The following is a 220,437-nucleotide window of genomic DNA, read 5'->3' on the forward strand; positions in this document are numbered from 1 at the left end:
GTCCTATAAGTTAGGCCTGCCAGTGTATTCCAAGGGGCTTGCCCAAGTGGATGAAATATTCACAGCACTGCCAATGGAGATGAAAGTAACTGCAGACGCGTCATTAATTTGTCATGTTGTCCAGAGGAAACCTTCTTCTTCTTCTTCTAAATCACGGGTTCGCCTTAAAGGATCCCAAAATGAGATTGTGATGGATTTTCCCAATAAAGACAAATTACTAAGGGCTGTGCGGCTCCGATTCTCTTAGGAATAATAATAATGATGAAATACGCTGGCGATTCTCAGTTTATACAGAAGTGAATCATCTAAGTCTGACAAAAACCCTTTTAGCCCAATCATAACCAGACCTTTTATTTTACAATAGCTGGAATCAGAGCCAGAAGTTTTTCCCTTTGAACATGAAACAAAAGTCGAGCATGTGTAGTGAAAGAGGGAATTTACCTGCAGTTAGTTTGGATAAAGATGGACACATTGATGAACCTGGGAGCTCCAGGGTTCCCATTGGACATCTTTCCTGTTGTGACTGCCACCCACTCTGCGTGGGAACTCACACAAGCTCCAAACTCATGTAATTTCCTGCCTTTTGTAAACACTCCACCGGGAGCTAGATATTACACTGAACAATCGTAAATATATTGGTCACTGCTCTCGTCAGAAATCTGTGTGTGGGTGAAGGAAACGGCAACAAATCACACTGAAGCACTATTAAACGAAAGACGCTATAATTGCGGGTATCGTTTCATATTTCCCAGTCATGTCTGTGTGGAGGGTGAATCACTGGGAGGAACTGGGAGCACCTGGCAAAAACCAACAAGAACACAAAGTCAGCAGCACATCTCTTAGGCTTTATATAATGCTTGTGTAATATGTGACGAGTACAGTATGATATGCAACGTGTAAATAATGTAGTCTGTGGATGACTGGATGTAACATACTTACAGTACAACATACCAGTGTCTTCAGAAATGTGAAGATTTGCTGCTTTTTCTTTAATTATTGAAATACTTATTTTAACAAATTAGCTCCCCCTCAGCCTGCTCCACCAGTAAAATCCTGCTTTTAAGTTAATGCATGAGTAATAATCTGATGATATGGTATCTAATAGTAGAATAGCAACATTGAGTATCCTACACTTTGACTTCTACGAGTATCGGCCCATAAATAACTTACTCAAGTATTATTTTTCAATGCAGGATTTTTACTTGTAAAGAATATTTTTACAGTGTGGTATTAGTACTTTTAAAGACCTCTGTAGGCACTTAACAGCAGCCATTTCTCTACAGTGATATTTGTGTCACCTCCAGTCAGCAACAGGTGAAACACCGCCCCCTCTCGTAGCGGCTCCACCGTGGAGGCAACCATGTCAAGTTGACCAGAGGAGCGACCTGACATCCATCCTCTGATTAAAGACGACCAACAGGTGTGTGTTCACTGTCGCTGTCAGGATTTTGGAGGAAAAATAGAAACCAGAAACCGGTATTTGTATTTTACTTCAGTATTTCCATTTAATTCTACTTTATGCTTCTACCCCAGTACAGTTCAGAGGACAATATGGTATTTTTTAACTCCATTACATTTATCTGACAGCTTAAATTACTTTTCAGATCAAGCAATGTAGAGTTTAAGTTTAAACTAATGGTTCTCCATGTTTCAGGCATTTTGCCGCTGAACTCAGTATTTATTTTTGATTATTGTTTGAGGTCAGAGAAGGTAAAACTTTCCAATATCCTAAAAAAGCAAAGATTAGAGAAAAGTACACTTTGCCTTCCTTCGTATTTATCATGTGATCCTTTAAAGGTTGGGGATCACTGGACTAAAGTAACTAAACGTATGCAAAGTAGTTAAAACTAGCTCCACCTGTAACAGCTGCAACAGTAAAATGCTGCTCTAACATACATGTATCAGTATTAAGTACTTTTAATACTTCAAGTACATTTCTCTGATAATACTTAACGATTAAATTAAGAAAACTTCAATAATACTCAAGCAGGAGTTTAAAAGAAAAACTTTTACTTGAGTATCTTTGCATTGTAGTATTTCTACTTTCACTTAAGTCAGGAATAAACTCATTTGCTATGAACTTTAATAATAACGTTTCGGTACTTAGACCTTCATCAGCTTATCTTATCCAAGATTTTTGTCAGCTCTTGGTCTTCTCCTGTGCACCTGTCCAGCCACAGGTGTGCAAAAGCTGTACTCTGCGTATCTTTACTGCTGACTGAAAGATCTGAGTTCTTGTTCCACCACTGCCTGGCTCTCAGAGTCGACTACTTAAACATTTGGTGATATGAACGCCTATTTTGGACCCGGCTGTGGATTCATTTGCATGTGACTAAATCATCCGATAAACCACTGTCCTGAACCGAGTCGAGTTAACTGTGGCTCAACTTTAAAGTGCATTCCACAAACTCAATAGGCTCAATTCTGTGACAACCAGTGGTGTCATGGTTTCTTAATTAACTACAGTCAGTCATGTAGGTTTGCGTCATGCTTGCATGTCAAAAACCCATAACGGCTCTGTTCAGCTTTATATTGCTTTTGACACTATTCTTTTCCTGCCTGTTTTAATTATAAACTCCAAGTCATGCATAACGTACTCCAGAGTCCATAAACTTCTCATTATTGACTGGACGTCAGTTTTCCTCCACAGCTCATTTCCTTACAACAGCTTCTTTTGTGGGCTAATTTATTGGATTGGAATTCTAAACCAGAAATACTCCGGGGGCACGGTTCATTCAGATGGATTAAGTCGTGACCTTTTTAACACAGGGTCATATGTTTAAAGTTGCTGATGTGGCAGTGGAAATTTACAGTGCCTTAGATCTGCAGAGGACACATTATACTTCACTCCAAATGTTTGATGATAGCCTGTTTCTGTCTAAAGTAACGGCAATTAAAGTAGCATCAAACCTAATTAACATCTTTATATATTAAACAAAATGTCCTTGATGTGGGGGGCATGGATGAGATGTGCGGTTACTTAGATTGGGTAAGCTCATGCAACAATATCACTGCCACTCCATGATGAACTGTGATATAGAGCCTGTAATTAGAGTTGTATTGATTAAAACAGAAGAGTATCTGTTTGTGTGATGTGGACGAGTGAAAGCGCAGCTGAAATTCCTCCTGAGTGGACAAAGCTTGCACTACTTTGAATCACATAACAGAGCACATGATACTTTACTAATTACTCCAAAAAATGATGTGATTGTTAGCAGGCTCTGATGGCCTGGGGCCAGTAAAAATGTATGTTGGGCAAGCTGATTGACCAACATAAGTCAGTTCTGTTCTGGACGGGTCAGTTGCCCAGAGAGTACAGAGTGGATGTGGGATTTTAATACATCACTCTAAAGTCCAGAAATACAGTCATTCATTATAGTATTTAGACCCAAAATGTGACTGTTATTGATGGCATCCTCTCATATAGCAGGCTATTGCTAATATGAGACAGCTGCGGTACTTGTGCCATGTAGTCCTCTTTGATGATCTGTTCTGAGATCTGTTTTTAGCAACAAAAAAAAATTAAAAATCTGTTTCGGGTTATTATGGATCCCACTGGTTTTCTTGCAAGACCCACCCTATCTATTGTTCTTGTATGTTGAAAGCCTCGATAGCTTCCGGGTCCTGGTATTTCGTGCTAAATGCATCCATCACGTTTATCGACAGGAGAGGGAGAGAATGGCGGCAGATACTTCTTCCTCTCAAAAACACTGAGTAAGATTTTTGTGGCCTGGTAGTCTGCTTGACAACATGAGGGAGGGAGTTCAGAAATATGTAATATGATAAAAGTATGTGCAGTCCGCTGCGGTTGGTTTGTAAAACAAACGCGAACGGTGAAACTGATTCAGTCGATTGTGAGCTGTAGCTTTCCCTGGTAAACACACCGACCTCTTTCGCTGTCGCAGCTGCAGTGTCTCTGGGCTCGTTAGGTAGAGCAGGCCAGTGGCAGCCCATCCTGCCCGCACCTGGCCTGTCCACTCTGCGCAGCCCAGAGACACTCTGGCAACGAAGAGCTGCTTCGAGGGTGAGTGACAAAGAGAGCAGCAGCAGAAGAAGGAAGGAGGGCGAAGAGGTCTGTGTGTTTACTGGGGTAACTACAGCTCAAAAACCTCAGTTAAAGGAGAAGAGAAACAGACATTACCACACTACACTATGAGTTAACAGTTTAAATCAACACTGGGAATGCAACCTAACCCTGACCCAATCAGAGACAGTGCCTTAAGGGTCCTGCAAGAAAACAAGTGTGATCCATAATAACGCATCTGTTTCAGCTGCTCACTGATCGGTGACTGTATCGAGCTAATACTACTGTTAATGCCACGTTTTACTATAGCTGACTGTCTGATGTTGATTGGCGTGTGTTTATCACCTCACAGAGCTGATAGCACAGCTGTAAAAACTTGGTCATATATATATTTTGAAATTTGAAAAATGGCCTTTCTAAATACTAGCAGGTGTTTTCCAAAAATACATAGAAAACCTACATAGAAATAGCTAAGTGTAGAAGAAAAGAAGAGTTCATGGCACAAGAGACGCTGCTGCTGCAACACCTTGCAGATTCACTGAGGCTTGAACTACAGCGAGATGTTTCCATGAGATAACGTGAACTCATATCATGATGTATGTCTGTTTCTCTTGTCAGCCGTATACATTGCATACATAACTTGGCATGGAAACTTGTGTATGTGGTGCACCTGTAATAGCAGTTGCATGGTTGACTTCTCATGTGAAAAGAGGGGCACATCACTCATCTACAAATATGCCTTGTGGTTGGAGCTCCAGTACAGGTTTATAGTCTTGTAGCTGAATATATTTTAACTTCTTATATAAATTGTTACTTGTTCAGTGTTTAAGGACTTGTCAAAGAAAGTTCTTTATGTCTGAAATGGCGTGTTGTATAGTATAAATTGGCTGGTACTTTAAAAATCTAAGTATAAACCTCGGGCCTCAATCCCAAGCATCAGGGTGGAGCAGATCGTCTGGGTGTAAATCATGCAAGTATAGCGCTGTCAGAATGGCACAGACAGCATTCATCACATTCCTCAACAGATGCCACAGACGTAAGACCAGCACGCCTTAAATGCAGTGGAGCTGAACCTGGTGGAGCTGAACCTGGTGCGGCCAAACCATGGAAATCAGAGCTGACTGGGGCACTGACAAGAGGTGAAAAAAAAACGCAGTTAAATGAACAGAATTCTTCCCCATTTCCTCGACGGCTGCTCACACCACCCAAATGTATAAACAGAGCTGATGAATATGTGTGTTGACGGATGCAATAGCACGCATTTCAACAGCAAATTAAACACCACATGGCAGTATGGAATGTGTGCACATTATAGTTTCCTCTTCTGTATAAGGTCCAGGTTCAGTGTGTGTAGGATTTCATTCCAGGATGAGATATAAACTCCCACAAAACACAGCACGTACGACGCTTTAAAATCATGAGTTATATGACGATGCACGATATGAAGTATATCAGGCCGGGAGAGCCAAAGATGTCGTCAGAAGAGGAAAACAACAAGATTTACCTAAAAATGAAAATGCAGTCATTATCTACCCATCCCCATGCTAATGGAAAGTCGGGGATGAAGTTTGGTGGTCCACAAAACATTTCTGGAGCATCATAGCAAAACGGTGTCGGACATTCTCATAAACGACTGAAGTAGACGGGGACTTTTGAAAGCCAAAAATCTTCACTGTTCACTTTTTTCTGTTTTAAAAGAGTGCAAATAACATCTTTTCAAATCTATTTGGGATCTTGGGGCTTCCGGAGACTTGGATTACGCCAGACGATCCGTTTATTTTCAGTTGTTTTCCGTTTTAAAACGAGTCCCCATTTACTTCAGTTGTTTAGGAGAACGCTGTAAAACTGTTTATGTAAAGCCCCAGAAATGTTTGGTGGACTACGAAAGTTCACTCAAATTTTCCAACCGATCAGATAATGACTGAATTTTCAGTTTTGGGAGAACTCAGCCTTAAAATAATTTGTCTTTGTTCTCCAGATCTTTGTCTTTCTTACCCTCAGCTGCGCATAAACTAAAGGTTATGAACTTCTTTTCAAAATACCAAAAAAAGTTCAAGTGAAATTATTGGCTGTCTTATTGGTATCGACAGCAAAAATCCAACATGTGCAGCCCTTAATTATGTTGTAGTATCTTAGATCAAAAACTTGTGTAACCTTTTATTCCCAAACGCTGAGATATTTCTGTTTTCTGCCTCACATTGAACGGATTTGTGTGCACAGCTTGCGTTTGAAGTAATCCAGATGTTTATTATTCTTAGTCAACAAGAACCTAATGTGACTGTATGCTTTACATTTTTGTCAGCGAGTTAGCAGTGTTGTTCTAACATAGTATCATATTTGAAACTGTTCAGATGTATGTATGCATACAGAGTGGTGTGCTAAATTGTAGTATTTTTCAATTCTTTTTCCAAGTCCAAAATTCTCGACTGCTGTTCCTGGCGTTTTTCAGGTTTAAAAGAAAGCCGTGACTTTGTGAACTATCAAGAAGTACTGACAGACTTCCAACGTCCCGCTGCTTTCCAAATCTCAGTCCCTCATCTTAACATAGTTTGTCAGTACGGGACATTCCCAAGAATTTTAAATAGATATCTAACCTAGAAAAACAAGAATAGCAGCACTGTGAAAGCATGGAATGGATTCTTGGCCCTCGTGGATGGGGATCAGACATGTGGTTTGTCAAAGAAAACAACAAAGAGAATGTTGCATGTGCACCAACTTCCAGCTCCAGGATCTGTTCTTCAGGAAACTGAACAGAAAATCTTCATAAGTGGCTTGGAGTGAACATATGCGTCTTTTTTTTTTTTTTTTTTTTTTGAATTTCATTTTTGACATTTTCCTGTTCCTGTCTACCACTGGGGCAAAACACCAGCAGGAGAGGGATTGTGTTTGATTGTGGTGGACCAAAACCCAGACTACTGACCAATCCGTGTTTTGAATCAAGACTCAAAGGATCAGATTTAAAGTGATGGAGTGGAGGATGGAAGTAGGCAGAGCCCTGCGGGTTGGCAGCCGTAAAGAGTTGTGAAAGATTGTAGCCAGAGGACGGCCAACTGGATGGCATCTGCGGTCAGCAAACCATTGCCTTTATTTCCTCAGATCAAAGGTAGCCAGTTTTCTAAGTCTGTTTGGAGTATGTCTGCTGAAGCTTGAACTTGGCTTAGTTTTACCTGGAATAATAACACATTTGATTTGAAATCCACCTTTCAGACTAGAATGCAGCTTTTGATGCCTTCTCTCAGTATGTGGACATTTTTGAACCACGGAAAGGAACACATAATACACCACTTTTTGTTGTGTACAAAAAGATGTAGACAAGTTGGACTATGCAAGCTTGTGTCCATAATCCATGAGTGACTTGTGGATGAAAATATCTTTATTAGCCTCGACTTATCTTACTGCAAAAAGCCCGATGTGAGTGTGTGTTGCTGTGAGTGTTTTCGTGTATGTAACGAGCTTTTATTCCCTAAATATGTCGTCTATCATCAGTGAGCGCCATATGGCCTGCTTTAATGAGAAGCTGGTTTCTCATTAGCCTGACACGTCTTGATTTGATTTGCAAAAAAATACTCTCCCCACTCATAAGTAAATGTAATGTACAGTTATGCTTCAGTGGTAGACATTAGCTCGGCAGTGAAGTTAATGTAATGGAAGTAGTATGGCGATGATAATGTCTACTTACTGGCTCCTTTCACAAAGAATGTCTGCTGTTGTGTTCTCCCCATTCTTTAAATATAATTTCCTGAAACGAACATCAATTATTTATTCATATAACTGGCCTAAAGGAATAATTCAACACAATTTCTTTGTGGTGGAGAGCCCACTCATGTGTGTACCATAAATTCAAGGCCAAAGTCGACAAATGGGTAGCCTGACTGTAAATGTCACCAATTAACAGGTAACATCTTGTTTGCTGAATTAGTACAAACTGTAAAAATGCCGATCATCATCTGGTTGCCTGGCTACTGACTACAAAATCCCACAATACAAGCACAAGTCTGACCAGTTCTGGAGGTAAAATGTTAAAAAGGACAGATGATGGCTCACTAAAATCTGTAGAAATTAAATCTGTGTTAATGATGTTTATATTCGTTTACACTGCAAGGAGTCCTGAAGGAGTGACTCTGGTAAGTGAAGCTTCAGGGGGAACTGTTTAGAGCTCCTGCATGTTTTAATAAAAATATAGAGATTTGACACCAGTGTGTTGATGATCATATCGCAAGAGGAAGATTTTTTCCCACCCATACTGAAATACTCAATGTTCTGATTGATATTGTTCATTTCAGGCATTTGCTTCTTGCACAGTAAAAGTTTGTGGCAGTCACACATATTTTTACCCTCAAGCCACATTTTCTAATTGTGATTTCACGACTTCAGATGGGAATGGCTTCCCGACACTCTTCATGCACATTTTTTTCCCAGTTAACTTGGCTGTGCATGTCTTGTTTGTGTATTCTAAGTATGCTGCTCGTGTCACCAGAGAGCAGGCCAGCTTTGCTGGGCTTTTTGACAACACCTGGCTCGTATTTAACCGGCCTATAAATAGATTCTCCTCCTAATTCAAGCCACCTGGATGGGGTCAAACCACTGTCACACGCATCCATTTCAGTGCCTGCTAGAAAGAACAATGTGAGATGCGACCGTTCTGAAATATGGTACGTCACATGGCTGACATGTATCCATAAGCCACGCTGGGTGACTGTTGGAGCCATGTGGTCTGTGAACACCGAGCTCACACATGCAGGCGCTCTGGTGTCTGCTCCTACACCGCTCACTAATGTAAGTTAAGTAAAAAAAAAAAAAAACTGCATTTACTCTGAGTGATTTTTAATCGTCTTGTAATGGTTTTACTGCTCAGTCCTGTATAACTGATGGGTTTGGGTGGCCGCAATTACACGTGAAACGTCTGTGTTTGGTTTTCACTAATTGCTTTCGCATGACTTGGTCACAGGTGTCAGGCAGAGACTTTTGGTAAATGTTTGGCACGGTCGAGTAAGCAAAGTTTCAGGACCTACCTGGAATAGTTCTGGCTTTAAATAGCGGGCAGGGCGTTACCCCATTTCCTCCGCCGGCTCACTTGATGCAAACACACACGAACAGACGAATTGCAAGTTGACTGGAAATTATGAAGACTTAGAGAAAATAAGAGCAATTTTGCAGTAATTGCCATCAAGCTGTTAGGTCTTCCAGTGCAAAAGGCTCTTGCGTGTTGGGAGTGCGAGTGTGGTGGGAGGCAGGTATTTTTAGAATCAAACTCCTCTGTTCCAGTGGCATGGCACTCAAGCACAACATACCTTCTGTGTTGTGCTTTCCTCCTTAAGACAAGTACTTTCCCTTCTATGTTTTGTGTGTTGGGCAGGCTGCCAAGGCTTTGACTTCACAAAGGGTCACTGAGCAAGAGCTTTTAATAGACCTGGCTTTTGCTGACTCAAGCAAACAGCATCGAAGCCACTGTCTACGGTACTAGGTGGCACTTATTCCTCAGTTTAAAATAAGCTAGGTGTAAGAAACATGAGGACAACTCGCCTCAAACAACAACTAATTAAATATTGATTTTATTCGTGACTACAGCATGCTCAGGAGAGATGGGCACGAGTACTTGATGTGGGTGTCAGTATGTGTTCAACACAAAGATTAATCCATTCTTTAAATATAAAAGTAAATCCACCCTGTTCGAAAGTCAAAGTTTACATTTTTGGTTGGGTCACTGTGATATCCCAGTGAATACCCGTGCAGATTAATATCAGAATAATGATAGATCTGCGCGAGATAGTTCAGTGTTTTCAGTCAGACATTACTTGACCTAACGTTACAGGTGCAGTGGCAACCAGCACACATTTAAGTTTTTCTGCAAGTTGTGTAATGTAAATTCGAGCAATATAGAACAACAACACAGATGATTAACCAGCTCATTCAGCACAAGGATAAGAAAAACAGCTCACGCAGATAACAGGCAATCTACACTTACAAGATACCATGATGGCAAACAACACGTACTGGAGTGGAAAAGATGTATGTATTATCTGCAAAGTGCTGACAGCTACTTCTGACTGTGGTGTTGAAGATATGTCGCTAACTTTAACCCCTACACACATTTCCTTTTGATTCTGCTTGTTCCTTTCAGACCTTATTCTTCCATTAGATTTTTTTTAAGGTAGTAGTTTATTAGTTTCCATCAATACGTCCACACTGAGGACAGATTTTTGTTTCTCTATGCAGCGTTCACTCATAATTCTCAGCCATCATGTTCCCATATTTTGGGGAATCTAGATACAGAATTAACAGATTTCTCTGGAAAAAAGAAAATAACTTCCTTGAAGTTATTCTGTGATGGTTAAGCACTCAGTTAAGTGTATCTGAAGGCCACACTAACCAGCTCTATGACCCTTCACCTCATGAATCTTCGCAATAACATTTCCCAGTGTTGTGCAAACCGGTGACTGTATTTTTCATAGGCTACCACCGAACTTTAACGTTAAGTCTTTGCGGTTAATCCGCCCAAAATCAGTCACGTAGGCAAACATGTACACAGTCAGTAAACAGGTCCACTCCGGAGCAGCAGGGATCTCCGCGTTAGATGTACCATTGTCATGACAGCTAGGAGATGACAGGAGCTGTCAGACTCCAGATTAACTCACAATCCCACTGAAAGCAGTCATGTCACTGCTCTACTTACTCTTACTCGAGGTGCACAGGAGGATCTGACACCGACGCACACACACACTGCAGAAGCAGACACGCTTACACACACGAAACAAATCCGACAACGCCTTTATTTTGTTGCGCACATGTCTGACATGATCCAACTTTTGTGCTCCAACTTTAACACACGTGCACACAAAAAAAAAACACAGAGACACTCAAGATCAACACATAATTAAAAATATAGGTCAGTGTGGAGAAAACATACAGTGAGCACAAACAGCATGACGTGCACCTACACCCAGCCACATATAGAAAAACATACATAAAACACACCTTCTGCCCACATTAAACCACACATCAGTTTTACTGTGTGTTGCTGATGAATCATTACTGTAAATGCTCTCTTTGATTCCCTCTCTCCCTCCTCCCACACTCCCTCTCTTTCTGTCTGTTTTGATAAATGACAGTTTCATATGCTGAAGACTACAGAGCTACTGTGAAGTCCCCCCTAGGTTTCTGAAGAGCCAGGACGAACCTCGAAGTCGGTGGCACCGCCCGTCGCCATCTTGGCAGTGCCTGACTCCGCCTAACTCCTGTCCAATCAAAAGTGGGCAAAGAGGTGGAGCGTGGAAAGAGCTGAGATGAGCCGGATGAAACCCGGTAACTGAAACAGGCCCATCTAGCTGAAAGCTTCCAAGCCGGCTAAAGCTAACAGGCTAGCTGTATTCACACAGAAAGAAAAACAAATCACCTTTCGTTATTCAGTGAGTTTGATTGCGAGATCCTCCAGAGCTAGCCAACTCCAGCAGTTAACAGGTCGCTATCCGAAACACCAGCATCTGAACCCCTACACCGGTCTACAGATAACTGCAAATTAACATTTAATCTAAATGACTTAGAGCCATATTCTTGATTTTCTTAACTCTCTTTCTGACTGACAGCGACATACATGGGCCCTGACACAGAGTAATGCGTTCCCACTGTCACTGGCGAGCACCTCCCTCTGAGGATTATCCCCTTGGCTCACCAATCACACAGTGATTAGTGCGTCTCCTCCACCTTGCGGGACCATCTTGAGCCAAAATGAGCGCACTTCTTGGAAAAGTTTGGGGCAGCTTCAACCATGTGTCAGCCAGTTCCCTGCTCAGCGTGCTCTGACAGATATATGTGTGTGTGTTTTATGCAAACACTTAGAAGAGTATTTGAGCGTGTGTGTCATACTTGAAAGAAATGGGTCTTACAGTCTGATTGGTCGAGACAAGTGCCAACTTAGTGTTTTACGTTTGTGTTTTTAGTTTTAGCTAATCTGTTTTCAATTAGTTGGAGAAGAGTCCATGAGACAAGTCATCAGACTTCTAGATTTGATTTAATCAGGATGATACTGTGGCAGTAAAACTATCACAACAGTCAGAGGACGTCAGCAGGAGTGAACCGGTTGATAGCATCAATCAGCAGAAAGAGTCAACATGCTAACTGAGAGAGTTGGAAGGGATTATTATTGGGCGTGTGATTCTCAGCCGTAGGGCTTACAAAACATCAAGCCGTTCTTAGAGTACATAATGAAACTCATCCCTCTTGAAACTCGACTTTCTACAGTGCCAGAAGGCAGACCTAATAGGACTTGTGCTATCTCCAGCTGTTGCAAATACAATGGCAGGATTTATCTTTCTAAACCTTCGCATGGCACGTCTTTCATTTCACTCATTAACCTGATAATTGGAGGAGATTGCAGCGGACACTTTCATGCTTCCTACGTTACTCTCCAAATAATCTTGGGCGGAATCTATTTTTTCATATCCTCATACACTCCTGACATCTCACCGGGGTATCTGATGGTGTTCGCGTACATAAAAAATGTAAAAGCTGCTGGTGATAGAAGGCATTGTAGCATGAATTACATCGTCTAGCCTACAATGCTGTGGGGTCTATTACGAATTCAGCCACCTTAAATGAGTCTTGATATCTTGATAACTTTGGTGAAGCAAATAGTGAACACAGTTTTGGGCTCAATTTTTTATTTTGCTATTGTTTGACTGTCGTCTGACTGACTGATCGTTGGTGTCATGCCTTGACAGCTGTCATTACATTTTTAAATTGTTCTTTAAAAATATAGGGGCATTTTGTGGCGTTACTGGCAGTAAAATGCTTACAGGCCAGCCCAACCTACATAAAAATATGAACAAAAAACATGTAAATCTCGGGGAAAGGCCCAGCGTCCGCTACTTGGGCAATAAATCAATAAACAAATGCCTCTTCTGGGTATAATAAACAAATGTGCTCCTACAAGCCCCAGGGAAATAGAAGGTCAAACTGAAGGTGTAAAGGGGCTATAGGGTTTCAAGGGTTCCCAAATAAACACAGTTTCCCCACTAAAATGATGTGGGCAGAAAGAAAACCCAATAGGGCCTAAACAGACCAGAGTTGCTGGCTGGCAATCTAAGGGGGAATGAGGTTCTCAGTGATTCAGGGACAGATTCAGACTGGGTCAGGGAGCGATTCGGTAACTCAGGGAGTTACCAGTCAGTCGCCCGTCTTCGTGCACACAGGATAGGTATCTTAGTTGGGTAGTTAGTGCAGCTGCAGGGGTCCGGTCAGCTAGCTGTGTCATCTTTGAAGGGTTCTTGAAACTTGTAATTCTGCGTGAAGTAAAAAAAAAAATACTAGGGGAATTGCTGATCCTGCTTCTGACTGCGATGATCAAAATTAAAACTAATTTCAATTGATTTTGAATCAAAACTGTGAAACCCTGGTATATATGTAAGTATATATGTGACCTATCATAGATTTATGTTATATGTAACACACACTTATGTCATTATCTTTGACTGAGCTTCCTCTGATGAAGCCTACACTCCAGGCGCACGTGCGGTTGAACTTGACCTTTGCACTGTCTTGAGCTCCTTTTTCATATTGTAGCAGGAATATCACTGTGACATAGTTTTTTTTACAAATGCAGCCTGGCCGGGACATTTGTACTCAACAACTCAGACAACATGTGGAGAGAGTTTACAGACAGATCTCTCCACTCGGGGAACTCGGGATGGAAGAGTGGAGGTACACTGGAAGGAATGTTTGCCGTGCACATGTTTCTGCCTATAGTGGAGGTAAAAACGGGAGAAAGGAATGAATGCAAGCGTCCGCCCATGAACCACGGCCCCCGACTCAATGCTTCATTGCGATAGCAGGCACAAAGAATTTATGCATAAATGAGTTAGAGACAGGGCGGGTCGGCCAGAACATGAATAAATTGACAGACAGACAGACATATGACCTGCGAGTGGCTGCGCAGCCGGTTGTACAGCCTCGCCTTTTATTGGTTTCAGTTTAAGCCCAATCTCTGAATCTACACACTGGTCTCATTTAGCCCAACTCATGCTAGGTGTGGCACAGTGGCAGGCGAAAGGAAACCAAAACCAAATGGGCCCCGGGCTTGGCCCCTTAGCTGAAGCCGCCGTTGGTCCCTCCAGGAGCTGGCTGCTGTCTAGTGGCTGCCCAGGAAGAAAGGAGTGTAAATCAGGCTACACAGGCGTGGTCCGCCACACCGCTCACCACTGCACAGCCAGCCACATTGTAGATTGGCAGAGAGACAGTCAACAGACACAAGTCCCGTATCCTAACGTGCAGTGAGGGGTTCACAGGAGGTGGGAGAGGCCAGCTGTCTGTGTTACCGTTTCTGAGGGCATTCGCTCTTAATGAAGAAAGACACCTCTGGCAAAACAGATGGAGTTAGAGGAGGACAGGGGAGGGGAGGGGATAACACTAGCACAAGTCTTTGAATGTGCCAGTACCATTGGAGGTTTGGAGCACTAAGAAAACAAGCGCCATGACCAAACTTCATGAGGCGAGCAGTGAACATGCAGTCTGGGAGGAGGAGGAGGAGGAGGCGGCGACTGAGTGCCCTGCCAGCACCGAGATTTAAACCAGAGCTCTTGAGTTTGTTGACTTTCTCGTAAGAAGGCAGCGGCCATGCCAACTCCATTTTAATTCACATGGCTACTTTGCATGAGAGACGGTGAAAGCGTACCTTTTAGGACTTTGTGTAAATGAGCCATTTGTTTTAAATTCACAGTAGGTGTGTGTGTGTGTGTGTGTGTGTGTGTGTGTGTGTGTGTGTGTGTGAGGTTATGTATGTTTATGCTCTTGAACGTGTCAACATGTTGGTCTACATTGAAATTAAAATACCTGTTTTTTGGGACTAATATAGCCCATATGCTAGCCTCAGGAACAATGTATAATACCTACCTCTTCTTCCAAAATGATGTTTGTGAACCACATGGTGTAGGTTGTACTTGTGTTGACCTCCCCTGTGGTTTACATACTGTAGCCACCAAGTTTAGTTACAATGATGCAACACTGAAGTATTGTTCTATCGTTAGCCTTGCCTCTTTAAAAAAAAAAAACCTCTCCAGCAGGCTCAGAGGAGATAACCAGTAGCTGCATGTTGCCTGCAATATAAACATGCCTGAAGCAGAGCGATAAGGATGTTCAACGGTGACAACACACGTGCCGGTGCACACACAAGGCATCGCAGATGCTACCCAAGCATATCATCTGTACGCAGCTTTTCCATAGGCAGGTGACTGAGTGAAACCCAGATCAGGATCATGAGACTCTGGTAGCATTAGCCCTTGAACACACTTTATTTTTCTCCTCCCTTTTCCCCAGCATAATGCTGCTTGAGGTTGTATTCTTAAATGATAGCAACTCTCTTCTTGCAGACAAGACAGGAGGCGTTAAACTTAAAAAAGCATTTTCTGTATTGTCCTTTAGACATTTGTACCGTGACTTTTTCAGGTGTACTGGCACCTCTCACAAGCTGCCGCTACTCTCGTCTGCCCTCTTCATATCTGGAGGCTTGCAATCTGCAACAATTGTTCCTGCATCTATTTCTATTTTTCTCCACCTGCCGTAAGTAAATCTGGAAAGAAAACACACTGATGATCTGTGAGAAGTGTCACTGCTGTCTGTGATTGTGGTTGAACAGTCGATACATACACTGACATACAGGTGGCAGGCATCAAAAAAACCTCCCTGCAGATCATCAGACCAGTCTATGGTCATTTTAACCTCTTTGGTGCAAAACCTGTCCCCAACATGTCCAGATATTCAACAAGCTAGATATCCAGCAGGCATCAGTTTCATTTTATCACTTCCTGTGAACTTAAAGGTTACGATTAACCCCACCCCCCAAATCTTTTGACTTTTGTCCTGAGAAGAAGCTGCAAAGTCAGCTCCTTTAGAAGACCTGCATTTCCAGTCAACATCTAGCCAAACAGACAGATGCCTTTAAACGGGAAGCAGCAGCAGCAGCAGCAGCAGCAGAAAGCTGGAATGTTTACAGTACAAAAGTATCCTCATGACCACAAATCACTGGTGTGTTCACACAGGCCACAACCAGACCAACACGCAGCAGCGGAGGAACATGGGAGCGTCATTTGGCTCTGATGCAAGAAGCCGGAGACAACTGGATGACATCAGTGGGGTCTACCACAAAGCACAGCGATATGACGAGCTCAGTTTTGTGAAAATCCGGACTCACTGTTGACTACTGTGTCCTTGTGGACTGAACTGAGGTCAAAGTGTCTGAGAGATTTGCAATTGTTTAAACAATAAATGAAAGACAAAAGAGGAATGAAAAAAACAATCATTTAATATTGAATAAGGCAGAACAGATCTGAACTCAGTGCGTGGGAATCCGTCTACCAGCAGTATGAGCCTCCTCCACTCGAATGCTTTGTTGTTGAATTAGTAAAAACAGCTGATGGAGAATATTTCATTTATTTTCCTTGCATTGGTCCTTGCACTGACCGTTGCACTCGTCTCTCAGTTCCTCTTAGAGGACACAGCTAGTAATTATAAAGAATTGAAGAATATTTCAACTTTTGAAATCTGTAATTCAATGTTTCTCATAAATTTCTGGAAATCACAGTTATGTTAAATTCGTACATATATCATGGATCATATCAAGCATTCCTACAGTATGTGTCATATCACACTCAGATTACATGCACATGAGCTGAATGTCAAGTCAGGAGAAGCAGGGAAAAATGTCAGGAAATTTTCCAACCAACTGGACATTAAGATGATTTGCAGCCGAAAACTGGGAATTCTTATGAATTGCGACATTTTCCAGATTTGCATTCCTATAACGCTTTCCCAGTCGTCAGACCGCTCAAATCGCTTTACGACACTTGTCACTTTCACCCATTCACACACACATTCACACACTGATGGCAGAGGCTGCCATGCAAGGTGCCAACTGCTCATCAGGTTCAGTATCTTGCTCAAGGGGGAGCCGGGGATTCGAACCAGCACCTGTCCGATTACTAGACGACCCGCTCTACCTCCTGAGCTACAGCCGCAGATTTGTTTGTGGCAACAGAACCAGGTTAGCCAGAAAACACGATCTTTTCCTGAACCTAACCCAGGTTTTTTTTGCCCCTACCCTAACTAGGGCATAAGTAGGTTAAGTGTTATCACAACGTAAAACTAAAGTAGTTGTAAGATGAAAACATTTTCATCATATCCGTGGATTGCAGAAAAACTTCCAGCCTTTATTCTGGTGATTGGGTTGCATGAGTAAATCTTTCCTGGCCCGAGTAATTCAGGCAGTTGCTGATGATTTTGGACCAAATGAACACCTGGTATCAACATGTGATCTTTATTCAAATACATAAACTGATCCATATTTTTGCTTACACCTGGTATTAATCAACACGTTTGTTATTTCAATTTCACAATTTTTTTTTTTCTTTCCAGGGACGGCTGGCTAGCTAGCTGCTAACAGAACTTGAAGCTTTTGCTCGGCGAGGCAGCGTCAGGTGACCTTTTAACTTCCTTGGCTGATTATCTTTCGTGAAATACGGTCCTGCTGCATGGATTTCATTTACACCTGGCTGAGACTCAACCACAGTGGGAGTCAGATCACCTCCAGATCTGGTTCATCCAATTGGATTCTGATCACAATGTGTAGCATATTTAACTGAAGTGTGTGATGATGTATTTGGCAGGTTTTTGAGAACATTTCCAGGCCAGAAAACATCTAAGACAGGTTAAAATATAGTAATGTTTATTGGCGCTGCTAGCGAGTTCCCATTTCTTAAAAGTGGCAATGCTGCAAGTAAAATCAATAAATCCTCCTCGCTCTTTACGTGCTGTACGACTCTTGTTTTTTCTTCCCATGTGCCATGTGTTGGTAATTCTGTGAAGTATTTAAAGCAGAAGCATTTAAGCGATGCCTGCTATGTTTCTGTAACCAGGCAAAACATCTGTGTGAGAACTGCAAAACTCGAGGTAATAAAACTTATTAGAAGCAAAGAGCTCTTGGTGTGTCTCAGCTTTTTTTTACACAGACCAACAACTTTATAATCTAATCAATTTCTCATTATGATGTGCGTCTATTTTTGATTTCTGTGCCAAAAGGTTAACACCCCTTCACAGCTTCCGCCAAGAACTAAATTAATTTCTCTTTTTCTGCCAAGTACCACCAAAGGGGGCTTAAGCAGGCCCCATTTCAATTGCCTCCCATTAATGTTAACTTTTTGCCCCAAAGTTAATAAAAACTGAGGACTGTCTGCTTTAATTCAAAGAGGCATGGGGCTTGCCTTAACTTTTCACTACTCTGTCATAGCTCTCACAGTTCAGAGATTTGAGATTGTCCAGAAATGTAAGTTATCTTTTAGTTAGAGTGAGTTTATGTTTGAGAAGAGTGGTTGTTTTACTGATTGCTCTACATTTCTGATTAGTCTGAAGAAAACTGAACAAAATCTCGGCCTTATCGCTTCGGTGAAGTGTTTACTTAATACATGCGGCAATGACACGTTTATTGGAGTCATTCTGGATACAGGATGGCAGATTATCCCACTGATCTCGGCCTTGAGACCGGCTCTCGGAGACCATCTCTGTCCTCAAACCCAGACATGGTCCGCTGGCAGGCCACAGCTTGTTAAGCTGAGGCTGTGGGATATCCTCAGATCAGGACTGTGTGACTCCTGCAGAGGAGCGTCCTGTTGGGCCAACTTTCTGTCAGCAGCTTTAAAGTTACACTGCCTGTCTTTGGCCCTGCCTTGGCTTCACCCTTAAAACCTGCTGGAGAGGACGGGAGGGTTTGTTCAGATGTCCCCTGCCAAGTGATTCTGGGAACAATACTGTGGACGCACCCTTGTGTTTCCTTCTTAGGTTTTTATAGAAAGGTACTTGGTTTTTACGTGTCCACCCAGGTATGTCGGGTGTATCCAGCTGTGCAAGACTAAAGCTACACCTGAGCTCACAATGCTCAGCGTCTGCCACATTTGTATGGAAACATGTTTGTAGACTCAAGAGAAACGTGAGTGCAGATGACTCAAAGCCCCAAACTGCACTGTAATCAGTGTTATAAGACAGTCTAGCAGATAAGGCTTGTGTAAATATTGCCTGAGTATATTTAGATTGTCATGTTGAATGAAGGTACCAGCATACTAGCGAGCTTCAGTGTTAGTGTAAGGCTGACGGCAGGCAAGCATGAAAGCCCCGTACAGAGCCTTTATGGTTTTAAGACTTTGTTTTGTGTCAGTGACATGATTGTTCAAAGTCTCTCTGCTTGCCAAAACATGTATTACACTTGTTGAAATGAACACATGAAGCGTTTTTCTTTCCTAGAAAATGTTCGACATGCTCTTGCACGTATATAATGATGAAGTGAAACTGCTGACCCACTAACTGCTGAACAAGTATTTGTGGAGAAGAAGCAGAAGTGGTTCATCATTAAGTTCTTGTCCCGATCGTGTTTTTCTACATGTGACGGTGAGAGAGACATTTCTTAGACAGCAACCATGATTTGAACTTGTGACATATACAGGGCACAAATGTTTTTATTAATGTGTTGGCCAACTTGAGCGAATGTCGCCCTTCTCGCCTCGGGCACCGTGTCTATATATTGTTTTTCTGGCAGAAAAGCACTGGAAAGGCGGTGCCCATTAGCTCAGCTGGTAGAGCGGGCGTCCCATGTGCAGAGGCCTTGTCCTCGCTGCAGTGGCCCCGGGTTCAATTTTACTTAAATGATGACAAACTGCGACTTTCTTGACTTGGATTATTATCTTTTAAAGTCACAAACATCATGTGTGTGATTCATGACACAATTCAAACGGGATAAAAAAAATTATTACACAATTGGGCTGTCCTGTTGTTATGATTTCGGGCCTTTCCACGTGTGAAAACAAAATGCTTTTGTCAACTTTTAAAACCTTAAAACCTTTAAGATGATGATGATAAGTATATAAACTTGTCATACTGTTACACAAATCAAGTTCTCATGCAAAAGCATCACTGTTGTTGAGTCGGACTGAAATATCTCACCAGCTACTGTATCCACATGTTTCCTGGGGAGGTTACTGTAGAAACAATTACAGGTGATACAACTGGATGGAAGATATTAATTAGTCCACTGCTTTTGTTTGGGGGCGGCTGTGGCTCAGGAGGATACAGTAGCTCTTAGTTCGATCCTGCATGTCGAAGTGTACTTGGGCAAGATACTGAACCCCAAATTGCTCCAGGTGATGATAGTGAGTGGTTGGTTGCTTAGAAAAGGGCTACATGAATCCATTTACCATTTGGTTTATGAGTAAATACCTCCAAAACTAACAAGATTCCCATCACCTCAGCTCTACTTTGTGTTTAGCATTAATAAGTAAGCGTTTGCATCCTAACATGCTAAACTACGACTCCAACATAGTGAACATTTTAACTCCTTAACACCAGCATGTCGACGTCGTCATTGTGAACATTTTAGCACATTAACGTCCATGTTCATTCGCTTTCTTGCGTGTAGTTCACTTAATTTGTGACCTGTCAAGATAATTTGTCTGACTTTGTTTGGCTTTAGCAGGTAAGAATAAACATGTACAGAGCGATTAGATAACGCTTGTTAGTGTTATGGCTGTGGGAGGAGGTCGATCGGCACTCAAAACAAACTTATGAGCAACTTATGACATTATCTTACACATATTAACTCACCAGACAATTACAACCTCCTCTGGCTTCAGTTTCATGTAATTAAATCTTAAGACTCGCGCTGTGAAAAAGCTGAATACCTTTCCCCATCACATCATAGGACACATCATAGGATTCCAATATATTTTTGCATTTTCCAACTGTGCAAAAGAGCAACTCACTATCAGTGATCTGTCCCTGGCTCCGGTGTCTGGATGAGGAATAAGCGGGTGTGTGTCAGGGCAGTGCCGATGTTCAGCCCTCCATGACCAGATCACAATAGATGCTTCACTTTTTCCAAAGTAAAGAAATGTCAAAACAATTAAATTTCAGAGGTGACGTCAGGTTGTGTTTTCTAGCTAGTTGCATCTACAGAGGAATTACAGCCAGGCGAAGTCCAATCATCATAAGAAAAACATTTCTCAGTGATAGAAACAATAGCTCTTACTCATATCTGATGTCGTCATGAAGACAAACATTGAAATAATTATTAGGAGACTTATTTGTTGGACCTGCACTGTCTCCCTGTGTTTTTTTGTTTTTTAAAAAAAATCCAAATACACTTTGTTTTCCATTATTACATCCCGTGGAATGGAAAATGTACCATGATTCCCAGAAAATCTCTCTCTCTCTTCTGTTTCCCGTCTGTTTCACATAAAGGCACCCCAGATTTTTAATCACCCCAGGTTTTTCTGTTCTGTAGCATTTTAAGTACAGTTGTTCACAGTCAGGTATCAGTTATGTATTTGAAGTCCCTGAGTATGGAGCAATATTTTAGAGATTAAGTTGTATTTCCCTTTAAAAACAGCCAGGACTTTATTTTCTTAGTGATTGTTTGCACTGGCGTCATTGTTGTGTTTGTCTGACCACTGCTTGACCACACTGGAACAAAACTCCTCTGAGCAGGACTGCTATACACAAAAGTAATTATGGTCATTTGCATTTGGATCTGATACTATCTCATGACCTCACTCGTATTTCAGTGTTTTTACTTCTCTTCGTAAAAAAGGTAAAGGTACATTTTGATACAAACCACAAATCGTTGGAGGAAAAAACTGCAGTAATTGATGCGTTACTAATTAGAAAATACATTTCCGATTTGGTCTCGTGTTTACATAACACAAGTCTGAAACAGGAAAACATCCCGTGGCAACATGAAATTGGAATATTTCAATTACCTCAGCCCATATTTTGTGTAATTAAAGCGTTTTATTTTACCATAAAACTTCCAGGTTTGGAAAAAAAATCAGACATGTGATGATTGCTGGGAAAAGGAAATGAGTCTTTAATGAGTCTTAAGATCTTTCAAAGTTATTTCTGAGGATTCAATGAGGTTTTGGAAATGCCGCCTTAAGCTGTTGTTCTCACAAACTGCCATTCTTCGACACATGTACACTGCATATAAAAAGTATTCACCTCCTCGGATGTTTTCAGCTTTTATTGCTTTTATAAATGGATTCATGGTCAATATACATAAAATATTTAAAACAAAAAAATTACACCAAAACCTCTTTAGTGTCAAAGTGAAAACCGATTTCAAAGTAATGTCAATTAATTAAAAATATATAGTGGAAAATAAGTGGGTGGATAATTATTCACCCCCTTCAAGTCAATATTTAGTAGATGCACCTTTGGGTCTGTGTGGACGGGTCTCAATCAGGCTTTTCACATCTGGACTCTGCAATTTTATCTCTGTTCTTTGCAAAACTGCTGAAGCTCTGTCAGGTTGCACCGGGATCGGGCGTGATTATTCCTTCTCAAGTCCAGCCACAGTTTTTCTGTTGGATCGAGGTCCGGGCTTTGCCTCACCTTGTTGTCTTTAAAACATTTTTGTGAGCTTTCGCTGAATGCTTCGGGTCATTGTCTTGCTGGAAAATAAATCTTCTCCCAACATGTAGTTCTCTTGCAGACTGAATCAGGCTGTCCTCCAGGATAACCATTTATAAAAGCAATAAAAGGTGAAAACATCCAAGGGGGTAAATACTTTTTATAGGCGCTGTACAAACTCTCAAAAGGGTGTGATCCTCGAACAAACACTATAGAAACATTCCAACATTTCACAACCTGGGTCTTACTATTGTAGTTTTGGATAATATACCCGTTGGCACTGGATTCACTATTGTCTTAAACTGGTTCTTTTGACAACAACAACTTCTGTGTGGTTCATTTTAATTGTCCGGATGACTCATCAGTTTGTAGAAAACATGATCCCGTTCTAAGGGTCAACCCAGAGACTGAAGCCTCCGCTGTGAAAAAATGAATTATTTGGGTGATAACTCTTGTCTGTGTTGTTTATGTGTTAATTTGGCAAAGCCTGAAATGTTAAGAAGCCAACTGGGGCTTGTGTTTACTTGGCCTCCTTGGACAGTGGTGACAAAAACTAAACTATTGTGGTCTAAACTATGACAATAATACACAAGTTGACAGAATATCACATTGCAACAGTGACAGACAGACAGAAGACAATTTTTCTGTTAAGAAATAGCTTGATATTTTGGGGATATGTGTAATAGCTTTCTTGTTGAGAGTTAGATGAGAGTCAGAAAAACCTCGTGTTGGGAAGACGTCACAGAGACGTCAGCATTTGGTCAGTGTTTCAGCAACGTCTTCCCAATTTGCAATTGCCTCCCGTACTACGTCTTTCCAACGTAACTCGCATTGTCATCTGCATAATGTAAGCGTGCTGTTGGGGTGGCTGCTGTTCGTCTCTGTATGACGATGAAGCCCATCTGATGTCAGCACACACACCAACTCGGAGTTGGCTGTGCGCTTTGATAAGCTTCCCAACATGGTCAATCTCTAATGCAACTATGCTACTTAAAGCGGTAATGGAAATGCCAATCAGCACAGCATGGTTTGTCTCTGTGTGGCCTCAAGTAATGAGAGGAAGTCACTATTCCCAGCAAGGTTGACGTTTTTATACTTTAGTTTGCGTTTGGATGAATCAAACGAGCAAATAATGGGGAAAATGGGAAATGTGGATTACTTTAAAGTAGACATTGGTGCTGGTTTGAAAAGGTTAAGCAGTTCTGTTTAACAGGCCTGACCACTCCACTACAGAGAGGCACTTTATGGAGTTGCTCGGCCATCAAGAGGGAGCCTGGCCTTTTGTATCGGCATCGTGACATAAGTTAAAGTCAGTGATTTGAGGAGCAGCATGTATAGAACTCATTCTTCAGTCTACGTCATACAGGCTTCACTTTCTAACAGTTTCTATAGGTTTAGCGAGGCAAAGCCAAGAATTTACCCCCCGCCATGAAACTAACACAACATAAAGAACGCGGCCCGGTCACATGCGTGCGGACCACCATTACATACTTTGAACGCTGTTCTAATGTAGCCCGGTTGACCTCACATAAGAGGCTGGCAACAACACTCCACTGCACCTAACCACATCAACGCAATCAGGGGGCAACAAAAAACATTACTGCTGGACACATGCAAAGATGAAAGCTCCTGCTTAGATCCCTGCGGTGCAAACACCAGCGACTGGAAAAAGTACTCATGTGTGAGTATTTTTTCAATCATCAGTCTTGCATGTTTTTAAAAAAAAAAGCCAGAAACACAAACCCACCACACAGCAGATCTGAATCTCCGCTTCACAGTGGCATTTTTCCACTTTGTTGTCCAGTTAATTCCACTGCATTATCTGATGGCCATGCTTCTCAGGGTACTTTCCAAAGACTCTTCTGTACCGATCTTCCGGTTTGTGAGCGTCATCCCCAAACCTCTGGCTTTGTCTAGGAATTAATGTCTCTCAACCTCTGTAGTTCACTTAGTCTTTTCCCCTTCACTTCCTTTCATATGCTCAGTGGGTCCTTGGACCTCACCCAGCACAGGATGCTGAACTTCTTGTGTCCACCTTTCATGTGGTTCCAGGCAACAGGGAAAATACAGGGCACACACACATACACACACATGCAAACACATGCAAACACACATGGACAGACAGATAGAGAACGAGAGAGCAACACAGAAAAAGAGACTGATAGTCGTTCAGTGAAAACAGATTCCGAGGGTAGATTTCATTGTCTGTGTTTGGTGGCTTGAATTTCCGACCTCTGCAGCTGTGAACACTGTTGCTTCTCGGCTGTTTTTGGTGCTGCATTGGCTCCGGCTAAGGCTTAAATGCTGTTTCTCAATTTTGATGTATGTTATGAACAGATGTCCTAAAAAGTAAAAATGTTTTTCGTCTTTGCCGTGTATTCATACCCCAGCAGAAGGTTCCAGTTGTGTTGAAAGACAAGAACCATTGAGGAAAAATGTGCCAAATGAGACACAGTTTGAACTTGCGAAAAGGCAAAAAATCACAGCAGTAATGAAAATAAAGAATGACTTATTATAAGTTATTCTTACTCGCTACACTAACATGGCGCCCTGACACAAAAAACAGGATCCTCTGAATTTATCTTTCCCTCCATTTTGTCTCCCTGCTCCTCTCTATTCCCTCGCGTACTCTCTACACCACTCAATCACATTCCCTTCCCATTGCTGTTCGCCAGTGCTTCGGCTCTGTAATGACAATCCCAGATGTGGCTTAATAAATACTCTGTGGCCTGACGATTGAACCCTAGCTTCACTCAGGGAAGTTCACTTGGTGATCCATGTTTTCAAGGCACCAACAGATGAGCCCGCTCATTTTGAAATGGAAGATGTTTTTACTCTTTAAGAATAGAGCGTGCAGGAGACTCATGGGGCTGGGAGAGAACCATACTTTTGCATGCCCAGTGAGTATGGTTCGCATTAAGGACACATCATATTTCATGTCTTTTTATCAAGAAGATGGTCAGGAGTACAGGCTGTGCGGAGCTAGCGAGACCGCAAGCTAAAAATACATTTATGTGCCACGATTGAGGCTGCAGTAGTACGCCCATCGCATGCATTGAAATGATTTAGCGTGGATCAACGTCAGCAGCATCAGCAGGCCTTAAAACACACAGTGTGTGTTTACATGGTCATGTGTTATACGAGCCTGATTGGTCCCTGTCAACACTGACCACGAGAGGCGGATGGAGCGAGGACGCACGGGACAGTAGCTTGAAATTGTAACACGGGCTCAAAGAATCAAACGCCTCGTTCAAACTGCCAGCCCAAATCAGTTTTTGGCAAATCCAGATAGCATCCAGATTGATTTTAGTAAGTCAAGGCAGCAAAAAAGCAGATAAAATAACATGTTTCATGTCAGATCCAAACCACATTAAGAGGTAGGTTGAAATGCAATTCCAATCAGTTGTCAACAGATGTGTCTCAGTTCAGGCGCTTTTTCTCCTAGAATTAGATTTCCAAGTGTTTTTTATCGTGACACATGACGACGACGTCAAACCCAGAGTGAGTGACTTAAGCCTGAATACTTGACAGTGCTGTTGTTTGGAGGGCAAGATGATGGATTTCTGTTTCTCACGCTTCCTCGTCACCAAGCTGGTCACCATCAGTTAGCTACTCATGCCTACGTCATTGGCACAGCAACCCCTGGCTGATGATGAGGTTGATGATGTCTGTACACAAATTGATTGTGATCACAGTTGACGGTGCACACAGTTGGTCTTAAGGACATGATTTGAGAAGTCTGACAAAGCCAAAGAGGGGCTGCACAAAGACAGACGTGCATGTTGTTTTCCATTTCCATTGGTATTTTCCAGTCCAACAATCCCGAGCTGATGTGCATTGCGGTTAATAGCTTAAGAGTGGCGAGGTGTGAGTGTGGGACTGAAGCCTGTGGGCCCTGCCTCCAAGAAGGCTGCAGTGACGTCTCACAACCGTGGCCATCTCGTCACGACCTCTTTGTGTCCTTCAACGCGGCTTGTTGACCCACGTCTTTGCAGGAGACCAGAGAAAGACGTGTTTAAAAGTCTCTGTGTGTTCAGCTGTCACTACTTCTGTAGCTTCTAACAGAATCTCTGTGGTTTGAGGTCTAGTTTGTCTCCTGCGTCCTCTGTTTGTACTTTATTTTACTGTTTCATCGTGTTCACTTTCAGCTGTTTCAGGCTGCTGATGAATATTTTGCTGCTTCATAATCAAAGCTTGTGAATAACTTAATAACAGAAACTTCTATTCTGATGATTTTATAGGAAATGATGTTTATCATCGAATGACAGAGCATAATTTGATTCTTCGATAATACTGCAGTTAGGAAAAGTATTCATAGCTGCTCCACAAGACAAGTGAGTCTACTTCAAGTCCCCACCGCTCTGGGCTGACGTTCAGAGTCAAACAGCCAGCACGTATGTATGGAAAAGCCCCACTGGATCATGTGTTCATGGTGGTCACAGTGTGCAGTGAGCCTGTGTGATGATTTTCGGTCTGTTTTCAGTAAAAAATGTCTTCCTGTTCCCCTTAATAAGGCCTGCATCTGACTCATGTGCAGGCTGATATCGTCTCATGTAGGTGGGCTCCTCTCTTCACATGAATACTGAACATATGAGGTGATGTCTACATGCTAATCAGTTGTATTACACAGATCCGCTCATTTATCTCTCTCCGCCTTTTGTGTCCCTTCTCCTCCTTCTCCTCTTTTATCAATGCTGTACTGTGGCCACATTCAGAAGACAAGTATTTAAACACAAAGACAAAGACAAGCTTCACAGGTGGCAGAAAGATGCGAAGAAAGATCTTTTTACTGAAACAGAAAGCATCCTTTTTCTTTTCAGCGGTGTTCTTTTCACTGTCTCTGCCTCTCTGATGAAGGACGTTTGTAGCTTTCTTTGACCCTTGACCGTGACCCACTGACTCTCTCTACACACCACTTTACACACAAGCTGCTCCAGCAGGCATCAACACACAGCAAAGACCAAACAACAGAACGCTCAACCTGCAGCTTCCCCTAGCCTTCAATGCATCATTCCCACATTTACAGATCACATCACAAGTTGGTCCCCCAACCAAAGTGGACTATGGGAGCCTTCTCAGATATTTTACTGCTATTTCAAACAAGCAAATGCTCAGATTTAAACAACACCAGGGCAGGCAAGCATGCAACGGTGCAAAACCCAAAGTTAGTTTAATTTACAATGATGTGAAACATAGACAAGCAGCAAATTGTCTAATTTGCTGCTTGTGCTTGAATTAATTGATTTATTGAACTGTTTAAGCTGTCTGGAGCAGAGGTGGCCAAACTTTCTCCCGTGAAGGCCTCAAGTGAGAGCAAACACCTCTCGTATAGCATTTTTAAGATGTCAGGATCCTAACTGACTTCAAAGTGTCTCAGATTGTGAAAATAAAATAATAATTAGGGATCCTACATTTTTAATTAGCATTTTTCTTTTTGCAAAAATAAAACAGCATAAAGAGTGATTTATATCACAATTATTTGAAGGTTAGATATTTAAGAATTTGCCACCTGTCGAATTCATAATTACAATAAAGAGGTGGCAGCTTTTCACCAGAGTTAGCGCTAAGTGCTGCTAACAGTAGCTACCATTAGCTAGTTAGCTCAGACAGCAATGGAGCTAGTTGTCCGGAGTGTGAGCTCGGTGCTTACACCGGGTGCTTTGGACCAGGACAGGTCAGGGTTAGCTGGTTAGCATGCTAACTTCAGTAGATATATTTGAATGTTTCCAACTAAAACAACTTACATATTGCACCTTTAAACACATATATTGTTTCCTCTAGAAATTTTGAACCTTATGGCGGGCCAACTTTTGGTTTAGAGCCATTTTTGAACGATGAGGACAGAAAAAACTCCCCAAATTGCAGCCGTGACTGGCTTATCAAATCGCCGTGACTGATCCTTTAGCAAACAACTGCCCACTTTCACATCTAGCAGACACAAAGATGCACTATCGCACTTTAAGTCTTTCACATGCACCACCTTTCAACTCTGGTTAACAGCTGACTGCGGTGGTATTTGGGGGCAGTTGATGACAGTTGTGAGAATCAACCATGAAGTTAATGTGCATTTAAATCCAAAGCAATTCGCTAAATGCTATGTAGAGCACATGTTTACGTGTAGATTCTCAGAAAAGTATGTGAGGTTTGATGAAATGACGCCGCAAATATTTCATCTGTGTAATATGAACGACAGAAGGTGGCGAGTTATGTTGGGTCGAGCTCTGCTCCCTCTTGGCTGTGAAGCACCAGAGCACATCCATCTTTCTGTCTCCCTCCTGGCTGCCATCTCTTTAACACCTCTTTAACGCCACCTGTGACTTATTTCACCTCCAGCTCCCAGTTTTTAAACGCCGCCCACTGCCTGGCCTGTTGCTTGATGGCCTGATAGTTCGGGTTTAAAACTTTCTCCACGTTTGCGGTACAGTTGTGGAGGAAGAGCAGTTGTCGGGGTCACCATGTGCCTCAAGTACTGAACAGTAAAGAGCTGCACCTTTTGAGAGGGTGGGATTCATCCAGCATTGATTTTCCATGTGTTAAAGTGTTACCTGACTTCTTCACTGATGGCACTTCAGGGAGAGAGTTTTAATTTCAGAGATTAAGCAAGCAGACAGCAAACTAATTGCATTATAGAAGGTTGATTATAGAGATATAAATCTGTAGTTTAATCACAGACAAACTGTGAAAGATAGTGGAATATATTAAATTGTTGTCAACTTGCAATGTGAGATGGCTGTGTGTGTTGTGTTAGCCCACACCGCAGACAAACCTCTGCTGAACAGAAGGCGTGTCTCTCATCAGATCAAATCAGCCAATATTTGTCCTCAGTCGCCATAAAACAACATGAATACGAACCCCAAATGTGTGTTTGACAAACCACTCACACAGCATACCATGTGCATGAGGGCATGTTGGATTGCGCTGTGATCTCAAAGCCGAGTGTGTGTGCAATCCACACAATTGCACAATGGGAACACAATTCATAAAGCAGGTTCAAAAGGGTGTTACATGCAATAAATCACACCATTGTTTGGTATCCCCAAGGCACATGAGAACCAACACCGTAGATCTCTTTTTATTTGGTCAGTGCCCTTACTGCCATTATTTCATGTGTCAAATATGTCTTCATCTTCGCCTCCAGGGTATATTTCCTCTTCATCTAGGGACATTGCTGACACGGCAAAAAAGTTGAAATGAAAGCTCATTGGACTGCGTCATCATTCCTTTAAGGGTCGTTTCCCTCGTTTAAAAGCCTGTCAGAGGGGTAGGGTGGAGAACCAATGCGTGCAGCTAGAACAGTTTTGCGTTAACATAAACAAGAGGAGGCTTTGCGTGAAAAGGTTGATTTTGTTTAGGGGGCTCACATGCAGCGTGATGATCTCATCCTGTACCTGGCCTCAATTTACAAACCTGGATGCAGTTAAATGCGTCTGTTTCCCTGCGATATGTGTACGCATGGAGAAACGTGCACATGCCTGCACGCGTCTTCTTGTCCGTCTGTTTGTTCAAACACAAACTCCGACACCCTCTTAAGTAGAAGTCAGTGTTTACACGTGGGTGTGTGTTTGTGTACAGCGCATACACCAAAATGACTAAAAGAAAAAAGGAGGGGGGCTGAGGCGGGGGGGCGGGTTTAAAAAAAAAAAAATGTTCCCATGGAAGTGCTGTGAGCTGTATGGTGCCCTCAATTTGTTTGGTCGCTCCTGTCAAGCTAATGAGGTGAGTGAGTGAGGGCGGCCTGGTGGAGGCAGAGGTCAGCCAAGAGCCAGCGCTGCCTGCCAGGCTGCTGTGCTGTGAGGCTGTCGCCCAGAGCCCGACTGCAGCTCTGGTGCGGCACAGCCCCCCTGGCAAGGCCCTGGCACACAGCGGGCCCATCTGCCATACATGAACACACACTGCCTGGCAAAAGGGAACATTTACACTCCTGTATGTGTGGGCCACTTTGTCCATGTAAAAAGTATGTATATTGGCACATAGTGTAGATCTCGAAGGCTTGAAGCGCACACACACACAAACACACACTATTCACTGTTTGGAGAGGTTTCCTTCTAGCCCCCACAAGACCTCCATGAGGGCGGACTGCCCCCACCAGCTGCCAGTAGAGCACTCAGAATGGATGCTTCAGTGCATGCATCAATATGAGCAATTCTTTTAATTATGGGTGTTGTGGTGACGCTGTATTTCCTGGACACGATTCCAGTTATTGGGTCATTCTCACAGACTCGAAACCAAATCTGTTCACGATTTAAATTCCTGCTGAAGTTAAAAATCTATTTTCTATCTTTTTTTTCCCCCCTCGTATGTGGTGTATAGCGTGTGCATGTGTGTAACTCGGGTTTGTTTTCCGATGTTATTTAGCGGTCGATAGGCATACTTAGTCGTACAAATTGGGCCTATCCACTATTGGAGCCACATGTTGTGCTCAGATGCCGTGAAGTATAAATGTCAGTTTAAACTCCATAGCAGGGATATCCTATCTTCAATGCATAGGTTGCCGTTACTGGGAAGTGTATCCTCTGTACAATACAGTTTATTTGACTGGAAATGTTGCTTTTGAATGTTGATAGACTCATTAAAATTGCCTGTACCTGTACTGAAACTGGAATTTCTAGCTTCGATAAGATACCTTGAAAGATGTCAACATTCGGTACCACAGGAAAAAAAATGATGCAACACATAAAATTGCAGATATTTTTTAAAAGATAAACATAACAAGTTGTTTCCTGGAGCAGGTGAGACTATGTAGACACTATAGTGGTGCCACGTGTCAACGACGCAGCTCGTACTGGAGTATTGATCCTGCGAGCAATTAGTATTGAAACAGTTTCAAATATTCAATATTTATCCATATTTCAATTCTTGCGACACTAATTACCTGATTAGTTCAGAAATGTTCATTAATCAGAATGACTCAGTGTTTGCTGGAAGCACTCTCTAGTTTTGAATTTGTGGTAGTCTTATAATCATCCCTCAGAGTTTTGGAGCAAATAGAGCCTCAAATTCCTCGTGCCCCGACACTCAACGCCTCCGCAGCCCGCAGACTTGCAGCTCTGAGCTGAAAGTGAGTCGCCACACCTGCTGGATGTTGCAGCTGTGGTTGTGACACTGAGTCCACAGAAATGGAGAGAGGTCAAAGGTCGGCCACCTCTAGTCCCCTCAATCTCCCCCAGCAGCCCACCACCCTCCCCCCCGAGCCCAACCTGCCCTTAAACCCTCGGGGGAGTGTAGCAGCACCGTCGTCACACACACACACACACACACACACACACACACACACAGCTGAGGGTGATTTGACGCAGGGGTCAAGGTCAGAGAGCAGGTGGGGCTTTCCATGGTGACCTTTGTGTGGACAACAGGGGGTTGATTAGCCCTCTGCTGGCTCGTCCCTCACTACCTCTGATGGGACTTTAACCAGTTAAACCTCTCACCCAGCAGACAAAACACTTTCCATGTAAACGAACGTGACTTTTAAGATACACTGTTTGGGTTTTTTTTTTTCTGTTTTTGTTCACTGTTTCTCACCAAAACACATAAATCAGGTTTCAAACCAAATTTTCCGAAAATCTGGCAAAAAAAAAAAACATTCCAAGGAAGTTTGGTACATCGAGATCAACAGTCGGTTGCACTTGTTCTACCGCATCATTAACCATTTAAGAAGAAGACCACATGAAATGATGTTATACTCTGCACTTTGTCAACTTTAACATCTCAGCCAGCATTGAAGAAGAAATTGTAAACTAAACTGTTCCCATCCCAGTTTGTCTTCTAGCAGTCTTCCTCTTGCTTGTCTTTTTTGGTGTGTTGTGACATTCCTTGGTACAAACAAGGTAAATTGAATGTCATTTTTTGACATTTGACATCTTTTTTAGACAATGGAGTCAGTGACGTAAGGTAAAACCACCTTGTGATCTTATGCACAACAGGGACCCACCCTGCTATCATCAGGAGTCACTGGAGTCAGATATTATGCTAACTTCCTGTCAATCGATCCATATTCATGGTGACGAGGAAGGAATGGCTTGTTTACTGTGTTTATTGGTTCCAGTGGGCATGTCGGACTTTGGTACAGGCGGCCTAAAGGAGGGTCTTTTTTTGTCATTCTGCACTGACAGTTTGCGTCACATTTGGATGGCATGGGGCGGTATGTAGCTGCACCCGCGAACGTTTCTTGGTCGTTCAATACTCCGTGCTGAGGTTTTTGTCTGATGATTTTTTTTTAGGAAAATCTCTGGATTTTTGAAGTGTGGAGAAAAGAGTAGAGAACAGAAAGACATAGCGCTTGTTAACTTAATGAAACACTCAGAGGATCAGTTGTTGTTTTACTGCGGTGGGAGCCAGAAGCCGAGCCAGCGAGTGGTTTGGGTTCATGTCAGGGTCTCCTCTTTCACAGCATAAGTGCAAACGTGACAATGACGCCAGCTTCCACTGCGAGTGGCGGACTCCTTCCTCATCTGGCTTATGATAGGAATTGTCATAAGAACAGGTGTCGCAAGCAGCTATAGGATATTACAACAATGTATTGGATTTTCTCATGTTACGTAACAGGATGAATCTTTCTGAATGAAATTTCTTCTCAATATCCTCGAGTTTCATTTTATTTGAGGTCATGGCGTGAATTTAAGCAACACGACTCTGATATCTATTATCCTTCACACTTTGAGCCCCAGATGTTGGACCACTATTGCTTCACGCTGCCTCCTGAGTGTCGAGTGTTGATGTGAATTCATGACACACAACCTGACTGAATCTGAGAAGTTATTAGATAACTTATTTGTTGGCGTCAGTTTAGTGCGAAGTTTGGAGACTGGCTGTCTTTTAAAACTGACCCTTCATCCAGATGTGATCCAAACAGATAGAAGTGGACTGGAGTCACGTCTCACGTCACAGGCGATGTTGCATGAGAGGAGATCTGGACATTACTCACAGGCGGTGACAGACATAGACAGACACATGCACTGGCACGCAACAAACGCGGGAAGTCCACTGCGAAAGAGGGAAGAAGGAAGAACTCAATACCAGCGACTGTTTACAGTTGCCACAATTACAGCCCACCCCTTTCCACACAGACACACACACATCCCCACAGTCCCACCAGGCAAATGCATCTGCCAGCGAAGATCCGGCCTGTGCGAGGGAGAACACTTTCCCAGAGATATCAGTGACGTACATATGTGAGCAAACACGCTCGCAAGCACGCACAGACACACACACACACACGAGCTGATGTCGTGTCAGTCACCGTTGGTTTTCATTGTTTTCATTTCTTGCTGGATTGCCTGTTTATTTAAGCAGTCTATCCTCAGGGACACAGCGGTGGTCCAGAAGAGCCACGGAGCCCCCGAGGGCTTGTGCTGCCCTTCCTCTATAGAATCAGGGTCTTCAGGATGTCCCGTACATAAATAACTAACATACCATTATGAGTGTGTGTATGTCTAATTAGTGTATGCGTGCCCATGAATGTGCTGTATTCAGTCTTTTTGCGGGCGGCTAACGTCCCAGACATCACCTTTTATTCAGTCAGGAAGTTCCCCCAAGGTTGGACAGAGTATCAGCCGCCTGCCCTGTTCGTGGCATGGCCCAGACACTGGAAAGAATGTGGCCATGAAAACCTTTGATCACTTTGAGCACTGTAATAAGCATTTTGGGATTTGGGAGTATAGGAAAGGGGCGTTGGCATGTTTTCAGGCATGATGGACAGGCGGGAGGGAAGGGCTAAGTGGCCGCACAGGGCAGGTAGGGTTGGACCACGAGTTCATGCTCGGGTTCTGGACCGGGCGGTGAGCAGAGTCTAGACGCTTTGTAGGCAAGACGAGAGGTTCAGTGTTTGCTTTCCACGTATGAAACCAATCTGCCCATCTCTTGTTCCTTCACTTTTCACCTCTTTTTGTATTTTCTTCTCCTCACCTCTGACTGTAATTGAGGAATTTAGATCGCTGCGAGTGTAGGATGTTTTTGGCATCGCCACAACAAACTTCTAATCTTTTCCTTTCTGAGAAATGGTACAGTTACAGGCCCGGACACACCTACTGGAAACTACTTATCATGTGTTCATCATTTATCTTTGTAAAATCTGACTGATGTGTACAGATACAAAATATTTGTTATGTGATATCTCAAAAAATCTGTCCTCATCTGTAAGGTAATTTGTTTTACACGGCAGACCACTTTCTTTGGACAAACTATAATAAAGCTCCCAGGTTATGAAAACTTCCAAGAAGAAGTGATACATTTAGAGATAAGATGAGGTGTGGTTCAACTGAAGAAACTATTAATGCTGACCATTAAGAAGAATAAAACAAATGAAATGTCCAGAAATATCTACTGTCATTTCAAGCACATGTTTAATCGCTTTGATGAACATATATCACACATTCACAGCTGGAAAGTAAGCCTATGGAGAACATCTGACACCTTCTACTGTTGGCAACTGAGCAGCTCTACTCTAACACTATGCACACAAATGCTTTTCGCAGAAGTTTATTAGCCATCCTGGGATGATAAGTGGTTTAATCTGTGTTGTCCTACACCCTCCCCGCTAGCTCTGTCTTCTCCTTTTCTGTGATTTGCCTCCCCATCTCAAACTTCTGCTATGCAGATACCGGATATGATCATCCACCACAGCTGATTTGTCTGGACAAGAGAGAAATAGGCCATCCAGCAGTGCTGGTGCTCCGTCCAAAAAGGACATATGAGATATTTGTGGATGTCTTCTGTGCTGCTAATTATCACACTGCAAATCCTCAGCTAGCACGTTGGAATTTTTTCCTTTTTACATGCAACAATTTGTTTTGCATTCTCACCTTAGGAAACATTTGTTTTTAGCTACAGAAATGCATATTTCAATGAGACTAAGAGTCCCAAGCTATGACAGCAGCTCGGTGAAGCTACACCTAATTTAGCTAACGGCTTAACCGTCTAAACATGCCAATGCCATGATGTCAGCTAGTCTTCCTGGGGTCCGAAATAGAAATCACACATTTTACCATACATTATATACAGCCAAGCAGCCCATTGCTTTCAAAGATCCATCATCAAACATTAATCAAAATGTATGTTGAGTCATCAACTGTTTATTCATACAGTCAATTATATGACGTACTCTTTTATAGTTTAAAAGCAGCTCTGGTATGTGTTACACTAACGTGGCTCTATAAATTAAACTAGATTTGAGGAAATGTGTCCCCGGTCTGGGTGGTAATGTTAGGATGTTAACATGCTCACAATGATAATGCTACCATGCTAATGCTAAGCAGGTATAATATATTACATTTTAACTTTCTAACTCGCCTTCAACACAAAGTACAGCTGAGGCTGATGGGAATATCAGCTGTGCCGCTAGTTAGTCATCAACCAAAGTATTGAACAGAAAGAAATTCAGACCAGATGCTGGTGTTGGATGAAAGGTTGAAGGATCACCAAAGTTATTATAGTTTATCCTGAGAGAGACAGCAAATGTCACGGCAATCCATCCAATGGCGGTCGAGGAATTTCACTCAAAACCACAAATGTCAACCTTATGGTTGTGCTAGAGGAAAAAAAGGGATCGCCAAAAGTCATTAGGTTTCATGCTCTAGGAACAATGAAATATTTCAACAACTACTACATGCATTGGCACAAAATTTGGCGAAGAGATTCAAAGGATATTTGAAAGCTTCCCGGCCTTCTGGTGGCACAAGAGAAAAAATCAAGGAGACTTTCAAGTTTTGCATCAAGGCACCCTGGATATCAGGGTTCGGGGTAGGGGTTGTAGGGTTCACTGTATGGGAATCATGAATATCTGGACCAGATTTCACTTCAGTCCATCCAATATTTGTGGAAACATTCCACTAAAAGCCAAAAATGTCAAACTGCTTTAGTTTGGTTTATTAGGATGTCCATTAGCTATCACAATGCAACAGCTTATTCCTCCTGGGGTCCACAACTGCTGGTGGCACTGGAGGAAAAGTCAGGGATCACACCTAATTTCATGTCAATTAATCCCATAGCTGTCAAGATTTTTAAGTCTGGACCAAAGTTCCTTAGGACCATGCTTCTAGATGACTTAAGTATTGCTGGGTTAGGATCTTAACTTGAGTCATGCTCTAATCAAAGACAGGCACCACGTTTGTTAGCACATTTCAACAATGAATAATTCAGTAAAAGTCCAATAAACAGGTTGAAACACACCCTCAATAAACTACAAAGGTCAAAGGTCTTCGGGGTTAATAAGCACAGATTAATCATGGGTCCGTGCAGCCCAGGTTCATCAGTCCCTCCTTGTGCCCTGTGTTTGCTTTGGCCATTCCCCCTCTCCACGGCTTAACGCTGCATTTTTCCAGAGCAGGTGCGAGGGGGTGCTGAGTAAGCCGAACACGTAGATTTTTGGGGGATGACCACTGAATCCCTCCATCCCGGCTTCTTGACCTGCAATCAAAGCCCTGACTTTGGGAGAGTACAAGGTGGGAGGAGGGGATCGCGGGCCACATGTCCACATGCTACTCATCCACCTGCATACTGACAGGCAGTCAGGCCATGTCACAACAATCCCAAACACCCCTGTGCCCCGGCCTAACCTTAGCCAACCCCCTCCCCACCCCCAGCTAACCCCTGGTGACCCCTGCAGCCATCTGTTACAGGGCTCGGGGATGTGTTGATTGGCCAGGGGGGAGTGGGGTGAGGGGTGGGGCTGAGGGGAGGAATTGGGGCTCCTGGATTGGTGATGGTTGACTGGGGAGCTTTTAGGGAATTTGTACACAAAGCGTGACAGGGTTCAAACTGACACATTGCACAGATTTTCCGCAAAATGTCATTTTTACACCTGTCGGCTGAAGTGTGTTGGAATGCCCATATATCTGCAGGCACTGCACTGCATCATTCTGTTAAAGACCACAGCATACATTCACAACAGCTTGGGATGAGTGCTGGCTCATGTTACAGTGTCACATCCATCTCTGCCTGCTGTCTTTCTTCACTGGAGCCATCAGTGCTGCCATAAAACCCATCAGGAGGAGGAGGACTGCCCAGTCCCTCCTAAATACAAACAGTTTCCCAAGTTGCATAAAATCATCTTTTCCTACAAACATTTGCAACGGTTTTGTCGCTTATATCTGTTGTGTTTCAGGATAACAGCTCAAGATGTGCCACCTTGTTTTTAAGGCAGTTTACCACATAGAGGCTGAGTGAAAATGTTGGTGCACATTTTCTCAAAGTACAATGAAACAGGCCATATAGAGTACTGTGCTTATGATCCGTGACCCAGGGCCTTGATTCAGTTCAACCTAGTCCAGACTTAGATAACTGGCTCTGAAGCCTGGTCACCAGAATAAAATGTTGGTATTTTAAGTTTTTGCAAACCACGGATATGTTCAAATTATTCATATATGTCGTATCATGTTCAGATTACATGTTTATGAGCTGACTTTCATGTCAGGAGGTCGAGGGGATGACAGTACGGAAGCCCTGAGGGGCAAGGGAGAACATTTTTTTCCTGGTGCTCCTTTTTCTAAGTTCTAAAAAAATGTTTTTCATGTGTGAAAAAATGTTTTTTTTCACAAGTGAAATTTTTTTTTTTTTTTTTAAGTGAAATTAAATGCGAGATGCATCCTAATGTGTAAAATAATGTTTCTCATGTTTAATTTCTGCAATCTGGCTTCAATTGACCATCTGTGTCACCAGTTTCCCCAGTCTCCATGCAGCCTCTTGTGGTAAAAATATATTTTTCACTGGTTTTCACACACAGGAAAAAAAAAAAAAAAAGATATATTCACTTGTAAAAAAAAAATGTTTTGACCTGGTTCGACACATGAAAAAAAAATGTTCACCCATGAAAAAAAAATTTCAACTGTGAAAAAAAAAATGTTCACTCTGTTTCACACATGAAAAAAAAATATTTTAGACCTTAGAAAAAGGAGCACCAGAAAAAAAAAAAGTCTCCCTTGCCCCTCAGGGCTTCCCTATGGCAGTGACATTACAGCATGGTGGATAGTCGGCTGCCGGGCCAGAGACCACGGTTCAAGCTGGCGTTTCAACATTTGTTGAAGTGAAACCACTGGATGTTTTCAATGAAAAGTTGGGACATTTTCCAGCCAAATTTGTGAAAATGTCCAAGAAGTTTGAACCAAACAAGATCAATAACAACATCCAACAGGCTTTGTCTTTCCAAAAGTCCCTTTTTTGCTGCTATATAGTGGTACATCTTTTACTTCACCTGTTGAGATTCAGATGTGAAAATGAAGCAAACCTGGAACAGGTGGGTCGGCTCTATGATGCAACTGGAGCCATCAGGAGGCTTTTCTGCCCATTTCTGTCCTCATTTGGACAGATGAGGACCAGTCCGTCTCTCCCAACCCAATACTGTGAAGTGCTGCTCAGGCTGACCTTTGCCCTGTCCCTGCGGAGCTATTTTTACTGGCATGTGCTCGACATGTACCCATTGACCGGAACCAACTATACTCGGTCCTCTGCAGTGTCAGAGGTAGTGGTTTACCAAGTAACACGTGAAAGTATTCAGATTACACAGGGTACTCAAATAAAGCCATCATACAGTTTGAACTCAATGGCCGCTGTGTTAAGTCTCTGACCCACGGACATCAACAGACACTTGGTATCCTCCTCTGAGGCCTGCGCTGCAGCTAGCCGGAGCCAAACAGAAGAAAAAGTCTGCCTTAGAGTTACTTTAATATTGTCTTATTTAGATGTTATCTCTTCTTCACTGTTAGCCGCTGGTAAGCTTACATTCAGGAATCACCTGGGTTTGATTCACCAAGGACAAAACTTCTACTTGCAGATAGCGGGGCTAAACTAGCTGCTGTAATGTGTCGATTAATGAAACTCTTCAGCTCTATAAATAAGTCATCCGAAAAGTTATGTAATTGCTTTTTCAGAGATTATTATGGATTGCATTTTAAAGTCGCTTGCCCAACACTGTTAGAAGGTGGAGCATCAAATGAAAAGTATTTGGCCATTTAAAAAACGCCCCTCTCTACTAGGGTTTTTACCAGATTGGCATATCACGATGTCCACTGTGAAGCATCGGGATCATTAATGGGGGAGGTTTGTTTGTGCTCTCTGGTGGGGCGCCTCTCCAAATCACAATGTTACAATGGTCAGGACTCAGTTGTCGATGACAGTCACTCATCGTCGATGGGTGACGGCATCGTCAATTGGACCCACCCTGCTCATATGAAGTCGTGTTTCTCGTCACCTGATGGATGTAAAACTAATATTCACTCTCCTTTTGGCTTTCTTTTGGTCTCTACCATCTCCAGAAGGAAATATCTCTCTTTAGGTATTTGACTTCCTTCACTTGCTTGTTGCTAACTCTGTGTGTGTGCTGTTCAGTGCTGGGCATGCAGTGTGCGTTGGATTTGTCAGAACCTGTCTCTGAAAACAGCGGCCTGCTGCAGCTGGAAACAAGGTTAAGAGCAAAGTTGCGGACTGTAAAACCAAAAAGCAAGAGCTAAAATAACAGAAAACTGAGGGGGAATGCAGAGTTGACGTTAAATCTCTGTGGCTTTGTCACTACAAGCGACTGCATTCAAATTACACATAGTCATTTGGTTAATATTAAATATAGACTAGCGCTGCTTTAAAACTCTGCCTCATAAAACCCCAAAATTGACTTCATTCTCCAGGAACTGTCTTTCATCAAAGCCATTGCATGCCTATTAGACAGCGTGACAACATTATTACTACTGTGCGATGTGTGTGAGAGAGAGCAATTTCACCTTCGTTATTTATGGAAAGGAGACAGAAACATCAAGAGCCAGAAGCAGAAAAATCCAGGCCAGTCATGTATTGGTGCTTTTTGAAATAACATCCTGGAAGTTGTATTTTTAGTTAAAGTCTTTTGAGTCAGGGACATGAGGCGGGCAGCCCAGGAGGGCCTTTACTGTCCAGATGGTGACAGCACTCTGATGGTTTTGCCTTTGAGGCGCCAAGATGGAAACATTTGGAATAAGAGTGAGTCACACGTACCGGTCACAGGATGGACGTTCACTCGTGACTCCAGAAAACACACAGATCTATACAATTTGTGTATGCACATGAACACACAGGATACATACTGGATTTAAATCACACTTTTTTCCTTACACCCTCCGGTGAGTTGTAGTTGCCAGAAACATCTAGTTCACAAAGGTGTACTTAAAGATGTAATCAGTACATGCTGCACACACGAACATTTCTCTTTTGTATGTTTTTATCATCTCCTTTTGTGGGCTCAGTCATAACTTTTATGAACTCTTGCCAGACACAGCATGTCATTTATTGTCAGACCAGAATCAGCTTGTAGACCATTTGCCAGCATTTGTGTTTCATAATATCCTGTATGATATATGTGATAAGGATGAGTACAGTACAGTATATACATTTGCTTTCTGCTTAGGAGGTTTACACTCCATCTGGCAAAGTGTAAACTGACTGCTCTGTGTATCTAATTGGAGGCAGGAGGCCTGACGCTCTTCTCGCTCCAAATGGTGACATGTTTCCATGTGTGACAAAGGGCAACGAGCTTCTGTAGGAAACCAGACACCTGTTGCTTTAGTCCAATTACTGCACGACTAAATGTTGATTTTCATATTTTCCTTCCTAGTTAGGGAGTAAACTTTTCTTACATAGTACAAATGAGGTAAGTTCTTTGCAGAAACAGATGAAAGAAAAGTTGTAATATAAGAATAATGCCGCTTTCCACCAACATTTGCAGGTCTACACGGATTTTTTAAACGTGGGTCAACCCGCTAAAAATCGCATATTGATCCCATTCCCACTTCCCGCAGGCAAGGCAGCCCGATTTTTATCTGAAGCATTAGGTTGCACGTCACTGACGTCACGTTTCACATCAATAAGTGTGAATGTTCCTTCCTTATTTACGCGCCACCATCGGATGTTGATAACGTGTCCGCGGCAGAATTTAGTGTGTTTGCCCCGTATGTGTCATCACACACTTGATGTTTGTTCATTTAAAAGATAATTTTTTGACTTGAGAAAAGTTGCAGTTTGTCATAAAACTAACTAAGACGTCATTGTAAAGACTACACAGCCAACAGTCTCGTTAGTGACGTTGTCTCGTTGAACGTTCACCAAAACCGTAACTTTAACATCGTAGAGCTGCTGGCCATGTTGGCGGCCATGTTGGTGTTAGTGACGTGTGTTGAGCGAGACGATGTAGTTCACTGAGCAGTTTAACACAAAACTACATGATATTTTACTTCAAATACAACAAACTGTGATTTCTTGACTTTGTTTAAATTGACAAACATCGTATGTGTGATTCATGCCACTATTCCTGCAGGTCGCAAGAATTATTTGTTTTAAAGTTTTTCTGAAATAAGGTCTGATGGGGTCCACTGGAAGGAGCATGACTTCGGCTCTGTACTGCTATAGTACCACAAAAGTCTTGCAGGGTGGGAGGTTTGAGGCTGCAGTGGCTGAAAGTTGGGTCCCATCACCCACAGTCAGTGTCTGACAGACCTGAAACTAAACCGATGTGTAGCACACTGAGAATATTGTAGTTTAGCCAATTTAATGCTTTTAGATATGCAATATTTTACATATCAACCTGTCTCTCTTTCCCACTGTAAAGACTCTCCAATCAACTAATATCAGGTTTCTGTTGCCGTCCAGAGTCATAGAGAACGTTGTGTCCATATCTTTAACGCCTCATACTTTATGACAAACATAGTCATTTATCAGCACCTTTCTAAGTTAACTCCAATGAGAGTTTGACGATACTCTTTGATTCATGTGAAGCTGTAATGGAAAGCTCATGCCAGACCAATGTCAGACATAACATTAGATAGAGGAGTGCTGCCAGGCTAACCTTACCTGTCCATGTTTAGGTAGGGTTAGTCTTCTGGCTGAAAAACAAGCACACTTAAGCTAAGATAACAGCAAAAACCAAGCAGTGATGGGTCCAAGGCCAAAAGACTAACCTTACATGTGCATTGTCAAAAGTGTGAAGGGTTTGGAGCTTATTAGACCCACAAGCGTAGAGAAGTTAGCAGTGGACAGGGTCTGAAAAATGAAGAAGGTGTTGAGAGACACAGTGTAGAAGAGAAACTAGTGAAGCAAACAGATTAAAAGGATCATTCCCCTGTCATCCACCATCTCTATCCCCAAATAAATCGACAGTAATTCCCCTCAATATTGTCATCTGGACCTCCTGTGGAGAACAAGTTAACATTTCCAGAGTTACATCTCTATTCCATCGTGTGAGGCAGATGAAAAGACTGTAATCCTCCTCAGGAAGCATCACTCAGTTTCCTAACAACTAAAACTTGTACTCTTTTGTGGTAAGAGTACATTTATTGTATTATACACAACTGCTCCTTCATATTCGATCTATAGAACAATAATACTAATAATCTGTGCACTCTTCTAAATAAAACCCTACAATCAGCTTAACACAAGGAAGGGAAATAGATCCAGCATGTAAGAGCTGAAAACCAAAGAAACACAACATACAGATAACATTTCAGTCAGATCATGGATCTGAAGTTCAACACAAATGTAAACTAAGTTTGAAAAATGTCAGCTGATTTATGGCAGACTGCCTCTTTGAACGTATTTTGTCTGAAAAGGAAACACTGTCATCAAGTGGTCAAACATGTTATTACACCTGCTGCACACAGACTACTACAATGCACCACTTTAATGCAGCAAACTACAAGAGTACAGTAAGTAACTGCAACCATCATCACCTTCTTCCAATATTTTGAATACACACACTACCTTCAGTTTATTTTTTTTAACCATTGCAGCCACAAATATTGATTTATGATAATTAACAATATTTATCATCATTGAACACCTAGTCCTAGTTCATTATAGCAACAGGTAGCCGGCCTCTGCTGCTCATTGGAGGGTGAATAATGGTACATACATAAAGATGCCCGTGCTGATGAAGACAAGATTTACATTAACAGACATAATAATCTATACAGGCAGGAGGCCATCAGTCTGTAACAGCTGTCGGATTCAGGGATGCCTCTGATGAAACTGCTTTTTTTTTTTACCACCCTCCTCGTTCTCATGCAGATGCACACCAAGTAGTTGCAAAGGTGTGTTAACTTTTTAGAGACCAAAGAGCAGCTGTGCAATTTACAACATTAACATCTTTACATCTGTGAGGTCACGTGAATGTTAATCATTGCTGCTGATTCTGTCATCCTAGAAACATCCTCTGAGCGCTGCACACAGCTCATCCAGCATCTGTTTGTTTTACCCTCGAATCTATAAATATGTTCGGACAGGTGGCATGACAGGTCAGTTAGGAATGAAACACAAAGCGTCTCTGTAATTAGAAAAAGGAAAATCTTGCCGTCTTGTGATTGAGTGTGACACCAACTACCACCTCCAGACCGCCAGAGGTTCGCTGTGTGGCTCTTGATGGAAGTTACAGCTTTGATTACTGCACATCTGCCACATTACAGGCTTTAACTTGGCAAACACGGTTTGCTTATTCATAAAACAATTGTGTAAGACCTCCGTGTCTTTCATTATCTCCTTAAAATACTACGGCCCAGTTTGCCTCACTAAGCAACACCATTGTTCCGTAAATATCTTTTTTTTGTGTGTGTATGTGTGATTCAGCATTACATTTTGCCATAGTTTCCAACACGGTATTTTTAGTGCCCTTTTCCATGGGAACCACGGCGAGATGCTCCTGTGTCATGTCAAACTGACAAATTATTACTTAGACAAAGATGAGTCACTTTGGTGTCGTTACTCATCTGTAGAGTCACGGCACAAGTTGGGGATGAATAATGTCTATTAATGTAACTCGTGGACAGATTAGCCATTAAATGTTGTACATGCAGGCCTGCAGACATTCACGTTCCCCTGAAAAATGAGACCGACTGACTTCTCCTGTGGCGCCACCGTGAGGCTGACATGTTTAGTTTTGGGTGGGTTGCCATGAAAGTTGGTACAGATATCAATGTCCCCGCTCAGAATGAATTAAACCAACTCTGATGATCCCTCAACTCTTCCCTTCAGTGCTAATTAGCTAATTATAGCATGCTGACACGCTATGGATGGTGAACATACCTGCTAAAGATGAGCATTTTTGTTTGTTAGCCTTGTCTAGAGCTGCAGCAATTAATCCATGAGATGTCAACTGTTAAACGATGTTGATAATAGATTCATCAGTTTGAGTTTTTAAGAAATAAAAGTCAAAATTCTCTGATTCCAGCTGGATTTCTGCACATGCTTATCAGTCTGAGCATGTCCGCACTCTGTTATTAGCTTATCTCACCGCACTGCTGTCACCTTGTACTGATAGAGCCACTAGTGTACAGATGCCATTTAAATGTCAGATGTTATCTTGGCCACGGTTCATGTGAAACTTTGTAGCTCAGCTGTCCTCTTCTTCCTCACTGGTGTTGAAGAAGGTTTTCTGAAAGGTTCAGTTCTGTTAATATCTTTTGATACTTTCAGTTTATTTGTACAGAAGTCCTGAGGGTCAGGGGAGAGCATTTTTTTTTCTGGTGCTCTTTTTTCTAAGTTCTAAAATATTTTTTTTCATGTGTGAAACAGAGTAAAAAAAAGTTTTTTTCATGTGTCGAGCCGAGAGAATTTTTTTTATGTGTTGAGAGGAGTAAAAAAAATGTCCACTCGTGAATTTTTTTTTTTTTCTGTGTGTGAAACCCAGTGAAAAATAATATATATATATATATATATATATATATATATATATATATATATATATATATATATATATATATATATATATACATATATATATAATAAATATTTCATGAGTGAAATTATTTTTTTACTCCTCTCAACACATAAAAAAAATTCTGTCACTTGTGAAAAAAGAACTTTTTCACTCGGCTTGAAACATGGAAAAAAAAATTTGAACTTAGAAAAAGGAGCACCAGAAAAAAAAAAAAAAAAACGGGTTTTCAGTCTTGAAATGTTTTTTGTTTGTCATTTTGCATTGAGTTTCTTCAATGGCATCAAATACATTCACAAGCCATCAACCCACGTTTATTAATGATACACTCAAACATAAGGACGTCCTGCCGTCTCATTCTGCAGTTTCAGTCTCACTCGTTTATATAACAGAGCTTCTTTAAAGCAACATTATTCTTAAACATTCTCATACTTTTTTTTTTTTACATCCTTTCATTTTATGGCTTCTCTAAAGCTCTCAAGACCGGAGAAAACCTCATTACATCACTGAAATAAAATGAATGACAATGTTTAGAAAAAGTTTAATAGTGTCACATTCCTGCAGCCTGCTCATTTTAAAACGTCTGCATTTTTTTCTTATTTTATGAAGCTGGTGAGGGTACAGAAAATTGCTGTCCATAAAATTTTATTATAACAATTTCAAACTTTTATAGACTAATGCAGTGATGTCATGAGATTGCACGACCAATGATCCCAGTGGTTGAAGCTAGACGCTGTTATTCTACTGCAATTCACCAAGTATGGTAGAAACAGACGTGTCTCATCCTCCTGGAGACTAATGTCGTTGTTCCCATCGTATTTTTTACGTTTTTATGATAATGAAATCTATGAAAAAGTAAAATAGGGTGTTTTCATTGATGCCCTCACAAGGTTTCAGTACCTAAATGACATCTTTGTGTCTTTGATCGAGCTCTGAAGAAGGACTGACTCACACACCGCAGGGTTTGTTCAGTCAACATCGGAGGTCAACTCCTCCGAACTAAACGAAAAAACAGGTTGTTTGTCGTTAACCTTCCAAAACACGTAACAAGCATAACCATACCAAAAATGATTCATGTGACTGTCTCCTGATCTGCCATCGCCATGGTCAAGGTTTGGAGTAGTTAAGGTAATCAAAACTGGAAGGTTGTGGTCATGAAAAACAGAGCGGTTTGGGGTCGGAAAGATTGTTTTGTGACACAAAAACAGTTTGACACTGTTTCCCACCTTCTTCTGAGAGCTCTCGTAGTTCTCAAGGCCTCGAAGGGTTCTTGTTAGGAGAGCATAACCATGTTTTATCTTTTCTGGTGATGCCAGTGTCTGTTAGGAAGGGATTGATGTCCAGTAGGTCTGTATAATCAAGACCTCCCTGTATATTTCTACACAGATAAATAAATATCTTTGCAGAAAAAGTTCAAGTTTATGTTTTGTTAAGTTGGTAACCACCAACGTTGAAGTTGAAATAACTGGTCACGTGTTAATAACTTGAATGTTTTAGCTTGATAAGTCACATGCGCAGCGGTGGAGGCCTCTTCTCTGTGCCACGAGTTAGTCTTGTTCATTTAAATGTGTCTAACCTGGTGATTTCAACCATTTTCAAACATTCTCACCTGACAAGGATCCAAACAGGATTGAAACGTCATCATCATTAAAGGAGCCCTGAGGAGGTTTTGACCCCTGGCAGAGTGCTACTGAGCAATGCTTTTAAGAGAGGGTCCACATTTTGTTTTGCATGAGTATGTGGGCAACACAATATAAAATCCTGCCACCGGTTTCATGTTATTTCCCCAACAGCTGGCTAAGAAACGTAGCAATGCCCTGGAAAAAAAGCAGTGAAGAGGAAGACCGCCAGCTGGTCTGGATGTAAACGATGCACAATGTCAGATATTTTTATTTTTATGTAGAAAATACTCTCAACATATTTTGTTTGGCTGCAAAGATACACAGAATATGTTTTGGTGAGAAACACTGACTGTAAATATAACCTGTATTACTGTCTTGGCATTTTCATTAACGCTGTTGTTACGTCCCCTGGGAGGTCCAGGGACTGTGGGGAGTAACACATCAAGCTTAAGGTTTTATTACCACAAACAAAGACTTGCTCTACGATCACACCAAAATGATCACACAAACTGAAAACTAACTTCCCTTTTAAAAAACTGGGAAGCTGCTTGCAACACACAGCAAGTTTCTACTAACAGAAAAACACAGGAAATGAGTGACTAATGAAAAAGGATCCAAATTGAACTTTTGGTGAGACAAAGGTCAGTACGACAGCGTCAGTGAAGTCGTTTCTTATTTTCCCTTCATAAATCAAACTCTGTTTCACTCTGTATTTTCCCTCCTCGAGTCAGTGTTACAACAAAAGCTAAATCGCATGTGTGACACAAAGAAAAACAGACGTGCACGTTGATTTGTACTGCTTTTTAATGTGTTTTTCCATCAGAAATAGTAAAAGCCATACAATGTAGCAAACCAAAAAAATGACAAAAGCTCTATACAGGCATAGTAGCTCATTCACACACATTCTACAGTCCAGACTGATCTGTCAGAGTGGGCGGACGCCACTCGAGTTTCTGTCTTGGCAAACAAATGGCTGACATTCAGTTTTGAAGTCGAGGACGTCCTCTTTCTTTCGTAAGCAAAAATACAGATTCTTCTGTCTCGTAAGCCGAGTCAAGACACAGTCGTCACGCGAAAAATTAAAAACCTGATGATTATTACTACCTATGGGCGTCTTTCTTGGAAAGGGCTGGGGCTGAGTAAGACTTGAGGATACTGTGTACAGATTACAGTCAGCAGCGTTAAGGTAACAACTTGATTTGAGCATGCAGGCTCCTGCTAATAAATAATGGAACATTCTAGTCAGATATAAAAGCCCTGTAAGTGCTGTATTTTTCTATTTTTGACACTAGAGTCGATGTAGCCCCCCCCCCCCAAACTAACCCTTATTATTTAATTAGTTTACATCATGCTGCCACTGATCCGAGAGCATCAGGCTTAAAGGAGGGAGTCCAAATCCCGTCTGTTCGATCCTTAAACGGGACCAAAACCCATCTGCTAAAGAAAATCAGCATATGAATTAACATTAAAATCAAATTAGTTAACTCAGTTTGACGTGCCATAATCACAGCTAAAACACTGTATTAGAATAAAAAGTGGTTCCTTTGTAATGATCTCTCTACACCACACGAGGGCAGCAGCTACTGACTGAACTGACTAGTTTTCCTATGAACAAGCTCCAGACCCAGCTCACGCCGCACAGGACCGAGGAGCTGTTCAGTCCACTTCCACATGAAACGGGTCAACGTCCACGTCTCCTCTCTCGACAAGTAGAAACACGCTGATAATACTTCAACATTTAAGTGCTAAACTTGGACAATGTCTTTTTCTAGGCAGGTTTAAGTTAATAAAAACAATTGTGTTGGCATAGGATAAAACTCAAATTTTGGACTTTAGTAACAACAATCTTTCATACAAAATATTTCCCCCTCTTTAAAAAAAAAAAAACAACAAAACAAAAACAAACAAAGCCTCCCCCAAGAAAACAAGAATGTTAAAATAAAAAAGGAAGTAATGCTGTGAAAAAAAAACATTCAAAAACAACAGTGATACACTTTTAAATGCACACACTTTACACCTTATATATGTCAAACGCACTTTGACTTTAGCCAAAATAAAAAGCAATCTTTTCTTCTCGCTTTCAGTAATCTTGATGTATACTTTTATAATACATGTATACAAGATAACAGAGCAACAAAGCAAAAAAAATAAATATCTTAAGTCACTGTTTGGAAGTTTTTATATATATATATATATATTTATCTATATATGTATATTTAAATGTATAGCTTACTTTTGGGTAGGGTGTGAGTGTTAACAGTTTTGGCCGGCTGACGCAAAAGAGCTTCTTTTCTACTGACGGAAACTTTTCAACACAGAAAACCGAAGAGCTGGACGACAGATCGTCCTCGCAAAAACAACTCTAGGCTCTTCAGTGATCAGCAGAATAGTGCGGCTACGTGGAGAATGTTTGCAGACAGGAAGCCGATCCTCTTCTTTTGCTCATCATGAGACTTTGTGTGGATGCAATGATTCAGTAGCTGTCTTACTGATGCTCTCCTGCGTTCATAACGTAGATGCACAAAAAAAAAAATAACCTGGCGGACTCTAGCTGCACATCTGTTGCATCTTTAGCGACACTACTGCATCAGACGGGGAACCTGTGGAAATTTTGGAGAACAACCTTCTTTTTTTTTTTTTTTTTTTCCAAGTTTGGCTATTTTTGCATATTTAAGACAGCCTGGAAGAGTTTTATGTTCTTCTTTTCTTTTTTTTCTTAAAAAGCTCTGCATTACAAAAAGAAAGTCAGGCACCAAATGTCATCTAGAACAGTCCTACTCATAAAGCAACCTAGAATATTTACACAGACCTCACCGGCTGCGACGAAATGTCCGAAGACATTTTGTTCGCAGGACGGCGACGGTGCAGAGTTGACCTACAGTATCAGTACATACAGAGAGAAACAGTTCAGTATTTTTGATTAAGCAGCCATATTTGTTTTACAAAAGAATACTTCCGACCCTCCGACAGTGGCACACTATACACGCCCTGACTACTTTTTTAAAATCTTTGGTTGACCAGTCAAAAAAGCCTGATAGATTTACAATCCACTTTTACATCACACGACTTGACTTCTTCTTTTAAAAAAATAAAAATGAAACGATCGCTTTAAAAAATAACATTTGCACACACAATGTCATTCCCTCTTCCCGTTCACGTGTTACCCTGCCATGGGAGATCCGAATCGCCCTCCCGTCCCATTGTCACACACAGCCACGCCCCCATCCTGCACTTCCTCTGGTCCGTTCTGGAGTCCGTCCAAGAAAGAAAAAGCACATGCATGCGAGCAGCACACACACACACACACACACACACACACACACACAAACACACCACGCGCTCTTTGTCTCTTTCATCCGCAAAAAAAACAACACAGACACACGAGTAAAAGAGCAGGAAAAAATAAGGTGACGCGTAAAAACCAAATGCTAAATTGTCCAAAAAAACAGAAAGTAAGTGTCTGTGGTTAAAAGGAAAGAAAAATAACCAAAGGCCTTATAAAAAGCGCCAGGGGTTTGCTGTCAGCTCTCATCGTTTCTGCGCCGCGATCATCTTCAAGACGAAGCTGACGATGGCGTTGGCGGGCTGGTCGGGGTCCAGCTCGGCGAAGAGGTGGCTGACGTTGTCGGTTGTGCTTCCCTGCTTACGCGCCACGAACCCAAACAGCCTGGAAAGACAGAAAGACAGAGTTGGAGGTTTATTGGTAAATGCTCCGATGTTTAAGAATTGAACTGAGTCTACAATGAAATCCAAACAAATAGAGAATTATGTTTGTAAGAGATCTGGATTTACATGAATTATTACGTGTTTTTAGCAAAAAAACACTTACTTGGCCGTGCCTCCCTCAGGCTTGTTCCACCTGTAAAGATGAGATAGTGTGTATTAATATTTGTAAAGTGGACTGGCTGGTATGTTCATGGGTTTGAGAGTGAAACAGAGGATTCACACTCGACAAAGGTCATAATATGAATAAAACAGTAGAAAGAGAGCTATTAATAACAAGACTTTGGACCGACTTCTGGTTTTAATGTACAGTATGTTGAAACTTTTCAGTAGTTGCCTCTGAGGAGCCTACAACACGTCACTCATGGTATTTTGAGCGATCGTTTTCATGTGTCTGTACTCACTTTCTGTCCTGAGGGTCGATATCACAGAACGTGACAGTGTTGTTGGGATAGTGGCGTCGGAAGAAAAGCCTGAAAAAAAAAAACAGCAAACCAAAATTTAGAAATTACAGAAACACCAAAGTACATGAATGAAAAAAAAGGAGTTGGCAGATGATGCATTTAACAGCGCGTCAAAATGAGTTTAATCTTTCAGGTACATCATCATTTTGTGATGCATATTATAATTTGAGCATGACCAATAGCTCGTCTCCAGGAAGTTGTTCAGCTAACTGAGATGGCTGTTTTTTTTCCATTTAGTTGTCTGTTCAGCCTCACTCATTAAATATGTGGCTTCTGCTGTGTTATACAGCACCACTGCTCATTTTCCCGGAGGGCAAATAAGCCTCATATTTCATAAAAAATGTATAAATGTCAAAATTTTCTTTATTTCAGGTGAGGCGGGATGCCTGTATGAAACCCTGCAGTACTAGATCTTTAAATTAAAGTCAAAGTGTTTAAAAAACCTATAACTTCCTGATATTTACTTTTGAACATACATTTTCACTAAAAAAACCCTCAAATTAGCTATTTTAAGATCAATAATAAATATATTTTGGCTTTAGCATATCCCAAGTAAAGTCTATGTGTGTGAAACACTGATATTGTCCATGTTGGTGCAGATAATACAGATTTTTTTCTCAGTACAGTTTAATTGAAAGTGTTATTCGTCCTGTTGCCCTACATAAAACAAAACTGGGTCCTTGACTGAAATACTGTAGTAAATACGATCCTGATCCTTTAATCCCGTGTTCGCAATTATTTATTACGTCTCATTGTGTGCAGCGGCTCATGTTCACACTCGCCCTTCAAAAAAAACAAAACGTGTTCAGACATTAAACTCAAATTTCCTGGTGTCATGCGATGTTTATCTTGTGAGGCGTCTTTCAAACACATCAAGACGTTGTTAAACTCCGGACAGGTTGTACCCAGACTTACTTCCTCTGGTTGTCAGTCAGCGTGATGCCCTGCGAGGACACCTTGAAGTGCACAACGGTGGCGGCAGGAGGAGAAGCAGCAGCCAGTGTCTCAGATATGGCCTTGGCGACAGCCTGCGGGGCCCGTCAGGGACTCCATCTCCACTGAGTTGATGTAGAGCACGTTGCATGCTGGGAAGAGACAAACAAAAATTACATCATTTCAGATGAGATTATATCAAGATTGTGGCGATTTTCAAATAGACAGCGTAACTGGAAATGTATTCATTGCAAGAAGAATCCTTTTGAAAATGTTTTTTTTTAGCTTCTGTTTTGATCTTTTCATGCAGAAATATTGATTTCCATGCTGCCTGGAGCAAAAAGCTGGAGTCAAACAGTCTCCAAAACAAATCATTCCACATAAAAACATTCTGCATTCATTTCTGTTATGTACAAGAAGCCGGACCATCGTGTTAACAGACAAATATATCTAAAATCATCTCAATGAACTCGGTTACGCAGGGTTATGAAAAAACTTGTCTTCGTTTGCGCAGGTTACGACATAACACAGACAGACGACAAACAGAGAAGATGCACATTCCAGATGTAGCTTTCCAAATAAAAAAGTGCACAGGGTTTACCATGGGAATCAGCAGGGGCCCTCTGCACTGGGATAACAAGGACGTCACGTTGTCAGTAAGATGATTCAGGACCATTTTTAATCATGTTGTCATTAACGACAGACAATCTCAAAGCTGTCTGAGTGACCGAGTGAGAATGCGTAGATGTTTTACCTGCTCCTTGTTTCAGCCGGTCAGGCGCTGGATTTGTCGTCGCGACTTCTGGCACTTCCTCGATGAGATCTACATAAAACAACAGAGAGGGAAGAGTTAACAGTTTGGGTATAAAGGGCTGCAGGGAAAACTGTCATCATCATGTCTTTCACTAGAAGTCAGCACATGTTGTTTACTATCTTAATTATAGGTTCCAGTCTTTAATGAAACTTCATTAAGAAACTTTATGGTAATTAGTTTAAAATCTTACCTAGCAACAAAAATACTTACAGATGGAAAATGTAAAATGTGAAGGCAGGCAGGTAATAATATAGTTAATAGTTTATTTTTATTTCTGTGTCATGCCAACATCTGGCCACACATGGGTTTAAAATATGCCAAAAAAAATGCTGGTGTAATACTGTTTCAGTTTGAATCGAGCTTTTCTCAGTAGAAAGTTTAACATGATGCAATCAGAAATCCACAAAGAATCACTTTAAAATGCACAAACGTTGCTGAGCACACATTTGGATTGCACTGACCTGTTGTTGGGATAAGTAGTTTGCAGGGTAGGGCCAGTGGTGTGATGGCATGTTGGTAGACCAACGCAGACAGACAGCCTGTCCAACAGACACAAGACACAGTCAGAAATAAGCATTTCTCAAAGACTACATTCAAGAACGCTTTGAGACGACTTATGACTTTATGACTGTACATTAAAGTAAACTGGTGTCCACTATGATCCTGCATCTACTGTAGCTAGCAAAGTTACCCATCGGTTATCGCCTAACATAAATTTAGCCTTTGGGGGGGCAACAGCCACGGTCTGTGGGCTTTTGGTGAAGGCAGCAGATATCCAGATAAACATAATCCGGACCAACAATTCCTTTTCTGTGATTGTCTCACAGGTGGCGAGTTTTAAAAAAGCTAAATTGTCTTCAGACTATAACCAATGTGTTCCCCTTGTTTTGCAAGGGGAACACATTGGTTACACATTGTTAACACATTGGTTACACATTGACTGTTTTTCGCTCAAACGTGATTATTCGACTACTACTCGGACTACAAATGGAAACCAGAACCCTTCTGATACCAAAATCTTTTCTGCACTCATATGCAGATAGAGATTAACAAATGAAGCATTGCACTCCTCAGACATTGTTGGAAACACGATCGATTTCCGAAGTGATGCAGCAGAACCACAGATATTGTCTTTTTTAAGTCCACACAAAGGTTCGGGGGGTTAGCGGCTACTGTAGCATTGAGCGGCTACCATCAAGCGTACATGAAAAGCAGGCTACAGAGGTCTGCTACTTATCAAACTTCATGCAGCTCCCTCTGGATCCATGAAAGGACTTTATACAATGTTTTTCACACATGCAATAGTTCTCCCTAAGACCTGTGATAATTTGACGCTCTTTCCCTTCAATAATTTAAATTTGACACTTCTGGTTCTATTACAGTCACTCCCGTTCACTCACATATTTATTTAGGATGGATTTGGTTAAATGTGGCTCGTTAGATATACAATGGTAAGAAAAACAAAGTGGAAACAATGCAGAAAAAAAGCCACCGGATTCTTTTGGAATTAGTAAAATCAAATAAACACAAACAGCAGCTGCACACCAGGAGAGTGATGAAGTGAGTTATAGGTTCAAGTCCTGGAGAGGAAGAAGAAACAAGGAGAAACAAGACAACAGTTTACAGCTTGCCCCAGTTTGTATCTGGCAGAGGAGCTTTGACTCAAACACACACACACACACACACACACACACACGTCATACAGCCTGCAGCGTAATTAGTAGGAAGAACATAAGTTAGATCACTTCAGTCAATACTATAATTACAGCAGGATTAGACGTTACAGAACTTGGAAAGGATTTCGCGAGCGCTGGTGTTTTGACTTTTTCTCCTCCAAACTGTCAGTGTACATGTGAGGGCAGCAGGCGCACACTAACCGAAGTAAGGCTCGTTGGGACAGCCCTTCAGCTTCACTCCTTTGGGGCTGCTCTCAATCAGGAAGTGCCTCACCAGCTCGTTGGTGATGTCACCTGCAGACAGAAGAGCGGGAGAGGGGTGAGCGGGTTGAGGTAGTACACAGCTGATTAACGAGGAGACATCACCTCATATCTCTGGTATTGAGATAATAACTCGGATTCTGTTCTCCGCCCTGACTGAAGACCAAAATAGGGAGAAAGAAGAGCGGACAAATCACTGGTAATAAACCCTTACCTTTCTTGTTCTGGTGCACTGTGGGTGGAGGAGAGGCCACCTTCATGGCCAAGCCGTAAGCCCCCCTGAACGAGTGACTGTCCCGGATAACGAAGGCTCCGGGCTCCCTCTCTCTCAGCAGGCCAATAGCTGCAACACAGTGGACATTCACTTAATTCACATAGCTTGGTTGTATTGTAGCAGAGTTAGCTTAGCGCTACATAACATCTGCAGTCTCTTGGCAGGTCCGTTACAAAAAAGCAGCAGGACAACACACATGCATAACAGTACAATACTTGATATATCAATAAGCAGTGTGCACTAGGGACTTTGTAAATGGAAAAACCCTTTATACTGCGCTGGCTAAATTTGGATAAGAGACGTTGGAGGTCAGAGGAAGTCAGTTCATTATAGGATCACGGTGAACTAAAGAAAAAGGAAGCGAAAAGTTTAAAGAATGACTCAGAACAAAAGGATTAAGTCAGGTCTTAACCTTTAGTTTGAAAAATTGCTGTCTGTATTTCATTAAAAGAACAACCTCCAACATGACACTTTGTTTTAGGCACTCCATTGTTCAAGGAGACGCGCTTCAGATCCATTACTTCACTATTTAGTTCAATGCCTCAGCCTGTCCACATGTGATAGTTTAAGGAAGGAAGATGGATGAGATGAGCAACACATGCAGATGTTCCCTAATTCTCTACATATGGTGCGGCTTTTCTTCCGGGAGTGTAGGACACTAAGTATAAACCCTCTGTGTGTGTGATGTCATTGCAGTTGAGCATGTGCTTGTATTTAACATGATATAATCCAATACGGGGCAATGAGCAGATGCAGATGGGGGTTGCCAATAGCCACTGACCTCACAAGCAAACACGTAAGTACAGATGTGTATATACCGGAGTCTGCATGTGTGTATTGTATTGTGTATTTAACAAAAGTGGTAACGTTAGGGCTGCGTTGTGTGAAATATGACGCCATAATTTAAAAGTTCTACCATCACAAGCACATGTTAAATGCTTCGTAGGAACACAACATCAAAAACAATGGGGACCTTGTTCCAAATTGACAAAAGAGCACCTGACGTTGATATAAACTTTTCAAACCACTGCAGCAGCTTAATCCACTTCTCCACCGTCCATTACTATTCTCTATATCATGCAACCAAGTCATATTTTCTGCTAAATGCACATCTTCCTTTTAAGGGTCAACCAATATGGTTGTTTCAGGGTTGATAGGCTAATTTTAGAAAAGCTTAAAATATAACCACATTCGGACGTATTCTTGATCTAACGCAAAGCAGACATTATAGGACAAGCATTATTACAATAGCTGTCTTAAGGTCAGTTTAGCAAAAAGTCTTTGAGCATCTTACCTTGCTCCCTGGAAATTTCTGGCTTGTACCAGAACTTGGACGTATCCTGGACAAACTTGACATTCAGCCTGCTCTCTGGGCTTCCATCTGCAACAGAAACATCAGAAAGTGCCAAACATCAGTCATTACAGTCAAAGTATGCTGTGTTTTGTTGAAATATTTGACCAGCTAAAGCACCACAATGCAGCATTTTGTCAGTACACATCACTGGAGATACACCCTGAAATTGCACTAAGCTTATTTTGCCGTTGGGCATAGCCGTACTGTACATTGGCGTTTACATCTGACTTGTGAGCTTAGTATGCCAAGCTTTTTGCTGTCTGGCAATATCTGCCATTATGTTTGAGGTCGCTGTACTTTAAACGGATTAAAAGCACAACACAAGCAGAGAGGTGGCTGCCAACACATTGGGCTCTAAGCCACCCTATTGCTGTTGCCTGACTCAGCCTGTTTCAGAAAGGGAGAAAAAGTAAGCAAACAGAGAAGAACTCAACAAACAGTTTTCACATCATGTGTCCTTACCGGGCATATTGAACCTCGAGAAGTCAGAGAGGGTGTGGAAGTAGCTGGGAGTGCTTCCTCCACTCGCTGGGGACATTATCTTCCCATTCAGTGTGCCATAGGACGGTGCTCCATTTGGTCTATCACCGCTCGACATGCGCCTCTTCTCTGGAAGCTGAGGCTGGAAACCAGGGGCTGGACTACCCTGCCGGAACCCTACACCCATCCCCATCATCCCCCCATCCTGGAACCCTGCAGGCGAGATGGGGAAGGAGGGAGTGGGTGGTCCCTGGTAGCCAGATGAGCTGCTCTGTCGTGACAGGTTCCCGTGTCTCTCATCTGGGGTGGTGTAACCGCTGTGCATGGGGTGGCGATCCAAACTAGGGCTTCTCTGGGACACCTGCGATACTGACGGGTGACGGCCCAAAACTGGACTTCCTTGGGGGTGTGTGATAGACGGCTGTCGGCTGAGCACGGGGCTGCTCTGCATGGGCTGGCCCAGGGACGGCTGTCTGCTGAGGACTGGGCTCCGCTGAGACCCCTGTCCCAATGAGGCCTGTCTGCTGAGGACTGGGCTGCTCTGAGCTCCTTGAGACAGACGACGACCAAGGGTGGGACTGCCACTCAGGCCTACCATACCCACCTCAAAGCCATTAGCTGGTGATGTTTGCTGACCCATGATGATGGACCCATCCTGAATAGCACTTGGGCGCTGCTGGAGGATGGAGTTGTGGGTGGGGTGGCCAAGAGTTGGGTGGCTAAGGATGTTGGTCCGGTGCTGTGCAAGGGGACTTCCGTGGCTGAACGTTGTCTGGCGGAGTTCTGAGGTGGGTGGGCTGGGATCTGAGGTCATGTAGGCCCCCTGTACGGTGTTGGGGCCAAGGTAGGACTGTGTAGGGGTAGTAGTGCCAAGGTAAGAAGAGGCTGGAGAGCTAGAATCCAGGTAGGAAGAAGTGGGGGTGTTCAGGGCTTGATATGATGGGGTCGGAGTCGGGTAGGCACTCTCTGTAGCCTGGGAGCGGAAGCCCGAATCAGTAGTGGGCTGGGACGGAGTGCTGACGCTGCTCTCTGCTAACGGGTGATCACTGGAAGAGAAATGGAAAAGGTTATTATCCCACTGAACTTCCTTTTCAAGTTTCTCTTGGAATTGACAGGGTCCTTGCGAAGAAGAAGCCTAGTCTAAGCTCTGGCCTTCGATCAAAAGAGAAAAAGAGCACAATGTTTTTGACTCACCCCTGTGAGCTCTGGATGGGGCTGCTGCTGGACAAAGGTGGGTTCAGTGTGTGGGACGAGGGACTTGGACTTCTCTGCTGGCCTGTAGTCTCTCCTGGTGGACTAAGGCTCCGAGGTGACGTGGGCTGATCTCCGCTTGTCGCCGCCGACCTTGCCACAGACTCAACGTAGCTTCTTGGTCCTGCATGTGAGAGAAGAAGGGTTCCTTATGAGCCACACATTTACTTCTGATTTTCTGTCGGTATTTGTTATTCTTTTTAGCTTTCTAGCTTTGCAGTTGCGTTGATGATTTCACCACACTTGTCCCATAAAACTGTGAAAACGTCTCCCAACAGAGTGGCACGAGATATGAAACATGCTGCCGTGAGAGTGGTTGTGACTTTTCCGGACAACAAATGAAAATGGGAGTGATTTTGCCACACATGATTCAAGTTAAATGTAGGTCGACTACAAAATGAGGTGGAGGATATTAAAACCTTGAATGTCGATGATCATCTGTGGCATTATAGCAGCGCTCTTACCTTCCTCATCCTCACTGCTCTCATCATCTGAGGAGCATCGTTGGAGATAATCCAGAGAAACAGAATAATGTAAAAGGAGTAGAGGTACAGTGGATTTTTTTTTTTTTTGTGCGAACTCATTCAATTTGGTGTTAATAGGGAGTGTGTGAAGCCACTGACAGGGAAAGTCAGGTACTATAGTACTAGCGGTTCAGTGTTCCCATTTAGCCTTCAGTTTCATGCACAAAGAGAGAGCATTTTGAGAAAGTTTAAAGGTTGACAAGCTTGTTGTGTTGGTACACTAGCTGCTGAGTGTCTGACTGCTGAGGGTTTAAAGATTAATCCAACTCAAATGCCTACTCTGGTATTGTTGACCATATAAATTTCACTTCATCTGTGTTTCTCAGGTGATCGTACAGGCAGTATGAGTTTTACAAAAAATACTGATGTAAACAAACATATAATAGCACTAGAACAACAATTAATTGGATTTAGTTCTTTCCTCGTAACCATCGAAGGTTGTGATTCTGACTAAGTGAGTGTTAGAACCAACCTGAGCCTGTTTGGTTGAGGAGGATTTCCGCTGGGTTGTGGGGCTTCAAACCCAGGGCTGACAGTGGAGTCTTGGCAAGACCAGGAGGGGACCGACCTGAAGGGAATAGGACATTTATCACCACATAGCATCAAACAGTGCACACATCTTGACAGCTGCTACCTGTTGACACAGTCCAACCGTGATTTATCTTTTGTTACGACCACTACATTTATGCTAGATTTAAAAAAATAAACAAATAAATAAAAAATGCCATAATATCCATTAAATTTCCATATGGTCTGCTGTATTTTTAAATGGTCAGTTGCTCTTAAGTCTTGCTAATCATGTATTAATACACAGGTAAACAGCTGTCAAGACAATACACAGGTACACACACAAGATGTTCAGAGGGGTGCGCTCATGCTCTGATGGAGGGGCAAAACATGCATGTGACCAATCACAATGTGACAAACTGGCAGTGACACCACCTCACTCTACCATCAGCAGAATGAAGTGTGTGTCGAACACAAGTGACATCAAAGCAGAGCTGCGTCAATCTGGACCTGTAAAGGGTACCACAGGAGGATGGTACAAATACCAATCCTCACATACTTCCTTTTAGCTTTTGTGAGTTTAACACACTCTAGTTGTAGTTTTAAATGATTTATCTTGATTTCCTTTTAATCAAAAGTTGTCCATGTTAGAAGAAGTGATTTGACACAGTCTCTGCTACATTAACACCGGAGGGAAAGAGGAGTAGAGTGTGCTGCCACGAGTGCATTAGTCATATTCAGACTTATATTACTATAATCATCCTGACTGTGAATGTGCTTTATCCAAGGTGACTCCACTTTATGAATCTGTCTTGCACCTCTAGTCTTCCTGCCAACTACTCCTTTATTCCCCTCCAGCGTAAACACAAATAATCATGTGGGTGAAGATAATAACAACAAACACATTTTGCTAACACAATTATCAAAGGACAAAACGTAAATGACTGGGTAATAACAACTGCCGGGGGAGGGCAAGCAGGGTGCTGGTTTGCGGTGATACAAGGCAGCAACAGGAACCCAAACACAGATGACAACAGCAACACAGAGAGCAGCAGCTGCTGAGACAGTTCACAATGACTGTAGGTCTTTGTGCTTTACATGTATGGGTCTATGGATGTGTGTTTGTCTGTGTGTGCTGCACAGTGCTGGTGTAAAACTTTCAGATTGAATATCTCAAAAACTACTTCATGGATGGCCACTAGTAGGTCAAAGGTACCACACATCCAGTTAAATATCTCAATATCTACGAAATGGATTGAAGTTCTACATTATGATGTATCGTTGTGATTTTGGAGATCAGTCATTACCCAATCCATAACAGAAACCCGCTGTGTTCTCCACATGTACGTAGGTCAGGTCCTAACCTTTTCCCCAACCACTTACATATATGTACATGCGTATTTTCGTACACGCACTAAACAAATCAGGTTTTTGGTACGGATCAGGGACTGACGGGGATCTTCTGACTTTCCTGGAGCACCATCATGAGGTCAACATTTGTGGTTTGGAGTGAAATATCTCTACAATTAATATATTGATGACAACATTCCTGCAATGCTAATGGCACTGCCATGCCTCAGCTGTAGTGTTTAATGCTAAGTATCAAATGTTAGCATGCTCACATGCTAAACTAATATGGCTTACATGGTAAACATTTAGCCTGATAATGCTAGCCTGTGAGCCATGTCATGTTAGCATAGCATGTAGGTAACAGAACGATGCCTAAATACAGCCTCACACAGCTGCTGTAGACCCTGTTGTCTTCTACATTTTCGATACTATTTTATCAGCAAAAGACTTGCAGTTTCTTCACTTTGTGTGTGTGAGTTTAGAGTGTGTGGTGTGTGTGTGTGTATGTGTTACTCTACATGATGTGTGTGTTGTTGCCGGTGCTGCTCTCGTGTGGCTCTCATGCCAAAGCGGTGCAGGACTGTGATAAGTGATGGGTAAAGGGTCACTCGGGCAGAGAGGAGGGACGGGATGGGGGTTCACTTGGCTGACGTGGTGGGACAGTGGAACTCCGGTAGAGAGACGTGCATCCTCCACTTACCAAAGAATCCAAATCAATTCTTTGTACTTGCAACCTGGATGCCCCACATTTAATCGTGGCTGGTGTGTTTGGGGCAGGCTAAGTGAACACTGAAGACACACTACTCAGTTGATCGGCTAACCATGCACCTTTGACAAGTTTTGCAAATAACTGCAAAACTAATCTCAGTTAACTGATGACAGTTAACTTTATTTTGTGCTTCGATGAAGTTCTATTAAAAACACAAACAACAGAGGAACTTGTGTTTTGTCACATGCACATCTACGTTCTTTGTTTATCTCAGAGCTCAGTGTCGTACAAAATGTTCCCACTTTGAGGGGAGGGAGGGATGTCATGCCACGGAGCGGGTGTTAAAAATATGTTGTGTCTTTATGACTAACTTTTTATGGGTGTGCCCTGGGGGAGATAGGCAAGAGGACTGGATGAGGTAATTGGTGGAGCTGGCAAACGACGCGTTACCTAATACGTGACTCTTGTTTTAGTGCGGGTGTATGTGAGGCTGACAGAAGGGGGGCTGGAAGAGGGCAGGACGGGAGATGGGTGTGTTTATTTCTTTTGGGATGTCTATCTTGTCATTACTGTTTTACAGACTTCTTGTAGGATGTTATTTTTCTTTGTGAACCTTGTAAAAAACTAGGCGAAACAGAAAGCAGAGATGAAAATGTGATCAAGTAGCAGGCCAGACTTAAATTTTGGAGATCAGTTACGCCAAACTGACTCGGCCTTTTTCTGTCTCTCTTTCCTTTTTTTCTTATTCTGATTTTTTTACTGAATGGCTGCAGACATTCTTGTGAGAAAGAGAGGGATTCAGTCTTCACGAGACGTGACCACTCAGGCATTTTGATGAGCCAACACAAGGCCAGAGTGCTGCAACTTCCCACTCGTCCATCGGACATTGGAAAGGCAGCCCATTTACAATCTGAATGAAAGCGAGATGAGGCGGTAGCGGGGATATTTTGTCATTACTCGGAGAATGTGGTAGGAAATGAAGTACAAAAAGAGAGAAATTATTGTAAGTCAAGATAAAGTATCTTCAGTGACTGCCAAGAGTTACTAAACAAGATGTAAACTTGAGAAGACTTTTCCTACAGTAAGTTAGTATCGCAGGTTAATTTACGTTTCTTTTGTTCCACTTAAAAAACAAGAATGACATTTATAAGTTGCTGCTCAAAATTGCCTTATTACTAAAATAAGCATTATCATTTCAATATCTTTAGTAACTACATCTGAGCTCCACAGTGCCCTCTGTCAGCCGGATGGGGAACTTACACAGGTTGAAGTAAGGGGTTTGCGGCGAGATTGGGAAGGCAGGGGTTTGGGGAAACACCTCACCACCAACTGTGGGTGTAGGACTGATGTGGCCACCGTCGATCTCCTCGAAGGCCTCACGATAGCTGTGCATGTGTCTCTGGAAAGCAGAAAAATTACATGAAAAACACAAATCAACATGCAAAGCAGAATATGTTCCAAAATGTACGCTTTCTACCTCCTTAGGTCGTCCACCGGGGTTCATCGCTATGGCGTTGACGAACTCTGGAGAAACACAGCGGATGGGGGAGCGGACCGGGACATCGGGAGAGGGACCGTCATCAGGACCGTTCTGGTATTGGCCCTCGCTGATGTTGCGACGGCGGGGCAGAGTCGCAGGATCATCCAAGGACACTGTCCGGGCCTGGACACCTGAGACGACACGCAAGTGAGTGTTAAAACTAAGCAAGGGTCTGATCACTGCTGCTGCTTTTCCCCGTGAAAATCCATCACCGTCATCAGAGGTTAATGGTTGTCAGCCGCTGTGAAAGCTCACTGCACAGGCCATCGTGTGCATTCTGCAGACAAACACTCAGGAGGCTGTGGCTCTTCAAACTTTTCAATTCAACATGCACACACAAGGTTAATGAATGGTTAAGCTGCTGATCAAACTGAAGACTCTCCATGAATGAAAATTAAAGACGTGACCTTGGAAATATGTTCTATAAAGTGATGTTCACCCCTTGTAGCATGGTTTTTTTTCTAACGCCTGGGAGAAAATGTTCTCTCACTCAAATGATCAAGATGATCTGATACACTGGTGCAAACTGTTGGTTATCAAATGCGTCAGTGTGGCCAGATCTGGCTGAAGCTCAAAGCAGCCAGTAAGCTCATTTCGGTTAATCTGGTTTGAACTGAAAGAGTCAGAAAGAGAGAGAGAGAGAGAGAGAGAGAGAGAGAGAGAAAGAAAGAAAGCTACCAGCATAAAACAAACAGGATTTTCAGTTAAAAGCTTTAAGCTAATATGCGATGCCAATGACTGGCGGGTCTGGGTAGGAAAGCATGAATGCTGGCCAAAGCAGCAAAGCCAAATGTGAAAGACCATCACTGGCTGCCCGGCGCTCTGGAACAAGATAAAGGTTAACGAGAGGAAGAAGGGAAGTACAATAGGTTTAAGAAACAAGGGGACAGATTTGGAATAATAAATTCAGAGGTGTTGTTTGCGCTGAGGCAGTTCATCCTGCTAAAGTGCTACTTTCATTGTCTGTCACTGAAACGGTTGGTTTAATGACGGTTTTAATGGACCTGGAGCTGTCTTATTGTTTATCTTTCTTAGAGCTTCTCTCTGACACCTACATGACAGACGGTGGAACGATCTCATAGAGAAAACTGAAAACAAACACACAAGCTGATATCGACCTCAAAAATGTGACTGAAGGCCTCTCTCAGTTTGGCGCTACAAACCTTTCCATACATGGAAAAACACGTGGACACACCCGACGAGCCAGACTGTTATGGAAATTATGAAAATAGGCATATCTCATTAACTCAGCTTCACTTTGAAGTGGGGGAGCTACATCCCGGCCAAATATCTGTGGGGAAACATTAGTGATAGCAGCTGTGAAAATTTTAATAGTTAGGAATGAAGGTAGCTGCTATTGCCACAAAAGTAAAAAAGATCTGAGGTGTTAAAAAGGATTTTATCTGATTTTCTTTACCTCTAAGTGACCTTCCAGATGTCTCCGTATTTCTATTACCACCATTAGATTATGGTTAATAAATCAATTTACTTTATCTCTTATTTTTTAAAGAAAGAAATCAAGGATTAACAGGTGTCAATCTGTCAGGATGCTTCATTTACCTCCAGCTTCAGATTGCTCAAATGTTGGCAGGGTGATGGTTAAAAAATCTTGGAACTGACAGCTTTGAAAGCATGTAGTCAACACCCCAAAACAGACACACACCCACCATCGCACCGAGCCTGGAAACTGAGAACCAGATGTACCCAGGATGCACCGCTCTACAGCAGAGTACTGTCAAACACTGTGCTGTTACCCCGGCGACGGCTAATGACTTCCAGCTGCAATGGCTGGAGATTCTCGAGGACATTTCTCAGCTATTTAAAAATCCAGCCATCATGTGCATGAGCATGAGGTTGATTTCAAAAACATAAACTTGATCCTTTTTTTTCTTTTTTAAGGGAGGGAAACCACTGTCTCCATATGTGCACACCTGCGACTGGGAGAGGTTATCTAAGGTAAGAGTGAGGGGAAGGCATTCCTGGCAAAGTCAGTTCAGATCAATAAGAGAAATGTATTTACAGCCTGATGCCAAAAAAGTTTGGACGCGGTGTATAAGAAGGAATAACTTGCTAATTTGCTCAATTGAAAACAGCACAAAGACAATATATTTAATGTTTAATGGCAGCAACACGTTTCAAACAAGTTGGGACAGGAGCAACAGAAGAAGGTGAAAATTGCGAATGCTCCATTAACACCTTTATAAAGGATATTACTACACGGGCTCGGGAACCCTTTGTTAAACTGTCGGGAAACAGTCTGTTTGCAAATTATTGCATTTTGTTTCACTCAGCATTTCCAACTTTTTTGGAGACTTGGTTGTAATATTTTCTCTATAATTTGGTATGAAGTTTGTGTGAATACTACTTGTAGGATATGAACATCATCATTACTTCAGCTATGACTTAATTGCAGCTCCACAATCCAAGATCTACTTCGCAACACTTCGCTTTGACGTCGTGTTGCATCACTAAAAAGGAAATTACTTTCTGCGGTAAAGAGGCCAGACTGGCCCCTGGACACCCTAAACAGAACAATCCTGTCTGCATTGTGGTCGCCGTCTCCCAGTGGACGCATACTGCTTTAGTGGTGTTTCCAACTAGGACTGTGGTCTCTCTCCTAGGTTTGGTGTCCTTTGTCTGGCTTTGTAAATCTTCAAAATAGTGCGAGTGAAAAAAGCAGACTTGAATGAGGCCAGTGTATCCTGGCCTTGGTATTGTCCCCCGAGTTTGGCAAAATGGATCTTGTGACATGCACTCTCCTGGCAAGGGACAGAGCCTCCTTTGTGCTTCCCCTGTCTCGTTCTTGTGAAACTTTAACATTATCCAATTGGGGCTTTTTTTTTTCTGCGCCACAGTTGAGGTAATTCCCTAACCTTGAGGTAGGAACAAACTGCAACTCAGAACAAACAGGAACGAAGGGTGAGTATGTATACAGAGAGGAATCAATGGTTAGTTTGATGATGCTCTGCAAATCCCACGATGACAGAGAGAAATGTGTTACTTATGAAAGGAAGCAAGAGGAAGATAACAAGAAGAAAAAAAGAGAAATGGTTAAATGCAAACCAAAGCCCACCACACTCAAAGACACGGCAGATACAGACTTGGATTGAAGGAACACTTGAAAAAAGGAGAGGTCCTTTTTTTCTTTGAAGTGTTCCTTCAGACAGGATGGGAGAACCAACCCGAGAGGGAGTGAGAACGGCGGTGCTCAGACTGAGAAGAGGTCATGCTGGGGATGACACTTTGGACACGAGCCGAGTATTCTGGGTAAACAGATGAATGATGAGAGAAAGAAGAATGATGATGACAAAGCTAGGAAAGGAAAACAAGAAGGATGAGGTTCCGCCTATGACAGAGAACAAGAAACAAGAGGGTAACTGATATTTTCCACATATTTAAAAGATGCTGAAAGCTTGGACATCAACCTAAACCATAAATGAAACAGTTTTGTCTTTACTGTCTCCACACAAGTCATTGACCTCACACAAACAGCACACTACATTTCCAACTCAAATGGTGTGAAACTAGCATTTAGTATTGCGTAAAGTCAACCACTAACTACATTTAAATGGCAGTAAAGTTAATGGAACCGTATTGCTGATTCTAGAAAACCTTTTTCTGGCACTTGCTATCAGAGGGCTCGGCTATCAAACTGCCTTATGTTGACTTTGCTCCATTTCTTGCTGCTCTGCAGGATGTCTGATGTGCTTATCTAGGGACAGTCAACCTGCTGGACTGAAGAGAACACTTCCTGTTTGAGCCTGAGTGATGAGGTGACGGTCAGGAAATGAGATAAGGCCAGAACGGTGTTTCCATGAGTATGTGTGTGTACAGTGCACGGCTGATGAAATCACCATTACAGTTCTGTAAATGTTCTGCGGCAAAAACAAAGATATGACATAACTGGTGCAGTGAATAATACGTGGTAAAAAAGCAAATATTCTCTGCTGGATAAAGGATTGTTAGTGGAAATAATGAGCTAAATGTTTGGGTGCTTCTTGGAAGAATCTATAGTTGAAGGCTACAACCAGGATTCAGTTATTCACATCATGTCAAGTCTGCGAAGGTGCAAGGCTGCAGGCGACTGATAGGCAGGACTACAATAATAAAATGTTTTTAATTACCTCTATAGCCTTTACTTCTACATATTTCTGTACCATAATGTAACGTTTCAATAAAAGTTATTTTTGTTTTTTAGTCAACTACGTTGTCAAGTCCATACTGCAGTGAATTTATGTTTAATTAAATCAGTTAAGTCTGCTGAAGTTCACAGCCCAATCAGACTGCTTGAGGACCCTTGTGGACTGGATGACAGTCCTCAGCACTTGCAGACTTCCTGGGAAAGCAAACTTCCCACAAAGTCTGCAAGAGCGGTGAGGGCTGGATATTTGGATTCAGCCAAAGTGGGTTGTAAAGGCCAGCCTGACATCAAGCCCAAGAAAATGACTGCATGAACTCACCATGCTATGCAAAACTAAATAGTTGTGTTTCCTTCTTCTGCAAGTGAAAGTAGGTAAGTAGTAGGTAGGTAAGTGAAGGTGTTAACTAGTCCCATCTGTGACTTCAGCAGTCGCTCACTTTGTAGTAGCCGGTTTCAAACAGAGTTAATTATCAGGATGAAATAATGTAAGATCTTACCAGCCACTCTTTGGGCCACCAGACCTTCAACGTTGAAGACTTCATCTGGCTCACTTTCTCTTGGCTGGGGTGATGCTGAGGCAGCACTCGGGCTTCTCTGGGGCTCAGAGGCCTCTGCAAACTGGGACAATGCGCTTGGCGGGTATGTGTTGATGGGCTTCACCTGGATGTGACCAGCTACAGAAGGGGGGGCTTGTGAGGAAGGACCAGTTCCGGCCATTTCAGATGTGTGACTCAGAGATCCCTGGACAGGAATAGGCTCTGGCGTACTAGGTTTCCCGGGTGACATCTGAGGTGGCGACGAGTGGCTGACCAGGCTGGACTTGGGGCCAGAAAAGTGGGTATGAATGGCAGTGTCCGCCTGGTAGGATGGCCTGGTTTGGCTCTGGGAGAAGGACGGCTGGGTGGTCACTACGACACTGTTTTCCCGCGGTGGAGCACTTTGGGACTTTGGCACCAGCGAACGGCCTGGCTCCAGGTCCAACATGAGAAGATTGAGGGTTTCAATAGATTGCTCAATTTCTTGCTGGGAGGCGCTGTGGCGATGAGGAAACTGTGGGAGGCTGTGGTGACTGGGAATCACTGCTACAGAGGGAGGTGGACTAAAAGTGAGACCTTCAGTTACTGGCTCCTCGGGCACACCAAACTGCTGCCAAACGTTGAGACCACGCTGGACGGCATCCCTGCTACTGGTGGTGCGCGTGGGAGCTTGTGGCAGAGAGTTTGGCTCTGCACCAAATGAGTGAGAGCGGTACAAATTGCCATTCTGCGTTGCCATGTAATTACCCGAGGATGGGGTTGAATCACTTTGGGACAATGTGACAGGTTTGTTTGGTGCGCCAACCTGTAGGTGGACGGATTCCAGAGGCTTTTCTGGGGCGCTGCGCTCCAGATACGGCACATGGTCCTGGCCATTGATAATTGACTCAGACTGGTAGTAAATATCAGCTGGTGTGGCCCGACCCTCTGTGGAGGAGAACGTCCCCAAACTGTCCACACTGTTGCCCTCTTGACTGGTGGGCAGTTCATCATCTAAAATGTCTGTCTCACGGTCAATGCTACCGTGCCCATTGACATGGACCTGGGCAGGCACCAAGTGAAGCATGCCTCCAACAGCAGAGGTCGGGGTGGACAGGTAGCCCTGTCGATGCATGGGCCCCTCCAAGCCACTCAGCAGCTGCTCCAGCTCCTGTTTCTCTTGGGGACTGATTGGCTGTTGTACAGGTGGGGCTTGATGATGAACTGAGGGTAGCTCCTCACCTGCAGGAACGTGTGTCTGGCTCACTGTGGAAGCCTGAGGGGCTGCTGCCGCGTCATCAGTTCGGTCAGTTTTGATGGAGGCAGTGGAGTTTCCTGAGTCACTGCTCACTGACAAGGCATGGTCAACCACAGGGAGGGCATGTTCAACAGCAGTGGGAGGGAGGCCGTTCGCTGTGACTGTTCCCTCAACGGACTCCTTTTTGCGAACCTTGGCGTAGAGGCTTCCGTCCAGGGGTCCTTCGGTATGGATGACTTCTAAAACAAACAGATAAAGACAGAGGCTCATTAGAAACCCTCAAGTATCTTTAGAGTCATAGTTTTTTGGCAATTGCACATCAAAATGTGTAATTCACTAAATATAAACAAACAGGTTTCATCAGGTAAGAGTGTGGAACTATCACTGGGAGAAGTGGGGGTATCAGGAGATTATGTGGGCATGGTCAAAACAGCTGCACTTAAATAAAATACTGGCTCAGGTCCCCCTTTTCTACCAGCTTCAGGAAATGAGCAGAGGCTGTGGCATGCACTGTGGAAAAAACGATGAAATAACAGGAGCGTGCTTTGCACTTTCTCAAGCCAGATGACTTAATCTGTGCCACCTGAGGGGTACTGGCATAACAGAAGATTGATCAGTTGTTGATTTTACTTGCTGATGATCCCAACAACTGTGAAGGGGATAACTTGATGTAGAAAACAGTTGGCTGAATGGAAATCACAGACCATTATTATTAACTCATAAACTCTGATGGAAAGCTGCAATGTAAACTGTGTTCGCTGAGCACAGAAATTCGCATACATACACGCCCCTTGCACATACACATTTACAAACAGCCACACCCATGAGGAAGTAGGGTGCCCCAATCAGAAAAGTTTAGTCATCACTGGAAAATCAGCCTCACAGAGTAAGGAAGGCCTGGAGGCTTTTCTTGGCCTCCGAAACCCAAAGCAAAACAAAAGCTCAACACACTGAGAGTCACACTGAAAAGGTTGAAACACACACACAAGCTTACATCAAGCTCTTTTCCTTCCTCCTGAATTCTCTCATATAGCCTACACAGTGCTCCAGATTTATCAATATTTTGTGATTAAAGCGATCAAAATAGTAACAATTTGTGTGGTCATGCATGCTTCAGCGGGGCAAAGAGGAAAACAATACCATGTTAGATAATTCTTCTTCCACTGTCCATTTAAGTTCCCAAGAAACCTCATAACCCATGATGAGGCATGTCCCGATAACCAAATCTGATTCTACAGCTGGGAAGGGAGCCGCACAAAGGAGCTGTCTGTGTCTCTGTAACTTATAGATATCTCCATCTCGCCCTTTAGTGAATACGGGGCTCTGTACTGGAGTTCAGTGGGTGTACACAGGCTGGGTACTGCAAGGTCTCCTTGGCTGGCCCCGGGGCAACTTGCCAAGGGAATAGCGCACTGTAGCAGGCTGCTGGTGGAAACAAATCTGGTGGCGGTTGGTCACAGAAAATTACAGCACATGTTGTTCTACTACTAATCCGTTAGTGAGTTACTTTGATTGGTACATTGGTAGTTGACATGAAGGAGTTGGCTTGTAGTATCGGATGCCATTTTGACATGTTCGCACTTGTGGTTTCTTTAACTCAGTACATCATGGTAGTTTCAAAAATACCATAATGAATACCTGCCATAGCCAATACAGAACAATTCTGATGACAAATGGTCAGATGTTTGGTAGCTTTTAATATAAATTCTCCACTAAAGTCAATGTTGTCTACCCTGAAAAGGTAGCTTCTAAGACAGGAGGTCCAAATCAAGTCATCATACCACATTTATATAGCTCATGAAACTGCTTAAGTATCAAGTTATGTGCATGCACCGCCGTCCACATGCGCACACACACGTTAAATGCCTCAGTCATGCTGATAAACATAGACATAAGTCGTGAAAGAAGAGCTCCCCCCACTCTCTCAATTTCAGTTCCTTTATAATCACCTGCCCCGTAGCCAAATGTCACGCAATTAGGATGAACAGTCACACAGCCCAGCTGAGCTACAACACTTTAACAAGTCACCTCAAAGTAAGTCAAAGCTTTGTCAAACAAGCAGAAACACCTCCAGAGGAGGAGGCTCCCCTACCTGTGTGAGCAGTGGACGACGGTACAGTCCCAATCTAAGCTGGGAAAAGCCCTGCAGAGGAGCCCCTGGGTGGGACATGAGGGATTACAGCAGCAGTGAGGGGAGTTGGTTTTGGCTACCGCTCCTTGTCCTCCTCCCTCTCTTGACTGGCTGTCTGGCCGGTTCAGGACAGATACTGCTGTTGCTGGCTGCTCAGTGGCTTGCACTAGTCTAAAGGCTGCCCCTGCTGTGTGTGCGTATGTGGGAGGTCTATCACAACAGCCTGTTTGACGGTGCATGAGGGAGGAGGGGGGATACCGGGCCATTGAACTCCAGTGAAAAGAGTTTGATAGATGACATCAGTCCCTTTAGATTCCTGTATCATCCACACCTACTTCCTTGAGATACAATTTTATTAGCCTCCATTGTGAGAATAAAAAGGTTTCTGCTCTATTAAAATAAAACGTATTCCAGTGTTTCTGTCTGCAAATTATTCCAGGATATAAAAACAAGCCAATGCTGTAGATGAAAAATATAGAATATAGAAATAAGCCCTTTCCATGCACACATACACTCAGATGCCCCTCCCTTAATCCCACTGGTGTCGAAAACACTCATGTAATGGAAAGAGTTACTTCGTCCAACAACAGTCATTTAACGAGCAAGCTCCAAGCTAGGAAGCAGGGAGAAAACTCCACCCTGCTGCAGGCAGATGGAGAAAACAGAAACGCTTAGAGGGTAAAAAATAGAATATGAAGAATACATTGACTGGCTGCTGATCAGATTTGTATAGCCTATAGAAGGGGCTCCCTGTGTTGGTAAAGACTAAAAATGATGAGGGTCTAAAGACAGAGGGTGTCTAAAGCCCACTGAGGCAATGTGAGTGTGATTTTTGATTTGAAATTACGAAGTCAGGTATAAATGATGTACAGTAGGTGTTCACTGGGATGCAGCACACAACACACAAACTTCCCACAGTTTGAAAGCTCTTCAGTCCGCGGTCACGTTCATATCACCTCGCCATCTGTGCACATTAGCATGCAGGACAGACACTTTACTATTGCAAGGAACAATCCAGAACAATTGACAACAAGCACAGTCGTCAGTCTGACTGATAACAATAAAACATGTGACTCTTGCCTCCACAAAACATTCTCATTTTACGCAGATTCAATGGATTATGGACTGCACTGTGGTACTGTTACCTCATTTGACTCACAGATCATCATCCTTCCCCTGCCCTCTCACTCTATTCTCTCAGTGATGATGATGATGATGATGATGACGATGAGGCCAGCTGTGCTATGGTCCCGCTCTCACATCAAATGAAAGCCCAATTTAGTCAGCCCTCTCCATCTAACTCACGTCTTCACTTTAGAGGTGACGCGACTGATGAGCGATCCCCAGGATCCCCATTTGTATAACAGGAAATCTAATCTGTCACTTTACACTCGGGAGACTTTTTACGGCAAGCGGACTATTTTTGTTGTGGCTGCTTCTGTGTGTGCTGCTATGTCTGCGGCTGCTTTCATTCAGTTGAAATGAGCAAGCGTAAGCTTCTACAAATAACCTTTGACGGTGTTCCTTCATGTGATAAGAAGCGGCATATGTACGTGTGATATCTTACACTGTGTGTTTGTACATACTCCCCAGGAGGTGAATACTTGCTCTGTGATCCCAAGCACATTAGTCAGAGGAGAATGTCTGCGATTTTGACCTCAGAGAGCTAACTAATTATACAACAGCAGGGGGGAGAGTGAACCAGTCTGGAATGAGCGATCGGTTTCGTCACTAAATCCTCGTCATTACAGAGAGGCAAAAATCACTTAGGTTTACTTTAGAAAACAGAAGCAAACACACAATAGTTAAAACAAACCAAGCAGATCGTGATCGTATAATGTATTATGAGGCGTTAAAACTGTTCGCTCACATCGATGCAAGTCTACACAGTCACAGGTAAACAATATATTGCAGATATATAAAACTGTCTCTCAAAACTGGGGCCCCACTCCCAAAAATGTTCGTAGATTTATATTTGAACTTAATCGTAAGATAATTTATGATGGTGTGCTTGAACTCTATTCATAAAATATGCTGATCATAAAAACTTGAGGATCCCATTTGTAACTTAACACGGCACCTGACTGATTTCCCTTCATACAATGCCAGCACAAATGCAAGTTTAGTGATAGCCATGGACCAAAAGAGAAAATTTAACTTTCTGGGAGTTGAGATCACAGCCCCGGCAGATGAGATTGGAGCCAGGCAACACTTATTATTTCCTGGAGTAAAAAGTGTGTTAACAAACAAAGCCAAACACGCAGCATGGTAGTAAAACTCATGCATTTGTGTCCCAAACTGCGATACCCCCAAAGTCAAGTATAGACTTTGCTTAGCGATGAGGTCACAGCTCATAACTTAAGTCATACAGTAGTGAAAAATTGAAAGGAAATGGCGCGTCACCAAACTGAATGAATCTCTGCCCTGAGGTTTTTGCCTGTTAAGTTTTTTCTTGCCACGGTCGCCAAGAGCTTGCTCATCGGTGAAAGTTAGGTCATCATAAATTAATTAAAGAGCATGGTCTAGACCTACTCCTATTGAAAAAGTGTCATGACACAACTGGCGCCATATAAATAAAACTGACTTGACTCATACCGCAGATAAAAATTGAGCGTCAGTCCGTGTTTCAGATGGAAAACACCTCCAGATATTTTGAGGTTCTGTCGGCCAGATGGTGCAACTGTGTGACCTCTTGATCTCTAAACTTTGAGCTCTGACCTCTGTGGCAATAGATCCCCCTTTACAGCGGAAATAGCATGTTTCCCCTCCAGCCTACATGGACAAACACCATGTGAAACTCGGTGCTTGTGTCTGTGTGTGTGTGGGCGTTTCAAAACAGTTGGGGGTCCGTGTCTTCTGGCCACAAGTGTGACATTAATAAAAAGCAATGATGAAACATTTTCTAAGAATGTCCCCTCAGGCCTCAACTGCTGAAACCACTAATAGCCCGACAAGAATAAATTGTATTTACATTCAAGAAGCCCGAGAGAATTAAAACCGTGCATGATACTCTAACACTATGTAAGTATAGCCCAGTGCCATATTTGGTTAAAGTTAATGGCTGAACTATTGATTTGGCAACAAAGCATGCCTTTACTGTATGAGAGGGCTCAAGGACAGCTATTAAAGTAATACTGTGGCTTTGTAAATGATCTACACAAGAGGCTATTAAATCTTCTGAGGTGGTTTAATCAGACTTATAAAGATCAGACGAGGCTAATGAATTAAAATAGTCAGCGGGGGAGCTCATGAACCTGATACCTGATAAAAAATAATGCAACACTTAAGTTTTCTTAGTGGCTTACTCATTGTGCAATCACAATCCATCTCCAACCTCGATTCCAAGAAATATGGGACGCTGTGTCAAACATAAAACAGAATGTGATGATTTGCTGATTCTTTTCTGACATATAATCAATTGGAAACAGTACAAAGACTGTATATTTAATGTTTTACCTCATCATTGATTTTTTAAATATATGCTTATTCTATACACGCAACACGTTTCGAAACACCTGTTTGGAATATCCCACAGGTAAACAGGTTCATTGGTAACAGGTGATAGTATCATGATTGGGTATGAATGTCTCATTGGTCACATGACAAGATGGGGCGACGCTCGCCTCATGATTGTGTAGCGTCCCAACTTTTATGGAATCGGGGTTGTACAAAACAAAGTAATAAGCTAAATGCTATCGATGGGTATTCTCAGTACATTACTGCAAAAGCACACCAGGATATACGGTATGTTTAAGTACAGTTCAGTTGTTGCCAACATCGACAGTCACAAAATGCTTAGTCAAATGTAAGTACAGGAACTCGCTCTGGCTTAATGAACACTTGCCCTGCAGCTCATTAAATATACATGACAGATTGCTGAATCAATGTGTGAGTGCAAACTCGCCAGGACTGGGAAAAACAAAGGACAAGGTAATGGAGGCTGATTTCCAACAAAGCGAAAATACTGACTGATGTTTATATGGATGCTCTTTTCACCTGAAATACACAAATGTACTTTGAAGTTGTACTCAAAGTCAATTTTCAAATATAACATTCCTCATATCCAAGTATATCCAGGCCTCAGTATTTAAAAGCTCTCTGCAACACAACCGGTAACCTGACACCAGTATTGGTCAGAAGTAGTGACTATTTTTGACACAACTATTACTGAAAACAAACACAAAGCACGGACACGACCAACACAGACACCATGTGCTATATATCAGCCAGACAGTTCATCCATGCAGAGCATTATGTTTCACTCTGGATGAGGTTGAGTCTCAGGAAAAGTCATTAGTGGTCGTTAGCAGCAGGGTTGCGTAGGGAAAATCTTTGGGGCCAAATGAGGAGAGCGTCTGATGAGCTGGCTGTAACTATCTCGTTCTAGAGGTGAGGAGAGGCTTTGATGGGCTAACTCTTGCTAAATTTAGTCTGGAGACACTACAAAGACAGAGCCACTTCATTTTGCCAGGAGCCTTGATAGGTTATGCAGATCCTCCTCGAAGCAGCTCTCGTCAGGTCCTGTTCTGATCAACATCCTGGTTAGTGCTTCAGACACGAGCTGGCCTTGCTTGATCAGATACTTCCTGATATGAAAGCTGTATTCATGTGATTCTTGTGCCTTCAGGCGACCAAAGCTTTGTGATTGTTGGGATGTAGAATTTCCAGTGTCGCAAATCATTGTTTTCACTCTTCACTTTTCAAAAAGAGATGAAGAGCAGAGCATGATGGCGTAAAAGCAATTCATAGGTGGTATTTTTAAGCATTTCATAATACAAGAATAAGATGTGAGGTAGTGGTGGTCCACGCTTTTGTGGTGGTCCAAGTTTTTGTGGTAAAAAGCATTTCTTGGCAGCCTTGATTGGCTGGAGAAAAAGATGTTTTTAATGACTTCTGCTCGATCAGTCATTGTATCACCAGCCAATTCTTAGTACCTACCAGCAAGAAGGGGGAAAAAAAGAGCAGGATGGTATGACATTCACAAAGGTTATCTCTATCTCTGCACATCCAATCCCCAATCGGGATGGCCATGACACAACACCAGCTCTCTCCCTTCCTGTTGGTTGGCACAAACCGGAGGCACCACCACCAGGGGCTGAATCCGTACAGCGGTTTGACCGTTTGCCACCATCTGCAATCCTAAACCAACCGATGAAGAAAAATGGACTTGGCCTGTATCTGTTCTTTGAAGTTACTGGCAGTATAATGGCCAGTAAAACACCACACTTGTGCAGTGAAGAACACAGTGTTATGACAAAGACCAGGAAAGGCTGGTGCATGAATAGAACTCTCTTTAAAAAGAGAGATAATAACATGGGCGGAGAGGCCAGTGTTCCCAATGGAGCCAAAATGAAAGCGTTTGAGTTCATGCTGAAAAATTAGTCCCTTTTTGCCTGTGAAGTTCATCTCCCGTGTCCATCCACCCCTTGGCTCAGGAGGGGTCTTTTTAGTAAGCTAACTGACCCGTGCAGACGGATGCCCCGGGCCAGCAACACACCCGTAACAAGACAGTGGTGCCTAATAAAGAAAGTGCAACTCTTGGTCTTCCTGTCCTTGCTTTTGCTCAATTCCTAGAGAATAAGCAAAAACATTTAACAGGAAAAGGGTGAGGGCGGCCAGCTGCAGGACAAGTGCCTATGAAAAGCCTCCTTACAACGTGTAAGCACTTCAGGCATCCCATCCTGTGAGAAAGGTGTGTATTAATGTTCGACTGTCAGCGAGAAAGAGTGGCAGTCAAGCACTGTCGACAGTTAAGACTTGAATTTACCATTTACTTATAAATGTCCTTGTTAAATAACATATCATCCACAAGAAATAGTTTACTGTTGACCGAGATTAAGTGATTTCTAACTGTTTCCCTCAGATAGTGCACCGACATCAATGGATCAAAGACCAGTGAAAGCAGATCTAGTGAGAAAAGCTTGTGGAAAGTGATCATGATTAATTATGTCCTGGCTCTGCAATGGCATTTTTAGCCAGATCAGCTGTGTAAAGATGGCTGGAGAAAAAAGGAGGAGGGAGAGAGAGAGAATGTCTGGCCAACAGCTGGAGTGAAGCTGCATCTGCGAGGAGGCAACAGACCGCTCATTCATTCCTACACATTATGGACGACAGATAATTAGCGCTCTCTTCCCCGGGGATTAGCAATGTCTGCAAAGACCTTTTAGAGACTCACGCCATAGTACAAACATACAAGTACAATGACTGTTAGCTTCTGTTACTGCACATCCAAAGCTAGAAAACCTCTGTCTGAGAAGTTGCTATCATATTCAAGGCGGCACACAAGCATTGGCCCCACAGTCAGTTGTTGTCGCCCAGTAGAACCTCCTGCCCCTGTGCCCCCGCAGCCAAGGTCCAAACGGGGACACTCCACAACACAAGGCACTTGTTGTCTCTTTGTGTCCGATGCAGTCCTTCCTAGAAGGCATTTATTTTTTTCTGTCTTGGCTGTTTTGCGATGGGAGCTGAGCAAAGTTTGGAGTCAAAGCAGCCTAATCCTTCCCAAAGCCTCAGACCAGACTGAGGGATTGATACGGAAGCCTGTTGCCAACACAAAAGACCAGACTTCTGCATCTTCTTGGAGCAACGCCAAAGCCTGACAATGTCTATGTTACGATGGGAAACATTCCTATGGCGCAACTTGGCTGTTAGCATCAACGGGAACGGTTGTCAGAGTCGGCTGAGAAGTGACGGATGCCAGAATTTTCAGGTCAGCAGATGTCACGGGAGGTGGACAGCTGCCGTCCAGAGCCTGATGTTCACACTCAAATCAATTCACACAGACATGTACAAGTTAATCGAATTTTCATTTGATCATGAAAAAACTCATCTGGAACAGAAGGGGTACCATAACAACGTCTACAGGATGGATCAACCCAACCATCAAAGGAGGGATAGAAGATAACACTATCCCATCTTGACCCATGATCAAGATACTGACTCCAGATCAAGAGTGCGACTCTGCACATGCGCTCCTCCTTGTGGGGGTCAATAAATTCAAATATTAGATTAGTATTACCACTGGAGCTAGTCCTGCATGATATGAGGAAATGCAATGTGAGATGACACTGTTCATATTAGCTCTTCTCTCCCCCCACAGCCATCAAGCTAGCTAACCTCAAGGTCAACAACAAATAGACAATTGATCTGAAGGTAGCTGATGGCTAGCTGGGGCTTTATCTGATCGGCCAAATGGTGTGAATGCATGGCACATAATTGAAATGATTTATCTTATTCATTACGTTTTATTCAGGCTTTTGTGATAAATAAAGACACACAGGGGGTATTTAAGGTCCACTTTGAGTTGGGACATTTTGGGATTGTAGGTTTGTCGGTTCGCCATCCTAAAGTGTCAGTATTTGACGAGTTGGGAATGAGACTCAGAAATCAACTTTCTTACAAAATGAACCTTTAAAATTAGTATTTCAATAATTATTCTGAGCTGAGAGTAGCTGAAGAACCAGGTGACACAGAGGTGACGCAACACCAAATTCCTAAAGAATTATTAAATACTAAGGAATTATTCAGTTTGGCGACTGTAATATGCCAAATTTAGGAACATCTCTACAACAGTGCATTCATTTTGAATTAGTAATGGTTATATATCACTGCTGTCTGCAGTAATTTACTGCTCACCTGCTCCTTGAAATACTCTTGGACCATTTGAATCTCAGTCATCCGTTGGGACGAGACGGTCTCAGCAGTGATATCATCCTGTTGCATCAACTTCCATCTCCACCAAAGATTATATAAGTCCCCCTCTGACTCCACCTCTGTCTGTCGCTCAGCAGGCAACACAAATACAGACTTGAATTTGTCTTGACTCATTTGAACCTCGGATTCTTAAGAATGTAGCAACAAGAAGTCTGTGCCCAACAGGGCAGGCATGGTCAGCTCATCCCTTCTGCTGGATGAGTTAAGGCTGTGAGGACATCTCCCTGTGACTAATGTGTGTGGGATCAAATACGAAGCACTGACCTCCTGGAGAGAGTGTGCAAAACAACACACACACACACACATCTGGGCTGCCACTTGTCAACACAGGGAAATGCTTATCGGACCTTGGATAAACAGTAACTTAATGGCATCAGAAAATATGCTTACATAGAGAAATCAAGGACACTTCAGTTGTGTTGTTTTTCAAATTTGCTACAGTGGCTGAAAACTTCATTTCACACAGCTCAAAACACTTCAAGGGCCTTCGTGTACTGTTTAATAATAACACTGATTTATTACACTTTGAATCTTACTATCGCGAAAAATAGCTGAGATCTGGGAACAATTAAAGTTGACCACAGTTGAACCAGGAAGTTGGATGTTTGGGTAATAATTGAACCGCTTGCATTAGTTTTTTCTTCCAAATAAGTCTGCTAATTTTCTGTTTATTTAAAACCTGCACGCTATTTAGACTTGTTGACACATTCCCAGATCTCAGCAAATAACTTAGTAAGTACAATGCTCTCATTTCTGATAGAAATAATGGCCAAAACTACAAAAATAGAGCTAAGATGTAATACATTTAAATGATCCTTTAAGCCAATAAAAGCAGACTGCCATATGTGCCTCCATGTCTCATCAGGATTTGATAAAAGCATTTGTAAAAGATTAAACTTCAAAGAATAACTTTCCATGTTAGTGTGGTTGAAACAGTAAAAGAAAGGGTTGTGCAACACAATGTGGCCAAGTGTTTGGATAATAGACAACCTGATGTCAATAAGTAATTAAGTGCATTTTGAGATAAAAGTAGAAAATCAAGTTTCTGGTTTGCTGAGCATGCTACTCACATGTTGTGAAAGGCGTCAGCTGCTTGAATTTGTGACCACTTTTCCCTCCGACGTTACAAAGAGCAGACGACAAACTGGACACAGGTTGACTACTGAGCTCTTCAACAGCTTGGAAAAAAGGGGAAATCGAAGAAATGCTGGACTCTAACTCAACATGTAACTCTTAGAAACTGTCTGTCTGTGCTGCGCAGCAGCGTGCACAAACCCACACTGACATTCTCTGTCACTCCTCCTCCTGTGAATGTGTGCACAAAAGAGCTTCACAGTCGAGCGGAGGAGTCCGCTTTAACTCCTCCGACTCCTCAGAGGAGAGATAGGGGTACTCAGTGGCAGTTTAAGACTGTGTGAGATTCAACACAAGTTTTGACCAAATGACAAGAAGTCTGTTCAGAACCAGAAAGGGAGAGATTCAAAAAAGTGCCCAAACACTGACCCCAGATTGGTTAAGTTTCACTTTTGTTGCGGTTTTTCCACAGCCAAGTCTGCATCTTAATAAAATGGTTTGGTAGAAAAAAGGCAGCAAAGCTTATTGCTAATATAGCAGTGTGAAATATATCAATATATGCAATAAAATGTCCCCAACAAAATCTAAATGAAACACTCAAAACAGTAACTAATGCTGAAAAAATCATCAGCATCACTGAAGAATAAGCTGCCCAGGAGTTTCACCCAACAGTGACCCTTTTCTGTGATTAAATGTTGAAAAAATATCTCTTCTCCTCATATTTTTATCTCTGTCCCCTCAAATTGTCTGTCTTTGCTCTCCATAATTTTCTTTTATTTATGTCTCAGTTTGTTTTTGTCTCTAATCTCTCGTCCCAATATGCCAGATATGCAGCGGCTTGGCCAGCTGAACCAATCACTGGGACTGAATGGTAAACAACAACAGAACATTCCACCAAACGACTATCAATATCCACGGAGGAAAACATGATCCGCCCTTCACCGTCAGAACACTGCAGAACTCATGCTGCACAAAGCTAAACATGATGGTTATTATCGGCATGTTGATGACCAATGTCCTCGTCGGTTTTTGATCATGTCGTTAGTTAAGCTGCTTTTAGCGCGACAATAACAAACCACAGCCTCTTAATTCAGATCACTGACACCACGACGTCGGCGCAGCACAGCGAGGGTGCCAACACAGAGCAATTAACCAAGAATATACAGGGGGTCATCAACATCATCTGGCAAAGCACTGCAATAAAACACACAAAGTCCACATCCCTGTTTTATTACTTTGTGAAGAGAATGACGTAGATCTACAGTTTAGCATGAAATCACACAGTCAAGGGGAATCAGAGGGTTGTTGCTGCTGTTTGAGAACCATTTTTGAAATATTTTTGGATCTGATGCACCTTCAAACTGAACTTCTTGGATTGTTTTTCATCTCCTTGAAGGCTCTACGTTGGGGATATAAGTCAGAGGGTTGCATATGGCGCTGAGGTCCCGTCAGGTCAAAAGGACCATGTCCAAGTGCATCCTCGACACAAACCGACTTGTTTAACGACTATGGATTTGATCACCACAGTTGTGCCATTCCTTTTGATAATTACAATTGTGTTATTTGTGTAAAAGTTGTGGTGACCTCCGATGTTTTGGATATTTTCATGTGTTTATGCAAGGTGCAGGCATGACAAAAATCCCTGTGCTGAAACTCACCCGCAGCAGCTGTAGCTGTTTTTACAGAATAAACACAATGAAAGTCGACATCAATCTTTAGAAACCAACAACCACACGGACAGAAGTTACCCAATGTTGAACCCAACAAAACATTGGCCCTATAATTTAAAGGCTTTATGCAATGCCTCGATAAGCAAAGAGGGCATAAAACTTGTTGTAAGTAGCCTCGCGCTTTCCTCACAAAAGCAGCTGCAATCGGGACAAACTGCAAACCCGACAACAACAACAATCCTTTTTGTTGCTAACTAACACTTGTGAAGATATACATCCCCCCGGCTCTAAAAAGCCTCTCTGTCAGAGGAGCTAACTGCCTTTCAGCACTGAACAAGTGTGAAGCCAAGTGACAGTGGAAACACTCCAGTTTCCTGGAAACCCCGTCCCTTTTGTGCCTGTGTGAGGGAACCATTTTTAACTGTTACTTTAAATGCTATTTGCGAGCCGAGCCCATTTAAAATGCAGCGCGTGTCACTAAATAAAGTCACCGCACAAAAGGCTGCTTACAGGACGCGATTGAAGTCTTATCGAGCACTCGGAGTCTGAAGGAGCTAAATAAGAGCCAGTGATTGTGTGTGTGTTTGCGTGTGTTTGTGTGCATTTTTGTGTTTCGTACGCTCGATTGAGTTTATCATGTGTTTGAGGCTCATGTCTAAAGCTGCGAATGCGTTTGTGTGATGCCATTAAAGACAAATTCAGCCTTGACCACAGTATCACCAGATGACAGGATGACGCAAACACACACACACACACACACTCACCTCCACTGAAACAGAATGAGAGGGGACTTACACCTATTCTATTTTAGCGAGGCCTATTTCAAGCTGCCGCCGACCGTGTGGTAGACACTTTATGGGCAGTGATAGAAGGTAGCCAAGTGACCTCTGACCTTTGGCTGTCTGGAGCTCTAATAAAAACACTCAGGGGGGGAATCAGGGACGTTAAACCTCTTCTAAAAAGTCACTTTGTCTGTTTTTTTTTATGTAATCGTCCTTTTAACTTACAGACACTGGTCATTTTCATAATCATGGTGGTCTAAACAGCAATAACTCTGCGGTTGTGGTATCATCAGTGAGTTCCTGGACAGTGTTGATCTGCACTGCAGACGGTCACATCACACTTATCAGTGCTGATCTATGACCAAACATAACTTTCCCACATTCTGTCTCTTAGTATTGGCCAGTTGTTTTATCTCTGTGTGTGCCTGTGTTGTTGTTGTTGTTGCCAGTTTATTAACTGACGAGTTTACTGACAGACTGACATTAGTAGAATGTAACTAAGTACGTTTACTTAAGTACTTAAGTAGCTTCACTTTTGAGGTACTTTCTTTACTTCCACCTCATAACACTTGAAAGGAAAATACTGTACTTCAATATATCTATTTGAGATAGTATATATATTATAAACTCTAGTCTCTAGTTGCATCCCAAATTAAGATTTAATATACAAAACATTTCCGTCAAGTAGAAGCAAAACGCCACTAAACCCCTGCAGGTGTTGACCCCTGCATGAGCTGATATCATAGACTGCAAAATCAATGCTGGATCATGCAGAAAATTACTGTGCAAGTACTGTATCTGTTAATAATCATTTACACGTGAACCTAGGATGCCTGTATGCATTTACAAGATGACAATCCTTCCCCTTTATTGGTTATGTAATACCACCGAGACAAGAGTTTTTTCACGCGCAGCAGACAGGAGTAAAGTTATCCCAGTGGTTTAAAAACAAGCTGACCATCACGACCCTCGCGGGACAAAACAACAGGCTGGCTGCTATCACTCAGGGCGTAGCGCTGCTTCCCTTTTTGGGTGGCAGAGAAAGTAGCACTTTGGTCACAGAGTGACCACCGCTCCCTCAACAGGAAGGCTCTGTCCATGCCTGTGGCTCAACCCAGGAATGTCTCGCACTGCGCTCCGCTCCCACAGGGCCTCGGGCTGCTCCGTGGTCAGACTTTCACCACAAATGAATTCAGCGGTATCAGAGCTTCTCCTGCATTTCAAAACATGATTTATTGTTTACATCTTGGACAGCTTGAACAACCTCATAATGATGATATGAGTTGATTTTTGATACTTGTAGGGCCTGAACACAAATAAGCTGATATTTGATCTACTCTGTACTTGTTATTTACATTTTAGTCCAGCGTTGATATGATTGTATTGTATTGTATTGATAAATTAATGTTGCAGCTGGTAGAGGTAGAGCTCATTTTTAATGACTTCATATACTGCTGGGCAGCTTGTTAATTTCAATAAAGTTTTACTTGTATCTATGATAATACATCATGATGTATTTTGTTGATTCTGCAAGTAACTAAAGTGATCAAATCATTGCAGCGGAGTAATAAAACACAATATTTGCCTCTAAAATGTAGTGAAGTGGAAGTTCACAGAAAATGTAAATATTCATGGGAAGTACAAATACTAAAATTATTACTATTATTATAAAATTATACTTAAGTACAGTACTTGAGTAAATGTATTAGGTACGTTCTAGCCCTGGCTTGAACTTAAATGTGACTTGAGTATGACCCTGTCGCGTGGGAGTTTTAACGAGATGAAAGTGTGAATAAGTCTTTAAACTCCATTAGGAAGCGGCTGAATCCGTCCTCTGTGTCACGCACAAAGACAAAAACAGCCTTGTTCCAGGGGTCAGCTGGGTTACAGGCTGTGTGTGTGTCTGTGTCAGTGTGTGTGTGTCTGTGTGTGTGTGAGAGAGATTGACAAAGAAAAGACAGAAACTAAAATAGGATCCTGACTTCCTCTCAGCCACACTGACATGCATTTCCACAGTCACATGTAGAGTTTACATAACATTCATTAAAAGTGAACTTTTACCTAAAAAGTTCTCTAAAAATAAATTTCAGGATCGAATCCACTCACTGACACAGAGAGCTAATAAAGACAGCTTGTGCAGGTGATTGTTGGAAATTGAATCCTAGTGAGGCGGACTCACAATTCACAAAAAAAGTTAAAGCAATCCAGCGGTAATGAGTCACGAACGGTTACATGACATCCTAAAGTGGCTGCAATGAGCACGGCTGTAAGGAGGCAGTGTAATTAACAACCCTGTTAACTTTACGACACACATGAAGGGGGGCAGGAGGAGTTTCACCTTCTCTGTGCTGGTCGTATGTAATTATTTTAAATTGTGCCGTATGTGCAACAAGGTCAGAAAGTCAAGACCCAATCAATCTTCATAACGAAGTACTCTCTCTGGCAGCGTGTGTCCTCCTGGACTTACCGTCTGTGGTGTCCTCGCAACCCTGATTGAAGTTCTCGTAGGAGTCCCAGCGGATCAGAGAGTCCTGTGTGTTGTAGTCGACGGAGACGCTCGGCCCGTTCTCCAGGTGGTCCACACCTTGACCAGAGGTACGAAGAGACAGAGCAGAAGATGTGAATGTCTTTAAATCGCCTTAAGGTCTAATAACCTGGGAACCAGACACATCTGTGAACCCGACCATCCTGTTCAGACAGATTTCCACCAATCTAGGTCGATGTCAAGCCAGTCACAAATGTAATACAACTAATTTGCATCTGCGAATAAGTCTACTAGCTTCATCCCTGTTCAAACATTTAGCCGGGATCTTTTTTCTGCATGTCATCTCGCTCTCTTTCCCCCCCAACATTTCCTGTCTTCAATAAGTATGAAAGTGAAATATTGGACACATTGATTCTTACCATGTATCTTCTCAGGTCCAAAGGAGAAAATAAACTCCACCTTTCCATATTCTGGAAACCTTTCATCTGCACACAGGAAACAAGAAAAAATTATTACATTTACACCTTTAATCATGACGGCAGCCAATAGAAAGCTAGAAAACTGATTTTATCTCATTGATTACTCACTATGACACAAAGTTTCCAAGCTTGTTTGCACACACATTATAACGACAGTCGTCATTGTGGATATTCCGCGGATTTTTCCTTTTTCTCACCTTTGAACGTCTCATCGAGCTCGTCCTTCCCGAAGACGATCCCCAGGTCGTGAACGGCGCAGGTGTGGAACTGCACCCTGAATATCACATCTCGGCACGGGCTGCGGTAGCGCTTGTGGTAGCACTTGAGCTGTGAAGTGAAAAACAATCAGAGGAAATTCAAACAAAACTGAACGGTAGCAGCTTTTTCACCCACTCAGCACTGAGTTTATCAATGCTGATAATGTCAGGATATCAAGCGAACACAACATGAAAAGATGTTTGTGAACCACGAGCTGGAGACATGCCAGCTCCGTTCAGTGCTTGTTCCTTCTTAAACTGACTCAGAGCAAGAAAAAACAGTCAAGACCTTTACATACATACATCCCTCGTAATGTATGGCCTCTCCACAAGCATTATTATCCAAACTGTTTAAGAGCAACACTAAAACTCCACACAGGAAAATCTTCTCCATCCCTCCTGCTGTTTCCTGACGGGCAGCCTGGACCTGTTAGTTTTTAACGAGGACCTCACATTTACAGGTACCGGAGGAATATTTAGCCTCGACCTGAACAGCTCACAAACCGTGGCTGTAAATAATAAATAAAACTGAGAAACATCCTTCTGTTGCAGCGCCATTTTTGACATAATTGTACAGAATTTGCCGTAATTAAAAAAATGACCATGTGAGGAAAGCACCAGCTAAAAACTCAAGGAGTTTTCTCCCGTGTGGCCGAACAAGCCCAAAACACATGAGGTCCCCAAATCCAAACAAGCACATAAAGAATCGCGGATGAGAAGAAGGCAAAGTAGAATATCCTGTGGCTTAGTGCAGCTCTCTGGGATCTGGTGAACCTCCCACTGAGGGGGTCCGCTTCAGCAAAACAGTGCTGGTGAGCCAGAACAAAAAATAGAAAAAAAAAGGCGAAAGAAAACATTAATTTTTTAGCTTTTTAAAGCCTGAACACATTTCTTTTTCACGCACAGGCTTAAAAACACAAGCCCCTCTCTTTAGTGCCACTCTCATGTCTGTATATAGCAATTAATCAGCTAGCTTAGCTTAGCTTAGCATAAGGACCGGGAAAATAAGGTGAAAAACTAGTCAGACGCAACTTTAAAGCTCTAATAAACACTAATAAACATTTGCTTTTTTCCAAACAAAATTTTAAAAATGTGCAGAAAGTCACAGCCAAGGAACAGACCAGCACACAACCCTTCATGTATTAAAGGGACAGTTCACCCCGAAATCCTTGTCTGTAGTGTTATTTATCCATTTAGATTGTTCTGGTGTGATTTGGAGAGGGTTGGAGATATCAGCCGTAGAGACGTCAGCCTTCTCTCAAACATTATGGAACTAGACGACACTCAGCTTATTGATTTTGGTGTGAACTGTTCGTTTGATCATAAAGTTTTGGAGATGTCTTTTAATGTTGGTCGGAGGTCTGCTAGCTGATTCTGGATGCTTCTTGGCTAAGTTTAAGCATTTCCTGGCAGTAGCTTCATACTTAAAGTACAGTGAGTGGTACCGTTTTTCCAATCTAACTCTCAGCAAGAACGTGAGTAAGCATATTTCCCAAAATGTTGAGCTGTTCCTCCACAGTTCTGATATCTTAAACTGAACTTGGAATTAAAAGTGACTAAAGCTGGCCAATAACAGAAGAAAATAGCCAAAACCTGAAGGATTAAAAGTATATTTGTAAATATTTTCCTCTGTGATTATCCTGATTCATCTAACCATTCAGTGATTAGAATTTTTTTGGCAGTCATAACATTCACGACTCAATCCCGGCTGTACAAACACACACCAGCAGGAGCTACACCGCATTCTGACTAATGTCTCTCCCATTTGGCCACACGGCCACAGCTCACATCCTCTGCGTTATTTGAATAATAACGAGCATCAGCAGCTGCGGCTCGGTCAGATGATGCATCCAGCAGAATCCATTAGTCCGTCTTAAATAAAGGATGAGATATGAGCTCGGCTCTGAGGAGCCAAAACAGATCAGTAAGTGCTCCTTTGAAAATTCTCCACGCTGACATTATGAGCCCCGAGGACATCTCACGGATAACGTTATGGCCCTGAGTGACAGCAGAAGCAGAAACGTTGCTGATGTGTGCAGTTCTTCTGCTTGAACGACATGCAAAATAAGCCACAGGTGCTGCTTTAATGAGACCTTTCTTCAAATGGATCCAGAATGCTTATATAAAAAAAAATCTCTCACACGGAAGTAAAACCATCCATTTGTAAGAGGATTATGTCATGTTAAAACAGTACTGTGTATCCCAAACGCTGTTGGAGAGGAAGTACGCGGCCATTTTGACGTCATGCTTTCCAGCAAACATTACTGTGTGCTAATGAGGGTCTATAAACTGAGGAACAGGACCCGGTCCAACTGTCTTCCCCCAGGTTTTTATGGCCCTGTTTCTTCTGTGATTGGACACTATAAACTGCTACAGCACACGCATTTAGCGCGTACAAGAAATGTCAGATTGGAAAAACCAACAGGATTCCCTCATTACTAATAAACAATAAAAATCGGTGCATCCTCTGTACAGTTCTCATTTCACATCCATTTATTTTTCTTTCCTTCTGGCAGAGGTAGCACGCTGGAAAAAAGTAAGACAATAAACTCTGTCTGCTGCTGGCTTCACACCAGTTAACCCAGTAAAATAAGGAAAAAATGTTCTCCAGCAGTGTTTCCACTGTGTTTCCTAGTTGAGACTCACAGAGAGTGATACAAACAGCTGAGACATTATCCAGAGGGTCTGTTCAGACCCGGTGTTAACATGAGACCAGAGTGATCCGATTACAAGTGGACAGCTCTAAGTACATGTAGTTCACTGTAATGCAAATGATGTGTTTGGACTCTCTAAACCAGCCAGTGTTAGCAGCAGATGTTTGTGAACGCACTCTTCAAACTGATCTAAGCACTGAACAACAACATCCCCAGACAGCAAAATGTTGAGTTAGGAGAAACTTTATAAACTTTGTGAAACACTGTCAGTGACAAAGTCTTAAATATTTGGGCCTTCTTGTAAATTCGGCAAATTTTATAAATGAACTTGTTTCTTTCTTCTGTGTAAAAATCATAGTGTCCTGCTCTGTAAAAGATCTGTTTTTTTGCATATTGAACGGGGGAGTGGTCACCTGAGATGCATGTTGATGCCAGGTGTGAACTCACAGACTTAAAGCTGTCCACTTATGAACGGATCACTCAGGATGGATAGTAACACCAGGTCTGAACAGAGCTTGAGATTTGACTCGTTTCATGTCTTTTTCATCCTGTGCCATTCTTACCAGAATGTCCCCTTTCAGAAGAAGTCCAGGTTCGATGGTGATGCAGATGCTGGTCTGGCTGTCACCTTGAACATTACTGCAAAAGAAAACAGCAACATGTCAGACAACAAGCCCACTGATCCCAGTCCAGTCCATCTCATCGGTTCTCTTTTTTGATGTTGCTTGCGTGCAACCCACGCGCACATGATCCACATCGTCAACTAACAATCCCTTATTTGCTCTAACAGTGGCCGTAACCACAGCGCAGTGCTGGGCTAATTTTGGGGTATTAGCGTCTACATGATTGTCTAACTGGGAGAGTGAGATCAAAGAGTGCAGAGTGCTAATGGGGATCATGTGAGAAGAAGTGGGGAGGAATATGATTCAGGGAGTCTCGGGGTGTATGTGCAGTGACAGTTTCACACTTAGTTACTGTGTCGGCTGTGAACGTGTTTATAGTGTTGACACTTTTGTAAGAATAGACGGAGTAGAAACACCAGCAGGCGTTAGTGTTTACAGTAGTGACTTCATAACAGCTCTACAGTTAAAATGGGGGGAAAAGACTGTCATTAACCTCATTTTTAGCTGCAGCAGGAAGCTGTTTTCAGCAAAGAAGCTCTGCTAATCCTCCTGTAGTTTTACCTTCCCAGCGCCAAACACTAGAGGTACAAAGTTAGTCACACGCTGGTGAACACTACGAAGCATTTTGCGGCTAAATAGTTCCCAAGGGAGTCGGTGGAGACCAAAACAGAGCTAAAAGGAGAGTGAATTTTGTCCACAAAGTACGCCATTGAACATACTCAACATGCACTGTTACAAACAGGTGGAGGTAAGAAACATCTGATACAGAGTACAAGCTGCAATTTTAGGTATGGAAGCTACACAATAGTTTTGCACAAAAGTTTTCCAGATAGGATCATATCAGAGTCATATTAAACTGTGATACTTTCACATGTGGTGTAAATGTATCCTGTTTCTCTGCAGCCTCACCCATCTGAGCTCAGTACAGCTCTCCTCTCACCCCCCCCTATCCCCAAAACAACAACAGAATAAAAGCCTAGAATCCATTATTTCCTGTCTGGCCCTGGGAACCAGCAGGGTCCTCTGGCAGAAAAACGCTGCAGGCGTCCACACAGATGCCTGTCTGCCTGTTTCATTGGCTCTCCAGTCACAAATAATACCAGAAGTGATTGCGGGATCTAAAAGTAGGGAAAGGAGAGCCTGCAGCTGGGGAGGCTAGCTAAATACAATAATGTGAGGCAAGCAGAGTGTAAACTGGCAAGAGGGATGATGTATGTGTATATTTGGGGGGCAGGGGAGTTAATGGAGAGGCTATAAAGGAAAATCAGGGGTTTTATTATTGAGCCATTGTGAGCTTGCTATCCCTGGAATCTTGTAAAAGCATTTGAGTGTGAGTATGTTTTAAGACTTACTAGATCCCAGATGTGTACACGGGCTGCATGGCCTGGTAGATCTTGAGAAAAGGACGACAACCTAGAACGCAAGAAAGTTGTTAAACGTTAAAGTTATGCGTGTAAAATGCATATGTTTGAGCGCATATCTGTGCATGACACTCACCTCCTTTGGACTCGAAGTTGGGGATGCCGTGCATGATGACGTGGTGGAGGAACAGGGGTTTGTTGTTGATCTTGATGTGTCCGGAGAGCAGGCCGCTGAAGTACTCCACATACCTGAGGAAGGCAAAAGGGGGAGGAAAACTGTATCATCAGTCCTCATCTTTTACAACAAAAGTTTAAAGTTTTAATCCTGTGTTCATCACAACACAGAGGCACGATCTTCGGTTGTAACAACAGTGAATGTTCTTAATTTGTAAAACGTGCAGAATGAGCCAACCTTGCACCTTGTTCTCATTATAAACTCAATTAAATACTTTAAAGCTGCACTAATCATTAATTTGTATCTCAACAATGAACACAGATCAGATGTGTGTAATGCAAAAGTAGAGACAAACCCTCTGAGATTCACCATCATAACTCCTCACTCAGTATCAGCTCTTTGAAACCTTGTTTTGGTTTTCCAGCCCACAAACTGCAGTCTGTTGCACACTGATTACTACACTACAGCAGGCAGCTGTTTGTATTAAAGAAGCTAGTGACTAGCTGGTAAACATAGCAGGGCCCCCACACCTTGTTAAACGTCACAATTCAAGGCCTTTCCGGGTTTAATTCCCTTAAATATAAAGACACAACACGGCATAGTTTGAGACACGGATCAAGGTTAATAACTGTTACGACAACGAGCATTTTATTAATTAGAACTTGCAGACACATGCACATAGTTGAATGTAGTAAAAAGTACAAAAAATACACAAAAACCCTCCAATTTCTTATCTTGCATAAAATATATAAAAGCATGCCCTTTCAATGGCCCTTGTCTGTTTATCTCTGCTTTCAAAAACATTTAATGCTCCGATTTTTTCCATCAAGGCTTTTAATGATCCGTGGGAACTCTGCACTGTGAAGCATTTAGCAGCCATAGGGCAGATTATTTTTGAGGAGTTGGTAGAGGGCAAACCAGACAACATAAGAGTCAATGCTGGATTTTAAATTAATTTAAGCAGCCTCAAATGTTTTACGTTCACAGAAAGACAAGTGGGGGGAGAGACTGACCTTTTCTGAGATGGCTGTCCCACAGGAAGCACTTTGTCTTCATAGAAGCGCTTCATGGCGAACCGGTCCAGAGCCTGATCAGCACTGCAGTGCAACAGAAAGGTTTGGTAAATACATGTCATTCATTTACTTTAAGGCACTTTTACTGTCACACCAGTATATGAAATGCATACATACAGACTCTCAAGTAAAAACAGTAATCATGCGGGTGCATTAAATTCATTTTGACGGTGACTGTCATGACCGAGCGTCCTGTTTTTGATTTCCCTTTTTCCTCTGATGTTTAACAAGATACATGACTATGACAAATAAAAAAAACATCATCAGAGTATATAATGCATAATAACTCTCAGAATAAACATTCATCATATTTCCTATCATGTCATGCAGCGTTAGGCGAGCGTGTCCTGCACACGTCTTAAGATACTGCCGACAGAAGCGGCCTCAGTGTTTACATCCGACAGATTCTTAGTAAAACATCTTAATGCAATATTTTACGTAACGTCGGTTGGTGTTAAGGCATCCGGCTGCTACTTAAGTTTTCAAAGTGACTTCACACCAGCTTTAAATTGACTTGTGGGATAATGGGATTACAGAAATCTAATACTTTCACAGGGAAGAGAGAGTGTTAAGTTTTTTTCCTCTCTCAGAAACAACAGGGAGTCATGCGCTCTTCTGCTGCTTTAATAGTTTTCATCACTGAATGTGCTTCTATTTTAGGGGAAACAAATCCAATAAAAATTAAGAAAAAGCGAGCATTTATAATCCGAGTCTCATGATCTTGTGAATGTTTAAGCTAACTCGTCCCTTTCTGCTTATAATTATTACATCAAAAACGTCTCTCGGGATTTCTCAAGATAAAGTTGTTGTTCTTCGGTCTCGTGTTTTTCCTTCATCACATCTCTGACTCATCTTCAGATGTGGGCTTCAGTCTTGTGATGAACAATTCTGGTTTATCTATTTTTCCCCCCCTTTCTCCCTGTTTTTTAACCATTTGTGTTTTTCTGTTTTCTCCTCCTCTCTTTAACTTTCACTTCACAATGTGCTGCACCTCGACCCTCTGCAGGTAGAGTCGGGGTTATGTTCTCACCTGGCAGATATGTTGCTGTAATGCATGTAGGCAGCCACCACCACGCCGGTTCTGCCTCGGTTGCCCTGAAAAGACATCAAATCATGCAAGAGTCAACTACAGATTTTTATCTTCCAGGCCATGATGGTGTCTCAAGAGCAATTCATAATATTGAACCTTTTTTTAATAAGGTTATTGAGGTGGTGGTGTCAAAACACAAAATAAGAGCCTGAAACCAATGACTAAAGACTATAAAATAGTTAAATCAATTTACTAAAGTTTAAATTTGGACAAAATAATGCTTTAGTGATACTCCAGAAGGGAAATTCAAGTGTTACAGCAGCACAAGGACAGAAATAAGTACAGATAAGAGAGAAACTTAAGGAAAAAATTAGTAATTAAAGTTATAAAGATAAGATCAGAACATCCCTGCATCCTGCAGCTTATATACAATTATTTTTTCTTTATTCTTAATGGTTTTTTACATAATATACTATAATGCATGTTTGATGCTTTCATATAATAATGATACTTTCACTAACGTTACATCGTAGACCTAATGTGCCTGTTGGGCCGCAGACTGAAGAAAGTGACGGCTTGAGTTTACTCAGTTAGTCTAAGCAGCAGTGAGGCGTCTCTGTTAGGTTTATCAAAGATGCTAGCAAAGCTAACAGTACCGTCTGTAACTACAGTTATGGCTTAAAAATTAAAACTCAGAAAGGTCCTCTTTACAGTATTAATAAGGTAATAACAGTAACTCAGAAATATTTAAAGCTAAGCTAGAACGGTGGTTACGTAGTCAAAATTGTCAAGATTTTTCTTTTCTGATTAAAATTTCACACAGTGCCCCTTTAAAATGACAACAAAAATAAACAAGTTCCAGCAGTGACTGCTGTTAGCGTGACATCATGGTGATTCGTCATCTACACGAGAGCAATGCTGCTGCAGTGAAAAGAGTGACTTCAGAACTTTACTACTGTTCTTCCATAAAGTTGGGGAACTCATAAAAGACTTAAACAAAAGATCAAAATCAATGCAAGAGATGTCAGAATATCCCGACTTTGTGCCCCTAGCAGAGGTCAAACCCCTAAATCTCAGGATCCTACATTTCCCACAATGCATCTTTATAACATCTTCTTATTAAGGACCTTCTGCCTAGTGAATGCCCAAATCTTTCCACCCCCCCAGTGTGTAACTCAGGCCCTCTGTAATACATGTACAGTCTCCAACATGAAGTCATCAGAGATATTTTTACCTCCTGAACCACAGAAGACATTTTCACACTGTTTTTACAGGCTTAATAGTGCAGCTAAAGACTTGACCACAACGGACTGTAAAACCGGCGGAGCTACCCTTTAAAGACTCGCTGACGTCAGCAATATCAGTTTCTGCGGTAAAATGTCGATAACACAGCAAACGTGACTTTAACCTGTTGTTTATCTGGTTAAAGACACCGACCGAGCTGAAGTCTGAGCACATGTTACAACAGCAACAGACGAGTCTCAGATTGCATTCGTTCTCCACATCTATCCATCTTCATAACAAGGGTCACTGTGGAGGATAAGTGTGTTCCACATTATAAATATCGCGGGCGCTTAAACAGCGTGGAGCCCAGTGGAAATGATTTGTTGACATGTGGAAACCTAACACGGGGGCCTCGCTTCCTTAGTGACCACCACCAGCCCACACTCTCATGACCGGCGTTACTCAACTGGCAGAAAAAAAAAATAACAGCAGTTGTTATGGCAGCCGACTTTGTTTGCAACCTCCCTGTGGGAACACGTTGGAATGAGTCGCCGAGCCTCGGGATCCGACGGTTAATTCTTGTGTTGCGAAAACACAATCAGAACCACTGCGGGGTTAACGTGAAAATGATTAGGTATTACATGTGGGACCACGGCCTGGTCGCTGCGCTTGGATCCGCTTTTTATGGTTTGTGTCGGCAGACTTAGGAGCCAGATGAGTGTGGTTTGCCGCAAGAGTATAATGTGATGCAACTAAGTTTAGGCAACAACAGGAAAACACTGGCGGACTGCGTTTTTTATGGTATTGTTAAGAGTAAAGGGGTAAATAAACTTAAGCAGCCATGATGAGTGGCCTGCCTTCCCCCTCCTAATTTGTGTTTTCCTAACCCTCGTCCTGCACGACCAAACCCAAACAAGCACACAGAGAGAAGCTCTCTCACTCCACCCTGAATGTTTCAGAGAGGGAGAACGTCATCGCTCACAAAAAACAAAAACCAGCTGCAGCCCTCAGAGGAAGTGGGGAGGGGGGGTCCCGAGAAGAGCCTGAGAGCACCCTCTACTGTCTACAGACACTCGTCTCCAAGCCTCACCTTGTTGTGGATGACCACCACGTTGTGGGAGTCCGCGCTCAGCCACGTGTCCATGGCCTTGCAGATGCTGCAGATTTTGTCCAGGGCCGGAGCGTGGTGGTCGGGCCAGCCAAAGTCCAACACCTGAGGGACGAGAGAGGCTGTCGGTCAAGATAACGGTCGCACGGTACACGAGAGGAGAGGAGAGATCGAGCTGTCAGATTTACCTTCGGGTTAAGTTGGCTGATGTCATAGCGCTTCTCGCTGAGGTTGAAGAGCTGAGGAAGAAGGACGAATAAACCGCATTATTACACATTTTTGTATACTGACAGAGAAGAAGAAATGAAAAAAAAAGATTTAAGACTGTTGATCATTCTTTACTTTTACAAAGCTTTTCCTTTAAACTGCGGGAAAGTTCCTACCTTTAAAATTTATCAAGAAATAAAGTAGCTAACAGTTTTATAAACAGCAATAACATCAGAATCAGGTGTAAACAGAAGTTACATAATCCCTCCGTTGTGTGAATCTGTGTGGGGAGATCAGCTGATGATTGGCTGATCTGAGCAGCTCTGATGTTCCTGCCTGAACGCTCTTTGCTTCGTTCATTTTGAGAGTTAATTGCTCTGTTCTTTGCTAGAAGCGCTCAGATGCAGACAGGAAGCCCGTACCAGATAGTTGTGTCCGTGTTTGGAGCGCAGCATGGAGGCGACCTCCCGCAGGTTGGCGGCGTAGCTCTGCTCCTCCACGCTGCTGGGGAAGGAGACGGAGATGATCCTCTCTGTGATGTAGATCAGGTCCAGCTCGTAGCTCTCCTCCAGGGCCTGCAGCAGACTCGCGCTCCTGCCGGGACAAACAGAAGGAGAAGCTTTTATTTGAACTGGACTGAGCAATTTTACATGTCGACGGCTTCGCTGTACAAAAACAGAGCTGCTGGAGGTGAATTTAATACCCAGAAGTAATGCAGCACATGTGATTTATACACATGTGGGTGTGTTTATCAGAGCAGCTAGTGTGTGATCAGCAGGACAGGACTGTGTTCATGTAATTTCATCATTTTCTATACGGCGTTTCAATCCCTGACCATAACTTACACCTTCTTATAAGTAAAAATGGTAGAAATGCAACAGAAATGATGGATACTTTTCTCTGTAGCTGCTCTTAATATGATCATTTTAACATTTCCAAAGTAAATATTATTTTCTAATAATCTTCTAGTGGAAATACACAGCTGATGTCATCGCCCCGTGATTCATTCCTGTGATTTAGGACACTTGTTTCTTTCACACTGGCATCACAAGACGCTTCCTCCTGCAGTACGAGGACAGAATCTCAGGTTAGTCTGCACTTTAACCCTCGATCGTTCCACATCCAGAGATTCACTAATCTGGAGCCAAAGCATATAAAATCTGTGTGTTGACTTCAGGTCATGAGTGTCCTCACCACAGGAAAATACCATCTCAGAATCAGCTGAACACACGACACAGTGCTCGTCTTCAAGACTGCAAGAAACAAATAACCTAATATGGAAAAAGGCAACACACCACATAAATACCACAATCATTTTAATCCCGGAGGGGTTTCTGCATCAAGCACACGTTGTGTTGTTTGGCTTTGGGAAAATAGAGCTCGGAGAAACTGATTTAGTAGATAAACACGCCAGATTATGAAAATACTGCAGCATACCGAGGATTACAGTGTGTGTGTGTGTGTGTGTGTGCTGAACAGACCAAACAAAATGTGATGGTCATCAGTAGGGAAAAGTGTTTAGGTAGAAATTAGCTGAGATGTTATTGGACCAAGTCTGGTTTGTGTGTTGAAGGAAGGAAAGGAGGGACGGATGAAAAGGAGAAGGAAGAAGGAAACTAAAAATCTGTAATTTACTATTCATCTGCCCCGATGTAAAAACTTCCTGATGAATCTAGAGTCTAGAGTAGATTCTGACATTTATCTTATTATCATTTTGATTTGCATCGATGAAATTGCTTTGGAGAAATGTTTCAGATTTTTGGGACTCAACTTTGGTCCAGTAAATGTACAACAGGCAGCATAAAGACAGGGAAACATCGAGCCTGGCTGTGGTTATCATTTATATTTGGTTATTAGAAGCCAAACGGCTGTATGGCGTTCGAGTCACACCACTGGATATTTTTAAGGACGCCTGGACACATTTCCAGCTTCCTGGCAAAAAAGCCAGCTATTTTTCACAGGAAGTCGGACCATCTCCGACCAAATCAGGCATTTTAAGTCAAAGCATGATGTTTTCCTGACATTAGTTTTTGTGCCTGAACCAAACTAGAGCACGAGCTCAGAGACAAATGTAACGAATATAAAGCTGCAACTTAAAGAAACGTCTAACATTTATCCTGGTGATTGGATCGGCTCGCCAGCTGCTGGCTGTCACCATACATTAAACTGGATCGATATTTGCCAAAAGCACTTTCCCTTATATGATTTTTTTCTCTGATATGCCCTGGCTGAAAAATCCTTTTAACTGCATTCTTGGCTCGGTTGCGAGTGTGCCTGATGTAAGCCCGTGTGCTTCCTTTTTCCTGAGTCCATCACTTTGACTTCCAGAGCACCTGGAGGTCAATACGTCTCAACAGAGAGCAGCTGCTATTGTTGCCACTGAACTATTGCTGTGATTTCAAACAAAGAGGTCATAACTGATTTTTCATTTCGGGGCTGAACGACTCCTTAAGTGCCTGAGCTGATCTTGTCTTTTTAAAAATGTCCACTGAGAACATGCACTGTGAGATGAAGAGGTTAAGGGCGGGTGTCTGGCCCCTTAGCGCTCAGACTGCAGCATATTTCCCACATTTGTCAGCTGTGAGTGGCCCCAGAGGAAATTGCTCATATGTCTGGGAGAGACGATCTCTCCTGGTTCAACATACAAATACTGTAACCTGCTCTGTAGTGTACATCTGGAGCCACTCAGGACCTGCTTACTGGAAATTATTCATCTGTAGCGATAGAGGAGAAGCTGATGTGTCACACATGTTCTCTCTCACGTGTCGCTGCGAACATGTTACTTATTTTTCTTTTCGTGTGTTTTTTATGTCCCTGATTTTTCCAAAACTTGTCTGTTTTGATGGTTTCTTTTATCTGCATCTCTCTCATTCTTTCCTTTTCCTCGTCTGTTTCTCCTTCCTCCTCCCTCTCTGTCTCTGCATATCTATGTCTCGGGCCTCTGGGTGCAGTCAGGGCCGATATAGACCTGTGGTTTGGTCCGGTTCCAGATCCAGCAGCATGCGCTGACCGGCCGAACGCCAACCTGCTTCTCATCAGCTGCATAGATGAAGCGATTGCTTTTTTTTTTTTGTCTGCACATCTCATTGGACCAATGACGCATTATCTCCACACGCTCAATTTCAGCGCTGCAGTGATCTCATTTGCGCATTTGGACAAACACCAACTGTGAAGTGGGAATGTTTTATCAGGAAACCTGAGATATGGAGCTGTAAAAAATCTCTCCAGATATTTTTTTGTCATAAGAAAGATAATAAAAGGGAACAAGGAGGACTTCTGTCTTCCATTTTAAAATACTGCGAGCCCTCCTCGATCCACAGATTGTGTCATCATTCTTTCACACACCTCCAGCTTCTCACGGCCTCCAAGGTCAATCATCAGTCTATATCAGACTCAGTACTTGGATTGGACTGATGGTCTTTATCAGCACAGTTTGTCAAAGACACATGAGACCTATTCTTCCTGCACAAAAGACGTGTGATTAACTCCATATTCATACCTAAAGCTGCACTGATGATTTGTGTTAATAAAGCCTGAAAATGACGACGTATAATGTGAAAGTGATCTCATAACGACAAAACCGTACAACTCTCAAAAATGTTTGGCCGTTTTAGCTCAATGTTTTGGTGTTTCCAACGGCAACAAGCTCAGAAAAGGCTCCAATAAACAAACTGTACACTTCCTGTCCAGCACCTCGAGGGATAGAGAGAAAGTTAGCGACTAGCTGACTCTAGCGTAAATGTCAGTGGAGCGTTGGAGGACGAAATGATCCAATAGGAAAGTGAATATACGACAAAGGTATTTTTTTTCCCTAAAATGTTTGCCATAAAAACTTCACAGGCTGATAAAATGTTTAAAAGTGTTTACAGCTTGTTCAGCAGCCCCAAAGTGACCAGAAAATAATAATATTATAACTTATTCCAAAGAACAAGGCACCAACTTGAAGCCATTAACATGTCAAAAGCAGCTTCAAATTTCAGGTCCTTTTTGCACATTTGCTTCACCGAGACTCGACTGTGTCTTAATGTGACCTTTCAAATTTGAGTTTCTCGATGTATTTTGGAGATGAGATGTAAAGATCGGACATGTAGTGATCTCAGTTTCAACATTTAATATCGTGTTACCTTGTGTTGGTTACGGTTACGTTTTACACAGTGTCCCAACTATTTTGGAATCGGGCTGGTAACATGCAGTGAAGCACCTTTGCAAACCGCTATGATCAACTCACTTATCATACGAATGCCTCTGAAAGACATTTTTAATGACATCATATTTTTAGCATCCTGCAGCACATCAACAGATAAAAACGTATCTGTACTAACTGATCATGTCTGGACCACTAATTTGATTGGATACATTCGTTCAGACATGAGAGACAACAGTCATATGACTTTTAGAAAGGCTTTTGATTTTTTTCATATGGATGTAAAATTACACTCTGCATGTACCCACGTATCACATGCTGAACTGTTTTCATAACCCTGTATCGGCTCTTTGATTGGCTGAGAGGGGAATCAAACTGTCAGTCAGGCCTCACTCAGAAGAAGTGTTGTGGTGTCGAGTTTTACACATTAATTACACAACTGACAACATCTGTGACTCCCCGAGGACCGAGGTGAGAGGGGCTGAACACCAAATATCTTTGTGTCCAACAAAACAGTGTGAGGTCCGGTTCAATGGCAGGGCATGCTGCTTCGTTAATTCCCCTGGTCGAATCAGCAAATATCACATTACAGCTACGCTCTTTTTTATTTCAAGAGCTTCAGAGGAAGGAGGAGTCTTTGTCTCACTTCCTTCTTTATCTGTTTGTCCTAAAATTATTCAACTGATAGAGTCCAAGAAAGCCTTTTAAGGAAGAGAAGAAGAAGAAAAGAGAAGAGGAAGAGGCAGAGGCAGAGGAGGAAGAAGAAGAAGAAGAAGAAGAAGATGAAGAAGAAGATGAAGAAGATGAAGAAGAAGAAGAAGAAGAAGAAGAAGACGAAGAAGAAGAAGAAGAAGAAGAAGACGAAGAAGAAGAAGAAGAAGAAGAAGAAGACAAAGAAGAAGAAGAAGAAGAAGAAGAAGAAGACGAAGAAGAAGAAGAAGAAGGGCTCTTACCTGGATGGTCTGCGCCGTGACTCCACACTCTTTGAAGATTTTGTTGAGCCCTGCAATACACAAAGACAGACGGTGAGTTCAGGTCGTCTTTACTGAACCATTACATGCACCTTTAGATGGTGTTTGGTATATACACCATGTGAGGGGGGGGTCACATGGTGCCCTCACACAGCAGAGCAGAGACGTCCTTGCAGAGGAAGCATGTCTGAAGCTGATGGACTGTTTGGCTCCACTCTGCCTCGGCCGCCTCGCCTCCCCCTCAAACCAGCCCGGGGAGGGGGTCAGAGGTCATGTGGACTTGCTCACTCCCCTGATGTGTGCGGGTCACATGTACACAGGAGGGGGGTTGTTATCCATCATCATCCATTAGATCAGATTGGCTGGCTAACCACCGGTGTCCAGAGCACCGCTGGATGAGTTTCAGGCCGCTCGGCTCTCCTGCAGGACCGCCTGACTGTCTGCCAGTGTGAACACATATAACAACATCCAGTATATGTGTGTGTGTGTGGTTTAACATGTGAGCGGGCCTCCTTTAGTTTGTTATCACAGCCCGAAAACAAACATCTCAGCAGCTTTTACCAATATGTGACCATTTTGCTTTTATTTTGCACTGTTCTCATTGTGAGTAATATGTAAAAATCACAAGATAGTTGTAAAGAAAATGTGAGAAAGTTTGAGAACTTCTTGCCCTGTATGTGGTCATTTCTCTTGTGCTAGTGCTAGCCAACTAGCAAGAAAGATGAACACACTTCTGCAACTGAGTCTTTGGGCTCCATCAGCGTCCCAACTGTAATTTCCTGACCTTGAGATTCTCTTTGCCGAGCGTACTCCCAAGCAGTTGGGAGGTTCGTTCAAATAAGGCATCAGAGAGGACTGAGAGAGGATATCTCATGCTGTATCCAAGCGCTCCTTGGATGATCCCGAGTTCAGAAGTTCTTCTTCCAACTTTGGTGTGTTCGTGTTGTGTCAAGTAGGAATGTGCTGAAACATGGCGGACGATGTAAACATTTTGTGGGTCCGAAACTCAAGTCTTGCTGTCAACGTGTTGTTTAGATGCTCTGAGTGATAAAATGCAAAACAACTTCTTTTCGACACGATGCACATGAACACACCGGAGTCGGAAGAAGGACTTCCCAACTCTGGAAATGGCACCACCCGAGGAGCACCTGAATGCAGCGTTAGCCACGGGGCCAAGCATTCCTATAGTTTGATTGTTGATTGATTCACAAACTGGTTGAAATTGCGTTGCCTGGCAACTCTTTGAGGTGCTCGCACACACACGAGCACAAACACAGATATAAACAGTTTCCTCGTGTTCTTTTCTTTCCCAGCAAATCCACTTTATCTCAACAAATTACAGGCACCATTCCTTTGCTCCATCTAACATCCAAAGTTTTCACATGAGTCTGCGGCCCGACTGAGGCGACACAAAGCAAAAAAAATTCCCCCATTTTCTGCCTGAGCTTCGGCCTAAACGTTTCAGTATGTTGTGAGGGGCTGAGAGTCGCCGGAGGAGGACAGAGATGAATGAGCGGAGAAACGACCTGATAGAGAGCGTCCAGAGGCTGACGCAGAGCGGGAAGAGGGTAAAGAGTGCTTCTATAAGTGGAGCTGTGAGACATATTGTGCACGAAAGTAAAAAAAAAAAACTCTGAGATGATCAAAACATCAAGTAAGGTAAACATATCCAAGAAACGCCGCCAACGCGCATTACGTGGTGCCACCAGCTCAGGCAGCATGCAAACAAACATCTTAAATTACAGACTGGGAGAGAGCTTGGAGGAGATGGTGTTTATATTGTGCAGCGGAGATGGCAGTTAATTCATAGTTTTTGCTTCAAATTAGTCTCAATTGGAGTGCAGAGCGTTTTATGGGCCACAATATTTAAGTTGAAGTGCAACCATGTGGGGAGAATCAAAGCCGGTAATAAGACGAGAACTTTCTCTGCGGTCACATTGATGTTTCTGTCATTGAGAAAGTGAAGTGACTCTATGAATGGAGACTGAAGTGTTCTAACGATCAATAAACAACAGAAAACTAAGTTATTGTGTTTAAATCAGACGACATTCGCTCCTGAACATCACACGATCTACACCTAAGACCTGTTTCTCTCCTTTGAGAACTTGTGTTGGGAAGAACGGGGGGGAGGCGAAGTAGCTGGTGAGGAGGAGGAGGAGGAGGAGGTGGGAACTGGAGTGGGGGGTCCAGCGGGCCTGTTTCCAGATGAAAACCATCTGTGGAGGTTGACTTTACAAGCAGGCCATTCAAATTAACCATCTGAGAAAGAGCAAGGGAGCGGAGGAGGAAGGGACCGAGGGAGGGAGGGAGGGAGGAGAGCCGTTGGGGGCTGGTAAAAGTCTGCGAAGGAGACGAGAGAAGCGAATCCAAAACAAAGAAAAAACACAAGAGAAGTTTGAAGCTACGGCTACATCCATCGCCTCCGTCGCGTCCTACCTTCCTGAAAAGGTGGCCCGTGCTCCATCGCCAGGCCCCCCTCAGAGAGGAGAGCCGCCTTCTCAAAGACCCTCCTCGGTCCATCTTTCCAGAGAGAGCTCCCTCAGCCTCTCACTGCTTTCTGTCCGGCAGTGAACTTTCCTCTGAGAAACCTCTCCCTTTTTCTCCGACGGCGAAAGAAGAAGAAGAAGAAAAAAAAAGAGGAAAACACCCAAGGGCTCTATTTTGGGCAGCTGCCTGCAGCGGGCCACTTCATGCTCCAGCTCAGACCGGACTCCTCCACAGCGCTGCTCGTCTCGTCCTTCTGTCCGCTCTCTGTTCTCTCCCTCTTCCCTTCCCTCTCTCAGTCTGTGGCCACCCTCCCCCTCCTCCCACTCAGCCTCCCATCACGTTATCTCCCCTCATATTCAACTTTTCCCTCCTCTTTCTGTCTCTGTGAGGCGAACATGTGGGGTCTGATGCACGTTTGTACACAAAAACACACTCACGCATTCATCAGCTGACTGTACCTCCTATAAAAGTCTTCTTCTGACATGAGGACAGTTGTTTCTTCTGCACTTCAAGGTTCTTTGTGTTAAGAATATAATGGAAGTATTGAGTAGTCGGCACTTTATTTATTTCCTGTCATTTTCATGCCTTTCTGGGACAAATACAAGAAGTAGAAGAATCACAAAGACTGAGCAAATCCTCGAGGAAGTTCATTCAAGAAATATGCACTTTTTTGAAACGCTGTACCCTTTGATCCTTTACAAAACTACCTTCTGATTTAAGAACACCACCAAAATTGTAATGTCTACGTCAAGAAGTAAAACAAACACGAGTCAACAAAGTGAAGAGGTGGAGGAACACCGAGCCCACTGACGTAGAAACAGATCCAGTGAAGCGAGAGCGGCTCATGTAGTCATGAGACAAAATCCTCCCGATGCTCCGAGGCGCGGCCAAACATCTCCCCGGACGTCACAGCGTAACCACACAGCGAATGCCCGTGACCAGACAGTAGCAGCTGCGCTCACAGGCAGACACAAACTCATGCATTTACCCTCCAACACATTCATAATCAGTGTGTGTTTCAGGCTCTGCCCGTTAGTTAAGGTGCAGACTAAATTACGACCTGAGACCGACTGAGACTCCTGCACAGCTTCATAACAGAGGCTGAGAAGCTGGAGCTCTTCTGTACTACACTGTGGCAGAAAACTGAAGAATAACAGAGGAAATGCCAATAAAAGCAGAAACACACACACACAGATACACACACACTGGTGCAATTGTGTTTATTTTGGTCCTTGTGGAGAAAGTGGGTACTTGGCTTTGGGTGGTAACTCTAAATCGGTTACTCGATCCTTCCTTTCCCAGACAAAATACAACTCGCAGGAAGTTACATCATAGACGACGAGCGCAGAGTCCAAAGCAAACGTGTACAGTGTACACACACTGAGGAGAGAGTTATTACTCTGCAGCAATGGACTTTTTATTAAAGTTTCATCAGTATTTCTTCAAACAAACATGTAGACCGAAGGGTGATATCACAGAATTAGTCCAGTGTGTCTCATTATCCGTCAGAACCTGCAGCGTCTGGGCTGAGATCCAATATATCCACGGTAAAAAACCCAAAGCAGGAGTGATGTATGGAGTCAAACCATCTATTATCCAGGAGGAGGTTGAGATGGATGGTTTGGTAAAACACACACAGGAGATGGCTGTTCATGTCCAGTGTGAAACAAAAGCTCAAGTTATTTAAATTTACTAATATAGTTGAATTACGTACGTAACCCGGCCAAACTACTGGTGTACAACGAAAGGACTGAACATAAAGAAACATAAAGTTTCAATATATCAGCGGTTTGCAGAAACGTACTTTGGGTTGTCATGTGCCATGTTTTCTTTCCACGTGTGAACATTATCGTCTACATGTGAGAAAAAACCTTCATAAATTCATATAATTCAAATATATAAATGTAAATGCCTCATGTAAGAGTTTTCATTCATATGTGCAAAAAACAACACTTAACATGCTAAAATGTTCACATGTAAAAAGGCACATTTTGCCTTTGACACTTTGGTCAGTGTTGTGTCTGTCTGACTTTGGTTCAACAGTAACTAAAACCTGTTCACTTTGTTGCACTTGTGGACCTTTGGCACTCTGCCGCTGACCTCCACCTTTAACCTTCCTGTGTGCATGTGTGCGCTGCGGGAGGCACTGACAGAAAACTTTGCATCACGTTACGCTGCACTGACAGATCTATCAGCTCACGAATCAGCAGCTAATCACACGGTGTGATGCCCTCCGTGTCTCCAGTCTGGGGAATGAGTCTGATGGGAGCAGAATGAGCTGTTTGCAAGAAAAATTCCAGATCGTCTTGTTTTATTACTTGTTTTATTACTAGTACTTATTATGTACTTTACTTCATTTTGAGTCAGCCATCACAGAGAAGAAAAAGCTGGTACTTTGTGTTTCATGTGATCCTTGATATGTGGATTTTTTTTCTTTGGGAACTCCCAATTGGGCAGTAAATTGGATTTATACTGGATAAGACCGGTCCAAACTGCCAACAGTAAACAAAGAGGACTTCCTGTGGACACCCGTACTTCAGGACTCTTTCATGTATCAAGTATGCCTCCAAAGTGATTCTCTAAATCATTTTATTGATAAAAGTTGCAGCTGTTTTAAGTTGTCATAGAGCAGATTCATCAACTCCTTTAATTCAATGATCTAAACAAAGAAGATAAAGAATGAACCTGCTGTTTAAAGTGAAAAGAGAGAAAAGAGACTCACCATGGTGTCTACATGTTTGAGAGGGAGCTCGCTGCTCGGTGCCTGCACAGAAAACACAGAGAGGAAGAGAAGGTGAGACCAATACATGCAACACTTCACACCTGCAGAAACTCAACACCACGTTACGTTGCGTTGTGTCACCTCACACCATCTCCTCTCACGCTGTGTGGAAGCTACGCTCAGTCAGCGCCATTCTTTGCCCTAATGTGGCCTGGAGCAGAGCGGGGCTCCACCTTGAATGCGTGGGACCATCTATAATCCCTCTGTGCAAATATTTACACAAAGAGACAGGGCTACTTCCATTAGCCAAGACCGGAGAGTCCATCCGTGGAGCTCTCTTTTTCAGCGCCATATACAGCTATGACCAGAGAGAGAGAGAGAGAGAGAGAGAGGGGGGAGACAGGATCCAGCCAAGAGAGACAGGAGGAGGGAGAGAAGAAAGGGGACAGAAAAAAGAGGGAGGAAGAGAGGGACAGTGGGGACAGAAACCAGGAAAAGCTAAGACAGATGGACGAGCAGGCTCGGGGGGTAAAGATGAAGGTAAAGAGAAGTTCAGAAGAAGAAGAAGAAAACATCAGAGACATCGATGATGTCATGAGCTTGTTTGGGCTTGGCTCACCGCAGACTACCACACATGCACAGATGTTACTAAATGAAGCTTAAAATATTCAGGCAAGCGGTATAGAAGACATCAGTCATATCTATATGTAGCAGGGAGGGAACGCTGCTGCTCTAGTCTCAGCGAGGACGCAAAGCACTTTGAAACTCAAGTCAGCATTCATCCATTCACATACACTTCTATGCACCGGTGGCAGAGGCAGCCACCTGCTCGTCAGGAGGGATAACCATCCACACACCGATGGAAGAGCCACCGGGAGCAAATGGGGTTCAATGTCTTGCCCGAGGACACTTACATAAAGACTGCAGGGGCCGGGAATCAAACCACGAACCTCTGATTAGTGGAGGACGGCTCTACCACCCGAGCCCCAGCCCAGTAGAGTAGTAGTTTTTTGAGAGATGTCACTCAAACAGGTGAAGAATGGTGCATTCACTAGGATCTATTTTCAGCAGTGGATTCATACAGAGTGGTGTAGTAATGAGTCCTAAAACCCGGAAATCTGTTTAAATTGAATTTTGGTTAAATGCCTGAAATAAGGTGTGTGGTTCCCTCAGGCTGAAGATATTTACACGCTTTGTTCTACGGCATAAAATACATCATTAGATGTCCCACAGTTTAATTATAAAGCTCTTAAATCCAAATCAAATCAATTCAATTTTATTTATACAGCCCAAAATCATAATCACATCGCCTCAATGGGCTTTACAATCCATCCATACAAGCTCTTACGTGTCTTAAAAACGGTGGTTGCTAACAGGTGGCTAAATGAGACTACAGAGGTTGTCGGGGACATCAAAGATGCTAACTTCCGGTTAAGCCTAAGAAAATACGTCATCCCTACAGCTCTCTATGATACAGCGGAGTAAGATATATCACACATTGGATACACATTGTTGGTTTAAGTCTTTTCATAGGTTTCGTTGAAGATAACAAAAAAGCAGCCTCTCACCAGATCCTTTAATGTTCAGAACATCCAAGGTTATTGCTGTTAAATGTTGGAAATTGTCATTTAGAAACACTATTCGTGGTGGAAGCCTCTACCATGTCAGTGACCAGTGGACAGTCCCACACAGAGAGCTGGGATGCGTCTGTCGAAAAGCTTCAGTGGAATATAAACAGTAAATGCAAAGGGTAAATTATAGTCTGTCTGAGCGGGGCCCCAGAATACAGACTCCAAACGCCCAGAGTAAACCTCACTCCAGCCTCACTCCAACCAGCGACAGACCAGAAACTCAACTTAACGTCAGATCCTAACTATTAGCTCTCTCTAAGTCTCGTTGTTAGGTGTGTGTAGGTGTGTTGTTGTACACCAGACACGTGGAAGAGAGAGTTACTGCCAGGAATGAAGGACGAGGACACACCAGACTGATGTTCGACTCTAAACGCAGACTGTGGATTTGCTCAGAGGCCAAAATTTGCCGCCGCAGGCATTTTCACACAAATAGACCCTATTGTGTGTCTTCTGAGAAAAACACACACGCAGACAGAGTGAGATATTCTAACATGTGTGTTTCCGCTTTGTGCAATTGCAGCCAGATGGTCGGAGTGTGCGTGTGTGTGTCAGTGTGTGTGTATTGTCGTTGGGACTAATTCAGAGAGCATGAGAAAAGCCTGGGAAGTTGTGTATCAGCAAAATAGTCCACAGAGGAAGTATTTGCAGTTTCTCTTCAAAGGAAACATTTGAAGGGGAACACTGAGGAAAAGTATCAAAGACTTTTTTATTTCATCACGACAATTCTTGCAAGCCGTGCACAATAAATCTCTATCTGAGCTAAAAATTCAAAGCCTTGGCTTTTATAGACTGTACATTTCATGGACTCAAACCATTAAATGGTTTAAAACTTTAAAAAACCCTCTACGCCAACTCAGAATTTGCAGTGTCACAGTCAGATTCAAGGTCAGTCCTCAGGGCTCAGAGCTGTGCTCACGGTGGAAACGGATGAACAGGCTGCTGGATGTGTGTGCGTTTATGTTCTGGTGAGAAAGATGAGACAGCGCTGCATTTACAAAGCTGACAGAAGAGTCAAAACCCCCCCACGGACACACTGACATCACACTTGGTCAACATATAGAGTAAAACTGTGAAATGTTGTGAGTCAACCCAGGACACAAAAGTCATACTTGAGTATCTAAGTAAAGTGAAATAAAACATATCCTACATTTCCAAACATCACTTCCATTTTTTCTTTGTTACTTCCACCCTTAAGGCCACTTTCCTTAGATGATAAATGACAAGTCGTGTGTTGCAAAAGCTGAATTAAAGATGTGGAAAATAATAAAACATAACTCTGTTTTTCATCACACCACAACTTTTCAAATGAATCAGATCACTTGATAATTCATCATCTCCATTTTTGTTATCATGTGCTGTTACTTCCTCCCCTCGTATGCAGATAGATTTTCTGACTCTTAGCACATCTCTAGCTCAGAGCGACGCCTTCACCTTGAGCCAAGTCAGCTGAGCATCATGTTGCATTTTGTTCTCACTAAGAGGAGCTAAATACAGGCCGTTCAGCGCCAACGTGGGGAGCAAAATAGTAACAGATGTAATAATAGACGGACAAAGAGTCAGACAAATCTTTGGTTAAAAGAAAAATAAACTCAGTATTTCCTGCTTTGTTGCTCAGAACTTTAACAGGTGCTCACAGCTGCGTTCTGCCAAAATTAATTGATACTGGCCTTGTCTGTTAATGTTTAACTGATCCGAACTGATCCTGGTTCTTATTGCCATGGTTTTTGTGATTATTTGTGTCGTTTATGTGACTTTGAAGTCACCAAAGTAAGTGGTGAGATTTTGCGAGATGGAGACAGCTGTTTAATGAAATAAACATGATAAGTCAGGATATTAGACAGGTTACAAACATGCTCCACATCTTTATCGCAGATTGTTTTGATGCTGATGTCTTCGATGTGGTCCGGGAGGTTGCTCAAGGGCACCACAACCAAGATAAAAAATAGCTTCTAAGTGCAATGTCTGGATATAACAAATTAACTCTTTGTTTTGCTCAGTTTTGCTGGCTAGTTAGCTGGTTTAGCGGCAACAGGAGCATGGTTATTGAATCTGTAATGTCTCTAAATTACATCAAAATCAGTTTCCTGTTATTGTGGAAAGACACAACACAGATAGGTGGTGCCAAAATTCAAGAACCAATTATTGTTTAGCTTTGTGAGACTGATTGCAAATGATCCGTAGTTCTGGTCCATGTGGGGTGGGAGTTGGAAAAACTGATCCAAGCAACTTTATGTGGAGGTAAAGCTAAGAGTGAGCGCTAATCATCCCTCAAACCAGAGAGACAACCATATGTGCACAACTACGGCAAGTGCAGTAGGTCAGTTTTGCTCCTTCCCTGCTAACATGGAAGTTTGTTTACAACTCATCACTCATGTTTTTGCACCATCTGACTCAATGAAGTAACCAGAGTTCCCAGACCCACAGATCCATTTAGCTGTTACTGGATGTTGTTATTCCTTCATTATATAATAAAAGAAGTAATAAACTGGAATTTCCCCTCCAGGATACAACTCCCAGATTATCCACTAACAAGCACTGATTATCCGAGTTAAAGTGCTTCTGTTTTGTTACTCATGTTCGAGTGTCCTCATAAAAACCGTCACGTGAAAACACACGACAGATGAGACAGCACGGACACAGCCACGTGTCTGCCTGCTATAAGTACAGCATATCAGTGTGACTTTCACCCGCAGCTCTTTATCTCTGCCAACACTGTACCATGTGCTTTTCTTTCACATGAGCACAGTGGCTCCTTTGACCAATTTACCAAATTACAGCCCCACTCCTTTAGGAAAGCAGAGGTAGCTAGCATCGCTGGGAGTTTCCCCCTTGAGTGGTGAGGATAAACGTAGCCCAAAGCAGAGCCTCGAGGGAAATGACCCGGGGCTAAATATACAGCCGTGCATCTTTAGAGCGCGAGACGCAGCCCGTTTGGCTCGGCCCAGCCAGCTCAGCTCAGCGTGGACAGCAGAGCGGTTAAAATCGGTGTTCTGGGTGTGTGAGTGTGGGTGTGAGACGACTGAGTGTTACTCTGAGAGAGGAAACAGCAGCATTGATTGTGAGTGTTGGAGTGATTCAGTGTTTGTGTTCAGGCAGTGAGCTCAGCAGGCGAAAACTGACTGAAGAGATAGATATTTGTCATAAAAAAGGATTTATCACCCTTAACAAGGCATCGTTCTGGCTTTAGATCTGGTAGCTTTAAAAAGCATAGTTACCCTGTAATATGGGCATTATACAGAATTTATTAACCTTAATAAGGCATAATTTTCTTAGCGGTCGTAGCTTTGAAAACGACTGTTAACTGATAATAAGCGTATAATAAATAATTTCTTAACATTAATAAGGCATTGTTGTCGCCAGAGCTTGATTTATGCTTTTGTGTTGTATCTACACCTGTGCACAGATACATTCCCTACGCTGTAGCCTGACGTGACCTTCCCCAGAAATGTAACTGTACAGTCGCAGCAATGGTGCTTGTGACCTATAGTTTCCCCAGTAAACACACCAACCTCTCCGGCTGTTGCAGTCCCTCCTGACCGGACGGCTGTTGCTTTTCTTGGGGTTTACAATCCTCTTCCAGAGCTTTTTGCTGCCAGAGTGTCTCTGGGTTAGGGAGAGCAGACAGGCCGGATTTCTGAAGGGTGCCCAGTGGCAAACGCTACCTTGTCGAAACCAAGACCTGTGTCCTAGCTTGGTGTTTGTGGAGGGGCAGCCCTTCATGTGTCCACTCTTCTGAGCCCAGAGACACGGCTGCAAGCCAATGAGGCCTGTGTGTTTACCGGGGTACCGCTGTATCACCACCGCCAGCAATGCAGACAAGCTAGCAGACATGTATAAATGCTACAACGGCATAGGCCATATGGCATGATAAAGTATGAATTAATCGTAATAAAGCAACATTAAAACTAAGGCTTTTATTAACATTCTCACACAAGTTTGACCGCCTTATAATCGAAAACATAAATGTGTTTGATGTTATTATTGTGAACACACATACTATAAGTCTTATTAACACTTATTAATCTTAATGAGCATCTTATGAGGGCCTAATCACCTATTAACTAACCCTTATTACAACAACCTCAATATAAAGCGTAACAAAACATTAATGTCTTTGAGTCTCTAGACACTGAATTCATCATTCATAGTTACACTGTATATGTTCCTGACTCTGTGCGTGTGATGTCGAGTTTGGCTCAGTGTGAAGTGACTAACCACACATGGGAACTCTACTGTTGTTCTCAGTGTTTATCCTTGAGTCTATATGTGTGTGTGTGAGTCAGAGCGAGGGTGTGTGCCGAATGCCACTCACCCTTTCCTCCCCCCCCCCCCCTCCCCCTCCTTCTCCCCGGACAGCCTTGTACATTTTAAGAACAATTGCCTTCTTAAACCCTAAAAAAACACACATCCTCTGGATTGGCAGCGACGTGGCTACGCACCAGCTCTACTCCTGTGTTTACACTGCATGTTGGAGAACGGCCCACACTGGGAGCTTAGCCGGTCTTAGATGTGCCTCAGTCTTTATGTGCTTATGTTTCAGCTAAGCTGCTGGAATGATGCAGAAACTTTTCATTTTACTTTGATGAGAAAAATGATGCAGCATTCCTCACCAGTAATGAAATGAAAAGATCAGAAGATATATGTGCATTTTCAAGCCGTGTTACACTAGATTATTATTAAAGGGGCCTAATCTGCAGAGAAAAAATCACATCACAGTTTCAACAGTGTACAGTCATGCCACAGTGAATACTCCCAACATAGTGGGCAACACAGACAGCTGTGACTCAGGACACCTGTAGGGGCTCCTTACTCACATGTCCAACAGTGCCTTCTAGTGGTAAAAGACACAAACTGCAGACCTAGAGACTTCATGACATAATGATGGTTTACCTGAAGGTTTTGTCTTTTACAGTACAATTCATGAAATCATTTTAAATCTCAGCCACTGAAAACAGCAACAGCTATTTTGTCCCTCTGAGCAGCTGAAAGGTCTAATAATCTAAACGAGGCCCATTCCCTCTGTGACAGAGTCATTTGAGTTTAGGAAGTGGGTGAAAACTGTGGATGTATTTGTTTGCCTTCAAAGTAAAAGCACAGCTGTTTGGCAAGAGTCTTAACAAATGTTTTCCACACTTGTTGGCTGCCTAAAAAGGCAATCCTGCTCCACTGGAGCTGAAACCAACACAGAGCCAATTCTGAAAACGTGATGCTCGAAAATTAGAGGACAAATGGGCCGATTGCTGTCACCTGAAAAAGCTTTTAGTGTAATTAGTGCCCCAAACTCTTGGAATGATCAATAGTGTACCAGCCTATGGACAATTTAAAACCATGATCACCAACCTCCCTGCTTCACGCTGAAAAACAGGACAAAACACACATGAAAATCAGTAAAAACCAAAACTCAAAATCATTGTAAATACGGGCAACCTCATTGGTTCGTCGAGTTTAAATAAAGCATTCACACCCTCTTCTCTCTCAAGCAAAAAAAAATGTATGATTGATGACATTTTCAGGTATTTACAACCACACATTCTCCTCCCAGAGGAGAGAAACACCATGTCCTGAGGCTGGGCAGTAAGTGAAAATCAAAGACCATACTAAGGATAGTTTTCTGATGTTGATATAACATGATAAATGTATACAAAATGTTATGTAACATAATCAAATCATAAAACAAACTTTTTTTTTTAAATTACAAATTCTTTGGTATCATCGACAGCTGAATTTTGTAAAATCAATCACACAATGTGGTCATATGCATAACAAAACTGTAAATGTGAAGTTGCTAAACAATAATATTCACTTGTGGCTCAGCCCTACCACTCCATCAGTCTCAATAACACACACACACACACACACACACACACACACAGCTGTTCCTCTCTCATGCTCCGTGCTCCTTCATCTGCAGCGTTCACACAGCCGTGTCCCAGAAATGTAAACACGGTGCTGACGATGGAGGGGCTGTTGTGTATCCAGGGTTAGGGTGTACGTTTATTCCCGTTCCCACCCCCTCGGGGGTAGAGGGGGGCTTCTGACATGCCAGGGATCCCTCAGGACCACAGCAGAGGAGAGTGGACGGTCCTCGCTGTGGGAAAAACCCCTGAGCCGTCTGTGACCCTAAACCACCTCTGACTTCTCCGTGGTTCTCACCCCGCCTTGTCCTGCTCCCACTGATATGAGCGCTCGCACTGTTATGTAACCAACATGTGAGAGAGGAGCGAGTCTGAAGGCATCTGACAAGCAGATTTACTCCTTATGTGTGTGTGTGTGTGTGTGTGTGTGTGTGTGTGTGTGTGTGTGTGTGTGTGTGTGGAGAGAGGGTCTTCTAACACACACACCTGTTGAACTGAAGTCTTTCAAACCTTCTGCTTTTAATATTCAGACTCTGTGTATGTCCTGATATGGCAATAACAGAGAAATACTAGACAATTTCCCGTTGGGAAATCGCGAGAGTGGGCTGTGCTGCGCTGCATGTCTGTGTGTGTCTGTCTCTGTGTGTGTTTGTGTCGTCTGCCTGCCTGCCTGCCTGCCTGCCTGCCTGCCTGCCTGTCTGCCTGCCTGTCTGTCTGTCTGTCTGTCTGCCTGCCTGCCTGCCTGCCTGCCTAGCTGTCTGTCTTTCTGTCTGTCTGTCTGTCTGTGTGTGTCTGTCTCTGTCCGTTGCCTGCCTGCCTGCGTGTGTGTGTGATTTACATTGGAGTGAATGGAGCAGTTGAGAGCTACTCTTGTCGGTTAGAGGCAGATTTTTCGCGTCTTACGACGCGAAAAACTGAAAAAAATTTCCCATAAGAATGACTGGGAGGAGGAAAAAAAAACCTCGCAAATCTTCCACCTCCTTCAAACATCTCCTGGCAGATTTGCGAGGTTTTTGACCTCGTCCCATTCATTGCTTATGGAAAAGTTTTTCGCGTCTCACGACGCGAAAAATTAATATTCTGGAGAAAATAAGTAATAGCACACCTCGTCCGATCGAGCCACACGTGTTGATATATTTTTTGTTTGTATGGGCTCAACGGTGCGGCACGAGTTAAGCGCCGAAAGTTAGACAGAGTGAATATGAATTGTGTGTCTCTGCTGGCCCAGTTGATCTCGGTTGCTATGGCAGTGGTTGTCGGGAAGCCCTAGCAACGGCCTGTGACCACAGCTGCGGTCTGTGACAGAGCTGATCTGAGAGTGACTTTTGGCTCAGAAGCAGGACTTCAAACTACTGCTATATCTTCAAAACCAAACATGATATCAGCAAAATTTCTTCACCATCAAGCCAGAAAGGCCTTAAAGAACACAGCCATAATTTTTTGTGGTCCTAGCTTCTAAAATGTGGTAATAAGAGCGAGTTAAAAACAGGTGCAGTTTGGAAAAATCCTGGAAAATCCTCCTCCTGATTAACATTGGAGTAAATGGAGCAGTTGACAGCTACTCTTGTCGGTCAGAGGCAGATAAATGAAAAACCGTAAATCCCACAGAAAAAGTTGACACATTCTGAGAAAGAAGACAAGTGTGGCTACATTTTGGTGAAAAAATTACTGTCCTACTGTGAAATTTGTGGCTGTAGTCATCAGAGAAAGACAAAAGTTGTGAGAGTTTTTCTGAGTCTCCCCACACTCTGTCAGCAGGCTCTGCACGAACATTCCGCAATACACACCCATTATAAACTCCAGATTTCTTCCAAAATCGCTCACCGCTCACCAAGGGTCATAGGTCAAAAACGAAACATCGTGCGAAAAAACTTCAAATACAACTTACATAGACAAGACCCGTGGCTACGTTTTAAAGTTCGAATGGAGTTTCTAGGTGAATGTGGGGCAGAGCGGGAGATGTTTGAAGGAGGTGGAAGATTTGCGAGGTTTTTTTTTCCTCCTCCCATTCATTCCTTATGGGAAATTTTCCTTAGTTTTTCGCGTCTTACGACGCGAAAAATTAACTTTTGGAAGATAAAAATAATAGCACCCATCCCCCGATCGAGGCGCATTTTTTGGTATATTTTTTGTTTGTGTGCGCTCAAAGCTGCGGGGTGAGTTAGGTGCCGAAAAACAGGGAGGAAGAATAATAAAAAAGAGGCGCGGGGAATAACAGTAGTGGGCTGTGCTTCGCACAGCCCACTATGGACACCTATAGCTTTGCTATAGAGGTGTCCATAGTGGGCGTGCGAGCACATCCCACTAATAATGAAAAAATAACAGAGAAAAAAACAAAAAAGCTATTGTGCAAGCCTTATCAGGTCGACTGTACTTCATCACTTCACTATTGTTTTCATTTCTTCGGCCTGACTGAACTTGTGCATGTGAAAAATGAGATATTCTCCATATTATGCAATCATCAATTCATTATAATAACAGTCAATTATGTATGTAATAGAGTTAAATGACCGAATAGGTTGTAAGTCAGTGCATTTCAAACTGCTGTTACAAAAATGATTCTTCTGATCAGCTGGTTAAGATCCTGCTAGGTCGCGCTAGAGAAGAAAAATTGCCGCTCGTTTATCTTTTTTCACTTTTTCCTTCATGTTCATTCGAATGCATCAAAACAGCAGCTCTTCTTCTTAATGTTGTGAGACCAACTCTTTACACACGTCAGTAAACGTATGTGTGAAATGCACCTTTGTACAATCTGCAGCTGTCTGCAATGTGGTGCGAACAAACTTTAAGAGTATATAAGTTCACAGGAAGGTTTGGAGCTAACGGCGAATGTCTTTATTTTTCATATAGGTAACCTTATGCTTGCTTTTCGATCCTATGTTTACTTATTTTTGCATATTATAGGACTTTTGCATTTGCAGGTATATAGTATAAACCAAATCAAAGTATGGAAGAATTTAATTTAAGCCTGATGGTGGCACTAGGGTTGGGCGTTACATTATAATTCCCGCTCACCACGCTAATGATCTGTTCTTCCATGAAACCCAGTTTGTTTAGTTCACCTGACACTAGTGAAACAACTAATGAAAGAGGCTCTGTATTTTCCTTATACCCCCAAGCTTCTTTAGTCCAATAAATAAAGGAAATGGATTCATAAAACATAAGGAAATGAAGTATCCTTTCATCTGTTTTTCCTTATAAAACAGAAAAATACAACTATAATCCTTCTGGACTCAAGTTTCTCTCTTCACCAAATTAAAACAAGCTTAACTGCCTTGCTAACTCATCGTTAAACACACATCATTCCTCGACATAAACAAAGTAAAACTCACCAAGACTGTCGTGATTAGTCGAGACTGATTTGGCGATCAGTCATTGAGACTCAGCCTCGAGGCACTGTCGACGTTTGGACTAAATTTCGTGGTAATGAAAGGAATTTGCAACTGAGAGAAAACTCTTTTATATTCTATCTGAGTGTGACAAATATCAGCCCTCTACTTTCTTCTTCTCCAGCACTTTTTACTAAAAGAAACAACTTGAAAGTGAAAAAAGGAAACCACACCAAACTGCGTGGGTTGATGAGTATAAGGAGGAGGATGTTGGCATCTGATTACTCCAGTTGGGAAAGCCTGACATAACTAAGCAGCTGAGGGTGACCACAGTCTGCACTGACTTCTCTTCGTACGCTGCTGTTGAACAGTGGAGAGGGTGAATTACAGCTTAGCGTGCAGACTGGTCCATTATGGTAATGGGTCAGAGTGAGCGGGACTGGACTCTGTGGGATGACTTCATAAAGCTGCAGTTTACAAGCCACTGTTTACTTGTAATGCAGAAATGTAAACTGACAGGCGCAGATATTTTTACCCACACAGCCTACAAGTGTGTTCACAATTTGTGTGTTTTGATTAAAAATGAACAATGAGGTTTCCTTGTGTTTCCTGGGAGGGAAATGAGTAAACTTATTTTTATAAACTCTATTCGATAGCGCTTCATATAGAAGTGTTGAAAATGGTTTCCTTGCATAAGAAATCATGGTGAAAAAATATTGTGTGATAAAAGCCTTGTCTATTAATGGAGGAGTAAAAGGTTGGCAGTAGCTTAACACTTTTATTTAGATCATAAATTGTGTCAAACAAGACAGAAAAATGCATGAAATTAAAGGAACAGTTCACCCAAAAAATAAAGTCCACAAAACATTTCTGGAGCTTAACAGCCAGAAATCAACCGGCGTATTCCAAGTCTCTGGAAGCTCCAAGATCCCAAATTGATTTGAAAAGACATCATTTAAACCCTCGATGCACAGTCAAGCTCTTCCGTACTTCCGTTGCTGAAACGCTGTTTTGCTGTGAAGCTCCAGAAATGTTTTGAGGACAGCGAAACTTCACCTGACTTTCCATCAGCATGAGGCTGAGCAGATAATGACTGAATTTTCATTTTTGGGTGAACTGTTCCTTTAACTACTATGTTAAAGCCATCAATCAGTTCTTTATCTATCGTCCCTCCATCTCAGCTGAAGTGGCTGCCTGCAGAGTAAGCACTCTTACAGCAGGTCTTATATAATCTAAACAGACCTGATAACTCTGGATTATCACGTAGCTCACTTCAGAAACACTAACATACGACTCCTGCCTCTAAACATGTATATTTTATGGTGTAGTTTGTGCATTCCCAGGGGAGTGGGCTCATTCTGTATATGGTTACAGGATGCCTGCTCGCTGCTTGTATACAGAGCGTAATACAGGACACATCAGGGAAATATGTGTGGTTCTAAACACAGCGCTAATTGGACCACATCTAGACCATCTTTGCCCCGCAGTTACTCATTACTCAGCAATGTCCTGGCCCCGTTCCCCCACTACAGCAGACCTATAAAAAAGAGAAGCTGGATGACGTAGGTGTGATTGGTTTATGGTTTTCTGAGTGTGTGTGTGTGTGCATATCTTTGCTTGTGAGCGCATGCTTTATTTATGTGTGTGCATGTGTTCAGGTGTGCAGTCTACCTCACCACAATCCCCTAACATCTCTTTCTCGCTCTCCCTCCATCCATCCTCGTTCGGGCTCTTTGTGTTTGAGCAAAATAAAAACGTATTCCTGGCAGAGATGCCTCGACATGAGGGCACATCTGAGGAATGCTCCCAGCATGCTCTACAGCACGTCCAAGTGCGGGGGTCCGGTTGGGGGTATTCACTTCTGTCATCATCTCTGTTGCCGGGTATCAGCCAACCACACATCATCAGTTACAATAAACGGGCTGCCAGTTGGCACCTTCCCACAGTGGGCTGTTTCATTTGTTCCAAATTCACTCTGGAAGATCCCCGGTGAGTAACCAGTGGGTTACTATATTTAAATCAGGTCTATGAGGCCACTAGTTTCACAATTACACACATTTTACTACAACATTTTAGTGCAGTTGGGATTCCAGTGTTTTATTTCTGTCATTATTGAATACATGAATCCACAGAGTGACTACCGAGTAGAGTTAAAATAATTGCTATGCTATTATTTGCATCTATTCAGCTCAGTTCATATCTGTGAGTCTGCTAACACGACTCTGCTACACTACATGACATTTATTAGAAGTTGTCTGTCAGGCAAATTTCTGAGTCAGCACCGAATTCAAGCTTGTGCTCGTCATGACAGCTCATCTAGCTTGAGCAGAGTCTCGACCTCACTGTCGAACATGTTTGATTTCAAGCCAAAATGGACAAGAAGCTCTTGAAGTGCTCAGAAAATGGAATCTCTGTCAACTCTGGAAGATGGTTTGCGTGCGATGACAACCATATGGACCCTGTGGTGACGCTGATTTGTTTCTGCTTCTGTTTCCAACGTCAAGAGGGAAAATTCAATCACAACTTTTATAACATTAGCTACAAATTTAAGATTGCACTTCCGTAACTGATGGATTCACGATGGACAAAATCAATGCAGCAGCAACAAGGCATCGTCTTTTCTGGTCCACACTACTCGTCTTTTTCAAAACCTTTCCTGAAAATGTTCAGAGATTTAGGTGCGTTGTGCGAGTAGCGACTAATGTAACCTGGAGCCGTTATTATGGATCCCACTGCTTTTCTAGCCAAGCCCCTCCCTACTCTGCCTCTGATTGCTTGCCTTTGCTGGTCAGGGATTCTCTTCAAACTTGTAGATTTCTGCCCAAGCCAAAGTTGACTCACGTGACATCACTTGAGTCAACGTATCAGACTTCTCACAGCTCTTTTCTGGAGCCACAAAAGACTTTATCGCACTTTTTCCATCTACGCAGTAGTACTCGCTAACACATGTCGGCAATTTCTGTATAAAAATAGTGGAATTCCACTTCAAGCAGATAACAAGTCCCTGAAGTGCCCCAAAAAAGCATGTGAGATAAGGTCCCACAACACCTATTAAATGGTCCTGAGATTAAGTCAGCTGTGTTTGATTTTATCAAAGCCAAAAAGATGTTTAGTTATTTAGATTTTGAGCACCTTTACAAATACAATAAATATTCACATTTGTTTATTTAACTTTCGTTTATCTAAGTCTGATAATAGTAGCAGCTGCTGCTGAGAAACAGCTGCATGAAAATATCAGATTTTCATTCGAGTCTTTCTGGAGAATTATCGCCGGGTAATAAACTTGTATATTTTGTAGCTCGTCCCATCTCAGTGGAATGTCTGGATTCTCCGTCTTTCCAACATTTTTCTCCGACTAAGTTAATATATGGTCGATATTGCAATCAGTCTGCACCTGAGTGAGGCAGTAAATCATGTCACCGTCTGGCCGCGACTAAAGGAATTCACCAAACAAGGGGCTGAAGACAGCTCACACACACACACACACACACACATGCACACACACACACCTCAGGCTGGAGTACTGCACGCCTGCACATCCACACGCAAACACAAACAGCATCATCCACTTCCTGTCATTCAGGGGCAGGTGACACATACTGTATGCAGAAGTAGAATGATGTACTCATCTATGTAATATGCACCGATATAAACAGCAGTTACTTCCTGCTTCATATTTTTCCAATGACCAGTTTGAACATCTATCTGTGTTTATATGATACCCGAAATCCTGAAAGCCAGAGATATTTTCTTATTTTGTCTGCCTCCAGTCTCCTCTGTAGTAAAAGTGCATCAACAAATGTTTAACACCTCGGCTCGTCAGCGTTTATGGGAGCAATCAGCACCTTTAATGCAGCACAAAGGCCTCTAGGGAGGCTCCTGTTGGCAAGCTGCAGGAAAAAGGAGATTAAATGCAGTGCGATGGCTTGAAGCTTCTATTTCCTTCAGCCTGTTTTCATGCTTTTAAACAGATTACTGTTGAGGAGGAACAAAAATATTTTATATTCTGTGATTGATCAGCTACACTTACATATATTTGCCTTTATTGTGTCTGACTGTAAATGTGGTGCTTAAAAACAGATCATTATAGATCTGCCTATTAATGTTCCTCTGCAGTATTGTGAACAATGCAGTCACACTCTTAACAGTTGTAAAAAGTATCCAGAAGTCTTAAAGATATTGTGTTAAAGTGAAAAGTAAAAGTCACTCATATGAAAAATAGTAAAAGTCTTTCAAGTAACTCCTGTCAAATGTACTGAAGTATTAAAATACATTTTGTGTCAGTAAATGTAATTAAACTTACAATAGACACATTTTTTGCTATAACTTATGATTCAGAAGTAAATACTGATGTCACAGTGTAATGGCTGCAGAGAAATGACACCATCCCTGTAAAGATTTAGTCCTCTATAAACCTTGTTTTTACTGTGCTGTTGGCTCTGCAACTGGGCTCAATTCTTCACGCAAAAACAAAGGTTAAATTATGGCAAAACAGAAATCAAGTCCGCCGCAACAAAAACAAGAAGAGGCATTGTTTTCCCCGGTTGCTATCCCCAGGTTACGGTGGAACAACTGGAATAAGCCAAGAACAGGAAATCGGCTGTGGGCGCTGGTCCCACTGATCTCCTCCCTCTTGTCCAGTGGACTACCAGGGCCATGAAAATATCTGTCAGCATAACTGACACATTGTTATTGCCTAACTGTATGTTCAGTAGCTGTCTGGTGTAGTTGATGTAGTGGACCGCGAGCCGTAGTTGCCCCAGTAAACACACCACCACACCACAGCTGGCTGTCGCAGCTGTGGTGTCTCTGGGCTCGTTTGGTAGAGCTGACAGGCCGGGTGGCGGAGCAGTGGCAGCTCAGCCCACGCTAAAGTCCACCTGTCTGCTCTACAGAGACGCTCAGTGAAGAGTAGCGCCAGAGGATGAATGACCCCAAAGGAGCAGCAGGAGACCGGGAGAGACGCTGAAGAGGCCGGTGTGTTTACCCGCAAAACTACAGCTTATAAACCGAAAACAGACATCAAAAGAACTACTGTGTGTTGGTTAACAGTTTGAGTCAAGCATAGAGAATGAACCCAAATCTAATCACTTCATCCTTGAGTCCAAGTGGACATTTCTTACAAATTTAAAGAAATTCCCTCAAGGCGTTCACAAGAATGGGATGGACGGATGGAAAACATAATGCTTCCGGTCATGGCTATCTCTGGCACGGAGGCATGAAAAAAGGATATACTCAAGTAAAATACAAGCATATCAAAACTGTACTTAATTAAAGGAGTTAAGTAAATGTACTAAATGAAATTGCATCACTATACTTAAAAATTAAATTGCAACTTGAAGTTGCTTGACATCAGAGGAGACTGTCAGAGCTGTCAGCTGAGACGCTGCAGCATGAACAGACTGAAAGTTCAGTTAAACAGGTGTATGTTTACGTCATATTGAAGCCAACAGATAGTGTGAGGGTACATTTGTGGTGAATTTTTGCACTAAGTGTCCAAAGGTGTTCTTCTCAGAAAGCAATGAGCTCAGGTCGAGAGCAGCCTTTTTAAAATGCCAAGAGAGCTGAGCCCGTAACGGCTGCACATCTTAAACAGATGTGTTCATGTAGAAAGCATCTAGTGCAAAAGCATCTGCAGAGGATAATAACATGTTCCTGCTTGATTACTGCAGCCGTTATGAAAGAAAAACAAGACATTTCGAGAAGTATTTTCTCTGCGAGCGCAGAAAAGTGCAGGGGATATTTGCTTTGGTTTGACAAGCACCCAAAACCATTTAAACACACAACATATGAGAAAGAGAGCGAGTGAATAATCTCCAAGTCTGACACGGCTTCTAATGCCAATACCAAATAAGGCAACAGAGCAAGCATATTTTTTATTGCCCTTGCAAAATCACTTCATACTCAGACTACGTCCTGCTTTGTTCAGTGTTATTTTAACCACGGAAAGACGTCATCATGATATAGCAGATTCAAGGACGCAGTCTTATATTTTCCTTTCTTATCTGGATGACTTCTTGTGCCTCAGCAACCAACGGACCCAAAGCTTCAGAATCGCTTTTTTTACAGATTTATCAGGACAGATACACAGCTGCCAAACAATGGTCAGGTCATGTAAAGTCTGGTTTATTTATACAGCCCCAAATCGCAAGTTTGTCTCAGGGGGGCTGCAGATAATGGCTCATTATCTGCAATAGTAACGGCCTTGTTAGTGGAGCTGATAGAGGCTGTTACTTTCCAACCCTGTTTGCAATAATTCTGCAGCACGAAGGGCCCAGTGATTCCTGCTGAGTGCATACAGCATGGAAGCAATTACTTAAAATGAAAAAAAGTGCTACTTACCAGCTCATAGTTGGTTGCTGGAACACAAGATGAAGACACCTAGAAGCAAAAATAGAACTGGTTAGTCATGTTGTGGCCTATATGCAGTGATGTTATCACCAACAAGCACATAATTAAATAACGATTGACTGGTAAAATTCCTGCATTGATTGCATTTAATTTAGGCTTTATGGCTTCATATCTTTAAAGCGAAGCCACGTGCACATGCAAACCAGAACATTCATTAGACTTAAAGCTGCACTAATCAATAATGTAAAAGATTACTGTTATGCAAAAGGGCTCACTTCCACAAACCCACAGAGAATCATCACACAACTCTGCAGTTCCTTTCAGCTCTATGAAGCGTTTTAGCATCTTTCAGCTCATTGTTTCAGCTCATCACACTCATCTAAGAGGTTCCTTCACCCTGTTGTTGACTGATTTTCCATTGTGATCTAAAAACCCACTAAGATAAGGTACACTAGGTACCTTAGGTCCTCTAACGTATGAAAAAGCGATGGCCGTTTTTACACACAAATTTTGGCGCACAAACAAACAATAACAATGACAACTTTTAATGATAATAATTGCGATAATATGCTTTCTTCTGTAACTGCATGTTGATGTGTCGAAGCACAAGGAGCAAAAAAAATGGTGGCTGAAATGACGCAAGTACTCACGACTTATTTTTAATTTTCAGTGCTGCAAGTCCCACCCCCAAAGTTCCTGTACTTTAGGAAAGTACCACCCCTTGAGCAGGCCTTTTTTCAGGACTGAGAACTTTTTGGGTGATAGAATAAAGTCCACAGAACTTAATTTAGACCCCAGTCCCGAATAAAGGCCTTCTGAACTCCTCCAAAGGTTCCTAGTTCACTGGGGAAAGTTTCTGTGCTACAAACGTGGCTCCAGTGTACAAAACCGACCCAGAACCAAACAGCATTTGGCAGCTGAAGAGCATGATGCTAATTGCTATGAATCAGCTAAAAATAGGTAACTGGTATATGCTACAACAGATTGTTATGCTGCCCCCAAGTGGCCAAAAATCAATTAAGGCAGCTTTAAATACGATGATGTTCTTACTGTATGTAGTATTTCCATCAGAAGTTGCAGTTCAGAATTGCACCGGTAAACCATTTCCACAACAATGACCACATCAAGTTTAAAGACAACGTGTCAGCACAACAATAACCTGCTTAAAGAAATTAATTGTTCATATCTCAAACTAGAACTCTGATGCTGTAAGATCTTGTTGTTGAATCAAGAGATGTTGGTCAGTGGTGGGACCGCTCCAACAGAACTCATGATCTGTCAAGTGGCCGGCCTAATCCGATTACCATTCGACAGTTTCCACCATCATCCGGCGAGCTCGGAGCAGGAGCATGAGGACTGAGGCCAGTAAACAGGAAGAACATAATGATAATGGCCTCAAACAGAAGATTCAAATGAAGAGCCTCCAGAAAAAGATGCCAGCTTGATGAGGCTGAGGACAAACAGGATGTCACCACTGATGTTTCCTTCCTGTGCACATCTGTATTCTGTCACTTTGTTGCCGTTTCACCATCATTTTTCTGATGCTGCACACGAGAAAAAATCTCCACAAACTTTTCACTGGTTAGCCATGAAGACAGCTGACAAACACAGCACAGGACCGCTTCACGGTTCCAGTAGGCTTTGACTTGTTTGTATCCTTCATCCTTTTTTTATTACCATCACACCACTGTGTCTGTTTTAGCTTTGAGAGATTAGGCCTCGGGGTTATCACGACTGTTGACCTCTGACAGCACCTTTCATCTTTGCCACTGCTCCACCGCTCTCCTTATCCAGGACTAATTGTGTCATTGCTTGAACACAAGCCCTCTGCTCTGTTGGGGTCTGCTTTGTGTTACTGTTGAAGGAGGCACATTCCCCCGTCTGCCCGCAAAAATAAAATCCAATGCTGGCCCCCGTGAACACGTCTTGAGGTTTTCGCCTTTTTGCCTTTCATTAAACTTGTAATCAGGCTGAGCTGCACACATACGTAACACATCACAGCCATGTTCTGCTATTAGTAGGGCAATACTCAAATCCCAGAAGCTGCAAAGCACATTGTGTGACAAACAGAATTATAATCAAATACTGTAGTGCCGCAGAGATGTCCTGGCCTGCAAATCTTGGTCTCCAGATGCAGAAAGACATGTTTGTTTGGTTCAGACTTCGCCAAATGTCACATCATCATGATTTAAGTATTCTTGTCTTCAGTGAAAAAGAAAATTATCATATTGCAAGTGTAATATGATTTGTTTTTACCATATAATGCTGCCCTAGATAGTAGATATCGTTTCAAACATTACCATTAGATGCAATGACAAGACGTATCTTAGCCACCTAAAAACATATATATCCATTTAAGTGCATGCTATATTTTGAACATTTTTGGCTCTTTACATTGCCCTCAGACAGTTTTCCTTTGGCACTACATTCCCTCAACCACATAACATTCATATTCCCACGCACAAACACAGCCGTGCCTGCCCCTCACTGTATCACGCCGCAGATCAGCTGTTTTGGTCAATGTAAAGCATTTAAAATGTTCAAAACAAAGTGTACACTTAAACAGACATATGTTTTAGGTGTGGCTAAAAGAGGTGCTGTCTGTAGCGTTTTTTAGCTCCCTGATGTCGGTATCGGCATTGGCCCCAAATGTCGAGCACCAGTCGGGCTCTAATATATATGGTATAATAAGGTTATATCGCCCTACATATTAGCACGGCTAATTCATCGATCAGGCTCTAATTCAAGCCCCAACCGAGAAATCTGAAGCTACAAAGCCCCTCACAGCCGCTATGGTACGGTTAAGGCATTATTTGATTGGATAAACAATCTCCTGTACTTTTGAGTTGCAGGACGTTGGACAATCTACCAAACTAAACGACCACTGGATGACTGCCACTGCGCTGTTAGGATGGGTGATTAGATTCATAAAGTGGAGGATGTGTGAGTCACCTTGGGTCATTAGAGTTTTCTTCATCTCTTTTATAGCCGCTCCCCAATGTGGAATACAGGAATGTTGTCTCTAAACAGGAAATGACCTTTATCAGATCTCATGTTTTCGTTCCTTTTAGCGGCTGATACACTGATATGTGCCTAAATTCCATACGAGGAATCAACACAATCTTTTTTCCATATTTCTTGGGATCAACATGTTCCTCTGTGACTGCTGTCTGTCACAGTTGCCCAACACCTTGTCGTCTGTACGACTTGAGTGATGGTATCCCAGAGGAATGTGTCTCTGTTTTTTGAGAATTCGTCTGGCATGGTGACGGCTGTCTGGAGTTGACAGGATACTGTATCTCGGTCTGGCTCGAATCACCTCCATTACAAGTTATTCCAACCCTCCCACAGCCCCCCCTTCCTCCTCCACCATCCTTATCGCTCCACGCACAGCGACATGCCGTTCCTTTCTCAGAGGCCCTGCTCCTTCAGGTGCCTCCACCTCTGCTCCGGCTCCTCAGGCCTGGTCAGTGTTTCCACCTGACGCTGCCTCTGCCCTGCAAGCTGTTGACAGACAGTCCACCTGCAGGCAGGAAAACACTGACCATGCACGCCAGAGGCCAAGTTACAGTCAAGTTTTTGGAGGATCCTGAAATCAAACCACGTAAAAAGTCAGTCTGAAGCCGTCTAGATGAATACAACATACTCTACTTTGACTGAGACCTTTCCTTCAAAGATTCAGCCATCAGATAATGTGTCTGTGAGGCATTAATGTGAAATTTAATCTTGTAATGTGACATTCTGGAGACACTGTGCCAGCAAAACAAGAGGGCAAAACATCAGACAAAGAGCCACTTCATGAACAAGTCTCCTCTCCAAACATCAAACAGGCTACGGCAACTGACATTTAGTTGAATGTCACGTCTAATAAAATTCATACTCATGATTTGTGCTAAACAGAGTTAACTGTTTGAGACGACATGAATGCCAAGTTAGCCAGTGTCGCCAGTGTAATAAAGCCTCTGACGTAAAGGTCAGATGGACGGGGCACTGTAGGTAGTCTGCCCACGCCAGGATAGCTCACATTCTCCCTCATGCTGTGTAGTTGCCTCTTAACCCTTCTTCTGGAGTGGAACTTGTAGTCTGGTAGAGCAGTCACAGCCAAGATCTCCCAGAAACCACTGGGAATATTTATCTGAAGGTGCAGGCAAACATTTAGCAGTGGGGCTAGCCGCAGGTCAAGGAGTGGGAAACCACTGGGTGAAATATGCTCCTGACAAAAAAGGACAGCGCGGAGAGAAGAGGCAATGCTTACATGCTTCCAGCCAAACAGATAGTTGTCAAGACATGATGTTTATCAATGCTAGAAGCGCAGTCCAGACTGAAACGTCTCAACATGTATCTGATAGATTGCCATGAAAGTTAGTACGGATATGCACGGCGACTTTTCCTCAAGCTTTACCATGAGGTTTACATTCGTTGTTGTGAGTTAAATGTCTCAACAACTATTGGATGGATTGTTGCTTCAGCTAATTATTTTAAAATACATTTTTGTTATCAACTAATCTGCCGATTATATTCATGACTAATTGATTAATGTTACTTTGATTATCCCATTACTTTTCATCTCGCTCCATCATGAGGTCAAAATTTCTATTTCATGACATTTTGGTTTATGGCTAGAAAAAAAACACAAAACTAGCTGTACTTAGTGTTTGAATTAGGAAATATTAGCATGCTACCACACTAAACTAAGATAGAGAATGACCGTTAAGCCTCACGCCACACACGTGTCTGATAGACCAGCGGACCCACTCAGTCTGAAGGTTCAGTACCAGAAGGGGACGATAGTTGCAGGTGCACAAACAAAGTATACATAATTTGCCAGATATTCCACTACAAAGACTATCACAGAGGTGGGTTGTTTTGGTGCCTTTATTTTGAACATGTAACTGGATGTTGTGTGATTATTATTGTGAACTTGATCGCAGAATGAGAGCGTGGTGTTTTCACGGTTGGGCGAGGCCAACATGACAGTGACATGGTGGACCAGTGGGTCTATTACATGGTGTGTTATGATGCAGGGTTGGTTTCTAAGTTTAGACTCACAGAGCTCCGAGTGTGTTTATAGATTCTTGATCTTGCCATTTATATCCTCCATGAATATATCAATTAAAAGGATATGTTACTTTTTTTTAAGCAATACTCACGTGAGATATGTGAAAGTGCAGTCAAGCTTTCATGAGACAACACCGGGACAAACCAATGAAAAATGAATATTTTTACATCTGGATCAAACATGGAAACAACTGATTACATGAATTAAAGTCATTTTAATGGAAAGTAATTCAATGGATTACTGCATCCAGCGTCAGGCTTCTGAATCCCGTCTGAATCGAGATGAAAACCTACACGCAGCCTTTGTCCGTGCTGTGCTGTGCGTGGGGAGGAGGCCTGGCCCGAGTGTGTGTTGATGCTATCGGGAGTATTCAAATGAGTGTAATATAATAAAGACTAATTGTGTTGTTGCATTCCGTACATGCTTGTGTTAACGGCAGTAAACAAGGGCCCATTTCCTGCAGACAAAAGTCCATGTCAGACGACTCGGGCTCGTCGGACGGCGTTCACATGCAGTCAGCTTCCTGACACACTCCAGAACCGTCGAATTATGCAAGTCTCTCGGGTCTGAATATGATAATGACCTTCGCTAATGACGGGACCGGTATAGAGCCTTAAATAAATGATGAATTGATTCATTATTTGAGTAAACAAGCTGCAGTGAAATCCCTGCTATGTTTACGTGTATAACTCTCAAAGTTAATGCAGGAAAATCAAACGGCGGAGTGATAAATCGCTGCAGAGAGAAGCACATTCCAGCTGAAACGATTGCCACGCAGGTTAGCTGGTTTCCACCGTGGAAAAGAGCGTGGGGAACGTACGCTGCAGCTAAAAAAGAAAACCTTTCCCTCCGAGCTGGCATATAAACACACGGCTGCCCTGAGTGCTTTTATGTTTATCCAGCTCCTTGCATCTGGCACATCCCAGCAGAACTATTCAGTGTGCAAATTCAATTTGTGAGCCGTAACCAGTAACAGAAGGCCTCTCTGCCGCCGTGATGGTGGAGTGTGCCAGAGAGCCGCTCCGTATGGACTTATTGGGATGTTATCAAAGCACAGAGGAATGATGGGAGAGCTCTGGTCCAAGCGCCCATGCCTTATCTCGATGTGTTATCACTGATTTATGACTATTTTGTTCTATCGACGGGAAGATCATTTGCGGGAATCTCTCATTTTGTGAACATTGTCTCTTTCTGCCTCCGTACATTTCATTTTGTTCAGATATTTTCTCCTGTCTGTCTCCGTCTCACTTAAAGTTACGGCCTCTGTTTTTCCTCCAGGGAAAGTTGTGGAAAATGTCAGATTTATTGAGCAGATTGGACTGTAGGACATGCACAAGACAGAGCAGCAGCCTCCAAACACTGTTACTTGTCTCACCGCTGCTGATTGATGTTTCAGAGCAGAAGGAAGGCTTGAGGAATGAGGGCATGTGCGTCTGTTTCTTGTTTTGTGTCTTTGTGCATATACAAAAAGTCCTGTGAGTCTTATTATTTCATAGAGCAGCATCGATTAGCACATTAATCAATTAGTCAATCAACAAAAAATTAATCTGCAGCTATTTTGATGAAAAAAAACCCAACATCAACTGGTTTCTGCTTCTTTAAAAGGGACAGTTCACCCCAAAATCAAGAATACATATTTTCCCTTTCCATCTAAATTGTTTTGGTGTGAGTTGCAGAGTTTTGGAGATGTCTGCCTTCGCTCAAATATAATGGAACCAGACTGCACTCCCAAAAAATTAAATTTAAAAAAAATCGAACAGCAATTTCTCTCTCCAGCAATCATAACCGCATCACTCAATCAATCCACAGAAGATCTGTTGTGAGCAGTTTCACGTAGGAACGTTTTTTCAGCCAACCGTATCACCACGCAGAAGGAAACATGCATCTACTCATGGACTGAAGGGTCGTGATTGTGACAGCTTAGTTAGTAAAGTTAGCCAGCCATTTTCATTTAAAAAATATCAACCGCAATGACTGTGTCCAGAAATCATGGCCATGTTACTCAAGATCTAGGAACTTTTTTCTCTACGGATCATCGCGGAGAAGGAAGCGTGCAACCTGGGGGCACATTTTCTGTTGCGCGGTCAAGCACTGGTGATTATCTTGAGTAACCAGGGTCATGATAATCTGAATAGAGACATTGCTGTTGAGTTTTTAGAAAATGTATTATTGTGGCGCTTTGAGCACCACAAGCTGAGTGCCGCGTAGTTCCATTATATTTTGAGGAAGCCAGAGATCTATATTGCTGATATCTCAACAAAACGATGTAGATGGTTAATTTGCTCTACAGGTAAGAAGATAAAATATGTGTTGTAAATTTTGGGGTGAACTGTCCCTTTAATGTGAGGATACTGTTAATGAAAGCGTCAAGGAGCAAGCCTGCATATACTTTATAAAGATTAAGATCAACGTCACTGCAGCAGCAAATAACCAAGCAGAGATAAAACTGTACAAGATTAAACTAATATGAAGATAATAAACATAATAAAGAACATTATGTAATTCAGCCTGTGTGTGAGCCTCAGAGGGATCCGACAGCCTCTGTATGTCCCTGCCATGTTTCTTCTCCACGGCCGGGACTCAGGCGGCCCCTCTGCCGACCCGGAGCGCCTGTTCATTCTCACCCGGTCTTTGTTGGACAGGACTGACTGGCGTGGAGAGGGGAGAAGCTACGGCTTGTTTCTTTTGTTCCAGAGTTACAGCGGGGGTCACGTTCCCTTCCCAGGCGCTTTCAGCTCAGAGCCCGTATTTACCAGCACGCTAATTTACACATTCGGCATGGCTCTCACTGTCTGGCACCGCGCCAAGCGGTGGAGGACGAGGAGGAGGGTGGAGAGGGTGGAGACGGCAGCCGTGAAGGAGCAGGGTTCAGGGGGGATGAACGCCCTCTGACATCCACAGTTAAAGTCACTGATGGAATGTAACTAAGTACATTTTGAGGTACTTGTACTTGAGTATTTCTATTTTCTGTTACTTTTTTACTTCCATTCTGCTACATTTTAAAGGCAAATATTGTACTTTTTACTACTAACTTTAGTTACTAGTTACTTTGCAGATTACATAGTAATAGTAGTAAACAGTATATACATACATGTAAATACTTGTTTTTTTTTACTTGTACTTTTGATACTTAAGTACATTTACCATCAGATACTTTCAGGCTTTTACTCGAATATAAAATTACTACTGAGATGTAGTGGAGTAAAAGTGGAAAGTAGCATAAAGTAAGTAAGTAAAGCACCTTGAATGTGTAACTGTACAGAGTAAATGTACTTAGTTACTTTCCAGGTTAAAAGAAGTGTTTTGTAATCATCCAAGTTACACTAAGAACTTGTTTGTTTCCACTGATGGAATGTAACTAAGTACAATTACTCAAGTTCTGTACAATTTCGAGGTGTTTTTTCCTTTTTCTGCTTCTTTATACATCCAATCTACTACATTACTACACTACTAGTTACTAGTTACAGATTACATGCTACATCAGAGCCTGATATATGTATTTGTACTTTTGATATATATTGCAAGAAAATGACTTTTGATACTTAAGTACATTTAATATCAGACTTTTACTCAAGTACTATTCATATTACCTTTACCAAACTAATATTTTAACATGATATCTTTACTTTTACTCAAGTATGACTTACTTTTTCCATCACTAATGAAAGTCCTACTTAAAGAGCTGGTTCTTGCTGTGCTGTTTCTGATGAGAAGCAAACTGATTTAATGTGTTTTCACTGCCAATCCCATTTAAAGCCACTCTGTACTAAAGCAACTCAACATTTTTGGGCAAAGTGCTTGTTTGCAGTCTTACCCCGAGACAGATGAGAAGATCAATATCTAATTCATCTCAGCACGTGCAGGACAAAGAAATGTCTCGGAGGTGTTTAGCTTAGCTTAGCTAAAAGAAAAGACACAGGGGGGAAACTTCAGCCCCTGTCAAAAGTGAATAATGGTCTTACAGCATCTGCACATTTTGTTTCTTAGTGACAATGTTAGGATGAAAACATTTTTCCACATGATGTCATTGGACATCTGCTCACCCACAGGAGATGTTAGGAACGGGTGTGCGCGGACAGACAGAACAAGTCAGACAGGACGGACTTAAACGGAAAAAGATTGTAGGAGTTACTAGCTAAAGGAAGTGGTGTACATCAGGGAAAATACTAAAGATGCTCTTCACATATGTTTTAAGTTAAAATTAGTGGTATAATAAATTGCATCTGATAGTTCTTTCACAATAAAATGTCAATTACCTCATTAGAGATTCTTTAAAAAGCATCTGCTTCTCTCTCACATATCCAAATATTGTTTATTTCAAAAGTTTAACAGCTGGACATGACTGGATGTCTCCTACTGAGAAGTCTGTTGGGGTTTTAAATCATGTGATTATACTAGTTTTTAATGTCAAATGTTAAACTGAGATTTAAGGTCAGCACAGAGAAACTTCCCCTATTCAGCAGAGGAAGGTGGAAACGTGCGCAGTTACGGTCAAATGTCCAACAATAAGCAGGACATATTATTTGAGTGGAGAGGGACTATAAAGTTTATTCTACCCGTAAACCACAGGACTGACTGCCAGGTCAGAAACTCGTCCCAAAGAATATGAAACATTTTGATGTATGCCTTCCACTGTACCCTTAAACACACAGAGAAATGACCACATGATATGATATTGTGGCTCTCGCAGTTATTGTGGTAACTAATAGTTAACATTGTAGAGGGCAGGATTCACCACAGTCTCAACCATAATCTCATATCACTGCGCTGGGCTCAAAAAGAAATGGGATGTAGCTGACAAAAGCAATCTCACCACAGGGTCCATTTAGTGGCTGGTTTGGACCTTTCAATCATATCAAATGAGCTTCATCAGCAAATGGAGTCGCCCAGAAGACATGGGGTCGTGTGTAATGTTCAAAAATGTTGACATTTTACTTTTCTGCAAACCTCAGACAAGTTTCATATGAATCATATCAAAACATCTAAAATGCCTCATATCACGTTAACATTGCATGAAGGATGAGACGGCTGCAAAGCAAGAGACCACTGTTCAAGACAGAGTTTCAGTATTTGCAAGTGCGAAATCACTGGGTACTTTTGATCACTTTTAGAGATGGCATGTCAACATTTGAAAGCATGAAACCGCTTGATATTTTTAATAGATGTCAGATGGCTGCAGAGTGAGAGACCACTGTTCAAGATGGCATTTCAAAGTTTGTCGGCCTGAATCCACTAGATAGTTTTAACCATTGTTCGAGACGAAGTTTGAAATGTTTTCAGCGTGAAACCATCTAATATTTTTAATGAGATATCAGACGGCTACCAAGCGAGAGATCACTGTTCAAGACAGCGCGTCTGCATTGGTAAAAATGAAACCACTGGATAGTTCTAACAGCTGTTCGTGCCCGTTTCAGTATTTTTAAGTGTGAAACCACTGAATATTTCTTTGACGAGACTTGGGGACATTTCTAGCCGTGTTTGTGGTGCCAGAACCAATTCCAGAGCCAAAACATGATCCTTTACTAACCTTAACCAAGTGCTTTTTGTTAAGAAACCTAACCAGTTCATAAGCACAGAATTGTGAGAAGTCAAATTGAACCTAACATGTACATTTCCAACATTTATTCTGGCAGCTGGGTTCCCATTTGTGGACGAACATCATGTGATATGACTGGAAGCTCCAGAACAGCTATGAAATGGACTGCGTGGTGACAGTGTTGTGTTTTGGCTGTATCGACTCTGCATGAGGAGTGCCTCAGCGTGTTGTTGTGAGGAGGGAAACTGGACAAGCTGAGACGAGCCTGTGCTGACATTTAACACACCACGACAAGATGAGCTGCTAACTTCAGGAGGGAAAAAAAAGCCCCTCGAAGGGAGGAATATCACAGCGTTATGTTAACATGCAAGGATCTTACAACCACAATAACCCACCCTCACACCCACACACTTTACTGTATCTAATGACAGATGGATGAGCAGGTTTGGGTTTCACATTTAATCCCGCCAAAGTCTCTCCTCTGCCTCCTATATAATCTTCTTTCAACTCCTTACAAAATGGTTTTCCTCGTGCACGCATCAAGTCATATATGGGAAATGTTAGAAAAGAGATTATGTAAGAATTATTTGTGAGATTCTCTCTTTGCACCGTATTGTTTTGTCACTCAGGAGTTTTGACGTCAAATATGAGCTTGAAATCGACTGAAAGAATATTGATACGCTCTCAGATCTGCATAACTAGACTCCTGCAGGCATTAATCACTGCTGCACCGGCCTTTCCAGCACAAATATTACTATAATAAATATTAATAATATGTCCTGAAAGGCAAAAATCAACACTGCCATTAGCAGGTCATAAACAAGCTGGACCATTACATTTTGATTTGCAGCATTTACACAGCAGTTAAAATCTTCACGGTCTTCTTTCGACGTAGAAATCCACGTGGGTAACAGAGAACATGATCATTTATAGAAAAAGTCACGTCATCCAAAACATGGGAAGCTAAACGCATCATATATGTTGTTCCAGACAAACGTCTCCTCATCTTTTAGCATGCCGGTCCTCAAGTCGCAGCTGCTTGTAAAGATTTGGGAACCTGGCACCGATGTTTCCTGTCTTTCTGATCGAGACCAAGCCCCCTTCCCCATCAATCAGCCACGGAAAGCAAACAACAATATGAGGGCTTTCTGGCCAATCTAAGGAAACGGGTCTGCTTTCTATAAACATTCCTCTGAGAGACATGAAGGCTTGATAAGAAGAAGAAAAAAAAAAAGAAAATAACCTCTCCACCCCTCTTGGTCGACTGCTGGCAGACACACACACACACACCAACACACATACACGGCACATATTTCACATAGCGTTCACATGGATGCTCAATCATATGGAAACTGCAGTTTCAGCTGTTTTTAACTCAAGTGTTTCAGTAGATGTATCATACAAAGTCTTAATATTTTCCATTTTTCCAGTAAAAAATTTTATTTCATAATTCATAAAAACAATATGTTCAAACTCATCTATGGACAGGATTGAAGACAAAACATACCAATACAGATGGTATATGAGTTTTTTTGATAAACACATGGGACTGGACGGTATAAGGCGTTTTGGAACAAGAGCTTAGGAACGATTATTATATCAAAGTCATAAAGATGTTATCAAACGCACTGATGAAAGGAAGTCTAAACCTGTTAGTTTAGGAAACCTGCAGGGGGAAAAACAGGGTGGAAAAAAAGCCCCCGCCCACTCCATTCCTTCCCGGTGGCTGTTCCACTGTTTTCCAATAACTTCTAAGTTGAGGCGTTTAGAGAACAGCCAGGAGCTGCTTCTCTCAAAATCTGCCATAAATCTCAAAAGTAGCTGTGTGCAGTGATGTAATATATGTGACCACGGAGGTTCAAAGTGATGGCTGCTCGTCAAAGTCCATCAGATTTACATCGACGAATTAAAATCAACAACTGAAATCCAAAGAAAATGACTCAGGATAGAAACAGACTAGTGTGGTGTTGGAGGTGAAGTCCTGAAATATGACATCATGAACCCTCGTCTCTCTGCTGCCTCCTGAACAAACACACTGAACACAGTCAAAACTGGGAGCCGGGTCGTGGAGCAGGTCAGCTCAGGGGGGAAAACCACTAAACTCCAACATCCTCAGTTCTCTGTCTTTTTCCAATTTAGCTACAGCAAAATATTTCCATATAACAGAATTGCTATGACACACAGTCTTGACAAACGGTGACTTCCTCCATTCCTCAACATTTGATTTAATGTAAATTTCAAAGCAAACTAATGTCTCTTTTGCTTAATTGGACCAGCAAATATTGACATCTTTTCCTAATTTTTTGACTGGATGGCAACAGCGGGGCCAGAACTACAAACACATTTGTCCCTGGCTGACTGAGTGAGTGATGAAGTTACAGCATTGGTCGAGACAGTCAAGTGTTAGCATTCCCCCATTGGCTGTTGCCTTTGCAAAATTCATCAGAGCCAACAGTTATTACATCCCCAGGGGGCGTCACTTTACACCGAAGTGTTTCCTCTTTCGTCCTCGGTGAGTGTTTACAGGTGTTTCACCAAATTGCCTGCAACTCATTCCTAAGTTATTGCACGACAACAAGGAAGACAAAGGAATGTATTGCCGTATTTTTGCACATGAGCATTTTATAACCAGGGAATCAAATCGTAAACTCGACTACTGACCCAGTAACCACTTGACCACACTTTCACACGTTGACCAGACAAGGTCCAGCCATGAAATACGATGATATTTGAATTGAATAATCAGTGGTGATACCCAGCTCTAGAAGAGGGAGAGACTGACTCTTCCCCAAACTACTCAGATGGTAAAACAGACCAATCATCCTCCGAACCAGTTACAAGGCAAAATTACCCTTAGATGGTTTTATGACGGAAATTGAAAACAGACACGAACGTTTCTCTGTTAATTGTTGGAAAATTCAAACCATGAACCTTGTTTTTATCCTATACTTTTGGGTATCAAACTGATACAAGAGTGTCCATACTGTTCCATACAATACACATATATCTAAAACAAAGATTAATGTCTTTGTGACGTTAAGTTTCACCAGTTGGAGGGGCACTTATCTCCAAAAGACCCACAAATTTAACCAGAAAAAGGCTCTTCACCAACAGCCTGTGGATCTGAGGGCATCAGGGCAACAAAAGCTGAATAAATCTATAGATCTGTGAACTGAAAACTCTCCACACGGCTTAAAACATAACAAAACTTCAGCTGAGTTTCATTGGAGGAGCCACATTCAATAAGCATCATGTTGCTTTGAAGCACAACCAGGTCTGTGTTCCTGAGACGGAGCCATGCAAGGGTCAAGTAAGGCCGTCTTCAACGGTACGACGTCCTCTACTAAAGCTAGAACATGTGATACGCAGACAGCAGAGCCGTTTGTTTGGGCAGCCATCTTGGTGTTGTCTCTGCAAATGGAGAACGATGTCGTCTGGCGATCAAAAATGTAAAGCGGCCAAACTATAAAGCTGCGTCGAAGCCTGGGAGAGTTTTTTTTTCTCCTTCTTTCTAAATACGTTCCTCGACTATGAGAGCCATTATACCAGGCTTCAAGCTTGATTGCATGGAGTCATTTAAAAGATTAGCCGTCATTAAATGTTGCAGTATAATGTTCCTCTTTTGAGGGGCATTATAAAGACTTTCTCTATTTAAGGGGTATTAGACTGTGAGGGTCTGCAGAAAGCTCTCGTCTGAGTGTGCTGGCACCACCGAAGGACAAACAGAGATTGCGGTAAAGTGGTTTCATTCAGAGCTGAGCTTGAGCGATCACAACTTTCTACCCAAAAAAGTCTGAAATACAAAACCTGGTTCGGTGCTTAATTTTGGTCGGAGTGAGTTTGATTTGTAGCAAAAACCAAACAATTAAACCGAAAAACATTACATCAGTACTGAGTGAATGAAAGGGCGTGTTTTGGTCCAAGTTGGTGGGCTTTGTGGTGTCTCGACGGTGCTGAGAAGTTACAGCCTGAAAGCAGTAAATTCTAAAAAGGAGTCCAGTGTTCGTTTTAACTGCAACATCAGTCTCCGGATATGTTCCTTCATACACTCTTTAAACGCCTTCCTCTGGGCCTATGACAGCAGTTTCTCATGTGTGCCAGACGACCTGCTAAGTAACTACCATAAGTGAGGCATTATGAGACGCCCTTGAAAAATGCGAAGCTTTTACTGTGCCCTCATTGGATGCTATTAATTATACTAAAAGCCCGACTGTAAGGCATGATGCTTTGGCACAGCTATAGGTTATTTATGTTGCTAATGTATTGCAGGTTCACAGCATGTGCCAGCATTCAGTCCAGAGGACAAAAGGTATAAACAAACTGCTGTGCACACAATTCAGTCCTGCAGGGCGTTTTGTGAGGATACAAGAAAATCAAAGGATGCACACATTTTGATCATCTATCTATCTATCTACCTACCTATCTATCTATCTATCTATCTCTCCCTCTCTATCTCAGTCATCCATCCATCGCCTTCTCCTCCTACTGTCGTTATGCTACTTTTAAATAGAAATAAAACCCATTTATTACATTTTCGTGTATCGGCGCCAACGTCCACCAAATAAAACCACAACTACCGCCTTGTTGTACGCCTTGGCGCGCCAGTCAAGTTGCTTTTCTTGAGCTATGGCGTTGAATAATGGCCGGAGTGTCGAAGTGAAGTTGACCTTTGATCTTTTGGATATAAAATGTCATAACTTCATAATTTTGTCCCATCAGACATCTGTGTAAAACTTTGTCTTGATTAAAAGCGGGTTATGATCACAGGCTGACATGAGGTTGCCAGACAACTACATATGGTTATACAGACTGAAATCTGCTGGAAAGTGCAAGTATACGGAGCTCCAGCATCGCCAAACAGTTGTGCAGACATAAAAGAGAGTATTCTGTTGTTCAGTATATTACCATGAAAGTGTTAGCAGATGCTAGTTTGTCTAAACCAGGCTAGCCTTGACAAGGAGCTAGCATCACAACTGGCGTGTAATGTCACTTTACAGCTCGTCTATGGACGTCAGCTACGGTTGTTGGGGTCAATGTTTAAGCATGTCATATAAATACTTATCTCTACAATTAGAAACTGAAAGTGTCTGGTCCATACTGCAGCAGTAGCAGAGTCGCAGAAGAGAGTAGCAGAAGTTGGATTTCAGACGTATCTCAAAAGGGAATAATCACAGTCTGACATGAGGTTACTTGACAACTAGACATGTGGTTGTACGGACTGAAATATGCTGGAAGGGCGATTACACGGAGCCCCAGCATCATGTAATTGAGCCAAACCAAGCTAGTCTTGACGGCTACCTTGGGTAAATCAACTTAGCCCTGACAAGGAGCTAGCATAACTACTGCCGTGTACGAAACAATGAACCAACCGTCTACACATTTGTTTTGTTTAAATGAATGCAGGGAAGATCTAACAATACAGATCGAGCCCTTTCCACACATTAAGCATCACTGATGGATATCTTTAAAACTGGTGCTCACACTCCGTACATCCATATCTAAATGAAAGGGGAAAACAGGAAAAGAGACGATGGTCTCTGTGGCGTTGTGAAGTGAAACAAAGCTTCCAGTTTTATATCGAGTTTTTAAGACCAACATCCATCAAACACAAGCACTTTGCACAGTCGCAGTGTGTTTTGTATCAATGAGAAAAACAATAAAACACTCTCTTTTACATTACATAGGAAGGCAGGAGGTTAAACTGTGTCTGAAACACAGACACACACACCGAGAAGGGATTACATCAGCAGAGAAGCATGAGAATTCATGCTGGTGGTTTTATATGGTCATGGACCACTGCCTTATCCCTAATCCCAGGAACGCACACACACACACATACACACACGCACACACAGACACACACACACACACACACACACACACACACACACTTCCCAAACCTCTCTGTGTGCCTGTCCTGGCTGCATGTGTGGTTGTGTGTGACTGTGGTCAGGCATCTATCAAGCGTTGCCTAAAGGAGGGACGGAGGTTGACTGGAGCACTGTTTGCCGGGCAGATGGTAATGATGAAAAATGTCTCCTCTGAAATCCAGTCCGCCACGGGCACGCTGCCAGTGGATGTACGCCATTCCCACACAACCAGGACTCGTGGGTAATGCGGCTGTCCGGGCAGGACAGTGCTGTGTTACATTTATGTTGGACAAGGGCTGCTTCCAAGGAATGTGTGGGTCACACATCTTACCAGTCACGATGAGACTGATGTCAACTATTACACAATACAGCAGTGGTTTTCAAACTGGGGCGGGGGGACCAACAGGGGGGTTTTGGGTGGGTGGTAGGGGGTCTCCAGCAACTTTGATTACATTTTTTTGGATGTTTGAGCAACAAGGAAAGAAACAGCTGGCGATTTTGATTGGCTACATTTTTTTGGTTGACATGAAGACCTTCATAAACCTCTCAAACAAGGGGTCTAATGCTTAATGGATTTCTTTTCTGGAGGTCCTTGACTTGAAGAAGTTGAGGAATCACTGCATTATCACACAGCATTTAATGTGTTCAAATCAAAATGTCATATTTTAACAACGGATCAAAGGACAATGTGACGTGAAAAAGGTCACTCGTAGCGATGAATGAAATCGACTCTGCAGTTCACCTCAGCTGTATCGATGGTGTTTTAGCATCTTTAAGCTGATTGTTTTGATTTTAAGACCCACAACTTTACGGTCACGACTCATTCTCATTACTCTCATACACAGAATCTGCAGACAGCTGTTGAAAAAGTGAACGTACACAGTTATTCTTACCCAAACCACGATCTTTTCCTAAACCTTACCAAGTGCTTTTCCTGCCTAAACCAAACCAAACTGCGACCGTGTGACAAAGGTCTGGTACGGTTGTAGCTGGTCATGTTGTTTTGGGAAAGGTGCTATATGTCATTTTAGGAGTCGCTTGCAATCTATCCTCAACCTCGATGATTGATTGGAAACAAAAAATAACTGTTAACTGTTCTTCAATGTTGTGATTACAGCTTGTTGTGCTGCCCTCAAGTGGCCATGAACCACCAATCAATCCACTGATACAGGTTTGTCATTTCATTGACACACACTTTACACAAACACTTTGGCCCCTCGTCAAAGTGACAACCAAAAAAACATCCTTAATAAGTAACCCTAACCCTGCTCACACGGGGTATAATCCTGAATAACGTCTTTAATCAAATTACCACAAACCAGCTCCACAAGAGGAGAGCTGGTTGGCGTCTGAGCTCATCTAATGAAGTTCCCATGTACAGTATAGTCTATTCACACTGTGAGGTGACAGGGTTCATACCGTACATAACGAATGAGACCTAACAGCAGAATTGAACTACAGTACATTAATGCGTTCATTAGAGCCATATTTGAAGGAGTAAACAGGGCATAATGTGGTCCTGGCAGCTCCACATCCTGCTAAAAAAAATAAATCCAATAAGAATCCAGACACCCACACGGACAGGGTTAACAGGGATAATCACAGCTGTGAGCGTACAGTGCTGCTTTGCTAATCTGTTAAAGAATACTCTCTATGTTTTCACACTATGCACTTATTCTTTTTCTCCTCAATTTGCAGCAAATTGGAGGCAGTTGTAACTCAGTCTACGTGCCAAAAATTCCCAAAGTGCTGTTGGGTTTTCTCACGCCTGGGGCGATGATCTCTGTGCAACAACTTTTTGCAAGGTCCTATTGTGAAACACTGCGGCTGCAAGACACACCAACACTGACATCAGTGGGAGAAAGCTAACACACACACAGTCCTGGTTCACATGAGAAATACAAGACATTATCGAAGGATGGCGAAGCACTTTTTAACACAAATGTCCCTTCTTCAAAATGTGCTGAGAAGAGAAGACTGAAAACAAGAGGAGACATACGCCACCACTGTCATTCCAGCCGTGACCATGGGCCACCAGCCACAAAACATGGTAAGCCGAGGAGACCACACACAGACATTAGCACTCCAGAAACAAGCAGCGCTTCATGTACACAAACTCTGCACTAATCCAACAATCACAAATATCCAATCCATCGCTCTGACACGCTCCTTTCCACACATTCCTGTCATCCATGCGAGCCAAAGTGGACATACAGGAGTCAGAGTGCACCTATCCATAACAAAAATGCACACACAAACTGTACATCTACTGTATGAATGCAGATGCAAGAGCAGAACAGAATCGCTCACATACAGTTAAAACCTGCAAACATGAACCAACACTGGCACCACACCTACGCCAGGTTACATACAAGCCTGAGAAAACACACATCTGACAATATCTAAGCTTTTCTCTACCTCCCTCCAAATAAAAGCCGATCCATAATGCGGACGGTTTTGCTGTGCACAGCCAACACTTGGGACAAGCCAGCCTTCACACACACTCCTTACCTGAAACACTGCGGTGGCCATCCTGTCTCAGTGTGTGTGTGTGTCGTTCTCTCTCTTTCACTCTTTGGGTTTTTCTCTGTCCGCCTTGTGGTTTTTTGTTTTTTTTTTAGTGCTGCATCGTCCTTTCCCTTTTCCCCCCTCTCTGTGCAGCAGAGAGGCTTTTCCTCTGCGCTCCGTCCAGATGGCTAAAGCTAAAAAATCCACTCACTGTTACCTTGGTGCAGCGCGGAGCTGGAGGAGTGTACAAGTGTGTGTGTGTGTCACAGAGAGAGCGAGAGAGAGAGCGAGAGAGAGAGAGAGAGAGAGAGTTGGTGTGTGTGTTTCAGGCTCCGGGCTAATAGGTCTGGCTGGTCTCTCCCTCTCTCACTCCTCCTCCTCCAAGAAAATGAGCATAAAAATGTCTAAAGAGTCTTTATGTGTGGGGAAGAAGTGCAGCCAAAGGCAAATCTCAACATCCCCACAACTGGAAACGGCGCAGTGCAGCACTCAGCGCTGAATAAGCAAGGCAAAGTCTGGCTACAGAGCTATAGCTGTTTCCCTCTCTTTTCTCCTCCCCTCTTGTTTCAGACCGTTTTCACCCTCCCTCCCAAACGGGGGAGACACACGAGTAACGAGGAAAGGGGAAAAAATATTGAAGTGAATTTCCCAGGGAGATCAGGAGGGAGGAGGGGAGGGAGACAGGACGTGAGATTGGTGAAACAAAAAGCAAAAAGGCTCTTTTCTTTCTCTGTCTCACTGTCTTTCTCTTTCTCTTTCACACACACACACACCAACACACACTCCGTCCTCACGAGCTCATTCTTCATTCTCTCCTTGTTATCAGCTTCTCAAGTTACAGGTTAAATATGAGTCGCCCCCCCCTCTCTCTCTCTCGTCCACCCCTGACTTTCTCTCTCTCTCTCTCACACACACACACACACTTATACTCACACACTCCCTCTACAGCTGCAGAGAGACAGACGGCAACCATGAATGAATCCATTGACTTCACGGCAAACTCCAAAGTCAAACAGTGTCAACAGCAGCGTGGAGATACATACTTATCAGTCAGCAGCTCGGTCTGTCTTTCGACTCACAACGCCAATAAATCCACAGACTGTGTCCTGATAGGCTGATATGACGAGATGTGCATGTGAATTTAAGATTAGGGGCTGGAAACATGCACAGCACTGCAGAGTACAGTAACAGTAACAGTAAGGAAGTCCAAGAAACTGCTGATCACTGACTTCTGTCCTTGTTTGTTGACCTGCAAGAAAGTTTCCCTTTTAAATTTGTATAGAGTTGCGTTATCAACTATCTTTTAACTACTAACTACTACAACTATTCTGATTCCAGTGTCTTAAGTGTGAATGTTTTCTGGTTTCTTTCCTCCTCTATGACAGCAGAGGAAGATACCTGTTCACAGCAGTGCTTCTCCTCTTGGTGCAGCCAGTACAGAGCAAATCACAGCAGTTAAAAAGAAAATCAATATTCCAGCGCACACCAGGATACGATTTAAATTAAATTTATTAGTGGAGTGTATTACCCTCTCCTATATATTGTAGTACTTACTTTGTACTGTTATATATTAATGATATATAATCAGATCAGCCTGATTCTGTATTCTGCTCCTTCTTGGTTTTAGGTTTAGGCTTTGTTGAACACTAATCATAATTTTTTTATCCTTTTATGGAACAAAATAACTAATGAATCAATCGGAAAGTGACGGACAAATTATTTGGCAATGAAAATAATCTTTTGTCGCAGCTTTAAATTTGTATTGATCCTTCTTGCAAAAATAATTTGTCTGCTGACATGAATAAAGATAAAATGCCTCATTTTCTGACATTTAAAACAGCTGTTCTGTATAAATGACTACATTCATGAAATCTATTAAGCTACATCAAGCTTTTTATAGAAGTTGCAAACAAATTTGCTCCTGATTTGAGATCTTTACTAGCTTTGTACAGGGCCCTTTTCTGGTGATGGTACTGTCAAGTTCAAACTCCAGTCAGTCACTTGATGACTTGAACTTAATGACAGTAAAGCACATACCTCCACCAAAGCCCAACAGTCCCCTTGATTGAATATCAAGCCTAATCCAATACCAAACTCGACAGCCCTGTATCACTCTAAATGTTAAACCACCTATAACTGCTTAATCTTAAAGAAAGTGGAAGAAAAAAAAAACCTGGATCTGTCATTTTACGTGAATTTGGACCAAAAGTTTATGTGGTCCATTCTGGGCTGAGATCCATCATCCATCCAAGTTTTTGTGTATTCCTGCTGAGAAATAACTAACTGAAGGACTCAGAAATTGGCTCAAAAGGCACATGAGCTCACCCACATGTGGATGCCTTTTAAACTGGTAATTGTTTATTGGTCAACAAGCAAATCACCATCCATGAATCTGTGAACAAAACTCGAGAGTAATAAGTTTTTTGTGTACAAAGAAAAAGTCATCAAACATTCAAAAAAAACCTAAAGTTTGTCCTGTGATACTTCAAGCTTCCACTGCTGAAAGAGACGCTGAATCAAATCAGTAAAACTGCCAATAAAGATATTGATTAGCAGCTTACAAAGCCTGGCTTTAATCTCACCTGGAGGTAGTCTTAAAGTAAGCGTTCTGGCATTTTAAATTCGTCTCCACACCCTCACCAGCTATTATCCAGTAGCCAACAAAAGGGACATTACTGAAGAATGCTGGGTACAAATTTGTGGCACATTAAGTATGATGCCGCAACATGGAAAGAATGGCCGCCGTCTTTGATGTTTCTCGGAAGTAATTACATGGAAGGTCGCTCCGAAAGTAACACCTTTAGCTGTTCGCCAGATGTCGGCTCAGTAAGCGTTATTTAATTCGCTATTAATGACAAGGAGCCAGGAAGGAAGGGAGGGCTGCCAGAGAGGAGACATATGGTTTACAGTAACACAACAACACGCTTGTTTATGATGCACACCTTTAATGTAGGGACCAGGCTGATCTGAGGGGAGCTGGGAAACCCCCTTGTTTTGTTGCTGTCTGTGTTTGTCCATGTGGGTATGAGATAGTATACTCTGCAATGCAATTACACAAACCAAGAGTTACATGTTTGTATGTTCGGGACTGTAAAGCGTGGGAAAGTTATCAGCCTGTGTTTGAGGCCATGCCACGTTTTTGATTTTGTTCTAGTGAGGCCAAGGATTATTCGTATTAGTCTGAAAAAGACAGGATTAGAAGATTGTTGAGTCTCATTCCCAACTCGTCAAACGCTGGTGGCCAGCCCAAACTACCATCCAAAAGCATCAGTTATTTGACGAGTTGGAAATGAGACTCAACAATCAACTAATCCTTCAAATGTACAACATGTAATTTCCGCTGCTCCCTATCAAAACAAAACATAAAACTTCTGCAGACGGTTATGTTGGAAGCTGAGCCAGGCCTGAGGAATAAACAGACACATCAGTTTCTGTTCTGATCCGGAGCCATTTACTGCCGGGAGGAGAGCTCAGAGATCAACTTTTTAACTTTTGGGATTAAAAGGTGGATTCATCTTCACTCCTGTTTATCAACCTGACTGCAGCAGCTATCTTAGTATCATCACAGCGTGGGAAGTATATCTAAATAAACGATGTTGAACGTCCCTCCATGTTACAAGCACCCAGACTTGAAGGTCAAGAGTTAGAAATTTACAATAACAAAAGTCTGATCTTGACTTTGACTGGAACGCAGCATTAAACCTTTCTGGTCCATGTGGCCTTGTGCATTCTGGTTGTTGTGGGTTTTCTAACTTTTAGAGCAAAAGGGAGCACCACAAAACTTTTCTCTCTGTTTTTTCTGGTCAGGTAGCAACTATTTCAAAATGATTTGTGTCTTTCTATGGCATAGACAGCCCAGTTATATGAGAACACCATCTTTCCAGCTGTGAAATAACCCTTTATATCAATAACTCATTCTCTCTTTCACTCAGATATCAACATGAATCCTTCCTGTATGTGACCGGACAAACACACCTATCACTGGGTTGTCATGAAAAACACGGTGGCTCTTCCAGAAATGTTATGTGATAAGTAAAGCTGAACAGAGGAACAGATCAATGCAGATTTTACTGCATGAGAGGGGAAGAAAGAGACAAGCACAGAAGAAGAAAAAGCCGACAGAGGAGCTGTTAAACTAAAAGTTAAATGGAGAATAAGGCAGAAAGAAGGAGAGGGTCATAGAGAGAGGGAGCTGTCTGGGTGAGGTCCAGTTTCATGAGTCTGACTCAGGCTTTCCCATGACTGACTACATCGCTGTCCCCCAGCGCCCGGTGGAACGTTTCACCAACGCCCAAACAGCGGACAGACCAGATTTAACATGGATTTTTCTCCTGGATGGTCATGATTAGACAGCAGGGGCTGAGACACAGTGGAAGCAGGCATGAGATGGAAAAGCTGTCACTTAGATTCAAAAGTCTGCCAGGATATATACACGGGTGGGGAACATGAATGAAAGAGTCTCCGAGCTCCTTCAGCATGTAAAGAGGATGTGTCCTCCAGCAGCAGCAGCTGTTGTGGTGGTCAGAGAAGCTTAGTGATGCCGGAAAAAGGAGGCTGCATGCTCAGCACAGAAAAATGAAGCCTTTAAAAAAAAAGTTTTGTTGGGCAATGAAATTAAATCGCGTGTAATTTATGCATCTGTACGCTCGAGGAAGTCCTTCCCCTCACTTATTCCTTCCACCGCTGTCTCCTGCATGCACTTGGCCCGTTGTTGACATTCTTTCCAGCAGCTCTTGATTACTCCATCATGTTAAAGGTTGGGCGTTCCTGTTTGTTTTCTCTGCTGTATCTATGCACATGTCGCTACCATGCAGTTACTAAATACATGGCAATGAGCCACTGTTCCCTGTGTAATACATTCACTCATGGACTGGAACGAGGAGCGCTGATGGACGGTTGTTTTTGTTTTTCATGAAGCCCAACAGATCAGTATGTAAGACATCATTATCAACGTCATATTTGAGGACAACAGCATGTTTGAGGGTGCATGTGTCGACAAGTCTGCAGAGAATTATCAATCAACTCCATCGCTCCTCTTTACTCTACACAGCATTTTTAGCATTGATCTGCTCAGTGTTTTGTTCTACAGCCTCGCCAACACAATAAAAGTAGCCAGCACAAGATCCAAAAATCTACAATGGAAGGGAGAAGATCAAGCATCAAGTATTTGCATATTTACAAGCTATGGAGAGAAAGAGTGAGAGAGAAGCTCAAGTAAACTATTAGCATGTTTAGAAACTCCAATACAGAGAACAACCATAACCATATGAACTCACCACAACAAAACTCCCCCTCCTGCAGCAGCCGGGGTTATAATGTGAATATATTTCTCTTTTCCCTGATGGTCAGACTGATGGTCCCATATGGCCTTAAAGGGCCTCTGTGGAACTGTGTTGTTTATGTCAGCTGACTCCATTTCTAAACTAAGGTTAGCTACTGTTGCTACTCTCTGTAAGCATGAGCAGAGAGCGGCACTGAGACGAGGCACTCGTCAAAATCATCCAGAGGTTTGTACGGACGACTGAGAGACACGTAGAAGATCTCAGTTTTCATGTCGTGCTACAATCCGCTCACATGTGGCCAATAAAAATGTGATTAATACACAGAGCCCCTTTAAAATAATATCACAATATTGTTCTATCACGAAAAGTTGATATTTGGAAATCTCCTCAAAAGCGCCCTCGGACTGGGTGACAACATCAAGTATCAAGATATTTTTGACCTAATACCACAATATCAATAATAAACCAACATTGGTACTAGATTTAAACTAGGTAAACTAGTTGGTAAACTAGATTTTTGATAAATAATCTTCAGTAACGTGGATATAATGACTGCTCTGTTGAAGGCAGTTATCAGAACATTCTGCCTTAAAACCAGGAAAAGACAACAACATCGATACATCGCCCGGCCCTGATTTGTCACAAGTCGCTTTTCAGAAAGGCGTTAAGAGGGTCGAAAAGTCACTAAATCTAGTGAGAAAATGGCCAAGTTGGCAACACTGCCCATAACTTTACTGTTTTGGTTCAGTGGCACTGTTCTAATCAACCCCCAGGTGGCCAGAAACGACACCAAGACAAACTGTTTGCTAACGTGTGGTTTGCAGCTTGTCACGCTGCCACCAAAGGACCAAAAAAAATCAGTTAATGCAGCTCTTAAGTCGTCGAACTGTCCTCACAGGACTGCATTACCTTCAACATCTCATTTGGCTGCACATATTCATACTCTACTTAAACTAATTGAAAGTCTTTATGAAACCAAAATCAGAAACATGATTTCTAACTCGAATTAGTGGCCGTGTGATTCGTCACGTGCTCCTGTTGTTGTCGTGTTCCCGCAAAACGCTCGCTGTCATAGGGAGGAGGGCGGCGCAGCGAGCATGAGTTCTGTCCTGTGACCGCTAATTCAATTAGCTTCAGAGCTGTTGGCTGGCTCTCCATTTGATCAGACTTGAAAATACAGTGCACACAGATACCGTGGCACAGACCCAAGGGAGCATTTGGATTATCACCCCGCCTCATCCATTCCATGTTCGCCCTCACTGGTTCCTGCCCTCACTCTGTCACAGCGGTATGACTTCGACACGGCTTCTTGGATGTTTTCTTACAAGGAGTTCCCCCCCGCCTCCCTCCTTACTGCTCCCCTTCCTACTGTAACTCCCATTTCTCACTGCGTGCAGAGTCGTCGCCGCCGCACGGAGGAGGAAGGAAGTTGTTAATGTTACTGGGATTCAATACCATGCTGACATCTTTGAAGCGCCACTTGGGGTTATGTAATGCCTTCTGTACTCACTGTCAAAGAACAATGTGCTGCGGCTTTCTATTAATGGCCTGTTTATCTCACTCTATCAGGGAGTTAGCCCTGTGATTAGATTAAAGTCCCTAAAATTTAATTACGAAGAGACTGAGAAATAAACAGAAACTGAATTTAGTCTGAGAGGAGTTGCATGAGCACTGAAGAGAAAAAGTTAAAACAGGACTCTACTGTAAGCAAAAAACTGAAATCCCTTACGCCTGGTCTTTCACTAAAGTCTGTGTGATCTTGAGAAAAAGCTTGGCTGGATCTCTGCGGCGGTGACACAGCTTCCGAAGCTACCAATTAATGCCAGTGTGATAAATCAGCCCTCTGGGGACGAGTGGTATCTAAAAGGAAGTCATTGGAACAGAGGATGAGGTTAATCATGCCAAATGATCTTGACAGCTGCTGCTGAAGGAAACGAGACAAAATGGAGTTTGAGGACAAAAAGACTTCTTGGGTCAAATACTGTGAAATTAAACTGTAAATTAAGTCACAGGAACTACAAGTTAACCAAAGTTTAAAGCGCTGAAATTATTCTTTGAGTTATCCGTTAGTCCACGAGTCTACAGCCATGCTAACAGCTGTGTGAGGCTGCACTGTCACAGTGCTAATGGCAGCATGCTAACAGGCTCACACTGACAAGGCACGCATTCAAAATCACATGCTTTTTCCTCTTAGCACGTACTGCAGCTGCCCTACGGTATGCATACATTTGCCACATAATCCTTTGTCATAACATTGCGCTTTGCAATGCATCCAATAATTGTGTAGATATTTCACTCAGAACCACAAATGTCAACCTCATGGTGGTACAAGAAGAAAAGTCAGAGAAGCACCAATAAAATGATGACTTCATGGCAATCCATCTAATAGTTGTCGATATATTTCAGCCTTGTGGAACAACAGACTGTCATTCCCAGTGGACTAACTTTAGGTTTTGGACTGTTGATCATACAAAACCAGGAATTTTAAGACATCCTCTTGGGCCCTTAGAGATTAAAATGGGCATTTCCTATTTTCTGACATTATGGTTTGTGTTCTAGACAACAGTTGGTGTTATAGAGTGACCAAATTGACCAAATAATTCAAAAATAATCACCAAATTAATCAAAAATAAAAGAAAGAGAGCAGAGAAGCACTTTTGGTGCTGATGGGAACCTAAACTGAAGGTACAGTACGCTTTCTGTCATTTGGACTTTAACCTGAGTCTCACAGTTGAAGCGTGGTCTCTTTAAAGTCTGACTGTACCGGGCTCCTGTTGACCAGACAGCTACTACAACCTTCCACACTTATAAATCAAAGCTGTGGCTCCACAGGTGAAGAGAAGGCCAGCTGCAGACCTGATGTTCCCTCTCAAAACAATCCTCGCATGTGTGGAATCAGGTGTTTGGATGTGTCAAAGACTTGGAGGCAATAAATAATAAGAGATGGATGGTCCTTCTTATTCTCAGCCACGCCGAGGACTTTTAATCTCCAGATGATCGCTGAGAAATGTTAAAAATGTCGGGGAGCGGTTGCCACCGACAGGCACACCGCGCCAGAATGCCTGCATGTTTATCCAGAAACTTCAAGGTAAGAAGACGGGTTATGTAATCGATCACAAATGTTCAGGAGGATCCACAACTAGACAACAAAGTTATTCATTATCCTTTTAAATACTCATTCTTCATTAAAGTCTATTCTCAGAGCCAATGTCAGTCAGATGTTACAACATACAAAGGAGCAATTTGCAGCTTTTCACTTGGCAAACATGAAGAGCAAAACGAGGATGTATCCATCATCAAGCTGCAAGCAACAGATCTCCGTCTGAAGCATGTTGTTCTCAATGACAGGAACTAAAGGGGTCACAAACAACCGATCTGAAATAACAGAAACACACAGTGGAGAGCAGCCACCACAAAGAAACACGTGATTATTTCTCCGGGACTTTGACAAACATGCATTCTGAGAAATTCAGGAGCTGGAAAAATGAAAACAAATGCTTCATCATTTCAGAGCGGAGCGTGAAGCTCCAGCGAGTGAGAGCGCTGCTTTCTCAGACCTCCTTCCTCATTAACGGTCGAACACGGTAGTTTCCTTCTCAAAACACACTCGACAGGCAACGACGGACCAGTGAAATCCAATAGGTTGGACTCAGCACCTCAGCTTATTCCTGACTTTAAGTGCTACCAACCCATTAGAGCCTGAGAGGAGCATCAGTGGGGCTGATGTTTGAGCTGGTTTGACCTTATCAGACATAATAAATACAGTAAAGGTGTCGGCTAATAGGTAACAACAAACTGCAGTACGTACATCCAGAAGGGTGCCAATAAATTAAAGATAGGTTAGTCATTGGTGACTGTAAATATTCAAAATTAATGAATGTTCAGGCTTTCCCACACTTCATGCTGCTTCACTGAATGTTTACTGTTTAGTTTAGTTAAAAACTGTAGTTTAGGCAGACCTTCTAGCCCTTGAGGCTAACGCCTGCTAGCATGCTTCTGTTGACAGAAACTTAAAATCTCATCCCCAGTTCTCGCTGAAGAATAGAAAACCTGAGTTGACCGCGTCTCCACACTCATCCAGACTGGTTCCACCTCATGATTTTGTTTTTTTCTACAGCAACTTGTTGCACCACTCTAATCTCCTTTTTGTTTACGTCTGCTTCCCCATGAGATCACATGCACAGCCACAAAGCCAGAGCACTGAAGCCACGCCCCCACTGCTTTGTTGTTGTTAGGTTTTTAAAATTTTTTCAAATATCAGTACTGGCATTTCAAAACAGTATCAGTCAGGCTCTAGCATCCACATGTCCTGAACTGGGACAAGTCCACAGCAACACCAGTGAATTTCCAAAATCCGATCAGATCAGCAAACTCAATCAGAAGTATCACAGGAGCTGTTTGTGTTCAATTACACTTTTTAAATCAATAAAACAACAAAGTATGGGTGGACAGACGTGTAAACCCATCGTGACGTCACCCACTGGTTTGTAAGCCTCGAGTTTGGCATTATCGTTCCCATCTTGGTTCTTTGGAGCGAGAAGTGACCGTATTTGGACGAGAGTGTGGATCTGTGGAGGATCTGATTGAGAAATCAAGGTCACACCTTGGTAGCGACTTCATGCTGTGTTGAAGGAGTCTTGTAACAAGCGGTTGAGACCATAATCTCATAATGAAACTGTTTACTGAGGTGAGAAATCAGGTGAGAAGTAGGGTCATTTTCTCATAAGCTTACATACAATCTGAGGGAGTCGCCCCCCTGCTGGCCAAACAAACGTCCACATTGGCTTCACTTTTTAGACCCAGAAGCTCCGTCCATATTTCATACAGTTAAAGGGCAGACCCTCCTAAAAGCATGATTCAAAGAAACGGTTGAAGAGTTAGTGTTGCTGCCATAAACAACTGAGACCACAGACCACAACTGAGAAGCGTATTATTTTTACTGTATGTTTATACTGTATGTCAGACTTAAAGGGAAATTTGCTGAATTTCATTTCCAGCACAGAGGAGAAGTGTTTCAACTGCACAAAACAGGAAGAGCGTGCCGAAGACCTGAGCTATTGAACGGTGGGTGGGAGCTTCGGCTATATTATGTCTGCGATTGAAATTAGCGTGAACAGACCGTGAGCTTTTAAGCAGTCTAAGGTTTAACCTTTCCTTTAAGCTCTTACAGCTTAAAGGAAAGGTTACAGCAGTACAGTGGGAAACTCCCACTTTATACAGTGGTTAAGTTTGAGCAAAAGAAGAAGACGTGAGGGATTCAGGTCGGGTATTCAGTGCAAATGTGCAAGGATTTGGAAAAAATCGACCCTGAAATCGCTCCTGTCTCACTTTCTGTGGCTCCTTCCTGTCGTCACCCAGGAGTGAAATCTTACTGACAAGATTTAAAGCATTTTTCACAGCCAGGTGTGAGCAAACATGAGGGTGAGGGGTTCGGTCTGACCATTTGTTTGCAGTCGCCAGGTTAAATATGGTCCACGTATTAGTCTTATCAGGAGACAGAGATTTACAACTGTAGTGTGTGCTTGTAATAACTGTCCCAGCTAAGAGTTTAGATTCCTCACATGTAAGATCACAGATGACTGACAGGACAGAGAAAAGAGCTTTATTTGTTTGTCTTTTTGTAAAATAAAGAAGTCATAAAAAATGTACCCGACACTCTCGCGGGCCTGGCTGAGCGCAGATAGCGATCGGGCTTGACCCTGTCGTGGTCACTCCCTTGTTTTTCATCTCAGGCTTGTCAGCAAATTGCTTCCTGCCAAAGCTACGACATTTTTAGTTGAAATGTTTAGAAAAGGAAATGCTGCTGTGATTTTTGGAGATGGAAAGTTTTCAGTTTTGTATATATAGACGTTGGGAGTGTGTTCTGGGCTCCTTTAACGTCTCCACCCGCGAATCTGACCTCTGACTTCCTGAAATTCAAATGTTATCAACAAGAACGGTCGCAGTCATACATCACACTTTGTTCTTCAGTGCAGCAGTGTTAAAAAAAATCGAGTGGGCTGTTGTGAACAAAGGACAAAAGACATTTGGCACATTATGTTATGACTGCATCTTTATTCTCAGTAAGCCTTTTTGGACACAGGAGTCATATGGAGGTCTTCCTGCAATAAATCAGTTACCCGCAACTTCTACACGTGGTGACACACATTCACACAGACGGGTACCAACCTGTGGCAAAATCTCAGACTGGAATATCTTTCGTAACTGTGCTTTACAGATAACAGCAGATTCACAGGGTGAACAGATCTCTGATTTCATACTTCATGTCAACTTTGTGGAGCTCGCTCATTCAGAAACCTAACAAACAGCTGTAGTACTTTTGACTTCTCCTCTCTACATCTGAACACAAATATCTGAACTTTCTCCTCCTCACATTTTCAAAACAGGCTCGTTACTTTAGTTTGAACGCATTTGAGAGGAATTATGGATTATTTTTATTTTGTGTCATTGCACACCGCCTTCTCAACATCACAAGATTTATTTCAACCCCAGACGTAGCGAGACAAAACGACATAACAAGACAGACAGTGTTAGTGTCTCTGCAGAGACCCTGCAGCCCTCTGCCTGGATTTTCTTTTTTCTCACTTTGTTGCTGCTCGGGACGCTTTACCAACCCAAAATGTGGCTATTTGACGTCCTGGGAATGAGACTCAACAATCAACTATCTTTGTGGTGCATTCAGGAACAGCTGGGACAAATCCTACTGATTCTACCTTTAACTTTAATAGTCTTTGAATTTTATTAATATGACGTGAGCTTCAGTTAGCTTTGACCACAAATGTCCTTCAGAGGGAGACTTTTTACTCTGATACTCTGAGTACATTTCAGAGCCTGTACTCTTTGATTTAAATTGTTGAATCAGTACTTGAAACAGTACAGTTTTTTTTTACACAAGTATCTGAACTTCTACTGGAGGAAAGACTTTGTGGACTTTTGCTACCTCTGTTTGGTTCTGATAGCATCTTCTGTTCATTAGTGACAGGGACAATGTTTCGAGAAAGATATCAGTTTTTAACTGTGGACATACTGTATCTTTATTTTTCTCTGCTTTGTACACTATAAACAAAATATCACTCATTCTCTGTTTTTTGTAGGCAAAAGTCTAAGTCTAAATATCTTATTTTGGCAAGCCGGTTCAATAAACCTTCCAAGTTTACAGGCGAAAGTTGAAATATTGTGATGCAAAGACAAATGAGGATGCTGGGCTGGTCTTATCACTTCAGACATTTCATTTGATAACTTTCCGCCAGAGGCCGGTCCTGCATAGCTGGCCAAAGCCCCCACCTCATACTTAACACGGCCTGCCTGCCCTGCACCCCTGGCATTTCCTGAGAGTAAAAGAGGGATTGGGCAAAGCTGGCAAGCAGCACCCATTTCAATAATGGATTCCAGATGAAGGGGTGTGTGTATATACATAGGTGTGCATGCGTACTACATGTATGTGTGTGTTTACGTGCTTCAGTGTGCAAATCCTCCAGTAAAAATGTACCTTTACACACAAAACACACAAGCTTCTCCTCTAACAACCCTGCAGGAACTTCATCTGTTTTCCCTCCCATTTTTTTCTTCTACGTGCTCTTTTGACTTTCCAAAACAAGATGAATCAAGCGATGGCTCCATCCAGAGGTCTTTTATTTTTAGACACGGGGCGAGATCTGCAAGACGCGAGAGTTTATCCAACATAAACACATTCTGGTACATAGAGCACTTGTTTAGACATTCTTAAGATTTCTTTTTTTTTTTTTTTTGCAGAACATAAACGACCCAAACTCCACCCACTCCAACATCTGCATGTATATACAGTCACACACACACACACATACAGAGGAGGAGCTGACTCCACCTACAGCATTATATTTCCTCCTGATAAGCTTAGTTTAGATTGTTTAGGAGCCTTTCTCGTGTTTGTTCTGATGTGGAAAGCAACATCTGACGCACAGAACCATCAGAAAACCTGCAACTACAAGAGATGATTTAACTCTTACCTTGACTTCACATTTCTTGTGGCAGGCTATCCGGCACACTGGAGAAAACAGAAGAAAAAAAAAGAGAAAACTAAATTAACTTCACACTTCGTAAAAATCTCCCAAAACATCGTGGAGAAATCCAAACACTGTGGTCCGGCATGAATCACGACATTTTGTCAAGGAGGTATGAAAAAAAGCAAAAGAGGTTCATTCAGATTCCACACAGTGTTTGTTCTGTGGTCAAAGTCAAATATCAGCTGCTGTTAGCGGCCTAATGCTGCCCAGTGTTAGCTTTGTGCTCACTATCAAAGACTTAATTCACTGTTCTGAAAGACTCTGATACACTTTGAAAGATCCAACGTCTTTAAGCTTTACGTTAAACACATCACATATCAAATAAAATCAGTAATAACGTGTTGGTCTTTCTATATAAACTGCTTCACCTCTCTTTGTTCACCACACCAGAGCCTCACGCAGCTGCACAGATGTTCAAGAGAGATGCTTATCAACACGATATCGACAAAACTCAACTGCACATAATAAAGCCATTACGTCTCTCTCACAGAGCATCGTTTTCCAGACTAAACAACTTTCAGTCCAATGAACAATTCAAGATATTTTGTCTTTCTCCATGCCATATGTGGAACATCTTAGTTGAGCTTTTTAGCACGCTAACATTCGCTAATTAGCAAATTAAAATATCATGCTGAGGCTGGTGGGAATGTCTTCAAGTAAAGATGTTGACCTTAGGATGTTGCTAAATGGCAAAACAGTCGATCAAGGTTATTATGTGAGGCAAAAACTGATAAAAACCAAGTTTCATGGTAATAGCCTCGTTGTTTTGAAGTTTAACTCAAGACCAAAGAAAATTTAGGGGATCAGCAAAGTCGTTAGGACACATTCTCTATGTCTAAACCAAATATTGTGCCATTATTCTATAGTATGTATGGAGATAGAGGGAAAATACAAAACTCATTGCGAGTCATCTGGGGACCTCAGATATCTGTACCAAATCATGACAACCTATAACATATACTGAGATATTTCAGTCTGTACTAAAGCAGACTGAAAACACATCAGCCTAATGGAGTCAGGAGCACTTTACAGGACCTAAACCTTCAATAACGTGTTTTTTTTGGACACTTGTAGGTGAAAAAACGAGCTGTAATACATCACTGATGCTGCGTTTTATCACCTGTTAAGTCATTTTGACAAACACTAAGTTTTAAAAGCACAACATTAGCATTCATTTTGAAGTCTTGTTGAGAATGTAGGTACAGTTTGCTCACCTGTGAGCTCTGTTTTGGACTTCTGAGACAAATATCTGGCTCTTTAGCTGATAAATGCTCGGCTACGTTCACCAGCTAGTTGCTGACTGTCTGTCTGCTCAAACCAGCTGTTTGCTTTGGCTGGAAACGACACTGACGAGAGCGGCGAGACCGAACCAGAACCTCCAAAACAATGAGCTGAAGGACTACGACTGGCCCGTGTCACATACTAGTACTTTTGTGATCCATTACTGATATGAAAATATTGTTTATAGCCACTTTAAATATGTCATTTTTTAAAAAGTCTCTGTAAGTACAGAAGAGGTCACGCCATCTGGGAGTCAGAGTTGAAAGGAATTCATAAAACGCAGCCAAACAAGATAAAATGAATCGTTCTGACTGAATTTAATCACATTTTTTTGCAGCCTTCCTTCAGCCACGAGCCCCCTCTCTCTCTGGACTCCCCCCGGGTCTACAAATAAGGGTCAACAGGGGAGAGCACCTGGACCCGCGGCTCATAAATTGTCAGATCCCCTCGAAGGACGGAGAACACAAACAGAGCTCGGTGTGCGGAGGCGTAAGCTTTCCAAATAAAGGAGAAGACTGTATGCTTTTACTGGAACGCGCTACACCTTATGTAATGAGTTATTCTTCCTGTCTCGAGCCACATTTTTCAAAGCGAGTGTAATATCTATTGTGATTAGTTTTAAGTCATTGATATGAAGTTGGGAGGCGGCCAGTCCTCACATTGTGTGAGAGTGGAGATCATGTCTGCGTTATACTGTGTATGTTTTCTTAACCCTATACTTCCTGTAATCTTTCTTACCTCAGATATACAGTCTGCTTCTTAAACACTTTGTTCTCGCTGATGTATGACCTTTAATCGCACAGTATATTTCCCCAAACAAAGACCTGAAACTCTTTGTTCTTAAAACCACATGCTGCCGTGTGTAGTTTATATAAATCTACGCCTCAAGCCAGTGAACATGCAGACAGATCAGAGATTCATCCCCTGGGAAATAATGCAATCCCATTCGGCGTAACATAATAAACATTTGCATTTTCCGTGAAGGCATCAAAACTCCTTGTTAGGTTTAGGCAAAGATCATGGTTTGGGTTAAAATAAGTATGTTAACCTGCGTAAATAACACAAGTTATGGACGTAACTTAAGTATTTAGGTTAAAATAAGTCATCGTCGACTTTTGATTTCACGAGGGACACAAAAAGTTGTCTCCCAAACCTCCTCCTTACACTACATCGCCTGACTTCCTCCTTTGCTGCTGTCATAAGTACCAAGGCCACTAGAGGTCGCCTCCTCACAGCAAACAAATGTGGGTCATAAGCAGCTTGTACAGTCCGTTTACTGGCTGCTTGGGGAGAATAAACACAAAGCACACCTTTATAATTCACTTCTGTTGGCACTGTACGTTTCTGCAAGCCACACATAACATACATTTGTACGTGTCTTACGTATCAGTTTTATTGTCTGATTGCTAGCCGTGTTTGTGATGACAAAAACACGTCAGCCAAAACGTGATGAAATCCTATCCCTAACAAAGTGCTTTTTGTGCCTAATCCTAACTAGGCTATGAACGAAACATTAAAAATTGAAAACTGAGCATAAATCACGGTGAAGTTTTAACATATTCATGATTTGCAGAAAAAAAAGAAGATGTTGGCACATATTTGGAGACTTTGACTGACTGCTTGGTGCAAACTGTTTAAATAAAAGGTGTGCAGGAGAAAACAGGCTCGCTTTGAGGTGCACAGGCTCCCAACTGCATTAACACAAATATTTACAACCAATTCTAAGAGTTTAATAAATGAACCTTATCATTTATTGAAGGCGGGAGTTGAGATTAGATCTGTCCAAGGCTCCCAGACATCAGACTGACCGCTCTGATGAGTTTATTAGGTTTGTTAAATCATTATCAACACTTGTCTCCAGACTACAGCCTGTCAGGGACTTCTTTTTTTAAAATGCGGTGTTTATGATATTGCTCTTTTAATATTGCCAATATTTTCAATAAACTTCACTGCACCTCTATAGCGTCATAAGCTCATATACAACAAAACGATGTTCGTAGTTAGCCTAAATGTAAATAAGAGGAACATTTATAATTCTCGTTCAGTCAGCCAGTATATGAGGAGTGTACAGTATACATACTGAAAGTAGGGAAAGTGAGAAGCTTCCCTTCCAGAGCCAAATGTATAATTACATCATGGTGTAGTTAGTTTCTATTTAGGCACACGCGGGGACTATATTTGCACTTGGGGGGGTAACATTTGAGAGTCGGTTTGACTTCTTAATTAGAGACCTTCGAATGTGGGTGGCACCGTGAAATCCTACCGGGATACACATTTCCAAGACTTTCAAACCTATACTCGAGTTCCCAGGGTCAAACCTAAAGGAGCTCTTCTATATACAACATGACCCACATAGTGTATCACAGGGTGCAGAGTCCAGAGGCCGACAGAGAGAAGGAGACACATTACATTACACTCAGTTCTGAACAGCAGAGGTTACAGACTAATGAGGTTAGTGTTTGTCATCTCTGATCAACTCTTAATTATCCAAAGGCACCAAAGCCTTTTCTCAAAGCACAGGGGAGCATATGACCTTTCCATTAAGGCTGTAACTGTTCCTTTCCATCTTAGTTTCCCATGTTTGGCCCATTGTTTTTGGACCACTGAATAGCTGCTCAATCATTTAGCCTTTAAAATTAGAGATGCACCAATTGCAAGTTTCTTGGCCGATTCCAGATTGGAACGGGTATCTGGGACTCCGGTAAAAACAGAAAGAGTTTGTCTCTAACAGTTAAAAGTGGGCCGACCTGGTTCAGACATTGGAGATTTTCCCGAACCCTAACCCTCGCCTTACAACACATCCTGTCGTCAACTCGAGTAACGTCCCTGTCTCTGCTCCGCTTCATGTTGGTGTCGACTCCCGCAGTGAAACACACCGGCAGCAGAGGAGACGAGCAAGGTATCAGAAAGCTGTAAATGATGGCAAAATACAGTAAAGACTCTCACACTGAGCTGAAAATGAAAGGAGTGCACATAAACTAGGTAGATAACATAAAATATTTGGTTTCTCTCCTTCAGGTCAGGTTGGGTAAGTGTGACTGGCACAGAATAGGATGTATCCGACACTGACCAGCTGGTCATGTCTAAAACCGGCCAATTCTGGCATCTTAAACACCCAAATGATTATTTAATTTAAAAAATGTTATACAATTGTTTTTCAGAGAATTGTAACTGTGCAGCGTTCTGATATTTTCCACTACAGCTGCAATGACCAACTGCTTTGATGAGCGAGTAAGCGTTTACGTCATTTTTCAAGAAAGAAATGTCAAACATCTGCTGCTTTTCTTTGTCATGTATGATCGTAAATAAAGAGTCTTTGGTTTTTGGTTTGTTGGTTGAACAAAAGAAGCAATTTGAAGACGTCACTTTGGACTGTGATGAGCATTTGTCACAGTTTTTTTTACATTTAATAAACAAAGAAATGTGAAATGATCAGCAGATGAGTCAATAATAAATATAATCTTTAGCTGCCGTCATATTTTCCACCACATTTATGATTTTCTTGTATAATTCCCAAGAGACAGAGTCCTCTGAGCTCACACTACGCATTTCAGACTTGTTGATGTGACAGAAGTCACATGGAATGATCTCATAATCGTGAAATTCAAAACATACTCTGCTGTTTGCTGGATAAGCATAAAAACCATGTGCGTGTCCATCAGGACGGCGCTCCCAGCACGTGAGTCCCCCAGTAAACAACACTCCTGGGCCACATGGGAAGAAGCAGGACTTCCATATTGGGTGTGAAAGCACTGAGCCCGGAGAAGTCGGGTTAGGCTTTACCTTGTTAGGAAGTCGGAGCTTTGGAGAATAAACAGAGCAGAAATGTTCCTGGTGGAGGGATGGAAGAAAGAAAGAGGCGGGAGAGGAGGAGGAAGGGGATGGAAGATGAGGAGAGAAAAGGAAGATGTTGGAGGGGGGAAGACATCTATATGGAAAAGGATGAGTAATAGAGTGGGGGTGCAACAACTGCTCACATCAATCAGCGAGTAAATGAGAGGACAGCGGGGATGGGAGTTGGTCAGGATGATGAGGAGATGATGAGGAGTGTGGAGCACCAGTTGCTATCTGACTCTGAGTCTGTGGTATGCTGTGCAACATCAGAGGGAGGGAGGAGGGGGAGAAAATGTGTGTGACTGAGGCTGGGTGATTTCCTTCCCCTGGTCCCTTGGAACGAGTGTGTACTCCCACCGGGCTGGGCTGGACCCCCTTTACAACACAATCAGAGGGCAGGGCTGGAGAGTTTCCTCTTCCTCCCCCCCTCCTCACCCTCACTCTCACTCTCTCTGCATCCCTCTCCTCTTCCTCAGGCACAATCACAAACACGTGAGCACCGACACGTGTACGGACACACACTGACCCTCAGGACGGGACGTCTCGAGCTCCACCGAAGGCCAAAATCAACTGTTGTGATTATATTTTTAACATAGTGTTGTTTTCCCAAAATCCTCATCCTTATATAACTTACTTATGTTACTTGGGCGGACTTACAGGGGTTTACTTTCTGCTTAATTCTTGCATGTAATGTCAATTGTATAGCTAAGATTCTGTATTCTAAGGCTTATGGCATTTTTATTAAACTAAATGCTAAATACTGATGTTTTCGGGGGGTTTTTATGAAAAAAGGGGAATTTACACTTGGATTTTAGAACACAGAACACAGGAAATAACTTTATAGGAATGAAGAATCTGTTTTTCCAGGGATTTATCCTGATTAGTATAACAAGTAAAAGCTAATATTCATGCTTTTGGTCATTTATGTTGTCTTACTCATGTAATGGGATGGATATATTTTAGGAATCTTCCACTTTGGTTCCCATCATGCTTTAAGATAACGTAAAGAGTGATGTAAATACAGTATAATGTGGATCTGTGCCTATCTTGTCTTGTCCGAGTAAAGTGAGTCAGCTGTTGTCATGGATACAGGCCGTCTGCATACAGATGCAGGCATAACAGGACGAGTGCCGATTGAATAATCAAGTTAACGGTTCCTGTTTGGATACAAGGTCTGAGGTTCAGCTGAGACGAGCATTTCATTTCATGTAATGAGGCTCCTGTTCCTCAGTTGTTGTTATCAGTAGACGGATCTCTTGAGGGATGAAGGTACAGTAGTGCCACATACCTCCAGCTCATGTAATAGATCCACTGAAACAGGTATTAGAGCTGCACAAAAGTGCCTGCAAACATCTGATGACTTTACATGACTGATATGTTCCAGTACTGTGTGCTCGCTGCAGTTTCTGTAGTATTAACAGTAGTACTTACTGACACTCAGTCAACACTCTCTGTCACTTGACTCATACAGGGGTGTCATCATTCAGCCCACACATCTTTCCCAGCTAAAACCCTTGCCAGTGTTGGGTTTCTGTGGGTGAAGCCCCACCTTCATCCAGCTGCTAAGGATTTCCTAACACGGGAGAGTTTCCCCGAAAACACTGCAGAATAAATCCTGAATGAGGGTTCCCATGGACTCGTTGTGTGTGTCATCTGTTTGCTCTGACCTGACAAAACAGGACTTCTGTTTGTTTACTTCCCCGTCTGTTTTTTAGCGTCTGTGAGGATTAGTCTGACTTTGTTTTGGTTGAAGCAGCTGTTTCCTTTGATTCAAGCTGCAGCTACAGAAAACACAGCAAATTAGCCTGCAAGTACAACAAGAACGTGTGTGACAGGAATGTCCACAATGTGCACTAACAAGATCAGCTTTGAGGTTTTTGATGGAAACTTTGGGAGATTTACACTGGAGGTCAGCAGCAGATGTGGCTGCACAAATGGATGGAGGTAAACAAAGGACTCTGCTGCCTCCTGGTGGCTGAAAGAAAAAGCTACAGCTGGGTGCTCCTTATCTTTCTTCTTTACCTGTAAATGTCACATGTCCCTTTATTAATGGGTGAATTTTATAATGAAGACTGATGGTTTCATGACCTATCGGCTCAAAACACTATCATGTAGCACAGTAGGAAAATAAATTCAGTATTGGAAATATACAGCAATACTGATCAAAAGCTCCCGACCACCTACTAACTAGACCTTCTCACATGCTTTTTTGCAAGATCAAGAAAAAACTATAAGCCTCTAAAAATAAACTATTTGCATACACAGCATGGAAAAAGTCTGTACATGAAAATGTTGTCAGCGGTGAAGAGAATATTTGTATTATCTAAAAAAAATAGAAAACAATCACAGGTTGTATAGAGTTCATTTGCAAAGAATCTGACTTTAGCTTTATTTATTTTTATCTGGGTGAGCTTAAAAATGTTGACATATGCACCCCTCTTCTTGATTTGATGCATAGCAGTCACCGTGTCAGCTGTAATATCATGTCTCATTTTTTCTAAAACAATATGGGGGTGCTGCACTATTGATCCAATTCAATTCAATCAGCCCCAAGTCTCTCACAGTAAAAGTTTTAACTACAGTTCAGTTCAGTGTTTCAGCTCATCCAGCAGGTGGCTCCCCAACAGCATTAACTGCTCTGGAGCTGCCAGTGTGGAGGTCTGTGCTGATACTGTAAGTTTCACAGTGCATGCACGTGACGGTTTAATTAGAGGGGTTTTTTGTGAGCATGTGTGACACAGATGTGTGCAGTTTATCTGACATTGAAACTGACATGCAGGCGGATGAGAGCGCAGAAAAGTTCACGTGCATGAAGAATTCTCAAAATCAGCACTAATCTGTCCTGCAGTCACAGCGACAGAGCACAGCGAGCCTCTGTCATCCGGCAGTGTTCATGGAAAGTCATTGTCTGGTCAGTTTAGTGGATTAGTATAATGATATTAGACGTGGAGACAGTCAACCATCCATCATCCACAGAGAACCAGTGGTCATCTTCATCCATCTGCTCCACCTATTACACTAATGACTTCTGCTAAAGGGAGGAGCGGCACCGAGGCAGACAAAACAGTGATGTGGTCCAACTGCTATGGCTTTATCAGATGTCTCTTTCCAGAAATCACAATCCGGTTCCTCAAGATAATCCACAGGCCTTGAAGTTAACAGTTTGATGAAGGAACTATTTTCTTTCCGTATCATCGCACAGATGGATGCATGCATCTACTCATCAAGCCACCTGCCAGGCTTCAAAGCCAAATTTTAAAGTGAAATGACTCATAATTTGGAAAGTCTGGAAGAAGCTAAACCAGAGGCTAGCCGGCTTGCTCAGTGGAAGTCTCTACGCTCTATGGGCCCCACAGCACCGAAGATCTGGGTAGTAATCCGGGTTTATACCCAGGAAGTCAAGCTTTTTGGGGTTTCAGGCGCACCTGAGCAGTTTTCTCAGGAATGAACGGGGCTCCACCTCCAGTGCTGTGTCCAGTCCAATTGTTTAGATCTATTCTGCTCATGGACGAGAGGCTCGCTCACTACCATGACTGTTGTTACAGCTCAGCTGAGGAGGACAGCATTGATGTACTGAAGTACGAGCCTCTCATCCAGGAGTAGACGCACGTTTCCTTCTGCACTGTGATACGGTTGAAAGGTCCAATAGAAAGAAAATAGTTCCTACATGCAGCTGCTCACAACAAGGTCTGTGCACACTGCTGTTAGGTTTTTCAAATGTATTTTTTTGACGCTTTGAGCACCACAAGAACAATATGTGTTTTTCTGTCTTTCTGACATTAGTGCATGCAACTAAATCACTATCAGCAGCCGGTTCTGCATGTGAGATTGTGTTTTAACCCTCATTGGGCTTTGTTGCATAGCAGCTGTATGAGCTCAGCAGTCAAGAACAGAGCCGTGATAACCTTAACTCACACTCACACACACACACACACACACACACTCACACACACACACACACACTCACACACACTCACACACACATACACACACACAAAAAAACACACGCCTGCCACTGTGGTGTGTCTCCAGCTAGCCTTTGAAGGTCTGTGTTTACAATGAGCGGCGGTGTGGTCGCCTGCAGAACGAGGACAGAACAGGAGCTACACCCTCTGCATTAAAAAAACACTTCCAACCCATTTTTGCAGATTTGTTTGAAGGTGATTTGAATTTTTCTTTGAGGTTAGATCGACTTTGTTTGACGCCTTTACAGAAGCCAAACACAACAATTTCAGTGTTTTCCTTCAGTCAGTAATGAACTATGTCAAGAACTAAATCATCTGTGAGAATCTCAGTCACAACAGCTCTCTGTTGACCCGCCCCTGCACACAAACCATCTATTTAACCTGAACTGCACCACACTGAATGGATATAAAAGCCAGTTCCTGCCCCTCGGGCCAAGTTCTCCAAAAATACCCTTCAACAGAAGGCTGTTTTTTTTTTTTTTTTACTGGAAAACTGCGGCCCTGACCTGCGTCAACACGCTATTGTCGAAGCAGCTAACACCTTGTATCCTGGCAACCGCTGAGGAGAGAGGAAGTCCACGAGCTGGTGTCATTACGAGGCCATGTGACTGCACAGTGTTAGTAAACAAGAGCGGCAGAGGGGAAGTGCTGCAGGACGGAGGGAGAGGCTGGATCCTGCAGAGCAACTCTACTGCTCTCAGAGGCTTCAGTCAACATGCATCCATCTCTGTTCCAATGTTCACCCTTATTCACTGCTTCATATACTGTATATCTTATTTTCCTACCTGCTACAGCAGCTCTTTGATATGAAGTGTGATTCTGGTGTTGCCTCTGTGACCTTGTAAGTAAAATATGACTTGAGGGAGGCTGTAACACTTGACAGTAACCTTTTAGCTGCACCACCCGCAGAGAGCCCAAGTCCTGTTTCCCTCCAGGGACCTTGTCTCAGAAAAACTTTGTATGGTAGTGATCGAAGAGAGAATTATTTGATCTGACCTGAATTGTGCCAGGAACTACACATTATGATGTTTGTCAATTTTAAAGATAGTTTTCCAAGTCAGGAAAGTCTCAGTTTCTTGTAAAACTAATGAAATATAAAACTGTGTAAAGACGACACAGCCAACAGTCTCGTTAGTGACGTCGTCTCGTTAAACGCTCACCATTTAAACATTGTAGAGCTGCTCCTGTATATCAGCAGCTCACTGAACTGACCAACTCTCCTTTCACATAACTGCAGTCGTCAATATGAGCAGATTTATTGTGATTTTCATCTTTTTTAGTAGCTTTTCAGGGCCAAGTTGGCGGCCACGTTGGTGTTGGTGACGATGTACTTCACTGAGCGCTTTAACACAAAACTACATGAGATTTTACTTTATTTATGACAAACTGAGACTTTCTTGACTTGGAAAATTATCTTTTAATTTGACAAACGTGTGACTCAGGGCACAATTCAAACGGGATGAAAAAAATATATATTTGTCTTTAGTTTTCAAGGTCCCATGAGGGAAACCTGAAGGAGCGTGACTTCAGCTCTCTATCGTTGAGTGCTGATCATTATTCAGAGGTTCATACATTCTCTAACCATGCCTTCATCATCCAGCGTGATTCTTGTGTTTCCTCTGTGAGCTTGTAAGTAAAACATGACTTCAGAGCGGCTGTAACACTTGACGGTAACCTTTTATCTTCTACCACGAGCAGCTTTCTCTGGAGCTGGCTGTTGTTTTGTAGACACAAGATCTTATCACATCCTTTCCTCTTTGGTTGAGGGACGATGTTCAGGACCCTAATGTTCAAATAAAGTCCCAACTCGCTCGGGTCGACGTTCGAAATGTAATCAGCGCCTCGAACCAAAACAAGCAACATAATTTGCATTCGGGGAAACTCACAGGATAAAACTCTTTTGTTTGATTACTTAAATTACAGCTAAGGCCCACGGAGGGTGTAATAACTGCTGAAACTTGCCGGGACATGGAAAGCAGGATCTGTTGCAACATCCATCAGTGGGCTGAACGAGAGGTCATCTGAGGTCAGCAGGGGTCGTCTTTGTGTCAGGGATCGGTCAGTTAAATGACAGAGGAGGGCGAAGGAAGCCTCAGAAAGGCTAAGGGTTAACAGCTTCTCAATTTCCTTAATGGCGTTCACTAAAGAGGGAATGTGGATGACTGATGATGATGAGTGATTTGCGTTGTTTGAGTGATTCAGTAAATTTTAACAGAATATTGATGGAAAATGTACAAACGAGGGTGCCAGTATCAAGCAGTGTCTCATTCTTCTACTGTTTGTTCAGTCTTTGCCAGTTGGGTGAGATTAAATTATTATAATGTGAAGCAACAATTGCAGGAAAAGTAGCTGAGATTCAATAACCCACTTTAATGTGCTCGCCGTGCAGATAACCCTCCACATCTGTCGCTCCGAGTGGGTTCAAACGAAATCGAAAGAATATCCGACCCCCGGTTCCTCTCATCACGTCATGTTGTAGTGGAAATGTCTGTTTTCAGACAGATAACGTCAAACGAAACCGTACGGAAACGGCTGGATGTTTGGTTTGGCACACGAGAGTGGGGAATATTCAGCTCACCGCTTCCCCCAAACCACCTGACACAGGACGGGTACATGTTTGAAGGGCACAGCGTCGAAAAACAAGAACCATTCTCAGTATGATGGCATCTTTTGGACCCTGAAGGCTGTTTGACAGAGGGACATTTTGTTCTTGCGTTGCCCACCTTCATGCTGGGTTGATAAAATAACCACTGGATTTTTAAAGTAATGAGACATCGACTCAAGTTTAACTTCTTCCCCCTTTAAAGGATTTGTTAGACTTTGTTTAACAGGCTGTTCCCATCAATCTGTTCTGGATAAACACTGTTCACTTGTGTTCAGACAGTTACTGAAACTCTCTCATAAAATGACAGCACCTGGGCCCTTCGATCGTACGACCTGATTTATATGAGAAATAAACCATCGTGACGAGGCTGCGTTTCAGTCTATTCTGATTAAATTGACCTCAGTTTGATTGGCTCTCCCTGCTCCTCGCCATGTCTGGGTTTGCTCATGTGCATGAGTGATTTAAAATGAGCAGCAGACTTCTACAGCCAGACATCAACCACCACTCTCTCTCTCTCTGTCTCTTTCTCTGTCTTATGATTTATTAAACCCACATTTTGGTAAAAACTAGAAGCAACTAGCAAAATGGAGTGCCGGGGTCAAAGGCTCGAGACGTGCAGAGGTGTAAAGTAGTCGTAGTCCTGCAGTTGAGAGTTGCGTCAGTATTTTACACATTAAGATCAGTTCACTTGTTCTGGGAAGCACAACACAGCCTTCAGAAACAGTTGTGTCACGTCTTCTATGGCTCTAAGAGGAGCTTTGTGAAGATTTAGCTGATTTTTCCAGGCAGAGATGGTCGAATAAAAGATGCTATCACGCTGCAAATCACATTTGGAAATGTAAGATCCAACATGACATGTTTATGGACTGACAGTCAGGATATCTCGGCCTCAGCTGTGTCAGTTTTGACTATCTCTGTAAAGCGATATACATGACACTCTCATATCTTTATGGTATATATGAAGCTATACTGCTGTACAGCTGGTTAGCTTAGCTTCACACAAAGATTTTAAGGCCATGACCATCGCCATCTTTTTTTTTTTGGAGCCAAAACTGACAGTATTTGGACGAGACATTTTTACTCCCCAATGTCAGTATCAGAATCTGCCCCCAAAATCCAGTGTCGGTCGGGCTCTAGTGGAAGCTACTAGTTAATCAGAAGGTAGCCGTGCCCCAAAGCACACCTGCTTTATCCTTTATTTTCCTCTAAATCGGACAATTATATACTAAATGAATATTATGCTGTGTTGTAGAAGACTTTCGACGAGGGACTGAGACCATAAACTCATGAGAAAACTCTTTACTGAGGTAATAAATCAAGTGAGAGGTCGGGTTATTTTCTCATAAGCTTACATACAATCAGACTTCTTTATGAAACCAGTGGAGTCAACATGCAGGTCTGGAAGCTCGGTCCATATTTTATACAGTCAGTGCTGAAGACCAGGCTGAAAAGCAGTGTTCTGCTGCCCTCTCTGGTAAAAAGTTTACAACCTGTAGCTACACCCGACAGCGATGGAGCACACGCGAACATCAGTGCAGCGAGGCGAACATTTAAACGGCTACAGCAAAGAAAGATCTCCAACAGGAATCTGAAAACAGCTGCAGAAGAAAGTCGGAGACGTCGGAGCTTTAGGGAACAGGTGACTGACCTCTGCAGATGAGTCCGTCCTGGGTGATGGTCTGTTTACAGACGCTGCAGTGCTTCGCCTTCTTGAACGTCTTCACCCGGAATGTGTGGGAATGAAGAGCCTCCAACTCCTCCGGCTGCAGAAAAGGAAAAACAACAACAAAAGACAAAAGAGGTGTTAAAATGTGGTGACCTGACGGGACTTCAGTGAGTCCAGGTGCTGTGAGTCATCGGGAGGAATTTCTTTCTTTTTTTTGGCAGGTGCAGGTGTTTTCGCAAAAGAGAAAACATTCTTAGTTCATATGCAGTTTATAAAATCAACACCTGGCTACTCGCATAAATTACATAATCTCGTGCTCACACTTATCTCAGATGTGACCCTTTGTCCAGATCATCACAAGCGGATCAGGACTAAAAGACCACATAAAATGATCAATGGTTGGCAGAACAAAAACAAAACTAGGGGGGAAAAAAGGAGAATCTGTTGTTTTCCTTCTTTCTTTCGCCCTCTTCCTCCCTCTTTTGTCCTGTCATCTCACTCCCCTCCTTGCAGGTGTGTTATGTAACTCTGCAGAAACTCTAACCTCCCAGTTAAACATCCGTCTGGGTCCGTCTGCAGCCTGCTGTTTCTCCTCCACTGTGAACCTATCAGTCCTTTTCCTGCCGGCTTTGTAAACTCGGTGGAGAGCAAACCAGAAAAGTCGAGCTTTGGAAGTCTGATCTCTTCCTGCGGCGTCTTTTTAGGAGAAACCTGCATCGTGTTTCCATTTACCCCCTAATGACGGGCCGTGGGGAAATGTGACATCATTTTCTGTGGTGTGTTTGCTCAGCTGGGCCCCGTTTTTACTTTAAAGTTAAGCCCGATGAGAGCAGTGGTCCAATCGATCCCCCTGTCAGCTGGCTTACCAAAATTTTCAACAAATCATAGTTATTATGTAGTAAAGTACTGAGCCACAGAGTTTTATATTGCATCAGATAAAGTGGAAGTCCTACGGAAGCCCAGAGGAGCAATGAAATCTTTTTTTTGTCTTGTCTGATCTAAGTTATTTTCTCTTTTGTGTTTATGAGTTGAGATCAGGTGATAAAAAAAAGGTTTTGTCAGGATAATCTTTCAAACTTCCTTATTTTAATTTTTTTTAATCTTTTTTATCTGAAAAATTGTCAAGAGAAAAAAGAAATTCATGTGTTTTATCAAGTTTTTTTTTCGTCAGGAGAAACAATTTTAGGATGGGATAAATGTTCTTTCGCCTCCTAAAAAGTTATTTTCTCCTGGAGAAAAAAGTTTTAATTTGATTTCTTTTTTCTCTCATGCATGGAACCAAGTGCCATTTTTTCCCAAGGAGGAAAAAATTAATAATGTGCTTAATCTTTTTTATCTCAGGAGAAAAAGCTATTTAGGGTGTGAAACAAAAAGTTTTCAGAGATCTTTTTTTTTTCTCCTAAGAAGAATTTTGTTCTCTTGTGGGAAAAAAATGGTTGGCTTAACACATGAAAACAAAACATTTTTTCTTTTTTCACCTGTTTGCACAGATAAAAAAAATTGCCAGAGGTTTTTTTCTCTCTCTCTCTTTCTCTAAAACCAAGTGACATCTACTTTGTTCTTGGGACCTCCTTACAATAATTTAAATGTCCTGGGGGGAAAAAAGGAACAAAGGAGAGAAAATACTTTAGATCAGACGGATCACCAGAAAAAACAAAAACTCACTTGCCCCTCAGGGCTTCCGTAGAAATGTCACCAAACACATTAACAGAGACATTATTACTGAGACAACGAATAGAAATTTCACTGGACATTTGAAAAAACATTTGTTTTAGCTCGTACAATCAATACGTAATCAATCATAAATATATATAGTATAAATATAAAGTCCTCCAACACATAAACATCTTTAACGTACCTAAATGCTCTTTATGTAATACGTTCTAAGCAGCGTTTAAAGAGAAAACGTGTGTGTTTTCGAGGCAGGAAGTGCCAGTTTAGCGTGGCGTCCAGACATGAGGCTTCCATTAAGTGTGCATGCTGGACACGGGCTGAAAGTGGCCATGTGGTTGGCATATTGGGGAACTTCTCACAGGAATTCTCATATGTGAAGACCATCTCAGAGCATGGCAGAGAATATACTCTGAAAGATTCCCCGTCTGCCAACCACAGTAACCTTATAACCATTAATGACCAACTTTTTTTTTCCTTCTCGTCGATCCTAAAAGGCAACGTGTTGGAAAAGCGGCTTAGGGTGTGTAATCAAAGTACAGTCCCAACGCTTGAATGATAAACCAGACAGAGTATCTGTTGGACCGTCCTCACTCCTCAAATCACCGACTGTCCTGTTATTAGCAGAAGGAACTGACTGAGCAGAATTAAAGGAAAGCCCCTCGTCTGTTTCCCATGATGCCTCATTTCCAGGCAGTGCAGATGTGTCATTACTCATCACGTTTTGTTATATTCTACATCTAATTACACTGTAAATCTATGTAGAACAATAAAGTTTACTAGTTATGGGAAGCTCTGCTCAGCCGGGGGATACAGCTGTGTGATGTCAACTTTAAAGGAGATCTTTCAAGTGGGAGAACTTCAAAATGTGCTGAGGGTAAGACATTTTTAACAGACTGACTGTATTACAGAGGGTCATGGCGTTTCAAAGACGCCAGTGTTTAACAAAAGACACTTTGGAGTTGCATCATGGGAAGTGTAGGACAGGGCTCTACACAACTCTTAAAAATAGTTGCCAGGGTTGGGCAGTTATTCTAGAAGCATTTTTTGGTGTATTTGTAGAAAATCTCCTCTCATCCTGACGCCAATCATTAATTCAAAATGCTCTGAGGGGGCGTGACTTCAGCGCTCCAAATGAAACAACTGGGCAGGCTACCTGTCTGTCTACCTTCGTACCTTTGCTACGTACCTGCCTGCCTGCGTCCACTCTGACCTCTCCCCTTCTACAAGGCTAGGTGGATGCACTGCTAAACCTATTAGCGAGCTAGTGGCACAAGAATGGCAGAGATGGTGCAGACAACATTTCAGTGCTAACACCAGTCGTGTTCGTTGTGTACGTTCATTATGATAACATTAGGAGTTGTCTTGGATATAGTTGTATGTGATTAGCAATGACAACAATGTGCTGTGCTCAGAGTACACAGCCTCTGTGCCTGCTCTTTAGCAGCTTGCTAACTCAGTAGCACAAAGCACACAGCCCCTGACCAAAAGAACAAGTGAGCAGCAGCAACAGTGACAGACTGTTGTTCAACTGCTAACCAAGTAGCACAAAGCACACTGCCCCTGAGCCCAAGAAAAGACCAGCTGCGGCAGCAACACGCTCCTGTCACTGCTAATGTTAGCATAAAACACACACTGTCGCACTTTATTGGACAGAGGTACATTTGTGACAGCTCTTCTGCTTGTGTTTGCAGTCTGTAGTCAGGCAGTGGCTCTAAAGGGAGGATGTGGGGTACTTTGAAAATTTTAGCTTGCTTTTGCTGGTTTCTACAGTCGTACCGACCTCAGCTGCAACATAAAAGAATGTTTAATATCTTTATCATAGTAACCAAATACATTTTTGGCTTATCTTATTAGAGCGTGACATGCCAACATCAGCATGCTAACATACTCAGAATAACAATGCTAACATGCTAATGTTCACCACCTGAGTTTAGCAATTTTAGCAATTTTCTAACATTTGCTAGTTAGCCCTAAACACAAAGCACAGCAGAGGATGATGGGAAGGTTATTTGTTTTGCAGGCATTTTGTCATGAATTACTGGACAAATTTAAATTTTGATAGGTGTGAAAAATATCATTGAAAATGAAGAAATGTCAACCTCGTGGTGGCGCTAGAGGAAAAGTTGAACATTTATCAAAAAGATGATGAACAAATATCTCAGGAGAAAAACTCTAACATGTCTGAAAAACACTTTCTGCAATAATATTGTGCTGTGAATAATCTATCCTGTATAATTACATATTAATTATTCATTTACGATTCTCTAAATTGGTGCCTTTCCATAATTCATGAGCTTATTTGAAGATTTGGAAACTCGAACAGACGGTTATGATCCCTCATGTTTATCAAGCTCTATGTGACAGTTCACTGTTTGTATTTTACAGCCACATGGCAACAGCAGGACAGCCGACCCTTCATTCCATCTCCCGGCTACGCCTTACCACTACATAACGTGATTAGCTTAATCTGGTTAGGCTGAAATAATGACCGTGGCTGTGCAGGCCGCGCCATGTTGGCAAGGGGGCTTTACTGGGGCGGGCTGGAGGTCTCTGCCTGGCATCAGCGTTATCCACGGCGCCGCCATGCCAAAGCTCCGACCGGCACCTGCTGGGTTTGGAGTCTTGATATGGATTCAGGGGATTTTGAAGGGGCGATAAGTAGGTTTAATGGTGCTCTGAGTGTGCGTATCTGTCAGTCAGCCTGCATTTTGGGGGTTTAAGGCGACGTCAAAATGACACCGGCCTCTGTGGGAATCGATACCGCTGGAACGAGGCGGTGCTCGCGCTGTGTTTTGAGCAAAATTACAATCCTCTGGTTTCACTTCCAGGCTTGTTTAAGCACCAACTGTCAACATGAAAGGAGTCAGAGCTGTCAGCAGAGTGAATACGACCCGGCCACAGGCAAGTGTGAGAGAATCACCCTCTTTAATCGCTCTAACCACATCATCCAAAACACTCATTAAGTCCACAGGAATGAAAGTTTGGGTCCGCAGTGAAGTAATGTGTTATGGAGGCAATTACCACACAGATATTTAACAGAGAGGACATTAACTGGCAGCATGCTTTTGTTCATTCGTTAAATAAAAATCAAAGACTTGACTGACATGCTGTCTTGTACTGGTGTTTTCTGTCTGATGGTTTATGCCTGAAACACATTTTCCAGATTCCAAATCAAATTACTTCTGCAACGTGGAGTGGACCACTTTAATCAGCCCGCGTTGCCATAGCAATAAGCAATGTTTTTTTCCACTGTGGATGCATTTTAGTCTCTCTCCCCTCACCCCACCGTCCTTCGGCTTAATCCCGGTTAATTTCCCTCAAAAATGTTCTTTTTTTAATGAAAAGAAATTGGGTTAAAAATGTGTCAAAATTGTTTTTCTAAGTGAATTAGAGTTTTTGTTGCGTTTCTTTTTTTACAAACAAACGTTTTGTTTTTATCATGCCATCACAACAGCAATCCTCCAAAGCCCACTGTCACTTTTCCATACCTCTTCTAACACAGCATGTCAGAGCTGTATGCTGTCTGAAAGGCCCAATACACCCACAGTTTTAATGTAGTTGTGCCTTCATACTATCATTAATTAATCTTATGCTAAAAAAAAATGAACAGCAGTTAATTAAACCACAAAACACTGATTGTTTTCACAGTATACACTGGGATCTGATTTTATTTTATTGTATTTTTTGTTCGCAGCTCTCATATTTTCAGTTTGCATTCATGTCAAGTACATGGATGAAATGACAAATATCCTGAAAAACATCCTTAGAAATACTTTTCAAACATCATGTGAGAAAACGGGAACGAAAAAGGAATCTTCCATCTAATTGATGACAGTGAAGAAGGTCCTTTGGTGTCAAAGATATGTTTAAAAAAAAAACCTGTGAGAGCAGAAAATACTCTTCTCCCTTATTCTGATGTATTCTGATATATGTGCCGCATCACGTTCAGGATACATGTATATGAGCTGACGTTCATGTCAGCAGGCGGAGGGGATGGTGATGGAGTGACAGCTGACGGCCGCTAGGTCAGAGTTGGACAACATTTATGCTGATACCTGGACATTTTCCAGCCGTGTTTGTAACGACAGAAGCAGGTAAAAACATCTGTTCCACACATTATAAAGTGTTTTTTTGCCTATATATTGATTGATATATCTTTATTTCTAACACGCAAAAACAGTACAAAGAATAAAATAAATAAATCTTTCAAAAATCAACAAAAAAAAAATAAAACAAATTTGAAAATTTGACCTAAGGAAACTTAAAAGTTGCAACATATTAAACTTAAATTGCCAACTTTTATTCCTTCGCCCGGGTTTCTCTTGTCCTCACAGTCCAGTCGTGTCTGAATGAAGCCTTGAGGAACATTTACATGACAGACACGTCGATGTGAAGGACAAAAATCCATCACTTTAACAGGCAGCGAAGCCAGCAGTGAAACAGCTCCTGTGTCTGTAAAGGGTTTAAAACTTAACTTAAGCTTTCTGCCTCTTTCTCTCTCTCTCACACACACACACACACACACCTATACACTCCTGTATTAACCAGGCAGAATGTCTCAATCTAGCAGTCTATTCAGCGGCCTCTTTGACCACTCTTGAGCCTTCTCACACTCTCTCCAGCCTCGACCCATTCACACACCGAGGCTTATCCAGTAGGACGAACACTGGTGCGGGGGGGTCCCAGTCATCCACTGGTATGCCACTTGTCCTGTTTACACATTTGTCACCCTCTTATTTTGGGTGCAGAGTGGGTGAAACAAGGCTCGAGGGGTGTAATGTGCACAAAATTGGAATTCCTTCAACTTTTGAGGGGTTTAATTCCCGATATCAGTGGAGTGTTTCACAGTCCGACACATCCGTCTTTACAAAGCCAAACAAAAGGCAGATCTCTTCAGCAGGCCGGTCTATTTTAGTCCTCTTGCCCTCTGCAGAAATCCAGGCTTCAGTCATTTAACCTCAAAATGCTGTGTAAATACTGCACAGAGTAATATAGCGGGATGCTCCCTTTTGTGAGCCCTTAATTGTTTCCCATCATTAGCAATGCACCCGCCGCTCACAGTTTGTTTGTTGTTTGGGGGATGGATGGAGTATTCGGGGAGTCGCTTGGGGGAAGAGATGGGTGACGAGGAGAGGTGTGGGGGTGGGGGAGCCCGGCATTAAAGAGTTAAAGAAAAAAAACCCGGCAGCACATTCAGAGATGTGGCCCGGCGCTGATTATTTTCTGTTTCAAACGTGTTGCAGGACCATGCAAATGGTCCTCGGTCCTTCACATGCGCGTCACACTTCGGGCTCTCAAATGGGCCACAAAGGAAGGAAATGGTTTCAGACAGGCAACCGGGACCCCCGAAAGCTGGGGTCACGGTGTACACATACCCCCCTCAGCTCGGGCCCTGCAGCTCCTGGGAACAGACTCCGGTTCCCTTAGAGACGCACGCATAATCTCCTGCCTCACACTCATTAGCACACACGGGCAAAAAACAGCCACTCTCGTGCATAAAAATGTGCACAGACACACACACAGATGAACACACTTTCACATCAACGCACACACACACATGCCCCGACATCTCATTTTACATTAAACACAGAAGAGAAAGATCCTCCAGCAGCATCTTCTTCTGTCCCTCCATCATAGATTTATTTTCCCTAACTGTTTGTTAAAATGCTTGTTGTGTTGTCACACACTTTTTGTCGGTGTGTGTTTGGGTGGGCCCGTCCACTGCCGGCTGCAGAGTTTCTCCTAATTATCAGGAGCATTTCTGCCTTGTCATTTTTAATTTCGCAGGAATTCGAGGAACTCTCAGGGAGGTGCAGAATTACTGCACCTTACCTTCAGCCCCGACCTCTACACTTTACATCTCACACTGATGTTTCTGACAAGACGTCCTGTGCAGCTCACCTCACAAGTCAAAGCTGTTTACCCTCTTTTTTTTCTTTTTTCAAGGTGGAAGAACAAGATGAAAAGTTGACATGGTAAATGTCTTCATAACAAAATTGCATTATTTAGAAATCCAGCTCACAGGGAGCACTGTTCTCGTTAATTAGGAGTCATGTTTCTGACCATCTGATGATTGCAAGTGAAATATTCACTCTTCTTTCATCTCTGTTTTGGTGTACAGCGACTCCTGATGGAAATATCTGGCTCCTGTAGCTCCTAAATGCTCCACTATGTTCCCCAGAAAGTTGCTAACTTTGGCTGCCTGCCATTTGGTGTCGAGCAGGTAAAGTAATAGTTTTTTGATGAAAAATGCTGCCTGCTGCAACAATAAATGAGGCTGAAGTACGATACGGTAATAAAAAATCATATTGCAGTTATTTTTGACAGATATTATTATTGCAAAATGATTCTCGATTAGTGAGATGGATCATTTTTGCATTCACATTTTCATTTTCACTAAAAAAAACGATTTGGGAACAAGACCAGAGCATCTCTACAGCACTACAGTACTGCTTTATAATCCTGTTTTCTCACACATTTTACCTTAATCAAAATATTGAATTGGCTATATTGCAATTTCGATAATATCTGGATTAATTATGCTTCTCTAGAATGAAGTGGGCGGGGAAAAGGCTCTTTTAGCAGCACAGAGCAGCAGAGTGAGGCACCTTTGTTGGTTGGTTTGTCAGGAGGATTACATAAAAACTTCTGAACAGATTTGAAAGGAACTTGGATGGAGGATGAGTCTCAGCCCAGAACAAACCATATTGAAATTTGGTGCAGATCCGGATAAAGGGACAGAGTCCAGTCATATTTAGGTGCCTGGTATGAGTGAGTATAACAGGAAACTTCTGGGCCTTGGCAGAGGTATATGCTCTACTGTGGGCCATTGTAGTCGGTGCATCTGATAATATACTGTATATTCCAGTTTGTTTGGGAGGACTGGAACACCAGACCTGGATGTCAGGAGACTCTGCCAAAATAAAGACCGGCAGGAAAACAGGCAGACAGGAAAGGAAAGATGAGCGACTGGCACAGACAGACAGAGAAAAAGACCTCATGTCACACTGACTGATATCTTCATTCTGAATTTCTGCTTTCTTGCTGGTACCAGAATTCACTCCAGAATTAAATACCACTGGTAACGAATGATAAAGAAAAAAAAAAAAGCATTGGAATGAAATGCATGTCTAAATATATCTGTAAATCTGGTGTTTGTCACAGGTTTCAGACATCAGTGTGTTTATCTCCTGATGAATATCTATTGTTTTAGATTCAGCCTGTTGACAGTGAGCAGCCTCAGCATGTGTTGGGTAATGTTATAGTATGGAGATAAATCCTTCCAGACTCTGCTGTGCGACAGACATTCCTGCTGAATAAGGTAACCAGCAGGCTGTTTTTCTCCTCAGCTTTAAAAACTCAGAACTGTTACCTCGACCTCTTCCAGCGTGTGACTCATGCAGAGACACTGATTTCACCTCTGATTACACTGGCATTCACTTTCAGCACATCATTACCTCATAGACACGTGGACCCATGTTTGCATGTGGTCAGGACACACACACACACACACACACACACACACACACACACAGTCAATATAAATCCCACGGTGCTTAAAAAGAGTGGGAAGCACAGACAGTCCAGGTAACGTCTGACACGTTCCAGTCTTAACTGCAGCTTGTATCTAATGTTTTGGTGTTTGTGCATTTCTGTTTCAGGAAGTCTCTTGTGTTTGAGACCAGACAGCCATGAGGAAAAGACACAAAAACAAAATATATCACTTTATGTTAAGATTTACTTGAATTAACTGAGCTTTTACTCGCTGTATTTATTTGATAACCAAGTTTCTAATTGCATGCTGCAAAAAAAGTGATTTTTTTAATTAATTCATTGTATCAGCAATCAGACTGAAACAAAAAAGCATTGATTCCAACTTGAAAAAGATGCTGAACATTGGATTTGATAATCGGCCAGGTCAATATTCAGTCGACTCCTAGTATACAGTATATACATGCAGATATATGTATAATAAGTTCTACTTTACTTTTAGAATCAAGTCGTGTCAATGTTATTTATACGACAACAAATCACAACAAATCTCACGACACTTTTCGTGAAGAGCACAAGTCCCACAAGAGGAAATTATTTTTTGAGAGGTGGCATAAAAACACAATTAATGGCCGGTAGGTTGGTAGTAGTACAGTTACAATGGTCCCGCATTTCATCATATTTCATTCCACTCCCAATCTCTCGTATCCTGTTTCCTGTCACTCTCAAATAAAGCCATAAAACGGCCTAAAAAAAGGCTCCCTTCATGAAGATTTTTATAATCATCCAGCCAAAAGACAACTACATAAATGGCAGACATTTTTACTAAACAGTATAATCCTCATGTCCTTGTCGGGAGCGCAACAAACAAATTCTGTCCGCACACAATATAAAACACAACAAAGGGGCAGTGTTTAAAATAAGAGAGCAGTCAGCAAACCAGAAGCAATTTAAGGTATACTTAAATTAAGAACATTTACTGCACGTGGAACACATAAAAAAAACCCTGCGTCTCTGACTGATTCACAATGTAGCATTGAGAGCGTCGGGAGCAAGAAAATAACAGTGAGGACAGAAAAGAAGAAGAAGACTGCTGGTAGGCATGCACGCCAATAATGCACAAGCTAATACACTTCATAAAATCAGCTTTGCAAATTTTTTATGAGGAAGGAAATGTTCTCAAAACCTGAAGGATACAAACAATTTAGTCATAACAAGGAAAACTCCACAGGGCAGCTTTAACAACGAGCCTCAGACAGTGATCATCACACCACCGGGTGTAATAAAGTCAGACCAAAACACACGATGTGATCCTGATCAGAAGTTCACCAAAATGAGAGATGTCCCATTTTTCATGTTTTCTCCCAATGCCAGGAATCTGTGTTACTGAGAACTGATCCAATACCAGTTTGTTTAAAAAAAATACGGATATTGGCAACTTGTGCAGTAAAAACTGTTACCATACAAGGGTACGGGAAGCTGCTGGGCAGCAACAGTGTCCCGAGTTTGTGAATTTTTTTGAGTTGTTTGTTTTTAACAGGTTACATGTGGGAAGAAAGTCAGAAGTGGGTCACTTTGAGCTGTATTGTGAGTCTGAAAGAGACAGAAAGTCAGACAACAACACAGTGAGACAGACAGACAGACAGACAGACAAGCCATGAATAACAGACGAGACGGACGAGCAGCCTGGCCTCTCTCTGTGTCACAGTGTTTCCTACAGTCTGCATGAAGTCAGTGAGACACGGGACAGCGCTGCATCATCGCCCCCACCAATCAGAGGCTATTGTTCGTCCTGCTGCAGCCAGAAGACTGAACGAGACCTCTCCAGTCAACTGGGTTAATCAGCGAGTTAGCACGCCGCCGTCTCTCATATGGGACACCATATGCATGGATGGACATTTAACGGGACGCACTGGGGTGAACCTCTCGTGTCTCCATCTGTGACCGAGTGTACGGGCGAGTAAAAACTAATTCTGAGTACTCGTGTTTCCCATATTTGGACAGAACTCCAAAGATCCTCTCATCCTGTGTTTTGTTCGATCCAGCCTCCCACTGAGCTTGTTCCCTTTTCACAAGGCAGCTATTCTTCATCTTTCTCAGCTAAACAGGAGCCAGCAAGAGCCAGCTGACCTTCGACCTCCCTCCACTTCCCTTCTTCCCCTCCGCCTGACCTCTTTCCTTCACACTGTGCCCCTCATCCAGTCCCCCAACTTCAGCTGTAAATCCAGCTCATCCTCCACTTCTCCTGGTCATCCTCCACACTTCCCTCCGTCTGGTCACGTGACGATACACAGGGAGGTCGTCACTTTAAACTAAAAGGAAATCAATTAAATCCTTCTAATGATCAGTGTGCAATCACAGTGCTTCGCTTGAAGACGTATGATCCAGTTACAGGAGCAGCTCTGTGAAAACACACACACACACGAAGACACACACAGAGCTGGCTGGAGACAGGAAGGCTCCCGGAGGAGGTGGATGCAGCAGGAGAAAGACTCTGGTTTTGAAACTACTGACGTCAAATGCTGGTGACTTACTGCCGCTTTGTTTTTTGTGTTTAAAATTCTCCAACTTTGGAAATATGAACTGTTTGGATCTGAAGAATCATGCAACAAAATTGTGTTTATATTTTACAACCTTCTTCTATCAAAAATAAACCTTTAAGATGAGCTCTCAAGTGATCAGAGCATCGTTTCCCATATTATTCATTTCTTTAATAAAAAAAAAAGATTTACTCAGATTTTACTCAATGACGTTATTTCAGTCGACACTAAAAATAAAAATATAAATAGAGATGAAACAACAGGATATTGGCTGAGATAGAGACAGAAGGAAAAAGGAGAGAAAACCTGCTGCTGATCAATGAGACGCACATCAGAGAATACAAATAGAGAAGTTAGCATCTCAGTGTCAGGCAGAGGGATGGGAAGTGACTGTGAACAAAATCAATGCCAGTTTTTTTCTTGTTGCCTCCGCCAAGGGGGTCGTGTTTGTTTGTTGGTTGGTTGGTTTGTCAGATTTCCTTGAAACTTGGACAGACGATGTGTCTCAGCCCAGCAGGGACACCATTAACTTTCGGTGCAGATACGGAGAAAGGGACGGATCCAGGATTTCCTTTTCATTTTTGACATTTTCATTAAATTCTCAGGGACCAAGTATGGACAAACAGGATACTGGATTAGGCTTCATTGAATTAAAGGGGACTGTTGTGCCTAGGCGGAGGTGTGCACTCTACTGCGTGCCATTGTAGATCCTTTATTTTTCATTTTATTCCAGATTTCCACTTTAAGCAGTTTGATAACCACAGTTTTCAAATCAACAGCCTTTCATATCAGACAGTAAATCCACACTTTCTCTAGTCTCTTTATTTTTTCACGCCAGCTTTCTGACAGCCAATCACAGATCATCCTGATGACATCATCGGGGTTACCCTTCAAACTTTTTTAGAGGCTCCTCAACAACCCCAGAAGACTTTAAGTGTTTTCACAGACTGATTATAATCCTGACGAGTGAACTGAAGCCACCTGTATCCTATTAGACAACACACAAGCTGATAGGAAGGGGCAGATGGGAGTTAAAGGGTTTATGACACATGACATAAACTAGATGTCAGGATTAAATGGCGACTCAAGTATCAGGAAATTCATTTTCTTTTTCATATGCTCCATTTTTATGAGAGACTGCCGTCCTGGACATGTCCTGTGTGCGTAAATATACTATTTTATCATGTTTCACACTGGACATTCAGCGTCAGATTAAATGTCAGTCCTGTAAATCATTCACAACAGGACGCCATCATTTCCGAATCCATTTTGGCCTAAACTCAACTGAATACAAAAACAAGACATACACTCATAAATGTAATACTTGCAAACACGCAATGCGATAACAACTCAAACCAGTCACCTGGATGTTATGCTTCAGTATTATTACACGCTACGAGGCTGCCAAACGGGGACATTTCGGCTGAATTTCACACGAAGTAATACTGTCTCCAGGTGTTTCTGTGGCAAAATCTAAGCAGAGCACGAACACAGCATTATGACGAGAGAGAAATAAAAGAAAAGTTGCAGCGTAAAGAAGCGTTTGTTATGCACTTATCTGTGGTTTTAACATTTATTCCGGCGACACGGTTGAAAGAACCGCGGCGTCCCAACACTGAAGTAACACGAACCACACACAGAGATCTTTAACCTCACCGCCCCTGAGTGAAATAAAAAACATGTGAGTCATTTTGCTTTACAATGAATTGACTGAATAATTCAACCCACACCAACAAGAAACGACAGGACAACTTCATGACTGTGAGAAACTCGAGCTTTAACAACAAAAGCCGGATTCAGCAGCAGCTTTGTCCTTCAACAAACACAAACGCCTACACTCGTACTTTCTGCTGATCCTTCTGACTCCATCACATCTGATACGTATTAGCTTTTTATCCGTGCAGGTCTAAACACTGTTTGTATCTGTATTATTCCCCCCGCTTGAGATGCATTCAATCTCAATTTGTTGTGGTTATTATTCAACTTCGGATGGAAAAATCCCCCCGCAGATAAGTTATCCAGGCAGCGACTTCTTGATCAGCTCTTTAAGGACAGAACGGAGAGCTGATGAGAATGACTCAACTACGAACGAGCCTGGTCCCAATTAAAGCCAACTTATCCTGAATGACATGTTACAATACATCCAGCCAGAAGAAGAAGGAGGAAGCGTCTGGGAATCCCCTAATTGTAAGCAGCCTACAGGACAAGTGCAGCGGGCAACAATTCACAGCTAAATACCAGAAAGTAGAGAGGTCTCTTTTCTTTTCTTTTTTTCAACCTTTCCTTCCGCTCTCAGCTTCCCACTAACTGAACTGTCTCACAATGAACAGTCACCTGCTTTTCATTTGGGGGAAAAATGCACCCCAGGCATTCCAGTCTCTCCTTCCTCTCCTCCCCCCTGATCTCCCCCACCACCACCCCACCTCTCTCTCTAACTCTACATGCATTTCATCTCAGTGAGGTGGATCCCAGGGAGGAAATTACTCAGTCATCCAGAAGTGAAGAGAGGGGGGAAAAAAAAAAAACCCTTCTTTTTCACAAACCATCGGCAGCACCGAGAGGAGGACAGAGCGGTCATCTCGGCTCGGTCGTCAGGGTTTGGTAGTCTCTTAACTCTCTGAGAGGTACAGTGGATGACAGAGGAAGATTTTCTTCTCTCTAATCCAAAAAACAATAACAATTGTTTGATAGATATTCCTAAATTTTGAGCAGGATTGGTTGTCTGGGTCAACCCTGTGATTGTCTGGCGACCCGTCGAAGGTGTACCCCACCTCTCCTGAGAGCAACTCTCAAAAGACAGAGCTAATGGATGGATGGATGGATGCTGTTATTAGTTACTTGAAAATGTTGCATTCTGGGATATAAAACTGTCTGAGGAAACTGTTTTGTTAATGTCGACCTCTTTTGTTATCAGCTTGTTCTCTTTGCTAAGTTTTATTCATGATCATCTTTCTGCACTGACAATTATCGACCAAGAGTTCAAGTTAAACCTTAACATTGGTTATTTGTATATTAAATAAGTGTTGTTTTTAGCCATGATCCAGTTATATCAATCAGATATTCAAATTATTGATGATATTAATATATCATATAGCTGAGATGATGAGCGACACAGCTTTTATGAAGCTGCACCAACATTTTGTGTTCCCTTTGTTTATTATAACTCAGATGTTTAATCACACTCAAGTCAAATTTGGTCTGCACTGCACATAAAGTCTGCACAGTTCTTCAACAATTACAAGCCGGAGAACGTGTGCAGTTTTCCCCTGAAAACAGTGTGTTAATGAAATGAAACACACAAAAAGTAGAAAGAAATCCAAGAATACAGAATAAAAGTTGAAGAACACTGAAATACAGCAGAACTAAATACTTGCCATTTCGAATGACTGCGTCTCCTTCTACCTTTAAATCCTAAAATGCTTAATTTAACTCGATGAAGAGAACAAAGACCGTTCTTGTGGTTTTACGAGGTGATTTTATCGGCGAACGCACCTCAGGCCTCTGAAACAACAAGATGGCAAAGCGAATGAAACAAATGGTTCAGCTCCAAAACAAACTGCACGCTGCTCGTAAAAATTCCAACGTGATTTTATGATTTGTTTTGTGCGAGGACGTATCCAACAAAACTGTCTGACACGAACGAGTCTGATGAAGCCACATTTGTCAAAGATAAAGCGAAAACAAAATCAAAGAATAAATGAAGAGGGAGATAACATCTGTACGCTTTCATTTAATCACCTATAGATGAAGATACTGTGCTCTTACTCTTTTTCTGCCAAGCACTGTGAGCGTAAAATAAATTATTTATTATTGCTGTAACACAATTACGGTGTGATTTCCTGGCCTGGCTTCAGGTATGTGTTTTGAAATCTTACATAAAATCCATATTAAGCAACTAATAAAAGTTTGGTTTCAGCGAATATCCCCAAAATCAACCTCAAGATAAGCTTTCCGTTTTAAGAAAACAAATCTGTGAGCTTTCTCCCACTGTATTGTGATGAAGCTGCCTATGAAAATAAAGGATACACGTGGAACAAAGATGGCTACGAGCCCCGCAGAAAAGCAACAAAAGACGACCCCTGCCAACAGCATTGATTCTGCGGGATAACACAAGTTTAATCAAAGACAGCTAAAGTTCATCACGAGAGGCAACTGCCAAGGGAAAACAGCACGTGTTCCATATCGCGCTGGGTTGGCAGGAGGCTCAGACGCTTGGACGAGAACGATGAAACCAAAACCATAAATGTTCTGTGGGAAGGATGAGGACGACATGTTTTCAGGGATTTTGTTCTCATGATTAGATCTCATCATTTCCTGAAGAGTTCCTCTCCTGCTCTCCAAAAACTAGATATAAATCACTTCTGAATGTTGCCTAAAATAAATAAAATTCACATAAATCCAACAAATCACTTGTGGCACCGACAGAACTGCAAAACCAAGTCGAGAGCGATAACGCCGAAAAAGCTTCAAATCCTCGTCCGCTTCGGATAAATGCACAGGCAGCGCAGCAGGACGCTGTCAGCGCCACTTCCAATGAGCTTTGTTTGGCCTCACACTTGAATGCATAGGTATCCACGGGAGGTCTCAGATCACATCCAGAGTTAGAGGTTATCATGGCATTAACAAGTTCTGCGGGCCTCTTCAGAGGGGACCCTCGAGGGTCAGACTGGAGAAATCATGCCAAGAAAGATCTCGAGTTCCTCGAACGATCCGAGCTCTACAGCTGGCACAGCGAGGACATAAACACTGAAGTCAAGGAGAAAGCTTATCGTGACCTCACAGCTTTCATATTCACACAAACGCACGCACGCTCAGGTTTTTGGCAGCAGGTTTAATAAAGTGACATGTTCCCTGAGTTTGTTATTTGTTGTCTTGTTAAAATATCTTTTACATAAGTTTTACTTGGACGCTCTGTTCTGCTCTGGCATGAAGACTCACACAGTTTGAGTCAACATGTACATGTAAGGAGTGTTTGGGCTCGTAATGATTGTGTTTCACACGAGATGTGAAGCACAACCATATAAGGTGGCTTACAAGAGGCTGATAAACAAGATATCTAACCTTTAAAGTAAGACTGCGTAACCTTTGCTGGACAGCCGCCACTCGTGTTAAGTGAATGGAAAATTAAGTAAATGGACCGGTTCAAATTTGTACGTTTTATAAACTACACGTCATTTCAACTTTCCTACAATATGTGGAGGTGGCTGCCAAACCAGAGAACGATGTCGGAGATGGTGTTTTAACCTTGTAGGTGTGAAACCGCTGGATGCTTTTAATCAGACATCAAAAAAATGTTCAGCCGTAACAGGGGAAGTCAAAACGAGATCTTCTACTAACCCAAAGTGTTTTTTATGCCTCAACGTACAAGTTGCAAGCAAACTGTCTCACCTGCAAAGTCCAGTCAGATTCCCTACATGAAATATAAAGACAAAAATAACAAACATTTCCTATATGACAGTAACTATCCCATATCATACCTAGAGCTACAGACGCAAAATACTATATAGAGTACCAAGCATAACTGTACACCAAATTACACCAAAGCTAAATGCAATTACAGACAAGAACACTGTCTGGTATCACTGTTCGTCTGCCTAAACCTGACCCGACCGTAAGCAAAGCATTGTCACAACAGAACACTGAATAAAGACACATGTAAAGTTGCAAAATAAAAAAAGGTAAAGTTTTACAGGTACAGTCTTGAGTCACAATACAGAGAGTTACAAATGTAAATAGAAGAAAAAAAGTCTGAAGACAGCTGGATGTATTAAAATAGAAGTGCGTCTGTTTTGTGAGACACACGTGAGACTGGCGACTGAAACACGTCCTGTGTAGAGACGCTGTGAGAGGTCAGCTGATCATCAGCTGCTCCAGGAGACACAAGCGTAATCATCTCAATTTCTGTTTCGGTTTTTTGTAATAGGATGTTTGTTTCTGTTTAACAGAGACGAATGTGATTTCTGTTCTACCAAGTAAACACAAAAGATGCTTGTGTTATTGAAATCACTGTATCACAGCCGATTTGGTTTTTCAGTACTGAAGGGGAGCCCGGCCCCACAATGAGCTTCCTGTTAGCTGTCCAGTCTTAACTACTACCAGGTCCAAACACCTCAACTGACTCCAGAGCAAAGTGTGCAGCAAGTCCCCACAGTTGTTTCACTTCACAACAGTGACCTCTGACCTTCCTCGGTCCCACGAGAACTTAGTTAAGCAGCACTAGTACAGCAGTGAAAAGTGCTGAAAAGTATCTCACGTCACTAATAAAACTGTCTACACAAACCAAGGAAATTAAAATAATGACACAAAGGTGTTGAACACGACAAACTGACAATGTTGCTCTTCATATAATCGTATCAGTCGGGACGTAAACAAAGAAAATGAAGGAAAGGTACGGGGTAGAACTGACAAACAAAACTGACATTTTGATCTAAGGTGGCACAAGAGGAAAGTTAATGAAGACAGGTGGATATAAACGAATGGGACGCGTCTATATTTAATAAAAGTCTACCCAATAAATCAGATGAGGGCCAGACGATATCCCAGGCAGATTAAATGGAAATCTCATTATTAGTTATCTTGAGAGGTTGATAAGGACTGAAGTGTTGGTCAAAGGGAAGTCTGACGGAGATAAGTTCTGGACAGAAGGTCAACAGGTCCCCAGAATCATAACACATCATTGGGTGGAAACCAGAAATATTCACGCAACAAAAACCAACAAGAATCCATCAAGACTGCAGCGTTTTGGGCTGATTTTATTGTCAAAATGTAACAAAGCGAGAACAAAAGAGATCCATTATGATACTTCAATATAAATATCTGGACTTAGAATTGCTTTTCATTGCAAAACACTGTCATTATATTTTTAAACTGTGTGGTCCTGCCACACATGACTCAACACAACCAAAACCACATGTAAAAAATATTGGCTGTATAAACTTATGACATGAAATAACTTACTGAGCCATAACTTTATTTATTACTGTATTACTGTTGGAAGTGTCTTCATGATGTCATGCAGAATTAATGCGTGTGATGGACATGACAAGGGACATACGGGAGGTTAAAAGGACAAATATCCCTACTTTCTGGGGGGCCAAGCTGCTTTAAGTCCTACAGAGACATGAGGTAATATTGCACTAAATCATCAGACAAAAAGTTGGAGGGGCATGATGTCAGGGGTGATATAGAGATAATATTACTATAAGTCAGAGCAGAGGGAAGAAATGAGGGAACTATAGCATGTATTTCATAAGCAATACGATGTTGCCAGTTCACATGAATCACTAAGCTGCAAACTGAATTAAAAGAAGAGAAATCACAGCGAGTTTGAGGGTTAAAAACCTGTGTAAAGTAGAAAACACTTTTTCTTCTATAGACCATTTCTCTTTCCTCTGTGGTAAAATTGGTTTTAAGGGAATTATACAGTTTATCACCCAGAAAAATGAGGATAAACTGACCTTCCTGTGGTCTGTAAGTCCATACTCTTGGGATCAAGGGGCGCAAAATGGAAAAACCTAAACCCAGTCAAATTTCTAAATCCTGAAAACTCCCTCCATGGAAAGCCAGAAGGCCATGCATGGGAGGTTTAAGGCCAATGTGCCCAGTGAAGCATGCACAAAGCTGGGGGTCTCTTCAGGAACCAAAGGGGTGGGTGGGAGGGGTTACACAAAGCTCAACAACTCTCATAAATCAACCGAGCAAGGGTTAAACTTCCCCCTTTTGTTGTTTAAGATTTTTCAACCAAGACCCGAAAACAGCAACAGCGAGATGAAACGGAACCAGTCTTGTTGCGAAATTCCTCCGGATGGCAACAACTGGGTGAGCCGGAAGACAACCGCATGGCAAATCTATTAAGGTGAAAAAAACACTGGGGCAACGTAAACCCAGATGTTACAATTACAAAAAATGTTGCTGTATTTCAAAGAGGCCCCCACATGTGGAACATTTTCTCAGCTCGAATCGGAGGTAATCTCAGGAACTCGGATTGGGGAAGGGGATCAAACTAGCAACAGACCAAAAGAGGAAAAGGGAGGTTCGGACAGGAGATGATTTTTAAAGAGTTCAGACCGCCTGATACTTTTACACGTGTCCTAGCTTTCAGAGGTGAAAGTCAACAGGTTTGGGCATTTGTCTATTTTCAAGTCAAAACAGCTGAAAGACCAATGACCTAACATTCCTGAGATGACACCATTTCCCAGTGCGATCCTTTGGTGACCCAACTGTGAACTTAGATGGACTGAGAGTACGGTAATGGATATCGATCATCCCGAGGAGTTCTTTGAAGCCTGACAACTCTGAAGGCTTAGCCAAGGGTCAATAAATTGCATTGACACAACTGTGAGGCAGCGATCTGAGGCGGTGTTTTCACCAACAGCACCTTGTTCGGTTTGGAAGCACCACCTGGACACCACTATAACCTGGCTCACATCTTTTCAGTTACACCTGTTTTGTCCATCACCTGTGATTCTTGAATGTCCTCAAAGTTTGCATGGCCTTTAAACTTTCTCTCAGAGGGCATTTGACTTGTTTCATAGTCCCTTTCAGAGAAACCTGATAAAACTACCCCCTTAAACCCTTTTTTTGGCCTTTATTAATTATTCACAATGTTTGGCGGCGGAGCGAGACTCTTCCGAAGGTCTTCTTTCAAGGCCCGTCCGTGCTTGCTTTGCCCTCCGATCTCCCCCCGAGCATCTTCTGTTCATTTCCTTTGTCCTTCAAGTTGTTCCTGTCATTTCCGATATTTTCCTGAGCACTTTCTCTCTGCTTCTTTGCTGGAAATATCTCCCTTTATCCAGGACCATCCTGCTCTGACAGGAGGAAACCCTCCCCTTTATGAGGCCGGGACGAAGGAATAGATCTTGTCTAGTTTGTGGAGATGGTCTGTTTCCTGCATCTGTAGTCACTCACGCTCATTCTCCCTCACTTTTCTGTTGCTTCGTAACAGCTTTTGCAGCTGGACTCACTTCCTCAAGTGCCTGAGGAGTACGTCTGTCTCCATATTATGCTAAACTGATCAATCTAGACGGACTAACAGCAATTTATCATCAGAAAGAAGAAGCAGTAGAAGTTCGGAAACTTTTTGTCGTGGTCTTGGAGGATCTTTTCAGGGAGGGTTTACGGTGAGTGTTGACCCAAACACTAACCCCGATCTTGTTGGAATAAGGTGTGCCCAAATTGAGGCTGTTTTAGGGCCAAACAAAGATCTGCTATTAACGCAAGAGCTCAGATTGAACCCCGCCCCCTTAAGTGAGCTCGCTTTGTCATACAGTGCTCTGATGCAGTCAATCAGTGACCCAGGGCTTAGCTGGGGGGCTTTGAGATTCTTTTACGACCCCCCTTTCACCTCGCCTCCCGCTCCTCAAAAGAAAGAATGGTAATTAACTGATGAAGAGCTCTGTAAGATTATCCAGTCTCCTCGCCAAGGGCTCCAGCTCTGCCAGCGGTGTGCAGTCATGTCCCAAAGGACCACTGCAGAATGGGGAAGGATGGATCTCAATGGTCTATTCAGCTACTCTCCTCTTTCATCCTCTATTCAGCTGGAAAAAAAAGAGGAGCGCACCATGCAATGTTGTATATTTGAGCCAGGAATGTTCTTTCATATCAGCACAAATTAGGAAAAGCACTCACAGTGTTTCAAGACAAGTGTCGAGGAACACGGTCACAATGCTTTTAGCGTTGAACACACACACTCACACATGAGCACAGTTCTTCACTGACCACATCACAGCTCAGAGGGCACACAAGTGCACAAACAACCCCTCACTGTGAGCGGGAATGCGCGGCAGATTGAATTATACAAGAGAAAGCAAAAAATAGCTGTGTGTCCCAACCACCAAGAGCGAGACAGAGCGGGGCACAGAGGGACTGAGGGAGAGAGATACTGGGGTGAAGAGGGCAGCAGATCCATTTAATTCAACTCAGTCGCAGAGCAGACAAGTTTGCAGTCGGCGCATGGAGCTGCAGAGACGAGTTAGAAGATGTTTCTGGAAGGAGAAAACAATACAGAGTTTGTCTGGCGTTCGCACACCCTCCCGTCCTGCTCCATAATATCTCCCTCATTCAAATGTGTCACCGTGCCAAGGCCCCCCACAGCCGAGGTCCCAACCCTCCACCCAACCCCCGACAAGCAGACCACCCAATAGATTCCCTGACCAGCTTGATTTGATTTCCCAATGTGCGGCTCTGAAGTATCAACTTTTTTGTTGATGCGGTACAAAATCAAACAAACAAAAACCACGGTGGCTCAATGCAACGACGACTTGACTCGTGCACGACTTCTGCTGCGAGTTCTGCAGGTTTTTTTAGATTATGCACAAAGTTTTCCTGCAAATCTGTCATAAATGTGACAAGACGTCCCCGGACTGACAGCTGCAAATCAATCATGATCCTGAGAGAGAAACTTCCCAGTTGAAATGTTATCTCACCCAGAACATGCAGGACAGGCAAACCCAGGTGCGTGCAGGTCCAGCCAGAGCTGTTGGCAGGCTCAGAGAGACGGACGGCATGGTGACAAGCTGGAGTGATGCTGCTGCTGCTGCTGCTGCTGCTGCTGCTGCTGCTGCTACAGACCAGAGGGCTTCCTAATGTATAATCCAGCCTGGAGAAGTGGTGCCCAACGCTGCAGAGCCATGACTATCCTGCCTGTGAACGCTCGTCCGAACTGTCTGACTTGCTTCTTTCTTCTCCTCTAAATTGGATCCTGACTGCCTCCCCTCTCCTCTCCTCTGCTCTGCTCTGCACTCACTCTGCCTCTCCTCCTCTCTGCCGGGGAAACTTTCACAAAGCTTTTTTTCTGGGGGGGGAGGGAGGTGAAGGGCCAGGCTGCCCCCACCACTCCACGGGAGTAAAGGGGGAGGGGGGTGCTCTGCTTATTATACATCTCTTTTGCCCCTCCTCTCTCTCCCTCTCTCTCTCTCTCATCCCCATGTCTCCCTCCCTCTCTACCCCTCTAAGTCTCACCACTTTTAATTTCATTCATTCCTTGATCCCACCAACTCCCCCCCACTCCTCCCCGATTATCCCCCTCAGCATCCGTCGTACTTCACCTCCCCCCTCGTTCCCTCCATCGCTCTCACACTGTTTCCCTGTGTGTTTTCTGTGTTGAGCCCATTTTTAATATTTCATAAAGTCTGTCTCGCACTGTGTTCACCCATGTGATGAATGTCCTCTGGCGTTTCTCCTGACACCGGGAAATGCTCGACTTGACTCGTTCTGGATTGTCAGAAGAGACACCTGCTATTAAGATCTTCGGTCCAATGCTCCAAGTGCCTGAAAATCTGCAAAAAGTTGAGTTGAGTTCCACTTTTAACATTGTTTGATGCTCAATTTTTAAAGCAACAATCTTAGCTCCAGTCACCTGCTCTCACTTCATATTCTTTGCATCTAAGCTCGGCCTGCAGGATATGAGGAAACCTGTCACGTGCAATATTGCGATGACGGTAAACAAATACTCGAGTGCCTTCATTAGCTCTTCTCTCTCCGTCCTCAGCCGTCGTGCTCACAAACCTCACAGTCGCCACCAAATCTACACCAATTAATCTGATGGTAGCTGAAGGCTAGCTGGGGTTTTGTCTGATCATTCAAACGGTGTAAAAGGACAGCGCGTGTATCCAGAGCTGCATCTGATGAGTGAATACTTACAGTATAAATGAAATGATTCTTCTCAGGGCCCATGCCCACATAACTTTTTTTTTTTGGACAGTGTGTTTGGTAGCACTGGGTTAAAGCACTTAACTTAACTGGTGCTATTAATGTTATTATAACAGATGGATGACTACACATCCAACAACAAGCTTATAGAGAGCCGAAGTCACACCCCTTCCGGTTTGCCCCACAGGACCTTTGTATGGTAGTGAATGGAGAGAGACTACTCCACATATGATGTTTGTCAATTTAAAAGATAATGTTCCAAGTCAATAAAGTCTCAGTTTGTCTTAAAACTAATGAAATATCAGACTGTGAAAATACAAAATTATAAAGACTACACAGCCAACGGTCTCATTGGTGACCAACTCTCCTTTCACATAACTGCAGTCTTCAATATGAGCAGATTTATTGCGATTTTCATCTTTTTCAGTACCTTTTCTGTGCCGAGTTGGTGGCCGTGTTGGTGTTGGTGACGTGTGTTGAGCGAGACGATGTAGTTGACGATGTAGTTTTGAACGCTTTAATACAAAACTACATGATATTTTACTTTATTTATGACAAAATGAGACTTTCTTGACTTGAAAAAAGATCTTTTAACTTGACAATTGTCTCTCTCCATTGACTGATGTACATTTTTTACTACAAAAGGTCCGATGAGGTCCACCAGAAGAGGCGTGACTTCAGCTCTCTATATATATATAGCATTCAGTTTTCAGACCATCTGCTCCCAGAAATGGACTTTTATGTTATGATAGCTTCTGTCTGATAAAGCTCAGTACAGACAGACACGGCCAGAGCAAGCTTGTCCATTTTCTTGGTTACCAGGGTAACAGATGAGAAGTCCTGCCCAAACTAAAACATGATTGGTTGATTGAAAAAGAGCTACGGTGAGTCAGGAGGAGGCTGCGTGCCGTCACATAGACTCTCTCCTCATTGGGAACAACTGAGAAAAGATGCTGGCACTGACACTGACCCTTATTCATCGCCTGCGTCCCAGACAGTCTTTTTCGATGTGTTTATTGCACATGTTCATATTGCGATGGCGAAAAAATAGATTGATTTGTCAGCACTAATCTAAATTAAAATTCACAGCAGCTGATGAAGAGCTTCACTGGCTACAGTTTCTTTTATATTTAGGTCGTTAAAGGTATCCACCCTGACAGGATTTAAATTAGAGCAGGACCGATGATGAGTGCACTGAATAAAGCTGTATATTTATAAATCACATACATCATCGCATCAGATGGGACTCTCCAGGAACTTTACTTGAGTATTTCCATTTTCAGGTACTTGATCCTTCCACTGCACTACATTTACTTGATACATTTAGTTACTATTCAGTGTTTATAGGCTATTAATTGTGACGTGTTACTAATCGGATAGGCGGGACATTGTGTGAAAGTAGCACATTTTTAAGTGAGTTTATTTTATCTGCAATCTGACACAGATACTGATTATATCATTAAGATAAAGCATCTTTTCCTCTCAGTCTCACAGTTTAAAAACACTTACATTTTTCTAATCATCAACAAATCCCATAACAACGCCTCAATTAGTGGTTCTCAGCTCCAAGTCCATTTATCAGTACTAAAGACATAAACCTCAGAAAACAGGTCACAAATATGTAGTTTTATGTATTAAAAAGTGAGGAGTCTTGAGCAAAGAGGAATAGTGCTGTAGCTGGAGACTATCTGCAGCAGCAGACTTGGTATGCTGGTGTGTATTTACAGCAGGATGGCATATGTGGGACTGAGTGAAAATAAACTACAGTGTTTGAGCTCGTGGTGATGAAGGAGCATGTCAGCCCGTCCAACAGCGTGGCTCACTGATGAGTCTTTTATAGTTTATAGTTTTTGGACAACAATGGAGCTCTATGGCACAGAGGAAGACGATTTATCAGACTCTGGATACAAACACACAATTGGTTCTTTCAGTTCATTGTTTCTTCTGGTCTTTTACTTATATTTGCCAACAGTGAGCAGGGTTTCTTTTCCTCCCGAACAGTCTAATTCAAGCTCTTTCAGCAGTTTACATCTGTGGTCAATCACATATTTATCTACATATATATACAGTGTACACAGTCAAAATGATTATTCACTTCATCACATTAAATCGTCGATGTTCTTGTGCTGTAAATAACCAAAATGACGCCTTGTGATAGGGTTCAGGAGATGGCTGACAAATTAAAGGAAAACATACTTAACCTGGCTGAGCCAACATTAAACAATTCATTATGAAATACAAGCAGTTTCAAGCACTTCCAACTACTTTTCAAACCTTGAAAACACCACCAGCATTTTCAAGGATTTCCAGCAACGGTACGAACCCTGAATAAGAAAAATATAGATTATCAGCTGCTTTATTCTTTGACCATTTCAGGCACTACTTTATCACTTCAGGCTCCGTAATCTCCCCCCTGTAGTCCCGAGGGATCGAGCTCTGATAAAAAGTGGTAGCCTCAAACAAAGCCCCGCCCCCCTCCATCTCCACCCTTCACTCCAGAGCACAGAGGGGCCAGGAAGCAAAAGCTGCTTCATTAAGTTCTCACTGCTCATCAATGACCATGTTAGCCCCCGTGTGTGACTCTTTATCCCCTTGTGTGGTACACTTTCTCACACACACACACACACAGTGGTGGGCAACATGTACCTGTAAACACTCATGGACCCATAATTTTCTGACAAACACACAGAGTTTCTCTCACGCGACTGAAAATCGTCAGTCACGGCCCACTGCTTCCTCAAAACATAAACTATCAAACTCACCATAAGCGTACACATAAACATCCAGCAGAGAACCACCCATTTCTCCCACACACAAACATGTCTTCACATCTTTGTGACACGCTACGTAAACACACAAACCCACCCACACGCAGAAACATACAAACACACTAACACTCACCCAGTTGGCACACAGGATTAATCCCCCGGTATTTCCTGCAGGCCACCCCGCTAAAGGAGACAACGTTAGAGAGAAAACGTTTCGACTTAATCCCCCCCCCCCAAACCAACACACACACACACACACACAGTTATACACAAACACACACATTTACTCGACATGGATTTCCTTCTGAGAAATTCAAGAACTTTGTAGAAACAAGTTATTTTTCTACATTACTGCACATCTGTGTGTTTTTAGATTTTAAGCTTCAGCTCAAGAATTGTTTTTATCCCCAGTTAATCTTATTTTTCCAATTAATAAAACAATAATATGACAAATACCCAGTTACAGAGTCCAAGAGTCCTGCCAAATGATGGTCTCGAAATCTTGAGTAGGAGCAAGAGTCGGACCCCCCAATTTAACAGAGCTATGAAATAAAGAAAAAGCAGGAAATCTTCTCTTCTCCTACTAACTGTCGCAGTATTAATTAGTTACAATTAGGCCTGGGCCATATCCAAAACTTTATATCACCATATTTTCCCACCCAACGGACAATAGTATCATCTTAACGCCAAAGACAACATGTAGTCTCATTCAGATCCTTTGGCTCGTCATTTTCTCCCCATGCCGCTACATCAGGCCAATTAACCTGCAATAACCTCCGCCTGCCTGGTGTCATTACCACCATGTCAAATATCGACACGCGTCGCCTCCGCTGCCACGTCAGCTCAGCATTAACTTTCTTTTCAAAATAAAAGCCAGAAGATGCCATAACAGTAGCTCCATGTTTGATATTGTGAAAAATGTGGCAAAAGACTGCAAATATGGTGCTATTTGGTAAATCAATGAGATAAAAATAATGACCCTAGGGTTTGGTGATATGACCTTAAAATAATATCACAATATTTTTAGGCCATAATATATATGATATTTTGAAATCTTCTCAAAAGATCTTCATTATTGCTCAGACTAAGTGACAAATATCACAATACTTTTGACCAAATACCTTGATATTGATACTACACTTATGTCATAAGACGATATATAGTCTCATATCACAGTAACAATATATATTGTATATATCGCCCTGTCCTGGGTGGAGCCCTACTTCACAGTGAGGCATAAACAACCAACTTGAGCCTATTTTAAAACACAAGACAGGATCACAGAGTGACTGGGCACACTGTGTGTTGTCCAGCAGAGCTTAGTTGTACCGAAATATAAATCAGGACCCTGCCCACCATGTCACTGTCAGCACGCTCTAGTGTGACAGTGCATGATGCATCATTTACTTTTGATAAACTGAGTATCTTCTATAAATAACATGAGGATTAACTGCACGGCCAACAAAGAGAGCGCAAGCAGTGATATTAAGTCTTAGTTACATGTGTAAGATTTATTATGGTAGTTATCTGCTTATAAATTGCTTTAAAATTTAAGAGTGACAAGACAAACAGCTCTTTCTCTTTTGGCAGATCACATCCTGACTGGATATCATGACTAATCAAGGACAAAGTGATCTGGGACTAACAGACTTTTTGGCACGAAACTGGTGACGGACTGTATTACTCCTGAAACGCCGTGCACGGATCAAACGGCCAACAAGTGCGGCCGCAGCACCCACTGGTGGTCGCTGAACAAACTGCCTGCACATCTATAATCAAAACACTTGTTCGGAGCACAGTTATTAAATATAGGAGGGACAGCAGAGATAATAGAGGGAGAGGGGGAGGTTGCAACAGAGCAGAAAGGGAGGACGGCATATTTCCAAGGCTAATCAGATCACTTGTGGGATTTGTTTTAGTACCTCTTTAACCTTGACCATTTCTGTCTTCTTTTGTAAACCAGAGACAGCGAGGCACTTACACAATTAGGAAGATTAACCGGTGTCAGGTCGCTGTCCTTGAACCGAGCGAAGATGAAGCAGCAGAGGGATCAAAGCTGCATGTGCTCCCTGTTACAACAGATTCGATATTTTAAAAAAAAAAGGTTTCAGCAGGCAGAAAAGAAAAATGACGCACGTGAGGAAGAGATGGAGTGAAAGAAAATGACAGAAAATGAAATAGAGAGTGTAGAAATAGATAATCAGATAGATAAGGAGAGAGTGAACGTGTAAACAGGGGGGTGTGTTCCGTCATTTGGCTGACGTCCGAGATGAAGGGGGGAGTTGACTTGTTGACAGACAGAGGAAGAACACACTCCAGCAGCCCCCCCCCCGACACACATGCACACACACCCTTCCTCACCCCCGTGACTCCCATCTGTTGAAAACAATACAGAGCAGAGGCCCTCCCTTTGCACAACACTCACATGTGTGTGCACGTTTTTCCTCTGTTCTCTCTGTAACACTGAGAGGAAGCAGCGTCCACCCAGCACCAGGACACGCTGACCCATGCACACAACAACAACACTCCCACAGCACATGGTGTGAAGACTTCTGGCGTCCTCTTTGAACAATTGTCGTGAGTCAACATCAAAGTGGTCGTGTTTGGGATCGGGTGTTTTTCAATTCGGGGTCATCTTCGGAGCGAGGGGCTTCAGGAACATGGATGATGCTAGGTGTTCCTCATTCCCAGAGGTTCATTCAGTAGACCCTAGGGTTGTGCCGATAAACGATGCCATCGTCCATTGGCGACAGCTGATAGTCATCGACTTCTGAGCCCTGATTTGAAAGGCACCCCAACAGAGCGTGAAAAAGTAGTGTGACCCATCTGAGCTTAGTTTCCTCGGCTAACTTTGTTTCGACCGTCTGAGGCTGAAAACAACTAATTAACGGACACATGGTGGCGAGACAAATGCGGTTTTCTCTGCTGGTTGAGTTCTGTTGGTTAGAGCGATAGTGAGAAACAGCGGTGGCTCCACTGGTGAGCTAACTGGAGCAGAGTAAACTGGGATTTATCCATGAAGAGATCACTTGCACACTCAGTCGCTTATGAGGATGAACTGCAGTCAGGGCAAGACCCTGGTGAGGACAACAAGCATCCAGATGAGTCTGCACAGTTTGTGGAAAAAGTCTTTGGTTGTGCAAACCAACTGTTGCATCAGCTGTCCAGCTGGCCGAGCGCAGACATTGTAAAGGTGAAGAAGCTGGATGTGGAGGTCTTGGGCTGTGGTCTGCGGTTGTGATATATCGCACCTTAAACTTGGTACGCTAATGTTGTGTAAGCTTCAATCTGTTGCCCTAAAAAGGCCAAAAGAATGGGTTACTCTTGAATACATGGATGTATCTTGCCTGGAAAATGTTGGAATAATGTGAAAGTTTATCATTCTCAGGGAAAGTCTCTTTTGTGTCGAGTCACTCTGAGAGGTCACAGCACAGACACCTATGAAACTGCATCCCTGGACCTGGCAGGGATTCAGCTGCTTCATAGCCCCGTCATCCTCCTGGGTGCACCCGGGCAACTGCAGGTAATATTTGCCCCCAAAAAAAGCCACCTCATGGTACAGAGACCAGCAAAGTGCCAGCAGAGGAAGATGCACAACCCCAGGAGAGGAAGACGCATGTTCAAGACCCTCAATGCGTGTGTGTGGCCAGACAGGCAGCCATTTACTGAAAACACTTTCTGCTTAAATTAGAGGTGAGTTCGGTGAGTGTAGACGTATACTGTGTGTGTGTGTGTGTGTGTGTGTGTGTGTGTGTGTGTGTGTGTGTGTGTGTGTGTGTGTGTGTGTGTGTGTGTGCCGAGACACTAAACAGCGGCTGCATTCGGAGGATTAATGGCTCCGTCTGACAGCACAGACCTACTATCGGGAAAATTGCCCAAGTCAAACTGGTAATATCCTGGTCTGTGTGTGTGTCTGAGCTCGAGCGTGTGTGTCCTCATGCTTATCTCTCCCGCCCGTCTCATCCTCTGGGCTCGTATCAGGCCTATCGCTCGCTGGGCGTCATACAAATATTAATTTTATTTCCACCGTCATTTGGCAGCTGCAGATGGAAACGTTGGGACATTTGAGGATGGGGTCACGATCCAAACGTTTCATGCATCCTGTGTCTGGGGCTGTAACCCATGAGGTCAATATTTGTTAACACGCCGATGTGTAGCACGCTACAAAAATGGGTTAAAGGTATAATTCAGAATGGGACAGAACAGTTTTAATTATTGCAAAATAAAGACTAAAGAAGAAGATTAAGAATAAAGGATAGAGACAGAGTTGGAAGTCTAGAGCAGGTATTTAGGCAAAGCTAACGTCAGCATGCTAATAATGAAGATGCTAACATGGCGATGTTTAACAGATAAAATGTTAACCATATAACCCAGTCTAACATTTGCTTATTAGCACATAATACAAAGTACAGCTGAGGCTGATGGGACTGTTCTGGATTTATAACCAAATACCTGCAAAACTGAAGCAGTGGACACATTTTTGACCAGATGATGGCGCTAGAGGTAAAGTTAAGGGATCACAAAAGTTATTACGATTCATCCAAAGAATATGCAATGAGTCTATTTTTGATGGAAGCCGACCGCAGCCGCCTGAAGCTGCACAGAGCAGATCGAGCCAGACAGGAAGTCAGACAGTAGAGCGGCATAGAGCATCCAGTCAATTTTCAAAATAAAACACCCTGTGCAGAACCACAACTTTACAATATGTTGTGCCAATCCATCAAGTAAATGTTAAAGCAACAAAATGTAACTTCCTGTAGAAAGAGAGCTGACTGTTGAGTCTCATCTCCAGACGCTTTGGGTTTGCAGCTCGGGTCAGACACCAACCCACCCACCAACTTTTGTTTGCATGTGGGGAGGCGAAACCTGTCATTAAAATGGCTAAATCCCCTCAAAATGGTAATAACTGCTGGCTTGTCTATGTCAGTACTGTTAGTGACCAGGTTAGGGTAACTTGTGATTTTAAGTGTGCAGCTTTGAGGATGTTTTTGCGGTTGAAAACGGTAACACGTGGCAATAGAAATAGTTGGTCAAGGGCAGGTTTATCCGGTACCAACAGTCTGTATCCAGTTAGTCAGAGTAGTGGATAGTTAAAGCTTTGACCTGTTGGTGACAATGGATGAAAAGTCAACGGATCACCAGTGTCAGTGGGATTCATCTTCTGGGGACGATAAATGTCTGTAAAAACCTTCGTGGCAATCCATCCAATAGTGGTTGAGATATTTCAGTCTGGATCAACATGGTGGATCGACCAACAGACAGACCACCCATCCCACTTGATGACATTGCCATCTCTACAGCCACACAGCCGGCATGATAAGAATACTGTTATCTACTGTATGTCAATCAGGCCAGAGTGAATGCAGCACTATGCCAAGCAACAAGCAGGAAAATTAAAAATGCAGGTGCATGAATCCTACACTGAGAACACTGAAAAAACAAACACACACTTAAACCCCCATAAAAACCTCCTCTAATTCATATGACATCTAAAAATATGAACTCTACCTCGTTTTTGCTTTTCCTTTGCTTCCGAAACGGGAAGATGCAGTAGAAGAAAAATTTAGCCCAACTGAAGACTGTGGCAAGACACCAGCCTAGTCCGCCCATTCTCTCCTGAAAACCTCCTCACGTCCTCTACTGGATAATTGCTGCTGCTCCTCTCTCCTTGTCTCCCCTCCCTCTCTAGTCTGTCCTTCAAAAACCAGAGTCCAGATGTACAAAGACCCCGAGCAGTTAGTCGTGGAAGAAAATCCTGAGAATCCTGCAGATCTGATCCAAGGAATAAGACATTTTCCTTTCGGTTTCAGTGACTACAAGTTCCCCTTAAACTGTGGTCGAAGTCTTTCCTAAATGCATCCTTCCATCACTACAGCATCTCTCCATCCTCCTTCCTCTCCTCTCTGTCTCTGGATGCTGCAGGTCCTTCCATTCAAAGCGTGAGGAGTTATAAGACAGAAGTGGGCGGAGGTGGGGTGTGTCGGGCAGAGCCGTCTGGTAAAGAAGGAGGCACTTATAGTGATGGAAAAAGGAGGCGGGGGGGGGGGATCTGCAATTTAATGTAGAAAGGGGGTGGATGGTGGAGCAGCGACAGAACAATGAATATAAGACATGTTGGATCGAGTCACAGTTAAGTCTCAGCAATTAAAATGGAGCTGTAAATACTAATTAGGATACAGGCATGAACAATATGTTACAGAAAAGGCTGTATAGATTAAAAGGTGAAGGCGTGTGGGCAGATGAGTGTACTCAGCGGAGTGTGCTGGTGCATTTGTAGCTGTCAGGGGGCCTTAATGAAGATTGTCAGCCTCAGACCAATCATACATATGGCCCGTGGTGCCTCTGAGCCTGGACACAAGCCAGCAACTGAGCTGCATGTTTTAGTTTACCTTATTAGACAAAGTGCACGGTGCATAAATGAATTGTTTCTAACTACTGAAGAACAAAATGGTGCTTTAAAAAGGCAGAAAGCTCAGACAAAAACACACAAAGGGAATCAGTACAGTTATTGAATAAGAAAACATTCTGCTGATAAAGTCAGCAATTTAACTTCTCGTTAGGAGAATTCAGAGAATCGAACCAGAACCACGTGGCTCTGTGTTTCTGGCAGCTGTCACATTAACTGAGTATCCTCACAGAACAATAAAGAGTAGCCTTGTTCCAGATCATGTCGCTGCACAGGAAGCTGCCTTCTTTGTTTCCTTTCGGGGAAATGAGAGAGGGAAGCCTCGGACGATTCGGTGAAAACACTGATAGGTAGATAGGCCTGATGCTCGATTCGGGTGCATTCTTCCTGTTTTTGTTTGCCTTTTCCAGATCCACATCCAAAACATCGTAGTAAAGTATCAGAAAAAGGTCCAATCCAACTCTTTCCTGCTGCTGGTCCAATGCAGTGTTGCAATGCAGTGGAAAACAACTGTATTTGTCCACATGAACTCATAATTCTTTATCTCAATTAATAATTTGTTCATCGTGTGCACATTTTGATACAAATACATGGATTTCTTTTGGATTTTGCCAGTTTAACAATGGTGTGTTTAGGCAGACAACCCCTGAACATAAATCATCAGATCAACCGTGCATGCTGGGTGGTCGAGGCGGATGGTGGTTCACATCCAGTCTGCGGTTTATTTTTAGGCAACAAAAGCACTGATGAAGGTTAGTGAAGATATTTTCAGCTGGTGAAACGGTCACAAAATGTAGGGTTCACTTTGGTTAAGGTTAGGTTTCAGTTCCAGAAACGACGAAAATGAATCTACAGAATTTGTGTACATAGACACGAATATTTCATTTTAAACTCATGCTGGCTGTTCATGTTCATAGATCTTATAGACCAGATTGTACCAATATTTTAAGAAACAGTTGTGATACAGGGTTGGAATAATTTATCAGTGAGCACCAATTTAGTCATCGAAAAAGTAGAAATTAGCTAATTTTATGCAGTTGAATTTGATTTTTTCTTCTCTCTCTCTCCGTCTATCCATTAAACCTGTGAGGCTCCAAGCTGGCAGTTAGCAAGCTAGTTGATTGAAGTCAACAAAGTGCACTGGTACCAATAACTCCTGTCTTACAGCCGTCTGTAAACACTGTCTTTATTTTCTGAGTTGGCTGGTCAATGATCCGAATTTGCCTCAAAAATCTACCTTCCTGCTGCAGGTGACAGCACTGAAATGAACTGATTTTGACAAACAAATGTGTTTCCCATAACAACAATAACACCAAAATACTGAGAGATGTCATGGTCAGCTATACAGCAGTTAAACAATCTTGTTAAGGTGAAGCTAGGTAATCTGGTTTCGGCACAGCCTCACCACTCCGCTTCATTCCAGCTAAAGCAGATTACACAATCCTGGCAGAGGGACAGAGAAGTTTCAGCGCGGGGGACAACATCATGCGCACTTCCTGCCTCTCTGCAGCACAAACAATGGGGCTGGTTTCACGTATCAGTCTGGCAACGTCAGGTCTGTTGTCCACTCGAGGAAACCAGACGAGAGGTTGGCGAGTTAAGGGTCATTGTTGCTGAGAGAATGAGAGGGGGGAGTGGCCGGTCGTGGCTTTAACGGGGGTGGGGGGCCTGACAGATGTTTTGGTCACAGCTGGTCGTATCTAATTTGATATTACACGTTAACAAGAGTAATGCTTCTGATATCTGGGCTACTCTTATCCGCCCAGGAGTTATATCATCCAATTTGTCCAAAAACATTAGAACTGTCATTTCTGTAGGGTAATAAAAAAATGTAAGTGGAGGTAAACTTTGAAATTGTGGCACTGACTCGATTTTGCATTCAGTGCCAGTCACCCACAGCCTCTTCATCAGATGTATTACATGCAGACCTGGTGCTACACTGCAGCTCACTGCAGCCTCTGATGAAACTGTGCACCTGATCCCATATTTCAGATATATTTCAGCAGAGTGCCAAGCCTTAGCCGAACCTCAATGACATCATGCAGCCGCTTTTTAACACTCTGTATGCACACGGCGGCTGTGAGACTCCATTATTCTCATAATATAAGCTGACATCCAGAGAGTCGGTCCAGAGTCTGGTGGCTGGTCGCTGCTGCAGAGGCAGAGCACATTTAAAAGGAAGTTAACTAATAGCCAATAATAACATTTGCATTGGAGTCTCGTTTTTTTTCAAATATTGCTTTTCATGTTGCTGCCCCCCAACAAAGTGGCTGTGATTGATGCCGCAATTATCCCCTGGCCCTCCCTCTATTGATCCAAGGCGCCTGTATTTTTTGGGATCAGGAGCTTGGAGAATGTGGCTGAGAGCCACGGGGAATTAAGTGAAAGCTCATTTCATCTTTGAACACAGTGAAGAGATTTGCTCCATCCTAATACGGCAGATGGAAAGAGTTTTGGCGAATTGGCAAATCGTGGCAAATTTAAGGCGGGACTGGTGACAGGAATTGGAGCGCAGTAATACATCCTGGTTTAAGAAAGGCTGTTTAACCAAAGCCTCTCAGAAGAAGGGACAAAGACTGACAAAGCCTCCCGGGCACAGGCTCAAATCTCAGTGACTGTATGCAAGTGATACTGTAACTCCACCCTGTGATAATGTTGTCTGGTGAGACACGATAACGAATATTCAGAATTTGATGCCATGCGGTGGAAATCTGTGTTGTTTTTCCTGAACGAGATTTTTTTTGGTGCCCAATCTCATTTCCAATTTCCAGAACAGAATCACTGGACAGTAGGGTAGTGGGTGAAATGGGTCAACCCCTCAAGACCCTCATACGTCATCAGTTGTAATCGATGGCGTTTATGTAAACAGACGCGTCCATATATTTCCAATATGCCGTCTTCTCTTGTGTTACTGTGGCAAACCAGTGCTCCTACCCCACTGGTCTGCAGCTGATATTTGAGGAGTGGTCAGAGATGGGAAGTAATAAAGCATTTCTCAGGTATCTGTACTTTACTTGAGTGATTTTTTCTGACAACATTTTACTTTCATTTCCCTCATTTTAACACAAATATCTGTCCTTTCTACTCCTTTTTCACTTTGTTGCTGCACAGGACTTCCTGGGAATGAGAATCAACAATCATTAGCTACACTTCACCCTACCCCTTTATCCCAACAGGAATCAGGACACCCTCCGCCCAGACGTGAAGATGCAAAATGGAGGGGTAGGTCTAAGTGGTAGGGGTGTATAAGTGCTCAACACCACTTTTAAAAGATTGAAAAGTGAGATAGAGAACGATGTATGACAAAGGGAGAGCATAAAGCTGTCCAAATATAAAATAACTGAGTGAACATTGCTTTTTCTCTAACAACTCACATCACTCACCATCAGTCTGATCCTGAAATCAAAGGGATTGGTGATGCATATGGCCTCTATGGAACCAACAAATCAAAAAAGCAAAGAAGTTTTTTTTTTTAAAAAAAGGGCTTCATCCTTTGCGCTGGAGTAAATTATAAATTCCAGAGGGCAGGGGTGAGCTATCTAACCTTTAATTATCAATCTACAGAAGCAGCAGGCCAAACACAAAGTACCCACAGTGACCACTTCACCTTTGCGAGCAGCAATTATCAACTGGCCCCTCAAACACCAAAGGCATGGGAGCAATCATCAGCTGCCTCATAAAAGCCCAGACGGGGCAGAAATGAACAGGATGCGGGCCAACGTGATGAAAAGGGCTGAAGGTCCCGTCACAGTGTCGAGCTGGACCAGTCTGTCTTCACTTAAACTGCAGGAACACCCATTAAGTAGACATAACATCTCGACTATATGTCCATTATATTAAAGCTTATAAACATTATAACAGGAGTCTTTGTCATGTAAATTATCTCCTCAGGAAGTGAAATTAAAGAAGAAGCCACTAAAGGTTAAATAAAGGTTAAATGAAGGTTAATTAAAGACGTCTGGTGGTCTCTCTCCTCTCCTCAATGACAGACGTGGGCCCAGCTCCACTGAAGAGAGGACGGCCCGTTGTAAAACAGTCATCAGTGTGAAAGTTATTGGCCGTAAAGTAATTAGCTGCCCAGACGCCTCCAGAGTGACACTTCAACATCAGAGGACAGGACAAAAGAGACTTACGGGCAAATGGACACAGCACAGACTGTCTCCATCTCCTCCGAGGGTCAAAACACAGACGACAGTGACACAAGGCAAAGTGTTTATGTCATCAAATAAAATAAGACACAAACAAGAGCTTTAATTAAAAGACGCCATAAAGAGCAGTTCATTTGCACTAAGTGGAAACGATACTGTCCACAGGAGAGGACGGATCAAAAACACAAACTGAGACAATCAGCCCAGACTGTAAAAATTAAATGTCTAGTGTCCGTCCTCTCAGCCGAAAAAGAAAAACAACAGGCTTCATGGGAGAACCGTTCGTATCAAGTAATTAATTCTTCAATGATGCATACGAGTGATTTCAGAGAATTTGTGGTATTCACCAGTTTTCTCATACCGTCTTTAATTGTCCCCTCAGTATGGACAGAACAGTCTTTCTTTCTTCACAGAGAAAAAACACGTCTGACTTCAGAATAACACCTTATATTGATATATAACTACAAGGAAATATATACAAGACATGCTTAAAGCAAAATCAATATTATGATTATGAGCTGCTTTTCTTTGCTGCATTATATGTAGTGTGAAACTGATCTTTTTACTCTTTGGGCAACATTTTTGTGACTCAAACTTTACCACAAGCAGAGCAGGCAGCCTCACCTCTCACAAATGCGAACCTCCTCATGAACAGGTGACATTAATCCGACTGAAACGATTTATGACAAGTTGAAACCCTCGTATGAGCTAACAGAGCTCAGAGGGAAAAAAAGCGAGAGTTCAGGATAAGATCCTTTCTTGTTTTCTAGTTTCAAAACCCTGCAAAAAGCTCAGACGCTAATCATATATCATATCATATATCATATCATCGCTGTCCACGTTCCTCAAACTTGCAGTCATTATTCTTAATGTTTTCCAGGTTTTGAGACCAAAGAGGAGCTCCTGTTCTCATTTTTGTCTTGTTTTCAGTGCAGGCAACGCAACCTTTCCACCCCCTTTAATAAAGCCTGTAAAAATCACTCTACAAGCACATATGGGTTGTGTGTGAACACACAGTCCTGCAGTGGAGCCTCCAGTCCTTGTAGAAAGCAGGTCTTAAAGTTAACACCTGTTGCTTTTTTATCCACATTTCATATCTTGTTCTGCTTTTGTGTTTTATTATGTATAACTTTTATTATTATTGCAAATGTTGAAAGCTAAACTTATTCAGATTCAACAAAGAGTTTCGATGAGTTGATTCAATGCTGGATTCAGTTCCTGTAAAAAGTTACGCCCTAAACCTAAAAGTTGTCTTTCATAGCTCACTGACATGAACGGAAAAACAGCTTACATCCTCGGACAATGGTTAGAAGTAACATTTCGTGTAGTAACATGAAGTGAAGTTGCATGTCAATAACCTAAAACAGGACAAAACCACCTGACAGCTCCTTTGACTCCACTGCAGCACTTTGTGGTCGGACTGACCTGGAGATGGGAGCGACTCTCTGACCACCCGCAGTTAAACATGACATGTTGCAACAGCACTCACCAGCCAGAGGGACATCGCCGAGCTCTCTTTGAACACACCTGGGGCGGTAATTCCCTTTTCACAGATCCGCGGCTTTCTCCAACACCGAGCAAGCTTTTCTGGGATTAACTAGGACTGTGTTATTGTCCCCTCAAAGTTGGGCGCACTGACCAAAAGAGAGCCTCACAGTCTGGCCCTTATCCTGACATACTTCCTGAGCTGCATTGTTAGCAAGGAGAGAGGAAACACACACACACACACACAGTATGGAAAGCCAGTGTCAGGAGATCAGAACATGGAAAGTGAGAACACCAGGAGCTGTTGTTTGCTCTCTGAGATTTTTCTGTTTCTTGTACTTCAGCCAAGGTCAGTGTTGAAGCCACACACAGAGAGGGAGTTGCTTTTTATGACCATCGAGTTCTGGCTCTCTGTTTTCGGGTTTCGAGACCAAATAAACGCAGAAGAAGAGCTTTCAGTGTAGCCAACGCAACGTCCCCTTCTTCTTAAAAGAAAGCAAATGACTCCATATATTGGAGGAGGTGGCGGCTGAGGTGAAGAGGTCGCCCCTTTGCAACCAAGTAACTCCAAACTAAACGGTCCCCTCTATTGTTTTGTTTTAAACAGACACTTAATGGAAGCCAGCTCAGACCTGACAGATTCATTGCCGCTCGTCCATGAGCGTGGAGAGGACTTAGGAAGCAGAGCATGCAGGGTAAGAAACAGGAGAAGCATCAGACGGACATTAACGTCCCTCAGGTTTACTCTTCTCCTCTCCACACGACTTTTACAAGGTTTTGAAGAAAGAAGAGATATTTACTTTGCCGGAGATGAAACACGGCAGCAGCCTGCTCGCCTCAGACTGTTAGCTGAACGTACACACACGTTTAAAGTTCCCTGATCCGAGAGGCATGATTCAATCCTGCCACACATGTTCCTCATTAACTAATTATTCACAATCCACGAGCAGAGGAGCAGAGGTGGGGAGTAACAAAGTACAAGTGCTTTTATTTTTCTGACAACTTTTGACTTTTCATCCTGACATTTGACACACAAGTATCTGAACTTTCTCCTCCTAACATTTTCAAAACAGGCTCGTTACTTTAGTTTTAATGCATTTAAGGGGAACCGCCTTCCCAACATCGACATAAAAGATGGGAAAAAAATGAAAATAATCGCAGTTCCCTCCAAAACCAGTCGATTGATCGTCTTTGTGCACACAGGGTAAGAAAGGGATATCTGGAAGTGCAGCTGCAAGCTATCAGTGAACTAGCTTTGCATCTCTTAAGTGTTGTTTTTTGTCTCTGAACACGCACGAGTCAGATCTGCAGACACAGATCGATGAGAGCTCATTGATTTCAGAATCAAAATCATGACAACCCCTGTTCCAAACACTGTTCATCCATCTCCTTGATTAGTAATAATTGGTATCAGCCCTTAAAAAAAGCATATTGGTCCAAACCTAACATGTGTAACAATAAACTTCAGTTTCATAAAGATACAAAGTGCTTCACATAAAATTAAAACTGTATAAAACAGCTGTAAAACAAACTCCCATTGTTACAACCTGAGAATGTTTCTGTCCATACATGTGTTGTGGATCGAGGGATTCCAACTCTGTGTGTATTGTAAAGACTGTGAAGCCCTGAGCCAAAACCATATAGGGTTCATTCTTCCTAAAGCCCTTCACAAACCCCCCTCAGCTGGATCAAAGTCTGCGCTGTGTGCTTAGGTTTTAACATGGGGGGGGGGGGGTTTTTACTTTCTGGCCGATTGTTATCGCTCCTCAGAGTGCTAAGCCATGAGCGAGGCCTCCGTGAGCGCCGCTGCCAAGAGGAGTGTCTGAATATCTGAGTGCTGTGTGAGTAGTCCTCCCTGCCATGTGCTCTGGGGATCAGGCAGAGGCATGGGTCTAAATTGGAAGCGCATGTTGCGTGAGCTCACACTTGTCATTTCTGATTAAACCACATGAACACCAAGTTACAGCCGAGTACGTATAACTGCTGCAGGTTTTAACAAATCACAACACTGACCGCCCCCTGCTGGCCTCTTCACCACCATCACCAAAGAAAAGTCCACACCATATCTGTAAACACGGTGCCTCGGATAAACCCTCAGGGACTCTTCTTCACACAGGAGAGTAACCAGTGTAATCACTAAATCCCTTAAACATTTATTTAGCTGCTCGCAGGCCGAGTTCAGTCGTTTCGGAGAGGATTTCCAAGAAACATCAGAGCATTACTCACAAATTAGAACATCCTTTGGGAGCACATGGAGTCGACGCATTCCACATGTGCGAGGGATGATGAAGTATGTGGGATAATGCTGGCAGATTATTAAAGATGATAGGCAAAATTACAGAGTAATCCCTGAAGATTTACAGTTTGTGTGGACACAATCCCGGGATGATGACTAATAAAGTCAGACTGAAACATAAACGAGGGCACAAATGTTTGAACAACTGCACGAAATGCTGTGGTTGCGAGCTCCGAGCATCAAGATGCGATTAGCCGCTGATCCAGGTTTGATCATCACAAAGCGGCACATACAGTATCTCCTCTGGAGCTCACAGGCTGAATGGCATCTGCAGACCTTCTGTATCTTCCTTCAGGTCTTTCTTCCAGTTGGACAGATATCTCCTCAGTGACGATTTTTCTGGGAGGCATCTTTCACAAAAGTGATTTGCGAGCATCGTTCACATGGTGGCAGTGTCACAATAAGAGGATCGCTGACAAATTGTAGAAACATTTTTGAGTAATACTGAGCTCACAGCTGTTCTTGTGTGGGTCACAAGTATGTACTTTAATTTTACGAGTGGAGGAAATTATCTCATGTAGCAAATTAGGGGAAACAGATGTAATAAACCAGCTTGATCTTCACGCTCAGCTCTCTCTTTCCCACTAAAAGGTCACTCAGAGTCTCTGAGTGACCTTTTAGTGGGAAAGAGAGAGCTGAGCGTGTCGTGAACTGTCGTGTCTTTAGAGTCTAAAGACACGATACTGATCACTAACAGTAATCGACCGATATATCAGCGGGCTGATATTATCAGAATTGGGGAATCTGTTATCCAATTTGAGGCAATATGAAATTTTTTTTTGAGATTATAATTAGGGCTGGGAATCTTTGAAAAAAAAAAAAACATCGATAAAGAAAGTTACAGAACAAATCCAATCCAATGAAATCCATTTTAACACAAGATTGCGTAACACATGTACACGCACATGCACATTTTAACTCCACAATATCTGCATCGCCCCCAAAAATCAGTATCGGTCTGGCTCTAATAATAATGTCAGGTTATACTGGCTGTGCTGTACACTTGCTTGATTATGATTGAATGTTACTAGTCAGCTGGCAGCCAAACAGCTGATAAATGATCCAGTTACTGTAAAGCAGGCATGAAAATCTGCAGCCAATCAGCTAATGTAAGCACAACATCAGCGTTCTGCCTGAACTAACGCACGACAGCTCAGACTTTTAAATAAGTCTGTGTTGTTTTTTTCTGTATTTGCAAAGGATCTGTCCTCTTTGTATCATGTTAGGAGCTGAATGACTTTAAAATGGGCAACCGGGATTAGGGTTCTTCATAGTCCTTTCTCCTGCAGTGTTATGTCTTACAGTTAAAGGGATACTACGCAGGATTTTCTTGTAAAACAATGTATAGACTCAGATAAAAAACAGAAAGTGTGTGTCAGGGCCTTCAGCCTGTATTTTCTTGAATATTTTGCCGTCTTCAGAACGTTTCTGTGCGTCAGCGATTCTGTAGCAAGATCGTTTAAACAGCAAACGACAAATACTGCATCGTTTGACTTTAAAGTTACTTATTGTAAGGATTTGGGTTTATGGCAAAGACTAAATTTAAATTAGTTTAGTTTCAGATTAAAGTTTAGATTTAAATAGAGGTTAATGTTAATGAGAGGGTCAGGGAAAGATTTTATAGGAAGCAAACAATGTCTTTAAAAGGTAGTTAGACAAAAGTGTGTGTGTGTATAAGCCGTTGTGTGTGGTAGCGGTAGTGAGGACACACCGCCTGTCAGCTTCAGACGGGATACACCCACCGAACACGGAGCTGAATGTCTTCACGGCACCAGCCGTAACCCATGGTGACGGTGAGCCTGCCCACTAGCCGGGCATTATGCAAATGTAAATCACGCTCGACTGGCCACAAGACAGTGTGTGTGTCCATCGCACGGCTTCACATTTCACCCAAACTTTATTGGTGCCAGTGGCCTTTTGTCTGCTTTAATTGAATTAACTTCTCAGAAACGGACCTTGTTACAGGAGAGCGATGGGACATTACGCAGCCGTCACCTCGGCATGGGAGCTTTTAACTGTGTTGACATTGGAAACATTCAGTGCTCTCGAAGAAAAGGAGCTTCTCCTTTTGAACGTTTTATAACTCGGTATCATTTGCTTTTAAGGAGCTACATGAATAAATTCGTCACAGCCTCAGAACATAATGGATGAGTAAATAAGGAATCACCGTTGAAAGACTCGTTCCTGTCACTTTCTGTCATGTGTTACAATCACGTTTTCATACTTCCTACTTCCTAGAGGACACGAGGGAGGAAAAAACAGATTCTGTGTTGTAGCGAGGAACTTTTATGTTCTCTCGCAAAACTTTGTTTTCTTTACTTATTTGTTTTCTCACCGAGTGTGTCCCAGATCTCTCATTTTACGCTTTCCCCCCAGTTTCCCTTATCCTCGTCTTTTAGCGCACATTCACAAGGAACTTTTAGTAATCATTCTGGTGGCGCACAGGTACGTCATAGTTTCTGACAACGATACAGCTGCTGTCAGGGAAACCATGGCAACTCTGACTCACTGGGATGCGCTCTGGAGAGCCGTGGGCCACACTCGGTGAGGAAAAGTGAAGTAGTGAGAAGAACAAATGCAAAAGTTTCTGTGGAGAACGAAATGCAAAGTTTTGCGCAAGAACGCAAAGTTTCTTGGGGGAGCTCAAAAGTGTTTACCTGTGTTTTCCTCCCTCATGTCAAGCCGAGGGGTTTTGTAGGTTCCAGTTATTTTAACAGGGCAAACATCATTCCAGTCCACAGAGAAAGGTGTTATTAAAGCTCTTGAAACTGATTTTCTCATTCAGCGTCTAAAGTTAGAACGGTAGGATTATTTCATAGGGAGTTCAGCATTTTAAATCAAAACATACTGACGGAGGTCCCAATGGTTCAGATCCTTGTAATGAAGAGTTTCTTTGGAAACATGATGATGTCATTGTCAAGAACAATGTGAAAAACTGGAAATGTGTTTGGGTGACGACGGTACAGAGCCATATCCTCACCTTGTTTTTAAATTTAAGGCTATAGTGAAAAGAAAGACACTTACCTGAGTTTAATTATATTTATATCTAATCTAACAATATGATACAATTCATGCACATTACTGCATAATCTATCATTTTTATAGCACTGATTAGGTCACCTTTTATATCTGCTGACATTTGTGAGCGATTATGTGAGTAAATAACAGTTTATAATGTAGAAAAGGTCGTTGGCAATGTCCCCATCTGCTGGTTAAAAAGCACGGTATCATTCAAATCAAACTCTTGTTACAGTCATGAGCTCCACTTTGAACTTCCCGATGCATTTAAGAAAACCGTCTTCAGATAAAATACTGCACTCTGTCATTGTTTTGGCTACACGCCGCAGGTCGAGAGAAGGAATGTATTCTCTGTTTACTGGTTGTCTTCCTTTATCCTTTCATGTCTGCTTGTCCCCGGTCAACACAGCAGAGACCCACCCAGACGCCGAGCAAACACCGTCACGTGGTTTTTTCCTGCAGATAAAAGAGCTCTGGAAATTCAAATGTTTGGCCATGTCTGAGATAATGCGAGGCAAACAAGTTTCCGTCATCTTGATGTGTTTGATTTTTGTGCAGTTACAGACTTGAACGGGCTTGAATTAAACAACAAATGATCTATGGTGCTCAAAGCGCGGCTGGTATTTCAGCTAGATGTGTTCCAAGTAATTTGTCTCAGTCGAGCCAGCAGAAGTTTCTAATTTATTGTTTGGGGACATTTCAGAAAGTTATGGACTAAATTTTCACACTGAAACATTTCAGTGATGTTGTGGTTTGTTGGAACTAAGTCCTGACCAGGAACACGTGTCGGGTTGGGTCCAAACTACAGTCTAATTCGATGACGTTGGGCCTCATTGTCCTTTTGTGGGTTTCTGGTCTCTGTTTCATTATATCTGACACTCAAGTGGATCCGAGCAGACTCGCTACAGAACAGTGCAGTGCAGGAAAAATCACGTTTTACTAGACTTTTGCCAGATTGGGTCTGATGATCCTCCGACTAGGGCCGTCACTTTTTATTCAAAATCTGAACTACTATTCTAACAAGTGGACAAAATGAGCATTTGATCTGAAATCATACAGTGAAATGAAACGTTTCACTCTGTATGTGCAACAGACGATGGCTTGTAGTCATTCAAAGAAGACACTGTCTGCATGACCCACTACATGCCCTGCACTATCAATAAACAAGGCCATTGTTTGTATCGAGTGTCATGCTAAGCATTTCCGGCACATGACACATGGACTCTAAACCATGGATAGAGAAATAGTGGATTGAGGTAAAGCTGTTTGCTGACTGTAAAATGTAACTGCATTAGCTTGTCACTTAGCTCATGCATGCATTATAAGGCACGTTTGATTATTCTTTTGATATGCAGATAACTGTTAAACTTGTGCAAATGGTCTTGCATTTCTATAAAGCTTCTCTGGTCTACTGACAGCTCAAAGTGCTTTACAAAACTTGTGACAAGACAATCCTTCATTGACGGTAGAGGCTGCCATGCAAGGTGCCTCCCTGCTCATCAGGAGCAACTTTGGGGTTCAGTGTCTTGCTCAAGGACACTTGGACATGCAGCCAGGGAATCAAACCGGCGATCTTCTGTTTACTGGACGACCCGCTTCACCTCCTGAGCCACAGCCACCCAGTGCCAATTTGTTTAAATAGTAACTGTAATGTGATTACTGAATTTAGGAACAGTAATGTGTTACACTACTTCATTACAGACAAATGTAATGTGATTACAGTAATGCTATCTAATGCATTACACCCAACACTGGACCTGTATACCAATATCAACACATCAGCAATAAGCTATACTGGTTGTTTCATTAGTGTAGTTCTGAACCATATCTTTACGCTGTTCACATGAAGTTTTATTATGCGGCTCTTTTTAAATGTGCACGGGACAAAGACAACTGTATGTATCATCCTCATTATAAATACTCACCAAAGAGAGGCAGCAATTAGGGTTGAATGACGGCAGCAATAAAGTATCGAGCATGAAAGGCCTTTCAGTCTTAACACAGACCTCGTTTCTTACGTTCTATATGGACTTTCCCAGACTGCATGAATAGCATATTGGATTACCTAAATTGAGGGGTTTTACCCTTTAAGCCCACTTCATTTTACATTACATTAGTCACAGAAGTTCTGAGAACATAATCTGCTACTACTTTGCCTCCTGCGTGCCTGTCTGCCTTGGCAAGTCTTCCCGGCATGACTATGAAAATAGCCTGAATACCTCGGCATCATTGTGTTGTGTTGTCAAGAGCCGTTCACAACCGTGTAACTCAGGTTTGAAACTTTCCTCGGGTGTGCGAGTTATATTCTTCCTGACAAAATAGGGTGGCTAGATTACATATCACTGTGCTATCACTGTGACACCAACTTGACCTGCACTGTACGGCAGTCAAAGGAGAGTGTTGTGAAATGCATACCTCCTCACATGTAGTGACTAAAGTCTAATGCATCCTTCAGAAAACGCTTAGAAATAAATGTTGCACATTTGGACATAAGGGTGTTTATTTAAATAAATATTTGCTCTGTAATTGATATTTAATCTCAGGAGCAAAGCATGACATCAGCGTTAATGAAACATACACACTCAAAATGTTTCACTGCTGTACTTTATCTGTCCTGAAAGGTTGGGCTCCCCTCGTCAGAGATAACAGTAATGGACCCGGCAGTCTCTAGTTAGATAAAGTGCCTTTAAACGGTATTAAATGAAACAGGTCAAGCTGTTTTTTAATGGCTGCACTATCAGTTAGCAGCTCCCTCCACCGCAACACTGTTACTTATCACTTCACTGGATGACATTCCTGCGATCTCTTTGTCATTTTGTGCGATTGTCTGGTGTCTTATATTACCGCTAAGCCCCACCGTGGACAATCCCACAACACCTGCCATCTGCCTTCTGAAGTTCAGACTCGGAGATTGGTATTCACAGGATACCATGTAGTCGCCAAACTACACGCCAAGGCACTCGTTCGCACTACCCTGAAAGAAAGCTGTCAACAAAAGTCTTGGATTGTTGTTGTTAATTGCAGGAAATCTTCACTGCACCATAGCATGAAATCGCCATTGAATTTTAAATAATACCAGAACAAGTGTTGAGATGATCTTTTTTCATCAAAAAAAAAAAAAAAGAAGAAAAGGTAGAATGAGTTCAAATTTATTTTGAAGAGCTAACAAATCTGACGAGCTAACGACAGTGACAAGCTAACGTAAGCAACATGCTAATGTAGGTGACAAACATTGTTTAATATAATAATAAACTTTTATTTTGAGGATGTTACTGTGCAAATCATGCATCATCTGGTGAGACCAGGCTGGACAAATCATGGTTCTTCATCACACTGATGCTAAATAAAACTTACTGTATAAATCCAATGCCATCTATACAGCAGCCCTGCCCAGTAATTTACAGCATCGCATGCAATATTTAATACAACCAGAGATATTATAGGGACAGCCATGAACATATAAAAAGATATGGCTAAATCTGGAGACAAATTCTGATCACCTCATGTTATGTATCATTTTATCGCCTTATATTCGTGTGAGAAAAAAATAGAATCAGTGTATTTTCAGCTTTGGTGTGAACACAGCCTTGGGGACACCGTAAATAAACTCCCAGCCTGTGTGTAAGATATAAATGTGCGGCACGCCGTTGACGCTTGTGTAGGATTTCAGGCGTGTGCGACACATGTGCAGCATCGGGTCCAAGAGTGTGATTTAATTAAAGATTCCTTTAGGAGGCGACACACCCGCTCTCATTAACAGGGATCAGGACGGGAACGTGGAACATGTGCGTTTTTTTTTTATGGAGGGATATTGAGTTTCTACTCCTGTTCTACTAATAATAACGGCATGACAAACTTTCTCTCCAGAACAATCAACTGTTGTGTCCCCCCTGTGTTATCTTTAGGACACTGGAGACATGTAAAGAGAAGAGTTACGTTTCTCCAAAAACATTAATCAAGAAGTTCACAGTGGACGCATTTCCATCAGCGTGGAGATTAGTCATATGTTTATCCAGTGAGTCCTTTATTTTCTGCACAGCTTTGCACGTGACAGTGAGTAATCTATATGTTTATTGGACACTTAATGGTCACATTTCATGAAGCCCATTACGTTTCCCCTCCCAGTCCAGCGAGAAACCGCATTCCAGTGCAAATACCTATGAAATTCCTCCACAGTGGAATGCCTAAGTGTGCAAACCTATCCTTTTAAAAGCAGTGAGGGCGAACTAGCAACAATGATCTGCCTCAGCTTGTTACAAGCATCGGTGCAAAATAGAGAGCGAGAGAAAAAAAAAAACCTGGGGTCTTTCTTCCTGTGTGTATTCAGAGTAAATGCAGCATGTCAAAGGGGGGATTTATTACGTCCCCAAAGAAAAACATTCTCCCGATGATGAAAACATGATTGGGCGACCTGGGTAGCCCAGCCTAACTTCTGCTCCACTGTCACAGTAATTACCCTTGGAGCCCTGTGGCATCCGACCTTGGTGAAAAACACCCCGGGAAAAAAGAAGAGCCACAAATATCAACAAAAGACACATTTTGAGGCGAAGGGGATGCGACCTGGGAGAGCCGAGCTCCCTGTCCATCACTCGGAAGTGTTGTGAATGGCTACAAAGGCCCCCAGAGTGAGACTTTGTGGGATTTGGACGTTGCCAAGAGCAAATGCCACGTCGTCCTTGCCAAGTATTAGGAAAAAGACAAGAAAATCCCCCCACACGTAGAGAAATATCAACAAAACTGCAGCATAAAGGCCACATTCACGGGTACACAAAGCCATAGAGGCTGGACGGTAGAGGGCTAACAGAGTGTATTATGTTGCCACAAGGTCTGAGGCTGAGGTGGAAGTTAGGCCTCCGCTTTACATTCCAAGAAAAGGGGCACACAACCGTGACTCTGGGGGGAAAATACAGTTGCCCTGCGCCTTAATCTATCATCCTGACTGTCATTCTATCCACTGTGCATTGCCAAGTGAATTAAAGACACTTTAAGAAGCTCAATGAACGCCTTTTGTATCCCATTATCTTCCCTTTCCGCGGGCTTTGTGGGCAGCGTCACGCATCACCGAATCAGTAATGTCTTGAAAAGGCTGTTTGGAAAAGAAATATCCGCTCATCGGATTCACACATCCTGTGACCACGAAGCATTGAAAGTAAAGGCGTTGACTTCCAAAAAGGCTCAAATTATCGGACGATTCCATGCAAGTACTTGGCTCGAGACGAAGAATTCCTCCTCAATTTATTTTCATTTTTAACTGTTGAGACTTGTGTGTCCTTATCTGAAGCTCATGTCAACAAATGTCTGATGGGTTCTGAATAAGGATGGGGATTGATAAGATTTTTATTGATGCAACAATAGGAGTGTTCACGCACGAAAAGGGTAAGGAAAATATTCATGTGACTGCTCTCAGTGTCACTTTCGCCTGATGAAGAGCCGGTTTGCTCGAAACGTCAGTACTTTGGTGCGTTGAATACTTTGAATTTTGGAGCCCTGCGGTGTGTGAGCTGCTGTTTTGTTACATGTTTGAACATTTTATTGATATCTGTGTCATTCTGCATACTGGTCCAATTCTTTATCGATTTGCTCACCGAGTCCTGATCAATTTTTGGCGGTAGCCTGAGAACTAGCGGGAGCAACCATCTGTCTGTCATCTAAAATGGATGAAATGAGAGGATATTTACTGCAGGATTTGTTTTCATTTAGGTTTTCTTAGTAAATAAATAAATAAATCTGTTAAGCCTGCCTGCGTGGCGCTAATGTTATTGCAGCAGGATATTTTCCCCGCTAATGGAGGTGCTGCTTGATTAGGAAGCTGAAGACCTGAAGCTGAATTATCCAATCCCCTAAAGGTCTGTTGGGACGGATGTAGAGTAGAAGACAAACCAGTTAAAAGTGTGAGAAATCATAATAGTTGCTTGGTCAGGGCTGGTTTAACCTGCTGGGAGCAGCATGTGAGAGAGGTTTACCACATCAAGACTGACAGATGCAGGTAAGTAGACAATCAAACTCTACAATAACTTAACTCTTTGATATCTCCTCTTATTGTCTGAATCGTCATTGTCAAGATAAATACGATTGCGGCCTCCTCTGCCCTGACTGTCATGTGAAGAAGAGGTCTATTAAAAGAAGCTTCCTCCTCTGAGATAAAAGGTTAAATTCCTGTGTGCACGGGCACTAACAGGTAAAATGACAGGGGTTAACCTTGCTGAGGCATCACAACCCTCTCCCGGGTCAAGCGCACACTGGGCACCTCTCCACAGAGGAACACACAGAGAGGGTCTTGTTCTGCGGCCCATGTGCGGGTCAGCGCCGGCAGGTAGGAGTGAAATGATAGGCCTCCCCAGAGACGCAGCACAGAGGACACACTGTTTCCACACAGCTAAAGCATCCACTGGAATGCAATATGGGGCGGCAGGTAACTTTCAGTTCACCGCATACCTTTATCGAAAATCTTCAAATCCCAGGAAAGCCCCCGTCTGCCGTCTGACACTTTGGTGGGAATTCAGAAACAGAGGCAGATAGAGAGCGGGACCTGACAGGCATCAAACTGGAAACAGGATTAGTTTCTTAAAGGAGGGAGAGTCGGCGGTGCTCCTTATGTTGGTCTGCTCGTTACTTGAAACCCACTGAGGGCTGGCAAACAGATACCTGACCTAGATATTGAAATTTGATATGGTTTTAAATTCAAAATGGTCGTTATCGTCACCATCATGTTCATGTGTAACAGTGAAGATAACTGTGCTTCTAGTGTACAGCTTTTATAAAAAACATAAAAATCCAAAAACACGACTCAGTTCGAGTACAGCCTCACATATCTGCTCACATGGGTGTGGACTCTTAGCCTTGTTTACATGAATCTAATAGAAGACTACATAGACTTCATTTATACAGAGTAACTTTATCTCAAGACCAATAAAATGTACTTAAAATGCCTCACACGCCTCCCTCTGATGCTGCTGCTGCAACAGAAACAGAGGGTCAATATACCATCAGCTTATCAGGTTAATATGTTGAACGCGTTGGCACAACTTTCCTGCTTCATATACAGCAGCAGACGTTTGAACGTGAGCATCGCATTGGAGTCCAATCCACTCCTGATTTCTCTCTGGTCTTCGTCTGCCAAGTATCTGAGCTCCTTGGGTGTGTTCTCACTTATTTTAAAACAGAAAATTTAAAAGTCAATGAAAAGACAGATGTGGCTCGAAATAGATGGGGATTTTCTCTAAATTTGGCAGTACGAATCGAGATGAAGACACCTGTGTAAGTTAACCTCCTAATGTGTAACTCAATTTCAATGTACAGAGACAAAGAAAATAAAGAACTGTAAAAAAAAAAAAAAAAGGTAGATCTCTGCATACTTTGCTAGCTAGCAACAGCTAATGCCTGTATAGTTGGTATGTTGGTTTTCATAGATGGAAAAAAAAACATTCCAACAGTCAAATTTGGGAAATCCTGTAATACAAGGTGAAAATTCACATTGTGTGAATATTAATCTTGCCGTGGTAGTCGGTGTTACACAGTGTTCTCGCATACAGCAATTACATTACTTGCCCACCGTTGCCGATTGTTGTTTTGTCAATCCTCAGTCGGACGACAGACGCTACAACTACAAATTGAATGTGCCCACTCCGTACAGCAGTAGCACAGTCGCAGCACAGAGTAGCTCACATTTCACTTATCACGTGATGAGTGATGACCAACAAGACTATGGCAGAGGATGTAAACGCAGTGCTAACGGGGAACCTGATAACGTTAATGAGGGAAAGGAGTTGGTTACCTCACTGAGAAGTTGGAGGTGTGCAGCCTGTCAAATAAAAGCAGATATTTTTAGCAAGACTTCAGGACATTTTACAGCCAATTTACTGACGACAAAAGCAGGTATTTTTTTGTGAATCTTCCAGACAATTTGCAGCCTGTGTCCCTGACGTGTTTTGCAAACAATGCCAGCACGATAGAGTAATGCATTATCTTAATTTAATGCCATTCTTGCGAGCGTGTCTGTGCAGTCAGGTTATGTTCTGTTCTTCTGTAAACCCATGTGCTGCCATTATACAACAACCCCTAGATTCAAAACACACAGCGCACATTCTTCTTGAAGCCTATTCAAGACCCCCTCATCTGGTTCAAAGACTCGGCTGTGTACTTTGGTTTTACATGAGGGTTTTACTTTCTGGGCGATTTTTATCAAAGTTCTGCACAGTGGGCCTCCCTGAGCGCCGCTGACAGGAGCATCCAAACGCTCTTCTTCGTCTGGGAGACAAACCACAAGCATTTCACACACACACACACACACACACACACACACACACAAGGAGCAATTACCACAGGAAGCATATTGTCTACACCTGAGCGCACCTCCGACCCAAATGTAAGCACGAAGAAAAAGGGCAAAAGGTATGCAGAAAAATGGTATGCTGACAAGCATTTGGCAACGTAAAAAGCTCCAGAGATGATATTCAGCTCTATATTTTCCAAACTTCTTCTAAAATGTTCCTTTTAAATCTGTTTGTTTATTCACAGCATGACTGACACTTGGCTACTTTACTAACGTGACTATTTTCAACGCTTTAGCACCACTTCATTACTTCGACCACAGCTCTGCTGGCAGAGACAGGGCATTCATTTCCCACCGCTCTCGGGAGCGCCCACAGCCCTCCACGCCTCCCTGCCAGCTGTTTGTCTGTGCCACCAGACAAGTCAGCGTATCCAGGGAAAGTCATACGAGAGGTCTAGAAGTGTCTCCTTGGTGTTACTTCCCAGCAGCACAGGAACTTTGGTCATTATATAGTACATGTCTGTGCCGTGGTGGGCAATAATATGTTTATTAAATCAGCAATAAAAGGATTTTCCACCCACATAATTATTATACGAGGCATCATCGAGACCAGTGATTCCCAACCAAGGGTACTTGAACCCCAGGGGTCCAGCTGCAGCCCTATCAGGTACCTTAGCAGATTATAGCACAGATGAGAAAAATAGAAATTATGGTCAGATATTTGTATTTAGGAAAAAAATAACCAGCAAAATAAGATATTTTAATTAAAGTTTATTCATTATCACACTGGCAAATAAACTACAAGCTACATAACTCCAACTGCACAGAACACGCCCGTCACCCACCTCAGTCAGCTGTAAAACCTTGTCCAAGTGTGAGGACGGCAACAAACTCAAGGTGTGAGTATGTGACGACCTCAATGATCAATTCTTACAAATTCAGTGTTTCCTGCGCATATATCTTACTTGGGCGGTCGGCCTAAGTGTATTAACAGCTG

At 42.6% G+C, this 220,437-nt stretch overlaps 1 protein-coding gene across 1 annotated transcript; it reads right to left on the minus strand.

Moving 5' to 3' along the window:
* Positions 1–47,521: 47,521 nt before the first annotated feature.
* On the minus strand, positions 47,522–205,950 carry tns1b (tensin 1b). The gene is given in 34 exon segments (XM_073473289.1): positions 47,522–50,402; positions 50,565–50,594; positions 50,863–50,931; positions 51,838–51,956; positions 51,958–52,007; positions 52,457–52,483; positions 52,610–52,678; positions 53,131–53,208; positions 54,547–54,639; positions 54,821–54,949; positions 56,175–56,261; positions 56,697–57,760; positions 57,909–58,089; positions 58,962–59,057; positions 62,316–62,454; positions 62,533–62,726; positions 67,234–68,748; positions 84,347–84,463; positions 84,784–84,849; positions 85,041–85,170; positions 88,318–88,393; positions 89,730–89,790; positions 89,875–89,987; positions 90,927–91,010; positions 92,017–92,081; positions 94,331–94,453; positions 94,537–94,587; positions 94,978–95,149; positions 99,653–99,702; positions 104,880–104,921; positions 122,037–122,075; positions 154,286–154,323; positions 167,676–167,790; positions 205,859–205,950. Coding segments are annotated over 34 exon segments (5,436 nt in total). The 5' UTR covers positions 205,874–205,950; the 3' UTR covers positions 47,522–50,263.
* Positions 205,951–220,437: the final 14,487 nt, after the last annotated feature.

This window comes from Pagrus major, chromosome 9 (assembly GCF_040436345.1).
Source record: "Pagrus major chromosome 9, Pma_NU_1.0".
Classification (NCBI taxonomy): Eukaryota; Metazoa; Chordata; class Actinopteri; order Spariformes; family Sparidae; genus Pagrus; species Pagrus major.